Genomic DNA, 251,406 nt, shown 5'->3' with positions numbered 1-251,406 from the left:
TTGATGCAATTATGATGGGGTGCTGGACAATAGCTGCTAATCCAGCACTCTGATCACTGCAACTTCAGTTAGTTGCCAGGTACATTCCTGAATGGGGGAACTGTGCCAAACTGGTAGATTGAAGACAGGCTGGAGAAAGTTAAAAGCTAATTACTTCATTAACTCAGAAGGTACAAAGGCACAGGAAGGAAGTGCAAATGGGGGAGCGAGAAAGTGGAAGAGCTGTAGGTCAAGAACAGAGGAGAACTCTCCCCTGCTTGGCTCAGGAGCCTTCAAGGCCAAGGAGATTGTAAAGCTCCTGCACAACCTGTAACGTTGGTCGGAATGCACTTGTAAATAAACCACTGCCTGTTTTACCTGAAGATCTTCGAGTGATTTATTTGTCTGGAAAGAGACAGGAGTGGAGAATGCCCCCGCCACATGAACTGAGGACTAAGACCAGTTAAGTGACTGCTGTTTCACAGGTGTAAGTCTAGAAGAAATCAGATCAGAATCTGGATCTTTGCACGTTACACTGCTCTACAGCCAAAATGCTTCTGAAATAAATGTAGTCCAACTTTACTAATTCTGGGTCACTGAGAACAAAAATGATGCTTAAAATTGTTGATTGGCTCTAGTTTTCAAGATAGATATGCTATTGGGTCTGTATATATGACCCTTGACTTGGGAATGGTGGAGGATAAGTGAGTTATAAAGGGAAGGGATCTCAATTTAAACCAGAAATGACTAAAATACATCTTTGACTGGATCTATGACTGGGTTTGGACAGTACTTGCTTTTTAGGCAAAACAATGAATGATGCAATCTGAAGCTGGTATTGCATCATACATAATATGAATTGCATCATGTTATTCCTAGAAGTCATGGATGATGCAATCATAACGAAGCTTACATCACTCTGCTGAACAAATTGCCCTATATCAGCTCTAGAAATCATATAGTGTCATGCTCTCTTATTTGTCAGTGTTTGATTTTGCAAAGGGACACATTTCTGTTTAGCCAAAGTGAGCAGAGATGCCTCGTACTTGTGTGAACAGTGCAGATAACTTCTGCTATGTTTGTGGTGAAGTGACTTTTGCATCACAAAAGCGCAGTATAACCACTATGGTTAATAAAGCCTATCACCTTTCTTTTGACTGCAAAATTGGAGATCAGGACAAGAGGTGGGCCCCACATATATGCTGCAACACTTGTGCAACAAATCTTCGCCAGTGGTTGAACAGGAAAAGGAAATCTATGCCTTTTGCAGTGCCAATGATTTGGAGAGAGCCAACAGATCATACCAGCAATTGTTACTTCTGCATGGTGCCTCCAGTTGGGAAAGGTGTGTCAAAGAAGAAAAAGTGGACTGTGCATTATCCAAACATTCCATCAGCTATACGCCCAGTACCCCACGGAGAAGGACTGCCGGTTCCTGATGCACCAGAATCATTCTCACTTGAGTCAGACGAGGAAGAGGAAGAGGATGAAACTTCTGGTCCTGAACCATCAATGTCACAGGACCCACATTTTCTCCCATCCTCCTCCTCTGAACCACACCTTATAACACAAGGTGAACTGAATGACCTTGTCAGGGATTTGGAACTCCCCAAGAGTAAGGCAGAGCTGTTGGGCTCCAGACTACAGCAGTGGAATCTCCTGGCAGGCTAGCAGGGCAAATGGAGCCCATCAATGCTTGCAGACTATTGCTAGACAGTGACGAGATGCTCCATTTAATGAATACAAGAGACAGGCCAAGAAGCGCCGAGTAGACACTGAATAGGACTAAACTATGTACATAATAGTTTTTTGCCTTTTGTTTCATAATCAATTTTATTTATAGAACCCTTTTGCTGATTTTTAAAGTGTTCCATAAACAGGACAGGTGAAATATTATCATGTAAAGCAACCATAAACACATGAAAAGACCTAGGTTTACAATTTATGATTAAAACTCTACTATCTACACAATATACATAGACATAAAATGTAAAAACTTAAATATCTTAGAAACAGTAGCCAATCAGTTGTTTTAATTGTCATATTTGAATTCAGCACATCAAAATACATAATAAATATCACATTTTATCTCTGAAGCAGACGACTTCTCAAAAATTGTAGACCAGTGTTACTAGTGACCAATTTTTTAGCCTCACGAATCCACAGCAGTAAATAATGTCTTGTTGTGAAAACTAGCTTCAGAAGGCACTTCATCCTGCTCAAGACAACATGCAGGAGGCCAGAGGAGAAGGGAAAAACAGACTGTCAAGTGTACAAAAATAATCAGTTATTTATACTCTAGTTACCACTTTATTCCAACCGACAGAAGAAAATCTTTCCCGTCTTCAGGAAAGTGCATTTCCTGTGTTGCAGGCTTGAAGCAGATTTGTGATGACAGAATCCTCTAACACTGTGACAACAGTGTAAACAGTGCCATTTCAGCCAAAAGAAGAGTATTGTTGAGTAAGGAACTTCTGGATTGGAGCTCACTTGCCAGCTAGGATGAAGGGAAAAGTAGGTCTTTTATTAATCTAACTGTATCCTGTTTCAGATGTCTCTGGAAAATGCCAACTAAAAAACCCTGATATTAAAATATGTTGAAATATATAGGCTTATATTTATGCACTCTTCAAGCATGAATGTATACTTGGGTAACATGATCCTCTCTTTCAATAGCTTTCATTGCTTACGCAGTTACAGAATTAGTTGGATTTTATATATCTCAGCAGCATTTTTAAAAGAGTAGTACATGCAAGTAAAATCCAATGATTTCTGAGTATTGAGTGTCTCAGTGGTAGGCTGGGAGTTCAAACCCAGCTCACATTAATTAGAGCATGTCTACACTGCAATATAAGCCCAGGGTTTGTAGAAAATGAGTTAGCAGATCCTGGGTTTGCTAGCCTAGGATTTGAGCATCTACACTCATTTATAACTCTAGTTTAGGAATTATTGAATCCTGGGTCCCAACTTGGGGCTCCAATGTCTACACTGCATTATGTGGGCTTGAGTCTAACCACCCATATCCCAGACTTCCTAGTGCTTCCCAAAATGTGGCTGCTCTATTCTTTAGTTCACAGTGCAATGTAAGAAAACTTGACTGTCCACCAAACATGACTGTCCAGAGGACAAAGAAAGTCAGCTTTTGAGATTGTGGAATACTTTTGGTGGACTTCCAGTGCACTAGTCCAGTGGGGCTGTGCCCACACTGCAAAACAATAGGGATTGAACTCTGGATACTGGTTTGATTCAGACTCTGCGGGGTCCAGGCTGGGTCCAAGCCCTGGGTTAGCACTTTGTGTGTTGATAGAAGGGGGATTAGGCTTGAAGCTGTGTTTACTCCTTAGGGGTCCCAGAGCCTGGGCTGCAGCTCAGGCCTGGACATCTACACTGCAATTTTATAGCCCTGCAGCCTGAGCCCCATAAGACTGAATCAGCTGACCTGGCCAGTGGGAATTGTGCCACTGACTCCAATGGAGCCACAGTCTGTGTTACATGTCTTGTTGGCCATGGTCCCAATTATTGACACCATGAATCTATTACAAGTGACAGTTCTGTTGGTATTCTCAGCAGAGAGGTCAAGAATTGGCTGGGCCTGACCAATAAACTACCCTTTGAGCCTTAGAGATGATCCTTCCAGGTCAAGTTTGAGGAATGTTGCCAAAGTGGTGTGGGAAAGCTTACACTTTTGTTGTCTGTGGTGCAGTGTGTCACAGTTGCAGGACTAGCTGCACCTCTGTCCCCTTTGTGGTCTCTTTAAGTGTGCCGCTTAGGTAATAGGCCTTGTGCCTTTACCTCTCCTTGGGTGGAATTCCACAATTCTTCCACTCTTAGACAGAGTTCTGAGCTACAGCACACTGTATATCTACCTTTCTTACCTAGCTGTGTTCACACACCCATAGTTCTTCCCTTTGGGAGTCTGTGACCAGTGACATACAGCCTTCTTAAATAAAAGCATCATTTATTTAAACAGGAGGACCAAAGCATTTAGAGAGAGAGGATTTTAAAACAACCAACCATCTAGAAGCATGCCTATCTTACCTGAAGTGTTATCATGCTCTGATGGTAACCTATGCAGGCCTACCTTCTCCAGGCACCCAAAGGGTGTCTTTGGGTACAGTCCTCCCCCACCACAAAAAACCCCAATTCCCTGGGCAGCCCCCTTCCTTTTGAGATGGGGTCCCTTTTTAAACTGCTAGAGTTCTTCTGATCTTCCAGCTCCCAGGCCTTGGCCCTGCTGTCAAGACCAGTTCTCTTAACACCCCTTCATTGTTTGTTGAAAAGTGACTTATCCTGAGCCATTCTTCTTCCCTTCCTTCTTGTTTGCGCCCCCCATTACACTAAAAATAAACGAATGCAGCAGACATCCCAATAACCAAGTCAACACACAACATTCATAAATTATTACAGAGAAGCTCCAATTCCATTACACATAGATGTTTTTGGATAAACAGGGGACTTTGGTCTTCCTGGTGGTTATCATGGCATCTCCTGTGAACGCAAAAAGGATCTGTTTTGCAGTAACTGAAATAGCTGTTCAAAGTTGCAAAGTTGTAAGGGCTGTGAATCTAAGGACACAGTGTACTGGTAGATTTGTGAATGAGGACCTGTGCTCACTTCTGATTTCTTTGAATACTGCATTTGACAGAGTGCTTTTCATAGTTGGTGTTCCATCTAGCAAAGCACACCAGCTGTGTCTCACGGGCCCAGTCTCAATGTGGGAAACCATGGACACTAACGGGGGAAAAATGAAGATGATCATGAATGTCGGATTCTTATAACAGCCTTGACAAATGTTCATCCTTCACAATGGCAAAGCCGTCCACAGAGCTGTGTCACAGGAGCTGGCTGAGAACACCACACTGCATAGCAGCAAACATGCTGCCTTTAATTTCATGGTCCCCAAGGCTATAAACACAGTCAGTCATTCCTTTGGCTCTTGCCATATTCTGAGCCAGCTGAATTGAGACACTCTAATACATGCATTGATGTGAATTTGGACAGAGATGAGCAAATTTATTTATTAACACTGTCTGTGCCACATACAATCAGATATTTAACTGGGTCATAAACAACAGTGGAGGTCAGAATTAGGCTCTAGGACTAAGAATTCCAGTATGACAAGGTGTCAGTGTTCTTCTATCTATTCCCTTGCTCACAGGTATTGGTCCTGCTGGGAGATGGTCAGTGACTGGTTGCATGTATGGCTTGTTAAACTCCACCCTGCAGGTGGATTTGGAGAGGGAGCAGGAGGGCAGGTCTGGACTGTGAACAGTCCGTGCTGAAGATGTGTGCTGCTACTACAAGAAGAAGTCAGCTTGACTCTGCATGGTGCCAAAGATATACTTCCCCTGCATCTACTTTTACTTCTGCTTCAGTTCTTAGTCACAGGCTTGGCATCGCCTTCCTGAATAAAGCTTGATTAGCAGATGAAAGGAAATCAGATACTTCTGGGTATAGCCTTGATCCTTCCATCTCTTGTGCAAACATCTTGAGGACAAGCAGTAAGCGAGGTGTTCTGAAGCACTAGAGAGAGGCAGGGTAAAGCTCACTTCACTTCTCCTGAAACTCTAACACTGATCTAGCATATCACAAATCATTGTAGTGCTTTTTATAGTATGCATGGCCTCAAGAGCCAAGATTAATCCTGTCAGTCGTTCTGCTCAGGGATTCTGAAGTGAACACAGCCACTAGAAAGCTCTTTTCCCCACCAGTCTGTCCTTTCCATGACAGGTGGAGTGTCCCCACCAGTTTGCATTACTTATCTATCACAGAGGAAACTGTGGTTTTGACTGGGACACTTCTTTATGCTCAGTATCCTCCAGAGTGCTGTGCAGATACATGGCCAGATGACTGTGTGTCTTAAGGCTGGATCTGGGGATTTGGCAACCAGATGTTTCAGCTCTATAGTCACCGGTCACCTGGATATTCATGCTGCTGTGTTGTTTAGATTTCCTGTGTAGCTCTTGCCATGTGTGAACAGTTCACATTCCTTAGCATATTGGTAAAGCACAAGCTGTAAGATTGCTGGTCTGTGCACTTCCATCTTGGGCATTGGGGATGTGTCTGTTTAGCATAGTGAGCAAGCCTTGCCTTCAGAAACAAATGTGCAAAATGAGACTGATGCCTAATACTGTGACTATTGCAGAGTGCTGTGTCACTAGGGTTTGGTCAAGAGTCCCAAAACAAATGAACCCTAAAAGTTCTCAGGGCTAAAAGAACACAGGGTCTCTGGGTGAACATTAGGTGACCCACGGTCATAAGAAAAGTCAAATTCCAATCTTGCACTGATACATTCCGATATCAGGCTTCAAACAACACCTCAGCCATTAGGACATGACAATTGTACTTATTTGTGGAATTAGGTCAAGATAAGTCTTGATGATTTCTCCCAGCTGACACCAAGTTAGTTTCAGCCCTGACAACTTCTCTGCAGGGACTTGTATAGTCTGCGCCTGTGAGGATTTCATAGGAGCTCAATCCTTACACTGCTACCATCCATTCATCTCACACAGCTGGCAAGCAGCCTAGCTTGCCTTTTCCATGTTATGTCTCAGCCCCAATCATGGCCACCAATCAGGAACAGGTTCTTTCTGTCTCAGCCCTTTTAAAAGTGCTGCTGCGGGGGAAAAGGGGATTCCCTGTTAGAAGAGCAGGCAGTGGCCCTACACTGCTCCTCAGCAGCCTCTGTGCTTTCTGGCCGTGTTTCCCAAGCCGGGGAAATGGCCAAACCGCCATGCCTCACTATGGGGCAGAAAGTGGACAGCCTGCTGCACCAACAGCCAGCAAAGGCAGCTCTTGTTCGCGGGTCCTCTTCTTTCCCTATTGGGAAAGTATTGGGACTGGTTAAACCATGTGCTCAGATACTACGGCGATGAGGGTCATGTAAGTACATGAAGGTGATGGATATAACCTAGCAGCTGTTATCCTTGTCCTCTGATAAACACCTTCAGTTCTCACTGATGCTAATGGAGTTTGCATGTGAAGCAGAACTTGGCTAGTCTGTGTTCAATAAATCAAATGTGGGAGCTTTAATATCAGTGTTTAACTTTTTAAAATTTATGGTTAAATCCTCATAGGATAATGCTGGTTGATAGATTAACATTTTATGGATTTATTACTGGCATGTACCCAGGTGAATCTTTTCACCTACACACCTATGCTTTCTGATCTCTGATTTAAACTGTTGAACTACTATGGCGAATTAAAAAGCTGTGCTTTTTCACTTACACAGAACCCAAATTGCCCAGTGAAATTAATATATTCAAAAAGTTGCTCCAATTCTAGTAACTTTTACATACAGGGAGCATTTAAAAGCATGAATTTACTGGTGTTAACCTTAGAAATATCCCCCACTCCCTGCCGTGTGTGTGTGTGTGTGTGTGTGTGTGTGTGTGTGTGTGTGTGTGTGTGTGTGTGAACTTTGCAATGTGTGCCAGAGGTCTAGGGACTTGTGTTTATAACATCACCATGACAACATAACACCTAATATTATTACAAGTAAGCTATAGACAATTCTCCTTTCAGATCCCCAGGCACATTTTGATTATGATCTGTAGTTCTCCCTTCCTGTACATATAGATAGGAAGAGCTGAAGAGTACAGTCCAGATCCACTGTGCAGATCTGAGTGGAAAATTTTCCCTTAAAATTAACTATCAAGATTCTCAGGCCTTGGTTTATTACAAAAAAGTTGTGATTTAGTGGGACACAATCATGCCAACGTTCATATACTTTTCTTTTGTTTTAAATTTCTGCTAGTATCACTACATGGATTATTAATAAACCAATTTAAATCTAATTCATGATTCCTCTTATTGTTTATGCTGTTATAGTGTGCGTATACACTCAGTTTGGATAGTGAATCAATTTCACTTTTCTTTGGTCACTTTCATTTTCTGTTATTCATGTATTACCAGATGGCCTCAGGAACTGGGCTGCAAGGAGTTACAATTCCTTACATATGCTTTTTACATTGGACATTTGATTGATTTACTGTTTCTTTGTAAAGGCCAGGGTTAAATGAAGCAACTGACTAGATACTGAAGCAGGAGTAAGATGTCTAATGCATGTTGAGGTGCAAAGAGTTATCTAGGTTGCAATTTAAGCTCACTGCAATTGCACCTGCAGTTGCTTAGGAGTGCAAAATTGGAAGCATTTAAAAACAATTAGCCCTAAAAAGTCCCATGATTTAATATAACCAAGATGATGTAGAAAGTTTTTGAAGAACACAACATTCACTAACAAATTCTTCTTCTCCTAATCCTCCTCTCCCTCCCCTCAGATAACAGCAGGGCCCCCGTACTGAAGGGATGTCTTTGCTGCTGCTCTCTTTGCCCTCCTGGGAAGATCCTTTTATATGCTTCCTCCTCCCCCTGCTCCACCCTAGGGAAGGGAATCTAATCTCACATACACTGCCCCTCCCCAATAGCCTCTCTCCAACTGTTGTTGGCTGAGGGGCAAACTATGGAGAGATTTCTCTACCTTTTAGCTAAGTAGTACATCTGAATCCATTTGCAGCACCTATGCTATGACTTCACATCCGGGGCCAAATACACCCTAACACAATGGGTTGTGACTTCAGTGGTGTGGCCTCAGTTAACCCCAAGGTGAAGCTAGACTCTTATCTTTACGCATAGAATGTGCTGGATGAGTGGAGCATCAGTGTAAATTACAGGTTTCAGAGTGGTAGCTGTGTTAGTCTGAATCAGCAAAAAGAACAAGGAGTCCTTGTGGCACCTTAGAGACTAACAAATGTATTTGGGCTTAAGCTTTCATGAGCTAAAACCCACTTCATCAGATGCATGCAGTGGAAAATACAGCAGGAAGATATATATATACACAGAGAACATGAAAAAATGGGTGTTGTCATACCAGCTCTAACAAGACTAATCAATTAAGGTGGGCTATTACATCCATTAGCATTACATCTCTTCTGGCAATAATAACTTCAGCTAGTGAGTCATCACATTTCTTTACAAAAATCTTGTGAGTTATTCCTGATCCAGATGAGTACTCTTCTACAGTTCAGTGATTTACAGGTATAATTTACAGCCTATTCTCCAAAGCAAGCTGATCTTTACTCACCTTTAAAGTGATCAGACAGGCAACTCAAGTGACTTTGTTTATTGGGAAAAGACGAGATGTGGCCATGGATATTTAAATGTGGATTAAGGGCACCTCCTATGGACATTTCGCAAAGGGAAATTGAATCCATATGTAGATGTATGTGGGTGGGCTCTTAAGAAGCCTGATGTCGTGAGCTGGAACTAATTGTAGAGGAGCAGCAGCTGAGTACTTGCCCATGGACTGGTTACAATTTATTCCTATCAAATAAAATATTAGTGGTCCCGCCACAAATGAAACCAAGTTTCAGATGAGACTTTCTTTCCCATGGACTTCAATAGTGGAAGATCAGGCACCAGCAGCTTACTTGTGGGAAATGCTGAGGACCCAAAACTGGAGCCAGGATGCTCAGCCCCTCCTAGGAGTTGCTTGGCAAAGTGTGTGCCCAGCTCTCCAGTATAAAGCCTTGGGGCTTTCTTCTTAGGAAAACCTGCTCATTTCCAAAAGGAAGGAAAGAAAACAGCCTGTGAAGAAGTTTAAATATCAGCCACGAAGCCTGAAATTAAACTTAAACCATAGTTCCATTGTATACTGGAGAGCAAGTTTCTTTGCAGCATGTGGTATATCCATTGTTAATTTAGGTAGAGGTGGGGTCGGGAGGGCTCATTTTGCCAAATTTACCCATTCGAAATCATGGTCACGTCTCATGAAATCCATACCTGGCTGCAGAATTGGGCTCCACAAACTGCGCTTTCATTTTAGAAAAACAAATTTTCTACCCATTTGGCGACAAAGAACCTTGACAATGAAAACCAAATATAACTGGTGCAGTGTCGTCTTCTTAAGTCTGCAGACAACTTGAAACAATAGCTCTACTATGTGAATTTGCAGCATTCATCTCAGTGGATTGACTTTGAAACCCAAAGATGACAGTTTAAATGTCAGTATTAACTATTTCAGTATTAGCTTTGAGCAGAAACATCCCACTAATGAGCTTATCCCAGACTGCCTCCCCACATACCCAAATCTCACCTCCGCTTTCTAAACCTCCAGCTGCCAAAACCTCCAGCTTTTTCCCCAGGAGACCTTGAATACTGCTGTTGTGTGGTCTCACTACAGAAATCATTGACATGTCAGAAATAAAATGTGAAGACAGCATAAAAAACTGAAACTAATCTAAAATTAACACAGGCTACTGTGTGTAGGGTGACCAGACAGCAAATGTGGAAAAACAGGATGGGGGTGGGGGGGTAATAGGAGCCTATATAAGAAAAAGACCCAAAAATCGGGACTGTCCCTATAAAATGGACACCCTAACTGTGTGGATTGTATTCATTTTCATATTTAATCTAGCAGAGACTGTCTACTACTGTTCGGAGAGTGCTTAACACAAAGGGGCCTTCTTCTCAGTTGGTCCCGTACAAATAAATACGTAATTCCAATTTGGGCCTGAAATATTCCAAAAGGGGCTGGAAAATTTGGGAGTCCAGCTTGAGACACTTTAAAGGTTCCTGTTTTTTAGACATTACTAAGCATCTACCCTCTGCAAGTCAAACCCTTTTAAGATGCCTCAACTTGAACACCCCAAAATGGAGGCACTTAAAATCACTAGTCACTTGGAAATGTAAACCTGCATTTAAAGGGGATCAAGCTGTTGTGAGATTGACAGTCTGCCTCCCTGAGAACTGCAGAGTCGAGCAATCCTGCTGAGGCAAATCGGACGGCTTGGCAAGGAGAGCACAGAGCGGCTGTCAGCATGGTTTCGCCAGCTAGTGCAGAATTCAAAACCATGGTGGTTTCAGTTGGCTCTGGTAGCAACCTGAGTTCTGAGCTGCTGTATATTTGTTTTTCTGTTTTATTCCTCTGGTAGCCTTGGAAGCAGGGGAAGAATGACTTTCAAACAAGCATGGACTCCCACTTAGCTAGGAAAACATGTTCTTTATTATTTCCCTTGGAAAATGATGGTTTAGATTAAAAAGAAAAATGTTTAGCAAACGTCTGAAAGAAAGCACCACTGAATTCTTCTAGCCCTAGGCCTAGCCCTGGAGATAGACATTTAATTAAGAATATGTCAAATAATAAACTACAAAAGACCTGTATAAGATGATATCATCGGGGTGCCATTTAGCCATCCGCTCAGGGGCCATGGAATGGCCCCAGCATGGCTGTGATGGTCCTATCAGGCAGTGGGGTTTGAGCAGCAGCAGAACAAGGATAAGAGGATCAGAGTGGGGTTTTGGGAAGCGGTGTGTAGCCCTGTGCAGAGCAGCAGTTGGAGGAGAGGGATATAGTCCTTCCATCTGCCGTTACTGTGCCAGCACATTATGGAGCTGTGTGGTGATTCTTCCAGCTGAGGAAAATAGCAGGCTAGCGTGGTGGCCCTGGAGCTGAGCCAGTCCCTGCTTGTGGATTGGAGTGGATTCTACTTTCCTCTAGCCCCTACCCGCCCTCACCATTCCCTATACAAAGCCAGTTTGCTGAGCTCTGTATGGGGTGGTGGTGCTGGTACCTTTCATTATAGCAGAATATGTGGAACTTTACCTTTTGAAATGTGGTGATCTGTCATTGTAATCAGAGGCTTTTCACGCGACCAACCGTGCTAGAGTTCAGGGGCCTGTGTGCTTCCACAGAAGGAGATGGCAGGGAAGGGTGTTCTTAGCAGATAATTAAACTTGGAAATACCTGTTCAGCTGTATTTATTGGTGACTTTTCAAAGACTTTCGGCTCTGGGAAACAAAAAGGCATCTTAATTGACAGATCTGCTTCCTGAGCATATTCAGAACTGGGGACAAACCCAAGTGCCTACTGCTTTCTACTCCTATTAGCATGGCAGAGCCCACATAGCTAAAAATGAGCTGGATTCTGTTCCTTCTTGTCCATCAATAAAATACCTTAACAGGCTCCAATTACTTATATCTACTGAACACAAATGGGGTTGCACGAGTGTCTTTTGTTAGCAGAACCTTTAGTACTGGTCATGTGCAAGAAGGAAAGCACTCAACTTGACCACTCAGCTCCCAGGATGGCAGATGTGGGGTGGGGAGAATTTTCCTTGTAAACTCCAAATATCTGATGTGGAAATCACTGGGGACAATAAACCTGGAACTCCACAATGCCATTTCATAGTTGATTTGCAGAGCTGAATGTCATTCTTTCTCCACACACACTGTTCAGATTTAGGACCTTGAATATTCCTGATTGCTTTAAAATGTGACAGTTTTCATCTTCGCCCTTATTTGAAAGATGGCCTAAAGGGAGTGTCTGGCTTCATCTGAACCACTTGGGGTAGCTGCATAGACTGAGACCCATTAGCCCTGCGCACTCTCGCTATGCAAAAGCAATAGAACTTTTCAAGAAGTAAGTTTATAGAGCAATTGCTGAACAACTTGGGAGGTGGAACAATGTGCTAGATGGTGTACGGATAGGCTGGTACAACCCAATAGCACATCCGATGTGGTCCAGTGAGTAGGGCCCTGGACGGGTAGTCAGGAGACCTATGTTCTATTCCCAGCTGTGCTAGCGATCTGCTGTTTGCCCTTGGCTGAGTCGCTTTCATCTCACTGGGCCTCTGTTTCCTCTCCTGCCCTTTGTCTGTCTTGTCTATTTAAAGTATTATCACTGGGACAGGGACTTTCTCTCACTGTCTTGTACTTGCCTGGCATTATACAGACCTGATCTCTATAGGGGCCTGCAGACACTAATGTCATACAATACACTTGGGTATTGAGCAGCACTTTCCACATTCACAGTGGGAGCCAGGGTGGCGTGCTGCATCATTTTTAGGTAACCTTTCAACTGGCATTGGAATGTGCAAGATCTGTATCAGTATCTAGAGGACAAGTCCGGCTTCGTCAGACAGGCTGTGTGTGCTTGTAAATGGCAATGATTTAAATGTGCATTGAATTTAAAATTTAATAAGATTCCTTATTAATTAAATATTAATTGATTATTTAAAAACAGCTTTATTGAAGATTAACCTCCAGGAAGGAGATAAGCATGAACACTTAGCTAGACAACAGCTGTTCTTGATTAGGGCTGTGAGAACTTGTGAAAATTACCCTTCCTTTGCATGCAGACTCTTTCCCAAAGAAAACGATCGATCCTCTTAGCTCTGCCAGTTTTTTCTGCTTAACCTGGAACTCTTGTGCTGGCAACTGGGAGGATCTATGGAAAGGCTGCATGTGTCTGGTACAATTGCACCTCATCAATACATATGTTCGTGATCACCTAATAGTATTAATTTAAATCAGCTGTCTGTTAAATCTGACAGTAAGAAAGGATTTGGAGACCATTAATGTAAGATGTTGCCAAAACAGCTCTCCCCCACTGCATACAGAGCTAGTTAGCATACTTAGCACACATTGGGTTAAATCCTGCCTATAAGCTCTGTCCTGAGCTGAGGAAGGAGATCCTTTGTGTACCCAAGGGTTGTGGAAGAAGTCATGACAGAAAGTCATTAACTGCAGGGGTCCCAGGGTGAACACAGTATGTAGGGGGTCTTGATGCTTCTTAAGGGTACCAAGCACTGTCAGACACCTCACAAACACCTGCCCTTTTGTAACGAAGCTGTGTCTGTGCCTGCCAGGTGTCAGCTTCCCAATTCCACTGGCCACAGGCAACACAAGCCCTCTCCCTAGGCCTACGCAACTTGCCACACCCAAGCCCTCCGAGAATCAACCTGGAGTGTTGAGTTTTCAGTCCCTGGTCCACTGGTTGCTTACAGTAGTCATATGCCCCAGCTTGCCAGTTCTATCACAGATCACTGCTCCACTTAGCACACAGCACTGAGATATGTTTGTAGTGAAAAGAAGTAAAAGTTTATTTTAACAAAGTAGATATTCAAGTAGTAGCAAGTAGAAGTATTCGGAAATCATAACACACATTCTAGAACCTAGACACTCTTAACTAGACACTTTCCTTCTTAGAGAGCAATGCTCACCCAAAGTCCTTGGCTGTGATCTTCTGTTCGTGGACTGGGAGTCAGTCAGGAGACCTATGTGTTATTCCTAGTTCTGTCACTAACCTGCTGTTTAACCTTGGCTGAGTCACTTTATCTCATGAGACCTCATTTTCCCCTCCAGCCCTTCATCTGTCTTGTGTATTTAAACTGTAATCTCTTTGGGGCTGGGACTCTCTCTCACTGTGTTTGTATGTGCCTGGCATACTCAAGAGTCTGTTTGTATCCCCAGGTATATAAGAATAATTCATTGTCTTTATATATCAACAGGATGCATCCCTCCCCCCACCAGTGATGGGTTTTTTCCCCCTGTATACGCCTTTCTTGTAGATTTTGCAATTTCTTAATCGGTATCTGGCTTAGTATGCAGACAGACACACAGTATGAGGCACACAATGACCAGACAGGGAGATAAGCATCTGTTACCCCCTGCCTGAAAGGAACCTGTCCAAGGGATGTCTCCTCCTGGGTACCTGCCTTCAGAACATAACTCTCCATCTAGACACACAATTCCTTAAATCAGGGGTTCTTAAACTGGGGGTCAGGATCCCTCAGGGGGTTGCAAGGTTATGACACGGGGGATTGCAAGCTGTCAACCTCCACCCAAACCCGCTTTGCCTCTAGCATTTATAATGGTGTTAAATACATTAAAAAGAGTTTTTAATGGGGGCGGGGTAATACTCAGAGGCCTGCTATGTGAAAGAGGTTACCAATTCTGAGAACCACTGCCTTAAATATTATCCATACACACATTTTGCAATGATTATGATGACCAGTGGGCTACCAGCTCTCAGTAGAGATCCCCTATGCCACCCTTCACTGAATTATTATGATTATATCCACCCAGGGGATTCCTGTAAAACCCTGCGCACTCGCTATGCCCTTTGCCAGTTGGCATCAAGAGGTTCTTGGATCACGCTACACCTTCAGAAAAGAGGAAGTTTATATTGCCGTACCAGCAAAACCATGGCCCTGCTCTATCCATGTGCTCCCTCTAGTCCTTCAACTGTACTAATGGGACAACTTGTGCTGCCGTCCTACTAGCAAAACTATTGTTGCCGCCTGTGTGAGTGTGCTGAGTGTCTCTTCATGCCCTTTGTCCCCAACATGCACTCAGTGCCCAATACCAAGCCAATCATCGTTTGGGTCTCTGCTGCTGACAGGTCAAATTGTGGGTTCTTCACTCACACCAGTAAGTAGTTACTCACATGAGTGGTTTCACTGAAGTCAGTGGGGCTACCTGTGTGAGTAATTGCTCAGAGATGTGAGAAATGAGCCCAAGGCCAGCCCTTCTCATTGTGGAATGCAAAGATAATTGAGCTTCGTAGAGTCCAAGGGCCAATCCTGCATTACTTTGAGCACCCAAGTCCCCCTCCACAGGGCATTCAGGTTCAGGCTCCCATCAGCTGTATAATCAGAGAATCAATGTAATCCAGTGCAAGACAAAACCATCCACAGCTGGCTCAGATAAATTGTTCTCCTGCAGATTGCACATGATGCATTGTTACCCATCAATACATAGTTTTTGTTGAACCATGCTCAAATGGCAAAACCAAAATAGGGTATTACCAAAGAGCTGTCAAAACAGCACCGAAGTTGAGCTACATGGATATGGATTAGTTCTGCCTCCAGCCGGCTTAAATTATAGCCTACACCCCTGCAATTTTTGGTAACTGTTCTAATGTATTTCTTTGTGCACAGGTATTAGAGCACTGAGGCTTCCACTAGCACCTCCTGCTGATGCTTTGTTCTCAGATACTGATTTACCCTTCCAAAGCACTCCTCTAAAAACAACCTGGGGGAGGGGGGCGGGAAACAGACTACTTAGCCTGGAAACTCCATAGGAAATAATTGCAGTGAGGAATCAATGAGGTGCGTGCAACAGCTTCCTGTGTCAGGTTAGAATGAATTGCTTTGTACTGGGCCTAATTCTGAAATACCAGTGCCTAAAACAGTAGCCACAAAGCGTGCATCCATTGTACATGCAAAGCCATATTTGTGCTGGACAATTGTGCCTTGGTGTAAACTTAGGCAGAGAGTCATCCACTGAAGGTTTTGCACGGGCGCCAGGTACACACAGCTTTCCCTGGCCAAACATAGGTAGCTGCCTTTAGCGCTGTGCTCCTGTTCCTAGCAGCCTTCTTTGGAAAATGCAGACTTTTTTGTGAGGTTCCTCTCTGTGGAAATTGCAGGAAACAATATGCTGTGAGGCACATCTGCTTGATTTCCTCCAGAATCTCATCAATGTCTCTTGGCAGGGATTTTTTTCCCTTTCAAAGGTCTCCTCTCGGCACCATGTGAGATGTGGTATGGCACATCCATTACGCAGTGCACTCCGCTGTAGTGCTGACTAAAGAGCATTTTTTGCAAGTCCCCTACTCACACTTTCTTTCCCGCTGCAAAACTTAACACCCCTGTAGTATCTTAGTTAAAAAATAAGGCAGATTTGTCTCCTTCCTCAGATGAAAGGCCTCTGAGCGCCCATTCTTACATTATACAAATATCTAGGACCAGATTCTTATTTCCACTGTGTGTCTTGTATTGCAGCATGACTTTAAAACAAAACACCCTCCTGTGTCCTGGAAGCATGGACAATCGCTGATTTTATTAGCTACTCAGAAAACTGGCTCTAAATTAGGTTTAATTAAAACTGTTGGATTGAAGGGGTCTGTTTGATTTGCAGTCACTTCTTGGTTGGGACTCATCTAGTCTCAAGGAGCATCTAAGATGAAAAGAAGTGTCACATAGGGCCAAATTCTATTCATGTGAGTAGTCCCACTGAAATCTGGGTAGTATGAGTAAAGAGAGAAGGTTTGGTCTATAAATCATAGGTCCCAAGGCCAGAAGGGATCCCTGAGAAAGTTTTGTCTGACCTCCTGTATTACACAGGCCATAGAATTTACCCAAAATGATTCTTAGAGCAGATCTTTTAGAAAAACATCCAATCTTGATTTTAAAATTATCAGTGATGGAGAATCCACCGTGGCCATTGGTAAATTGTTCCAGTAACTAATTACTCTCGTTGTGAAAAATGCATGTGTTATTTCCAGTCTGAATATGTCTAGCTCAACTTCCAGCCATAGAATCATGCTATAGCTTTTTTCTGCTAGACTGAAGAGCAAGTTATTAGATATTATAGACAGTAATCAAGACTCCTCTTAAACTAAATCAGAGGTTCTCAAACTTTTTTCCTGGGACCCCCTTTGAAAATATTTCAGATGACCCCTCCACCCCCATACCATGCCACCCTTACATTTTCACTCTCCAGCTTCCCAGCTCTGAAGGCAATGCAGAGGTAAGGGTGACAATACCACAACCCCCTACAATAGGCTTGTGATCCCCATTTGGATTGGGACCCCTAGTCTGAGAAACGCTGAGCTAAATAGATAGGCTATCACTATAACGAATGTTTTCTAATCCTTTAATCTTTCTTGGGACTCTTCTCTGAACCTTCTCCAATTTATCATCATCCTTCTTGAACTGTGGTCATGAGAACCAGATACAGTATTCTAGCAGCCTCTGTTCCACTGCCAAATACAGAGGTAAAATAACCTCTCTGTTCCTATTTGAGATTCCCTGTTCATGCATCCCAGGATCGCATTAGCTCTTTTGGTCACAGCGTCACACTGGAAACTCATGTTCAGATGATTATCTACCAAGACCCTCCAAATCTTTTTCAGAGTCACTGCTTCCCAGGATAGTCTCCCATCCTGTAAGTATGGCCTTTCCCCCCACCATGCATATATTTACATTTAGCCATATTAAAACGCATACTGTTTGCTTGCAACCAGTTTTCCAAGAGCTGCAGATCACTCTGAATCAGTGACCTCTCCTCTTTACGATTTACCACTTCCACATTTTTGTGTCATCTGCAAGCTTTATAAGTATAAATTCATAAGTTTACATGAATGATGTGCATCATTCTGCTGCAGCCAAAAAGTTGAGAGCTCACTCTTTCCAGCATTTTGCTCTGTGTAGAATACCCACATATGAAGGAATTAGCCACACCCCTTTCTGAGATTATGTTTATCCAAGTTTTGGCCTACATACCCGATAGCTGAAGCCTGAGGAAATCAAGCAGCAATGTGGCTAATAAAATCTAAGATGGCATATTGTGAATAGGAAATAGGGGAGATGAAGGATCGACCCAAATGTAATCAAGGCAATTCTAAAAATTCCCTGTGATGGGAGAGTAAAATGTATCCAAAAAAATTACATAAAAGTGGAGTCAATGAGCCCTTCCTCTCTTTTGTGACTCATAACACTTAAGGCTAAATGGCCCTCATTGTCTGAAACAAGTCATAGTGTTTCTTACCCCTCACAAATCCAATAGTTCTTTTGTAAAGACGTGTAGCAATTTGCTGCTGGTGAGAAATGTTAATGTAACAGATGCTGTTTCATGTAGGTGTCTGCATTCTCTAATATTGCAGTCACCCTGTCCTTCCTCACCACCTGTCCTTAGGGGATTACTCATCCCATTGGTAAATGAACACTGTTACCTGCAGGGTGGGTGGCAATGTTCAGCAGAATCCTTACGTGTCAGCATCAATGCACCTTCTGGGGAGACGCTGCCAGGTACACCAGAGAGCAGCGGAGGTACATTTTTTGCCTCAGATTCCTGGTACATTATGCAGCAGGAAGCATTTAACAGACAGACATGTATCTGACTGGAATGTAGGCAGTTTGTTATGGCATTCAATGTGTTGAAATTTGAAAGGTGACTGTACAGACATCTTTTAGACCATGTCTACACTAGCACTTATGTCGGCAAAACTTTTATTGCTCAGGAGTGTGAAAAAACACCCCATGAGTGATGCAAGTTTTGCCAGCATAAGTGCTTGTGTGCATAGTGCTATGTCAGCAGGAGACCACTATAAGATTGTAAGTAGAGGGCCTTACATACACTTGGGCGCACATGTTACAGTCCAGCTACTATATGTGGCTTGCCCAAAATCTATTTTGTGTCCTGTCACACCTGATCAGGCAGCTCTGGGTGGACTAGGAAAACAGGGTCTTTCTGAAAGGGTTCTAGCGAACATGTTTTCAGACAAAATTCAACACTTAAAAGCATATTAGTTTGTCCATACAGTCATTCATGATCAGCTAACAATGTTTTTACTAGTCTAGCTTGGGCTAGTGAGGTGTGGTGGTAGCAGATACTGAGAGCTTTACCAGACACTCCAGATCTCCAACTACTGATGTGTACAGACAGATAAATAAGATGTGTGAAATAGGAGCTGCAATACAGAATCAGGAAAGATGGTCTCATGTCATCACTCAGGGAACAAAGATTCCATTTCTATCTTCTCTAGGTGACTGATTAGGGAGGTAACAGAACCAGACACTGTGGCTCTAGCCCATGGGGGAGCGGCAGGAATGTTTAGGAGAATGAAAGACAGACACAGTCTCAGGCTCATCCATTACCTCCCTCATACTACCTGTGGGAGCAAAGAGCTTTCCCTTCCCATCGGAGCTACTTCAGAAGAATGAGAGGCTGCTAGTAACTTTTCTCTAGAAAAGGGTTAGGATGAGTAAGCACATTTTTCTAACAATTTTTGCTGAGGATAGCGTTGGTTTCACCTTTGAAGTGTGCATACCAGCCAACATTTGACTCCTTTTTGTTTTTCCTCCAACTAAACCAGTGTTCTGATGGCTGCTCCTGCGTTCTCCCCCAACCCCATCTGCTCTTTCCTTCTGTCCCATGCAAGTTCCTTTCCCAGCAGCAGGTCAGCTGGCCTCTCCCTGCTCCTTGCCAGCTGCCCTGTCTGGGCTCCAGCTCTTCCTTGCACTGTGAGGAGCTGATGGGTGGCTGCAAGAACAGGGGCTGGTCCTGGCTGCTGCTGACGGAGCAGAATCGGCGGAGGAGGGAGGGAACTGCTGCTGAGAATGGAGCATCTGAGAGGAAAAAGCTACCACAACACAGCCCCAGGGCACCGACCAGGACAGCAGCTCCCCAGGACTGTCCCAGCCAAACTGGGGCTGTCTCTGTGAACAGTGTTGTTATTAGCTCTTCTCCTTGTTCCAAAGATCATTCTTCATTTTTAAAGTTGCACACAGACCTTTCCCACTCCCCTCTTGGAAGGGCACGACAGTCGCCCTTGCTAACAGTTCCTGGTTTGGCTGGAGGTACTTCCTCTGCTGTGCTGTGCAGTGCAGAGGGGATTTCAGTTATAAATCTCTTCCCTATTTCTCGGTTATGTTTCCAACTTTCACTAGGCAGCGCAGACTCGCCTAGCACAGTCCTTCCTGCAGCCAGGCCACTCCCTCCCTTCACTCTGTGAGCAGCTAGTATTTACTGTGTGTGCTGGAGCATGGCTGCCCATCCTGCTGCTATAGGAAAGGGTGCTATGCAAACATCTGTAACAAACACTGTGGAGCTATTGCCATCATGCATGAGCATGACATGTACATGAAAAGTGTAGTAAAAAACACTGAAACCTCTTTGAGTAAGATGACCAGACGTCCCGTTTTTAAAGGGACAGTCCTATATTTAAGCCCTCTTGCAGGTGCCCCAACTGTTTCTTAAAAACAGGCAAATTGTCCTATATTTTCTGTCTCCCCTCATCGGTGCTGGTGGGTCCTGCTGCTAGCGAGATCACCAGCAGTGAGTGGGGGAGTCCAGTGGCCGACTATGGCGGGGGTGGGCGTGCAAGGCTAGTGGTGGAGCAAAGCTGCAGCGCAGGCACCGGCTGATCCTCCTGCTGGTCTGTCAGCAGAGCCCCCTGCTGCGTGCCGGCTCTCAGTCAGCAGGGTCTTGCTCTCCATCCCGTTTCAGGCAGGCACTGGCTGCATGGTGCGAGCTGTGCTGGCTGGTGAGTGCGGACAGGCAGCGGCTCGTTATGTCACCACTGCTGCCCACCCATCAGCCCTTTACATGCTCCCCATCTTGCTGTCCTCTCCCTGCTTTTCCCCTTCACACACCACCACACACCACCACCCCCTGCTCCTCCATATCCCCCCTGGTGGGACACGTCCCACTCCCAGCACTGTGCAGAGAACCAGCCCCTGTTGGGAGTGCTCAGCTCACCAACAGTCTGGCTGGCAGGCTTCTTCCTTCCCCTACTGCCTCTGGCTGGGCCAGCACCATGGGAAAGCCCAAGACCCTCCGGCCTGGGGTGCTGGCCAGGAGGCGCCAAGCCCTGTGTGCCAGAGCCCCACACAGCGCTGGCATGGGGAAGTCTCTCTGCCCCTCAGCTAAGCTCTGGAGTGGCAAGGGGGAAAGCGATTTCCAGCCTGTTTGTGCCCTGACCCTGCAAGCTCCACAGAAGCCCCCCAGGCAACAGCTTAGCACCCTCTTCACCTGCTCCCCACTACCCTGGGTCCTGCCCCCAGGGAGCATGGGGCTGCTCCCTAGGCACCTGCCACTACTGAGCCACCTCTCTGGCCAGGTTCACTGAAGCCCCTGCAGTCAGGTTCCCCGGGCCCTGGTGCACATGCAGCCTTAACCCATTTCTGCCCGTGCTGTAGCCAAGGGACAGGAGACCACTGGGTTACGTAGGTGGCCAGCAGCAGCCTGGAGGTGTTAACTGCCTTTCAACACTGTGTGCAGGAAGGGACAAGCCACTTCCAGCCACAGGGAAGCGGGAGTTAGGGGGCAAGAGATGAGCTTTGCAAAGACACAGGCCAGGTCATCCTTCCCTGCCCTCCCCTGTGGCTGGAAGCAGCTGCTGTCCCTTCCCTCCCGCACAGTGCAGAAAGACTGCTGCTGGCCACATTCTGGTGTGAATCCTGGCAGAAATCTGGCAAGGGAAGCATGTGGCCCTGCATTCCCCGCCCCCCCACATGTCTTGGCTCAGGAACACATGGCACCAGGAACCAGGAGAGGTAGGTTCATCCCTGGGGCCCAGCCAGGCATGGAGGGCGGAGATCACTGGGCAGGGAGGGTTGGGTTAGGTGATCACCCCTCCCCTCATGTGAGACATGTGTACAGGAGCGTGTGCATGTCACCCCTCTCCGTGTGAACCCTAAAGTCTTAAAGATAAGAAGGTATATAAAAAGAATCCAACTACGGAGGATCAATTAATTTGATCAGGGCCAGCTCCAGGGGTTTTGCCGCCCCAAGCGTTGGGAAAACTAAAACTAAAACTAAAGCCGCCATCACGATTGGCAGCACTTCCTCTGAGGATTATTGCAGGAAGTGAAGTTGGTAATTCAGTGAGTGGTGGGCTACCTACCTTCTGGGTCAGTACAGAACAAATACTCCAGTGTGGCAGCAGGTGTACTGGAGGAGCAGTAGAACTTGACTGCTTGTGGGCACTCAAAATCAGAATGAGGATGTTAACCTTCATGTCTTGGACAAATTCCAGCTTAGATATTTACATTCTGTCCACCTAAAGTCCCCTGCAGTTTCAACTGCACACAGTCTTCTTCACTTCTAACCCTAAACTGCTGCTGTGTGCCTTTAAAGATTTGCTGCAGCACATTTGCGTGGTGGAAATGCTTTAGTAGTGGGTGAAGTGATTATTGTATATCAGTTACAAAATCTGGATCCAGACTTCATATACCCCAAAGTTCAGACATGTTTGGGTCTGGAATTTTGATTATAAAAGTAGAGGCCAGTTGAGACATTAATATCCAGATCTAGGTTCAGAATTCTAATAGCCCTCAAATTTAGAGGTTCAGGTAATGTCTATTCTGTGTATGTATGGCTTGGTTCACATCTGCATTACACCAGTTTTATGTGGATGTCATTAGACTAGTGTAATGGAATAGTGAATCAGGGCCAGAGTTGGTAAAACATTTTTGTAAATTTTCAGGAAGAAAGGCATCTTAGAACTGTAAGCAGTAATATTTCAATCTTACACTATTGCAGGATTTCTCTTGTTACACATTTCAAGATAAGTTGTGGGGAAAAAAGAAATATTAGGGTCCTTTTTTTCTGAAACCTTGAGAATGAATCAGCACAAAATACTACAAAACAATAGTCCAGAGTGCCAAATAAGCACAACTGGACAGCATCTTCCTTAAAACATCTTCATGGAATTTCTGTCACATCAAATTGCATGAAGGACTTTAGTGGATGTGGAAGGGAATCTTATGACAAATACCCTGATGGAATTTAGTTCCTTATTTCTTTTCCCATGAATGCAACATTTGCAGTCTAGAGAGCCCTATTCAGTCTAATAGTTATGGAGTCTGTGCACAAACTAGTCACTTTCCCATTTGGTCTGTGGGTGTGATCTTTGATGTCAATGCAAAAACTCCTATTGACTTTAATGGCTTTTGGATCAGAGTCTTTCTTACTTTAATAAATCTGTCCTATAAAAACATTCAGTATGTGTAACAGAGGCTAGAAATGAAAATCATGAAAGCTTTTTAGAACATTATGGGGCCCTTAACTTTTCTAATTCACAAAAGTGAACAATTATTAAGAGAAATACAGTAGTTAGATGACAAACATTGTTTTTTGTATTTAAAAACACACTGTGCATTGTAGCCGTGCATTGTAGCACGGATTTCACATCAATTGAATACTACAAGACATCTGCCACTTGAAGCAGTCAAATGAACAATACTATCGGCAATCTGGTTACATAATGGTGACCAACTGCACCTACTAAACATTCCTGTTTCGTTTGATCATTTCAAATTCCCAATATAAGCTCTAAAATGTTGACGCCCAAATATGGGCTGAGCCCTTTAGTGAACTTCACTTAACCTTTCACAAGCACACCCTGTCACATCTGATCCCATCAGCATTGTCTGTGGGCCAGAAAAGGAAGGCTCCATCCTTCTACCACACATTCTAATGGAGGATTAATAAGGTTTCCTTGTAAAAGTTCTATTGTAAGGGGGCAAGCCAATGTTTTTATTTGCTATTTAGCTTCCGAAACCTCTTTTTTGCAATAGTCGGACATAGCGATCTGTCACAAAATAATATTTGTGACTTGATAAAATGTATTGAAAGTAAAAATGCAGAAGGTACACTCTGAGACCACTGTTTTTCCCCCCTCAGCATTGTCTATATCAGATATACTTTGCTTAAAAAGGCAGCCTTATGTGATCTTACAAAAGGAATCTGAACAGGTGGCCACAAGGAAAAGCAGTCTGAAGTAGGACAGTTGCTGTTCGGCTAAATAATTGTGGGTAGCTGATCATGCTTCTGAAGAATAGGACAACAGCGGAAAGAGAAGTTATTTTGTTATCTAAAAACTGGGTACAGTGCATGCAAGTACAGTACAGTGTGACTTCTTCAAACCAGTATGTAAATTCCTTCACATTGGAACCAGGAGTGATTAAGTTTCACAGCGTCTCATTCTCACAGCTCTTGGCGTGCTGTGCTGGCCAGAATAGCATAGAAGAGTTTTACAAGGTAAACTCCTATCCTGTGAGTGCTTAGCTGAGACCGTCAAATTCACTTCATGTGGGACTGCAAAGTGTGCTTATACCAAGATCTACATGGCTTTGAAGAGGGATGCATTTAGGCATCAAGAGCACACAGTGATAGGCTTTACTTTCAGAAATCACAGTAGTTCTATGTAAGAAAATGGGGAACTCCTTTGAAAAGGGGAAAGTAAAAGCTATGCCAGCTGAACCCTTATCTGAACATACTTGCTTTTCCACTATCCACACAGCATAGACTTTTAGCTATGGGTTCATATACATAACTAAAAATTAATCAAGATAATGGAAATGATTAGCAGATTATTAAATCTGTATGTTCTAAAATAGTAGAAGAACTTTGTTCTCCAGGAACGAAGGAGAATTCTGAACTGTCAATGACAAAATAAAGATGTAGCAGCATTTAGTTGCCTGGACGGAAAGTTCTGCATGGTCTACATACTTATTTAAACAAGTTTCTTGAGGCTCCATCAATGGCTGATAGTAATTTTTAAGTAGCCACTGCTCCAACTGCTAGACCTTTGCCATTGGACTTTCCATATTGCAACAGGCTGATGGCCCAATTAGTTTGATGCTCTTTGATTCTGCAGCCGTGATCTGTAGATGATGATGACCAATTTATTCTGTAGTCTGTATTTTAGATATTTCTAACATATCTTCTTTCCTCTTATTCTCTGTAGGCCAAATTCTTCTCTGTTATACCCTGTAAAACCATACACTTCAACTCTTTGCCGACCCTGTTCTGTTACTAAACTTCATGTAACCTTGCTGGTAACAATGGGATTGCACAATGTCATTAAAGTAGAATATGGCTCATTATTTTTCATCTCCCTATGCAGCTGGCTTTTCTCTAGCCACTTTCATTGCTTTTCCCTGACCCTTCTTTTTCTGCTACTGAATGTCCTTTCTCAGATGAGGGACTAAACCCATCTCTGAAATAAACAACAAGAGAGCTCAGCTCCCATGCCATTATGTTAGATTTGAATTTAAATGACCAACGCTGAATGTAAAGCTGTAATCCAGGAATCTTCATTGGCTTACAAAGTGCAACTATCACTATTGGTCTCTGTGCTATTCTTAATGCACCCTAACGTCCTAGTCCCTTTTTGGCAGTCATTGGAAACTGGGCACATGGTTCTGTTGGCTGTCTACAAGGATATTGTGCCCGGCAAGACAGTGAGAGTGGATGATCACACCACGGGTGAAGGTGGCTGCAGTACCTGGTTTAATTCAAGCATAAAATGACAGCTTCTGTCAGAGTTCAAATTGCTATAGAAGGGTTGGATCAGCCAATACTCAAAATAAAGCACAGGTCCAAGCTCTCACAGCTCATAGCAATGGAGGAGGAAAGGGAAGAGACCAGGAACATGATTTTTGGCTTCTTCATGCTCCCAGTACAGGTGCTAGGTTTGACACATCCTGGGAGTGTGGGATGAATGCAGGGTGGTATACCAGAGGGAAGACTGACCCTGATAAAGGCAGGAAGCAGAACTGTTGCTCTCATCCCCTGGGAGTTGAGCCAGGGAAGGGCAGCTTTAAACTTAAGCAGTGTATCTACAGGAGCCTGACAGGTGGGAGCTGCTCAGGAGGCCCTACCTTTGTCTGGCCAACTCGAAACTTCTTGACACCCCAAAGGATTTGAGGTGCCCCACTGAGCCGACTCCCACCCATCACTTAACTTTCACGCTGAGTGCAAGCAGTCTGGGTTCTACTAAAGCAGCTGTGTCATCAGGTAGCTGATGGCAATTGGGTCATAAGCCACTGGGCAAACTCATGCCTGAAGTCTGTGTACTGACATAAGCAGTTAATTTGGCCTGAGTAATCTTCTAAGTGATGGGGACAGAATGCTGACAAGCCATATTGCTGGCAGCCCCTGGGAGATCGCTGACTGTCTGAGCCAAGGTTCTTACCTCAGGTCTCCTAGGCACTATGTAGAGTTCATCCACCCCTTCCCAGGTGCTTATATTTCCTCCACAATAATTGTTACAACAATTAGAACTCAGTGTGTGAGAGCTGTGCAGCTTGTTCTTACAACGCACATTCTCTTGCCCATATCCCTATTGCATTTCATATGCCATTATATTGCTCAAGTACCTAGCTTTGTTGGATTCTTCCTGAACTCCTCCCAGATTTCTTCTCTCTTAACAAATTGTGGCACCCTGCTGCTCATTTCATCATCCAATCATTAATAAATATACATTGGACAACACTGTTCTTAGCACTAATTGCTCTTTCCAGAAGGAGAATGGGCTATTTATCCTCTTTTTGCTTCCTGCCTCTTAATCAGTATTTAATCTGTGACAAGATTTTTTCTTTCACCCAACAAATAGTATGTTTCATTCACATGGATAAACTTTATATTCTCTCTTCACAAGGATGCTAATAGGTTAGGCAGGCAAAACTGAATTCCAAAAACGACATGGATTCATTTAACTGCTTTGTTACGCCTATTTGGTAGGCAGTGTTGTCTGGTGGTTAGAGCAGGTGCTAAGAGCCAGACTCTGTGGTTTCTAGTCCTGACTCCAATGTAAGCCCCCTGATAGTGTTGTGATTAGGATGTAAGTTAGGGCTAGTGCAAGCAAAGCTGAAGCCTTCTGCAGAGCCATTTGATCAGAATTCTGTCTGCAGGATGCAAGATTCAGTATGAAACTTCTGTGCATCTGCCCTGCCAGGCCATCTGGAGAATTCAGCTCCACAGAAGGGGAAGAACTTTGAGAACATGTCCAGAACTCGGTGGGAGGCGTTGGCAGAGTGTTAGGGGAACAGAGTGTGGATGGGAAATTCCTGTTGAACAGGAGGAGGTAGCACCAGTGATGATAAAGAGGAAGACACCTTGATTTCCCCATGGCGTCCATATTCTTATCACAGTCAGCATCAAGCAGTTCACACCCTGCACTGCACAGCTCTAACACATGAACCTAGTGAACATGCAGCATTTCAACCTGACCCTGGTGGGGGTGGGTCCTCACAACACAGGGACCCTCCACAGCTGCAAGTTTGGAAGCTTGTCTGAACTGGCCTGGAAGATGAAAACAAGCATCATCCATCACTGTGAATTACAAATCCTTTAAGTTTATGTTGCAAATTTTGATGCTATTTCAACATATGGTAGATTTGGGTTTTTTTTCCCCCCTTCCTTTGCATTTTAGTCATTTTGACCTTATTCTAAACTGAACCAGAGACATCTTTCCCTGAACGAAGCAAGGGTAAGCAACAGGAAGTGAGTCTAGCCACAGCAAATCTGTACTTGTTTTGTGAGGGAAGATAGGAAGAATGAATATTGCCCTGTGGCATCCATTTCCTGTCTAATGTTCTCCAAAAGACAACTGGAAGATGCCCAAGAAACACAGATGTATGTACATAGCATAGGTATCCTGCTTGCCAGCATGGAAGGAAAGTCTGTGGGCTTTCTGTCCATTTGTAAGGGGCCTGATTTATCTTCTCCTCCTCCTCCCTGTCCTCTAAGCAATGGAGAATTACCTGATTATCATGCTATGGACTGCGCGACCTCTAGACAGATTCAAAGGTAACTGCTGAATTTCATGCACGAAATGAGCCCAAGTAGCGAAATCTGGATTCAGAATCAGAAGAATGAGTAATAGCAATGAAGTGGGCCAGCAGTATGCGTGAGGCTACGTCTACAGCTGGAGCTAGAGGTGTGAGTCCCAGCTTGAGGAGACATACTTGTGCTGGCTCTTAATGAGCTAGCGTGTTAAAATTGGTAGTGTAGCATGGGCAGTGGCAAACAGCAGCACAGACTAGCCGCCCCTAATACAAACCTGCCCAGACCTCATGGGTACAACAAGAGCTAGCGTGTGTATGTCTACTCAAGCAGGAAATCACTACCTCGCAGCTCCAAGTGTAGACCTACCCTTAGTTTTTGCAGTACATAGTAGCTGAGAGGGAACCTAGATAGCCTTTAGTAGAATTTCCAGACCAGGGACATAATAAACGGTACCTCTGAAGATGCTGGCAAACCTTGTGATCTTTGTCAGGTCACCTTTAAACTCCTTGACCTTTTGTTAACTGTAGTGGATTTTAACCACGTCCTTGTGAGAGTCTGAATTTCTTGCAGCATGCTAATGCAAGCTGCTTTGGGTCAAATTCATCTGATGTATTTCCACAGAAGTCAACGGAGTTACTCCAGAGAAAAATTTATCCCATTAGTCTAAGTGAATTGAGTCCCATGCCTATCCTGTGCCAATAAAAATTAACCTACTTAAAAACTGGCTTATCTAGGAACAAAATTTTGTCTTAGGTTCTGCACAAATGGCTTCGTGGGCGTCTTGCCTGAGTAAGAACTAGCATTTAACAAATAACTGCTGGGTTGTATGGCCTGCTGGTGCCAAGTGCAGAGGCACAGCCTTCTGAAATGTGCTTGCACAACCTCAAATGCTGTGTGGTTCTTTTACATCAATAAGATCAAAGCAAGTGCTGACTCTTCATTCCTGATTGTGTTTTAGATTAAATCTATTGGTTCTAATATTTGAATAGGAGCTTTTGAATTCTATTTTGTTGGTATGACAACGGCTCACACATTGGGTTTCTAATGAAGTACTGGCTAGGCCCCTCTAGATCAAAGTAGTATTTGGCTCCTTCCCAAACATTTCTCGTGTTCTTTTCATGGGACACAAACAAGAAGCTCTCCTATTATAGCCTCTTTCACTATGTACAAAGGCACCCTCTCCCTTGTGCACATATGAAGTGGGTCATTCTATGCGAAGCCACATGCCAACTGGAGACGGTGCATTTCCTAACCTAAAATGGAAACAAATTCTCCCAATCTGTTTTCACTAGAGCTGCTAATTACAGGAAACATAGTCAACAAACACTGTGCCTTTTACTGTTCACAAATTGTTTGCAGGCTTTGATTTTGTGAATCTGATGGTTGTCTGAAATTCTTTGAATGCTTCATGTGAACAATTTCAACCTATGAATTGCTTCGCTTCACTGTTTGAGTCCTTCAGGCTGCTCTAGCCCGGTGTGGGGGACTGGTACTGTACACAGCTTCTCCAATATCAGGGGAGTGCAAAGGTGTAGCTATTACATGCCAAAATTTGGCCCTCTAACTGTGGAAAGCAGGCTGGAAGGGACTGTGAAGGCCCCTTGTAAGTGTAGAGGATGAGGCCTAGGCTGCTATTCAGTTACAGGAAGATAGCCAGCATATCTAGAGGGGAGTACTCGTTTGTGGATGAGAAGGTCATGATGTTAGCAAGGTGCCAAAGAGAAGGAAGAACATAAGGACTGTGCTGGGGCAGAGCCACGGTTATGATGCATTAGTTGTATTATGGTAGTATCTGGAGCCTCAAAAAGATAAGGGCCCCGTGGTGGTAGGCACTGTGAAAAAAAACCATAGTGAGACAACCACTGCCCTAAGAAATTCACAGTTGAATTGAAGACCATCCATGAACAAATGGGAACACTCCATGGAACTGGTGAAGACTAGGCTAACAGCAATAGAAACACACAGCCACTTACATCAACTACATGCCTATATGGTTTAAGTTCCGTGAGAGAGAGAGAATCTCTAACAGGCCATGTGCCTAGCCATTGTCATGGTCATTATGTTAGAGGTGGGCTTGAGATGGGATTGAAAGAACAGGGTCATAGTAGTGGCTTTGCAAACTTATTTGGGGCAGGTGTTCCTTGCTGAAAGGGCAGCATGGAAGAAGCTGTCAAGGCTCTGTGCTCACTGCCAATGAAAGAAACAGTATCCCCTGCCAAGACATCCAGCTCAACTCCAGGGTAAGTCTGTGGTGTCAAAGAGTCATTCTACTGTCCTTGGCATGTCTGCCTCTCCTGTGTTTCCCCTGGGGCTGCTCTAATTTATGCTCAGGGCCTTGTCTGTCCTTGGATTCGGCCCAAAATTTTAGATGCACAAAGGTGACATGATTAAAGTATTTTATGTCCCATTGGCTTTCCATAGGAAGTTAAAGTTAAGCATATGCTTAAATGCTTTCCTCAGATAAGGCACTGTACGATAAGTCTCTTACAATACCCAGACATCCACCTTTCAATTACAGGATGATTCACATAACACACGAACTCGGGTCACCCAATGAAATTAATTGGCAGCAGGTTTAAAACAAACCTAAGGAAATTATTCTTCACATATGTACAGTTGACCTATGGAACTGATTGTCAGGGATGTTATGAAGGCCCTCAGTATAACCTATTAAAAAAAAGAATTAGATAATTTCATGGGGGATAGGTCCATAAATGGCTATTGGCCAAGATGGTCAGAGATGCAACCCCATGCTCTGGGTGTCCCTAAAGCTCTGACTGCTAGAAGCTGGGATAGGAGCAAAGAAATGGATCACTCAATAAACTGCCCAGTTCTGTTCACTCCCTCTGAAACATCTGGCACTTGCCACTGTCGGAAGACAGGATATTGCTCTAGAAGGACCATTGGTCTGACCTGAGATGGCCATTCTTATGTCCTTACCGTAACTTTCCTTTTATTTTATTTTTAAAAATCCATGCACTATTATGACATGAATATGGGACTGAGTTGATCTGGCACTCCTTCTCTTTGCCAAATATCTTGTGGTTTTTGCAGGGATACAGCAAAAATAGTTACAGCTATTTCTCTAAATAAAAATCTCAGTAAGTCCCAGCTGTTGAGCATGTGATCATTACCAGTTTGGACAAATAAGCGGGTTTTCCATCTTCTGAGGTACATTCTTCTTTTGACACACCTGGATGAGTCCAATTAGCATTAATTGGAGTTGCATACACACATGCAGTGGAGAATACACCCTTATACTGCAGAACCTTGTGAACTCTCCCAGGCTGCTAGACCAATTCTGGGTTACCAAATTTTGGGAATAAGCACATAAACACTAGGAAAAAACAATCCTGGATACTGCCACACAAAATCCACTTTGTTAATTTATTGTGACAAGGCAGTTGTAAGAATGAATTGGTGTGTTCATGTAAAACCAACCGCCTCAAAAAACTGTGCTCGGATGTGGAAAGAGGAGAATTGTGGAAGCCTACCAGCAGCTGCGAAAGGCCTGTTCCTGCACTGGTGAAGTCCATGCGAGCAGGAGCAAGGCTTAGCAAACATGCACAGAGTCCATGCAAATTTCATATGCTTATTGGCCCCAATTCTCTGCTAGTCCATCTCTGTTTGAGCGTAGGAACAGAAAGGGGAAGGGTGGCTTTAAACCACCTCTGTGCTTCCTGAAGGAACAGGGACGGCGTAGGTCTTCTTGGAAACCTCTATACTAGTGTGAGAGCCTCCTTCCACTAGTGTTCCCCAGAGCCTATTTCTTGCCTCCCTATCTTCAGACTTTAGTCAACAGAGACAAGGCTTCATTGTTTCCATCTTCATGAAAATTAATTTAACATGTTTTGAATTTGGCTTCACTGAGCTGCCCTTGACCAAACTACATACCAGCCCCTCCCTTATGTGAGAACTACCCACTTGGGGGCAGGAAGTGGTGCTGGCACTCTTGAATAAGAATGACAAAGCCATCTCAATGCACACAGCAGCTGTGGTGGGGAAGCCATTCACATTTTAAAAGAGGCAAGATTTCATTATGTCAAATAAGTCTGTAAGTTAACAAGAAAAATGTCTGTCAGTACTAATGATAAACTCCAGCTCATATTGTCAGTCTCCCAGGTAATGTGCTCCACCGTACAGGATACACAAATTAAGGACTACTTACTAACCTCAGTCCCCTCACAAAATGCCCATGACATGGAGAACAACCTGTGTAAAATCAAGGTAGTATCTGACCCTTATAAATTCAGTTCAATCTTCCTTTAAAATGGAAGAAAGCTACTTTAGTGCTGTATTATCAAGAGACTGGAAGAAATAAATTATCTAATATAAAATCTTCTGCTTTATTAAGCAGCTCCATTTCCTTCCTTGGGGTCATTGTACAAGGTGTTCTTGCTCTTTTCTCTTCCTTTGTGAAGTATTTTTCATTCTTAAATTGATCATTTGCCCCTTCTGATAAGTTGGCCCCATCCATTTGGAGTAACACTTTTCAACTAGAAATTTGTAAAAAAAAAAAAAAAAAAATGCTGGATTCTACAAGCTATACAGTTCTAATTGAGTGAAATGTAACTTTCATTATTTGCTTCCTTTATGTAACACATAAAGGACGTCCCAGTCCCTGTTCCATGGAGCATACACTCAAAACTTTGTCTACATGAGAATTGTGCTAATTTAACTAGCTTGATTTTAAAGCCAGTTTTGTTATACTGGTGCAGTCCTGAATGGAGAGACACTTATTTTGATGTGTGTGCCTTCTGTTGAATTATCTGATGTCAGTAAGGAATTTAGTTAAATTGCTATTTTTTTTTTTGCATAGTGTCAGGTTTCCTTGTTACCCTTCCCTTTATATTTATGATATATAAACAAAATATAAAGGTCAGAGGTGCCCTAAAGTTGCCATGACATGTTGCTAACTCAGTATAAATTGCTGCAAATGGGTGTAATTTGAGTGCTAAAGGGAAGGACGAAGGCCAGGCTGTAACAGGGATACTGCCAACAAAAGAATATAAAATGTAAGATCAAGTGGCGCAAAGAAGGGAAGTGAAGGTTTTATTTTGTTGGGTGCTTTTCCTGTTACAGCCCTGTCTGTGTATTCCCTCACCATACAAGTTACACCCACTTACTAAGTCAGTGTAAGGTGGTATAATTTACAACACCATTTGTCAACGAATAGGTGGATGGCAGAAGGAAAAGCTGCCAATGGGGGAAAGCAGGCTTCCTGCATGTACGTCTTACACCTTCCAACTAGTTGTTTGCTGCTGTAACCCAGCCCTTCTGCCCCCTTGGTGTATAAATTACTCACACAGAGTGTGTCACCCCACTGGCTTCCTTACATAACTTACTCAGCCCTTTGTCACCTCTGAATTTGGCCCTACATGTGGAATTTAACAATGTTCTCTTACAACAAATATAAGACATTTGTTTATTTTTTATCCAGTTTTTCTTTGCTATTTTTAGAAATCTACATTTTAACAGTGTGGCCCAAATAGTTGGGATTACCCATCACCAACAGTGAATTGGGCTGTTTATGCCACAGTGCAGAGAGCCTGTCAGAAATCCATTCCTTAGAGCCAAAAATTAGTCCTTGTGTTTTGGCTTATCTACTTTAATTTCCTGGTGTAGCCATGACACGCCAGACCAGCTGCACTGGTATTTTCACACATTATGTAAAGTAATGTAACACGATAGGCTTATTTGGAAAGGATGGGCTCAACTCATGCCTGGTGTGTGCTGCTTTGAAGGCAAGAGAATTATACCAGGCATGCGGATGGCCCAATACATCACTCACAGCTGGCGGCATGTCTGGTCTGAGGAAAGTCTAGGAAAAAGACTGATTTAAACACAGGGCTGGCAAAAGCAGTAATTCTGTAGGGATATTTTTAATGTTTTAAAAATTTAGATGAAGATATTCTTGTGACCAATATCCCCCCTTAGCACTACAGTGGCGTTAACTTTTACTGAATCATTCATTTATTACACATCAGGAGCAGCTATTGCTACTCTAGTGCTCCTGAGACTGGGAGGGAGTCAGGAGATCAGGATTGTATTTACCACTTGGCCACTGACCTTACTAATATACGACTGTTGTAGAAGGATCCTGAGCTGCTGTAAATTCCAGTATCCTCTGCGACTGGGGTCAAGCAGCACGTCCAAGCTGTCACCCTTATATGGTCCTTGTATTTCAGGCGGGGTCCAAAGAGCACTTTCCAAGCTGCCACCCCTCATATGCCAACAGGTGCCACACCAGAATTAGTACAGAGCACTTATGCAGGACTAAATTCTCAGACAAAAAATGGACTATGGGGGCTATGGATGTAGAACACCTAACCTGGAATGAACTAGTGGCAAAAATCAAACAGGCAGGGGATTTGCTGTGAGAAATTGGTGTCTTAAAAAAACAATCAGCAAAAAGACTACCTCAGAGCCCATGCAGGCTAGCACATTTGTGAATAATGGTCCTCACTCTGCCACTCGCCCTCCCAATTATAATCTCTCTACCTCCCACAACCCTGGGGAGCACCAGCCCAAGGAGATCCTTAGGAACATGACTGGGAAGGAGTTGGTGAACTTCGGGGAGGAATGGAGAAATATGATCACCAGCCCCTTCAGCATCCTGATTAATGCTTTTTGTCTCAGGTCATGTGGAGAACAGAGTTGATGCAGGAAGCCCCCACCTCAGGCCACTGCCCTGGTACAGAATGGGTCCCCGATGCCCACTCTCTGTCAAAACAAGATCCCTCCTCACTCTTCTGAGTGGAGGTTCTCGAGGGAGTCTGCTGATCACTAGGGGTGCCTGGTTCCCTGTGGGCCTCCCCAGCTGATCGCAAGACTTCAGTGTGATCTATGAGGGAGACCCACTGTGAGGGCTACAGTGGGGAACCCAGGGATAGCCCAATTGCTAGTGGACACCGGAGCATCAGTAAACATTTTAAGTCCACGGAGGATCTCCAGAAGGAGACCTATTGCTAAACAGTTCAGCTCAGTGGGTATGGAGAAGAAATCCAGGAAGCTCCGATCTGGCAGGATGTTCCCTTGCAAATTGATAGACTACAGGGACAAGTAGAATGCTGTGCTCATGAAGGAAATGAGAAGGGAAATCCTAGGTGTATCTTTCCTCTGAACATTTCAGCTAACTGTGGATCTAGCTAATAGTGTGTTATGGAATTTAGAAAGGAGACCTGCAGAGATTCTGCTGTGCATCATTGTGCTGCTATCAAGGCACCCACAACCACCCTAATCCCTGCTAGTAATCCATGGGTAGAAGAATTTCCCAGTGTATGGACTAAAAATAAGGCAGAGCATGAAAAAATAATGCTGAAATTTGATTGAGGGAAAAGATCCACCTTCAACCTCAGACTTCTCTGAAGGAGATTCAAATCCACTTAGAGGGCATGAATATCTCTCACAATTGCACATTGCTCTCAAATAAATTTGTTAGTCTCTAAGGTGCCACAAGTGCTCCTGTTCTTTTTGCGGATACAGACTAACACGGCGGCTATTCTGAAACATTGGCACCTGTAAGCACTCCCTTGACTGGAACTAGCCATAAGGATTGTGATGAATGGGTAGAATGTGGCAAGGGGCTGACCATGTAAGTAAAGTAAAAAAGGTAATTATGTGATTGGATTGCACCTGTAGGAACAGGACTCTCTTCATATGCCACAAAAAATATAGGAAAGATGGGAACCGCATTAACAGCATCTTTGAAACAGTTAAGTGAGGAACAGTAATTAATAAGTAAGGTATTTCCTGCGTGGGAAAGACTCATAGAAAAAGATGAAGAGTTAATAATGTCTGGTGTACAGTCCTCCAGAACAATGTCTCTTGACCTCAGCATGTGAGCAAGCTCAGGCTCTCACCCAGACGTAATCATGGGAATGATTTGGCAAGCCATAGCAGGACAAATTCCCCTGGAGGGCAATCAACTTGATTCAGCCCCATGTAATGGAGGAAGAATTAGTCCTCCAACCGTGGTGGAGACTAGGTAGCACTTCATACAATCACCACTAGCAAAGCTTGCAGTTATTCCTGATAATTGTGGCAGGCAAAGAATTAGAGTAATCCATCCAGTACGCCCACAGGGGATTACAGATTAATGATAATGCAGTAATGTACTCCAGAGAGCCTAGCACTTGGGCTTTGCAGAAAAAATAATGGTGGAATACAGTAAATGTAAAAGGGTGTAGGAGAAAAGAAGGTTTGGTCTATAGCTGTGAAGACAACCACTGGAGGAACATGATGAATGCTTCTTCCCACACCTGTTCTTTCGATGTTATCTAGGAAGAGGAGTCTGTTATTGCAGCAAAGATCCTGTGGCACCTTATATGTTGGTAAAGCATGTGTGTGTGTGAAAATGAGATGTAATATTGTATTGATTAACAGACATTGGATTCAACCCAAGCCTTATGTTAATTGATGTTCGGTAATGTAACCACCACTGTTAGGTGTGATATTAAAGTTTCCTGTGCTATATGGACTGTACAACATTTGACTGCCTATCCTGAGCATGCTCTCTCTCTGTTATTTTCCCCTCTACTCTAGTATACTCTCTAACCCTGACTTGTATGATCAAGTATAATTTCTAAACCTGACTTTGTAATCAATTTAAGCTAGATTTAATATTGTAACTGTTTTGTTTGTTTGTTTGGCTCTCCTTGTATGGTTATTACCTGGCAATAATTAACGTTTGATGGTTAAACTGGTTGCTTCCCTCCCTTTCTCTCTCTCTCGTGTGTGTGTGTGTGTGTGTGTGTGTTGTGTGTGTGTGTGTGTGTGTGTGTGTGGCTTCCCCATTCGTGCTGCAGCAATGCTCCTTTTACTTAAGCTAAGATCCCTGCAACGACCAAAAATCCTGTGAAGTTTGCTTATCAAGTGGTTGCTACCAGAACAATTGTAATGTGAAAGTGGGGATAGGGACGTGCTGAACCTATGGGTCCCTGATAATGGGAATTGAGAATCCCATTCTCTTCTGTCTGGGGTAATGGATCAGAGAGAGCTGCCAGAATCATCTTTCAAATTGGTAAGCTTCCCAGGACCTCTTTTGGTTTTCTGCTCTTCCATTATATATATTTCTTAAGGAAAGAAGCAGGCAGTAATATTTTAAGAGCACTTATCATCCATTCTCAGGGTCTAGCAGCAGTCTGCCCCAAGAACCTTTGCCTATGCCTGTGAGCATCTGCATCATTTAGTACTGTCACACAACTAAGCCAATTGAGTTAAGTCCATGCCATCAGCAGAGGGGTACATTTGCCCAACATGAGCCAGCCACACAACAGCATTGTCACAGTTCAGGGGTCCCATTCTCCTCAGCAGGCTTGCTAGGTGACCATCTTACTACGTCCATGACCAGCTTCCATGGTTGGGAAGATGGCTCCTGTAACTGTAGTATTTAGCCTCCCTTGTGGAAAAAGGGGCAACATTATGCATGTATGGCCAATCGGGGTTGAATGGGTTTTTGAACTAGCATCAGGGGGTATCTCTATTTCCCAGGGGCCGGCTCCAAATTGCAATCCTCTCTCAACCTTGCAGCTGCTACTATCTGCTTATGGGCGCTAAACTGGCATGCAATTTACTAAGTCGGTGCTTCACACTCCTGATGCCTGCTGCTGCCTTGGCAGCCTTATAATCATCTGCCAGGAAGTGAGTGCTGCTCCTCGCTTCTTCTAACAAAATCTGTGTGAGTGTTAAATCTTTCCTATACTGTTCTGCATTCCTGCTTGCCTTGTTCTCTCTCATCTTGCATATTTCTAAGTACGTCACATTATAGCTTTTCTGCTATAAATTCACACCTGCCTGTCTCACATTTGTTCAAGACGCTTTTGTAACTGCTTTTTCTCCAGCTCCAGTTCCTGCCTTCCCTTTACCATTTCAACCCATGTCTAGAAATGCAAAAATAATGCCCATGCAGCAGCCGCATCCTTTGCACTACCCATGGCTTAATGGTTGTACAACATTGTTCAAAGCTCACACTCTCTTCAATCAGGGGATACTCACCCTTAAAGCACTCCTTTTCCAGGGGCATGTCCCTTATCCATTACCCATCTCTCTAACCTGTTGGTTTTCTCCTGTCTCACGTGAGCAGCCAAGAGGTTTTTTCAGCCATCTCTACTTCCCTTATCTGACTAATGATCCTTACCAAAATCCCTTTTGGCGCAGTCACAGTATTGCTCTAAAATCTTTACTTTTAAGGCACAGCTCTTAACTTCTTATTGCACAGTCCTACAGTTATTCTAAGCACGATTCTTAACTTAAAAGTTACAGGATGTTACCAAATATTCCATGACAGAGGAATCTTGCTACAGGAGCGTAGTCTGAAAAAAAGGAAGGGATAGTTTGCTCAGGTCTGTTCCTCAGTTTCCCCACTCTACAGCAACTACAGAACTACCATGTGAGTTGGTCACTGCTACCCACGTTCTCTCACCACAACTTGTTACCAGATTTGCCCATTACTTTGGGGTATGCTCATTTTTAGGGTTACTCTTCGGGGGAGGGGTGTTTCTGTAATTCTATCAATGTACTGCTTGTGTCACTTGTGGTGTCATATAAAGCTCTACTTCTCCCTTCTGCAAGTTCCCTCCCAATGGAGCTATCCTGCAGGACCTAGGTTCCCCAGGCTGCGGTTTGTCCAGCCTAAGAATAAGATGAACACACACACACACACATAACAGAGTGTGTCTTAGCGACCCAAGTTGCGTCAATCAGCACTCCCAAGTTGACCCCTTATATCTCCCTGCACTCAGCAAGCTGGGTCGAACAGCACTTCCAAGCTGCCATCCTCATATGCCACAGGTGCCACACCAGAATAAAGTACCCTGAGCAGGCCTTGGTCAAGCAGCCTTTCAAGCTGCCACCCACCTATGCCCACAGGTTTGGCATATCCTTATCCCCACTTTCATATTACAATTGTTCTGGTAGTAACCCCTTGATAAGCAACCTCACAGGATTTTTGGGCACTGCAGAATCTTTAGCTTAGGTAAGAGGAGTGTTGCTGCAGAGTAAATGGGGAAGCCAAAAACGTAAAGAAGAGAGAGAAACAGGGAGGGAAGGAAGCAACCAGTTTAACCATAAACGTTATTATTGCCAGGTAATAACCATACAAGGAGAGCCAAACAAACAAACAAAACAGTTACAATAGTAAATCTAGCTTAATTTGATTACAAAAGTCAGATTTAGAAAATTATACCTGATCACACAAGTCAGGTTAGAGATCTATACCTAGAGTAGAGGGGCAGGGGGAACAGAGAGAGAGGGGCCTGGGCTACACTACGCGTTTAAAAAAACCAAATTTAGCAGCGTTAAACCGATTTAACCATGCATCCGTCCACACACGAGGCCCTTTATATCGATATAAAGGGCTCTTAAACCATTTCTGTACTCCTCCCCGACGAGAGGAGTAGCGCTGCAATCGGTATTGCCATGGTCAGATTAGGGTTAGTGTGGCCGCAAATCGACGGTATTGCCTCCGGGCGGTATCCCACAGTGCACCATTGTGACCCACTCTTGGAAAGCAATCTGAACTTGGATGCACTGGGCCAGGTAACAGGAAAAGCCCCGCGAACTTTTGAATTGCATTTCCTGTTTGCCCAGCGTGGAGCTCTGATCAGCACGGGTGGCGATGCAGTCCCAAATCCAAAAAGAGCTCCAGCATGGACCGTACAGGAGATACTGGATCTGATCGCTGTATGGGGAGACAAATCTGTTCTATCAGAGCTCCGTTACAGAAACGAAGATGCCAAGGCATTTGAAAAAAAATCTCCAGGCTATGATCAGAGTCCACAGCACAGTGCTATGTGACAAGCGTAACGGAAAGCCAAAGAATCAAATGGACGTTCATGGAGGAAGGGAGGTGGGACTGAGGACTCCAGCTATCCCACAGTCCCCGCAATCTCCGAAAAGTATTTGCATTCTTGGCTGAGCTCCCAATGCCTTTAGGGTCAAACACATTGTCTGGGGTGGTTCAGGGGTATATCTCGTCAATTTACCCCCCCGTCCCCCATGAAAGAAAAGGGAAAAAAATAGTTTTCTTGACTTTTTCATGTCCACCGTATGTCTACTGCATGCTGCTGGTAGACACGGTGCTGCGGCACTGAACAGCAGCATCCTCTCCCCTCCCTTCCCCAGTGGCAGACGGTACAGTGCAGAAGGACTGGTGGCCGTCCTTGTCATCATCCTGTTAGTGCTCTTGGCTGGCCTCAGGTGAGGTCGGCCGGGGACTCCTGGATAAAAATAGGAATGACTCCGTTATTCCCGGCAGATGGTACAGAACGGCTGGTAACCGTCCTCATCATAGCAACTGGGGCTGAGCTCCATCAGCGCCCCCCCTTTCATGTCTAAAGAAAAGATTTGGTACTGCCTGGACTACCATAGCAGCAGGAGGCTGCCTCCTCCTCATTTTATCTACTAAAAAGTCAGTGTTTCTTATTTCCTGCATTCTTTATTACTTCATCACACAAATGGGGGGACACTGCACAGTAGCCCAGGAGGGTTGGGGGGAGGAGGAAGCAACGGGTGGGTTGTTGCAGGGGCACCTTCTAAAATGGCATGCAGCTCATCATTTCTGCAGGATCTGACACGGTGCGGTCTGTGCTTCTGGTACCACTGGTTCTCTAATACACTTGCCCCATATTCTAGGCATTTTTGTCCCATTTTGTCTTTGTGCCCCGGCCGACCTCAGCGAAGGTCAGCCAGGAGCACACATGACAGCAGCAGACAGTACAGAATGACTGATAACTGTCATCTCATTGCCAATTTACAATGGTATGGCAGACAGTACAGAATGACTGATAACTGTCTCTGCTATCTTGCAAAGGCAAATGAATGCTGCTGTGTAGTGCTGCAGTATCGCCTCTGTCAGCGGCATCCAGTACACATACGGTGACAGTGACAAAAGGCAAAACGAGCTCCATGGTTGCCATGTTATGGCATCTGCCAAGGCAATTCAGGGAAAAAGGGCGCAAAATGATTGTCTGCCATTGCTTTCACGGAGGAAGGAATGAGTGATGACATTTACCCAGAATAACCCGCGACACTGTTTTTGCATCATCATGCATTGGGATCTCAACCCAGAATTCCAATGGGTGGGGGGGCCCGCGGGAACTATGAGATAGCTACGGGATAGCTACCCACAGTGCGACGCTCCAGAAATCGACGCTAGCCTTGGTACATGGATGCGCACCACTGAATTATTGTGCTTTGTGTGGACGCGTGCAGTCGACTTTATACAATGTTTTACAAAATCGGCTTATGTAAAATCGGAATAATCCTGTAGTGTAGACGTACCCAGAGAGTAGGATTCTCTCCATTCCATGAAGCTTGAACCGGTTGGGTTCCCAGGTGGTGGTGGTAGCTGAGGGTCTGGAGTGCTGGTGATAGGCAGAGCTCCCAGCACTATCAGTCAGGAGAAATGAAGTCCCAAAAGAACTGATGCAGATTTGGATCCAGGCATCAGAACACTTAATTGAGCATGGGTAGGGGGGGGTTTGTAGGGAAAGAGCAATGGTTCAAGGGAGACACTAGATTTGTTTATGGGTAAACTGGTGGCTCAAGGGAATAGATCAAAGTTGTTTTGTTCAGGGCTAGACACTAGGAACTGATCATTCCTGGTTATGGGAGGTGTTCCTTCGAGGGAGCCCACAATGCAATTAGGCAGCTTCAGTATTTTGGATACCAATAAAGGATTTATTACTAAAATTGGTCTGAGAACTACTGAGCTGGGTGTGTGCAGGGGTGGGTTCATTAACATCTGGAGCAGAGATCTCCCATCATGCAGTGCTTCCCTGCTTTTCTGGTTGCAGAGTTCCATGCAGTTCTTGCCTTGGAATCTCTGTTCTCCATTCATAACCTTAGTCCCAGATTTGGACCTTAGCGTCCAAAATATGGGGGTTAGCATGAAAACCTCCAAGCTTAGTTACCAGCTTGGACCTGGTACTTGCTGCCACCACCCAAAAAATTAGAGTGTTTTGGGGCACTCTGGTCCCCCTGAAAAACCTTCCCTGGGGACCCCAAGACCCAAATCCCTTGAGTCTCACAACAAAGGGAAATAATCCTTTTCCCTTCCCCCCTCCAGGTGCTCCTGGAGAGATACACAGACACAAGCTCTGTGAAACTACACAGAGTGACTCCCCCTCTCTGTTCCCAGTCCTGGAAACAAAAAGTACTTTCCTCTTCACCCAGAGGGAATGCAAAATCAGGCTAGCAAATCCAACACACACAGATCTCCCCCCTGATTTCTTCCTCCCACCAATTCCCTGGTGAGGACAGACTCAATTTTCCTGAAATTTCCCAGTAAAGAAAACTTCAACAGGTCTAAAAAGAAAGCTTTATATAAAAAGAAAGAAAAATACATACAAATGGTCTCTCTGTATTAAGGTGACACAATACAGGGTCAATTGCTTAAAAGAATATTGAATAAACAGCCTTATTCAAAAAGAATACAAATCAAAGCACTTCAGCACTTATATTCATGCAAATACCAAAGAAAAGAAACCATATACTTACTATCTGATCTCTTTGTCCTTACACTTAGAAACAGAAGATTAGAAAACAGAACTACTTCTCCAAAGCTCAGAGAAAGCAGGCAGACAGAAAACAAAGACTCAGACACAAACTTCCCTCCACCCAAAGTTGAAAAAAATCCGGTTTACTGATTGGTCCTCTGGTCAGGTGCTTCAGGTGAAAGAGACATTAACCCTTAGCTATCTGTTTATGACACCTCCCTGTCCCATCTTCAATGCAAATGAGGCTAGGGGAGTTGCCTTAATCCTGTCACCCGTGTCCGGAGGGGTTTAGGTGTCTCTCTCCCTGCCTTTTCATTGCTTTTTGTAAGTCTTTCTTCTGAACGGTTTTGGTTCAAGCAGAGGCTGGGTTGGGGGAAGGTCTTTCATGAGTCAGACAGGGGGATACTGTGCCCTGGTTCCCTAAGAACACAGAGCTGACAGGTAACACTTTACAGAGGTGCAGATGATTTGGGAAGTGCCAGACGTATGGACCAGATTTTCTATTTTTGATCTTGTTCCTTTAGACTGTGCTCAATGCCCAGTTTGGTGAACTTCCCTAATACATTATGGGTCACTAACCAATAGGTCAGTACTAGAGGGGAGGTCCACCAGAATTGCCTCATCATTCCACAACCCAAGTCAGGCGTTCCCATTGGCCCTGTGACAATTCAATTACAGCAAGTTTTGTAGGAAGCAAATGCCATGAGTAGCTAGAACAAAACATTCAGTGATCGCTCAGCTGTGGCTACTGGTGAGATTTAGGGGTATGCTGTATACTTGCCTGGAGTGAGTACTGGGAATCATTTAGCCTAAGTGAGAGAACAGAGTCTGAGGAACCCAAGACATGGGACTGTAAGCAGGGGAATGGTCCCACTATTGTGGGGAACTTTCCTGGCTTCTGCACTAGCCCGATGAAGCGGGCTAGCGAAAGGATCTGAGTCCTCGCTCCCACTTCCTTTACCCAGAGGTTTCCCTGCCCTTGAGGACTTCCTTTCCACTCTCCTGTCTGGCAGAGTCCTCGTAACCCCAACAAGGCTGGGCCCAGGATTCCTGGGGGGCTCAACCCCCAACCCTGCTGTGGTCACCCAGGACAGGGGCTAGGGTGTCCCCACTCCGGGGTACTCTCTTTGCACTGCGCACCTCCCTGACCCACTGATCATATCATACAATTTAAAGCAAATACAAGTTATTTAATTAACCATTAATTTTAAAAAAGACTAAGGAAAAATGGGAAAGGTTAAAGGAAAACACATCACCCCGCTCTGTGGCAGGGACCATCACAAACTGTTTCTGGACATCAGGGCACTTCACAGTCTGTTCCTCAGGCCCTGGCTGTGCTGCAGGGACGCTGCGGATTGGACACTTGCTCTGGCGGTGGCCACACACTCTCAGGCTCTGAGTGGCAGGACCTTTCTCCTCAGTGTCACTCTCGCTCTGTCAGGGTTACGATCCCCCTCCAAGTCTGGCCTGCAAAGCCTCTTGGCTGAGCCACCTCCCTGTGCTGGGCCCACCGCCCAGGGTCCCCCTCACTCTCCCCAGCTGCTCACCGCACCCAGCTCCGGACTGCTCCAGCCCCAGCTCCACACTGCCTCAGCATGGCTGCTGCTGCTGCTCTGCCTTCAGCTCCCAGGGCTGCTTCTCTGACCTCTTTGGCTCCAGTTGTTACAGCTCTGCTCCCAGGGTAGGTCTGCTCTGCAGGCTGCTTCTGTGACTCTTTCTCAGCTCTCACCTGCTTCCTGGGCTGCTTGTCCGGCCCCGCTGGCTCTGGTTGCTGCAGCTCTGCTCCCAGGGCAGGTCTCTCTCTCTGAGCTGTGCTCTGGCTTTTTGGGCTGCAGCTCTGCTCCCAGCAGCTTAGCTTGAGCCCCTGTTCTCTCCTTAGCTCGGCCCCACTCCATCTGACTCAGACAATTCCAGCTCACATGGAGGACGGGACCCCCGTGGTCTCCTGAGTCCCTGATTAGCCCTCCCGCCCTGTCAATCAGGCTGATCTAGAGCATTGGCCTCTCCACATTGTTCCTGGAGACTGTCAGTCTCCGGCTCTTGATTTCCCATCGACCCCTCCCTTTTTAGCGCTGGGAGCTAGCAACCAAGCACTCCCACTGAATGTTAGTAAGGAGGCAAAAGTCCCCTTATATAATCATACTTCAGATATCTGCACAATCTGTTGTACCCAACCCCACTGCAGGTGTTACTGTGAGTGCTGTGTAACACCAGCCCCTAGGGTCTAGTAGTGGGCTGAGTGCACCACACGCTCAGAGACAAGTGCGGTAAGTGCTCCAAGCACTGGACTCTTCAGCCTCTAGCCCTTGAGAATCCACTCAGGGCACTCTCACTTTGTGTATGTGCAGATTCCTTTACTAGGGCTGCCAGAAATAAAAGATGTGAACATCCCAGGCTCGCCTGCTTTAACAGCTACCAAAAAGGAACCCAAAAGTTCCCAACCCAGCTCCTAGGGGCAGTCCAGGCCAGGCATATGAAAGTAACAAAGAAGTCCCATTGTAACCCCTCCACACTGTTCTGACTTCACTCATGTGTCTTCCTGCTAAGGTTTTATCTTCCCCTTGCCAGCAGCAGGTCCAGCTCTGGTCTGTCCAGCTGTCAGACCCTCCAGTCCCACCTCCAAAGCTGCCTGCTCTCCAGCCTCCTCTCCACAACCAGCTGTCTCTGGCCAGTGCGTCTGCTCTAATCCAGCCCTCTCTTCTGAGACTGGATTTATCTTCCATTCCTGTACTCTGCTGGCTGAGTGTTAAACTGGGAGTTAACACAGTGCCTTGTTATGAGCCAGCAGGATCACTACAGTATTGTGTGTGGTGCCTGTCTATTGTAGGTGAAGTCCATAACCTTTAATGTATTTACCCTCACAACACCCCTGTGATGTAGAGCAGAACTATTATCTTCATTTTATAGATGACGAACTGAGGTACAGAGTAACTTGTCCCGGTCACACGCTGGTGGAGCAAGAGTTGAACCTGGATCGCCTATGGTCTCAGCTAGTGCTCCAACAACTGGACCATCCTTTTTCTGCTATGAGTAGTGTAAGTGGGTGGAGCTTGTTTTATGGAAGAAGCTTGGAAGAGTACCACTACTTTTTTGTTTGTTTCCATTTTTAACGCTGTCCATCCTGCTAACCACAGATGATAAGTCTGGTATCTCAGGCGCCAGGCATTCCTCACAGAGGCCCCTCAGCTGTAAAACTTGCTGCCACCAGAAGTCAGGCTGACAGAGTCCTTCAGCCTGCAGTGCCTGATGTAAGATTAATCTCCTCTGACTTGCCTTCTAACAAACAAAAGGACTGCAAAATTACTATGGCAATAGTGCTCGAGCAAGTAACCTAAACTTAATTTGTGGATATAGGTTGGCTGTAAATTCCTTGGCGCAGGGACTGTCTTTCATTTTTTGCTTTGCAGTGCACCAAGCACAGTGGACCATAATCCTGGTTGGAGCCTCAGAGTATCACTGCAATATAAATATTTAGCAATGATAAAATGCCTTTAATTTTAGGGTGGAGAATGTGGTTTCTTTCCAAACAGGAAATGGTCTTTTAAATTTGTGACTGTGCCTAGATACTATAATGAAAGGTGCACACTAAAGAGAGCAGACAGTAGCATGACAGTGTCATTGCTCTGCAGGCATTAATTCCAACTAACCAAAAAAATCCACCTCTGTACAGCTTATCAAAATTTCGGGTCTTGAGTCAGAGCTGTGTCCCAGAAACTAGGTTTCTGCTATTTAAAACCTCTAATCCATGTGACAGGCAAGTCACGCTTGACTAGCGGGATAAATGAAGAACCCACAATGGAAAAGCTGAGGAGTGGGGAGCATAAAGACAGTGAGACAAATTCTGTCCTGCTGGACACCCTTGGAATACCTGCATCTTAAGTCACTAATCCTATTTCGTCTCTGTACACCCTGTACACCTACATGACGCATACGGTAGGAGTCAGCTCCCAGCTTGTTAGACTCTAGACTGTCACAACCCACTGAGGGAAATGGGAAGAGAATTCACCCACTGTACTGTTGTGTTTGTCTGGCTAGAGATGGCTTTCTGCACACCTTGTATAACACTATGGCTGTCTTTCACTCACATTCAGTAGTAAATGGCAAGCAGCAAAAGGTCAAGATGCTTATTTTTTTAATATAATTTTGTATTATGTAGGGGAAAAAATCATTGACTGAAAAAAAAATCCTACCAACTATAAAATATGAGACTTAGCTCCCAATTTTCGTGTGGCAATAGACATGGCTAATCCACAGTGACAGCACTGTGCTTGGGGCCTGCTGCTTGGACTGGCACAGCTGGGGACTCCATTGTTTTTACCACTATAAAGTGAGGTAATTTCTTTAAAAAATGCTACTGGAATCAGAACTGGAGATGCCTAAAGGACCTCCTAAAATTACTGTGAATAAAGTGATTGTTTTCTATCAGGTATTTACTGTGCTAATATAATCTGTGCAGCATCAGAGTTGAGAATATTATCTTGTTTTTAAAACCAGAGACATTGGCTTAAAACTAGACACTTTGGGCACCATCTTCTTATTTACATTGGTGGAACCCCAATTAAGGCCTTAATTAATCCCTATCTTGGTTCAGAGTCCAGCCCAGTGGGAAGTGGCTTATACCTCCCTTATCCTAGGGCTGGTAGGGGCCCCCAGCTCATGTTAGGGCAACCCTCAGGGCTGCCCTAACTTGTACCTCAGTCACCCTGGTCTCTGTGGGCCTTCAGCAGATAGGGAAAAGATGGGATGTAAGAATGCCTGGTCATGCCTCCTCCCGGCCCATCCTGACACAGCTTCAAACTTCTGCACTGAGGGATCCTGCAGGGGAGCAAAGAGTCAGACTAGCCAGCTCTGTGCTTGCATTAGAGGTATTCCGCAAGAGAATACTTTATTGGTGTTTTGCAGCCCCTCTGTCAATGAAGCTGGAAAAATAAGGCTGCAAGGTACCATTGATGGTGCCTGAAGTCACTGGAGAAGCACTGTGTTACCAAGAGGAAGATGAACTCCCTTTATAACTACATAATGACAGACTAATGTTGTTCTAATTTTAATTTCAAAATGTTTTGCTCTTATAGGAAAAGTTTTATTCATGTGAGTAGGGCAAGTAGGGTTTACATTTGCAAAGTGCTGCACAAACATTCCATGCTCCCTCTACTAGACCATGCTGCCTCATTGAAGGTTTGATCCTAAAGAATCAGAGTAACTGAAACATCTATTCTGACCTCTTGATTTTCCTGGAAACCAATTGCTAGGCAGCTAATACACCTGGAAAGTTAATATATCACAATTCTTATCAAAAAATGAAGCGATGTAGAAGTCAGGCATCAGAAATAATGAAGCCACTGTTGATGCCGTATGTATCGCAGACTCTAAAAACAACGGTGGGGAAATTCACTGCTTATGAAAACGAGGGACCTAAAGTATGGAACAGAGTTAGGCATACTGTAGGCAGGTACCGCAGGTGCTTCTTGACACACAGTTCTGCCAATGCACTTCAGCCTCAGCCAGTGCACCTGAACACCCTACTGTCCTTGGCCTCTCGCTGCCAATTGTGACAAATTGTTAGTTTGGTAGTTTTTTGAGATGAATAGCAAATACTTCTAACGACTCTTATGCAAGCAATTTATAGGCTAAAATTTGCTTTTACAAATCATTAGGACAATTAGAAATAATGTGCAGAAATCATGATCTGATCACAGATAATTCACAAACAGTAATGACAGCTAAATTAATTGTTCACGGTGCATAGATCACTTGGCCAGGACCAGTTCTAGGCACCAGCAAAGGAAGCACGTGCTTGGGGTGGCACAATTCCAGGGATGGCATTCCGGTCATTTTTTTTTTTTTTTTTTTGCTTGGGCAGTTGCACTCTCGGAGTTTGGGGCGGCAAATTTTTTGCTTGGGGCGGCAAAAAACCTAGAGCCAGCCCTGTAGCTGGCTCTACTTTCGTACTTTCAGAGATTCAAAGTGACAAACTCTTCAAGGTGGATATTTTTCTTTCTCCTTGGGTTTCTATTCCAAGCACATCATAGAATCAACCTGCTTGATTCTTTCCCATATGCATCATTTAACTGTCTGCTTCTCCCTTTTGTTGCCAGACTAACCAATATCTGAATGGAAATGCATTTAAGGTTAGTTACATTATACAATCACAGGTCCTGATTCTGATCTCACGCTGATTTTATTCTGTGGTAACTTCATTAACTTCAGTGGAGTTAAACCCTAGTTTACACTGATATAAGCGTGGGTAGGCTCAGGCCAACAGTTTTCTTTTTTTTATATGGTGTTCAATTTACTTATATTGGCTGTCATACCATGTATACATCTGTTATGTTCTAAAGATGTAATTCTTTGCCTTTTAATAAACTACATGCAAGTTATTGATCTTTTTGTTGCTAATATCATTCTAATCATATTCATATAAGAGTAAATTGCACAACAGGCCCTGATCCAGCTTCCCTTTGAAGAAAATGAAAGTTTTACCAATGAGTTTAATGGGAGCCAGATCGGATTCTGAATTATAGTTCTTATTGTACAACACTGTCAATCTAGCTTCATTGTAAGGCATAAGATCATGATTAATGTCAACCATCCAAATGTACACATAATTAAAGTACATCCTGTGCTATCCTACTGTTGGGTTTTCACCTATTTACAGTTGTCCTGTGGGACAAGTCAAGCCACGTCAATAATGCAACATTTACATTTTTGTATCATGATGTTTTGTTGCATCGCATTGTATTGACAAGTCATGATGTAACATCACCAGGAGGAGGAGGAAAGGTTAAACCAACCTAGAACAAAGTAATACCACCATTATTAGAGGTGGTTAATTGGGTCCATCCAGAGCAGCAGAAGGTGAGTGGAAGTCCAGAATAATATTCATCACCATACAATTTTAAGAGGGCCTGCAAGCCTTGACTCATTTGACTAATCCCAACTGATTACTGATATAGGTTGGGACCTTATGGATATATAATCTTTCATGAAATCTGGATCTCAGAATGTTTTATGGAAACAAATACAAGGGAGTGGGCACTATATATTGTAAGTACACTCCACTGAAGCTGCTGTCAACCATATCTATAGTGATGACTTCTTGGCCAAATCCAAGAGCTTCTTTCCCTTCCACTCTGTCTGCTGGATTCATACTCTGTCACTCCATTCTCTCTAGTACTCTCTCCTTCCTGACTTTTCAGTATCTTTCTTGTTGGTGGTTCCTTTTCCTATCTAACCAGTTCTATATAGGTTCTTATACCACCTTCATTATTGCAGGATCTGAGTGCCTTCCAGTAGTGCATTAAGCATCAAGATGAGCATCTGTCATGCGTTCCTTCATACTCTCCATCCTCTCCTGAGAGGGAGAACTGTGTGTGCAGTGAAGCATTTTGTTGTGGAGGGGGTTTTGTTAGGTTTTTAATAACCACACAGTAGTGTGTATAACTTAGACAAGGCAGGTCATCTTGCACTTGGAGAGAAGGACATGAGATTTGTGTTGGTCCTTAGTGAGAATCTTGTCCTAGCCCCTAAGAAAGCTCCCTCCCTTTATAGAGGAGCTTTATCCTTATGATAGAAAGTTCCATTTTGCTTGAGGAGGAAAGTTGTTGACCACAGTCTTCATTTTGAAGTTTTGGGTGTTCCAGCTTTGCTGGGCCCAGGCCACTGAGCATCCTGAAGATAAGGACCAAGACTTTGAACTCTCTTCCACCAGTGTCTCTGTGGCTTGGTCTGTGCCCAATCCTCCTCTCCCTTGACACTGAAATGATGGGCGACTATCTGAGCTCTTATGGCTTTAACTCCCACTTCTGTGCTGATGACCGCTACACCTGTCTGTGCTTCTGACCTGTCCCTCACTTCAATCTTACATCTATGAATCTCTTTCTGACATCTGTCCCTAGATGTCCTGCTGTCAACTCAAATTCAATATGAACTCATTTCCCTTCATATCCTCCCTTCTTTTTCCATCATGGTCATGAAATCCACTTTCCTGCCTGTCTCCCAAGCAGGCACCCTGATATCATGCTTGACAACTCTCTCTCCTCTCCTAACATCAAGTCATTGCCTGATCCTGCTGATTCCTTTTCTATAACATCATCTACATCCCCGTTATCTTGTCTTAGATTTGGTAATGTCCCACCTAGGGTCCTGCAACCTCCTTCCCTTCAATATTGCCATATTTCCATTGTTCACTGGCATCACATTGCCCTCTGCATCAAATACAAACTCCTTGTCTTTGCCTTCAGTGCTGTGTGCACAGTTTGCCCCTGCCTACAACTCTCTTTCATCTCCCACCATTCTACTCGACCCCTTTATGCTCTGGCAGCTCCACTAGCTTTCATACCCCCTGTGAGTCCCTCTCCCACAAGCATTTCTGCACTTTCGCTTACACAGTCTCTTTGTCTGGAATTACCTTACTGGCCATGGTCCCCATCCAGCCCTCACTTTCAATTCTCTCCTTCCCATTTCTGAACCCATCCCTGTTGCAAAAATGTAAAATGGAGCGTAGCCACAGGTGGGCCTGGGTGGGCTGGAGCCCATTCCCTTAGCATCCAGGCCCATCCAAATCTGAGCAGGGATGTAGTGATGCCACAGTAGTTCCAGAGCCTAACTTGGGCACTTGAAATCCAGGATGGAGCTATGCGCCCGCCTTTCAGAAAGCTTTGCTCCGGCAGCTCTGCCTTGCCATTTTCTGAGATGTCCTATGCACATGTCCAGCATAGCAGGTGAAGCCATGTGACTGGAGCACCAGGGCTTGGAAGAAAGAGGGGCATCAGGGGAGAAGCTGAGCTAGCAGTCTGTTATTGTCCATCCACCCAAAAGTTGGGCCCCACCCAAATGTCCACTCCTAGCTACCCCACTGATATAAAAAAACCAAATTAAACAAACAATACAATTTAAAAACAGGACCTAACGTGCTGTGTATCTATAGCACCAGAAATAATTCATGTCATAACCTTCCACACTTCCAAAACCTTCTCCTTCCTTTGACCCCTCCTACTTTGTCTCACCTCACTCTCCATTTGTTAGGGAGACCTAAACTGCAAGCCTGTAATGCCAGCACAGAGTCTTTAGTTTTGTAATTCTCTGCAGAGCACTCTGCATATCTATGGGGTGGTAAAACTAAACAATAGCTTTATCTCTCCATTTCCCTAGCTGAGCCTCTGGAATGGTAAAGAATGTCACAGCAGAGCTGATTTAGGGTAACAAGGCAAGGCTGCTTCTGTGAACTGTATTAATACAGTCATGCATCCCACTGAAGTAAGTATTCAACCAGGAAAGCTCATGCTCCAATACATCTGTGAGTCTATAAGGTGCCACAGGACTCTTTGCTGCTTGTATTAACATTAGTTATTGGATTAAAAACCAAAACCAAACAGAACAGCCCTAAAAGCACAAAGCCTTCCGCCTATGAAATCATACGCTTTTTGACCAGAACAGATAAAGTACCCGTTACATGATTACCATCTGCCTATCAGGCAAGCAGACCTAGTCACTTATACGGAGATAAAAGCTTCCACCGCGCCCTGCGCCCGGGTTCTGCCTGGCGCTCTGTGTCTATTAGACTGATTCCCAGATGCGCGCTGCTAACGGCCCTGCCTTGTGATGTGCGAAGTTTCACCCGTGTCGTGTGTGTGAGTTGCTGCCTCCCGGGAGACAAGGGAAGGGGCAGGGCAGTTCAGGCCAGGCGCTGGCTGTTACTGCGTCCCTTGCACTCATGTTCTTGCCCGTCCGTTTGGCCTTGAAGCCAGCCCGTGCCGCCTGCAATTTGTCATCGCACCGTAAATGGCGGTTCCGCCTCACAAACCGCACACAAATCGCCCCTTCAAAGTTATGCTAATAATACCAGGGTCGGGATATGTCTACATTCATGCGGCTTTCCCCCCAGCCTAGACACTTCACTGCAGGATCACGTGTCTAGTGGGAAGACAAAGCCGGGGGCCGGGGTAGGTTTATTCTTGTCAGTGCCCGATGATCGTTTCCAGGAATATGCAGCCTATAAAGCGTGATGGTGGGTGCGGTATCAGCTGTTTCTGCGCCGATTTCTGCTTTAGGATAATTTGATGCTACATTTAGAAAACACCACGGGTCATTTTCAGAGCAAAAAGCGATGGCAGTAGCAGTTAATCATGCTGCATTTTTGTGCCTGGTCCCCCTACCCCCACCCCCGCTTTTCTACCTCTCACGTTGTGTGCGTGTGTATGTGTGTGTTCAATACCGATCACTTCATTTCCTGAGGTGTGACTGCTTTAATGCAGGCTGAATCACCTCCCGCTGTGTAACAGCAGTGTGTGTGGTATAAGTGACAGGATCTCCTCTCACACAGCCGCAGACTCGATTGAGCGTGGGGGAGGAAGAGCCCTGCCCTTTCCCTACAGCTCCCGGCTGCTGCGTGACTACTGGCTTTCACAATCATAACACTGTGGTTATATAAACAGATCTCGGCGCTGATCTGCACGACACCTTACCCTGAAATTTGCACTGCAGTAGCGTGACAGGAGCGGGGAACGGTGCCCAGCTCTCCACCTCCTCCGCGCCTTCAGGGCCCCCTCCATACAAACCACTCGGCCGGTCTCACGCAGGCTGAACATATGCTCAGAAGGCAAATCAAACGCTGGAGCGGGAGGGCTGGGCTCTCTCTTTGATACGGCGCGCAGTTAAATACCCCCCGCTTCCTACAAATGTGGTTGAATCGCTCTGTGCTGCTTCACACGCAGCGCAACCTCCTCCCACCCCCTGCAAGTCAGTCAAGGTGAACCCATTGAACCGGGTGCTTTGGGAGTGATGCGACTGAACTGACTCGACACTAAGCTGCCTCCCACCCCGCTTCCCCCCAGAACGTGCTGGGTAGGGGAGGTCAGTTTGCGCCACGTTTTGGGAAGGAGGGAGGGATGAACCGGAGGTGTTCACGTATAGCCTGTAGGAAGGACAGAGAAACCCAGGGCTTTCGATCAGGGCTGAAAGAACTCGTTAGCCCTTGATTTTGACCTTTGAACATATGTTCCTCCTGCGTGAGACCGAAAGATTAGTTAGTTAATGTTTGTAAAGCGCTTTGAACGTTACATGCTGAATTATTAAATAGGCCAGCGGGTAAGGGGGTGCTGTGGAGAGATGGGCTACTAGATCGGGTTCATCACGTTTTAGAAACACACGCAGAGAGCCCCTACGCCGTTTTAATGGCTGTCTAATCCCTGTAGTGATTTTTAAAAACCCTAATGGAAATCAGAGAGAGAGAGAGAGAGAGAGTGTATGTGTGTAGATATATATAGAGAGACACCATGAAGTGCGTGCGTGCAGCATCTATATTTGGCTGTCTCGTCTCCAGCTAGCGACAGCCAGTCCCGCCATAATTACCTAATTTCTAGCTCCGCTGTTTTGAGATAAAGTGATTCAGTGACGTTTCCCACCCTCCCCTGTAAGTAGGTTAATAAGAAGGTGGACGCTTCTTTCGTGTCCTGGTGTCGAAAATTCTCTTTATTAGCTGCCTCGATTGCATGTCTGGCTTGATCGCGAAAAAAAGAAGTTTCCCCTGGAGATGAAAGGGGCCCGGCTCAGGCATGCGGCTTTGCTTGTGCCACGCTCAGCCTTAGCGAGTTAGCCCAGCTTTAAGGTCTGCACGCAAAGCTCCCAGCAGCGCCTCAGCCTATGGGGCCTTAGTCACGCACGGATAACGGGAAATACAGCCGAGCAATCGGACTCCGCTAGGGCGGAGGGCACCGGTCACATGCACTGGAGAACAGAGCCGGTGTGCCTGGACGATGATGGCCTGCTCTGACAGGGAGCCGGGCAGCTGGTGCCCAGGACCTGCTGGGCACTGTCCTGCAGTGCCCGTGGAGCTGGGTGCCTGTGGTACCCACGGAGCTGAACCTTCGCACTGCCCTGGTACCCAGAGGTAGGCGCTGCCCCGGGAGCTGGGCAATGGCCCGGGAGGCAGATGGCTTAGCAGCTGAACCCCACTGCCCTGCCCTGGCAGCGGGCGGGGTCATGCCCTGCAGGAGGAGCTGGGAGCTGCCCTTTCCGAGCGGCTGCCCTGTGCCGTGACATGTATGCGCGCCTGGCACGCAGGGGCTGCTGGGCTCCGGGGTTGCGTGATGTGCAGGGATCAGCGAGCTGCTGAGGCACACGCACTTCGTGCTCCTGCCCCAATGACCCCGGGGACCCCTCCCTGCTTCCGGGCTGGCGTGCAGGTGCTCTGGGGAGGGAGGAGCAGTTAATCTCTAAACGCTTAGCTTCTGCTTCGAGCCCGCCCAAGAGAGTCACGCTATTGCTGGGACAGGCAGTGAGTTCACTAGGGAGGAGGAACACACAGTCTCTTAGTTATCAGGGGAGTGTAACAGCTGGGAGAGAAACCCGCTTACAGCAAACCTAGTGGGAGCTCTGCAGGCTGCTTTCCTTCTCCCCATAACTCTCAAACTACTCAATGAAACGTCCCCAGACCTGCTCCGAGGGAGGGAGCCTCTCTCATTTAGGGATCAGGCTTTTCAAGTCTCTGCAGCTGGTGAAAGAGGATTTTGCTCTGTATTTGCGTGAGTTCGTTCCACCGAGGGATGTAAATCTTAGTCTATCATTTAAAATTTTTAAAAAAACACTCCCCCATTCAAACTGTTCCTGAGATGACCACACTTTTTGGAAGTAACCAAGTGTAAACATGCCTCCCTTCTACTGCATATGCTAAGAGGAAGTTTTGTTAAGAATGCAAATCAGATCTCTAACAATAAAAGGAAGAAAATTCAGTTACAGCTGCCTTCAGATCGCAACAAACTGTGCCTAAGTATACACTGTGTACACCGCAGAACGTCCCCATTTTAGGAGGGACAGTCCCTAGTTTTCAGCAAAACAATTACCATTTCCCACTCTCTGGTCATGCAATCACTTTAAAAGGGGCTGGAAATTGTGTCTATATTTATCCCTAAATATTCTTGTCAGTCGTGGCATGTGTATATATAACGAGCTGGGTTCTGAACAAACTTCACACTGGCTGGATCCTGAGAGAGGTCAAGCATACCTACAACTGCCAGGGTGGATCCTGCTCCAATTCAAGTTGATGGCAGAAATAGCTATTGACTTCACTTGTACACAGGATCAGGTCAATAGACTTCCACGGGTATTGCACATCTCTATTTGGCCAGCTATAAAGTGTTAAAAGGTGAAATAGAACCAGGCATAACTCTATATTTCCCTGCTCATCTCATTTTAATTCATGCTCTTTATTTTGAAATGTTAAGAATTTCACCAAACAAACAAGGGTACTTTGTTCATATCTGTAAAAGAAATACATCAAAACTCTTTTGTGGGATCCCTGAATAAATGCTCATACATTGCAGTGCTCAGCTGTAGTGTATTGGCAATATTGTACGCTGAAGTTTGCACAGCAAGTTCTTTTCTTATGTTTCTGACTTTGTTCAGAACTGAAGTCACTGATTGCTGAGGATGCTCAGCATGACATAGGGTAGGGGGGTCCGGGTTCAGTTAATTTAAGCCTTAACGTTACCTTGGTGCAGTTGTTTTATGTATATAGTTTTGTGCTAGACATAACCTCTGTCTTTCATATAGAAATAAATAGAATTAACAAATAACGAATAGGCCATACACAAATGAAACCAATTTGATCAACAACATTGTGCAAGGATTAGGGCTGGATCCAGGCACCAGCGTAGGAAGCGGGTGCTTGGGGTGGCCAATTCAAAGAGGCGGCATTCTGTCCGGTATCGGGGTGGCATGTCCGGGTCTCCGGCGGCAAGTCCTCATTCCCTCTCTTCCTCTTTGAGCTGCCACTGAATTGCCACAGAAGAGGAAGAGAGGGAGGACCTGCTGGCGAAGAGCCACCACTCGTTGTCATCGTTGTCTTTTTTTTTTTTTTTTTTTTTTTTGCGCTGCTTGGGGCAGCAGAAAAGCTGGAGCCAGCCCTGGCAAGGATTGTCTTATTTTTCATTATAGGAGACTTGCTGCTAGCTTTTTCCAGTTTAGAATTCCAGCAGATGTTTCATCACATATCATGTTTTTATCCTCTGCTAAGACAATTTGTCTAAATTTAATATCATAGTTTAAAAATGAAAGGACAGTACTGTAAGTGTATATTGCTTAGGTCGGAAATGAACAACTTTTAAAGATGCAATCATGAAGCCAAGAGGACATTCTGTGGTCAAAGCCTCATCCGCAGTACCAGAGAGCTATATGGGTTCACATGAGTGCAGGAACTAGACAAAAGGTCTGATCGACCACAACTGTTTATAAAAAACCCAAACAATTTCACCAGTGTGTGAACTAAACCCATAGTTTGTTGTGGCAAGGCTTACAAGACACAATAAAATAAAAAGCCCCAGATTCCTGGCCTTGGTGTAGATGCGGGAGGATTCACATAAAATAACACCGATGAAAAGAAGCTAGTGTCAGATATGAAATTAATTCAACAGAAAGAGTCATCATAAAAACTTCTACTTTGATTCTCACATCTTTCATTAATTTATTTACTTTTTCTTGCTCTACTGTAAACTCAAAAAGATTTCATTCAGGGCTGGCAAAGCAGACAGTTCATATAGAGGGTGAACAGATGTCCTAGTTTTCAGGGATTGACCCAGGCTTTAGAGTCAATTCTAGGGTCACAGACAGCTCAAGTGAAATCAGGATTTTCTGTTTTCAATAAAACTAGGTAGGTAGTCAGCTGGTTATCCTCTCCTTGTCAACACCATCCTGGTGGGCCTGAACATACTGCTTCTTCAGCTGTTGACCACTAATGTTAAATTGAGCCCGTGATCACAATATGAATTAAGAAGTGAAATCTAGGACACCACAATCCATCATGCCGCAGTATAGCAAATTCTAAAGTAGCAGATGGTTGAGATGACATAGGTAGGCCCCACACACATAGGAGCAATAGCAAAATATTAGTTTTAGATTCTGTAGCTGAGGCTCTCTGCAAATCTCTGTAGAACAGTAGGGGTGGTGCCAAGTAACAGAGGGGTAGCCATGTTAGTCTGTATCCACAAAAACAAGGAGTCTGGTGGCACCTTAAAGACTAACAGATGTATTTAGGCATAAGTTTTCCCTGGGTAAAAAAACCCACCTCTTAAGATGCATGGAGTGAGAATTACAGATGCAGGCATAAATATACTGGCACATGAAGAGAAGTGGAGAACCAGTGATGACAAGGCTAATTCGCTCAGGGTGGATGTGGTCCATTCTCAATAATTGATGAGGAGGTGTCAATACCAAGATTGGGAAAATAGGGGTGGTGGTAGTTGTACCCAATTATTGGAGGGGCCTATTAGAAGAGGTGATAAAGCAAAGTCTTGTCTGCCCTTGTTTGTGCCTGTCCAGGTGGAAGTTAAAGGTAGTACTTTTGGAATAGCAAGGGTTAATTCTAGTGTGCAAGTTAACATTTCCTCACTCAATAAAATACAATACCAAGTTGACAATTCAACCTTTACATCAGCCATGACTGGATTGATGATACACAATAACTATACACTGCTATTATCTCATTGGCTTTTTGTTTTTTTTTAAATATATAAAGCACACATTACAATGGATTAACTGTTGCACATTTGTTTTGATGGAAGTACATGGTGTCTCTGGACTACACCCCAATCAGTCTGCAGAGCAGACCAGGCAGCCTCACTGGATATTATTTCATAACCTAAAGTAGTATATAATTAGCCTCTGCAAACATAGCCACCATCTGTTTGTACACAGCTACATCACCTCTTGCCCCTCTCCTTTTCCTTATTATTATCATTCACTGGCATTACCTTGGCTAGGGAAAGAATGAATACAGCGTGTTCCTAGTGACTTAGCAGACGAGTTAAACTCCTAGCGAAGAGATGGAGGTTTGTATTTTTCACACGAGCAGGGGCTACAGCCTGAGCAAGCTGAGGTTTGATCAGTTAGGTCCGGTGACTACACCCACCCCCATTGCTCCCCCTACCTACTCACCGCTGCGCTGCAGTCTCTCCCCACCTCAGCCTCGCCTTTCGCCAGGCACGTGACTCTCTTCCGCTCCCCTCACGCTAACTGACGCGTCGTTACGTTCCTCAATGTTGCGCGGTTGCCGTGGTTACCAGGGAAGCTGTAGGAGTCCCCGGCAGCGCGAGGGACGCCGTGGTAAGAAAATGCCCGATCCCCGCCCCCCGACTCCCTGCGCGTCCCCCTCCCACCGCGGGGCCACCCCCCCCCACCCGGAGCCCGCAGGCCCCGTTCGGAGTCAGGGGCGGCGGCCTGCGGTTGGAGCGTCGGGGGAGGGAGGGCTCCGCTGCGCTCGGGGTCGGACATGCGAGGGAAGATTGACACAGGGTAACAGTTTCCAGGCATGTACAGATAAGGCGGCATCTCTTCCCAAAAGCTGTTTCTCACGCGCTGTACGTATCACTGACTGCTACAGACAGCACATTTCTGCACGCAGCATTTCACAGACACTGGTGCAATAACTGCTGTCTGTAGGCACTCGCTACCTCAGCTAGCACTTTAATACACGAACAGTTTCTTACAATTGGTACCTATCGATAAGTGCTACCGGTGCACATTCCTGCGCAGAGCAGGAGTTCTTGTGGCACCTTAGAGACTAACAAATTGCTTATGTTCAAATATATTTGTTAGTCTCTAAGGTGCCACAAGGACGCCTCTTCTTTTTGCGGATACAGACTAACACGGCTGCTACTCTGAAACCTATGCAGAGCAGTATCCTTCAAGGCTTAGCGCTGCTTCCCCATCCCACAGGAGTCTGTGGGCCAGCGCTGTACAGACTGGCACAGGAAGACAGCCCCTGCCCCGAGGCGCTTACAGCCTGGGACAAGGCCACGGGGCAGTAGGAGGAAGCAGCACACAGCCTCAGTTGGCACCCTAGGCAGCCCTTTCAGCTCACCAGTGGCCGTATGCTGCCAAGCTTCTTTGTAGGCATCATGAGCCGGGAGAGTTGTCAACAGGCAGGGCTGGCTTTATGACCCACGGGGCCCGATTGGAATGCTCGGCAGCGGTCTGGGGCTTCGGCGGCACGGGGTCTGCTCCAGGTCTTCCTTAGCACCAAAGGATCCTCCCCCCGCCGCTGCTGAAATGCCACCCAAGACCCCTGGAACGGGGCCCTCTTCAGCGCAGGGCCCGATTCCGGGGAATTGGTGGAATCGCCGTAAAGCCGACCTTGTCAACAGGAGGAGTCAGCTCATGCTGGTCCCAGCACTGCCTCACTGGGCTAAAGTCTAGCTTGTTTCCATCCCCACTGCAGTCAGTGGCCAAAATCTGCTCTTGCTCTCCCCCACCATGCCCCACTGAGCTCTCACCTACATGCACCCAGGGTCAACAAGGGTGAGGGGGGGAGCTGGTACAAATTACCAGCCCCGGGCTTCCCTGGCTTCGTTGGCCCTGTTTAGCTAGTCCGCCCTTACTGGGGGGGCCTGAAACATTTTTTTCACCAGGGCCCGAACCCGCTCTCGGCGGTCTTGCATGCACCAGCTCTATCAAGGTAGTGGAACAAGATTGTGCTCTGGCTCATACTTATGCAGAGCACCACTGAAGTCGCCGGGCTAGATTGTGCTCACCGTCATGCCTGTGTCACCCTACTGGCATCCCTGGGCCAAATCTTGCCTATGTCCAGCAGTGCTGCATTGAAGTCAATGAACCAAATTCTTCTCTTAGTTGAGAGTAACAGTGTAACAGCAGAGGGGAGAGCAGAATTGTGTTGGTGGAAATGAAGGTGAAATTTGACCTGATATGACTAAATAATGTTAAGTTTATATAGATGGACAGTTTTCAATTTCATTTGAAAATTTCATTCTTAAATTCATAGGTGAAAACAGAATAGAATACCAGTAGACTAATTCTCATTTGTGGGCTAGTCTACACTAGAAGCGCTACATCAGTGCAACTGCTTTCCCATCAGCATAATTACTCCACCTAGGCGAGAACTGGAAGCTGTGTCGGTGAGAGAGTGGTTTCCACCAACACAAGCGCTGGTGTGGACAGCGCTTAGGTGGCTGTAACTTGCATCGCTCAGGGAGGTGGCTTTTTCACACCCCAAGTGATGTAAATTACATTGACTTAAGCACTAGTGTAGACAAGCCCAGATCCTTTAAGCTGTAGGAGGACAAGAGAGGATGGGGCTATATATGGTGTGCATAGTTTTGTCAAGTTGTGCAAAATGATGAAGCCTTGAGCAAGATTGAAATAAAGTAGGAAAAAGTACACATGCAACTCCTCTAAAAATACTGCCCAAGATAGTTATAGTTTTTTACCCCTCTTGTTAAACGAATTCTGACCATTTAATCTCCAGGGGTTTTGTGTGGTCCTGCTTCATAAGCGTGCCTGAATTTTGGAAGGCCATGGATCGACATGTTCCTATGCATGCATTACCAGAAGAAATCCAAAAGGTAAGAAATATTAGAAATATAACAACATCTGGGATCAAAATTCTACAATGACTTATGAATATTCCACTGGCTGGAAGTTATTATACATAGACTAATAACACTACAAATACAGCATCTGATCCAGCATGACCATTTCTATGTGCCTATATTTACTGCCATGAGTTTGGGATGAGTGCGGAACAAGTATGTATTAGTCTACTCAAATGAATGCCAATAAAAATTATATACCCTCCAATTCCACTTCATATTTTGTCTTAGTGCGCATGAACGTGGATATATAAAGATTTTTTTTTTCCTGTTTGAAGTATATTGGTGTGAAGGTAACTGATATCTTTGTTATGGGAGGAGCTCATTGACACCCACAAGTGGAGACTAAAGTCACTTTTTATAATGGTTTGCAGTTCATACTATGGTTGGTAAATAGCAATTTGTGCTGTTTTTTATGACCACATGTGGTATAAATATAGCAAAAGATATACACACAGTGACTTTAAATCCTATGGTAGTTTTATGATTAACTATTCTTCTTTATTCTCAGGCAGCAAATGTCTGAAAAAGTGGAAGTTGCATGAAATCTGAATAAAAATTCCCCTTAAGACAAGTTGATTGCTTCAGTATATGTTTTAAATGAACTCTTCAGCCTGGGGGACATTCTGTTCTTATTATTCTCCTATTTTTACTGTGTTCATATATGTTCAAAATGTGCAAATAGTGCAATTTGCCAATGGGAAATTTTTTAATAATTATTCTATGCAGCGCTGTTGTAGCCGTGTTACACAGAGCTCTCTGTAAGATCAAATGCTTGTCTCTCTCACCAACAGAATAAAAGATATTACCTCATATACCTTGTGTGTCTAATAATTATTCTGCCATTTACTTGTGCACATGGCAAGCTGTGCTATTTTCCAACTAAATAGTTGCTTTAAAGTTGACTCACAATAACTTTTCTTTTTGTAATCTCAGAGTACGTAAAATTGAGGCTTGCTTATAAAATAGACCTGTACTGAAATTTGGCTTTGAATAAAGAATTGGATCAGTTTCAACAGAATACATATTCATAGTTGAATAGTTAGGAGGAAACCTCTCTTTCTCCCTGTAGTCCTACCTGTGTGACTAGCTCAGTCATTTTTTTTTGTCTTGCAAGAATGGGGGAAATTCAGGATTAGGAGGAAGGGAAACAGGAGAAACTAGAGGTAATCTGTCAGAAAAGGGAATTAGGGTGACGGGAGTGTGTGTGTGTGTGGAGCATTCAGATGAAGAAGAAAATAATACAGGGGAGAATAAAAAAGTTAGAAAGGAGAAGGAATTACAAAACATAGAACTTCGGGTCAGTAAAAGTTTGTTTTTCTGTTTATATCCATTGTTCAGCTTCTAGTACAGCTTTGGATAAATATTGTTTTTTGGTATTTGGCCAACCACTAAAATTAAACATTCAGTTACACTCCTGCTTGTAGTTTCAGGTCTTTATTTTATTTATATCAGAATCAATCTAAGCCTTTAAAAATCTCACAAAACAGGGGACTTAGTTGCTGGCCTTTAAGATGAAAGGCCAATATTTAGTTATTTTGTAACTGGATATTTCAAATATAAGTGTTTAGCCCTGTGTTTAGCAATGGGGCACAAAGATCTGTTTCTAAGTAAGTAGATGAATAAGGAAAAAAAGATTCAGGTACATTGGATAGGTTATTTTTCATTTTTTATAAGTACCGAAACATGCAATTCCTGTAATATAGTAATTTTTGTCAGTGGAATCTAAAGTATGGGCCGAAATGGGCATTATCCCAAGGTCATGCTCCTTACAAGCTATTCAGACATGTAGAAATACTGTAATTTAAAGTTCCGTTCTTTCAGAAGCTACTAGGGTGACTTATTCAGCTGGCTAAGAATGGGTCAGATCACTAAAGCTTTCTTTCTCCTGCGTGATTTATGCTCCCCAGATGTCTACTGTATAGAGTCAGAGAGACATAATAGGAATGGCTATCCATCTTGGTTCAGTTCTCCACTTGTCTTCGGTGGGCTAAAAGATGTTCAGCGTAGCCATGGAACACCATTAGTTTTTCAAAAAATTAATACAGCTCAGAGCTGAATCTACTCCCAGAGATGCTATAGTGTAACAGCTGGAAATGCTGCCCTTCAAAACTATTTATACTTCACAGACTTCTTGTCATGTTTTCATAGTATCTGCTGTTATGGAGATCAGGTCCTTGGCAAAAATTCTTATGGGTCAAATTTATCTCTGGTGTTATTTGATGTTATGGTTTTTTTTTGTGATTTGCACTACTTTGGCTCTTAATCTTCAAGAGCTCTCTCACATACGTGGCTATCAGTGCACTTAGTACATTAATGTAAAGTTAAATAGAACATCTTTTAATGTCCATCTATTGGCCATCCCTTGCCTTGATTGCTGTAATCTTTTCTTACCTCCCCTGACCTCCACCTCTTTGCCCTTCAGTCTGTCAAAAACACCATGCTAAAGTCATCTCTCCTATAACTGCTTCAATCACAACTTCTTTTCCTTGATTCCCTTAAGTGGCTTACTGTCTTTTTCCATGTCAGATTCAACCTCCTCATCCTTACTGCTGAGGCCCTGTATGGTCCTTTTCCCACTTACCCATAGGCGTGTGCAGCACATTTCATTAAGGTGTGCACCCAGGGAATTATTTTTTTCAAAGGCAAACATCATAAAGGTTGGGGTGTGAGAGGGAGTGCGGGGTGTGGGAGGGGGTGCAGTGTGCAGGAAGGGGCTCAGGCCAAGGCATTGGGGCAGAGGAGGTATGCAGGGTGTTTGAGGGGGCTCAGGGAAGGGAGTTGGGGTGCAGGAGGGGTGTGGAGTGCAAGAGGCGGCTCGGCAGGAGGTTGGGGTGCAGGAGGGATGCGGAGTGCAAGAGGGGCTCAGGGCAGGGGGTTGGGGTGTAGGAGGGGTGCGGGGTGCGGCAGGGGGCTCAGGGCAGGGAGTTGGAGTGCTGGGTGCAGCAGGGGGTTGAGGGCAGGGGGTTGGGGTATGAGGTGCAGGCAGGGGGCTTAGGGCAGGGAGTTGAGGTACAGGAGGGATGCAGGGTGCAACGGGGCTCAGGGCAGGGAGTTGGAATGCATGAGGTTGCAGGGTGCAGCAGGGGGCTCAGGGCGTGGGGTTGGAGTGCAGGAGGGGTGTGAGGTGCAGGCAGGGGGCTTAAGGCAGGGAGTTTGGGTGCATGGGAGTGCAGAGTGCAGCAGGGGGCTCAAGGCAGGGGTTGGGGTGCAGGAGGGGGTGGCAGGGGGCTCAGGGCAGGGAGTTGGGGGGTGGAGTGCAGGAGGGGGCTCATCAGGGGGTTGAGGTGCGAGGTGCAGGCAGGGGGCTTAGGGCAGGGAGTTGGGGTACAGGGTGCAGGCAGGGGGCTCAGGGCAGGGAGTTGGGGGGCAGGGTGCAGGAGGAGTTCAGGCTCCAGCCCAGCGCTGCTTACCTGCAGTAGCGCGCTCCCTGCCTGCCTGCCCTGGCCCCACACCGTTCATCATGTCCCTGCGCAGCCCCTTGGTAGGAGGCCCAGGGCTCCGCACTCTGCCCTTGCCACGCCTCCAGGTACCTCCCCCAAAGCTCGCGGTTCCCTGTTCCCAGCCAATGGGAGCTGCGGAGGATGGTGCCTGGAGCAACACACGGGGGCCCAGGGATGTGGTGCCATGCCAACCGCTTCTGAGAGTGGCCTAGGGCCTGCAGCACCACAGGAAGCAAATCCTGCAGGCTGGATCCAAAGCCCTGAGGGGCTGGATCCGGCCCGTGGGCATTAGGGTGTGCATGCCTATGCTTACATGCACAGGTGCTGGAACTACAGGTGCTGGGGGTACTGCTGCACCCCCTGGCTTGAAGTGGTTTCCATCATATACAGGGTTTACAGTTTGGTTCACTGGCTCTCAGCACCCCAACTATACAAATTGTTCCAGCACCCCTGCTTACATCTCTGATCTGTTCTCCTCCTACTCTTTTTACTCTGTTTCACCCTGACCTCCTCCTGTAGTACATTGGGGAGGGAGGGACCAGCTGTAGATAGTGAGAAGCACTATGAATCACCACTGCCGTCTGGGAATTCAGAAACATTGATGGATTAATATCACTTTAAGGTACTCTTATCTAATCAGTTTAATGATCTGAGGTCTTTATAGATTGTCATCATAATAGTCCAGAAACCAAAGAACCCTCTTCTCATTCTAAGTACTTTGTGTATAAGCTGTAAAAAGTTTTGTCTCTGAACTTTAAATTGTGATTAATATAAAATGGCTGTGCTTGGTCCTCTTTTTGCCCAAGTGAAGCGAGGACCTACACTCAACTTGATAGCAATTTTTTTGTCTGTCTGTATGGCAGTAACTTTTGAAAACCAACATTTCAAGGGAATAATCAAGACCTCAATGGACAGAATGGTCTAGGCATCAGTTGGTGAAAATTGGAAAACTGAAAAATCCTGATTTCCACTAAAATCACCATTTGGTCATTCAGAAAACAAGGGTGAGGGAGTGACCTAACAAAGATCTGTGGGAGGGGAGCAGAGTCACTCTGGGTACAAAGATGAGGTGTTGACCTTAATGGCCTAAGGGAGGGTAGCAGGGTCATGCTGGATATAAGTGTGAGGCAGTGACCTCAGGGTTAGAGTTTAGGGTGATAATAGGATTGGTGGGCCCTTCATCCCCTTGCAGCCCAGTCCCTTCCTCCAGCTGAGTTCCTCACCCCCAACTCTGGTCAGCCCCCACATTCGGGCCTTTAATCTCCATTCTGGTTAGGCCCTACTCCAGCCAGGCTCCTTGCCAATCCACTTTGATCTCTTAATTTGGATGAAAATTGGGAAAACCGAAAAGGCCTGATTTTGAGATTTAGGATGAGGGTTAGGTTGGGGCAAGGGGACAGGGAATATTGTTATGGCACCAAAGAGCTTTCTCTGCCAGCAGCACTAATGGGCACTTTGAGGGCTCAATTTTAGTGGAACTCAGGCTGCTAGAAGCTTCTCTGTGTCCCTCAAGAGGGCCTCTCAGACCCATTCTGTCGAGGTGTGCTCCTACTCTACCTGTCTTCCATTCCAGACAGGCCCTCCCCCCCACACTCTGGTCAGAACTCTATTAATTTCGGTAAAAATTGGAAATCCAGAAAAGTCTGATTTTCACTAAAATCCAGATTTCCAGTTTTCACCAAAATCAACAGAGTTCTGACAAGAATGGAGGGCCCTGGAGCCCTGCCATAGCAAGACAAGGTCTTGGCTGAGTTTATGGCTTGGCCTACATAAACAATGAAGCATGCAACCCTCTAGTATTGTCAAACCTTTTTGTTCTGAAGACTAATTTTATTTGAAATGAATGTCTACTTTATAAATTATCAGACACTATTTTGTAGCCTTAATATACTTGGGACTTGTCTCAGTTAATTAAAGCCCTTTCCTGAATCATATCACAGAAGAAAATAATTATATTTTTAGGTTCATAAGTATCATTAGCTATTTATATTGGGTTTTTTCAAAAATATTAGTATATGTGATTCTTTTTACTTTCCAATTTAAAACCCAGTGACTTTATCAGCAGCGTAACAACATGATAGCAATGTCAGGAACAGTACAATGCTGTACACTTACTAGGGAAAGGCAGTCACAGTTCTTTTCTCTTACTATTTAACTGATGCAGATGCACTTTTAGTTCTAAACATTTCTTTCCTAAAGACTCAATCCTGCTAGGCTGAATTCAAAGGCAATTGAGGATGTTGAGCACTTAGCAGGATCAGGCCCTAAATTAGCTATATTTTCATTGACGAATCATGTATTTTCATTGTACTCTCTAGACCTGGGGTTCTTAACTTTTTTCTTTCTGAAGCACCCTCCCCCCCCCCACGCCAACATGCTATAAAAACTCCACAGCCCACCTGTGCCACAATAACTGGTTTTCTGCATATAAAATCCAGGGCTGGCGGTAGGGGATAGCAAGCAGAGGGGTATGTACTGATATAAAATCCATTGATTTTAGTGTGAATTTTGGGTGCACAGAGAATGCAGGATCAGGCACTAAAAGTTCAACCTGACTTGAAGGGGTGTCACATTTTTACTTTATCTAGAAAAAAATAAATTTTAGAACAAGCTTTATTCATTAACTCAAAAAGGAAATTATTTTTAGTACTTTAGTTTAATTTCTCTGAAAAGCTCCCAACCATTTAATTCAATTAGCAGAACTGAAACAGATCTGTACTCAAGGGTCTGAACTGGAAATTTTAATGTGACAGAGTTCTTTACACGGGGACAGAGTGAAGTGCCCATAATTGTTTATTTGAAAGACAGAAGTGGTGGTACTGCAAGAGAGCACAATGTTCTTTGGGGGATAACAACCCCCTCCTCCCTCTCCATAACAGCTCATGTTGTCCTTTTACAATATAGTAATTTTAGTGCTTTGGAATCTTATGATATTTGTTCTGAATAACAGTTTCATATTTCCAAGTACAGATTGTAACTGCCAGGAAAAATAAACTTGAGTTTTTAAGTTTGTTCAGAGCCACTGTCACTTTATTCTGAGTCAAAGTTAAGAGATAGGAAATAATGCCTGTCTTGGTAATCCCAGAGCAAACATGCCAAAATATGGTTTTATCAAGTTACATTTAAAATGCAGCATGTTACTGAACCTTTAAATAGTGACTTTTTAGCTAATAATTTTTGACAAGTTACTTGCCTTTTGGTTAAATGCAATCTTTTTTTTTCTATTCAACCCCATTAAAAAAAAACATTCCAAAATGTTCTTTTTGGCTCTTTTTGTGTGTGCACGTGTGTTTGAACTTCTCTTTTTTTTCCTCACCATCATCCTTAGCACAAGGGGATTTATTTATTTTAACTTGGGCTATGCTTGCAGTTTTTCTGATTTCTGATCTTTCTAAGTCATACCGCTTTATGATACCTTTGACTGTAAGTAATTGAAACAAAGATAAAAAACATGGTGTGATCTCCCACATACTCAGTCACTCTATTTTGCCCCTCCAGCTATGGCCCCATCTTCCTCCTTCCCTGTGCCTTTAAGATAATAAGATAATAACTGCTCCCTTGAGCTTCTCTCCTCTAACTTCAGCCTGGATATCCTCCAGTCACGTCTGGATCTGCTCCAGAGTGGTTCAGACCCTTTTCACTCAAATAAAACTGCTCTCATCACTCTTATTAGTGACTTTGTGTTGGCTAAATTATAGACCCCATTCCGCATCCTCACTCACCTTGACCTTTCTGCTGCTTTTTGACACTAGGGCATATCATCCTTTTTAGAAACTTTGTCTTCTTCTGGTTCTCCTACTGCCTCTTTGTTGGTTGATTGGTCAGTGTCTCCTTTAGCAAATTGCTCTTCTCACTTTCTGTGGGGTTCCACACAGGCCCTCTCAGAGGTCCAGAGAGGCCCAGGCCACTTCCAGCTTTTGAGACCCCTAGCCATAATAAAATAAAAAATGATGACACATGAAAACATATTAAGGCACACACAAAAAAGAAGAGTGAGATATAATTGAATATTTTTTTATTTAACAAATGCTTTTCTAACCCTTTTCTGTGCAAAAAAAATTATGTCTTTTACCAAATCACATCTCTTATTTGCTTAAATTTGCTGCTCTAAGCTGAGGGAGTGTATCACATTTTGGTCTGATAGGGATGCACATAAAAACAAGTTGTGAAACTTATCAAATGCCACAAAATTAACAAGTGTCTAAATGGCCCTCCTGGACCCCTCTCTGATTGGCCCTGGTCACATGCATCGATCTGAAGCCCATTTTTCTCTCTCTCTACATCCTTTGTCTGGGTGATCTATCTATTCACATAGCTACAAATATCAAAATGACTCAAAATGCAACCTCTCCACTCCAGACCTTTCTCTCTTCACTTAATCCCGCAGTTTAGCTTTTCTCTCTGACATCTCTTTCTAGGTATCTCACCTTCAGTTTAAACTTTACATGAATAAAACTGAACTTTCTTTCCAAGCCTGCCACACTCCTCTCTCTCTCTCTGTGTTGGCCATCATTACTAAACTTCTTGTTACTCAGGCCTGCAACCTTTTTAGACTCTCTCTTGCCCTGCACATTCAAGCTACATCCAGATCTTTCAGCTTCTTACTACACAAGATTTCTGTCATCTGATCTTTACTGTCTGTCCAAGTAACTAAACCAATTCTCCAAGCCCTCTCCTAGCTTGACTACTGTAATCACCTCCTTTGTGACCTTCCTTATACCCACATCACTCCTCTTCAGTCAATTCAAAATGCACTGTTAAAGTAATCTTCCTTACATATTGTTCTCAATCTCACCATGTCGCCCCCGCCCCTCTTCTCCTTGAGTCTGTGATGGGATGTACCTACCCTGCACCAGCCCTGAAAGAGTTAACTGAGCTTTGCAGGCTGAGGAAGTCCCACCCCTCTGGCTCTGCTGGGCATGCTCAGCCTGGAGGCAGAGCATAAAAGGAAGCAGCCCAACTCAATCTGGGCAGGCTGCTGAAGTGGGAGGATGCAGGCTCTTGGCTGTCTCCAGGGACCTGTTACAAGCTCTGACTACAGAGCCATTGCATGCAGTGTTCCAGATGGACTCTAGACTCCTGATGAGTCTGGAGAAGAGACTGTTCTGGCAGAAGCTATGCCAGCTGAGGACCCCAAAGAGCCAGGTGAACTGTGGAAAATCGCTGAGGGAGAAAGGGTAGGAAGCAGTCCAGGGGACTTAGACTCTTCTCTAGTGAGTGAACCAGGGAACCAGTCAGCGTGTTTTGGTGGTGAGCACCCCCACCATTGCTAGGGCCCTGGGCTAGGACTTAAAGGAACTGGTAGGGCCTGAGTCCCCCAACCCTGGGTGGTACACCCTCCTAAGTGGTGCCCCACTTCCCCAATAGGCCACACAGTCCCACAGTGGTGGCTACTCTGTTGACTCCAGTCATTAGGCCATGCTGCCCTGAGTAGAAGAGCTGCTTATTGAATCCAGCCATTGGGGCAACTCAACAAATCTGCTTCTTGTGTATATTCAGAACTAAAGTTGCTTATCTAACTGACAAAAGTAAGTTTTACTGCTGCATCAGAGAGACAACACCGTTGAGGGGAAAATAGCAGAATTCTATTCTGGTTTTTGTAGCATCAACAGAATTGTAAAATATATATGTTCCAGTTGCAGAAACTCTACTGTCCCTGATGAATGAGCCGGAAAGAATATGCTGAGTTTGCAGGGCCATTGTTGGAAAAAAACATAATTGTACTGGTAAACTGAGCAAACTTGATCTGGAAGTTCTGAAGAGAGACTAGAATGGAAAACTAAGGGATAACTGACTAAAAAAAACTTGTATGCCTGAAAGCCTCACCACATTTCCCTGTGTGTTAAATTTTCACCAAGCTTTGCTGAAAGCTTTGCAATGTCTTGCCAGTTAACTCTGCCTCTCAGTTTAAGAAATGGTGGTTCAATCAGTTGTCCATTGTGTGCTGAATAATTTATCTTTTGATGATGAATAACTTCACACCTGCCAAATCATACAGAGTTTCCATATGACACATATGCCATGTAAGCAGACCTAATGATGATCACTGTTTTATTCATGGTTTTTGTGAACTCTAAATGTGCTTTTGTAGGACCTGCTGGATTGTATCACTTCATTTACTTCCAGCTGTTCTTCTGATCTGTTTAAGAGAAGATGAGTTGTCCAGAAACAGCACAGAGCAAGACCTTTCTGGCTCAGACAATCTGGAAGTCATACTAAGAAAGTAGCTTTCTAAAATACAAACTGGGTGTTTTTCTTTATTTTGAACTGTTTCTCCATAAAATATACTTCAGCGAGTCCATCTTCTCTTTTTGGGGGACACATGGGTATGTATGGTACGTTAATAAGTTCAGGCACCTTGTAAGGATTCCAACAGGCAGAACTACTGGGTTATAGTTTGATTTCGTTTTGCTAATGTAGCAAATATTTTAGTTATTATATGGTAAATCAATAAAGAGACTTCTGATAATCAATGATCCTTGTGGTAATCATTTAAAATTAGTCCTGTTTTAGATTTGTTCAGTTTACTAATTAGTTTCAATACATTTCTTAAAAGCATTCTGATGACTAGTTCTTTTTCTAGATGTCCCGAGATGAGACAGTGTGTAAATATTGTGGAGTCAGCTATTTGATCCTTCACGAGTTTAAGCTGATGGAAGACAAAGTGAAAGCAATGGAAAAGGAGATGAAGTTTTATGAAGGAAGTGTAGAGCGGGAAAAAAGACTTCAAGCACAACTACAGTGTCTTAGTCGAGACTTTGAACAGTGCACGGCTGACAGTGAATCAAAAACAGAAAGGTTGGAACATGATATTCATCCTTATATTTTTTCATTTTAACATTCTCATCAGTGTAATTGAAAGGATGGTTTCAGAATGTAAACAGGCTTTGGCTTCCCTTCCAGAATCAGCCTGAATCAAGTGTAGTTCGTACTTGAATATATTTTAGTATTTTAATTTAAATCATAGTTTGATGCATTTCTTAGAAGCAAATAATTATCTGAATATTTAGAGCCAGTCAATAAATATAAGTGAAAGAAAGGTCAAATTATTTCAGAGAAAGCTATTGACAAAGATGGAAAATACCTTTATTACTGGAGTCATAATTTATCCAAAATTGTTCAAATCAAAATTTAGACTATTATGGTTGGCAGAATAAGGATTTTACATTTCTGAAATGTGTACTTACTGCCTTAAAATAGGTACAATAATCTGCTAAAGAAAAAACAGAAACCTTGCACTGAAAAGCTGAAAGAGGGCACAAGAAGTGGTACAGTTTCTGAAAGAATTTTTTAGAGCACTGAAACTGATGTGAAATTGGTTAGTGCTGCATGTGTGTAGTTTTGAAATGGCTTCTAAGTCCTACATGAGAATCCATCTTGCAAACATTTACTGCCATGCATAATGCAAGATATATTGTGGTAGTCCCATTAACATGGTGGGAGTTTTGCCTTCATAGGAACTTCAGTAGATTGGCAGTATCAAATGCATAAATATTTCATTTACTGTATTTTATCTGTTGGTTGATTTTGCTTAGTGCCTATATTCATCATCATAGCAGTAATAAAACTGGAGAACCAAATTAACAAGTTAATTCAGTCAGACAATTATTCTAAAAAAAATTTAAAAAGTATTTTTACATTAAAGGGCATAATCAACTTGAATTCTAGGCAACTTAAAAACATTAGTTCCAAGTAGTTTCAGGTATACCCACTGCATCCTCTTCCCCCAGTTTTTATGGCTCTACTGTCACATTTTCCCTTTTTTTTTTCTTTAAGATGTTTTTTTCTCTTCCTTATGACCATATGAAAACTAACAAGCAACGAGAGAAGCAGGGAAATTTGACTATACATCTAGTTCTGTAACATATGTTGTTTTCATTATGTTTATATATCTGTCAGCATTGTATCACTCTCCAGTATTAAACTGATATGGAATGGCTTTAAACTGATGGTTTTGGGTACAGTGATCAAGAGCTGTAAATGTTTCCTTTCTCAATTAATACAAATAGGTGAGTCTGCTTTTTCTTCTACCTATTTATCAACAAGTATTACTTTAAAGCTGAAACCAGAAGCACTAGTTATGAAATTCTGTCGTTTCATAACTCGGAGACCTAGTTATGAAATTCTGTCCTTTTCCTGGGCCCACAGTGTAGCTTTTGTTCTTGCATCTGCAAACTGATTATTTAATATTGCACGATATATGTCAGCTTAGTTTTGGGAAGACAAGAGAGAGCTAAACATGGAAACTGTGTTTTAAAGCCTTTACCTACTTCTGTTCCTGCCTTCATCCTTATCTTTTCTCCCACTATTTGTTTCTTTTTTTCCACCTTTCACCCACACAACTATAAATATTTTTTCAGATCTAAGTTCCTAATTATGCACCTTATAGTAGTCCATCTTGGATATTTGTTGTTGTTGATATAAAGAATTTGGTTTGGTATGGGACTTGTTTGTTATAGTCATTATAAACGAGTTTCAACAATATGTTGACTTTTATTTGATGCTGTAGGATTGTTGGAGACATACTATATTTCACCTTCTATTGCGGATATACCATTACATGTTTTTTGGTGACCCATCATGACACTAGCAGATTTCTTACCAAAATAATAGTGTAACTCCACTACCCTCTTTTGTAAAAGAAATTCAGTATTTTTTGGCTCCCCTAAAACCAAAAGGTTTTGAAGAGCTGGTTTCCATTATTTTCTCTCATTTTTCTGCTTCTCTGCTTAACCAGACTTCACTCTATATTCTGTACCACTTCTTGTGCCCTCATTTTCTGTGTTCTTATTTTGACCAAGCGTGTATTTTCCAGTTGTAGGTTTATAATATGTTTCTAATCTAAATAGTACCTTTTGTTTATTTAGTTAGCAATGATGTGGTGTTTGTGAAAGGTGAGTGTGTTGCTGATTTCACTAGACACTAAAGTCCTCTGACCACGGAATAGTGTGGCATGAGCCAGCAGCACTGAAAGCTTCCACTCTACATTGGCACTGTTCTGGAGAGACCATCTTAGGGATGAGCGAGTAGTTCTAAGTCTTTGTCCAGCCAATTACCAGCCTAATTCTAAGGACTGTCAGTTGGGTGGTAATTTTTGTGAGATGGACTGAAACTGCTAACTCATTACACATTGCGCATTAATGAGCCCTATAATAGTAATCACTTTCAGCTAGAATTCACCTGGAATGTATTGGAAACACTAGAGAAGAAACACTAAATTGCACCAGTGGCTTACAGGCAGAGCACTTTGTCATCCATTAACAGTCCTGTGAGCCACCCAAGGAGAGTAATAATTTAACTTGACTGTAACATTTGAAATTGAGTTAAAGAACATCTTCAGCAGTCATTACTAATAAATCTTTAATCCTGTAATATGTATGGCCACTCAGAGTTACATAATACACTAGCCTGTAGCCCATTCTGCTTACTGCAGGATTTTTTGGGTATTTTTTTTCCATTCTGGGCTCCGAGCTTAGAATAAAGAAGTAGATTCTTTGTTTTCTTTGGTTCATAAACCCTTTTTAGCAGAGTGTATTTGCTTCTAATTGTTTTTACAGCTCTGGGCATCAGTTACACAGTGAATAACTGTAACATTCAGTGTATTAGCAGATGATGTAGCAGCACATTCTTCTTGCTTAGAGCTGTTTGCTAGAGGTGAACTAAATTTTCCATTTATCAGTATTTTTGTAGCAAAGCTTGAACAGTTAATGAAAATTTCACCAATGCATTTTTCCCCCTAGAGGCCTGGCCCATACTATAGGCTTGATTCAAAGTGCGCTGGAGTCAAAGGTTATGTCTACACTTGGAGCTGGGGGTAGATAGGCCATTCATCAGGTTTTAAGCTGAATACTCCTCTTTTTCTATCGTTTGTCCCTCTTCCAGTTCAAAACCAGATGTGGTTTTGTCCAGTATCACTGAAGAGGAATGCCATTTTGAAAAGCACGCCGCTACACACCTGCACACATGACTTTCATGCATCTTCATGCCAGCAAGAGGTGGGGTTCTTTCAAAATGGCTTTCTCCATGCGGCATGACCTTGCATGCACTGTGTGCGAGGTCGCACCGGGTGTGCAAGGTCACGCTGGTGGGGGTGGGCCCATTCCCTTCCCAGAAGTACAGGAATGTCCAGTATTCTGGGGATGTGGCAGTGGCCATGCTAGCTGGGGGTGTGATTCTCAGCTTAAGTAGACATACTTATTCTAGCTCTGATTGAGCTAGCATGCTAAAAATAGTAGTGTAGCTGCAGCAGCATGGGTAGCAGCAAGCTGTGGCATGGGTCTGGAAGGCTTTGTACTCAGTGCAGCTAGCCCATACTGCTGCTCAGTGCTACCACGGCTACACTGCCATTTTTAGCACACTAGTTCCAAGTGTAGTGGTAGCAAAAGGAAGTTTTCCCCTTGACTTAAGGAGGTTTTGATCCAACTGTATTTGAATAATAAAAATAAATAAGCTATTGTGCCTCGTTAAGTATCTTTTCTAAGTATCCCTGCTCTTGTGTTCATTGTCCTGCTTTTCTCTTGTGATCTATGGCTGCTGACGTATTAAGTTGTTACATTTACTGACCACTCCATGCATTGCCATGGTCCTGGTTTTTGCCTGGGTGAGGTGGGGCTGGCTAGAGAGTGAGATTTCATCAGTGGCCAAAAATCTCTTTTTAAATTTGTGGTGGGCCAAGAGACTGGATGTGTTTCTCTCAGATACAGACCCCATTCTTTTTTTTTTGTTTTTAGGTTAGACTACTGTGAGTTGCTCTACCTGTTAGTAATGCAGAGCGGGGTTGGGTGGCGCACCCTCCCTGCCCCCTGTGCGGGCTGGCCTGGGCTTCGCCGTGCACTCTCCCAAATGTTCCTCCATGCCCCTCTAGGGGGCGTGTCCCATAGAGAGAGAGCCTAGATCAGGAGTGGGCAATAATTTTTTTTTCGGGGGGGGCACAGGCCAAACATTTCTACTATATTAATGGAGGGTCTGGGGTCTGGGAGGTAGTTTGGGTGCAGGAGAGAGCTATGGGATGGTGCAGAGTGTTGGAGTGCAGGAGAGGGTGAGGGGTGTAGGCTCTGGAAGGGAGTTTGATGCAGGAAGGAGCTCTGGGCTGGGGCAGGGGATTGGGGTGCAGGAGGGAGTGCAGGGTGTGGGAGAAAGTTTGGTTGCAGGAGGAGGTTCTGACCTAGGTCAGGGGGTTGGGATGCAGGAGGGAGTGCAAGGTGCAGGATTTGAGCAGTGCAGCAGGGCTCAGGCAGGCTACCTGTGTGCTGTGGCCCCACGCTGCTCCCAGAAGCAGCTGTGGCTGGCTGCTGCTGGCATGTCTCTGCATGCCCCTTGTGGGGAGGGAATCAGAAGGTCTCCATGCACTGCCTATGCCCAGTTTCTGGCCAATGGGAGCTGTGATGATGATGCTGGGGGTAGGGGCAGCACGTGGAGCTGCCTCCCACTCTGCTAGAGGAGCACAGGGATGTGGCAGCAGCAACCGGCCACAGTCACTTCCGGGAGTGGTGTGGGGCCATGGCTGGCAGGCAGCCTGCTTGAGCGCCCCACTGCGCCACGGGACTTTTACCAGCCTGGAGATTGTGAATGGGCAGCCAAAGAGCCTGGCGGGCTGGATAGAAGTGTTCGATGTGCCAGTCTGTCTCATGGGCCGTATTTTGCTCACACCTGGCCTAGATAGACAGCATGAACCAACAATAAAGGGTACACATTATCTGAGATCCTTTTGACCAATGGATGGCTCTCTCTGGAACAGTTATTCCATATTGACATGGGTCCATTGTGGTTACATGTCCAGGGCGACCCAGAGGAGGGGGCAAGTGGGGCAATTCGCCCCAGGTCCTGGGTCCCGCAGGTGCCCCCATGAGAATATAGTATTCTATAGTACTATAACTTTTTTTCTTATGGAAGGGGCCTCCAAAACTGCTTTGCTCCAAGCCCCCTGAATCCTCTGGGCAACTCTGTACATGTCTGTCTTCAATAGGGAGTATTTCTGGCATATGTATTCTTTTCTGCTTCCATCAAGAGTTACTCTATACGGTCAGTGATAAAAATATTCCCTTGAAATCACTATATGACTTTTAGTAAATACCATAAGATAGTGCCCTGAGGAAACAAAGAATGAAAGATACAAGTATTAAAAACTAGGCATTAAAATCATCACATAGGGAGAGGGTGGGATTTGTAAACTAAATCTATTGGAGAACACTCCTTGTGTGTGAATGAGCTGAATATCTTCATATTTGCATAATGATTTAAAGTTCAATGGTCTGTTTTATTGAAGTATGACCTATTCTGTATTATGCTGGCTAGGTGGGATATAACTAGAGACACTGAACAATCTTCTTTTTCAGAAATTATGATATGGTAGATGGCCTTTCATTCTGATTCAGTGGAATTTCCAGTTAACAGAATCTTCCTTTTTAATGGTGATACTGCTGTCCAATGAGCTGCAGAATTGTAATGAGCTCCTCAGATTACTGCACAGTCCTATGGAGATGGGAAGAGCACTATTTCTGATATGAAAAGACCTAAGCCTGCTGTTTACCCAGTGGCAAGGGCAGCCATGAGAAGTCCGGTATAGTGGCTTAGCATGGATGGATTAAGTTCACAGGAGGTGGGGAAGTATTTCATATATTTCTGATTTGTATGATCACTTAGAGCTTCTATTAGAGAAGCAAACAGACAAAACTAGCCCAAGACTGAGATTAAATACAAAGGCCGATTGTCAGTAAGTTGTCAGAGCCCTACTTGAACAGAATCATCCCGATTAAGCAACAGTCTTTACTGTTAAATAAATATAACTAGGTTTAAGTCAGTTGGTTCTCTGAGAGATACATTCTGGATACCCACCAACCTGTGTGTAACATGTGTATTTTGATGTCTGCAGTTGTGCGTACTAACTCTTTGTTAAAAATTCAGTACAAGGCAGTTCCCTGTGCTGCATCAGTTTACGTACCTTTAAACTGCACAATGTGTTATACTGACCTAACATGCCACGTCATGTTGTTTTACCATGCTAATAAGTATCCTTTTAACCTAAAGGTAGTAGGTATTTTTCCAGTACTTGTCATTTGGTGTGAATGGCAGATATTCTGCTATTACCAAGTTCCGGAGGTAACATAATATAACGTGTCCTGTGCAATAAAACACATGATGATGCATCATAACTGATGTAATGTAACAGGATGCAGTGTAGTTATAATAAATAATAAATAGTGAATCAGAAATGTAGTGAATAACAAGCAAACATGTATTATAGCAGTTGTCTGAATATTTGTCTCTGGTGACATGCAGTTACTTTGGTCAACAATTGCCTGCTATCAGCATGTCTGACTACATTTTTAAACAGTGTTTAACCTCTTATGTTTGTGTCATTATTTATTCTGTGTTCTGAACTGTTTTTACTTTAGTTACATAGAGTACTTCTTCCTCTTGGTATATCTGAACTGGAAAATCTCTGTTTACGACTGATGATTTAGCACTGTCCATAGGTTATTTATAACACACTCATATCAGATGAAATATCAGGAACCAATTTTGTGAGTAACTTATTCCAGACACATTATGAATGTGTCATAAATAGGAAACTCTCAGGCTACATGGACATGTGATTTTACACGTCTATCTTACTAAGATGCTGATGGAAGATTCAGCACTCGGGATACCTTGCAAATTTGCATTTTGTTTACTTAGCTGCATGCCACAAATTGCTGAAGTCCTTATTGCTTTCTTTTTGGAATCCATTTTCTTGATGACCATAATCATGACTTAAGAGAGAGTCCATTACAATGTTTCATGATGCATGCATGGCGTTATTACATCTATGATATTTTTGTCATGTATGTTGTCTGCCATGATCCTCATGGAATATCATTAGGTTATCTAGACACCTCTGACTGGCGAAACATACTAGTGTGTCATATGATGATATAACTAGTTTTTGACTTGGACAAACTTTATATGGAGCTGAGGTAATGAAGTGTTTATGGGGATGATGGAGTACATGGAAAGTACATTCTGTGGCGTAAAAGTAGTGGCCCTGTCTAGCCATATCTGAAGAGCAACAGCACGTTGGAGTGGGAGGGGGAAGCTCTCCCATAGTAAATGAAAAGCAAACAAAAAAGATCAGGATACAATAAATCCTGCTGCCCTTGTAAAATGCAGAGCTAGTTTAAAATGTTCACTTGGATGCTGTCCTTCTGAAGGGTAGGATTTTGGACCTTAGAGCACTGCATATGTTTGTACTTATGTAGTATTTGGAAAACCTTTTAGTTGAAATTAAATTAAATTTCCCCCATCGGAAACAATCATGAAAAGAACTTTGCTTGATAAATTTGGCAGTGTTTTCTTCTTTTGTAGCTGTTGTGTTGCATATCAGCATTCTGTGCTTGTTCACGTTCAATAAGGTAAAATTTTGCTTCTCTTGAAATGACAACCTTAAGCCCCTATACTTTTCTATTCAGTTTTAAGAATAATTTTTGGTTTCATTAAATTATTTCAGTTGTATCCCTTTCTATGCTAGCATATTTTAAATGAGAAAAAGTAAGATCAAGAAAAACATTTTGCTGTTGGCAGCAGGTGTGTGAGATCTTATACTGATCCTTTTCGCAGAAGGTATAAAGAATTTTATAAAACAGACTCACCATATTGGTCCCTGAGGCTCCTGCATACATCTGTTGTGTTCAGGCAAAAATGAATGTCCCACTAGACTTTTATTTCTCCTCTATAATTTCTCGACCTTCTCTAGTGTCTCTCATAGAAATGAGGGCACCGTTTGGTCCTTAATCTTTACAAAATCATGAACTATGCCAAATCATAGCAATTTGTATATTATAGTCTTCATCTTTATATTAACCTATGGATTACTAGCCAAAAGGTTTGTCCTATTTAATGCCAATGCTTGAATTGTACCCTAGGTGTGGAGTTTTGGGTAGCTGAAGTTTTCTAGAAGTTCAAGACCAACAGCAATTTGAAGGCTAAGAGGAAAAGGATGGGGTTCACACTTAATCTCTCACTGAGTTTAATGGAAGCAGCTCAGAATTCTTTTGGGGAAGACCCTGCCTTCTCCTCTGTGGCTGCGGAGAGCCCTCCTGCAGCAGGATTTAAGATACAGCAAGCTAAGGCCTTTTTACTTCTGTATGAGAGTGTCCACACGGGTTTATTGTGCTATCATTTATGCAAATGAACTTCACACCTATTAGTTGATTATCTTAACTTTCCAGAGTGTCCCTATGTAGACAAGCCCTATTAGAGTTTGTCAGAGAATATATCCTGACTACATGCCAGTTCTCTTTAAAAAGATACTAACGCCTTGTAGAGGGCTTTGAAATACCTTATATTATTTGCTCCTGTAGCATATAATTTTCTGTGTTTTTTGTGTTCTTTTACTAGGTAACTTATCTGCAGTGAGCTTGCTCTTGTTTGCTTCTGTTTCTTGTCCCCCAGTAGTCCTCTGTTTTAAATGTCATATTTCAGCATTGAGAAAATGACTGAGTTAGAGGACCGTGCCATTAAGTAGGAGTAAGAGGCAGATGGACTCCTCTTTCCATGCCACCACAATTAAGAATAAAGAACAAGGCATGAGAAATATATTAAAAAAAGAATTGTTTCTAAATGGAACGCCTTGTTGAAAAACATCAGCAGCTCTGTAAGAAACAAAGAGTCATTGACTGAAGTTTAAAATATGCCTTAGAAGATATACTCTGCTCTTTCTGTCATGTCTTTGAGTTGTGTATGGGGAACATGAGAAGAGTTCCTCATCTTTTACTAGGGTAGAGGGCCTCATTGATTGATAAAACACTATAATCACCACTGCAAAATATTTGTTGGTATTGCATTGATGTGTATCACTTTGGTACATAAAAAGAAATAATTTCATAAAGTAAATGAGTTCTGCAATGTAATACAGATGTTTCATGTGGGTGTTGGAATTTAGAATGTGGGCGCTCCTTAAAGGCTCAATTGTAAAAGACAAATAGATATATTATTTTGCCAAGAAATGGCACATGGATATAGAATTCAATAAGCACATGTGTTTTGCACAGACCAATTGCCAACAGCATGAAGCAGTGTGGTGCCCCCTTTTCTTTGTAGAGGGAGTGAGCATGTGCTGGGTGCAATAATTTTTCAAGGCCTTTATTCATGCAATTTTACTTCATTCTGAAAGGTGAGGCTAAGAGGAGAAGTGCAAAATAGTTCTTTTGTATTCAGAGAAAAAGGTTATTTGTGTGCCTAGAAGAGGTATGGAATTAACTAAGAAATAGTGTGTGACTATTTTTAATGAATCAGTAATATGTGCCAATTTAATAGTGCATATTATTTTAATTAATCAGGTCATAGCTTTATTAAATATTTCTCTGTAGTGTTGGTATACTGTACTAGCCAGCAGAAAACCAGAAAGTGGTTTCATACAATAGGTTTTTTTTGTATGTTTTTTTTTAATATTTGCAAAATAATAATCTGTGAATTCTGTTACACGTGATGATACAGACTGTCTCTGTTGTTACTCTCCAAGTCAAATTCAGGCCTTGCGCTGGCCCTCGGCACAAGGCTAATGGGGTTTAAATGGGATTTATGTGATGCCAAGGCCTTTTGCTAGTCCTCTGCACAGGGTTGAATTAGGACCACTTTCATACTTATGAAAATCACAGACAAGAGTTAGATGAGTTCCAGGAAGGGGATAAATTAACACAATGCCCTGGATAGTACTAGAAGATCAAGCCCTCTGTCTTTGACTGCTAGATTGACTCTTCAAGCTATGAAAAGGTTTGCTTAGCTGACAAAATTAAACATTCAGTTCGAATGTTAGTAAATGAACAGAACTCCTTCATGGGTCCTGCCCTTCAAAGCTGATAATCTCTAATCTGTAAGGATTTATTCCTCTGTTCAGAAAAGGCTGTAACGGGTCTAACCTACTTCTCTCCCAAGCTGATTTCCTGCAGCGTGTTTGTTCATCCAAAAGCAGATGTGTTTAGCTGCAACAGTAACTTAATCTGGGTCAGACAAAAGCATTATTTAGAGATGAAAAACAATGTCAGTGGAAAGAGTCATGTTAATCTGCAGAACAATTTTGCTTCCTTCCTTACTAAAAATATTAAGTAAAAATAATATTTTAAACTTTTTTTCATAATTTCAATATCTGAAAATGGTCTCTCATACTGCAGAAGATTAATGGGATGGAGAAATGGTTACCTACCATCCAGGTGTTTGAGCAAGTAGTGCTCGTTGAAGCTATTTAAAGTAATTTGGAGAGGAATGCATATTTTAGTATAAGGTAGAAGAGAATTTTTCGTACTTGAAAAATGCATTCTGTCCGTCTATATGATTGATACGGTGATACCTATCACACTATGGTGTTGTAAGGCTTGCTTACTTAATGTATGTAAAGTGTTTTAAGACCCCTGGAAGGAAGGAGCTAGAGAAGTGCAAAGCATTACTCAGATTCATGTTCAGTTACTGTAAATTGTACTTTTTTAAATTTCAGTCTGTCCTGTTTTACTGATTGGCTGGAGGGGGCTTGCACAAGCATCTAGTTTTTGCTTTTGGGCTCTGTTGAAGAAATTCTTAGCTTTCATCAAAATGAAAAGTTTCTAGCCATCCTTTCTTGCCAAGATAACCTTGGAGAAGTAAATGAATTGTTCACTGGAGTTGACATCAACAAGCAGCGAGGCTTTTTCAGCAGAAAGCTGGAGTGGGGAAGATCTAAAAATTCCCTTGACACATAGTTAAAAGTGAAGCAAGTCAATTAAGTTTAGGATGTATCCTCTCCCAAATTCTTAGACCAGCCTTGTGTATAGAGGTATGAAAATGATGAACAGGATTAATTATACTGTGTGTATTGAAGCCAGCAGTTTTGAAGATCTACCTAGAAATGCTAAGGTCAGTTCTCCTTGTTAAAACTTTCATCCATTTCTGAGTTTGTCAAGATTAGGGAAAAAGGCATTTTTTAAATCTGAGTTTTAATACCTTTAGCTTGATTTTAAACAGTGTCTATATTAGTGGTAAGTAGGGTTTTCAACTGAATTAAGCTAGCTTAATTGAGCTAACTTAGAAAAAAGGCACCATTTTCCTACACTATGCGAGGACTCTGAGACTAGGATTGCTCACTCAGGCCATGCTTCAGGTAGACATGAAACTGCTGTGACAGATGAGAGCTCCCCTTGCACATACTTCCTGCACCCCCATCTTGCTGACTGCACCAGCAGTGGCAAAGATGTATGTGGGATTTGGAGGAAAGCTGCATTGAGTGGGACTCTTGCAGCCTGCTTTTTCCTTCATGTCAGTGCCTGCATCAGTTCTAGCCTCCAGTTTCAGTAAGTGGCACTGGGTAGAAGTCCTGCAACCCCATACTGCTTATGGGAAACCCTTGCCTCTTCCTGGTCCCCACACCAACTAGAGGAGACCGTGCACAGCCAGAAGACACCCACCTACTTTGAGAATCAAAATACTTCCAGAGTATGGAGCTGAAATGTTGTTAGGGAATGAGAGAAGTATCAAAGTCAAGGCTCCACCAAGCCAGTGGCTCACCAGGCTAACATGGTTAGGCACGTCAGTTTCATAGGCAACAGTATACCAGGGAGTGATGTGGCCAGCATCACATCTGACCGTCTTTGAATGCTCCAACCTGATGTATCAGGTTCCCGTTTTGCAGCTTGGTGAACTGGGATGGCCTTTCAGTGTGAGATTAAAGGAGATTGAAACCTACCACTTTCAGGATTGAGGTCGAGCGACTTAACCCCTGTGCCGCCACAACTTTAAAAAAGTATGGAGAAGTATGGAGTTTATTAATGGCGGGGGTGGGGGGGGTGAGAAGGGGGAGAGTATTCCCGCAGGAAATCTATGTATCACCAACTGTGGTTGTTTTTTCCAAATCGTTCTGCGGCCTGCTTAATGTTCGGTTAAGAATGTTAGAACTGTCATACTGTCTCTAACAGTGGCTAGACCAACGCTTCAGGAGGAATTATATAGAAAAGGGCAGGTGGAGTGATCCATCCCTGTTTTCCTCTCCCTTCTGGCAGTCAGAAGTTGAGGGTCACCATAAACATGGGGTTGCATCCCTGACCATCCTGGCTAATAAAAATTGATGGACCTATTCATGAATACATCTAGTTCTTTTTTTAATCCAGTTATACTTTTGGCCATTACAACATCCCACAGCAGTGAGTTTCATAGTGACCTCTGGTCTCTGTATTGTGGGAAAGGGTAAATAACACTTTTCTGTTCACTTTTTCCTCGCCATTCATGATTTTATAGACCTCTATATAACCCCCTTACTCATCTCTTTCTAAGATGAGCAGCCCTAATCTTTGTAGTCTCTCGTTATATGGAAGTCATTCCATGCCCTGGATCATCTTTGTCCTTTTCTGAACCTTTTCCAGTTCCACTATGTTTGTTGATAGATAGATAGATCTTTCTGTATGCCCTCTTTATTTCTATTGCTAGTTTTATATTATGCTATCAGTGTCACACAGTTGTAGCATGAAAAATAGGTTACCACCAGGAAAGGAGTTACAGCAACATTCCTACAAAATTTTAGGCATTCCCCTATGTTCTTGCTTACATTTCTCTAGAAGATAAAAGCATATTATCTAAACAAACAGTTGAAAAGATGTTGTTCATTTAGTTTACCTCCTTCAGTGCTGGTTCATTCTTCACAATACACATTAGTAGTTTTTCCAATCAGTTATTTAAATGATTCAAGTGATGTGACTTATTAGGCTTTTCATGGCCTGTTCCACCTCCTGCTATCACAGGAATTCATTCATGTGCTATATACCCACAAGATCCTAACATATTATCGTTGCTTAGAATTCCAGAGGAAGAAGAAAACTTCCTTGCTAATTCGCTGTGGAGGGCAAATCCCATATTTAAATTATGTATGTAATGTTATCCTTATACAGAGATACCAGAGTTGCATGTAAAAGACAACAAAATACTGCTTTATAAATATTTCTCATACAGTAGCTTGATTGTGGACATTCATAAACTGATACAGAAGAGAACTTTTAATGTGTTTAATATTCTTTGTTTTTGTGGTATACTTTGTGAAACTTTGTATGATCCAAATTCAAACTTTTATTTTAATATCCTTGCTACAGTTACACATTGTCAACTGTACCTTACAAATGGAGTAATTTTTTGTTTGTTCATACTGTAAGATCAAGTCAAAACTGCATTTTGTCAAAAATATAATTATATTTCTCCAATAGTATAATGGTCAGATAGTTTGTTACACTGAGTTGTTATTGGTTTTCTGACTGCTCTTTTATTGAAATGATATAATGTGTGTGTTGGGAGAGGGGAATTAGACAGAGGAAGGAGCATCTCTGGCCACTGGAGAAGGGACCAGATTGATATTTATTGAGTTCAATTTAGTCCTAGCATCTCTCTCGCCCACTTGCTGAACGTCTTTCTTCTGCTTCCATCCTTTACTTTCCCTGGAGCTTATCCCACCTCTATCATTGTGGGGAAGCAGGGTGGTGGTGGCGGCTCAGATCAGCAACTGAGGATGAAACTTCTCAGCATACAGCTCAGAAGTGACTTCATACTGAAGAGCTAGGAAGTAAGGTGAACTGAAGGCGTAAAGCTCCTTGCACATTGAGGGGACTGGAAAGGGAGTTGGAGACTTCATTTACACTTCTCATTTACTAGCTCAGTGCTGCAGACCCAGTGAGGATGTTTATTTCTTTAAAAACTTTCTTTCCAATAATTATATAGAGAATAATTTCTTATGTTATTTTAAAAACCATTAATTTGTTACCAAGTTTGATCTAACCATGTCTTTTTTTAAAGCTGCTTTGGGAAACTTTTTTCTTTTATATTGCTGGCTTGCATTCAGTTAAAAACTCCCATTTAAAGTTGCCGTTAACACTTTATGTTGCATATAAGTCTCAAGTCTTTTATAATGATGAAGTATTAACACTGTTATTTGTTAATTTTCAAAATAATATACTGAGCTGGACTCTCCTCTTGTACCATTCTTACCATAGTATAACTCCATTGACTTCAGTGGAGTTACTCCTAATTTATACTGGTGAGGGAAGAAAATCAGGCTATTTTTCAAATTGAATTTACTGCTGGTGAAAGATGCTTAGACTGTGAAGGTCTTTGTTCTTCTGCAGAACAGGCTGAGGCAATGCAGTTTTCTCTTGACAGTCCCACCATTGTATTATAATCTTGTTCTGGAGGTTCATGTCTGGAGGGAAGGTTATTCAGTTTCTGGGCCCACTAAATTTTTTTACCTCTGTCAAGACTGCAAAGAAGAGTGTCAAATAGTGCCAATTGTGAGTTGATTATCAGTCCACACAGCAATGGATGGAGACCACCAACTCATTTCACATAGACCACTGAACATTTGTCAAGATATTACCTTAATTTACTGTCCGACTGGGGCAGATGTGAACGAGCAACACAGAAGTGAAAGATTCCATATACCAGTACATTACCAATCTCCTAAATAATCTAGCCCAACTACTATGGATTAAGTTAAACAGACCACTGAAAAAGCATAATTTGGAAGTAGTTTGTGAATAGGTCTGTCAGAAATATGCTTCACAGTTTTTGTGAAATGTACAAGGTATATATTCTACACCCAATTAACAAATTAAATGTTAGCTTCTTCATATAGATGCAGATAATTCTGCATATGGAAGTGAAAGAGACATGTAGAAATGAAAACAATGTAGAGAATGCACAATCAATCATATCTACTAATAACATTAGGAAGGGGCTATTGACCATTAGTAATACTTCAGAACATATCCGTTTGCACTGAAGAGTCCCTTGCAAATATTTCTCTGCTTTTCATAAAATTCTTTATGTTGTCGGCACCAGTTGTTAACATGTCACATGCAGCTCCCACTCCGTGCAGACTTCCTCCTGTGTTCAGCATGAACATATGTTAGTTGTGAAGAAAAGATGTTCAGTTTCACAGTTTATTGAAATATAAGAATGTAGAAGGGAGCACTGTGTTCTCAAGATTCTCTTTTAGTGCCAGGAGTTAATGATTCATTGAGCTCTAGAGGTCTCTGTGGTCCCTCATGCTAATTATGGCTAAATTAACAAGTTTATTCCCCCCCACCATCAATAACGGGAGACAGTATGCAACTATTCAGATTGAACCCCAGCAGGAGGTATAATTATACTTTTTATCCATTAAAGTAGGCCTCCTGATAGCCAGTATCTCCAGTCAGATTGAGGTTTTTTTATTTTTATTTAAAGTTGGGAGCTTTTTCCTAACAAGATCCGGTATAGTACTTTTAATTCAGACAGGTAGTCCTTATAACCATTAAAGCATTTAATTCCTTAGCAACTTCAAGAAATATTTATCTTTCAATTAAACATCAAAGTCTCTAGTCTGCAATGACAATCTCAGGACGCAATACTCATGGCTCCTGTATTGAGATCTGTTAGATGGCCACATAGTCATAAATACATAAATTCACCAAATTCTGCGTATGTGTCATCCAATCTTAGTTGGTCTGGTGCCTTGGTATAACTAAGGGCATGTCTGTACAATGCCATGCCCAAGCTATTCCTTAGCAAGTTGAATCTAGTCTGGATAATAGTAACAGTGAAGAAGTCAGTGCAGGCTTCAGCACAGACCTGGGTACATACTGGGCTCACTAGCCTGCTTTGAAGCTCGCATTGCCTTACGTTCCCTGCTATTGTTACAAGTGCTGGGTGGATTCAGGCTAGCTTGGGTAGGCTACTCCGTGTAGATTTTGCTCTGTAAGCACACTCTTAGTCTAACATGAACCCAGGGAAATACAGCCTAGATGGAGCTACTATAAGGTGGGTGCATAACTGGTTGGAAACTCGTTCCCAGAGAGTAGTAGTGAGTAGTTCACAGTCATGCTGGAAGGGCATAACGAGTGGGGTCCCACATGGATCACTTCTGAGTCTGGTTCTGTTCAATATCTTCATCAATCATTTAGATAATGGTATAAGGAAACACTTATAAAGTTTGCGGATGATACCAAGCTGGGAGGGGTTGCAAGTGGTTTGGAGGATAGGATTAAAATGCAAAATGATCTGGACAAACTGGAGAAATGGTCTGAAGTAAATAGGATGAAATTCAATAAGGACAAATGCAAAATTCTCCACTTAGGAAGGAACAATCAGTTGCACACATACAAAATGGGAAATGACTGCCTGGGAAGGAGTACTGCAGAAAGAGATCTGGGGGACATAGTGAATCACAAGGTAAATATGAGTCAACAGTGTAACACTGTTGCAAAAAAAGCAAACATCGTTCTGGGATGTATAAGCATGAGTATTGTAAGCAAGACATGAGAAGTAATTCTTCCACTCTACTCCGCGCTGATTAGGCCTCAACCAGTGATGAGCTGCCAAAATCTTAACAACCGGTTCCCTATGAAAAGTTCTGATTTAAGGGATGTGCCCCAGCATGTATTTTTTGTACCAGTAGGGTTACCATGCGTCCATATTTTCCCGGGAGGAATTAACCTTTTTTTTTGTTTGTTTACATTTAATAATTCCTCCTGGACGGCGATTTAAGAACCAAAAAGCTTGACATGTCCAGGAAAATTTGGCTGTATGTTAACCCCACCTAAAGTTCTTTTTAAAAAAGATGGGCCTGAACTAGGAATGAGCTCTGTTTCACATGTGTAGGTCCCCGCCACTCTCTGGGGGTGTGCTAGGGTGACCAGATGTCCTGATTTTGTAGGGACAGTCCCAATTTTGGGGTCTTTTTCTTATATAGGCTCCTATTACCTCCTACCCCCGTCCCGATTTTTCACACTTCCTGTCTAGTCACCCTAGGGTGTCCACATGTGTGGGTCCCAGTTGCTCCCTGTCTCCCTCACTGAAGCAGGTATGCAGGATTACTGCCCTGAGAACTGCAGGGCACCAATGGACGTGGGGCCGGCTGCAGACGGGCACAGGGCAGGGCTAGCTGGAGGCAAGGGGATGTGAGATTCCCTGGAGATGGGGTGTGGGGCTGGCTGGAGGCAGGGCAGGGGCTGACTGGATGTAGGGGCTGGCTGCAGGCAGGGCAGGGGATGCAGGGCTGGCTGGAGACAGGGGGATGTGGTGCTGGCTGGCTTCGGGCAGGGCCGCAGTGGAGTGCAGCAGGGGCTGGCTGCAGGCAGGGTTGGGGGCGCAGGGCTGGCTGCAGGCAGGCAAGGGGTGTGGGGTTGGCTGTGGGCAAGGGGTGCAGGTACTCACGGGGAGAGCGGCTCAGAGCAGCCCAAGTAGCAGGACGCAGCCCAGGCCTAGCAGAGTAGCCAGGGACCCACCAGGCAGCAGCGGACGCCGCAGGGCCAGGGGTCAGGGGAGCAGCAGCAGTAACAGGGCCCATGCCCAGGGCCAGGCGGCGGCCCACATGGCTCCCGCAGCACAGCGCCCCCAGTAGCCGGAGGAGTTACATCAATTCCCGGCCAGAGCCCATCAAAGCTGCAGCGCCTCCTCCTCACAGGGAAGCGGGTTAACAACCAGTTCTAAAACTGCTTCAAAATGTAACAGCCGGTTCGTGCGAACCGGTGCAAACTGGCTCCAGCTCACCACTGGCCTCAGCTGGAGTATTGTGTCCAGTTCTGGGCACCACATTTCAGGAAAGATGTGGACAAATTAGAGAAAGTACAGTGAAGAGCAACAAAAAATGATTAAGGGTCTAGAAAACGTGACTTATGAGGGAAAATTGAAAAAACTGGGTTTGTTTAATCTGGAGAAGAGAAAACTGAGGGGGAACATAGCAGTTTTCAAGTACATAAAAGGTTTTTACAAGGAGGAGGGAGAAAAATTGCTCTTCTTAACCTCTGAGGATAGGACAAGAAGCTTAAATTGCAGTAAGAGTTGTTTAGATTGGACATTAGGAAAAACTTCTTAACTGTCAGAGTGGTTAAGCACTCAAATAAATTGCCTAGGGAGGTGTGGAATCTCCATCATTGGAGATTTTTAAGAGCAGGTTAGACAAACACCTATCAGGGTTGGTCTAGGTAATACTGAGTCCTGCCTTGAGTGCAGGGAACTGGACTAGGTCAGTGTTTCTCAAAGTCGGTCCGCTGCTTGTTCAAGGAAAGCCCCTGGTGGTCTGGGCCGGTTTGTTTACCTGCCATGTCTGCAGGTTCGGCTGATCCCAGCTCCCTACTATTGTAGTGGAAAATATTTCATCATTATCATGTGATATAAATACATCATCTGTTCTGTATTTGAGGAAAAAACAGAATTATTTATTGAAAACTTCTGGATGCAACACTTCTTGAGTTAGGAAATTGTCATATATATATACTTCTTAGAAATTCCAAGAATGTTTTAGTGCTGGCAGCATGAGAACTCCAGTATGTGTGTCTCAAATTGAAGATGCAGATTGTAAAAATCAAATTATCTATTTATTATTATTGTTTTATTATTTGAATGACAGTAGTTTCTACAGGTCCCAGTCATGAATTGGGGCCCCGTTGTGGTAGACACTACGCAAACACAGTAATGCAGGCAGGTATACCCATTTCCCAAACCATTCTGCTACTGTACCTCACCAGTGTCTTATGATAGATACCCTGTCATGACTCCCATAAATGGAAACTGCAAATTATAATTGCATGAAATTCTGTGTGTAGACTAGCAGCTATGTTGAGACCATCAGACTCATTTCATTTGTGATCTGAACTGATTTAAATCCATGTCCCAAGTGGTTAACTGGGTATATCACATAGACCCTGAGAACTTCTAACAAATTTTATGTACTTTTTTTTACTAAACTTTTTAGAATGTACACATGGTAACATATCGTGTATTCTTTTACTGTTTTGCTTTTTAATATGGAGACATTTATTAAGAATAATATACTTCATATGCAGAAAAAAATTACTCACTGCATGGAAAGGAAAGAGGGAAAAAACAATGAATTTGAACTTTGCATGAAGTAATGAGATTTTTATTACTGATAAAAATAACAACATTGTATGCTAGCACAGTTGAATCCTACTGTGCGGCAACATTTGATTTACATTTGCAAACCTGTGGGAAAGGATGGTAACAGGAGTAGGTGACTGAACAAAGATTAAATTAAATTCATCATTTGTGTGTGAATTCCTTTGCTCTAAGCCTGAGTATATTTATTTGACTATTTTGTATTTGTTTTTTAACTTTGATTTTATACTTTACAAGTAGAAATCTTTTGAGTGTCTCAGTTACTTTTTTTTCTGTAAAGTAATGGACATAATAGACATCTGAAAAAAACTTTGAGGATTTTTAAATGAGAAACAAATGTATTTCATATTATATGGGTCCAGTCTTGCATCCCTTAGTTAGGCAAAAATCCCATTGAAGTCAGCATGAGAGAGGACTGTAAATTCAGACCTTTTAGCAGGACCAGCCCTATATATTTTTAAACAGTGTTAGAATCTTCTAATGGTGTCGGTTTCTTCAGTTCTCATCTTCCCTCACTTCCTCAAGATAAGACTGTCTCTCTCACTTCATCAATCTTATAAAAAAAGAAACATTTTTTGTTAGTGTCTCATGATCCTACTACTACAGAGGCCAAGTGATAAGGGACATCATGAGCAACTGTGCTGTTCTCATGTCTCTTGTACCCTTCTGCCTTTTTAATATTTTCTGTGCAAATGCAATTTCTTGTAGATACATTTTTCAATTTTTTGGGGGGGGCTAAAGAAGTGTTCTTTGTTTATGAATAGCTTCAAGTCAGAGCACAAGCAGGATTTAGATTAGTGGTTCTCAAACTGTGGGTCAGGACCCTAAAGTGGGGCTTTGGCTCTGGCCCCCCACGCTGTGGGGATAGGACTCGGGCAGACTCAGGCTTCAGTCCTCCTCTCCTGGGATCATGTCGTAATTTTTCTTTGTCAGAAGGGGGTCGCAATGCAATGAAGTTTGAAAACCCCTGAATTAGATGTAATTGAACTGGTTATTACTCTCTGCATAGCACACCCTCTTGACTCGAGTCACAAGACTATCTGAGTACAGCAAAAGCACAGTCTTAAATTACTGTTAGTTTTCTCTTTTTTTAAGAAACTTGTAACAATAGATATTTGTGAAGCTGTTTTTATAGTTACACCAGTTACACACAGCATGTAAGATTACGAGTGAAAGATTTGTTGCTTGCCATTTGTCTGAATATTTATGATTTACTGAGGATATAGAATTTTTAAAACCTACTGTCATCTCATGGAAAAATAGATAAAATGTTATTCAGTCTGTTTCCTGCCCGCCCTCCTCCATGTTTATTAGGACATTAGCGGTAAAAAAGCATCTTTAATTTCTTTGTAGTTCATCTATTTGTATTTCTATTGCTTATTCCTTCCTTGAATTGTAATAATTTGCTTGTGACATCATAATTAGTTGGTGTGGAGATTATTCTGGGTTATGATTTCTTATTTCATAACCAGGAAGATGCAAAATAACAATATTTACATTCTTTGAGATACCATGTAAGACCTCATCGTGCATCCTTATTCAAGCAAAATAGGAAACTTCAGTGGAACTTTTGTGTGATTGAGGGTATGCAGGATAGATCCTCGCTCAAAATTGAACAAGTCTGGCCAGTAATTGACTGACTCCCTCTTCTAGTTCTAATAATACCAGCCCAGTGAATGACTTCACTGCAGGTCAGTAAGGAATATCATTTTTCACAGGCTTGTATAGGCAACAAAAATAATTGTCTAAATGAGAGATACTTGCAAAGGATGGTCCTTTGGGCATTCAGCTAAAACTGATAGCTTTACTGAAACCTAAAGATGGAATCAGTAGCCATGCAGAATAGATTATAAATTCAAAGGGCATTTGTTGGAAAAGAACATTTAAAGCTAAACAGAAATAGGATTTTTAAAGGAAAGCTACTTGCTGGTGTTAACAAGTCAAGCTAAATATCCAGTAAAACATGCTTAGCAGGTATCTGTGCACATTTCCAGGGCGGTGAGGGGAGATTTCCACAGTTCCAGGCTGTGTTGCAACTGTCTCTGAGTAAATAAACCTGTTTCCAGCATAGTTAGTCTAGCTCTTTTCATGAGCAATAAATTTCATTGAAAGATAAATAAAATATATAAGTCCTCCCTGTCACCTGAGTACTGAACTAAAGTGTGTCAAAGAATGTAAGCTCCTTTTCAATCTGAAAAAAAACTAAGCAGATGCCAATATTATTCACACTCTGGAGAGCAGAGGCAGTGAGCTTCATGTTTCCTTTTTGAATAGATTAGCATTCTCGTCCTGCTCTGGTTTCTCCCTATCTTTCCTGTATAAAAATTAATAAATACTGAATTCTTTCTGGTGCAGAAACAACAAGGAGTCCTTGTGGCACCTTAGAGACTAATAAATTTATTTGGGCATAAACTTTCATGGGCTAAAACCCACTTCATCAGATGCATAGAGTGGAAAATACAGTAGGCAGGTATAAATACACAGCACATGGAAAGATAGGAGTTTCTTTACCAAGTAGGGGGTCAATGCTAACAAGCCAATTCAATTAAGGTGGAAGTGGCCTATTCTCAACAGTTGACAAGAAGGAGTGAATACCAAGGGGAGAAAATCACATTTGTAATGCTAATGAGTTCAGTGTAATCAAGGTGGCCCATTTCAAACAGTTGACAAGAAGTTGTGGGTATTAGCAGAGGGAAATTAGTTTTTGTAGTGACCCATCCACTCCCAATCTTTATTCAGGCCTAATTTGATGGTGTCCAGTTTGCAAATTAATTCCAGTTCTGCAGTTTCTCTTTGGAGTCTGTTTTTGAAGTTTTTTTGTTGAAGAATTGCCACTTTTAGGTCTGTTGTTGAGCGTCCAGGGAGATTGAATTGTTCTCGTATTGGTTTTTGAATGTTATAATTCTTGATGCCTGATTTGTGTCCATTTATTCTTTTGCATAGAAACTGTCCGGTTTGGCCATTATACATGGCAGAAGGGCATTGCTGGCACATGATGGCATATATCACATTGGTAGATGTGCAGGTGAATGAGCCCCTGATGGTGTGGCTGATGTGGTTAGGTTCATTCTGCTGAGCTGCATTGGCTGCAACTTATATATATGGACAAGAGAATTGTTAGTGGATCAGTTCCCTACAGATACAGATTCAGCTCACAAGTAAACAGGGATGTTTGCCAAAGGCACTCTTTTCACAAAGTAAGAAGACTTAAAGTTTTGCTTTGTGCTGGAATGTACCTGGATAATTGATTTAATTGCTACATTCTTGCTGCTTAGCACTGAAGGCTTTATATCATTGGAGTCCACAAGCAAAATGTTTTATAACTGTAGCCTTTGATCTTTGGAAGTGCTTAACTGCAAGCCAGATTGTGAATCTCTTACTTATGCAAGTGGTACTAGTGGTAATGAAGTTAATGAAACTATTCACGTAACTGCTCAACAATGTGAGTAAGGGGCTCACAATCTGGTATATGTTGAGAATCCCTTGCTGAAGAATTAGTATTTTTCAGGACAAAAACAAAACCCTCATATGTGTGTTGTACAGTTCCTAGTGCACTAGGTCCTTACTGGGCTTTTGGATGCTACTGTAATACAAATGAATAATAATAATAAAACAAGAAAAAATCAGTCCTTGTATTGCTGTATTAATTTAGGTAAACCCACCATGAAATACCCAGTGCACAAGTAGCTGTGTCACCCCTGCCCTCTAACATGGGGTGCCCTTTACGCTGCTTTGCTGTGGTTGCCTCCACTCCTGGACTGCTTGCAAACAGTCTATAGCAGGTAAGTTTCTCCCAGATATGGCTGTGTGCACTTATGGCCTGCCAGTCACACCTAGGCTTTTACCAGCCTGAATTATACTGAAAGGTGACCTCAACACACTCCCAGTCCCAGATTTCCCCCCCAGAAATATGTTTTTATCAATAGAAATGATATGCACAAATCCTGCTATCTCAAATGGAGTTTTCCCCAAACACTTCAATTCAAACACACTGGTCTAGATAAAAGAATAAAACAAGTGTATTAACTACAAAAAGATAGGTTTTAAGTAAATACAAGTAATGAGGCATAAAAGTCATAAATGGTTACAAGAAAAATTAAGATGAAACACAACTAGTACCTAATTTAACAAAGTGTGTTAAATTCAAAGTAAAGTTTTTTCTCACCACATGCTCTCAAGAGTTTTACTGGCCAAACTTAGACCAGACACCCTTCTTCTGTTGAATAGCTGCTTCCTTTGTTCTTTCTGGTGCAGTGAATTGATGAACAGAGCAAGGGTGAGAAGGAGTACCACCTTAGGGCATTTTTATAGTGTCAGTCCCCCTCTTAGAAAACATTTCCAACTGAGATTCGGGAGACAAAAAGTCTGTGGACAGGAACTGTTTGTTTGCTAAACTATGTATCCTGCTCTTAGTCAAAGCTCTCCAGCTTTATTCTGAATGAAGGGTGGCTGTTACACCAACCAGTTTCATTGAAGTTTCACCCAACTCCCAGCATAACAATAACATTAATTTGTATGGGTGCATTTGAATCTTTTCTCCATCCTGGATGATGATTATAGAAATATCGTGTCTTGCGAGCTGGGAAATTGATGATTTTCAGTATTTTGTTACGTGTTATACACAGTCTTTCTTACTCACACTCCTGCCTGGACTCTGCTAAACTCCATATCAGAATTTATTTTCATGCAGGAGCTTCATAATGAAAACAAAAGCCCTAGATTAAGGTGTGCAAGTGTAAATATGTTAAAATCCCCAGTTCCAGGTCTAGTGGCCTTTTCGGTGCTCTGATTACTCCCTTACAATTTATATACAATTCAAGGGTGGCACTTGATCATGAGACGATTATACCATTTAAAATGTATAAGGGCCTAATGCTGCCGACAGTTACACAATGCAACCTCATTGACTTCAGTTAAATGGCACAAAGTCAGGCTAGAATTCGTCCTGATTCTTTTCATTTTCTTCTTCACTGCCAGTGTGGTGAAGATCATATCCATTGCGGCCAGAGAGAGGTGAGAGGGGAAATGAGACCTCACAATATGCCACTGATCAGCTTGCTATGTCTCACCAGCCACTGTCTGTGATGGAGTGGCTTGAACTGTTTTGGCCTGGAGGCTTCATATCAGGCTTGGAATCACTTCACAGCTACTTCTCAGCTTGCGTGGTAGAAGATTCCTCTTGCCTCAAAAGTGACTTGCAAAGCTTTTTTGAATTTGTTCACTTCTTCAGCTTATGAGACTGATGGGCTCTGAAGAGCCACTGCTGATTTATATATTTCTATCAAAGCCCTTGCTTTTCATGATTTTTTTAAATTAAAAAATATTGGCTCTGGCCTCTTCTCACAGAAATACAAGAGTGAGGGGCTCATCCCACTGTGACCTCATTGCTATTTGCATGCCAAGCATTTGCAAAGAAAATTCCCCTTTCTTACACAGGTTTCGGTGTGGCAGCCATGTTAGTCTGTATCAGCAAAAACAATGAGGAGTCCTTGTGGCACCTTAGAGACTAACAAATTTATTTGGGCACACTCTCTCAACATATTGCTGCATTATCTTGGCTACAGCTGTCACATTGCTGCCTCTCACCATAGAGCTGGAAAGGGACAAAACTCAGCCTATTTGCAGCTCAGATTATAGTCAGTGATTAACATGTCCTGGAGAATGCTATGTCACACAAAGAGGTGTGTCCAAAAGATACAATTCAGGCCTGGTCTACACCTGAAACTTAGTTAGACCTAGCTTCGTCACTTGGGTTGTGAAAAATTCACATTCTGAGCAATGTAGTTAAGCTGACCTAAGCCTTGGTATAGACACCATTAGGTTGACAGAAGAATTCCTCTGTTGACTTACCTACCCCCTCTTGAGGGGGTAGATTTACTACAGCAGAGGGCGGATTTCATTTACTACAGTTTCTGTCACTGTAGCAATTGTCTACACTACAATGGCATAGCTGTGGCACTGCAACAGCACTTGTAGCACAGACATAGCTTTGGAAGACAGAAAAATCTGCTTGTCTGTTGCTGTGTAGGGGAGGATGTAAATATGTGACACACAGAGAAAGACAAAGTGTAAATGGCATGGTAAGTATAATTGTTTTTCTACATTGTACTAGGGAGGAGGAGTCAAAATCAATAAAATTATTCTTTGAGAGTTTACTTTGGAGTGAGGGGAATGTGGTTGGTTTCTTCATTAATTTAATTGCCTTTGTGATTTTAACTTTTTAAGCACCTGATTTTGAGTGTGCTGCTCTCCTAAGCAACTTACTATGCCTGCTCGTTATTTTGGCCTTCGGTAAACCTTACACAAGTTAATAATGCCATGATTTCATTTTGAATAAATATCATTATACTTTCTGTGGCAACATTAAAAGGTTTGATTTTAACAGTATTAGCACTGTTCAAATTCTGTGCAGTACTGAATATATAAGGACTAAAGAATGTAATGTAGAGGAGTAATAATATTTATTCTGAGTTGTTAGTAAAAGAGAATGAACATCTTGAAAAAATATATTTAACAAGTAAGTTGGTTCTGATCTTATAAAAATCAGTCTTTTTTAGACCTATCTAGATGCAAAATGAAGCTAAGGATCCTCCCTTGTGAATCCTGGAAGGTTCTGGAGTGCTAAGATGGTGGTTGTTGCCACAGAGGCAGCTATTCCTTGTCCTCTCTAGGGTATAGGCATAGGAGTTCATGGTGGGGAGATATGCTGAACCCTTGTGTTTGACAAAGTTCCAGCTTGTTTGGGTTTTTTCCTTATTTTCCCCTCTCCGCTTCGGTATTATTTATCTCATTTGTCATTTATCTCCCTTTATCTCTGCCACTTTTGCCCACTCTAATCACATATTTTGTTCATGATATTTGGAGAGCACTTCAAGGCTTTTCTTTGGGTTTTTCTTATTCTGTTTCAGATGTATCTTCATTGCCAAAAAAGAGATTGGTTTTTACAGCGAAATAACTAACTCGTGATAATTATCTCACTGTAAAATCCTGGCAGCAACAAGGCACAGGCAGTGATGTTTATCACGATGTAGCTAGACAAGGTTAACACTGTATCTCCCACCTGCATATGAGCTCTTTTAAACCTAATCTACACTACACAGTTTTGTCGACAAAGTTAGGTTTCTTTGACCCAACAGTGGAGGAGTATCAGGGCCAGCGCAACCCATTAGGCAACCTAGGTGGTTGCCTAGGGCACTAACATTTGGGGGATGGTGGTCACCCCAGTCATTGTCGGTATTTTGGGAGCGGGACCATCTGCCGCCTCTGTCGAGGGCACCATTTAGGGGACGGGGCCTTCTGCCACATAGGGCGCCAAAAAAGCTGGCGGCGCTCCTGAGGAGTATGCACACCAGTGCTCTGCTCACTAATTTAACTTTCCTGCTAAGCTGACGTCATAAAACCACCTCAACAAGCGGCATAAAGGTTTTTGCGACAAAGAGCGATGCAGTATCAGTGTAGACACTACGCTTGCTTATGTCTCCCTAAGTGACCTCCAGGAGGTGTCTCACAATGCCCATCATGACCACTCTAGTAAGCAGTTTCTACTCCGCTGCACTGCAGCCAGGTACACAGGCATGGGCCCCGTCTCTTTAAAGCCCCGGGAATTTTTGAAATTTCACTTCCTGTTTGCTCAGCCTGCACAGCTCACATTGCATCTTCACAGCTGACCATGCTCGTTACGTTACAGCTCACATTGCATCTTCTGCAGCAAATGGGCTTGAGCATGGAGTACACTGGAGTTGCTGAATGTGTTGGGTTTATGGGAAGAAGAGGATGTGCAGTCGCAGCTCCAATCCAGCTGTAGAAACTTTGACACCTACGAGCAGATTTCTCATCCGTGCCATGAGCAGGGGCACAAAAACGACATGCAGCTGTGCCATGGTAAGATAAAGGAGTTGAGGCAAGAGATGCCAACCATCGCTCTGGTGTGGCACCAAAAAACATGCTGCTTCTGTCCTCACCAGCGACTCCACCTCTACCACCAAGAGCCCCATGAGAGCTTTGGGGGGGACAGGAGGCAGTGGAGGGTAAAGTGGTGGATGAGAAGATCAAGTTGGAGGAGGATGTGGACAGGCGGCCGGCTCATCCGGTGGCATGGTGAGTCAGGACGTCTTTGACTCCAGAGGAGTCTAGATAGTCCCAGCAGTCTGGCTCTGGCATGTCTGAAGCAGAAAAGGGGAGCCCTGGTATCTGCTCATTTTTCTTTGATAGTGCGCGATTACATGAGGTAGGGCTGTCCTTTATTTTGTTACATGATGCATGTGGGAGAAAGGATAGAGATTAACAATACCAGGTGCTGTTTGCATCTGCTTTGCATTCCCCTGTGCAGCTATTCAGTGGGGGCTCTGGGGGAAAGTTTGTTAATGCACATCTAGATCTCCCAGGAATCCTCCATAGAGATCTCTAGGAAACTTTCCTGCAGATACTCTACAATCCTCAGCTGAAGGTTCCTTGGCAGAGCTGCTATATTTCTTCCTCCATTATAGGAAACTTTGCCGTGCCAATCAGCTATTACTTCTGGAGGAACCAAAGCAGCACACAGGCGAGCTGCATACGGACCAGATCTGAAGCTGCATTCATGCAGGAGATGCACCCTTGCATCTTCGGTTACCTTCAGTAGTGTGATTTCAGCTTTGATTGCCCCTGCCTGTTAAAAACGGTGCCAGTACCCTTTGCACTCCACCCCAGAGACACTTTGCATAATGACAGCTGAACTTACATGCAGCTGTGAGATCCTCATTTCAGAGAGTGCTGCTCACTGTCATGTCCCTCGTAAGAATTGTTAATCTGTGTATTGCTGTTTAATAAAGATTGAGTCTTACAAAGACAGTGATTTTTTTAATTTGTGATCTACACAGGGTGATTGCCACTGTTTGTTTGAATTTCTGTTGCAATCGCCATATTTGCAGACTACAATTAATGCTCAGGCCAACTTTTAACTGATTACATCTCTTGCCAACAATGGGCAGGACATATAATTCATCTCTCTATAAAGTTATAGCTAATCATAACAGTAACACAGAAATAATCCATAGTCAAGCAAATGCCCCATGCCTTGAAAGTCAGTAGACTTAAGTTCTGCTGAACAGTAAGAGGAAGTACGTTCAGCAGCTGGAGATATTCCACTTAAACATACCATGTCTCTAGTCCTAAAGAGTATAATTTCTAGCATTAAAAAATTGACACTCAAAACTACTGCAAGAATTAGAATCTGTGGATTTTTAGTAGTGCAAATAGTAACACTATATAACTCTTTTATTTATATTTGTAGAGTAAATAACCTAACTGTGCAGTTGAAAGACAAACAAAGTGAACTGCAAAATCTGAATGAGGCCTTGAGATGCTTCCAAGAAGAGAAGGAAGTTGCATATAAAAAGTTACAACTGTTCAAGTAAGAATTCCTAAAGGGCAATATGGTAGATCTTTCTCCTGTGGAAAAAATTAACAGGACTTGCTTGGTCGAATAAGGGAGAGAGAAATATTTTGATATGTTGTGAAGACCATGTTAAATGTTTAAACATACTCAATATATTGAATAATTGTAACATAAAATACGATGGAAGGGAAAGTTATTAGCAATTTCTCTTGGTAAAACCACAATTTGAAAATATCTTCTGTGACAGACCCAGACCAGTAGGGTACAGGAGTCTGGTAGAGGGCAAATATATTGGTCACTGGATGAGTAGTTTTCTGTTCCCTGAGTGACCAGAGCAGGGGCTGTACTAGAGTAATCAGGAACCTGCTAGATCCAATTAAGGCAGACAGGCTGTTTAGATCACCTGCAGCCAATCAAGGCAGGCTAATCAGGGCACTTGGGTTTAAAAAGGAGCTCCCTCCAGTCAGGCGAGGAGGAGCCAGAGGAGAGGAAGTGCGTGTGAGGAGCTGGGAGCAAGAGGCACAAGGAGCTGAGAGTGAGAGGGTGTGCTGCTGGAGGACTAAGGAGTACAAGTGTTATCAGACACCAGGAGGAGGGTCCTGTGGTGAGGATAAAGGAGGAGTTTGAAGGAGGCCCTGGGGAAGTAGCCCCAGGGAGTTGTAGTGTCATGCAGCTGTTACAAGAGGCAGTATAGACAGCTGCAATCCACAGGGCCCTGGGCTGGAACTCGGAGTAGAGGACGGGTCCGGGTTCCCCCCAGACCTCTCAACTCTTGATCAGACACAAGAGGAGTTGATCCAGACTGTGGGGAAGATCACTGAGGTCAGCAAATCTGCAGGACCCACCAAAGTAGAGGAGGAACTTTGTCTCACTTCCCAGACATTTTTATTTGGTTTTTAAAGAAAAGATTGATCTTGTAAATATTTTTCTTGTAAATATTTTTCTGTTTTTGCAGAAAAAGATTGGAGAACCATCGGTTAACTCTAAGCAAGACTCTTTCATTACTTTCCTTTATTAGAAGAGAGCTAGTCAGTATTAAAGAAGTTGCATCTAATAAGCTAGACAACTGGACTGTACTGAGAGAAGAGATTTTTCTACAAATAAAAACTATAAGCAAAGACTCATCGACAGGTAAATCATCAACTTGCAATAATATTTGAGTAGTATATGATTTGATAGTATTCATCACCATGTATTCTTTGACAGGTTTCCATGCCCTGTTTATGGCTTATATCCTGCCCTCCGTTTTTGGTCACATACATGTTTGGCACGGTCTACCATTTTGAAATTTTTTTATTCTTCTTTTACTTTTGGATGGGAAAGGTTGTGTGCCTGTGTTTTGACATGCTTAACTGGGTTTTGTGAGAATTTTAAAGAAAGGAGTTTAAAAAAAAATAAAGAATGGTTAGGTTTATTAAGGAGAGACGGTTTTTAAAAAAGTTTGAAAGAGAGTAAAGAGTTTATGAAAGAAAAGAAAGAGGGGAAAAATAAGCACATGGCAAAGAAGAAAGGGCTTTAGAGAAAAAATAAAGCAACAAGAGTCTGTGTCACTGATCACGTGCAGAGCAAAGCGTCCTACCCCTGGGCTGCTGGTAGTGAAATGATAGCTGTTCCGGGTGGTGAGCTTTAGAAGGAAACTACGCTGGAGCAATCAGAAGCTGTTCTACAGCTACATAATAGAATGCTTTCTTTTGAACCAATGCTATCATACCAAGATTTTAAAATAAGAGCCACCACCTCCTTCCAGAAATGCGCTATTGCAGAGTGGATTATTTGAAAGACTCTAGCCAACAAGTGTCTGATTGTGTGTATAAAACTATATTTTTGCGGGCAATGGTTTTAAAATTGGGAACCTAGACACTACAGCCATGTCCTTTTACAAGACACCAAGAAGCTCAAATTGTTTTTGGGTGCCCCGATTGTGTTCAGAAGAGATGACCCATTTACACTTATTTTGCTAAAGAGACAGCACTGGCGTCTAACCCCATGTTTCAGCCTGAAATTGAACCGAAGAAACAGGAAGGATTTATGGGGTCCTCACCAGTTATAAAAGAGGAAAGAATAGCATGCCAAAAAAATAAAATAAATAAAAATTAAAATTAAAACCATAGCTCACAAAAATACATGGTTTTATACAGTGTAAAAAAAAATACATGAATACTTTTGAGCTGTATACTACTTATTTGGTAAGATATTGTAATCTTTGTATTGTGCATATAAAACTGTAAACTAAAATTACAGAAGATGAGGAACTGGGATGGCTCATGGGATATGTGATGTGATAGATTTTCAGTTGTGGATCTTAATTTGGCCTAGGGCAGAAGTGCTTGAAATATATATTGGCTCTTGTGGCCTATGTAAAAGGAGTTGAGCTAAGTCCGGTTACTAATGGGACAGATGTCTGCATCACCACCATCGCCACTCTCCCCACTATTGCAACTGGCACTCTTGTCCATAATTTAGCAAGGCCAGGGTTGAATGGAAGCTGAATTTACCCGCAAACCCCTAAAGATAATAAACCAAGAATTTTGAAACTTCGACCTGCTTTTTACAAAACAGGGTAGTGGCATATGCGCAGAAGTCTGGGGGCAGTTTGCATTGCCTGTACTTTCTGTAAGGTCCTCAAAGAAGCCCTAAATTCACGTATATGTTTTAAATAAAAATTGAATTATAGAACTCAGAAACTGCTATATGAATATAAAGCATGTAAACAGTGTAGTAAGACTGATAATAGCAAGTATAGGAAGTATTTCATAGTTAGTCTTGAAAATGTCAAATACGTTATAGGAAATTAGATTTAAAACATACTGTCCTCACTTCATATAACATTTTCACTTAATCTAAAACTTGAGTAGGGAATAAACAGATATGTTGTAACATACATTTTTGTAATTCACAAAAAGCTATTTATCCTCCTGGATCTGACATGCTACATTTTTCTAGCTGTATTTACCATAATTTGTTCTACAAATTTTATTCTTCAAAGCATGGACTTCAATGTAATTAATAAAGTAGCTGTCCTGCTAAATGTACAGATATTGCTGAATGTGGCTTTCTGGGCCTGCCTTTTTGAGTAGTTGGTAAAGAAATGTTTATAATCTTTCACCACAAGGCAGAAGTACAAAATCAGGCACACTTTTAACCTTTCCTTCTTGAAGATACACACACACGTGTTATGAAATTATTTTTGATTTTTGGAGTGTGAATTGTTATCTGAGTAACTAGATACCACAGATTCAAGATTTTAAAAAATTACTAAAGTACACCTCATTGTCAACATGTGCATGTACTGTCATGTAAGCTATGCTTTGCTGTACATATATTTTGTAATTCATAACATATTTTGAATGCTCTCTGATTTCAATCTTTCAGCTCTCACTTTGAAAAATTAAGTTACCTAATTCAACTGGCAACTGAGATAAATGAGTACTTAACAAAAGAAACTTCTTTTGATGCCAATGCTTCTTAAACATGAAACTTTATTTACCAATTCCAAAAATAAAATACACATTAACAATTAAGATAGAATAGTAATACTGGCATCAAAGTAAACACTAAACCAAATACATGTAAGAGTATAGTGCTCTTATTTTGTTGAGTGGTAGGACCTTAGTAACCACAGTAGAATAAGTAAGAATGATACTAGGGAAAACATATCTACTCAAAAAGCAAGATACCCCTTGTTTTTTAATATCCTGCAGAATTCTACTTATTTGAGTAGCTACAGGCATCTTCCTTATCCTTCATTCAACCAAACAGAAGTTAGATTGGTCAGAATGAAAATGTGGGATATTTTCTTGTACCTTCTTTTCCTTTCATAGTGTGTCTAATCATAAAATAGTCTTAAAGCCATTATGCAATACTACTTAAAAGAAAACTATTTTGTTCTATGCGCCAGTCTGACAGTTCACACAGGGGCAGTGAAAATTTTCTGTGATAATTTTTAATGAGTTGACTTTTCTGAGCCTGCTGTCACAGACAGTTATTTTGCAACAAGATACTAGCTACCAGCAGGAAGCTAAGATTTTAATTAAAATCTTCATTTTTCAAATACAATTCACTGTTTATTATAAGAAATGCTTCTTGCAATTTACAAACAGTGCACAAAGCAAGATGGGGTAATCTGACATCCTTTTAAATTATGAAGCCCGTTATAACATCACTTCACACAGCATGTAAAATGCTTGGCATTTAAGAAAAGGCTTTTCAAGATGGAACAGAATGTTGCTAAAAGATATTCTAACAGCATATTTAATTGTGAAATGTTTGGTTATTCTTTGTTGAAAATTATAGGATCAACTATTCAGTCATTAAGGGCAGATTGAAGCACAGGCACTAAGTGCGCTTTAGCCTAAGATCCTAATATTTGAAGGCATTTTAATTTGCCATATCTCTGTCTTCCTATGGTGTCCTACTCATTCAAGATGGTTAGTGTTAGAAAATCTGAGAATCATAGAAGTGCAGGACTGGAAAGGACCTTGAAGTCATCTCATCTATCACCCCTCGGGTAGTCAATTATTTTTTATCATGGTCCAAATTTCTCTGTCAGGATGTACTCAAGGTCCAAACTCCAGAGAAACATTTTTTCACACCATAATAACAATAATGATAATAGTAAGTACATAACAAGATTTTGTAATCTGTTCAAAAGCACCTGTGGTCCGCTTATTGACTACTACAGTATCACCCTCCCCCCACAATGCAGAAGCAGCACTAAGTTTATCTTTGGCACTCTGTGCTGGGAAGCAAGAAGTAATTGTGAGATCCCACTGTTATTTATATTACATACAAATATAATAAATATTAAAAGAATGTTAGGGTTGCAAAGTCAAACACTAAAAAGTTAAGAAATGCCAGATTACTTCAGTTGCAATTGTGAGCCCGCAGTACTTCTGTGAATCAGACTAAGTGTCTCAAGTTGGGCAACCAGAAAATGAGGAATCTGCTTACATGCATACAAATATAATAAATATTAAAAGAATAGTAGGGTTGCAAAGTCAAACACTAAAAAGTTAAGAACAGGCACTTAGTGGGCTACCTGTGTAAATTTTGGTTTGAGTGACTTAACTAGCATCGCATAGGAACTCTGTAGTAGAAGCAGGAATAGAATCCAGTTCTCCAGGATAGCATTCAGCTGTCTTAACCACAAGACCATCCTTTTTCTTCCTACACGTCTCTAGCTCAATCATTATACACCTTCCAGCTTCTGCAACAAATGAAGCAGAGGATCTACAGACAAAATCCTCACTCATGACACACCCCTGAACACTGTTGATAATGTGCACTGAATGAGGCAGGGATGTGATCACAAAATTAAAGGCTGTTTCATAATGCAGACATGTCGGAGGGCCGAATTAAGGTTCCATGAGGCAATATTAATTCTGGAATTTTCTACTTTTTGAGTGCTGACTTTGCAACCTTAACATTCTTTTAAAAGGGGAGGTGGAGGGTATGTAATTTCTTACATTTTGAAAAAAGTAAACTGAAAAGACAAAAATTCTATCATATGGAATCATGATGGCCCCCACATGGATCATCGGCAGAGTCGGGACATTTAGAACCATTCCATGGACTTCTACCACTATATCCAGTGGAGCAACTGTAGCAATATTAGCCTTTTATCTCTTATGTGGGCCAGCCACTAATGGGGGACGAGACATACATTTTACCAGTAGATTTTACTGTTATTTGCTAGACACCAGAAGGATGTTTGAACTCAGGAATTCTGAATTCACTTCCAGGTTCTAGAAGGGAGCATATACATAGACCTTTCTGCCTCTAATCCTAGAATGCATCTCTCACTCCCCCAACCTGTTGTCTTCTGTCTGTTCTCCCTGTTTCTATCCCTCTCTGCTCCTGTCCTTCCGTAACTTGTCCCTTTCCCCCTCTATCCCTGTATTTGTCTCTCTAACATTTCCTTTCCTACATCTTACCCCTTATCATTAGCTAGAAGGAGGGATCACTGACAGCACAGGAGAGAGAGCCTCTCTGCTTTTGGTGTCCAGCACTACATGTTCCCCAGCAGCGTGGAGGATCAGTTGCAATAAAAAGTCCTGCTGGGCCCCAGGCTGAGCATGCTTATTGTTAGGGTAACCAGATGTCCCGGTTTTATAGGGACAGTTCTGATTTTGGGGGCTTTTTCTTATATAGGCACCTATTACCGCCCACCCCCTGTCCTGATTTTTTATACTTGCTATTTGGTCATCCTGCTTATTGTTGGTGGTACAAAGAGTGGAGTATATTCGGCACAGATGAAATGTTCAGATCGTTTTGCTGCTAGACTCTAAGAAACCTCTAGTTAGTGCATGTAAACAGTGATTTTCAGTGGCTTATAATTTGGACACATTTCAGTGGATTTTCACTGGAACAGCAAAAGGCACCTTTCTGATCAGAATTCCCCTTGCCAAATTTCAGGTCCACTTTTCCCAACAAATGCACACAGGATGCGAATCAAAGAATTCTCACCATGCTCCAGGCACATGCTTTTGCAATAAGCTGAAGAATAGATCTGTGACACCACCTCCAGAAGATTGTCTGCCTAGGAGTTGCAAGGAGGATTACAAGGAGAGCCAGAAACTTCCTGCTTCAGGAAATGTTCAACAGTGTCCAAACGCTGATCTCTGCAGTGTCATCTCAACAGGATGTCCTCTATCTGGGTTTACCTGCATTTCTTAGGTCTACTAGTCTCTTGCATTAGATCATTCTCTGGACAAAACTGCATGTGAGAACTTTGAGATTTCTTCTGGGTCTTATCATAGTAAATGCATGGAAAAGTAAATATGATGATTTGAGTACTGCATTTCCTTCACAATTTAGATCTTTGTGTTTTTTCCCAGTTTTGACTACTTGGAAATCACAACACATAGAGCACATGATCGAGGACAGAGAAGCTACAGAGCGCTGATTTTGCCAACCTGAGAACTGGTCTTTTAGGAGCCTTAAGAGCATGTCCTGTTAGTCAGAAAATACTGCAAATATAACATATATAAACCAACAGGTTGTGACAAAATTCTCATATCTAAACACAGAAGCAATATCAAGTCTTTCCTATGAAGAACATCATTTTAGAGTCCTTTGAGGATATTTCCAGATAAGCAGAGTAGTTCCTGAACTAGGAGGATTTCCAATTCAAATAAGGAAGTGAGGCTACCATCAAGTGGACTTGTTTTGCATTGCTGAATACAAATCAAGCTGTTTGTTCATAAAGGAAGTGGACCAGAGATCAGTGGAAATAGACTCACTAGTTTCCAAATGGCCAAATCTGGAGGTTTTTTCCTCTGCAACCAGTAGGAAGAGTATTTCAAAAGATCAAAAAGGAGAAGGCAGCTGTAATACTAGCCATCTAAAATAAGGTTGTGATTCTTGACCAAGTAGAACTTTTCCAGAGACCACTGTCTTCTCAGCAAACTCTCCTCTCCCGGAAATGAAAAAGATTTTACCACTGATGTACTCACTATAGTTTGTCTCCTGTTGACTCTCCTATCTCTGAGGTGTTAGAATACTTACTTACTGTGATGAATGCAGGATTTTCTTTGAGTTCCATTAAAGCACACCTAGTTGCCATCACAGCATTCCAGTCTCTGGTACAAGGCTTCTCCGTATTCACTCACCCTGCAACACTGAGATTTATATAGGGTCTGTCAAGCCTCTTTCTGAATGTTAGGCACCCTACTCCTATCTGGGACTTGAATTTGTCTGTTAGTGCTTTGCTGAAGCCACCCTTTGAACTGCTGTTAATCTGCTCACCTATGAACCTCTCCATGAAAATGACATTCATAGTGGCTGTTATCTGTTCCTGAAGGAATATAGAACTGGGAGCTTTAATGACTGACCCTCCAATACCGACTTTTTCAAAGATAGTTTCTCTTTAACCACATCAATGTTTTTACCCAAGATTACTTTTAATTTTCATATCAGTTAGTTTATCTCCTGCTCTTTTTGCCCAAGCCTCATGAACCAGAAACCCACTTTCTAAATGAGTTTCTGGTTTCATGCCAGAAACCCACTTAGAGCCTGTTTTACAGCTGTTACTGTATCCTGCCTCCCTAAAGTCGCTGCTCATTCTACAAGATTGTACTCCACATTTGTGGCCTTGCTAAAGGCTGTATCTGTTATGGAAACATGAAGGGCTACTACATTGTCTTTGATCCACACTTCCTTGAGACACTGTGCCTTGGTTGATGCTTCCTGGGCAGATGTTGCCTTTGGCTCTGTAGTCCTATGGACAGCGTGACTGATTTCTGAAGTCCCTACCTCCTTCACGGGGTACTGCTAGGGAGTCACCTCAAGTGGAACACACATAGGGATACTACTAAAAAAAAAAAAAGAGGTTACTTGTATAGTAATTGGATTTCTTCGAGATGTGTGTCTCTATGCATGCTCTGCTACCTGCCCATCTCCTCTCTGCTTCAGAGTCTCATCTCCTTGGGACCTTGTAGTAGAGAAGGAACTGAGGGTGGTTCACCCTCAAAGCCTTATATGTCCTTGGTATGAGGCATGAGGATGTGTAGGGAATATGTGCAAGATGAACAGGCACTGCTGGCACTCATAGAGACATGCATTTTGAGGAAGTCCAGTTACTGTACAAGGTAAATAATGTATCCTTACCTGAATCTAATAGTTTGTCCATCGGATTGGCTTATCCTGACAAAGATTCTTCTGAAATAATAGGTGTTCTTCATGCATCCCATAATTCTTTTCCCCATGCAGCCAACACAAAAATGCAGACTGAATTCTTAAGCTCATGTTGGGACAAAGAGATTAATCCCTAGGAAGTCAGGAATTCCAACTCTCTGGTTTTTCTGTGGTATAGCATAGGCATGTGCCTAAGACCTCCAACTGTCACATCACATATTTTCAGCATTAAACAGCATTTTAAATGTAAAGTTATGTCAGTCTCTTATAGATCACCAGAAGATATCTACTGTTTTTTAAGCGTGGTATGCCTATCCAAACCAAGTTAGACCTACCTTTCCTAGTTAGGGCCTAACTACATGCTCCCAGCTCTCTCAGTCCATGTGTTTGAAACAATGACATCTGCTTCCTTGTATTTCTTTTCTATCAGGATGTGTACAATTACATGGCAAAGAGGTCTCTGATATCTCTGCTCTAAAAGGACCATGATCCTTACTTCATCTTACAAGAGGGAAAGGATACGCTTCTTGCTTTGGAGTCATTCATAACCAAGGTTGATCCTATCTATCTAATATATGTATGTAGCTCCCATTATTATAGTATCTGAGAACCTTACTATCTTCACAACTGTACTTATCTTCACAACTTCCCTGTGTAGTAGGGAAGTGCAGTTAACCTTATTTTAAAGATGGGTAACTGAGGCACAAAGATACTATTTTAAAGGTATTTAAGTACCTGAAGATGGAGCTAGGCATCTAGTAGAATTTTCAAAAGTGCTTCAACACCTAACTTGCATTGATTTTAATGATAGTTAGGCATTTAGGTGCTTCTGAAAATTCCACTAGGCACCTATCTGGATCCTTAGCTGCTTGGATCCAGAGGACAGAATTGAACCTAGGTCTCTCAAGACCCATGCTAGCACCCTTCCCACATAATTCCTATGAAGTTGGAAAAGTGAAATCATTTTTGCTTCGTGTCCAAATCCTGAATACCCAAAAGAAAAAAAAGTGGCACATGTTGGATGTGAGAACAGCATTAAAAAAAATCTTGATGGGATTGACCTGTTCAGAAAAACATCATCCTGGTTAATTCCCTTTCACCTGAGATGGTTCTGCCTGATTGCATCCAAATGCTTCATACCAAGGCACATCAACCGCTGCTTCATTGAAGCATATTCAGCTGCAGGTAAGCTCATCCCAAAAAAGATCAGAGCCCACTCATCCTGTACTGGGTCACTTTCCTGAATCAAAAGGAAAATCTGCAGGTTTACCACTGGATCATCCTTCAGCATTATAGGCCTGACCTTCAGTTTTCCACTGAACCATCCTTTGGCAGGAAGATGGACTCCAGGCTGTTCCAAAATTACTGTTTTCATGGAAGAAGAAATCTTATCCTTTGTCTTATTACCTGTCCTATTGATCCTTACCGTTCACTGTGTTCATACCTAGCTCTGAGTGGGCAAGCTCAGAATCTAGAATGAAAATTGGTTTCTTGAACATTACATTTCTGGGATGGACTTCTTCCTCAGTCCATGCCACCTGGATTTCTCTGGGTATTTCTAAAAGAATCACTGCTAGGGATGAAGCAGAGAGTTAGTAGAAGTTAAGTAAGTGGTTGCATAAGATATTTTTCATTAATGTAAATGTAACTGTTTCAATAAGCTACGGAAATATTCTTGTGTTGGAAAGGGTGTGGCCAAGCCCTGTTGCTGATAAATAAATTTGAACTACCTTTGAAATTTGCTTAGAAAGAGAGGTAACCCAAACAAACAAAATGATCAGGTAACATTTTTCTCATTAGGTTAATTATTGAGTTTTCAAAGGTATACGAATGGCTTCTTAGTCACTTTAAAATGTACGTGTGGCTTTGTTAGACTGTTTAACTTTGGAGAAAAGGAAATTATTTACCCGCAGTTCTTGTTCTCAGAAGGAAATAATTATTATAATAGATTACCACTCACCCACTTTCTCTGCTGAATTAGAATAGTTTTTAATGTTTTGCACTATAATAGGAACTAGTAGTTGAGGCAGTTACGCTTGGTATGCTGTTATGCCTCAGAAGTGAGTGTAGGCATGCATCATGCAATGAGGTGTATATTAACTCAGAACACTGAGCTCGGAATGTTCTGACCCCAGTTACATGCAGGGAGCAGGCACCAAGGAGTGAGTACTGTAACCATCTGAAGACAAGTATTACAAGCAAGTTGCTTTCTTTTACTATTAACTTTTGCTGGAATAAAATACTTAAATGTTTCTGTATTGCCTTTTGAACCATGAACCAATCTTTTAACAAGCATGGCACTAAGGGTTCCACTCTTCTTGCATATTTCCTGCCTTATTTCACAATCAGTTGTTTGTGACATTACAGTTGATTGATTGCTATGGAAATTATTATGATGTCACAAACCGAGGACATTAAGAACTCTAGAAACAGGCTCTGTATTTTCTCCCCTTTGTTATTCCTATGAAAATAAAGAGAATATGTAGTCATATGTCTGAATAATTTATGGTATTTAAAAGTATCCACAATGTGCCAGCTGTTCTTTTCTGAAGTACTGTTTTATTAATTTGTAATATTCTTAAATATGTATGCTTCCCCTCTTGAAACAATTGGATCCCTTAGTAATGTTTCAGGTGCCCAGCTATAACATCTCAGCTTTGTTTTATTGTCCTGTAGCATGATGTAAGAATTACTCATGAGACACTGTCTTTCCATTCAACTATTATTCCGGTAGAAGTGACCTAGAAGACACTTCTACATTTACAGAAGTATCCTACCTGTTTGCTTGTTAGTAATTTTCATTCCCAGAGCCTTTGCATTAATTAAATTCCAAGAAAATAATATCTAGAATGATTGATTTATTTTTAAGGTTAATGATATGGCTGTTGAAGGTCCCCTCTATAGGTGAAATGTGTCCTGCACTGCACTCCACGTTTCCATTTCAAAGTAGTGAACTACTATATTTGTGTGTACACGTCCCTGAAATCCAGAATTTTGGATCAAAATCCCTTACCCATAATCATTCATCAGTTCCCAGTCTGGTATGTTTTCATTGTTTTTGCAAGTTTGCCTTGTCAAGTAGCCTTAACTCTCTCTGGGATCAGTGTTAGGATTTACTAATTATTATTTTTAGTTTAGTTTAAAAGTATACTGTGTTTGGATCACTTATAGTGCTACTTTTTTTGTTGTAGCTTTCAGGAATAGTCTTTGGAGAACTTGTCTTCTATGTCATAGATGTAAAAATAGAGTTTATGAAATGCTGCTCTTGAGCCACAATATCCTGGACAAGTTTATGCATGACGTTCTTAAAAACCTTTAAAAATGATGTGTATGGACATTATTCAGACCTGGATAATTAATATCAAGTGGTAACCTACATTTGAATCACTTTTTTTGTGTACCGTGCAATGCCTTTGTCAGTACATCAGTATTAATAAGTATTAAGATAACAATTATGGTAAGGCATAGTTAATGGAAGTACTTGCCTGCATAAACTATTAAAAATCTGCCTGTGGGCAACATAAAGAATTATGCAGTTGGTTTGACAGACACAAATGAGACTTAATCTCAATGTCAGGAACATTGTAACTAGTAATACGAATAAAAGTGGTACAAACACAACTGAACACCCACTACTGCAAGTCCAAAAACAAGCATACATCAAAAGTGAACCTTGTTCTCCCAAAACAAACATTCTTGTTATCCGTAGATACAGATTGGTGTATTAAAAGAGAGTGCTGTACATTCAGAACTAACATTTTGTATGTAATGGAAGAGCCTCTTTTTCCTGACTTTAAAGTAAACAGAAGAATTAAGTAACACATAGTATGCCTTATTTTTCATTCTTTGGCTACCTAAAAAACACAGTGAAATTAGTTGGGGTTTTGAGTGCCCAAGGAATGCAGGATTAGACACAGTCATAGTCTAAAAGTTTGTCAGGGTAAGGTTTTAATACATATATTTCATAGACTCATAGATAAAGAAAAGACCTAGTTCATTCCCCTGCCAGCATAAGTTTGTCCCCTACAATGTATTTACTTGGTTTTTGTCTTGTCTAGTTTTAACTGTCTTCAGCAAGAGGTTCTTTAGGATCTTTCTGCTCAAATGTAGCCATATAAAATAAGTATAAAGCTTTGTATATACGTAATCAATTATTTTTTCAACTATTCAATCTACACTCAGCTAATGTAGGCAACCTTATGTTTCTCTTCCTCTAATCCTTATCTGCTTGCTCTCCTCTACCCTGTGTTGTATTCTACTTTAACTTGGTGCCTCGTGCCCTTATTTGGGGCCTAAGCCTACAACATCTTTCATGTAGTGTGGTTGAATCTTGCTCCTGCACAGAACAACTTGTAGCACTGTAGCACAGAACAACTTGTAGACTGTAAGCTTTTTGAGCCTTTCTTTTGGTTTGTTTGTGTCCGATGTCCAACACAATGGGCCCTGCTCCTAACTGGTGCCCCTGGGCACTAATAATAATAATAGTAATAATTAGTAATATGAATAAGTAAAGGTTGTTGGACTAAAACAACATATCACAAAATATTTTTCATGGCTCTAGGACAGTGCTTCCCAAACTTGGGACGCCACTTGTGTAGAGACAGCCCTAGGCAAGCCAGGCTGGATTGTCTACCTGCCGCGTCCGCAGGTCTGGCCGATCGCGGATCCCACTGGCCGTGGTTCGCTGCTCCAAGCCAATGGGAACTGCTGGAAGCAGCACGGGCCGAGGGACCACCGCTTCCAGCAGCTCCCATTGGCCTGGAGCAGCAAACCACGGCCCCTGGGAGCTGCGATCAGCCGGACCTGCAGATGTGGAAGGTAAACAAACCGTCCTGGCCCGCCATGGGCTTTCCCTGCACAAGCAGCGTCCCAAGTTTCGGAAACTCTGCACTAGAAGTCTTGTTCCTAGAGGAAATACTTTGGAAACCAAGGACAGTAAATAAATAGCTTGTTTTAACAAATATATTTGAAGCATGAAGGCAGGTTATCTTATTTACTAGTTAAATGGTATGATTATATGAAATAATTTTGTACTGCAGTCATATTTTTTTCTCTGTACTAGAACATACTTGAAAAGAACCATTGTAGTGTCCTCTGGAAAAGATACAAGTATGTTGACATAAAAGTCATTTTACTGACTAGTGCCATTGCATTCTTAAATACTTGACATGCTAAACTAGCCAATCTCATTTTATCATAGAGCAAACAGGCAACAGTATGTACCCTTTAACCTTGCAGGAGCATTCTGGTTGGGGTGTAATCTCTCTTTTTATTGGCACCCAGATGCATGCAACTAGGGAAAACTGATACAAACGCCTATTATTTCCAATTCTAAAGAATGAGACTAAACTTCTGTAATAAGCATATTATATTTCTTCTTATACCACCTAACTACTGAACGTGTCATAACCATCATCCAGTAAAACAAATAAAGGCTAAAAGTATCACAGAAGATATGGTTTTACTGTGGGATAACTAGTGCATGTTAGCTATCTTGTGGTAAAATCCCAGGGGAGGCAAGGGGCTGTAGTTATCGTGAGATAGTGAGGTGAGGTCAGTACTATTCCCCCACTTGTAGTTGACCTGGCCTATTTACCTTGTGGTAAAAATGACCTGTGCCTTGTTTCCACTTGGCTCTTACATCAGTATAGCTAATATGCATTAGTTATTCCACAGTAAAAAAAACCCCATCATTTTGCGGTGAAGACGTAGCATATGATTCTTCAACAGTAATAACTAAAATAAGTAATGAAATGAAAAATGAAATCTGATATTATTCTCAAAGACTGTCTGAACTAAGTTTTTAAAAATACTGTATGTTTTAAAAAAGGGCTAGTTCCATGGATGTCTCCACTAAAGCTCTATGAACCCTTCCAGCTTTGATTTCAAAATGGGTTTATACTTTTTTTTGTATTTCAGATATGGGGTCTGAGGCTTCGAAGATTAGAAAGGTTTGGGTTCAAATAAACCCCTGTTGCTCAGTGTTGAATTTTATTTTGAATACATAGGTAAGGTACAGGTTTACTGGGATGGGAAAATACTGTGGACCGAATTCAGCCTTAGTATATGCGGGAATACCTCTCACTGAAGTCAAAGATGCAATAGGTGGGCAGAATCTGCTCTGTCCACGTCCACCCTCAGCAATAATCAGTTTGCTGCATTCTGTGCTAGTTGCTTGTAATTGATGAGACTTTTGGGTGCCCCGCATCAAAGCCATCTTCAGGGGTATAAATCAGTTCAACAACCATCAGGCAGAATATACTTTTTAAAGCCACATTGTCTCCTTGGAGCTTTAAGGATTTATCCTTTTTAACATGTGTTTTAGATATGAATAAAATCCTAAAAATTATTGCACTTGTTCAATAGTTATCTTTGATAGTTAATTATCTGGATCGCTTCATTCAAATATCAAAAGTGAATAATGAAATAGTTTTATTAATATTTTCTTTTTCATATAACAGACAATTTTGAGTTAATGGACATAAAATATATGATAACAAATGAACTTAATTTTTTTTAAACTTATAAGCTCCAGTCTACCACAAGTAGCCTGCTTGGATCCCTATTGAATTCAGTGGGACTACATGCAGGCCTAAGACTGCCCAGATAGATCCTGTTTTAGGACTAGTACCATGTAATGTAGTGTTAAATATACTGAAATGAGAAAATGAGAAGTTTATCTTGAATATTTGAAAAAGAAAACATTTAATCTCAGAGTGGGACCTTGTGTGGTAAGTTTCATCTTGGACATATGTTTGTAAAATTGAGGTTATGGAAATGCAGATGTATTTTTACTATACTGATATTAATGTGTGTCTTTCTAATAAATCCATATGAATCTTATTTTGAGATCTGAGAAATTCTACATTATTATTTATTAAAACTTGTGTTATTTGTCCTCTAATATCCATCAATATCTGACCAAAAAAAACCCCCAAAACAAAAAACAAATCCCAACGTGACCATTGTTAATGAGCTTTTAGGAATTTATTTTCATCTTACTACTCAGGGATGTTACAGATAAAAGGTTAGTATTAATGGAGCTTGTATGCATAAATCCCTATGCTTATTCATTTAAAAAGAAGGATTGCTCACATTACATTTCATGCTTAATATTTCAACGACCTAGTGGAAGTTGCCTGAGTGTAAATGCATTGGATAAGCCACCTTTTTCATCTGTCTGTGTTTTCAGCAGAAAGATGCAGTGCTGATGTAAATATCTTACAATGGCTTTGTACCTTAAGTAAAATTATAGATTAATGCAAATAATGAGTTCTTAACAAAAGACAGGCATTGAGATTATGGCAATGTGTTTGTATTTTAGAATGTAAATTTATTAACATTTTACATAATTTTTTCTTCAGAAGTATCCAGACTGAATCAAAGGCTGGCAGAATTCCAGAGGGATAAAGTGTCCCTCCAGGAGGAAGTGAAACATTTGAAGTTGGTGTCCGATGCAGTTGAGTTGAAAAGTCAGCAGCTTCAGACTTCACTCCAACAAGAGAATGAATTACAAAACAGATGCCATGAATTACAGAAAGAAACATTAGGTGAGAGAGAGAGTTTTTTTTGTGTCTTAAGCAAATCACTAGATGCAATGAAATGGAAAATCAAACTATTTTCTAAACTTTACTCATACCCCATGGTCCCTGCCCAAAGAGCTTACAGTCTAATTTGAAACAAGACACACGTGAGTGAAACAAACAGTAGGAAGACAAAGAGGAAAAGGGTTGAGAGCATCAGTAATAAGACTACATGGGCTAGCTGTTGCAGAACTTGATTCCAAATAATTTGAAAGCCGTTTTAAAATAAAGATTAGCTGTCTTTAACTACCCTAGCCATTGTTAGGTGGTTGATTTTCTTGTAGACATTACAATGGAGATATAACTTTATAAACTTTTATACATTTCCCACATTTAATTATTAATTTTCAATGTAAATTTAAATGTTGTAAAGTTTACATGTAGAACAGTATAACAAGTTGATGTAGGGGCTCCGTAGTGTCTGTGTATGGTTATTAATCTTGCAGTTTTCTGCAGTGCCTGTGTGCCAGTGCTGCACAGGTATATTAGATCTGCATTGTGAGGCCCATAGTAGACTGAAAGGCAGGGATCGGCAACCTTTGGCATGCGGCCTACCAGGGTAAGCACCCTGGCGGGCTGGGCTGATTTGTTTATCTGCCGCGTCCGCAGGTTCGGCTGATCGCGGCTCCCACCAGCCGCGGTTCGCCATTCCAGGCCAGTGAGAGCGGTGGGAAGCAGCGGCCAGCACATCCCTCTGCCACGCCGCTTCCCGCAGCCCACATTGGGCTGGGACGGCAAACTGCGGCCAGTGGGAGCCGGGATCAGCCAAACTTGCGGAGGCAGCAGGTAAACAAAGCGGCCTGGCCTACCAGGGTGCTTACCCTGGCAGGCCACATGCCAAAGGTTACCAATCCCTGCTGTAAGGAATATCACTTCTCTCTTTGTGGATTCTAGAAGCTCTTTTTGGAAACTGGTTTTCTCTTTCCTCCATCTTCTTTTCAATTATGGTGAAAAAATTTAATAAAAAAGATTTTTTTAGCAAGATGCTCTAAAAGTTGTCCGGCTTTGGGGCATTCACTCTTTAAAAATAAATAGTTACTAATTACTTTTCTATTTTAATAGCTATTAAAACACTGCTCATTTTTAAACAAGGCTTACATTGTGTTCACACAATCTGGAGACTGATATGTTTAGAACATGTACAGATTGTGCTGTTCTAGATACAGCTTTGACTCATCCAAATGGCACTGTTATTACAGAGCAAACTGCCGCATGCAGAGTATGTAATTTCAAATCTAAAACAGCAGTTCTTAATGTTAACAGCGTTGAATGAATTTCACTCCAAAGCCTACAACAGCGATAAGATTTAATGTGGGATTGAAAAATAGTAAGGCACAGATGGCTTTTACTGACTTGTCATCCCATATTAGTGAGAACAATCTTTATTTTGTTAGGTATTCATGGTACTCTTCTACTCTTAAAAACCCTGGCATGCAAAAACACTTGAAAGATCTCAAAGTGGGCAAACAATATACAGAGGATAGTGAATATGAGCCAGTGACTTTTCGACCCGGTCCACATAAGTCATAGAGGGTTAATACTTCTCCCCTTTTTGGTGTTTAGTTTTATTCACAAAATGAACATTAAATGAAACACAAAATCTAGTTCAAGCCTTTTCTTCAGAGTTAGCTGGTCCCAGAATTCTTCCCTGTGGACTGCTGCGCTCACATCTTACATCCTCTCTCGTAGAGAGCCGCTGTCTTACATCTGGGTAGAGTAATGTAACAATGAAATAGCAAAATACACTTAACACCATCCAGTAGGTTCATCAACTGCTAACAGGTTAGGGTGGGTTCAGGTAAATGCTGCCACCCAATTACAGTGAGGTTTTCCCTTTTTTACCTCAGAAGTCTTTGACATTGTCAGTCATTGGACACTACAGACTCATCTTGGTGATCTGACTGGGTACAAATAAATGCACTGTTATGGTTTAAGTCTGTCTTCCCAAACTATCCTTAAAGGACTATAATAGACACACGCATCTCTGCCTTCAAAAACCTCACAAACTGTTATCTTTTCCCCTCTTTAATATATATGTAAAACACTGGGAAATGGTCTGGACTAAAATGCCAGCAGTGTGCAGACAGCATTTGCTATATATATTTTTTGCATCAAGATCTAACGTTACTATCTCTTAGCTGTCTGAAGGAAGGGCCTGGATAAAGAGGAAAAAGCTAACAAAAACCTCAAATAAGATGGAATTAATGTTAGTTGGGGGGCGAGGTGGTGGCGGAGTTCAAGCCTTTAACCAGCATGTTAACTTTATCTCCTATCCTCCTTGTTAAAATTATCTGCCCCTAGACCACTAAGGTTCTCCTGATTCCTAACTGCTATTGGAAATCCAGATACGCAATAGCTCCTAAAAATGTATTCTTCCATATACAGTTGACAAAGTGGTTTCTCCACTCTTAATAGATGCTGATCTAGCCAAAATGGTCTAGGCATTTGTAGTTTCCAGGCTTGACTGTTACAATAACTATGAGCATAAAGGCCTTGTAAAATCTTCATCTTGTCCAGAATACAGCTACTCATTCACCAGTATAAGCACAAACACATCACTCCTGTGCTCTGGAAGTTACATTGGATCTCCATTGAATACCAGATCAACTGAATAGTCTGGAATCCAATTTTTAAAGTTGTCAAAGGGGACTGGATCATCTCAGATTTGCTTCCTCTTTTAGATGATGTACAGTGACAACTGCACTCTTCAGGCAGGGAACTGTCAACAAAAATAGTGAGTCTTATGGTAGAGAGGGTCAGAGCTTTCTTTCTCACTGGCTCCTGGCTATCAAGCTCATTAACATAAGAACACAGTATGACCTAAATTCAAAATGTAAAACCTTTTCCTCATCTATAACCTTCCCATGATGAGGATGATGTGTTTTGTTAAAAAAAGTCATGATGTCATGCTTGGCAGCAGAGAACTAAAAACTGCGTTAAATGTGTACAATTTTTGTAAGATGGAGATCATGATGATGAATGAGTTATAAATACTTTAAAAGACAGATTTTTTTTATATGTTAAATTATGGTTACACTTGCATTTTGTCTAGATTCTGCACACTCTCTTTGACTGATGCAGTACTTTAGGATGAATTTAACACTTTTTGAATGTAAAATATTACACACATTTCACAAAGAAATGGTATGAAGTTCCTTAATTATTGTCAGTAGGCTGTGATTATTATTATTGAACTACAGTGCTTTGGTCTAATTTCTCAAGTATCTGCTTGTTTTTTATTGCTGCACAGTGGCAAACTTGGACATTCATGTTGGGGTAGGAGGTGCACAAATTCAAAAGACAACAGAGAATAAGGAAAAAGAAAATAAGGCAGGCACACAGAACAGCTTAGAAATGCAGAATGTCAAGCATATTTGAACATGTCCAGCATGAAGAAAGCAGTCCCATGAAAGATGAGCTTTGCAGGCAGTGATCTAAAAACCAATATGAGGGTAATAATTTTACAAATCTGAACTGTTCTTAAACAATGTCTCCAATGTACAATGCACCAAATGTGCTTTCCTTCATTGGGCATAGACATATCTTTGAAAATTGATGTGGCTCTTTTTTTGGTTCAGATTAATATATCTGTTCTTCCTCTTGAACAAATACTTATTGTGAGAAATGCAAAGAATACTTCAGTGTTTCTTATCTCTCTTTTCCATATGTTCCTTGGAAAACCTTTTAACTCTTCAAGATCTCGGGTGCCATAGGACAATTGTTAGTGTTTAGTAGCCTGCTTTAGTAGCTTTCTTTTAAAATTAACTTTTGTTTGATTTTCTTCTATGGCTGTCTAATCTAAGCACATTGCTGCTCTCATTAAAAATAAGAGGGAAAGGGCTAGATTCCTCTGACTGCTAAATCCACTGAGCTCCGCGTAAGTGCCCCCAAGAAACTAACAGAGAAAGATGCTCTCCAAGCAAGAATTTGAAAATTAATGAAAAATCAAATATACTGGTTGGTTGGGCCTAATTGGCAGCATGACCATGAGAAATGGGGAAGGATTCTGGGCAGAAGAGAGGGGGAACAATGTCTTTGAATGCAGAGAGAAAAAGGTTTTGAGCAGCAGGGAGACACAAAAATGAAGAGAGTCAAAAGGCCAAACAGTGGCAAAATACACAAGGAAGACAGATGGGATATAAAAGGCATAACATTATCAAATGGATTTTAAAAGTCCTAATTTGTGAATTTTCAGCGGCTGACAAAGGATCCATATTTTTACTGAAGTATAATGAGATTGACTTTCTTAAAAAAATGTTCTAAAATGTGTGTTAAACTAGAGTCAATTAAGGGTTGCATTCCTCCCAGCGAAGAGGGCCAATGCAAGGACTATGTACCAACTGGGTCCCACTTAAGCCCTATTTAGGCATTGTTCTGGCCCTCTGCACAAATATTGTTTGTATCGTAACTGCACTGCTATATACTTTTGGCTTAGCTTACCCAAACCATGATTTTTAAAATTTATTGTATAATCCTGCATCTAGTACTCTTTTTGCTTTGTTACTCAGTGCTGTACACTGTTGATGGCTTTAATATTTTATAATTACAATTATTATTTATTCGTACTAGCAGTAGTACCTAGAGGTCCCAACTGAGATTGGATTCCCATTGCGGTAGGCATTTTTCTGACATATAGTACAGTCCATTCTTCTTCAAGTGCTTGCTCGTGTCCATTCCATATTAGGTGTGTGTGCTCACCACATGCATTGGTGCTGGAAGTTTTCACCTCAGTGGTATCCGTAGGGGACTGGCTCTGATGCCCCCTGGAGTGGTGCGCATTTGCTGCAGTATAAGGGGCACCGCCAGCTCTCTCCACCCTCAATTCCTTCTTGCCACCAGTGATGGTGCTGGAGCATCTGCTGCTTCAGCTAGCGTTACGTTTCATTCAGTGTTTCTTCCAAACATTTCCTATACAATAGTTGTAAAATAATTAATAGTTCCCTTATTAGTTCTAATTTTAGTTGGTCTGGGATGGGACTCAGCCTAGGGATGGGGCATGCCCCGATCCCCAGGTTTTAAGCCCTGTGATCATTGTAAGTGGCCTGTGTCTAGGCGCAGGACACATAAAGCGAAAAGTGTCACATCTGTAAATCCTTTAAACCCTGAACAAAAAAGGAGAGAGACATCCGTCTCAGGGCACTCCTGATGGAGTCAGCGTTGACCCCGGCACAGGAGCAGAGGTCCGATTGGGCCCCGAGCACCACCGCATCAGTGCCATCTTTGAGCCAGCACCGATCCCCCTCCCCAGCTCTGGCAAAGAAACTGAAGAGAACCACAAGGGGAAGATCTCCCACTTCTTGTATGGGAAAGGACAGGACTGGAGGAGAGGCAATACCTGTGTTGGGCGGCTCTACACTTCTGTCAGGGAGTTGGGCCCCAGCTCAAGTTGAGTGGTCCAGCCCAATCCCATACCATCCCTGCCACCCCGGACAGTGACAAGGCCTCTGGCATGTAGATGTCCCGTCGATACCCGAGGCCCTGCAAGCAGTGCAGGAGATCCTGACCCTACCAGTGCCGCCCACACCAGCTTTTGTGGTACCTTGGGCCAAGGGTAAACCTGCCTTGGGACTTTACCGTGTGTCCCCACCTCAGCGGCACCACTCCCCATCGGGGGGGATGTCTCACCAATACTTGCCTGCTTGGACCATCATGCCTCGGATGCAGGGAGGCAGGCTCAACGAAACCCTCTTCTGTCTCCGAACCCTGAGCACCGACAGTGGGATTCAATGTGTGGCTCACCAGATGCCTGGCACAGACCTGCCCAGGCATGTGCTCCCTGGCAAGAGCATCAAGATCAGCCTTTCATGTCTCCAAGGCCTTGGCACTGGTCACATGAACCATTGTTTGAACACAGCCACCAGTCACTGACCATCTGATGCCTGTCGCCAAGATGCAGATCCCTGCGGTTGAGGAGATCCTCCCAACAACTGGCCCAATCCAGCTTCTGATCCCATTCCATGTACCAGTCAAGCAGTGTGAGGCATAGATTGATGGATTACCAGTGCTGATCCGCCAAATGCTGACAGTCCCCGAGTTCCTGCCCAAGGGACTCGTCTCGGTAGGTCAGGTCTATGTCAAGGCGTGGTGGCTGGCACTGCACAGAGAAGGAACGCTGATCTGCCTGATCATGGTCGCCTAGCAGAGACTACTCTGCCTCCGTCTCCAAAACTGAGCTGGAGTCCTGGACAGTGGGACAAGCACCGCCACCAGTGGTACCATCTGCATCATTGGCACCGCAACTGACCCCAAGGCCAGTGGCTGGCAGCTGCCTGGTACCCTGGGCCCCGTGGGGGTTTCGCCAGCCCTCGCAGAGAGTTCGGTCAGTGGTGGGGGCCTCAGATAGGCCATGGCCTCAGCATCCGCCCTCCACCAGAGGTGGAGGCGCCAGAAGTCTGGACCACCAGGGGACGTGGCAGATCCCATGGCACTGGCTTCATCCTTATCCTCACCAGATGAAGCTATCACGGGTCCCCCTCACCCAGTTCCGCAAGATGATGCTAAGGCTCATCAGGAACTAATGAAGAGAGTTGCCTCCAAGCTGGGGCTTTGGGAGGAGGAGCTAGAGGAGCCAACAGACTCCCTGTTCGATATTCTTTGCTCCACAGCATCTGCCAGGGTGGCTTTACCCCTACATGAAGGGGTATCAAAAATTACTAATGCCCTATGGCAAACCCTCTTCTCCCTGCTCCTCCTCTCAAAAAGGGCTGAATGCAAATACTTTGTGCCAGCTAAAGGTCACGAGTACCTCTACACGCACCTAGCCCCAAATTCCCTCGTAGTTGAAGCTGTTAATCAGAAGGAGAGGCAGGGTAAATCTGGGGCTATGGCCAAAAACAAAGACTCGAAGAGACTGGATTTGTTTGGGCAAAAAAATTATTCATCTTCCAGCCTTCAATTGAGAATGGCCAATCACCAGGCTCTCTTTGGCCACTACGATTACAACATGTGGCAGGCAATGGCCAAGTTCGAGGTTTCGCTTCCTGAAAGGTCCAGGAAGGAATTCCGGGCGATCCACAAGGAGGGCGTGACTGCGGCCAGAGCGGCCCTCCAGATGGCTTCAGACACGGCAGACTCTGTGGCTCGCACCATGGCCTCGGCCATTTCCATCCTGGCTGCTCTCTCTGGCTTGTTAACAGAGGCTCAGCAGTCAATGCAGGACCTCCTCTTCGATGTCCAACCCCTGTTTGCAGACCAGATGAACAGTAAGCTGCATGAGCTAAAGGACTCCTGTACTACCCTGAAAACTCTATGGCTGTATGTCCCTGGTCCAGCCTGTAAGTGGTTCAAACCGCAGCTAGCTCAGGGCCAAGGGAGCCAACCCCAGCAACAGCTGCCCCAAAAAAAGAGCAGGGTCTACAAATGCTGCCTGAGCTACCTATCTCCTCCATCTGCCCAACTGGGCTCGACCCGCAATAAGAAGGAGAGGCATGTGAGCATTTTGAGAGTGTGTCCGCGGGTGACCTACTGTCTCGCTATACCCCAGATCCATCTCTCCTGCTTTTCTCCAACCAGCATTTTTTCCTCCTGGCATGGACCACTATAATCTTGCACCACTGGGTCTTCAATATAGTGGTACAGGTGCCGAGTTCTTTCAACCCCCTACCCACCTTCCCCATCCCTCTTCAGAGACCCCTCTCACAAGAGTCTCCTTGCGCAGGAGGTGGAAGGGTTGCTGCAGTTGGGTGCGGTGGAAAAGGTTCTCCACAAATACAGGAATAAGGGTTTCTATTCCCAGTACTTTTTAATCCAAAAGGCCTGTGGTGCTCTACGGCCCATCTTGGACCTGCGAGACCTCACCAAATACCTAAAGAAATTGAAGTTCTGCATGTTCTCCCTGGCCTCCATCATCCCCTCCCTGGATCCAGGAGACCAGTATGCCGCCCTCAACTTAAAGGACGCATATTTCCATATAGCAATATTGCAAGGTCACAGATGCTTCCTATGATTCACAGTGGGACCCGACCACTGTCAGTTTGCGGTCCTTCTGTTCGGTGTTTACCAAGTGCATGTCGGTGGTAGCCACTTACCTCAAGCATTGGGACATCCATACCTTGACAACTGGCTTGTCAAAGACTGCTCCCGGTCCCAAGTCCAAAGGAACGTCGCAGTGCTGCAGGCCACATGCCGATCCCTAGGCCTGCTGGTAAATGACAAGAAGTCGACATTAGTTCTGGTAGAGAGAATAGAGTCCATCGGAGTGGTGCTCGATTTCACCTGCACCAGAGTGTTTCTACCACAGGAGAGGTTCCAAGAATTGGTGAACCTCATCGTGCGAGTCTCCACGTTCCCCCGACCACATCCAGGGTTTGCCTGCACCTGCTGGGTCACATGGCAGCATGTGCATATGTTGTCTGCCACACCAGGCTCAAGATGCGGCCCTTACAGTGGTGGCTGGTGATGGTCTATTCCCAGTCCAGAGATCACCTGGAAAAGGTTATTACCATCTCACCGAAGATACTTACTGCAGTGGTGGACCGACCCCACGGCGGTCCTGGAAGGAGTTCCATTTGACAGTCCCTGTCACTTGATCGAGCTGATAGCGGACGCCTCGGACCTCGGCATCTTGGCAGCCTCCAGACCTAGGGCATGTGGTCCCCAGAGGAGATGATGTTGCACATAAATGTCAAAGAGCTCAGGGTAGTACTTTTGGCCTGCAGGGTCTTTCTACCACACGTGGCAGACAAGGTGGTGAGCATGTTGACAGATAATACGGCCTTGATGTTCTATATCAACAGGCAGGGAGGAGCATGCTCATCGGCTCTCTGTCAAGAGGTTCTCTGATTGTGGGATTTCTGCATTGACCACGCGATCCACCTGGAGGCCTGTCACCTCTCCGGTGTCAGGAATATGCGGTAGATCATCTCAGCAGATCCTTTTCCTCTCAGCACTAGTGGTTGCTCCATCTGGAGGCAGCCCATGCACTCTTCCAGAGGTGGGAAACTCCCCAAGTGGACCTGTTTGCCACTTGAATAGAACAAGTGTCATCACTTCTGTTCCCTACAGGGTCTGGGCAAAAACTCCCTCTCCAATGCTTTCCTCCTGTCATGGTTGGGGGGATATGATGTATGCGTTCCCACTGATCCTGCTCATCAGCAGAGTCCTCACGGAGGTCGAGAGAGACAAGGCCGAAGTCATCATGGTCACCCCCATGTGGCTGCGCCAACATTGGTTTGGCACGCTGATGGACCTGGCGGTAGCCGCACCCTAGCTCCTTCCCGACTGACTGGATCTGCTCTCACGAGATCACGGGCATCTCCTGCACCCCAACCTCACCCCACATCCACCTCACAGCTTGGATGCTGCATGGTTGAACTCGGAGGAGCGGGCCTGCTCTAGCAAGGTGCAGCTAATCCTCCTGGAAAGCAGGAAGCCTTCCACTAGAGCAACCTACCTGGCCAAATGGACCCAGGTTTCCCACGGGGCGCCTGAGCATAGCATCTCTCCAATGTGCTCCTTCTTACAATCTATCTTAGATTATCTGCTCCATTTTAGTATCGAGTTTGCCCTCTCTTCCATCAGAGGCACCTTGTGGCTCTCTCTGCTTTTCACCCGCTGATCCAAGGTCAGATGGTGTTTTCAGATGACATGTCGGTCCAATTCCTGAGAAGCGTTGAGAGACTCTTTCCACTGTCCCAGACTCCTGTCCCACAGTGGGACCTTAACTTGGTTCTTTCTAGGCTCACGGGGCCCTGCTCCCTCTCCCACCTGTGCTGGCAATAACATCTGCGAGATGTGTGTTGGAGCTTAAACCCCGACAACAGAGCCTCCGTATACAGTGTTCTACAAGGACAAAGTTCAACTGTGACCTCACCCGGCCTTTTTGCCAAAGGTGGTGTCTTCCTTCCATGTTAATCAGGACATCTTCATCCCAGTGTTTTGCCTCAAGCTGCACACCGCTGGGGAGGAAAGGAGGCTGCATGCCCTGGACATCACATCTGCCCTGGCATTTTACCTGGAGCATACCAAGTCCTTCCGCATGTCAACCCAGCTCTTCATTGTGACAGTGGACAGGATGAAGGAATTCCGATATCATTGCATAGGATTTCCAAAAGGATCACCTCCTGCATTTGGACCTGTTACAAGTTGGCACAGATCCCACCACCGCCAGAGCTCAGGTTTCCTCGGCAGCCTTCCTGGCCCACGTTCCCGTCCAGGACATTTGTAGAGCTGCAATGTGGTCTTTGGTTCACATGTTCACGGCGCATTATGCCATCACTCAGCAAGCCAGGGATGTCGCTGGGTTCAGCAGAGCTGTGTTGCAATCCACATGTCTGTGAACTCCTACCCACCTCCAAGGGTACTGGTTGAGAGTCACCTAATATGGAATGGACATGAGCACACAGCAAGCACTCAGAGAAGAAAAGACAGTTAACTTTTCCATAACCGGTGTTCTTCAAGATATGTTGCTCCTGTCCATTCTATAACTCACCCTCCTTCCCCCTGTCAGAGTTTCCAGCAAGAAGGAACTGAGGACTGGAGGAGCTGGCGGTGCTCCTTATATCACAGCATATGCATGCTGCTTCAGGGGGCGCCAGAGCTGGTCCCCTATAGATACCACTGAGGGAAAAACTTCCAGCACCGGTGCATGTGGCGAGCACACACACCCAATATAGAGTGGACATGAGCAACACATCTCAAAGAACACCAGTTACAGAAAAGGTAACTGTCTTTCCTTGCTCCAAAGAGTTTACAATCTAAGTAGACATTATAGTCTAAAGGTGGAAGGAGGCTAAGAAAGGTTAAGTTTTGTTATTTGGCATGCAATGGAAAATCTCCCAAAATTTAAATCTGAAAGATGGCTGTTACTGCAGTCTGGATGTCCTAGTAAGAAGTAAATACAAATTAAAATGATTTAAATGACAGTCTAAGCATTGTGGTTTTTTTATTGATTTGGGGAATAACTAATAGGGAAAAATTGTTAGGGTTATACCATTTAGAGTCAATGTGTTAAGTATATAATTGCATGCTTTTTTCCCCACACTGTAGTAATTTATAAGGAGCCGTATGCATAAATGGTTTTTTTTTCCCTAATCTCTGATGCTTTTCCCAGAGGTCAGTATGACCAGTAAACTATTCAACTGACTTTCTTTTTCCCCCCAAGAAGGCTTGTGTACCTTCTAACTTTCAGTAAACAGACACAAATTGTGACATGTCATGGGGCAATTAGATCATTTATATATTTACTTTTTTTGGTAAAATTCTAGCTTGGAAGACTTTCAGAGTATTTCTGTAACTTTCAAAACAGCTTGTCCCACAAGACTGGCCTGAAGAGAAAATATTTCTGTTTTTCCATACAGACTTTTCAAGAGATTAATCTGTCTAAAGGAGAAGGAGAAAAATATGGAAATATCTCTTTCTCAAATACACTTCAGTATTTCATTTGGAGTTGAAATTTGCAGTTTACTCCTCTTTTCCAAATGAAAAATTTGGAAGGCCAGTATGGTACATGTTAAATTGCCAATGGTGCTATACTTCATGTTTGTAATTGCTTTCCCGGGGTATGGCATTTTCAGGACTGCAGGGCATCATCTTAAAGGAGAGTAGAATTTTTTTTAAAGTACCTGTTATATTCAACATATCTCAAAGCTTTACAAATTAATGACTTAAATTCTGCTAATGCAGTGAGCATGTATATCAAGTGGAACAACCATTGTGAATTCAGCAATAGCTTATAGGCATCCTTAACTATTAAAACATGCTTTTGGGGGATTTGGAAGGTTGTCTATGCCACTGGGTCATCCTTATTTTTCTAAAAGAACTGTGGGATTTTTAATTTAGCCCTAACCTGGACATTCACATGACTCTTGTTGTGGAACATAAAACATAGGAATGGCCATAGTGGATCAGACCTGAAGTCCACCTACTCCAGTATCCTGTCTCTGACAATGGCTAGTAACAAGTGCTTCAGAGAAGGGTGTAAGAACCAGTGCCGGCTCCAGGTGTTTTGCTGCCCCAAGCAGCAAAATAATAATAATAATTAAAAATAAAGCCACGATCGCCATCTGCAGCTTTACTGCCACCACTTCAGTCTTCGGCAGCAATTCGGTGGCTGGTTCTTCTCTCCGAGAGGGATGAGGGACCTGCCGCTGAAGACCCGGACGTATCGCCCCTCACCATTGGCCTCCCAAAGCAGCTGCTTGCTGGGCTGGTGCCTAGAGCCAGCCCTGGTAAGAACCCTGCAGGAAGCAGATATGAGATAATCTGTCTCCCAGACAGAGGTTTCATCCTGATTTCGGAAGTTAGAGATTGTTCTAAATCCTGAAGCCTGGGGTTTAATATCTCTTTCAGAAAATATTTGTTATGATTAAATATAACAATTCTGGATATTCTTAATATCCATATAAATGTACAGCCCCTTTTTAAATCTTGTTACACTCTTAGCCTCACAACTTCATGTGGCAGTAAGTTCCACCATTTATTTGCTCATTGTGTGAAAATGTATTTTATTGGTTTTGAATTTCCTACTTTTCAGTTTAATAGAAAGTCCTTTGTTCTTGTGTTAGGAGACAGGGAGTACAAAATTTTCCAGTCTACCAGTGGGGGCTGGGGCTCAGGACCCACTTGTAAACCTTGATGGCCTGTTATGACCCAGTAAATAGCTTTAGCGCAAAAAATATCTGGCTTTCTGAATATTTTACCCATGAGATATACTATATGCATTAATGTATTAAATAATAAATAAGTAACAAATAGGTACACAGTGCATACTATAGCAGCGGCTCCTGTTCTGCAGGGTTAGCTGGGATTGGCTCTCTGCCCTGGGGTTGCAGCACTGCTCAGGTTGCCCCCCTCCACATGTTCCCTCCCCCCGCCCCCATACAGAGTAGCTAGACCAAATTTGTGTGACTGATATTGAGACCTGGCATATGGGGTCACAGCACCACTCACTCAAATTTAGCCTGGCTGGCCCCCTCGTCATCATGATGGAAGGGCAGTTGGACCAAACCTGGGTGATGCTGCGATCCCATTCACCAAGTTGCAGCACCTAGGCCTGGTCTACACTACGCGTTTAAACCGATTTTAGCAGCGTTAAACTGATTTAATGCTGTATCCGTCCACACTACAAGGCCCTTTATATCGATATAAAGGGCTCTTTATATCGGTTTCTGTACTCCTCCCCAACGAGAGGAGTAGCACTAAAATCGGTATTACCATATCGGATTAGGGTTAGTGTGGCCGCAAATCGACGGTATTGGCCTCCGGGCGGTATCCCAGAGAGTACCACTGTGACCACTCTGGACAGCAATCTTAGCTCGGATGCAGTGGCCAGGTAAACAGGAAAAGCCCCGTGAAATTTTGATTTTCATTTCCTGTTTGCCCAGCGTGGAGCTCTGATCAGCACGGGTGGCAATGCAGTCCAAAAGAGCTCCAGCATGGACCGTACGGGAATATTGAATCTGATTGCTGTATGGGGAAACAAACCTGTTCTATCAGAGCTCCATTACAGAAGATGAAATGCCAAAGCATTTGAAAAAAAAATCTACAGGCTACACAGTGCTGCGTGACAAGCGTAACGGGAAGCCAGAGATTCAAACGGACGCCCATGGAGGGAGGAAGGGGGTACTCAGGACTCCAGCTATGCCACAGTCCACAGCAGTCTCCAAAAAGTATTTGTATTCTTGGCTGAGCTCCCAATGCCTGTAGGTTCAAACACATTGTCCGGTGTGGTTCAGGGAATAGCTTGTCAATTCACTCCCTCCACCCCCCCACATGAAAGAAAAGGGAAAGAAATCGTTTCTTGACTTTTTTCAATGTCACACTATGTCTACTGAATGCTGCTGGTAGACGCGATGCTGCAGCAGTGAAGAGCAGTATCCGCTCCTCTCCCCTCTCCGGTGGCAGATGGTGTAATAGGACTGGTAACCGTCCTTCTTATCAACCCATGAGTGCTCCTGGCTGGCTTCAGGTGAGGCTGGCCGGGAGCGCCTGGGTGAAAATAGGAATGACTCCCGGTCATTCCCAGTAGATGGTACAGAATGGCTGGTAACCATCTTCATCATAGCAACTGGGGGCTGAGCTTCAATCAGCCCCCTCCCTTTCATATGAAAAGAAAAGATCCTGTACTGCCTGGACTATCACAGCAGTGGGATGCTGGGCTCTTCTCCCCCACACTGCTTAATGTCCTGCCTGGACTATCATAGCACCAGGAGGCTGCCTCCCCCTCATTTTATATCACTAAAAACTCAGTGTTTCTTATTCTTGCATTCTTTATAACTTCATGACACAAATGGGGGGGACACTGCCACGGTAGCCCAGGAAGGTTGGGGGAGGAGGGAAGCAACGGGTGGGGTTGTTGCAGGGGCACCCCCCATGAATGACATGTAGCTCATCATTTCTGCGGGATCTGACACAGAGCAGCTGTACTCTCTGATACACTGCTTCTCTAGTACATTTGCCCCATATTCTAGGCAGGACTGACTCTATTTTTAGAAACCATAAAGGAGGAATTGACTTGGGGAGTCATTCCCAGTTTTGCTTTTGCACCCCCGGCCGATCTCAGCCAGGGGCACCCATGATAGCAGCAGACAGCACAGAAGGACAGATAAAAGCAAATGAATTTGCAAAAGCAAATGAATGCTGCTGTGCAGCGCTGGAGTATCGCCTCTGTCCGTGGCATCCAGTACACATACGGTGACTGTAAAAAAAAAAAAACCAAAGCTGAACGGGCTCCATGGTTGCTGTGCTATGGCGTCTGCCAGGGCAATCCAGGGAAAAAGGGCGCGAAATGATTGTCTGCCGTTGCTTTCCCAGAGAAAGGAATGACTGACAACATTTACCCAGAACCACCTGCGACAATGATTTTTGCACCATCAGCCACTGGGCTCTCAACCCAGAATTCTAAGGGGCGAGGCATACTTCGGGAACTATGGGATAGCTATGGAATAGCTACCCACAGTGCAACGCTCCAGAAATCGACGCTAGCCTCGGACCATGGACGCACACCGCCGAATTAATGTGCTTAGTGTGGCCGCGTGCACTTGACTTTATACAATCTGTTTTATAAAACCGGTTTATGTAAAATCGAAATAATCCCGTAGTGTAGACATTCCCCTAGAGTGGGAAGCCGAGCTCAGCTAGCCCTGCAGGTCCAGAACTGAGGGTGCCCATGACATTCCCCGTCCTCCAGACCTCCCACACAACCCTTCAACACATTCTGGTGACCCACTTTTGAGTAACCCTGCTCCAGACAATTTATTAGTTTATATACTTTTATCATCTCCTTTCATTTGTCTCCTTTCTTGGGTAAACAATCCCAATCTTTTCTAGCTTTTTTTAATATGAGAGCTTTTCTAGGCCCATGACCATTTTTGCTTGTCTTCTCTGAACCCCCTCTAGTTCTGCAGAATTCTTTGAGATGGGATGACCAGTACTGCACCTAATTTTCAGATGAGGCCACACCATTGTATATAAGACATTATAATATTCTCGGTAGTATTCACCATCCCATTCCTTATGCAATCTAACAACTTATTTGCTTAATTGACCTTAGCTGCACATTGATACTGACTCTGTGACGGGTGTAAGGCCCCACACTGGCAAGGAGGGGTTAATGAGGGTGTGTGGATGGGATATTTTTTTTCAGAAGAACAGGCCGTTAGGTGTCCATCATGTTTCCTTCCTTTACTCCCTGCCATTCAAAGACCTCATGCAGTGATGAGGTAATCTTCCCTCTGGTAAAGAGGGTTGGATGTCGGTCCCTCTGGATCTCAGCACTGCTTCATCATGTTTCCTACCCAAAGGAATGAGGGGGCTTCCACTGCACCACTCACAGACCCAGCAGCTCAGAAATCTGAACTTTGGCTCCTCTACATGGTAATACATTACACAGCCACCAGCGTTTGGTCACCGGAATGCATACTGTAATATATTAACTTTAGAATACTGTACGCCACTGTCCTCAGCTAGGATGTGGCAGGCCAATGCAAATAAGTCAGTTGTTCTGCTATCGCTATTCGAAAAATCTGTGTCTTTCATTTACCAAACTGTGCTCTGGTTTTGGAGCTATTTGTCCAGTCTCAGAAAATCTTTACTTTTTCTTAGTATATGTGGAGTTGGTAGCACCACCGATAGTCAGGGTTGCCCAACTCTTCCCATTATAATACCCTCTTTTCGGTTGCTTGTAACTTTGCCAAACTTGAACCTTTCCTGGCTGAAATTCATCAGTATTACTAAAGCTGTTCATTGCTTATTAGATATTGGGACCATAGAACTCTCAGATGTGTTCTCCTTGTTAGTCATGGTTATAAAAAAGAATGAAGGATTGAGGGCAATGTTAGACTTGGAGCATTTCAACTGACACGTGAGAAGGACTTCCTTCAAGATAGAGACGTTGCTTTCCATTCTGCCTGTGACAGAATCAGTTTCACACATACAGAATGAGAAGAGACTGTCTAGGAAGGAGTATGGCAGAAAGAGATCTAGGGGTCATAGTAGACCACAAGCTTAATATGAGTCAACAGTGTGATACTGTTGCAAAAAAAGCAAACGTGATTCTGGGATGCATTAACAGGTGTGTTGTAAACAAGACACGAGAAGTCATTCTTCCGCTTTACTCTGCGCTGGTTAGGCCTCAACTGGAGTGTTGTGTCCAGTTCTGGGCACTGCATTTCAAGAAAGATGTGGAGAAATTGGAGAGGGTCCAGAGAAGAGCAACAAGAATGATTAAAGGTCTTGAGAACATGACCTATGAAGGAAGGCTGAAGGAATTGGGTTTGTTTAGTTTGGAAAAGAGAAGACTGAGAGGGGACATGATAGCAGTTTTCAGGTATCTAAAAGGGTGTCATCAGGAGAAGGGAGAAAACTTGTTCACCTTAGCCTCCAATGATAGAACAAGAAGCAATAGGCTTAAACTGCAGCAAGGGAGATTTAAGTTGGACATTAGGAAAAAGTTCCTAACTGTCAGGGTAGTTAAACACTGGAATAGATTGCCTAGGGAAGTTGTGGAATCTCCATCTCGGGAGATATTTAAGAGTAGGTTAGATAAATGTCTATTAGGGATGGTCTAGACAGTATTTGGTCCTGCCATGAGGGCAGGGGACTGGACTTGATGACCTCTCGAGGTCCCTTCCAGTCCTAGAGTCTATGAGTCTATGAGCCATCAGTAGATCTGGTGGACATAAATCTTCATACTTCTGTGTGGCGTTCCCCGCATCAGTTCCTCATATTCTTTGTTCTCCAGAACCATTTACCTATACAAGGTGCTGCCATTTGGACTATGCTAAGCCCTGAAGGTATCAGCATGGCAAACCTGAGGAAGAGGTCATTTATTCGCTTGCTTGGATATCATTCTACTCAAGGCTTTATCCAAAGAGGAGTAGTGATTTCACAGATAATTATTCAAGAGTTCATGTTAAATCATAAACCTAGAAAAAAGCATCTTCATACCAGCAGATCCCTTATTCCAGAGGTGGGCAAACTTTTTGGCCTGAGGGCCACATCGGGGTATGGACATTCTATGATGGGCCATGAATGCTTATGAAGTTGGGAGTGGGGGTGCAGGAGGGGGTGAGGGCTCTGACTAGGGATGCGGGCTCTGGGGTGGGGCCAGAAATGAGGAGTTCAGGGTGCAGGAGGGGGTTAGAGTGCAAGGGGGGGTGAGGGCTTCGGCTGGGGCAGCGAGCTCTGGGGATGGTGATGAGGCATTTGAGGTGTAGGAGGACAGTAGCGGATCAAGGCTTGGATAGACTGTTGGGGCATGCAAGGGTGAGGGCTCTGGCTGGGAGTGCAGGCTTCGGGGTGGAACTGAGGATGAGGGATTTGGGGTACAAGAGGATGCTCCAGGCTGAGATTGAGGGGTTTGGAGGGTAGGAGGGCGATCAGGATTGTGGTAGAGGAATGAGGTGTCGGGGGGGCTTAGGGGTGCGGGCTCTGGGTGGCGCTTACCGCAAGCAGCTCCTGGAAGCATGTCCCCCCTCCGGCTTCTTATGTGGAGGTGCGGCCAAGCGGCTCTGCGTACTGCCCCATCCACAGGCAACACCTCTGCAGCTCCCATTGGATAGGAACCATGGCTAGCAGGAGCTGCAGCGGTGGTGCCAGCGGATGGGGCAGCGCGCAGAGCCGCCTGGCCATGTCTCCGCATGTTACGTAGGAGCCAGAGAGGAGTCATGCTGGCTGCTTCCTGGGAGCCGCATGGAGCAGGCCAACCCCCCGACCCCAACCCCGCTCCCTGGCTGGAGCGCTGGAGTGGGGCAAACCCCCGACCCTGCTCCCCGGTGGGAGCTGAGGGTCAGATCAAAAGGTCTGACAGGCCGGATGTGGCCTGTGGGCCATAGTTTGCCCACCCCTGCCTTATTCACTGGGGGTTCAGAGTAGGCAAAATCATCCTATCCAATGAAAATATTTGTATGTCGTCCAGACCACGTCCAGGATAATGCAACACAAATTCTCAGGTTATCAATTTTTCAGATTATTGAGAGTGATGGTATTTTGCGTGGATGTTGTTCAGTGGACAAAGTTGCATATGTAACCTTTCCTGCTTTTTCTTCAACAAGTTTGGGATCATTTGATGAGTTTCGTCTCGTGGGAGTAGTGTTGAGGCAGGAGTCCTGCAAGGTCTTTTCTTCAGTGATGATTAATGAGAGAGCATATAATGCAGAGTACCACTTTTCTACAGCTATTTTGGGAGACTCAGATTACTGGCGGAAGTCTGCTAGGCTTGGTAAATCATTGAAGAAATGAGGCTTTTCAGGGTCTGTGGTCTACACTAAAAAGAAAGACAAAATATTATTTTTCTGGAACTACATGCAGAACAGCTAGTTCATCTACATCTTCAGGACCACTTCAAAGGAGGCTGCCTGCTTATAAGAATAGACAAGAGCACCACAGGAACTTACCTCACTAAACTAGGGGATGGGCAGTTCTGCAGTCAGTCCTACACTGATAAACAACCTTTCTGTTCTCCTGGGTGGAAATATAGTATTATTTAAGGCTGTTCATGTCAGAGGAACATCAAATAGAAATGAAAGAAGATTGGCTCAGCAAGAAAAGGTTGAACTAGAAAGAATGATAACTGAACAATAGTGCCTTCCAGAGAACAGTAGCCAGATTTGGATGACATCTACTAGATGCAGTCACCTCTACAGAAAATCAAAAAGTAAAGACATATTACTTAGGTGGTGGGCACTTTTCTGAGTGATGGAGAACATGCCTTCTCTAAACCTTTCCTTCCATCTCTCTCTCGGTCCAGAGTCATTCAGAAAGTCAAATCTGAGAAGGCATTTATGATTTTTATAGCCCCCAACTGGCCCAGCTGGTCTTGATATTCAGTGGTAATATAAGTAACTATAGATTGGCCTCTCTCTTTGGGACTGAGTTAGGATCTATTGACCAAGGTTTCCATTTTTTTACTACAATATAATATAACTTAATGGGAAGGCATGTTTTTTGAAAAGAAAGCTTTAAAATAGTATGGGTACTCTGAAAAAGTTATATACATGTGTGACGGGGTGAACTCACTCCACAGTGGATGGGGAAGGGTTAATTCCTCACTGTGGACTGAGGAAGCCATGCCCACATGTCCCTACTGTGCATGCTTCTGATGCAGCACCAGTATAAAAGGGAGCAGCCCAGCTCTGGGCTGAGCGCCAGGGAGGAAGGATGCTCCTTGCCAGCTCCATCCTGGGAGCAGCTGGAACCCCTGACTGTGGAAGCCAGAGACTGTAGAGACTCAGACTGGCATCCAAGGGCCTGTGGATACCCGAGAGGGATCAGTCATCAGGAACCACATGTGCTGAAAAGCCCGGAAACCCCAATGACACCTCAACTACAGCTCCAAAAGATATGGTAGGAAGTGGCCCAGGGAGGACTAGCTATAGTCCTGTGGGAAGTCGGCATGTTTTGGCTGGAGCCCTGCTGACTTAGTGGCGGAACACTCTGCCACTGTTAAGGCCCTGGGCCGGGACCCGGTGGAGCAGGGTGGGCCCTGGGTTCTCCTTTCTTGGCCGCTAACCCCTCACCCCCAGCCCTCATGTGACAGCCCATTGACTCTCACCAATAGACCTTACTGCCCTGCAACTCAAGGCAACTCCAGTGACTCTGGCTGCTAGGCCGTGCTGTCATGTGAATCAGGGAAACCCCACTGACTCTGGCTACTAGGCCTTGTTGCCCTGTGAATCAGGATAAACCCCACTGATTCTGGCCATTAGGCCTGACTGCCCTGTGTACCAGGGTAATTCTATTGACTCCAGCCACTAGGCCTTGCTGCCCTGTGAATCAGGGTTACTGTATTGATTTTAGTCTTTAGATCTGACCATCTTGAGGCAAAGGACAGCTTGAGGGATGGGGTGAACTCACCCCACATTGGATGGGGACACCACCCCGTCACAACATGATAATAATATCCTGAAAATTTTCCACTACAAGAGTTCATAGATCATACAGAACATCACTGCAAACTATGCTTTCAGCACAGACATAAATTAATGAGTGAGAATAAAGTTTCTCTCTATCCACTTCACAGGAGTGATTAGGGGATTAACTAGTTAATGTTTGGAAAGTGATTTGAAAATTTAAAATGCTACATAAGTGCTAAATAAAATTACTCCTTTATTTAAGAAGTTTTTAAAGTGTACTGTTATATTTTCTCTTCTCCTCACTCTTTCTTTACTTAAATGTGATATTGAGAAGACGAATCGCTTACAAAGTTTACGTAATGGGTTCACTTAAAGTTATCTCAGCAGTTAGGATGATTGTGTGGAATCTCCAACATCTCAGCAATACCATGCCAGTAGCTGAGGGGTCACCATGACCGCCTCTAGTTTAGCTGACTGTTGTACTGTTTAACATAGCATTAGGTTATGTTATTTTGCCCATGTCAGTTTTTTTTTAAAGTGTTTATAACTGAAAAGTGAAATAGCAGATATTCTATGTGGAAAACATAAGTGCAACAGATTATATGGAATTCCATCTCAATGTTACTATTAAATTTTTGCAGAATGTAAATAAACAGATAAAATGTCATCTGAGCAATGCTGTGTGATGCATATTTTAAAAAAAATCAGTAACAAAATTTAGCAAAGGAGTTGCATAATATAGCCTTTCCTAAGGGCAAATGAAATGTTTAATGTTGCTGTCTGGTAGAATTTGGGAATGTAGAAAGGTGAGAGATATAGAAAGATTTTTAGGTTGGGTATTTTCCCAAGCCCCCTTTGGCCTCCTAAACTGCTCATTAAAAATAACAAATGTAGTGTCTGATCCTGCAGTGACCTTCATGCAGGTGAAGGTATCTATCTATGTGGTGCTTATTGCTACATTGGGGCCATAGTGCTATCAGGTTTATGTTACACAATAAGTACCTGTTCTTTTTATCAAAATAAAAGTTTTTTGTTTCAAAACAAACATAAAAAAACCCAAGTATCAGAGGGGTAGCCGTGTTAGTCTGGATCTATAAAAGCAGCAAAGAATCCTGTGGCACCTTATAGACTAACAGACGTGTTGGAGCATGAGCTTTCGTGGGTGAATCCGACAAAGTGGGTATTCACCCACAAAAGCTCATGCTCCGAAACGTCTGTTAGTCTATAAGGTGCCATAGGATTCTTTGCTGCTTTTATTAAAAAAAAACAAGAAAACAAAAGCAAAACAAACAACAAAAAAACCCAGAAACAACAACAACAAAAAACCAAGAGCTACTGGAGCACAGGAAAAATTGGTGGCGGCTAAGCACCCACCAGCAGCTCCACGCCCCGCCCTCCCGCACCAGCTCGCCTTCGCTTTGCCTCCACCTCCCCTGAGGTGGCTGCCGCGTCCTGCTTCTCCCCCCTCCCTCCAGCGCTTGCGCTGCCATATAGCTGATTAGCACAAGCCTGGGAGGGAGGTGTGAGGAGGAGGAATGCAACATGCTTGGGGAAGAGGTGAGGCCAGGGCAGGGATTTGGGGAGGGATCCAATAGGGCAGTGAGGGCTTGGGGCTGGGGGCAGGGATTTGGGGAGGGATCCAATGGGGGAGGGAGAGGTGGAGTCGGGGTGGAGTTGGGGCAGGAGGGGGCGCAAGCCCGTTCTGCTTGTGTGCGGGAGGGCAAAATATCAGGACAATTCACGTCCCTACCAAACATCGGTTGGGACGCAGGACAAACACGTAAATTATCGAGACAGTCCCGATAAAATTGGGACGTCTGGTCACCTTATCTCAAGTACACCACTGGAAATCAGGATTAACTCCATTGAAGTCAATGGATTTACACTCGCAGGAAACTGATGTGAATAAGATCTGAGTGAAACCCACGTGTCCTTGTTTTGTTTATTTTATTTTCATCAACATTTTTGAGTGTATTGTCACATTTTTTGCTTTAGTACTTAAATAGACTCGGTGTTCCAAAAATGAACAGAAGACTGGCAGTTTATGTAATTATTATTACTGCTAGTCTTTTTTAAATAGAATTTTAATTTCCATAAACAGAATTTTTTGCTATATTTATTGTTGCTCAATCAATGAACAATTACAGCAGTCACTCAACTGCAGCTAATGCAATGAAGGCAGCAAAATACTTTCTGCTATAATCCTTTGTTTTCCCTTGCTCACATGACTTGCTGAAGAATTATCCCTTTGTTCTCTCAGCCAAAAGATTGAGTAATTGGTTGGTTTGTTTTAAATTTCTTCCAATTTTGTTCAGTGTCTTTGGAGTTAGGAGTTCAGTAAAATATTCCAGGCCACGACAGCATGTTACTTAGAGGGGAAAGAGATAGCAGAGCCAAAAAAAATTTCAGGATAGAATAGAATAGAATGGCTAATTTTCTTCTGAATGAGAAGGACTTGAAAGAAATTATGACAAATTGTGGTGGAGACCCCATGCATATTCTCATGGCCAGAAGCAGCAAAGGAGCTACAGGAGCACATTTTCCTGTGAGATGGGGCTCATGTCCTTACTCTCATTTCTGCTACCAGCCACTATGTATGACAGTGGGCAACTTCTTTGCTGCACCTGACCACATTTATAAAGTCTCTCTTTTTCACAAGGGTGCTGCTATTTTTTTCAAGTCCATCTGGTTCATAAAATTTAGTCACAAGTTTTGGTTCTAACTTGCTCACTATACATACACCTTCTGATGCTAGTCCTAACATTGGTCAGCAGTACATGTTAGTAATGAATACTGAGGGATGACTGGGAAAGGTAGACAGTTGGAGGAATCATTGGCAAGGTTGTGTATTAGGGGAGATGAGCACTTTTTCTACACATTAGGAATGTGAAATGAGATGGAAAGAGAAAGGATTAGTCTGTTCTTCTTCTTGGTAGTGTCTTTAATGATTTGATGAAACCATTCTGAAGGAGCAGAGATGTGTGCAGTATGATTCCAAAAAGAGAATAGCGTCCAGTGGGTCTAGATGGGCTTCAGTTAAAATAGCCATTACTCATGCTGTAAGTACTTTTGAAGTACCTTTGAGTGGTTCCTGCGCTCCTCCTACTCCAATTTGAGGGTGGGTGTTTGGTATTTGAACACATTGTGACTATCGGAGGGAAGGAGGTCCAACAGGGGCTCATCAACATTTTTCAACAGCACTATAAATGTAGAGGAAAAAATAAGAAGGATGGAAAAAGAACCTCAGCCCTTCTTAGTCACCCTGGGTTATGCATTTGGGAGATATTGGGTTAGACAGAGATTGGTTATGGAAGGATGATCTCTTCTTCGCTTGATCTTCAAGAAAAGCAGGAGTTCCGGTGAAAGAGTTATGTTTACGGTAACATGTTTCATTTTTGTGGCTTGAACAGTGGAGAGAAAATACCTCTTCTAAGAAAGGGGAAAGCAGAAGCTCTATTTTCTTTCCCTACCTATTACAACCTGCCTATTCATGATTGGCTAGGAAGACTGAAGATAAGAGGCTCTGTAAAAACAACTTTTCCTTACCTCCCAGGAAGTTCAGGTTTGGATTTCAAGAGACCAGAAATTTGGACAAAACGAGTCAGTCTTAACTATCAAGAGTAATCATAACATCAGCCATATTATGAGCTCCTTACTCATATGGGTGCAAATAGTCCCACTAGCTTCTGTGGAATTTCTTGTGTAACTATCACCAATGGGCTCACAATCTGGCCATTAGTGAAAAGGGGGGTGGAGTTAGGATTGTGATATGATTAAGAAAATGTCTGTTAACTGGTATTTAGTAAATTTTAAAATCAGATTTTGATCTAATTTAGAGTATAAATAAGTGTTTCTCTCTTAAAATCAATGAATTACTCTGGATTTGTATAACAGTTCAGAATCTGGACCTTGTGTTTTTCTCTACATCCTATATATAAGTCACCTTAAAGTATGTGGTGCAGGAAAAGTTAAGTAAAATATAAATATTCTTGAAGGGATGTGCACATTACATTTTGGGATTTTGTGTGTTTCTCTGGTCTCCCGAAAAACCAAAGTTGCATAAATTGTTGTAAGTCTGACTGCATAATATACATATACGTATCCCTTTTCTATCTCCCACCTCCTCCACTGCCTAATCTTTTAAAATAAATACTCTTCAGAAGGGTCTATCAAGTCTTTAGATGTATATTCCCATCTACTCCAGTATTGCAATTCTAAGAAAATCTAAATATTGTTACCCCTTTTGTCCCCAAGTGATTGGCCAATATTCAGGGACTTGCAGGTTGTTTACTTTAGGAAGATAAATTGAAGATGGGCTCAGGTATTTCTTTGATGCAATCCTGTTTTTTACAAAGAATGTACAAAGTCCCGGTCCCCTGAACACAGTAGGAATGAAACAACAGGAGGCAGTTTCCTTGCTTAATATTCCAGGCCTCTTTTTTTCCAGCCTGCACTCTGCTCAACAAGTTCTCTCTCGGCTGTCTGTTGGGATCGTGCTACAAGTGCTTCTCTGGCTGTCTTGGTTTTCTGCTGCCTTTTCTATCTGCTTCTGTGATGCTGCATTCATCCCCTAGTGAAACCCCTCCATTCACATACTTTACTGCATCAGACTTTTAATCTGAGGGTCCAGGGTTCAAGTCCCTGGTCAGGCAGTGAGCCTTGCCCTATTTGCATGCCCCAGAAGCTTAAAAAAGTGTCTCTTCAGAGCCCCCCTTGACACATAGGAGACATTCAAGGCTGGTCAGGAGCTAAGCTATGTTTTGGTTGGTGGCTCCTATTGTTTCAGCTATCTTGCTCTAAAAAGGAGCTTAACTGCTTCTTAGGGCTATTGTGAATGAAAGATTGCAATTATGCCCATGAGGTTCAACAAGGACAAGGACAAGTTAGTATCTCTTTGGGTGAGGTATGTGGCTAAGATAAGATGGATAAATAAAACAAAAAAATATTGACATGGTTTTAGTTGAAATCTGCCAGAATTGAAAGTAGTTTAAGATGTCATCTCAAGCTAGGTTTGGTATTCACATTGCAAAGTGGAAACACTAGTTGATTGTTTTAGTTGCCTGTAGCTTATAGCAATGTTTATTTTCATTGCTGCATGAAATTTTTCCTTTATTTGATTACACCATTTATATATCTAGCATTTTCCTTTACCCAGCAATTTTTCAGCATGAGTTACTTTTGTCTTACCATCCTCCTTTGTACTTTCCTCAGTTTTATGGCAATTTAACATGCCCTTCAACTTCATGTGAAGCTGGATTTAGTTGTGGAAACCCTGCAAAACCCTCTGCTGCAGAACTTCTGTTGGCTCCAATGGGAGCTCTGTGCACAAAGGACTTTCAGGATCTAGTCCTCTAATTGAATCTGTGTATCAGAGGTGGATTAAGGTTTCCTAAGGCCCTTGCAAATGGGGGCCCCTCTCCACCCCTTCCGCCTGCGGTCCTGCCCCTGTTCTGTCCCTTCCGCCTGCATCCCTGCCCACAGCCCCATCCCGTTCTGCCTCTTCCTCCCATTCCACCTGCCACTGCAGCCCTGCAACCCATTTGCTCCTTTCTCCACCCCCACTGCAGCCCCAAGACAGGAGAAGCTCTGTCCCCCCGCCATGGCACTGGGGCCTCAGCAGGGAGTAAAAGCTCCTTTAGCCCTGACGACGTGGCAGGGAGCAAGAGCTGGGCCCTGGGGCTTCCTCTGCTGCCCTGGGCTTCTGCAGGGGACTAGGGGCAGAGCACTGGGGCTTCTCCTACTTGCCCTGCCTTGCCTGGTGCTTCTGCCAGGGACTGGCCCCTGGGCATTGGCCCCATTGGTGCACTGGATAATCCACCATTGGTGTATGTATTTATGAACACTCTTAACCAGTGCTCTTAGTGCTGCACAATCATAAAAACATCTTGAAACAAATTGAGTAAAAAAAAACAAACTCATAAGCTACTGGTACTGAATAAGCTTTATACCCTTCCTTTCCCTTCATTCCAAAACTGTGTTCTGCAGCCCCACTTCCTAGCATGAGAGAATAGATCATAACAGCTATGCAGATTCACAATTCCCAGAAACCTTCCAGAATCACAGAAAACTTTAAATGACTGATTGCCAAAAATCAAATGACTATGAAATGCTATCGTATTAGCAGCTGTTGCCATATGAAGAGAGGCTAAGGGCTCTTTCTTTTGCCTAGCTCATCTAAAATAATTTGATCCTTACTTAATCTCTGTGGAAAAAGCAGTCACATCAGAGTAGAACTCGCTGTGGTAAATTTTGGATTGTTGCTATGTGTTCCGCCTTACATCTGCTTGGTGTTTAAAGCCAACATTTCCTTTTTTTTTTTAAATTCTGTAGGCATTCAAGGCCATTTACTTCATAATCCACTGTCGTTCTGAATGACAGGAAATTAAAGCTGAATAATGTAGCTTTGGAGGACTGTACAAAACAACACATTGTTGAAGAATGCCCTCTTGGAGAAATTGAAGTAACTGTATAGTGCAGGTGGTCTTATCTAGCCTTAATTTACTTGGCCACAACTTCCTGTCCTTAGAAAAGTCATGGATACTGAGCGTTGGAAAACAAAGGTCATGGCGTTAGTCATTACCTACTGTACAGTTTTGTAAAACAGATAACATAATTTGGGTAACCCAGCCATGTTTTGTCATGGCAATTTTAAAAACAGCTGTGAGGAAGTTATGACCAGAAGGACATCTGTCACATAAACATAGTTTTAAAATAAACAAATGTCAGTCATTGATTTGTATCCCAAACCACCAGGACTCTTCCAGTTTTTGTGTCATCTGCTAAGATTACTAGATCAGTTTTTAACATAATTTTTGCCATGCTGGAATACATCTTTGTTAAATTAACCACATCTTAGCTAAATTATCCTGCTACAACTTCAAATTTAAAAGTAAATTTGCCTCCTTTTATCTTTGGGTATTAAAGCTTTTCTGTTGCTGCAGTGTTGTCCTTAAGGGTATGTCTTTACTGCAATTAGCCTGGGTGAGTGGCACCTGGGTTGGCCTAGCTGAGGTGTGAGCAGTCCCGCTGCAAAGCCCTGTCTGAATTATTGTGTCCTCAGTGATGCAGCACTCCTCTCTGTGTGTCATGAAGCCTTCTGGGGACACATCCCATGGTTCTGTGTCCACAGCAAAGAATGGGAAGAAAGCTAATAAAAGTTAACAGATTTAACTCCTTAGGGGATCTGTGAAGTTCAGATTTTCCATCCATAACTTGTAGCAATCATTCATCTATATGCATCGAATCACATTTATTAAAAAGAAGTTAACATTTCTAAAGATCTGCTTACCTTCTCTTAATCATTTTTATTATTGTGAACTTTGGTTTATAAAGATCAGGATAGAAATTGTTTCAATTTCAAAAGATTTTCTGTCTCGAAGGGCTACAAGCACTGCCAAAATTAATTCAGCAACATACATCAAGTATTATATCAGAGGTACATATGGACAGTGGCAGTGGAATTTTATATGGTATGAATTTTTATTACTGTCTATTTCTAATTCAGTGGCAGGCAGATGCATATTGGAAAGGTGTTTCTACAGTTAGTTCTACCTTGATTATATGAAGCCTGATCCAGCTCCAAATTAAGTCAATGGGAAGACTTCATCCTAAAGAAGATTTTTATTATTTCTGATAGTTTAAGGAGAGCTCTCTCTAATACTTTGTATTGTAGATGTGCTAACAATGCTAGTATTAAATGTTCCTGCTCTGAGCTTTCAATAGATAAAGTTAGTATTGGAAAGCCAACTTAATAAAATGAGTAGATATTTCAGTCAATAAGGGCATGCTGTTAGCCAGACAGAAAAAGGGAGTCACATTCTCCTAGCAGAAAATGATCCTGATAGGATTTACCCTCTAAGGAATATTCAGTGTTACCTTTTAATAGCACATTATTTTAAAAAACTAGGATTTTAAAACTCGATTGAGCAAACCACTGGGTGTGTGGGTTGATCACAGGATGAATATAGGTCAATGTGTCGCAGCTATGAAAAAGGCAAATGCCTAGGATTTATTAGGTGAGGCATTTCCACTAGAGGTTGAGAAATATTTATGCCATTGTACAAAGCATTGGGAAGACCTCATTTGGAATACTGTGTACAATTCTGGTCACCCATGTTCAAGAAAGATGAATTTAAACTGAAACAGGTGCAGAGAAGAACTACTAGGATGATCAGAGGAATGGACAGGCTATCTTATGAACTGGAAGAATTTGGCTTGTTTAGTCTAGCAAAAAAGGGGATATTATTGCTGTCTATTAATATGTAGGGATTAAATACAAGGGAGGGTGAAGAGCTGTTTAAGCTAGAGAACAGTGTTAGCACAAGAGCACATGGATAGAAACTGGTGATGAGCAAATTCAGGCTGGAAATTAGAGGACGGTTTCTAGCCATCAGAGGGGTGAGGTTCTAGAAAGCCACTCAATACGAATTGTGAGGGCAAACAATTAGTTTTAAGAAAGACCTGAACAAATTTATGAGTGCAATTGTATGATGGGATTGCTTGTGATGATGGGAGGTGGGGCTCAACAGCCCTGGGGCTCACTTCCGGTTAATGTTGTATGTGCCTTAAAAGCTAATGCTTCATGTTTCAGCTGGGCACCACCCAGGAGCCAGGAAGAGGTTTCATTTTCCCCCCGCCCCCTAGTATTATGTTTTGGTTTATCTCCTTCCTCAGCAGTATCAGAGATGACCATGGGTGGGTCATGGCACTGAGGTGCCACTGAACATTCTTTCTCTCAAATGCCTTTTGGCTGGTTCTTGCTCACATGCTCAGGGTCTAACTCAACCCCATATGTGGGGCTAGGAAGGAATTTTCCCCCAGGTCAGATTGGTACTGACCTTGGGAGTTTTTCACCTTCCTTTGCAACGTGTGGGAAAGAGTCACTTGCCAGGATAATCTGGATATATCTCACTTAATCATTTTCCTGTCTATGTGGGGGCCCTGGGCACTGGTGCATCTTGGCCCCTCCCATTCTCTGCCTGTGACACGTAATAGTCTAGTCTCCTGTGGACTGTAATACTTTGGTCTGATTTTGGTTGTTGGGTTTAGTGTATAGGTGGTGGAGGTGGGATGGCAGCCTATGATATACAGGAGGTCAGATTAGATAACGTGGAGGTCTCTTCTTGCCTTAAAATCAATGACAACAAAATGTACTGCAGGGAACCAGACCTGCACTAACAGGGGATGGACTAGGTGAGGTTACAGGTGTCTTCCATCACTTAATTTTGTGAGTTTTTTTGTATAAAGAAGCTATGTGAAATAAATAAGACTCAGCAGCATCTGTACTGCCACTACGTTTTAGTTAAGATATTTCTAAAGTGGAAGAAGCTAGAATTAACCTTATGGCTCAGAGGGAACATGTTGGACTGTCTGTTGGGAAAAGGGAAAAATCCGATTTCTTAGGCCTGGTCTACACTGTGGGGGGATCGATTTAAGTTACACAACTTCAGCTACATGAATAATGTAGCTGAAGTCAATGTACTTAGATCTACTTACCACAGTGTCTTCACTGTGGTAAGTCGACTGCTGACACTCCCCCGTCGACTCCGCCTGCGCCTCTTGCTCTAGTGGAGTACAGGAGTCAACGAGAGAGCGCTCGGCAGTCGATTTATCGTGTCTTCACTAGACACGATAAATCAACCCCTGCTGGATCGATCGCTCTGGAGGTAAGTGTAGACATGCCCTTAATGAGCTACTGAAGCTGATTGATGTTGTTGTATTGAGTGGCTTTCTAGAAAATGTGAAATAAAAACAAATGTGTTCTTTCTTGAGGAAGGTAGATACTTTGCATTATTCATTACTGAGGATTATTGGAAGCCTGGTTTATAATTAAAGTAACGTTTATAATTAGAAACTATCAATTTACGTATCACAGAAACTTTTGATAAGTCAATTAATTTTGCTGGGTTACCTGGTTGGTTATTTTTGTTTGTTTGTTTGTTTTTCTATAAAGAGCAGCTACATAAGTGAGAGGCAAATATAATAATACACCATATTATAAAAGCAAATGATGGGCATACAAATACAGAAATAAAAACAGATGTATTTGTGTTTCAGATTTAACAAATCAAGTAGAGACAATTGGACTCAAGTTTCAGAAAGCAACAGCTGAATTGGGCCACTACAAAAAACTACTCATGTAAGATATTTTATTTTATTTATTTAAGGCCTAGTTTTACTGCCACTGTGTACTCAGAACTGCTCTTCACCCCGTACTAAACTTTAAGCATATGAATAGTCTGAAGCCAATAGGTCTTTTCAAAGCATTCAATCTCATCTCCATTCTGGTCCAGATGCAAAATTATTTGCTAATACAAACCTGTACCCAGCTCAGTCCAGATGTATCCTCTGTAATGGTATTCTGGAAAAGGATTAAGCACTGACCACTTGCCCTTCTATAATCTAAATGAGATGATACAGATTCTTTTCTTGAATACATTTCTTATTTTTATGAAACAAATATTTGTGCTCAAGACAGTAATTTCACAAGAATAATTTGCTATCTTTCATTAACCTATGCAATGAATGTTCTCAATGTAGTCTACGCCTAATCGAAGATCAAGTCAAATATAAAGAATTTACTGTAACAAAAACTAAAAGAATGAGCTTGCAGTATTGATAGATGTTATAAGTAAGCCCAGAATCAAAAATATCCAGAAGAGTAACAATTAAGTAGGCATAAGAGCTGGAAATTTTGAAGGCTTCTTGTTGTTATGGTATTACTTCACCAATTAATAACCATGGTTAAATCTCATATTTATATTTAAAAAGAAATATGTCATTTTGCTAAATTATACCCATATTACATTCAGATTTTTAAAAGTACAATTGGAAGGTTTTTTCATTGTATAGTTAACTACATTTATTAAATGTGTTTTTCATTCTGAGAACCTGCATTACCATTAAAATACTTTATTGCTAAGCTTTCTAAATATTTGTAACTTGTTATGAGCAGAATCTCTGAATATAGGAATTGAAAACTAACTACATATCATAAAAGAAACCTTGTTTAAATTTCAGGAAAGTCCATAAAAAAGATTGTTGATACTACTAGTTATCTCTGACTTTAAAATGTGAGATGATAATAGTTCTTTTTATTAGTGTAATATACTAATTTATTCCAATTTTAAATTTTTTTCTATAGAACAAAATATTTTCCATGGCTTGTAAGAAGTGCAAATATGTGTGCAAGCAATGGAAATTTTAAATTTAAAAAACAAAACATAATCCAAAATACATTTTGCACCAACCCTACCCCTTTTTAGAGTCAATGGCAAAATCCCCGCTAACTTAAGTGAGAGCATGAGTCTGTCTCTACCTGTCCATGCTGCTTTGTTGTTATTTCAGAGTATTTAGCCATACTATTAACTATATTTGCACTCTGTTAAATCTTAAATGGAAAAATACATGTTCACTTTTTAATGTCATATAATGTAGTTGGATTGGTGCATCTCTTTGCTTTTATTAGAACAGATCATAGAATCATAGAATGTTAGGGTTGGAAGAGACCTCATGAGGTCATTTAGTCCAATCCCCTGCTCAAAGCAGGACCAACACCAACTAAATCATTCCAGCCAGGCCTTCGTCAAGCCTGGCCTTAAAAATCTCTAAGGATGGAGATTCCACCACCTCCCTAGGTTACCCATTCTAGTGCTTCAACACCCTCCTAGTGAAATAGTGTTTCCTTATATCCAACCTAGACCTCCCCCACTGCAACTTGAGACCATTGCTCCTTGTTCTGTTATATGCCACCACTGAGAACAGCCTAGCTCCATCCTCTTTGGAACCCTCCTTTTCGGGTAGTTGAAGACTGCTATCAAATCCCACCTCACTCTTCTCTTCTGCAGACAAAATAACCCCAGTTCCCTCAGCCTCTCCTAGTAAGTCATGTGCCCCAGCCCCTTAATCATTTTTGTTGCCCTCTGCTGGACTCTCTCCAATTTGTCCACATCCCTTCTGTAGTGGAGGAGGGGGGCAAACCTGGACACAAAACTCCAGGTATGGCCTCACCAGTGCCGAATAGAGGGAAATATGGATCTGCTGGCAATACTCCTACTAATACAGCCCAATATGCTGTTGGCCTTCTTGGTAACAAGAGCACACTGCTGACTCATATCCAGCTTCTTGTCCACTATAATCCCCAGGCCCTTTTCTGCAGAACTGCTGCTTAACCAGGCAGTACCCATTCTGTAGCAGTGCATGGGATTCTTCCTTCCTAAGTGCAGGACTCTGCATTTGTCCTTTTTGAACCTCATCACATTTCTTTTGGCCCAATCCCCCAGTTTGTCTAGGTCACTCTGGACATTATCCGTACCGTCAAGCATATCTACCTCTCCCCCCATCTTAGTGTCATCCGCGAACTTGCTGAAGGTGCAATTCATCCCATCGTTCAGATCATTAATAAAGATGTTTAACAAAACCTGAACTATTGGCACTAATGTACTTAAGGAGTAGAATACCCAAGACATCATTTTGAAGCAAATATATACATAAAATGTAGTACAGAAGATGGGGAAGAAACATGGTGCAGAATGGTGTATGTTTCCTTGTCTAATATAAAGACCAGTGTAAAGACCTAGCAATCTTGTCCGCCTCTAGCAAAGATTCTGTCTATCCTCCACGCTGGTCTTTCACATAAATCTATAAAATTTCCAACCTTCCTTTTTCATAGTATGGGAAAAAGAAAATTAATTTAATCTCACCCTCCATTTATGTTTCTAGCAGTAATGACATGTTTTAAAATTCTTACAATGCAACCACTTATTTGATGGGATACTATTCTCTTCCTCAGTAAACTAACAAAAGTCACTTGTCTATTATCTGTCTCTCACCATTCAAAAGAGGTTGCCTAGAAACTTATTTTCCTTCTTGTAGATTTGACTTGCAGACTCAAAAAGATGTAAATTACAAGTCTCCTTTTACACCTGGAGTAGACAGCTCTTTTTTAAAAACGAACATATTGAACTATGAACAGTTACTGTGTGGAAAATAAAAACTATTGTTTTGTGAGAGTACAACTTAAAGGTTTTAAATGTAGGCATCATTTAGTCAGTGATCTGACCGTTGCATTGCATGGCCATCTGACAAACTCCTATCTGAAACAGGATTGTGAACTGGTGTTAAATATCATAGTGGCTCATTCCACTCAAGTAATGATCAGTAAATGTTACTGAACAATGTTTTGTTCAATCATCACAAATAAATTCAGTCTTTCCTTATTTAATAGTGCTATGAGCGCTTAAAGCATTTGTAAATTAAATAGTCTTTACTTTCATGTGATAGTTGATAAAAATTGATATCTAGATGAATTAATTGGCCAATTAGTTTTGTCGCCTAGAAAATTCCCGTGTAAGGTTGGTAGACATGAAAAAATTGAAGAGGTTTTTTTAAAAAAAAAAAGTTTTCCTCTCAGTGTTTTGGAACAGAATGTTTAAAATTGTGATTTTTTTTTAACATTTCATTTTTATCCTGATTTCCTAGGGAAAGATATGGGCCAAGAATTTTTTTAAGTGGGTGCCTAAAGTTTGGCTCTTGACTCGGCATTTAGGCACCTAAATAAGTGGCTTGATTTTCAGAAGTGTTGAGTACTCAGCACCACTTCAGTGGGAATTAGGCAGCATTATTATATTTTTTCATAATTCTCCTCAACAAAGTTACTACATTTATCTCTCCATCCAATAGAGAAATACTGATATATACATATCTGTGCATGAATGTATATTTGCAGAGAGAAAGAGAGAGTGCATAATATTGGTGTGGTATAAGAGTGTTATTGGCATGAATTTGGAACATCTGCATTACTCATGAGTAGCAAAGCTGTGAAGGCTGATGCAAAGGCAATTGAAATCAATTATAGTCTTTCTGTTGAGTTAAGTGGGCCTTGATCAGGTCAGGGGTGAGTCAGTGAGATCATCCCAAACTAATTTAAATCAAACTTCTTATCATACTATATCATAATATATTCGCTACATGCCATATTTTATAGAACTATTTCAGGAATGTTTTAGTTGATTTTTAGAATTTGTATTGGTATTATTTCTTTGTATTTGGTTTTTTAACCCCTCAGTTTGCAAAGCTAGGTATCTTAGTTACTGTGAATTCACTTGTACACTGCTCAGAGGGATTCCATGAAAACCTCTAATAATAGCCTAAAATAGCTTTTTCTGTGACAGTTTTAAATTATTTTATCTTGGGATAAGAAATGATTCCACGGTCCTTTTGGGAAGCTGGAAATTTCCCTTTTCTAAGGAAATAATGTTCTCATTTCTCAGTGAGTGGGATTGAGGTAATGTAGCTAACAGCTGTAATAGTTCTAAATATAGAAAAGATGTTACTGGTCCAAGACTGAATCTTGCTTATCCAGGCCTCAAGTGGGAAAAGTTATATATGACTGGGAGGAGGACACATTTCTCTGGCAGGTGGTTTTTTTTGTTTGTTTGTTTTTGTTTTGTTTTTTTGGTTTTTTGGTTTTTTTTAATGGCAGTTGTTTGAAGCTACTCAGAAGTTTTGAAAGTTACAGTAAAATTGGGGAAGGTTGATTAATGGACAGGCAAAGATGCGGTTAGACTCTCAGAGCTGCATGACAAATTAATGAATCGCATGGCTCAGCAGTTTGTCCAATGGATAGCATCTCCACATCAGGGCCGCTCAGAGGAGGGGGCAAGTGGGGCATTTTGCCCCATGCCCCACAGGGGCCCCACCAGCCACTCCGGGTTTTCGGCAGCGGGCCCTTCACTCGCTCCGGGTCTTCGGCGGTGGGTCCTTCAGTGCAGTGAAAGACTTGGAGCGAATGAAGAATCCGCTGCTGAAGTGCTGAAAAGCCTTGGAGTGCCGCCCGGTGAGTACAAGCACCGCAAACGGCAGGGGTGGGGGAAGCTGCGATCGGTGGCACTTAGGCTGCTCTACTGCCGCCGCTCCATTCTTCAGTGGCAATTCGGCGGTGGTCTTTCCCTCCGAGAGGGACCCACCGCTGAATTGCCGCCAAAGACCCGGCCCTGCCTGGCCCTGAATCCTCTGGGCGGCTCTGCTTCACATACGTGGCATGTGTGTGTATAATATATGTTATAGAGGCTTAGGAAAAGCTGTGTTGGGAATCGCACCTTCTAGGGAGTTATACCTAAAAATCTCCTGTTAATGGAAGACCTAGTGTAAACCTTACAGGTTTAGCTAACAAAGTGGGTGAGGTAGTATCTTTTATTGGACCAACTTCTGTTGGTGAGGGAGACATGCTTTCGAGCCACACAGAGCTCTTCTTCAGGTCACATGGCTACAACCACCCTGCATATGCAACCATGGGAATTTTTTCTGGGGCTCCCATCAGTAGGAAATTTTTGTAAAATTCCTTGTGTGGACATGAATTTAAAGCAAGACTAAATTCTCTGTTTCATATTTTTAATTATTGATAGGGGTCTCTAGATCTGACCCAGGAACTTGTCATGGGACAACTGAATTTTTCATGGAAGTTTTTTAGTAAGAGATGTACTAACATTTTCAGAGGAAACATTTAAAAATGCTGCTATATGTCTTAACTGAAACTGAAGCAACAATCTTCAAGCAGCCCTACCCACTCCCATCCCTGATCTCTCTTCCTTTTGTCTCCCCAAAGGGGATGACTGGGAATGTGGAAGGCAGGAAGTGCATGGTTATATGAGGATTTGGAATATGAATGGGAGGGTTGACCTAGCAGAGAGCCCAGTGTCTCTGTACTGAGGCATCAGCATACCTAGGGCTGCTAGATATTGCTTCCTCATGTTCCAGGGGAATCCTTGTTGCATCAGTGCCTCAAAACAGAGGTACTTGACTCCCTATCCCAGGCATTCCTCCATACATCCCACTCATTTGCCACTGAGACGCCTTTCTCCATCTCACATACATACCTGTTTTTCTCCCCTTAATTCCTACCTTGGTTCATCTTCAACAGCACCAAAGGTGAGTGAAAATGTAGAGGGAGTCTGAGGGTGAGTGAGGATGGTAGGAGAGCAGGGATGTGGATAGAGGATCATGTCCAGGAAGAGTACTGTGGGAGGACATGGAAAGAAGCAAGGCTGTGATTGAGGAGCATGGGGAGAAACTGAGCTATGTACAGGGAGCCATGCGGAAGGAGTGCAGTAGTGTGTGGACAGTGGAGCAAGTACTTATGGAAGACTTCGGATCTTTGTAACCTGGAACAGGGACAAGAATACATATGATCAACACAGATAGCTGTCAGAGTTGATATAGATTTCTTATTTAAAAAAAATCCATCAGACAAAACCATTGAATGTTAAGGTTTCTCTAGTGCACGTAGCATTAACCAACCACAAAAAACCAGGAAATTGCTAGTTAAATCTTACCCAACCCTTGCAACCTACAACCATAATTTTACCCTCTTCACATTTTCTCACCCACAACATAAATCTTTCCTCCCTTCAGTTCCATCTAAAACCTTCAACCTTAACTTCCACCACAAACATCAACTATTGAAAATATACATCACTACACCTTAGATTGCCCAAATAGCACCACTTCAGACAGTGACTTCCCAGAATGATAAACAATACTACAAACTATTTCAACTTCAAAAACAAAACATCCAACAAAACACACTTAAACATAACCGTCTCCTAAAAATCTTTCTACGCTGTCTACTTCAACACAAAATATCATTCCTAGCCACTCCGTATGGTCAGAGTTAAAAGCTGTATTATTTGTGTCGAGGTGGAGGGAAGAAAGCATATGCACTGTGAGCGAGGTAATGTACTGAACACTGTTGTAAAGTAAGTCAGTCAATTATCGGCCCTTGATATGTATGTGCAGTATAGGGAAATATGCTAAAAAGGTAGCAAGTCAGGAATATTTTAGAAGTTAATTTAGTGCTCCTGAAAGTTGCCAAGTTGCCCTGGAAACTGAAGTCCCCTTTAAGTACAAACTTCCATTCATTCCTCCAAATTCTTTTCTGCCCTAAACCCTGTTCTGAAAGATCCCCTTTTACAATTGAGCGGCTGGTAAAGTCTCCATGACCATTCAATCCATCATCTCTCTGGTTGTACTGTCAATACTGGTTGCCAGTTGTGGTGGTGAATAGTGATTTCTGTGATGTTGCTATCAATACACCAGGAACCCAGAGCCACAGGCTGTCAGGAGCAGTGACAAGCAGCTGCACAGGTATGGCCACACCATCATGTGGAGGAAGGGGAAAATGAAACCCAGTTGGCATTTCCTCCTCCCTCCACCCACCTTCTCAGACCCAGAACTGTTCAGGAGAGCACCTCCAAGGACCCTTTGTTGCAAGCAGCCTCCCCTACCCTAATAAGTATAGGAAAGAAAGAAACTGTAGCCATAGATTCAAGTCAGCAGGAGCAGAGCCTAAGAGCTGCAGCAGTGATGTCTGAATGCTGATGGCATACCTCATAATCGTACTGCTTTCTGCAGTTTTTACTTTGGACATTCCTTCCTCTCTGTTAATTGGCTATTCATTCCAACACTCTCCTTTCCTCTCCATCACAATCTCTTCAGTTCAACCTCAGTTCACCTGCACTTCACATTCCCCTCTTTGTCTCCCTCTCTTTCCTTCCCTGATCACTCTTCACCTCTCTCTTTAGTTTCCCTGTGGCTGTTTGCCTGTCCCCTCAGCCAAAAAAGGGGCATGCCCACAGTCCGGTTCAGGCCCTTTTCACAGGACTTCAGCTTTATGTCTTCCACCTAAAATGAGTACAGCCCAGCAATCATCCCTCCCCCAAACCTATCCACTTCCTATGGATTTCCACTTTGCAGGCCACTTGCCTGGGAGTCAAACCCTACTCTAGGGCCTCCTACAGGAACCAACCTGAATTTTGACCTAGGGGCTTCCTTCCAGAGTCAGCTTGCTTCTTGCAGTGCTCTACTCCAACTGAGACACTTGAGGGCTTTTATAATAATCTGATCCCTAGCTGGAAAGCAGCTGATCCCAACTCCCCTTAAAAGTACAGCCACCCTGTGAAAGTCACTGTCCCCTTTCTTTGTCTTTTTGTTTACTTAATCCCCTTTCAACAAAATCTCCCCCCCCACACACACACACACAAATAACAAACAAAGACAAAAAATAGTATTGTGGAAGTAAGATGACATTTGCAGACCATTATATTGTTCATTCTGATTACGGGTTATATTCCTTTCCCCCGATCCTTTGTCCATCTTGCCTATTTAGATTGTAAACTGTTTGGGTCAGGGACGGTCTCTTACTGATTTGTACAGTGTCCAGGACAGTGGGGCCCGAACCTTGGTTGGGGCCTCTAAGTACTACTATACTAATAATAATTAATTGCTAGCATAGCAAGGAACCAGAGTGAGACCACTAGTTTGTTTCACATAGGTCTCCACTTACAAATCTTAAATTAAAAATCTTAAACTTGAGGATTACTCAAACTGGGGATGCCAGTAGTTCCTAAGGACCATCCACCAACTGGGGATAGAGAGAGGGCATTGCAAACATTCATACCTTAATTCTGGTTTAAGTCCCTGATTCCAGCAAAGCACACATTCCATTACATTTACAATGACTTAGCAGGACTACTCATGTGCTTAAAGTTACACGTATGCTTCACTGCTAGGCCTGTTTGAGACAGGATTAAAAATGTGTGTGTATGTTGGTTCAGTATATATGATCTGTCTATTCAGAGATGTACAGAGAGCATGACAACACCAGTTTAATAAATCTCCCTGTAGGGACATTTGTCATGGTATTCAACTAAAATAAAAAGTGTGAAACAGTTAACAAATGAAGTCCAAATCATTTAATGAGTAAAGGCTTTGATTTCTTGGGGCTAACATATACTTTGTGAATTGTTACATTTTTAGGATGAAATCAAAGGAAGTTGACATCTGTCAAAGTGAACTGCAAAAGCTGGAGTATGAAAATGGAATGTCTAAATCCAGGTTTCTTTCAGAATTGTTTATATTTTATATACAAATGAGAGAGATCAAATTATTTTTATTTTTATTTATTTTAATATTGCTCTTTTTTAATCACAGGTCTTTCGGTACTTATAACTTATATTTTTTCTTATTGTATTTGAAGGATCGTTCTAGTTAACTTCACAAAGATGTTCTTCGGCCTTCTTTTTCCCTTATTTTTTGTCTTTGTGTAATATTCTCTTTTACAAGCAAAAGTTATCTCAGGATATCTTTTATCTAGAAAGAAAATCCATCAGCTGTGATATTTTGGTGATTTTTTATTATTATGATTATTATTATTCTTTAGACTTACTAAAGATCTAAAAGAAAAAGAAGAGTCTTTGCTAGTTTGCCAACAAGTATGCAAACGTTTACAGGAAGAAGTGGCAGAGAAAGAAAGGCAAGAAGAAGATCTAAAAAGAAGAACCAGTTGCTCAGAGAGTGAACTGGAAACAATTAAAACTCTTCTAAGACAGAGAGAGGAAGAAGTAGTAATGCTGAAACAAGAAAGGTAATCAGAAATGACTCACCCTGCATAGTTTTGTATAGCTTGATTTTTGCCCAGATTTTCTTTCTGAGGATATCTTGAAATAAAAAGTCCCCTAAAAGTCAAATCTTCAGACTTCCTTACTTTTATCAAAAAAGTAAGAGCATTGTAACACTATATGTAGTATGTGCCTAATGGAAAGAGCATGCTAAAGTATCTATCAGAAAATAGCATAATGCATTTTTAAATGAAAATGTAGTAGTTATTGATATTCACATTTATTGCAGTTTAAATTAAAGAGCACCTTCAGTTCAGAAGCAACTGAAAAAACAAGATGTTATCAAAGCATTGCACAGTTTTATCAGTCTTGTTTCGGTCATGGGATAAGACTGTTTCTATATATTGTTTGCACGTAATGCTGACTTTTTGCGATGGCAAAAAATGAGAAAAGTCATGAGTTTGTTACAGCAAAAATCTAGAGAGTCATAACATTAGTTAAAAAAGAAAGAACCACGCCATACAGTATTTTAATTAAAGCTATGCTTGTATTCCAGTAGAATGGCTTAATACAGATGTGAGTAAACTGTGGCCTGTGGGACAATCCTGCCCGGCCCCTGAGCTCCTGGCTAGGGAGCCTAGTTCCCGGCCACCCCCACTACCCCTTCTCCCCCGCAGCCACGCTGCCCTTCTCTGGCCTGCTGCTCCTGCTAGGCGGTGTGGGAAGAGCAGCTGGCTCTGGCCAGGTGTCATGGCTGCCAGCTCCTGCTCCTGGTAAGGGGGGGGTAGGATAAGGGAGTGGGGGATCAGTTGGATGGGGCAGAGGTTCTAGGGGGCGGTCAGGGGATGGGGAACAGGGACGGTTGGGAGTAGGAGTCCTGGGGGACCTGTCAGGGGGAAGGGATGTGGATAGGGGTCAGGAGGACAGTCAGGGGACAGGGAGCAAGGGAGGGTGGAAAAGGGGGTGGGATCCCAGGGGGCTGTTAGGGGCGAGGGGCCCCGGTCAGGGGATGAGGAGCAGAGGGCAGTTGGATATGGGGTGGCAGTCCTGGGGGGGCTGTCAGGGGGTGGGGATGTGGATAGGGGTCAGGGCAGTCAGGGAACAGGGAGCAGGGGGGTTGGATAGGGAGCAGGGGTCCTGGGAGGAGGCAGTTAGGGGACAAGTAGCGAGAGGGTGTTGAATGGGTTGGGAGTTTGAGGGGGGCAGTCAGGGTGGTTGGAAATGGGAGGGGGCAGATAGGGAGTGGGGTCCAGGCTGTTTGGGGCAGCACAGCCTCCCCTACCCAGCCCTCCATATAGTTGCGCATACCCAATGTGGCCCTCGGGCCAAAAAGTTTGCCCACCCCTGTTCTAAAGTGAAACCATGAACAGGGAGGACTTAAACATGGGCTTAAGTGCTTTCTTGAATTAGGGTCTTTGAGCAGAAGGTGTTCAGCATATTGAAAGATCAGCTCCAAGGTGACTAAAGATGGACTCCCAAAAATTGAGACACAGAATTATAATCTGCTTTCGAAAAATTGGGCAACGCTAGAAACCAATTCAGTTTTCCACAGTAAGGGTGATTAACCACTGGAACAAACTAACAAGGAAAGTGGTAGATTCTCCATCTTTTGATGTCTTCAGATCAAAATTGGATGCTTTTCTGGAAAATATGCTTTAGCCAAACACAAATTATTAGGCTCAGTATAGTGGTAACTGTATGAAATGTAATAGCCTGAGACAGTGGTCCTCAACCAGGGGTATGCATACCCCTGGGGGTATGCAAAGGTCTTCTAGGGGGTACATCAACTCATCTAGATATTTACCTTGTTTTACAACAGGTACATAAAAAGCACTAGCAAAGTCAGTACAAACTAAAATTTCATACAGACAATGACTTGTTTACACTGGTCTATATACTGTACACTGAAATGGAAGTACAACATTTCTATTCCAGTTGATTTATTTTATAATTATGGTAAAATGAGGAAGTAAGGAATTGGTCAGTAATAGTGTGCTGTAACACTTCTGTATTTTTATGTCTGATTTTGTAAGCAAGTCATTTTTAAGTGAGCTGTAACTTGGGGGCACACAAGACCAATCAGACTCCTGAAAGGGGTACAGTAGTTTGGAAAGGTTGAGAGCCACTCTAGAGATATGCAGTAGGTCAGATTACATGTGTAATGGTCCATTTTGGCCTTAATCTATATGAATCCATAGCTCTTGATGCTTATTCCTATGCTTTAATCACAGGATTATCCATCCCCAATAGAAATAACATTAAAACTGTTCTGGAAATAAACTTCCAGGGCCAAAGACATAATAGGTCACAAGAACCCTGTTTATCTAACTGAAATGAAATAGGTGGAATTTATTCAGAAAAAAGGCTTTTGAACAAGACAGGGAGTTTTCATGCTGTTGATGTACACTGAGAGGTGTAACCTGTTTTCAGATTCCAGGAGTTTGGATTTAAAAGATTCTTCTGGATCAGAAGTTCCAGCTACAAATCTGACAGTTCTTCTTTGAGTGCTTGCTCATGTACATTCCATGTTAGGTGTGTGCATGCTTTGTGCACAGTTGCCAGAAATTTTTCCCTTGGTGGTATCCGTTGGGCCGGCTATAGCACCATCTGGTGCCACACGCTCATGTGCAGATGTAAGGGGCCCGGCTGACCCCACACCTTCTCAGTTCCTTCTTACCACCTGTGACAATCACTGGAACAGCTTCTCTTGCCTCAGCAAGGCGTTCATCAGTGGTTCCTGTTATTCCCAACTTCCTTTCCAATTTTGCTCCCTTCAGTTTATTTCCGTTAGTAGTAGGGTAAATAGTTGGACCCTCACATTGTTTAGAGGAAAATCCTCCACCCCTAGGGCTGGGCATGCCCCAGTCTCCAGGCTTCAAACTCTGTGCCTCCTGGCGTTGGTGAGTATGTCGAGCAGAAAAGAGCATGTTGCCCTGAGCTCCAATCAAGCACCAGGTCCTTCGATTACCGACCAAAGGAAAACCAACCCTGCTGATGTCAGCAAATGTTTCCTTGCTCTGGCACCATGTCCTGGATTCTGACCGCCGGCTGGTGGAAGTGAGGGGTACCACCCCCTAGGGCTCCGCAAGCCAACTTGGAGTTGGAGGTGGAGTTGTGCATCCAGCCTAGGGGCCAGTCCCAGAACCCATCTTATGTTCCATCATATCCTGGTGTGGTTGCCCCTCTAAGCACTTGGCCCAGTGGGCAGTGGCCTATGCAGGTCCAATGGCCTTTTTGGAACCTACCGAGACTGTCTTTCAGCCATTCATACTTAGTGGCGTCCGAGAAAAGGGCCCCTCCGCTGCTCCATTCAGCACCCAACTCGGACTCCAGTACCAGTACTCAGGATTTGAGGCTACATGATGTGGTCAGTGCAGAAGAAGAGGAGGAAGGCCTCCTGCCAGTGCACACTTCCTCCTCCTCCTTCTCCTCCTCCTCCTCCCCAGACAAAGTTGTGTCAGGTTTGAGCAGTTGGGGTACCTCAGAGTGACTTTAGAGCTCACCAGGAGCTATTGAAAAGGGTAGCTTCTAACCTAGTGCTGGAAATGGATATGCTTAAAGAATCCTCCTACAGCCTGATTGACATCTTGACTGTGGAGCCCCTCCTCAAAGGTGGCCATACCTTCAATGAGGCTGTTATGGCTCTGGTCAGATCCATATGGCAGACCCTGTCCTCTCTGCCACCCACTTCGAAAAGAGCAGAGAGAGAGTACTTTGTTCCCTCCAACGGGTATGAGTACCCATCCACTCCTCCCTCCCACCCTCCACCCCCGGGTCCCTTCTGGTCACAGCAACCAATAAAAAAGATGGGCAAGGGCTGTAGGTTGCAAACACCAAACTGAAGGACTCAAAGAATCTGGACCTGTTTGGTAGAAAGATTTATTCTCCTGGTGGATTACAGCTCTACATCTCCAACCAGCAGTGCTGCTTGGGAGGTACAATTATAACATCTGGGACTTCATGTCTAAATTCATGGACTAACTGCCCCAAGAATCAAGACAGGAATTTCTCTGCACTGATGGAGGACGGAAAGACTATAGCCAGGGTCTCCCTCCAGGCTTCCCTGGAAGCAGCTGACACAGCTGCTAGAATGATGGCATGGACAATAATCATGCAAAGGTGCTCTTGGCTCCAACCCTCAGGCCTACCACCTGAGATTCAGAAGACTTTCAGGATCTTCCATATGAGGGACTTCCCTCTTCCTGGAACAGACAGATGCAAAATTCCAAGATTCTAGGCCCACCCTCAAGTCCCTAGGCCTCTGTAGCCATGCAACAACTCACCAGTGCAGCGTCTCCTCCTAGTTGTCCCGGGAATTATCTTTTCCAGCCTTTGGAGCACCCTCTTCAGTGGATTTCTCGCCTGCCGTGGGCCCCCATGACCCTCCCAGACCCCAGTGCCCCTTTATCTTGGGGTGCTGTCCCCTGGAAGTGTCCCCACACTTTGGGTCTCCCCTCCCCAGGGAACTCCCAACCCTCTATCCCCACCTCACCTCAGTGGCTACTGCCAGTCACCATCTAGCCCCTGCTCACTGGGGCGGACTGCAGTCTGTAAACCACTCATCACTGGCAAGGGGAGTTTGGACCTGCTGCCTTTGCCTGCCTTGGGCTGCACTTCTGCAACCCCAGTACCCTTCCCAGCCTTTAGCAAGGCCTGCAGCCTGGGGGTTTTCCAGGCTGGAGCTCCCCAGCTCCTTTGGCCTTCCCCCAGCCCTGCTCCACTGTAGGTACCCTGCTCAGCTCCCAGGCAGCTAGGCCCATCTCTCTCCACAGCTAGAGAGAGACTCTTTGAGCTCCTGGCTATCCCAGCCCTTTTAAAGGGCCAGAAGTGGCCTGATTGGGGCATGGCCCCAGCTGTGGCTACTTCCCCAATCAGCCTTTTCTTCCCAGCTCTCAGCCCCAGCCCTCTCCAAGGACTGGCTTTTAACCCTTTCACAGCAGATTTTTCTCTTATCGCAACTGGTCCCTTCACCCCGATGTAGCCAAGTCCATCTTCCAGAGGTGGGGGTTTACTATTGTAGACCTGTTTGCAATCACACAGAACAGGAAATGTCAGCAGTTTTGCTTGCTATATGGTTGCAGCCCAGGCTTCCTCACAGATGTCTTCCCCCCATGGACAAAGCACTTGTTCTGTGCGTTTCCCCCCATTTTTCTTGTGCACAAGTTCCTGCTGAAAGTCAAGCAGGACAAAGCAAGAGTTATTCCTATAAATAAATGGCTGCATCAGCATTTGTTCTGCACGTTGTTGGCTATATCAGTAGTGGGCCCTGTTGCCATTCTCTTCCCTCCCGGACCTGATCTCACAAGATCACAGATGACTGCTCCACCCGAGCCTCAAGGCCCTCCACCATTGTGCGCACAGCTAACGTGGAATGGACATGAAAACACATCTCAAAGAACAACAGTTATGGAAAGGTTAGTAACTGTTTTTTACCAACTGTATTACACATTAGTTACTGGCATCATTTAAGAATATTTTTCCTTTTAGTTAAATATTAGCTAAGTTAGTTATGAATTTACTCAGCACTACTCAGGGGTGCTGATTCAAAACTTGTTGCAGTATTGAAATTATCGCAGTAATGTTTTGAGTTCAACTAACTGTAATTGCCTTTGTTTTTATTATTATATCCGTTATAGTCACATAAAGTTACATGAAAATCAACTTGAGAAAATATTAAAATATTTGCACTTTATATCAGGATATATGGAACTGTAAGCAGATACAATATTGTGTGTTAAAAAAAGGCAGATGACATAATACAACAGTATTATATAAATAATGATTACTATAGTGCCTGAAGGCCCCAGTCAGGATTGAAGGGCCCCATTGTATTATGTACTAAAAAACACAGAGTCAAAGATTGGTCCCTGCTGCAGAGGGTTTAACTGCAAGAAAATTAATCTAGGCAGAATACCTCTTTTAGTTACAGGTTTTTGTGGTTTCTAGGGATTTGATGCAGATTTCTCATCAGAACAAAACAGAGCAGCTGCAGGAAGCATTAAAACAGAAGATTCTGAATGAAGATAACTGGAGGGAAAAGGTGATACTATATTTCTAGTTGGTACTATTTTTATTGTTTTCTTTAGTCCTAGTCACTTGTCAAGAACTGTGTACAGAGCCAGATTTAACTTCTCCAGTCCAAACATGTCTATAGTATTCCTTATGCAAAGTTTTTAAGTGGGTAATCGCTAGACAGAGATTAAAGGCTGAATGCAAAAGATTTTGCTATCATCATAATGTTAATTTTGCAGCACTTCATTGTTGGCAAAGTGGAGAGAAAAATGCCCTTCCCTACACCCGGGTATAGCTGCATCCAATACCAATATATTTTAATACTCCAAAGAAAACGATAGAAGAAGAAATAATATCCAGATAAACAAAAGTTTTTGCTCATCAACCTATCCATGCATAACTGTAAGCCCAATAACAGCTAATCAAATGGACTGTTTTATTTAGCATATTGTGATTTATGAGATGTTAATTCTGGAGCTTGACAAAACCAGATTTTTGCACCTTTTTATGCATTTATTCACAGCAAATAAGTAGAGATGCCAAAAAAAACAAACAAATTCAACTGAATTCTTACCATACAATTGAAGATGAGTACAAGATAGAGTTTAATATCATCCTCATTGCTTGGGGCAATAGAACAATGAAGACGTGATGATGACTCTTGAAACCTTATATTCCCTTTCTGAATTCTGTTTTTGAAATATAGAGTTTATTGTCCTCTTAATATGCGCCCATAACGTCTATTAATATATCATTGCAAGTTATGCACATGCATGGAGAGAAGAATGGCCCCCAAAACTAGTTATGCCATCTATAGAGTCAGGGCTGGCAATAGTGACACTTATTTTCAGTTTAAAGGTTTACCTTAAAGGAAATAAGAGATAGGGAAAACCTGAAGTGATGGGCACAGAGCTAAGAATAATCCCTTAATACAGGAGTGCAGAAGGAGGTTCTGTTACAGATACTATTTCTATTAGTGTCTGCACCCTTAAAGGTGTCCTTTGCCATCTCTGCCAAATAGCCATCCGCTGCTGATGCTGATGCTGTTTTATACTTGCTGCCTCTGCAGAGTAGAGATGTGTGACAGTAGGGACTTCTTTTGGTGACATTTTCTGCGAGAACTGTCTCTCTTACATTTCAAGTGATTTCACCCTCCTGCAGTTGAACTTTTCCATGAAATGGCATGGCATTGGTTATTTTATTCATTGAATTATACAGAAGTGTGAAAAGCCACTTTCACATAACATTTCTTTTTTTCTTATTTTTGAGTGTTAATAGGATAGTGACCAGCTTTGACACTTTTTTCTTTTGTGAGGGAAAGAGAAGGTGTGAGACAGAATAAGAATCTTGTTAAATACACACACACACACACACACACTTTTTTGATAGAGATAGGGAGAAAAGTGAAGTGAAGGTTGCATATGAGGAAAAGGATAGTTAGCAGAATGGGGCAGGCAGAACTGATTGCTCTGAGTAAGTCTGGGGATAAATTATCTTGGCAGAGGAACAAGCTTTTTGAAGTATGCCACACACACACACACACAGAGACTGTGGGAAAGAGATTAGTCATGGTTCTGGGACATGTGTACGGGCTATGTCATTGTGAAAGTAACTCAAGGGCACACACAGAGAGGTATATTCAACTCTACTTATGCTCCCCAAACCTGTGCTGCACCAAGAAAAGAGAACTGCCTATGCAAATAGCCAGTAGGTTTATGTGGTGAATGGATTACAGCAGGATGGGGCAAAATTTAGCACCTCTTCTAACACAGTCCACAAGCTAGATCCCTTCCCAGAGTTTATGTATAGTTCTAGCATTACTGACACTACTTGTGTTCCCCACAAAGAGAGCCACGAGACTTAAGAAAGCTTAATAAAATAATATCAGACAGGAGCAGCAGCAATTACAGTGGGCACTGCTGACAATTCAGAAACTAAATCCTGGTTCAGTTACAGACAATGCTGTATGTAAAGTATATAAAACTAAAGTAATAGAAATGAAAAGGAAAAGGGGAAAATGGTCTGCTTCTACCTATACATGGATAGGTGAATATTATGTAGGTATAAAGGATCAGCCAAATACAACTTACACATTTTGCAAGTTTACCCCCATTCAAATGTGAGATCCCAGTTGAAATAATATTTTCCTCATGGTCTGCTTGAAAGACTAAAAAAGCAATAAAATACATAAACAAACATTCCCATACCAGCATAGTGAGACTACCTGCAGGGCATGCTGTAAATCAGCCTCCCTACATATATAAAACACTCAATAAAACAGCTTCCTCATTGCAAAACAGCATATAAAATACATAGTAAGCCAGTCGCAACACTGGAAAAATGCATTAAAAACGAGGTATGGGGAAACTTCAGAAGTTTTAAAATTTGGTTCAGATAAGCATCCATAAGTCAGCATCATGGCCTTCCATACCCATCAATCCTCTTTTCTCCAACAGGTTCTTTGAGACCATAGTCACCTCTGCAGGATTCTTGCGTTCTTACTTAATGCTGTCTTACTGGGAAGGAAGACTTCCATGGTATCTTTTGGGAGTGCATTTTCTTTTCTTTGCCTCTGACAGCTGTGAGGAAAAAGTATAAATTAGCCTTTGTTTATCCTCTTGAACACATGGGGTAGGCTAAACTGTTTAGGTAATCTTGAAAAAATATCATAGTATGAAACACAACCAACTTAGCACACAACTTGAAGTTGTAACTACAAAAGTGCATTGGAATTTTTACCAACAAAATGCCTTCATTTCATGTACTTATTTTAAATGTTTGCACTAGTGCTAGTTTCATTTCAGTTCATCAGTATTTATTATAATCTTTGGACAAGATTTTTCAGTCCTTTTAAAATAAATATATACTTGGTATATAGATCCAGACTGGGGGGAGTATTTCCAGCTAATTTTTTTTAAAATATACACATACCTCAATCAAGTACAACATTTACAAAAGCTTATTTGTAAGTGTTATTTATATCATTCAGAAATATCATGTTCAGTCAATTAGATTGTATCCTCTACCCATGCAAAAGATCTGTATGTGTTACCATATACTATACTAAGCTACCCATGTGGAGTCATACTAGGATTGCAGTCTAATTCAGTAACTGTAATACTCTTCACATGCTTGTCCTAATCTTACTTCACCATCTCTTCTCTCACAATAGTCTCTGGAGTCAGTGGATATGGCACCAGGCCCTGGGGCTAGCATATAACCTTTTGTAACCCCGACCCAGATCATGAGGCAATGGAGAACTGGAGACCATGACTGGAATTTTCAAAGGGGCTAAGAGAACTGAATTTCAGTGGGATTTGGATGTCTAACTATCTTAAGTCCCTGTAAATATCCAGCCCATTTTCTGACCAGCACACCTTTACACACACAAAAAGATATTCCAGGCAAAGAATTGTCACAATGAATTAAGAGATCAAATGGGAAGGAGGACAATGTTGAACAATACCTTTGAATTTTCTGACTCAAGCCTTAAACTTTTTTGTAACTACAGTTTTCTTTTTTTGGTTCAATATGTGAGCTATATTTGTGAACTCTATTTAGTCTCAGCAAAGTTTCTGAGCTATTAATAATCTGTTATGTCTCTCTTAAAACGTCTTAACTTCACTAGTACAGGATATAATTTTAGTATGAGGTCACGCAGTTTGCATAATCAGAATCTTAGAGCCATCCCTCTCCCCTGTTGCTCAGCTTGACATAAAAACTCTATAAAAGACTAGTACAAATAAGAGAAAGCAATTATATGTTTGCTTACATAGCCATTAAAATGTGATGAATGTCAAGTGCTCTTAAAATGCTCTCATCAGATGAAAGAATAACTAATAAGACATTGTCATCTTTTTCTAGCATCATTGTGCCATTGTATAGGCATAAAGTATTTTTTTTTAAAAAAATCCTTTAAATCCACGTTTGAACAAACTTCAGAAACTTAAATAAAAAAAAGTTCAAAAATGTGTTGTTTAAATTGTTATTTGGTATTTAATTGCTTTTGGGTACACAAATAATTAGAGACTCAGTAGTTGTTATGCAACTAGAACAAGAACTTTGAAAAACAATTGCCAGTTTACTCATTATTATGGATATTAGTTAATTTCAACTGTTCCTTAGATGTGAAAAATGTAAATTGAGGTGCATTTTTAATCATCAAAATTATTTCTAAGACTATAATACTGTCGATTGTCATTTCAATATCTAATCAAGTAAACTCCTACAGCAGGCTTGATTCTAGGATAAACTTGCTGTAATTAATAGTTGTGATATGATTTTCTATAAATTGAATCCTAAAACTCTTATTTCTAAGATCTAATAAACCAGAAGATAGTTTTTGATACATCTATAATGCCACATTTAAAGCTGTCTCATGACTTTATAATAATATAAAATTCCATTGTCATGGTCCTATAGTGCTTCAATATATACTGACTCCAGGCTAGTACTGGATATGAGTTTCATGATCAATAACAGAACTTTTAACAATGTGGTTAAAAAAATTAAAACATAGATTGAGGTTTTTTGTTAGAAAAGAGGACCATATGCACCATCTTCCCCAAAAAAAGTGTTTAGTGGTTTTTGATAGATATTTAACTCCTGAAATTAGATAATTATAGCAAAGTCAGTCTGTAAAGCTGATACGTTATGCAATTTTTTTAAGATTAAGAAGTTAACATACTACAGTGTATGTTTAATATAATATTTATGATCATTTAACAAATTGCAAGATGGTTCATTAGAACTATGCTGTGCAGAAAGACCATGCTAGTGCACAGATTTGTCCTTCAGATGTCCTTCAGAATCCACACTTACATTTAAAGAAATTATGAACAATTTTTCAAACGTAAGCAGCTAAATAAATGGCCTGATTTTAAGAAGTTCTGCCACAGCTGGACCTCCTGTGGAATAACTGAGAGGTGTGGCTGCTCAGCACCTCTGTAAATCAGACCACTTATTTAGGTGCCTAATTTTGGATTTAGGTGCTTTAGTTGCTTTAGGTGCTTTGGCTGTGAGGTTATTCTGAATGCAGACCACCAGTGCAAGGTTCTCATCTTAAATCTGCAGACAGAATGAATCCTGAGAGAGATATAAGCTGCCTCCTTCATCTCAATGGGGTGTTGTATCTTTGATTATTTATGATTACAATTTAAAGGTGATCTGAAGAGTGGGGAAAATGAGACTGCTTGTTAATTATCTTCAGTGGGGACCCATGCAAGCAATGTCCAGTGTAGAAATGATGACTCCATACCATAGTAACTATGGTTCTTTGTGATGATTACCTGCATAGGGTCTCATTCTTAACCCATCCTCATTCCCAATATTTCAGAGACTTGCAAAAGGTTCTTGATTTAGTGAAAATGGAGACACTTAAGGACATACATAAGAGTGCTAATGCCGCCCCAATTGACACTACTGTCCATAAAGTTCGAGCTTGCGCACACAAGACATATATATATATCACCTCAGTGAGGGCCATGAGATTTATAGTCTCAAATACCCAATTTCTATGGTAAATTATTATTCATCGGCAGAGCTGAGTGGCACAGGCTGAATAATAAAATGTATGTGTAAGAAAGAAAACTTAGGTGAGGGACATATGTCCTACTTGTAGCTTTTTCCCAACAAGGATGAAGAAATGGAGGGATCTTCACCTTAAGATGCAACTCCTGGAAAAGACTATGCGTTGCTCTTCAGAACCTGACCACAGGAGGAGAGACAACAGTTCAAGCATCAAACTCAGTACAGATTGTTCTCTGAGCTGAGACCTCAGGGTGTATCTAGGAGATCTAAGCCTCCCAGACATCACCAATCAGCATAATTATAGTAGGCCCTTTTCACCAGTTTTTGTTGGCTTTGAAGCAGTCATTTTGACATTTGAGTTGAGGACTACACACTAACCATATCTCACCTTCCTCTCTTTTTATGGTGCATGGATAGAGATTACTTTGGACAAGTCAGTGCTCAACACCATAAAGGAGGGATATGTCATCCAGTTCATCTCCCTCCCTTTCCATAGTCCACCTTTCCCACACACTGGACCAGCAGGGCCAGGACCCTGGCCCGGGGTGGCGGACGGGACCCCATACAAAAATTGGGGGTGCTCCAGCACCCCCCACACACCCTTAGTTCCCACGCTTATGAAAATACAGAGGATGGCAGGCAAACTCTCATCTCTAGACACTTTGGATATGTCTTGTAGTCTCTTAGTGGACTCAACATATGATTCCACATGGAAGCAGAGGTTAGTAATGGAAGGACAAAAGAACCTTAAGTCTAACATGCTAAGGAAAATGGATGGTATCTTTTTAAGACAGAGTCCAGCCTTGGAATTGGTAATGACTAAGAATCTGAAAACTGGTAAACAGACTAGTGTCTGTGTTGATGCAAATTACCTGATTGATTGGGGGTAGAAAGACTTGCCTATACCCCTGAGCAAAGAGGACGCACCTGGCCAGCCAACGGGTTCTGTTACACAAAAGAGCTCAGATTTTGACCCTTCAGAACATGGAGGAAGGGAGAAACTAAACTTTACAAATAAAAGTCACAGGTTAACACTAAAATACCAAAGCTCCAATGGTATTGAGCAGAAGGCACGGCATGACATAATTGATTGTAAATGTACACTTGTAATGCATTTAATGTTAATATTAATGCTAATGTTAATTCTTGTGACTAATGTGTTGCTAATATCAAGAACTGTAAAAATGTACAATGTGCCTAATCTTTTGGAAAAACCCCTGAACACGTTAAGAGTGATACCTAAGAACACACTTTATGTTAAAAGGCCTGGTGATACTGATATTTGACAAAAACAACAAGGAGTCCAGTGGCACCTTAAAGACTAACAGATATACACCTCTACCCCGATATAAGGCTGTCCTCAGGAGCCAAAAAATCTTACCGCGTTATAGGTGAAATCACGTTATATCGAACTTGCTTTGATCCGCTGGAGTGCGCAGCCCTGCCCCCCTGGAGCACTGCTTTACTATGTTATATCTGAATTTGTGTTATATCGGGTCACGTTATATCAGGGTAGAGGTGTATTCAGGCATAAGCTCTCATTGTTTTTGTGGATACAGACTAACATGGCTACCCTCTGATACTTGATATTTCACAGTTAGTGCTTGTAACTAGTCTTGAAACTACACAGGAGAAAAGACATTGCAGACCTAATGTGCTGTATAAGAAGAGAAACTGAGGCACATGACTATATTGCTTTCATGGCTAAATGTGAAGATTCTACACTATGAAAAACATTAATGTTTAAATTAACTTGATGTTAATTGGGTTCCCTGAGTTTTCCCTGTTTCTTAGCAGTTTGTCCTGAATTTGGCATTCTCAGTTGTGACCCAAAAAGGCATGGTTACACAATGCAAGTCAGTGCACTCCAAGCTACAATCTCTGCAACTCACAGCATTGATGATCTCTGGTTGAACAATGAGGAGAGAGTTTGTTCCTGAGATGTCTGGGCTATTTTGGTGAGCAGCAGAAAGGATTCCACCAGAGCCACACATGCAGCAAAATGGAAAAGATTTTCAATCTGTGTGGAATCTCACCAATTATCACCAAACAGCACAGAGATTAGATATATACTATACTGTCTGTTACAGCTGAAATCCTCTGGTCTCTCTGTCAGTTCAGTGAGAGTCCATCTAGCATTCATCTCTGCAGTAGACCCACCAGTGAATGAGTATTCTATCTTTTCACGCCCTTGGTATCCAGATTTTTAAAGAGGAAAATTCCCTTGTACTTTCCTGTATCTGAGCCAGCATTTTTATGGGACCTGAATGTAGTATTGTCTTGCTTGATGGACTCCCCTTTGAACCTTTGGCAACAACATTTCTGCCACTGTTATCAGTGAAATAGTGTTTCTGGTAGCAGTTACCTCTGCAAGGAGGGCGTCAGAGCTACTTTTAGCTGATTCTTCCTTCACATATTCCACAAAGACAAGGTCTCTCTTAGTCTGCATGCTAAGTTTATGCCTAAAGTGGTTTCATCATTGCACCTCAACCAGACTATTCATCTTCCAATGATCTTTCCAAAGCCTCATTCTTCCAAGGCCGAAGAAAAGCTTCATAAATTGGATGTCCAAAGGGCTCTGGCACTTTGCTTGTACTGCACAAAGTCTTTCAGATCCTCTCCCAAACTCTTTGTATCCTGTGCTGAGAGGATTAAAGAGCAACCTGTTATAGCCCAGTGTATTTCATGTTGGATTTCTGACTATCGAGCTTTGCTACACTTAACCTGACAAAAGTATGTCCTCCACCAAGGATAACAGCCCAATCCATTCTAGGGATCATTCTACTTCTTCGGCGTTTTTGAGCAAAACCCCTGTAGTGGACATTTGCAAAGCAGCAACATGGTTATGCGTACAAACCTTCTCCAGACACTATTCTATTACTCAGACTTCCTAAGATGAGGCCAGCTTAGGCAAGTCAGTGTTAGTCGCTCTTCAAATAATGTGATGTCCCACCCCCTGTCCGGAAACTGCTGGTGAGTCACCTCATAGTAGAATGTATATGTGCACAATTACTTGAAGGAGAAAAAATGGTTACGTGTCAGTATAGTAACTGTTGTACTTGAGGTATGTTGTGCACAGAGGCATTCCATGACTCTCCCCCTTCCCTAGTACTTCAGGTACTATATTCTGGCAATGTGAAGGAACAGAGAGAAAGTGGCCAGGCCCTTTTATATCTTTGGCTCAGTGCACAAGGACAGTTGGGAGGTACATGCGCCTCTTGCTGGCACTGCTAGCAAAAGTTGTTGTTTGAGAGTTCATTGGGCACACATCACCCACAGTGAAATGCATAAGTGCACAACACATTTTGAAGAACAACAGTTACTGCACAAGTAACTGGGTTTTTGTGACATGTATGGGTTTTCAACCTTAAAAAATAATATAATGAGCAGAGGTTTACCTGCAGATGTAAGCTTTGCTGGAAAAAAATAGTCCTTCTTCTTAACCCAGCTAAGGATTATATAATCTAGCATTAGCACAGGAGTTATTCTTTTTTTTTTTTTCCCCAGAAAGGAAAAGTAATAGTTTGGTCCAACCACCTATGTGTCCTTACTCCACACTTCATTTCATTTCATCCCATTACATTTAGAAGGATTATTCAGCAAATCCCCAACCCACTAGGAAATATCAGAGAGTGCAGAATATGCCAGCCGTTTGTTCAGCCTAATTTTCAGGGAGCAAATTAGATCTCTGCTGCAACATCACTCACTTATGATTAATTTCATATGTAATTCAAGAAATTGTTTTTAACCTGTCAAGCCAGGGTTACAGCTGTGTGAAAGAGTGCTTCTCTCCCCATGTGATACCATGGCAGGTGAGATCGGCTGAGGTTCACACGCTAATGACTTCTTGGTTTTTAATATGAAGAGCTAATGGCAAAATGGCTTCAGCTGAGGAATTGACTTTCCCCCGGTCTTCTGATCTTAAGAGCATAATGCAAGGCCTATCTGTTTTCCCAGGCTTTTGAGAAGGGGGTGATTTAGAATGATGTGTGTGAAATTAGGTATTGGGTTATTGATAGTCTTGATGAGTCATTTAGATAAAGAAGAATTTGTAGTTTCTAACTGATTTACTTTGTAAAAATGTGTAGTTGTTGTAGTACATGAGCCCCTAGAGTATATAGCTATGCATATTTCCAAAAATCCAAATGTATACTTAATGCAAAGTAAATGATACTCTGTCTACTGGGGATGGACATGTTGATATAATTCTGATTCCTGTCTAGGGCCAGAAAAAGTAGTGTCAACATTTTGTGGGAATTTCTCATTAGTTTGCCAATCTGGAGGCCTGATCCTGCAAAATGCTCTATCGCCTGTGGGAAGCTGAATCCCCTCAGATTGTTGTGAAGTCAGTGGACATTAAGAGCTGGTATCACTGCCAATTTTGCAGACTCTGCTGTTTCCAATAATTCAGATATATATTGGGTAAGCATCCAAACTTTGGAAGCGTATCTGAATTGAATTTGAACTTGACGCCATTTGAGTCTGCTAAACCTTATAATAACTAAGAACGTTCTCAGTGTGAAAATGCTGTGAGATAACTTGGTATATTTTATTTTAAAAACAGTGCGTTTTCTTATCTAGATGGAAATCGGTCTAGCTAAACACCAAGCACGACACACAGAAGAGATTTTCAGACTAAAGGAAGATGCTAGAATGGAACTAGACATTGAAAGACAAAAGCACCAAGAATTAATAGCAAAATATCAGAAAGATCAAGAGGAACTGCAGATGAAGGTTTGGAGCAATTGAAAGGAAGTTGGTGCTGCAGTAGATAATATACCTTGAAGACAAAAAAGTGTGTGGGGGGGGGGGAGGAACCTAATCCCTTTAGATTGTGTTTCTTTATCTAGATAGGTTTCTAGCATCTCATTACACTTTCTCCCTGTTTTAGTATATACAGTACATTTTGTATTATTTGAAATGGAACAGAGCAAACACATTTTGCATATAGCTATTTCAATTAAAGGTATTATAGGGCAGATATTTTTGCATTTACTCAGACCCAGATTTCTCGTAGCTATAGTTTTTTGACCTGTTGATTTTCCTTACAGTGTCATACAATGGGCTAACTGAAAATTTTTTTAAATCAAACTATATTTCTTACACAATGTATTTAATTAAAAGTAAAATCAAAGCCCTGGGACTACTCTGAACTATACTGGGCTGGCATAGAGCTATCCGCAGTGGTTTCTCCCTCTTCAGCTGAGTTTAGTGCTTATTGGACAAAACCAAGTATTGAGTCCATTAGTTCTCCCTTTATCTCTGTTAATTTCTTTCATTCAATACAATTTTCTATTCCTTTCTCTTTTCAGGTGTTTTTCTAGCCAGATAAACCACCAGTTATCTGAATCCTATTTATCCAAATCTGAGTTTTCCAAAATTGATATAAAAACTGAAAATACCATATATACTCAGTCATAAGCCGGTTCGTTTATAAGCCAGAAGTGGAGAATCTCTGGCCTCGCCTCTTCCCTTCTGTCTCTGCTGGCTGTGCTGCCTCTCCTTGCTCCCTTTGTTGGGGGGAGGGGTTGTGTCCCATCTCTCCCTCTCTATAGCAGTTCATAAACTGACCCCCTTCTCTGGTGCTTCACTTTTTTACTAAAAAAATTTGGCTTATGAACAAGTGTATACGGTAGTTTTCCAAAAGTTTTAGATGTCCCTTGAGACATTTGGAGAATCAAGAAAGAGATTTTTGTTATGTTTATTTCAAATTCATTATGTTAAGCCAGGTTTTTAAACAGTTGAAAATAAAACATTTTATTTACATAGTATCTGTATATTATTTTTAAACGAAGACTATCTACTTCCTCTAGAAGTTGAAGTTGAGATTAGAAATCAGAAGACTTTCCCATTTCTAGCACAGTTTCACTGTTTGATCTTAGGCAAATCACTTAATCTCTCTGTGCCTGAGTTTTCTTACATTTTTGAAGCACTTTGACAGCCTTGAAGGGTACTCTATAGGTCCAAAGTAGTGGTATTGTTCATTTATACCTGTTAGGACCTGTATATCTTCACTTTCTTATTCACCTGCAAAGATCCTTTTGTCTGGTATTAAATTCTACATAACCAAAGAAATCATTGCATGTGAACTAATGTAAGATTTATCATACAGATACCTGAATTAATATCTAGTGCCATCAACAGCCTAAGGATGGAAGTGGGAATTCTTAAAAACCAGCTTCAGGAAACCCAGATCAAACTTACAGAGAAAGCTGGAGATAAGGAAGAAGAAATGCGAAGCCTTAAAAGGCTGGTTACTAAGCTTGAATTTCAGCTGAAGAAGGAACAGAACAACAGTGATTCATTATCAGAGGGCATGAGGAAAGAAATTAAAGAGAAGTCAGATGAACTGGAAAAATTAACCCAGGAGCAAGCAGATCTGATTCAGAATTTGAGTCAGGCTCAAGAGGAGGTAGGAATTAACCAAAGACATGCCCAGCTACCTTTAGTACTGTGTGCTGTTCTATTTCCATGTTACAAATGTGCAACTTAGATCAAGCTAAAAAAGTACAAACTTTTAGAATAAAATAAAATCTTCAACTCTAGTGTGTTAATTTTAAAAGTCTTTAAAATGAATTATCTGTAAGTCAAATGAAAAGCAAATTTTATGAACACATTTTGAAATAATTAGTGTGAAAAGCCTTGTTAGGCAGGCTCTGCAAGTAGTGCATTATTATAGGGATACTCATCCTTTTCAGGTTCTCGGAGGTACCTCTCCTTCAACCTCATGTTTAACAACACTCTAGAGATATGCAGGTATAATTGAAAGGAACCCTGGATTTTTTCAAAATAGAAAACATGGACTATTACAAGCACTTTAAACATTATAGTTTAAAGATTCCATCTAGCAATCTTATTCATATTTGAGATAATTAATTAGAAAAAAATTGTACTTCTACACCATGAATATGGAAGTGCGTAAAATGATTCACAGAAATCAGTTCACAACTATTTTGCATGCAGAGGAAAAAAAGCTAGCTTTTTGGATAATTTTTTCACAATGAATGATGCAACCAGCTTGAATAATGCAAATATGCACAGACAGCCATGCCTCTGTTGCATCAAACAATTCCAAATATTTCTTCTTTTTCCGTCCAATATTTCTTCTGTCTAATGAAACCCTAGACACAATAGGGATGCGTTCCCTGCAAGCAGTCTCTTTTGGTACATCTGCACTGCAATAAAAGAACAGGAGTACTTGTGGCACCTTAGAGACTAACAAATTTATTTGAGCATAAGCTTTCGTGGGCTACAGCTCACTTCTTCAGATGCATAGAATGGAACATTTATTGACGAGATAAAGCTTATGTTCAAATAAATTTGTTAGTCTCTAAGGTACCACAAGTACTCCTGTTCTTTTTGCAGATACAGACTAACACAGCTGCTACTCTGAAAACTGCAATAAAAGACCTGCGGCATGGCTAAGGCTAGCTTTGATCAGCTGACTCTAGTTCTCAGGGCTTGAGCTGTGGGGGTAAAAATTGCAGTGTAAACATTTGGGGTTGGGCTGGAGCCTCAGCTGAGAAAACCTTCCTTCCTCACAGGGTTTCAGAGCCCAGGCTCCAACACAATCCCAAACATCTGCCCTGCAACTTTCCTCCCACAGCCTGAGCCCCAAGAGCCCAAGTCAATTGTCCTGAGCTTTGATTCTGCAGTGTAGATATACCCCTTTTTGCTTTTCTTTTGTGAATGATACTCAGGTGAGGCCAGGCATGTTGAGGTGGTAAGCTTGGCTTACTGTGCCTGCTTTGCAGGCACTTTTCATTGTCTACTGTTAAGCCTTTATCAAATTCTGCAACTAAAATGGTCATTTTTGCTTCTGAGAAAGAGTCCTGAAGGAGTAGAGCTGGAACATTGCAACATCTTGTATTTATAGCTTGATGGTCTGTTTTCTGCCAAGTTTGAAACTTTCTTGATTATTTCCCATTTTATGCCATTTCAAGGTAGCCAACTTTTCATCCTTGATGATATGTTTTCTATCTCAGCCTTTAAATCTTCAATTACGTCCTTTGTTCTTGAAATTTATTTTTTAACAAATTGACTATATTGCTGTGAGTTTGATTTAGCTAATGAAAGTCCCTTCAATCCTCAGAATGACTGAGCCCAACGTTGACCACATTTTTAGCTCTGTTTCTTCCATTTTTTCCCTCCTCATGTCAAAGTCATCTCACATTTTCTTCAGGCCTTTATGCCTAAAGTCAGTTGTTCCATGCAGCTGCACTCACTTAAATCTGATTGTTTAGAGCATAGGATTCTTCTTCCTCTCATCCCTTTGCTTTTCCTTGCCTCTTTATACTGCTACTCTATGTACAGATCTTTAAGTGGTGGCACACTAATCTCTCTTTTTGCCCCATGCCTAGTCCTCTATTCTTGTCCCTTTCTTTCCTTTCTCTCCTCCCTTTACTTCTCTCTTCTCTCTTTCCCTCCCATCTCTTGCAATTCTATGAACACCCATTTTGGAGTGATTGGATGGTGACACAAGAAGTACTTTAATCATTCTTCATCTCCTTATTTCTTTCTCCTTCCTTCCCTTTCTCTTTGTCTTTTCCTTCTGTCCCAAGAACAAGCATCCAGTTCTCCTCTCCCTGGGTGGGCGATGGGGAGAGGTGTGGGGGTTGTAACTCAGGGATAGTTCTGCTTGTTTCCCTTTTCTCCCAGTGAGAATGAAAGCAGATTGCATAGGGATGGTGTTTTGAGACTAGTGGATTGCCGTTTCCCTCAAGTCAAATCTGAGACTTTGTGCAGCCATAGGTCACTGGCTTTGGAATGACGCAGTAAATATCAGAACTGATGGGACAAAGCCTCATATAAAAATTCAGTAATTCAGTCACACTTGAAAATAATATAAATGTGACAGGAAAGGTGACAAACTGTAGTTCTCTGTTCTTAAAAAAAGGTCAAATATGAAAAAAAAAACATTTCTAACCACTCACTGTACAAAATAAACTTCCTTCAAGTGTTTTACTGCTTCAGCAGATTAAATGTTCCACAGTATTATTCCTCAATAACTTTCATAAATTGGTATATGACAATTTCACCTTTTAGAATAGCTCTTATGGAAAGACTGAAAATAAAACAGAAATGTCCCAATAGCATGACTAAGTAGAACTATAGAAAACATTTAACATGATTTAAACAGTGGGAGCAGATTGAGATATGACATGTGAAAGTTGTATTTTAGCCACCGAGTGCCTATGTAGTAGCATTCTACTAGCACGAAAACACAATCTCTCTCCTGCTACCCATCTGAACCGTTCACACCAACTCATCCGCAAATCTTTGAGCCAAGTACTGATATGATTTATGTAGTCATTTTAAAGCAAATCCTCACTTGTCAGCAGGTCAGATTATGCCTCATTGTGTTTCACCTACAGTGGAATGGTTTTGACAGGTCAATCAGAAACAGACAGCTGAAAAATTAGAAAATTGTGTATCTGATTTTTTTTGTAGTGTAGTCATAAATTTACCAACTCACCCTGTATATGACTATATACCCTCTGATCACCAGTACCCTATATTTGAGGAGTTCAGTAAGCACCCAGCATCTATCCCTTTTTGAGTGATGGGGTTTCATAAAGTATGTATTTCTTTCTATTTGCAGAACTCTCTTCTCCAGGAAACAGTGCGTAGAGAGTGTGAGGAACGCTATGAGCTAACTGAAGCTTTGACTCAAGCTAGAGAACAAGTATTGGAACTGAAGAGGCTCAGTGGAAACTTCCCACTGTCACAATGTTCACTCAGTCAGGGCAGCCTAACCTCCTGTGCTGCACTGGTCAGTAATCACGGACAGAAGAGCCTTATGAACTCAGACTCTGGGAAAGGAATCACACGCTCGGGTCTGTGTGGCATTTCAAGAGCTGCTAATACACCAGCCTTCGACAAGCACAAAAGCAGTGGCAAAGTGGGTTTGCCAGCTCTAACTCCACCACACCCTCCCAGGGGAAGAGCATCTTCTGTGAATGAATCCAAGAACAGAATAGCTGCCGTTATAAGAAGACAACTGAGTCAGCTCTGATGTGTAAAAATGTCAAAGACAGTACATTGATAAACCATGACAACCATTTCAGTGCATCATAGGGTCACTTAATTGTGGACCACAGGGGCAAAATGGTACCAGAAAGTTAACTTTTCCTGGCAATTAGCCCATTTCTATTTTTTTAAAACAATTTAAAATTAAGCTAAAATCTGTTATGTAGTTATATATTACAAGGTAATCATGGTTGCTTATTTTTTGGTTCAACAATATAATGGAGTTAAAATGTTATATATATTTCAAGATGGGAAATATACAAATGAAAACACAGTACCCCTCCAAGAGGTATTTTCAGCAAATCTGGCACAATTGTAATTAAGATATTTGCAAAGCTGCAGAATCATTTCACCAAACCACCACCATGTCCTGGTCTTCATATTTCAGATTGTATCCAGTTTAACTCCAGTGCCAGTTAGTGCGGTACAAATGTAGCTCATTCATTAAGGGACAGATTTTGTCCTCCTTTCATTGAGTAGTAACGTACTTGCAAGTAATTCCATTTCAGCCAATGGGAATAATGTACTAGTCACCATGAGAGAAGATGGCAGAGTCAGACCCCAAATAATAGACAAAATATTGCAGAGAAGCAACCTCCTACCTATTGCTGTGTACATCCTGTACCCACTCCAGTAAAGGAATAGCACTATTAACTCAAAGGAGTAGTGATGTGGGCCAGAGCCCATATGTAAATTGACATAGCTCCACTGAGGTCATTGAAACTATGCCAATTTAGGCATATGAGATGCTAAAAGTCTTATAGGGATCTGTTAAAATTCTTCCTTTAAGAGAAATGACTTACTGTGTACCAAAATGAAAACACACTGTCCCTAGGGTATACACTGTTCCACTTACTTTTTCTGTAATTCAGGACCTCAAGTGATGTGATAGCTTCAGTAATGCATTATATCCAAAAGCCAGCAGGTTCGGTACTGCCTCAGTCTGAAAGATGTGGCCTTTTGATTTTCATCAAACAAACACCATCATATTGAGCCACCTCTGTTTAGTTTGAGGTGCTCCTTCTGCTTGTACGTAGGGGCATGCGCTTAGTTGTTACACAACAGAGCTAACATTTTCATTTTACTACCATGAACTTGGGGCTGTGCTTTTTTCTGGAACATGTCACAGGGAAACTCATTTAAAATAAATAAATAAACCTAGCAGTCTGTGTTAGTTTGATGTGATTGGGTTAGTGCTCTATGGTAGTCTCAGATTTCACTCCCTGGGCCATCAAATCCTTGGAGTGCTCTGAGACAGTCACTCACACTTACCTTCGTGTGTTCCTAGGAGAGTTCTGTTCAAGCTCAGCTTCAGGCTGGTGGCTGTGACATGACCTAAAACCTCATGGGAGGGAGATTAAAGGAGGAAATTTTGGAGATTCTCAGAGCGTAATCAGAAACTAGAGGACTGAGAGATTCCACGGTCCTTTTGAAAGCTTCAGAACTGGACACACTGTTCTCCTCTAGTCATGTTGTTGTTCTTCACAGGACTCTTTAAGTGCTAGCCATGAGATACTTTTGTAATCACACACTGGATCTTGACCTCTTAATTTCCTGGTCCTGAAATGATCACAGTGTTCTAAGATGACTGTAGTATTCCATTAGAAACAAGGTGGGTGGGGTAATATATTTTATTGGACCAACTTTGAGCTTAACAGAGCTCTTCTTCAGACCTGGAGGAGAAAAGTAGAGCTAGAATTAGGCCAATGCTGAGCACTTCTATAAATCCCACCTCTATTTCCTAGCTCTATATGCAATATATGTATATACACACACTGTTTTATTGGAATTATTTAGTTATGCTGTTACTCATATGGACCAGATCCTTCAGTCTTTCATGCAGGCAAAACTCCCATTGACCTCGGAGGAGTTTTGCCTGCCAAGGAGCGGTATGATTAGTTCACATCTCAATTATAAACAGAAAGGGTCAGATCTCCATAGCCAACTGAGTTCTGCTTGGTCCAGGGCCTGAGGAGTGGCAGGAGAGGCCTTTCCACTTCCCTGAATGTGGGACTAAACAGGGAGACTCAGGGCTGCTGTAAAATATGCCAGCTTACATTCCCCTATGGGTTACTTCACCAACCAGAGATCGCCAGAGTGCAGTGAGAGGAAAGGGAAGTGGAGACCAGGTATAGTGCCACCTCTGCTTGTTTTATGCCGCTTGGAGATTCCCCTACATCCGGGGAATCCTTATCTCCCATATTAGAGCAGTTGTCCATCCCCTTTGTGCTGCTGGAGCAGTGCAAAAGGGACAGAGGCATAGTCTGGGATCTGGTCTGCTGTAAAGTAGATGTAGCATCATAGACTATGAACCTCAGAGTCATAAAATGTAAAGTAAGAAATACCAAACTAGAATGAAAACAATCATTGGAGTAAAGTCATTAGCACTGAGAGAGCATATAAATCGCAGATCAAGGAGCTGGTCAAGAACAGAGTTCCTGGTATCCCTTTCTGTCCTTACCTCACAGAAATCCAGAACACTCTGCTAAGCAATAAAACAAAATGCATTCATGTCAGGAAACCCTGCTCAGTGATGCTGAGGTTTTAAAGACAACGTAACAGGATCAAAATTAATTTCACAGAGCAGAACTACGGCATCAAAAATGTAATAGCTAATGCATTTCTTTTACTTGGCTGAAACTTGCCAACGAGGTAGCACTAAAAATGTATTTTAAGGTCCCTGTTTCCATCAGGGAGCCATGGTGTTGGCTGGAGGTAATATGGCTGTTAAAAACGATGGCATTTGTGAAGTAGATTTGTCCAAAGAATGTGGCTTGTACTATTATGTAGCAGACATAATGGAATACTGAAATAAGTGTGCTTTGGAAGGGCTGTATAGTTCCTCATGCTTCAGGACATAAACCAATCTTTCACCAGTATGGGTTAGGGAAAAAACTTTCCTGTGTGCAGGTTATCCCATAGCTGCCTACTGCAGGGTTTTGTGTATCTACCTCCAAAGCAGCTGGCTCTGGATGCTGTCAATGACAGCATAATGTACCTTAGAGCAGACACCCAACCTCACCTGCCACCCTATCAGCAGCCTCATGAGTCAGGGAGCACAAAGTTGGCATAGAGCTTCTCCCTCCCCCAGGTCCTGTACCAAGCACAGTTCAGCTGGACCTGATGATCAGGGCCAGTAAATGGCCGCTTTGCACGTGTTTTTTAAATATATGTCAATCTTGGCATGAATTAGGAAATGCTTTGTTTGTCCTTTTAGGCCATGTTTTTGATTTTTGGCCAAGCCAAGTGAGGTCTTACAGAGAAATGCTGTCAAGTGAAGTGTAACATGATACCTTTGATCACTGCATCCAGTGGTTTTCAGCAGTTTGGGGAATGAGCTAGGCCCCAACAGGCAGAACGCTGTTGATTTTGGTTGAACGCAGAAGAGGGAATGGGAGACATGAAGCTCCTGACAGAGCCATCAGCTTCAACTACCTCTGTAATTGTCTGTAGCTCAGTGAACCAGTTGATAAGAATGGTAGGGGGAAAGGATTGTGTGCAGCTGGAATCAGGGGGTGTCAACACAGAGCCTCTGGCATGGGGGAGCAAATGGGTGAACTCTGGTATGAGGGAAAGGGACATGGGTGCCCCTGGCATACAGGGAACTGTGAGGACACACACAGCCCCTGTTATAAGGGAGGGGAGGGGCGGCTTAAGTGGCTCCCTGCAATGGATGGGGATGAGAGAGTGGCACATAGGGCACTTGGAGGGGGAGGGGGCGGGATGAAGGGATGGAAGGAGCTCCTGGGGTACAATGTGCTCAGGCTAAAGAAGCAACAAATTGTGCAAGACCCTCTTGTTTAGCAGTGCCTTGGGATTCTCATTACATATTTGGGAGTTCCCTAGTGACTTTTTTTAACTCCTGTAAACTCAGCCCATTTTTACCGACCCAACCAACTGTGTTGCCTACTTCATAAAAAGCTAGCGCGCTCTAGCTGTTGAAGGCAGGGGCAATCATGCCATTGACATTAATAGGGCCTGGAGCAGGTCCAGAGCGTCTGCTGTATTTCTCAAAGACTTCGACTTCCAGTCCTATTAAGGGGTCACTTTTTTTTTAATTTAAAATCCTTCACAGCTGATTTTTACAAGATAAATGTTGATTTGCCTCATGGATGAGAGATGACAACTGAGCCTGTCATGTAATGACTGGTTATGATGTGGGATCCCAGTCCACTTGTAGTTTTTTTCCATGAAGGAAGAAAGTTGACTTCAGAAAAAGTGGTCTTTGTATCTTAGCAGCATTAAAAATATATAGAAATAGAAACTGGAGCCAGGGCGCCTACGATATATCGTTAAAGGGTATGAATTAGAAAAAATAAAAGGCTAGACATATTTCTTGTCATTCAGAAAGAGCTGTTCTCTGAAGTACAATGTAAACTCTAGATCTGGCACTTAGCAATATTCTATAAGCATTGCCCTTTAAGGCATGTGTTATGATGTGGAAAGCTGCTGTGCATTTGCAATAGGAGGAAGAGAACTGAGTTAGATAAAGATGAAATTAGGGAGATTTCCCTTCATTAGCAAAAGCCCTAATCTTTGAGTATAATTATTTAAAATGGGGTTTAAGCCCGTTAGGCCTAGTTGTCGTTAGCATTATGTCTCTCGATGCTGCAGGTAGGTTAGCTTCCACTATAGTCACAATAAACCCCGTAAGCACTGATATTGGCACAAGGTAACAGAGTCTAATAATGCTTAGCACTTATGTGGTTTTTCATCCTCAAAGCATGTTACAAAATTAATTTTAATACTATAGTAAAAAGGACTCTGTAAGTGACTTGTTGAGCAGAGCCTAACACTGGAAATATAATTTGTGGGATGGAAAATCTGAACAGCTGGCACTGCATTGCAAACTGTTCCCAGATAATGGGGGGAAAAAATCATCTTCCAAACAAATATGTGGAGCATTCCAGCATATTATTTTTTGCCTACCTCATGAGATGCCCTTCTATTCCCTGAAAACAAATGAGCAACAACCATTCCATAGTTGCAGTTTTCCACCTGCAGCCTTGTATTACTGGTCAATGAAGGTCCATGCCAGGATGTGGCTGGCTACTTCTTCCCAATGAGCTCAGGGACAATTTTTTAGTGTTCCATAACAGCAAAGATTCTGTTATGTATAACACAGGTCCCATTACATGATAATAATCTTCCTGCCCTGCAAACGGTGTACATGTGTGTTTGATGTTATAAATATACAGAAACATTTTGGCTGTATTAGCATTACACTAATGTAAGTGGACAATCAATGATTCATTTAGTATTTATTGCAGTACAAATAGCTGCAAGGAGCTAAACGTATATAGAAGGATCTTTTATAGCACTTTCCTTAAAAGAAAAGTCTCCCTGTGAAATGTGGCCCCCAAACTAAAACCCAGTGTTCCTACAATATCGACTTTACTCTGATGGGACAGAAAGTTCTTATTGTGGGCTCCATAACTCATGACCCCGACTGGTATGAAGGCTTCAGTGATGCATCTGGTACAAAAGACAAGAGGTTTGGTACTCCCTCAGGCCTAGTCTACACTACTAGTTTAGGTCGAATTTAGCAGCATTAAATTGAGTTAACCCTGCACCCGATTTCTGTACTCCTCCCCTCCTCTCCCACCCCACCCGGGCTACCTTGTGAGTTTTCTCCCTATTTTTATAATCAATTAATAAAGAATAACTGGTTTTTAAGCGATAGTGACTTTATTTCCAATCTGTGATCGAAGTGGGGAGGTCGGTTTGCTTACAGGGAATTTTAGAGTCAACCAAGGGAGCGGGTTTTCATCAAGGAGAAACAAATAGAAGTGTCACACAGTACCCTGGCCAGTCATGAAACTGGTTTTCAAAGCTTCTCTGATGCACAGCGCTTCTTGATGTGCTCTTCTAATCGCCCTGGTGTCTGGCTGCATGTAATCAGCCACCAGGCAATTTGTCTCAACCTCCCACCCCTCCATAAACATCTCCCCCTTACTCTCACACAGCTTGTGGAACACACAGCAAGCAGCAATAACAATGGGGATATTGGTTTTGCTGAGGTCTGAGCAAGTCAGTAAACTGTGCCAGTGACCCTTCAAAGTCCAAATACACACTCTACCACCATTCTGCACTTGCTCAGCCTGTAGTTGAACCACTCCTTACTACTGTCCACGGTGCCTGTGTACGACTTCATGAGCCAGGGCATTAAGGGGTAGGCTGGGTCCCCAAGGATAACAATAGGTATTTCAACATCCCCAACAGTTATTTTCTGGTCTGGGAAATAAATCCCTTCCTGCAGCAGACCAGAGTTCCTGAAGACGCAAGCGTCATGAACCTTTCCTGGCCATCCCACATTGATGGTGGTGAAATGTCCCTTGCAATCCACCAGTGCTTGCAGCACCACGGAAAAGTACCCCTTGCTGTTTATGTAGTGGCTGCCTTGGTGGTCCGGTCCCAAGATAGGGATATGGGTTCCATCTATCGCCCCACCACAGTTAGGGATCCCATTGCAGCAAAGCTATCTACTATGGCCTGCACATTTCCCAGAGTGACAACCTTTGATAGCAGCAGCTCAGTGACTGCATTGGCTACTTGCATGACAGCAACCCCCACAGTAGATTTGCCCACTCCAAACTGATTCCCAACTGACCAGTAGCTGTCTGGCGTTGCAGGCTTCCACAGGGCTATCGCCACTCACTTGTGAACTGTGAGGGCTGTGCTCATCTTGGTATTCTGGCACTTCAGGGCAGGGGAAAGCAAGTCACAAGGTTCCATGAAAGTGCCCTAAAGCATGTGAAAGTTTCGGCGCCACTGGGAATCATCCCAGACCTGCAACACTATGCGGTTCCACCAGTCTGTGCTTGTTTCCCGGGCCCGGAAGTGGCATTGCATGGCATGAACCTGACCCATTAACACCGTGATGTCCATATTGCCAGGGCCTGCCCTTTGAGAGAAGTCTGTGTCCATGCCCTCATCAATCTCATCACCATGCTGCCGTTGCCTCCTCACCTGGTTTTTCAGCTTTTGGTTCTGCATAAACTACATGATACTGCATGAGGTGTTTACAATGCTCATAACTGCTGCAGTGAGCTGAACAGGCTCCATGCTTGCTGTGCTATGGCATCTGCATGGAAAAAAGGCACAAAACAATTGTCTGCAGTTGCTCTCATGGAGGGAGGGGGGCGACTGACGACTGTAGCTATCCCACAGTTCCCACAGTCTCCACCAATCATTTGAATTCTGGGTTGAGCTCCCAATGCCTGATGTGGCAAAAACATTGTCGCAGGTGGTTCCAGGTACATGTTGTTAGGCCCCGCCCTCCCTCCCTCCGTGAAAGCAACAGGAAAACATCACTTCTTGCCTTTTTTCACTGTCACCATATGTCTACTGGATGCTGCTGGCAGATGCAGTACTGCAGCGCTACACAGCAGCAGCCCCTTGCCTTGCCGACGGCAGACAGTGCAGTATGACTGGTACCCGTCATCATCGTCCCGTGGGTGCTCCTGGCTGGCCTCGGTGAGGTCGATCGGGGGCGCTTGGCCAGACATGGGTGCTCCTGGCCAGCCTCGGTAAGGTCGGTCGGGGGGGCCTGGAAAAAAAGGGGAATGACTTCAGGTCATTCTCTCTTTAAATTCTGTGTAATGGAGATTCAGTCTTGCCTGGAATATCATGCAAGCTGGAGGCTTCTGCCTCAGGTTGCTCTCCCAGTCAGCAGCACCGCACGGTCGCACCTACCCCAGCCTACCCCTTGCTGCCATGGCTCATGAAGCCTGGACAGTAGTAAGGAGCAGTCCAACTATACGCTGAGCAAGTGCAGAATGGTGGTTCACTCTACTGCCCTGTAAGCCAGCTGCCCTCCCCTCCCCCCTTTGATCTCTGCTTGCAGAGGCAATAAAGTCAGTGTTGTTTCTTATTCATGCATTCTTTATTACTTCATCACACAAATGGGGGAATACCTGCCAAGGTAGCCCAGGAGGGGTGGGGGAGGAGGGAAGCAATGGGTGGAGTTGTTGTACGGGTACGCCCTAGAATGGCATGCAGCTCACCATTTCTGTAGGATGTCTGGGGCTCTGACCCAGAGTGGCCGCTTGCATCTGTGGTTCTTTAGTAGGCTTACCTGATATTCTAGGCAGCACTGAACCTGCATTAAACAAAACTTAAAGGGAATGACCTGGGAGTCATTCTCATTTTTGTGTAGGCGCCCCCAACTGACCTCACGGAGGGCAGCCAGGAGCACCTATGACAGCAGCAGATGGTACAGTATGACTGGTAAATGTCTTTGCCAACTTGAAAAGCAGCAGATGGTACAGTATGATGTAACCATCTTTGCTAACTTGCAAAGGCAAGGAGCTGCAGCAGCGTCTACTGGATGCGTCTGTCAGCAGCATCCAGTAGACATACAGTGACAGTGAAAAAAGGCTGAATGGGCTCCATGGTTGCCGTACTGTGGCGTCTGCTCAGGCAATCCAGGGAAAAGGGAGCAAAATGATTGTCTGCCATTGCTTTCATGGAGGGGGGTGGGGGGTTGACTGACAACATTTACTCATAACCACCTGCGACAAATTTTTGGCCCCATCAGGCACTGGGAGATCAACCCAGAATTCCAATGGGCAGCGAGGACTGCGGGAACTGTGGGATAGCTACCACAGTGCACTGCGCTGAAAGTCGATGTTTGCCACGGTTCTGTGGATACACACCGCCGAATTAATGTGCTTAGTGTGGATACGTGCACTCAACTTTATACAATCGGTTCCCAAAAATTGACTTCTGTAAAATCAGAGTAATTTCGTAGCGTCGACATACCCGCAGTCTAAAGAGGACCACACAGTGTCTTGTCAATGCAAATTATTACATACGAGATGAAAATAGTGATTCCTGACAGACTGAAGTGTCATATGATGTGTCGGTACGTTTTTGTTTGCTGGTTGACCTCCTGAGAGGTCAGCTATCCTGAGGTCGGAAACAAGGCTAACCAATTAGATTGGCTTAACAATGGTCAGTGTTTACCTCTTAGGTCAATAAATACTGACATCACTAAGCTAATATCAATTTAATACAACATGATACAAAAATGATTGACAGTGTCAAAATACTGTCATGATCATGATCTATTGATTGTAGTCATGTATCACTACAGTACTGATTTTCCTGTATTCATTAGCATAATTCTTCATTCTTTTAGAATAATAATGTACATTACTACCACAGATGAGACAGTAACTGTAATACAATTACAGAATTAATTTATCACACCACTAAAAAGTAGTATATTCACTTAACACGTTGTACCTTAATGCCCAGTTAATTACATTTTGGAATATCAGTGCTGATCAATGTGCAGATCAACTTTGAAATATGTGTTTGAGAGTCAGCTAAAAAAGACTTGACTTTCATCCCTGTGCAAGTTTTCTTATAAAGTACTGACATTTTCATTATTCATGAATAAAACAGTTTTTCTTTCAGAGGTTTTCAAATGTAGCCCAGATTTACAAAAAATACAAAACAAGGCCCACAAATTCTGAAGACACTTCCATTGTCTCGTTTTATTGACACATTTCTATGCCTTCTCTCTAAGCACCACACCAGTCCTCTTCAAAATAAACAGGTAACTATTATATTTTTGCGTGCGTCATAGTCCAGCACCTGTTACAGTATTAAAGGACACTATTTCCTCCAAGTTACACAGCAGCTGCCATCTCTATCTTAGTCTCCTGGTTACCTGCACGCATTTAGTACAATGACTACACTGAATGCCTTAAAAGCTATGTAGACATTTACATCTTCTAATGGAAAACTATGACTTAGTAGGGACTTTTTCAGTCATGTTATTGGGAATATATACAGAGCACAATTTGGAGCTGTAAACTTGTCCAAACCAGTCTTTACGCACCTATACTGGCCATACATCAAGAAAGAATTCAGCAAATTATGGCACAGCAGATGCACACACCTACATATTGTTTATTTCCAACACATGCTATCATATTGATTATTCTCACACTAAGGTGTGGTGCAGGATCAAAGTTTCCAGCTGGAAACATTTCAAAGCCTTTGAATTATTCCACTGATGTAAAAGTTAAAGACCAATTTTGTGTAAATAGGGATTTGATTACCCACACAGAAGGCCAGCTGCGATGAACAGCATGTTAAAAGGCTTTTTAATGATGAAATAGGTTTTGGACAAAGTGCTAGAAGGGAAGATTGAGCATATAGGTCAGAAGACATAAAGGGCATTTTTAAGAGGTTTCCACCTGTCCTATTCTGAGGGCATATTTTTGTGCCTACAATTAACTGTAGACACCAGTCCTGCCATGGAGACAAATTTAGCTCCTGCTTCTCCTTCACACCTGTCCAAATAAGGAGTAACTGCTGATGCCGTTGGCGTGAAAGCAGCATAAAACCAGTATAATGATAGCACAATCAGATCACAGTTGGTAAGAATTGTGCCAGCAAGAAAGTAGACAGCTATTAACGCTGCTTGGCATACATTAAATGGATTAAAAAGTGGTTGACAGATCTCAAAATGTAACTGTAAATAGGGGGAATCATCACTGAGTGGCTTTGTTTCTTTTGGGGTCCCACAGGGATTGGTTTTTGGCTCTCACTATTAAACATTTTTATCAAGGGCCTGGAAGAAAATATAACTGACTGATGAAGTTTGCAGATGACACAAAGATTAGGAGATTGGTAAATAATGAAGGAGACAAGGTCACTGATACAGAGCAATCTGGACTGCTTGGTAAACAAGTAAACAATGTGTGTTTTAACATGGCCAAATGGAAAGTTACATATCTAGGATGAGGGGACTCTAGCCTGGGAAGCAGTGACTCTGAAAAAAGCTTTGGGTCATGGTGAATGATCAGTTGAATGTGACCTCTTTGTGCGACTCTGTGGCCAAAAGCCCTAATGTGATCCTTGGATGTATGAATGGGAAAAGGCAAGTTATAGATACTGGTGTGACTTCTATTGGAATACGGTGTCTGGTGAGTAAGGACTCAGTAAAAACTTAGTCAGGGCTTCCGCATGTAGTCCCCTAGCACGCAGCATAGATCTGGCTGGATTTCCTGGGGAAGGTTGGTGGCTCCCCATCCCCCTTCGTTGTGTCCTTCAGCATCCTCAGCCTACAATGACCTCAACAACTCATTTTTCATGCTGGAGTCACACAGTTTATTGTTGCTGTTGTAAAAAGATTACTGGGACATGGAGTTCCTGATGTACCACTGGGTTTTTCTGGTGACATCACTCTCAGCAAACATGGCTGTTTCTTCTGGCTGTGAGCAGAGCATCTCAGGTTTATAGCTAAATATCCCAGCTTTGTTTTATCAGAAATATTATAGCCAGTTGTTAACATTTTACTAAATCATTCCCAGGCAGTGGAAACATCTAGGCCACAAAACCTGCCCACTTCCCAGAATTAGGAGGATTATTTTTATTATCGTTCAGGGGCTAGGAGCTGACAATGCATGTGGAGCTATTGCTTCTGAGATTGTCTCTGTCTGCCTATGGTGCAGCCACTCTCTGCACTAGTGGGGAGAGCACAGATGCAATTTTGTATTCACAGCAACATGCTGATGTAGAAAGGCAATTTTGTGGTTTAAAGCAGGGGTCTCGGAGTCAGGACATCTGGGATCTGTTCTCAGCTCTGCCGCAATCTCACTGGGGGCCTGATCCAAGCTCATTAAAATCAGCGGAAAGACCTCACTGACTTCAGTGGGCTTTGGCTCAGACTCTGAGTGAGCATGGGCAAGTCCCTTAATTTTCTCTGCATTAGTTGCTCCATCTAAAAGATGGGAATGACACTAAGCTATCAGACACAAATGTTGTGAGGCTCGATTCAAGAATGTTTAAAAGCACTTTGTTATTCTGCAAGTCTGGGAACACAGAGTATTGCTATACTGATAGCCAACAATTTGGTCAGGGCAACATCCTAAACCATTATGTGAGAATGTCTGCTATATTTCACTGGAATCTCAGCCTATGTCCTTTCATTAATGGGGACAAATTTTCAAAAGAAGCCATTAAAATTGCATCTAAAATTGCTCTTGTCTAAATTTTTGCACACACACATTTTCAGGCTTCATTTTTCAACATGCAAAATCTGCCCCTGCGAATTCAAGCTAGCAGCCTAATTCACGCACTCTGATGCACTTTGCACAAATACAGACACAAAGTCAAAGGGCTATGGGTGCAAATCTCAGGCCCAATTTCCAAGCTCCTTGGGCATGCGGCCCCAAGCATGCACCAAATCATAAGAAAAGAGAAAAATCAAATGAGAAAATAAACACCTACTGCCATGCCTTGGAGTTTGCTCTGAGTAACGCATGGTACTGTATGTTGTAACATCACTGCAAGGCAGAGAGCAAATGGCTGTGGTTGATACTGCGTGAGTCTTCTTTTGCTGTTACTGCTCTAATGGCCAATGCTGTACCAAACTCAGGCCATGCTACTGATTTAGCTGGGGATAGGTCCTGCTTTGAGTAGAGGGTTGGACTAGATGACCTCCTGAGGTCCCTTCCAACCCTGATACTCTATGATTCTATGATACTGTAGAACAGGGGGCTGCTTCCCTCATCTCAGACTCAGAAACACCTGAGTCCTGCTGAAGGTGTCAGAATAGAAGGCATGGTGATAGGTATTATGGATTACACTGACTGCATCCACCTGATACCAACTTCTTCCCTAAATGTGGTGACTGACAGAGAAGCTAGCTGGGGCTGGAGTAGACTGAGAATTACAAAGGGGGATGCATTAGTATCATTTGTTAAGAGCACCTCTCAAGCCTCAAAGTGAGGATCTGGATTGGAACTTATCAAAAGTCTGGGAGATATTCAGAACTGCCGGTTTGTGTCAGTCCCTTATGGACCAGGGACTGTATTGATAGCAGTATAGTCAGTAGGTAATGACCTCGGCCATGTGACCTTTCTTCTCCTTGCCCAGGTCATGTGATGGGCCAGGAAATACAGTCTGGTTTCTGGCAGCATTCCAGAGACTCGGTTTCTTTTACTGGAGTAATGAATACTTGTGGCTCCTCATAAATGGAGGATTGGTTCAATCCCATCCCTAATCAGGGGACGGCATAGATGGTTTATCCAGGAATGACATTGCCTGGTGGGAACACTGGCATTTCAATACTGCCCTGTCACCACTGTCCTCCTGGTTAAAACTCTGCTACATTTAGCCACCAATATTTGCAGCTCTGCAGGTTCACTGTGCTGCAAAACAACCCAATTTCCTTATGCTGCTCCTGTTCATTCTGTCACCACTGTCGCTATAGCATCCGGCCTCCCCACTCTTTTCCGTGTGCTAGCCTAGCAAGTGAGTGCTCTAGGCAGAGCAGCTCAGTGACAGCAGCACATAGGGTGAGGCTGGGTACAGCACGAACTGGAGGCTGTGTCAAGCAAGTGTGTCAGAGGGCACAATACAAAGGAGGAGCTGTGCTGCAGCATGTGCTTATGGCGTTTCTTTTTCAAGCTCTGTGTGGGTGGCCGGGGTTTGTTCATGAAAGGTCAGAGCCTTGGTCACCGAGAGGGACAAGGGGCTTGTTTGCCACTGAATGGAAAACTTATAGAAAAGAAGGTTTAGTAGGACATAAAGGGCCAAATCCTGTGGTCCTTCCACAGGCAAGCTCAATGGGTGTTTGCATGAGAATGAAGGGAACAGTGATGATGAGTTCAGCAGCGGCCTCAGATTATTGCAATCCAAAGTTCTATTTCAGGTTCGCTGAGGGAAACTAAGGAGAGATTTTTCAGGGTTTGGTTTCACATGGTGAGAGTGAAGGGCTTGTGCTGAGTCAAGGGCAAATGATGTTTACGGGTGCATCTAGCAATGCTAGTAACATCTTTAAAACAGCCCTTAACTGGGTAGGACGCCGAAGCTCCCTGTGAATGGAAGGGCAGAGAGATCGGATAGGATTTCCAGGTGTCCAGTTTTCTACGGAACGCCCAGTCGAAAAGGCACCCTGGTATCTCTAACTAGGCAGTTAAAAGTCCAGTTGGCAGCGCAATGGGGACCCAGAGCAATGGCAGGCTCCTGCCTGCCTTAGCGCCATACCACTCCCAGAAGGGGACACCAGGTCTTTGAGCCCCCTTGGTGCTGCCCTCCAGCCCACAAGAACCACCCTCGTAGCTCCCATTGGTCATGGTACCCGGCCAATGGCAGCTGCAGGGGCGGAGCCTGCAGGCACAAGGGCAGCATGTGGCGCCTCTCTGGCTGCCCATGTGCCTAAGAGCTGCAGGGACCTGGTGGCCACTTCCTGGAAGCTGTGGTAAGCACCCCTGGGACCCCACATCCCCAACTCTGTCTCACGCCCCAAGCTCCTGCCCCAGCCTGGAGTTCCTGCCCACACCCAAACTCCCTCCTGAAACCTGCACCCTGCACCCCTCCCAACACCTGCCCCAGCCCTGAGCCCCCTCCTGCTCCTCAAACCCCTCATCCCCAGCCAGAGCCTGCACCCCCTCCACACTCTGAATCCCTTGGCCCCAGCCTGGAGCCCCCTTCTGTACACCAAGTCCCTCATCTCCAGCCCCACTCCAGAGCCTGCACCCTCAGCCAGAGTCTCACCCCCCCACCCAAACCCCTTGCCCCAGCCCAGAGCCTTCTCCTGCACCCTGAACCCCTCATTTCTGGCCCCATCCAGAGCCTGCAACCCCCCAGCCAGAGCACTCACCCCCCCATACCGCAACCCCTGCCCCAGCCCAGTGAAAGTGAGGGGGTGTGTGTGTGTGGAGTGAGCGGGGTGTGGCCTCAGAGAAGGGATGGAGCCTTGAGAAAGGGGCAGGGCAGGGGTGTTCGGTTTTGTGCCATTATAAAGTTGGCAACCCTAGGATCAGAGGAGGAGTGAAGGGAGCCAATGAGACTCAGTGGGGTGGGAGGAGCCGTTCTGGGGAGGAGGGTTCTTGGGGATTCCTACCTGCTCCTGGGCCCTTTCCAACCCCTCCATGTCCCACTCCCTGCTCCCTAGACTGATCCTGGGCCCCATAGTAACTGCTCCAGTCCCTCTTGGTCCTGCTCTTGTCTCTCCCACCCCTCGGGAGTGTGTAGGCTTATGTGGGGACAGAGCCCTCACCCAATATTGCCATTGAGAGGGTGCCAGTCCTCCCTGCCCCCGCTCCAGTTCTGCCCCCCTGCTTAATGTTTGCACTTGTAGCTCCTTATATCAGAGGCTCTCAAAGCACCTGAGAAAGCTGCGTAAGTACTTGCTCTGTTTTGCAAACCAGGAAACCGAGGCACAGAATGCTGAAGTGGCTTAGCTAAGATGTCTCTTTGAGACAATAGCAGCACAGGGAACAGAGCCTTCACTACCTCTCTATCCACTAGACATACCGCCTCGCTTTATCTATGGAGGTGTCACAGTGTGACAGGCCTATATAACTGAAGCAGGTCCAGCTCCCATGTGCCAGAATAGGTGCTTTCAGTTGGGCCAGTTAAGGGGACAGAGCTGCACTTGGGGCTACAAAGAGTCAGCGAGAGACCCACTACACCACTGCTGAGGGGAAAGAAAGAACAAGCTAGGAAGCACCAGAACAGGCCCCTGGGAAGCAAGGCAGGGCAGTGAAAGCCTAAAATATAAAGGGTGAGCTGAGGAACTGGTTTATTTATGTTTGGACAATTAACCTGCCTAAAAGAGACTGAGGGTGGGGTAGTGAGTCCCTAGCAAGCTGGGAAGAACCCCTGCCAGGCTGCTTTGTGATAGGGAAAAGGTATTTGACATTCACACGAACTGGTGAAGGTCACAGTATAAAAACTTAGAGAAAGAAATACCACAGAGGAAGCAGAATACCATAGGGCAGCCCACGGTCTGAGTGGAACTAATGGGATGACATTTAACAAAGGAAAGTTTAGGCAGAACATGAAGGAAAATGTCCTAATAGTGAGATTGATTAACTGTGGAATAGTCGCCTCAGAAGAGGGGAGGAGCCCCATTGAGTCACTTCAAACTGAGTAGGAAAAAGCCATGGAAATGTACAGTTAGGGACTGTCCTCCATTGGCAGGGGCTGAGCAGGATGACCTGAAAGCTCTTCTTCCATCTCCCAGTTTCTATGGCAAGGAAAATGATTTATTTCTGTTTATCACCAGTTTACTATAATGAAAAATAACCAGCTGGCAGTTGTATGTTTTGAGCCTTAGACATAAGTGAGTAAAGATTGCTGGGTTTATTAACCCAGAGGGACTGAGGCTGGACTCTTTAGGTCCCACTGATGAAAGTACAGCAGCTTTTCCTTTGCAGTCATGTGTAGTTTAAGGTCATGTTTTCTAGCCTGCTCAAACATTCTTTTTGGTGATATTTTCTCCAACTACTTTTAACCTCCCGAGGGACAAAAGAAGGAACATCATTAATAATATGTGGAGTATCCTCTCCTGACATATGAGATCACTATTGTTCCATGTCCTGGTCAGCTAAGAAGCTTTTAATTGGCAGCAGAAAACTCGGATGAACTATACACACCTCCCCTTGCATTTTGTAAACTCTGTACGTCTCCACTAACACAGTATGTAGGAGTCAGGATTGACCTTGGAGCTACGTGCACAGAATGCTGTTCTGGTGCAGGATTTCTCAGGTGCACGGACTCCCATGTATAACCACACGCAGGGTGTGTGTGGGGGAGTGTTATAATTAAGTCTGGCTTGGGGCACTGAAAGCTTTAACGGCGTTTTAAGGCTGGCCCTGCTGATGTGAACACTAGTTTGCATGAATAACTGGCTTTTATGGAAGTCCATTGAAACATGGTTTATTATCCAGCTGTTTCCTGAGCATGTGAAGCATTGTGTTTGCTGCACTATTTGTAGTGAGTTACCAGGTCTGAAGGGCCATGTTCATCAGCATAAAGATTTGAACAAAGAACCACATGTGCTTTTTGGACTATTACCCAAAAAAAGGGTAATCAACAAGGACTAAACAATTTCTAGCAAGAAGTGATTGTGAAGAATGTGATTTACTGATGACTTGAGTGTAACTAAGTAGGAAAACTGCCCTGCTGCTTTCAGATACTGCTGGTTGCCAACTTCATCGTTTGTCACCCTCTTTTTTTTATTTTTGCAAAAATACCTATAGCGCCTCTGCAGGGAACACTGAATCAGTTACTAGAGCTAGAATGAGTTTGCAATTAATGGGCCAAAATTGGATACAAGGGGCATCTCAGTTTCTTATTCCTGAATGATAAAGGGGGAAAAAAACCCTGCTTCTGGTGATCCTACTTCTCTAGGAAGTAGCATTATTGATTTGCATAGGCAGTAATGCCTACAAGTCCCAGCCCTTGTGGTAGGCCCCATGCACAACTCCTTCCCCAAAGAGCTTCCATCTAAGTAAAGAATATTGTATTTTAAAGCCCCAATACTCAGTCACGTTCCCCCATTTGTGCACACAGTTTTGCATGTGCATGGATCTGTGCGTGCACTATCTGTAATCTGAGTTGGGCTTGTTTTGAAAGGCAGTGTCACTTTTTTTTCTCGTGAGCAGTAGCAATAGTAGCAGAGCCCCTAAATAAAGGGCTTGATTTTCAGAATTACCTGCATCCTCCCTGACTTCAAAGTTAAGTGTTAGCATCTCAGTTGCTGAAATATGGATTTTTAGGTGCCTAACTTCATACACCCAAGTTTGAAAAATGTGATTTATCTTTTTCAGTGCTATATTATTTATTAAAGAAAGAAATTAACTAAGAAATGACTTTGTTGTTTTTAATTATTTTCATACAGAGCATATTTTTAAGTGTACGTACTGTGTTTTTTGTGGAATTTTTATCTGCCAGATTTAGATAGGACAGTCACTAAATTGCACCTAATAGGAACTGAGCCTTGTTGGAATCCGGCATTTAATGAGACTTACTGCATTTGAATTTGATGTTTACAAACTATTTCACGCTAGCTGCTCAGAAATTGTGTGATCGGAAGATGATGTCCTGGGGCACTCCACAGGGCAGCTTCTGCTACCGTCATCATTTCCTGGCTGGAATGTCTGTCCCCCTTTTGTTCTTGAGCTACCTCTCATGCTGAAAAGAATGGGGACTCAGGTCCAGACGTCTAAAAGGAGACTAAGCTTCAGTTGCAGCACTGCTATTCCTAATCAGAAACAAAAAGAGGCACGCACACTCCTCAGTCACTGAATTGACTCTGTCAATGCTCTGGCTTCCTCTGCTATAACTTAGTAAAAGTGGAGCTGCAGGAAAGTAAAAAAGAGAAAAGAATGGAATGGGTATGGTCCCTGGGGTGTCTTTTATGGGACACTAGGGTGCTTGGCCCAATGAGACAGAGCTATTTGTTACAAGTAATATGGTATTTGATGTGAAGTGAGTTCCTGTCTCAGTTAGTGAATTGTTTACAAATTGATCCCAATTGTCGAAGGATATACTTGCTGTTCTTAAGTATTTGCCAAACATTAAAACAAATCATTTTCAGACTAAAATTTGTTTGCAGATTATTAGCTTAGTCTCTTTTCTAGTTGTTGTTTCTGTCAGGTACATTGTCACATACCGCCTATGACATTTTTTCTAAATATTTTCGTGAACACCCTGCAGGTCTCCAAATACTCAATCTCCCCACCCTATTACTCATAATCAAATGAACTTGGCACTTGAATGCCTGAATCAGGGTGCATTGATTATGTAACCGCTATGAGGTATACCATTGCTGCTTTTGCTGTAGCTACCACAGTACCCCAGGATGAGCCGCTCCCTTAAGAATTTCTCCAGTGCGTCTACAAGTTAAGATACAGGATCCCTGCCCATTCCTCAGAAGTGCATTCCGAATACAAAGTCAATATATATCGTGGCTTCGGAAGACTTGAGATTCCAATTATGACTTAACAGGTGCTAATTGTTTTAGTGTTTGTGCCTGAAGATACTGATATCCTTAATACTGGACTGCACTGCAGTGAGAGATTCAGTGAAGCTAGAAAAGACATGAGTTATCTGTGGGGGACGATAACCTGGGGCAATGAAGAGAGGGAAGGAGGTGAACGTTTCAAAAGCCAAACCTTTGGAGAGGCTGAGTTGCATCACCTGCACACACCACACCTTCCAGCCCCAGTCTGTGTCCACTGGGCCTATACTGGCCTAAGACACAGTTCTTACTCTGAGTAGCTGCACTTCAGTCAGTGGAGTTAGGTGCTACTCCATGTCTGTAAGAGGTTCACAATACAGCCTGAAATGACCTATTCAGAGCCAATGGCATGTAGGATGTAGAAGCCCACTCACTGGGATAAAACCAACTCATTTGCTATAGACCCTTATGCAGCCATCAGATGAGAACAACTTTTGGTTACAACTAACTTTTCCATTAGTTTCCTTTTGTGCTTATTTTTTTCTTCTGCCTTTCCATGTCTATTTTTTGTTCCTGAGGCAAAGGCACAGTCTTGCATTACTCTAGGGCACTTTTGGTATCCGGACCGCCTCTTACAGACAACAAAGAGGATGACTTTTAAAATGCAATATAAATAATGCATCAAATGAAAGTGACTGTGGCACACACCTTTCCCATCTCACAGAAACGCTCCATCTTCAGAATATCAGCCTTGTCTGACTCAACTCACCCACAGCAATGCTGGACAAACATACAAGAGCAACTCGTCTGTCTCGCCCTCTACTGTAGATGTGGTTCTGACATGTGCTGTACAGAGGGGCTAGAGGAGTAGGAATCGTGCAGTAGTCAGTTGGAAAGTGTGTTTTGAGGGCCCATTTGAAAGTGAAGAGATTGTCAGAAATTTAAGGGAAGGCAGAGATATGCTGCTTGGATAGGTGGGATACCCTTACCTGTAGTGAGGTGGGGTTTTTATCCCCTCTCTCTTGCTCACTTCCTCATGACTAAAGAATGAGTCTCTGGTATGATCCCGAAAGGAAGGTCCTAATCTTACTCAAATACAGTGACAGCGTTTATGGGCCTGTTGGCGTGACCTAGCTCAGAACACATGGGGCTGTTTAGTGAGATGACATACCACGGTGATGACAATCTGCGTGGTACCTTGTGATCTGAATCCTTCAGGCTAGTAAGGATGTATCTTATTGGCGCCTTTCATCCCAAATGAACTCCTAAAGCTCTAGTGCTGAGTCCCCACCCTCCTGTTCACGTCAGTAGGAAGGGGAACCCATTCAGGCCTTGCAGGATTGGGCTCTGGAGTAGTTTGTTTCCTGCAATAATGGAACTGAAGGCTGGGGCCAAATGGGAAGAAAAGCTCAGCGAATAATCAGCGTGGTTGTATGTGGGATTTTTTAAGTATCTCCCGGAGGGGCTGGAATCCTCTAGAAGGGATGGAGACTGTTCTGAAGGCTCACGTTCCAGGGGCCGCACTTAGTCTATGATGTTTCCTATTATGATAATATCTTGCACATACAGGTAAAGAAATAGAACACTTGCTTTAAAGGGACATTTTTGGAAACCCCACAAGTTCCATGCATAGCAATATACACCAGTTACTCCTCCCGCTTCAGCTCTTTTACAATCAAGCTCATTCCCTCTCCCTCCTGTCCGCACCTCACCTAGCAACCAGGGTGTTCTTTGTAATTGTTGACTCCCAGGCTGACGTAAAGCCAAGTAGGTGTTGGCAGCTGGAATGCAGCCCTTTGGCAGGAGTACAAATAAGGTTCTAATTTAGCAGAGCAGCCCCCTCCCCAGCCTCCAAACCCCCCCCCCCCCCGAATTCAATCACACTGCTCTGCTGTGGTGATTAGAAGGCTCATCAGCTTTGCTGAGATCATTGATGTTTGGGGCATTTCTGGAGTTCATAGTTAACTACATAAAAAAATCTATAGTTTTGTTTGGTGCAGTTTTTTGTTCTCTTCAGGTTTAACGCTCTCAGTAATTTCAACTGTCATTAATACTGAGCAGTGGGGACCACTGGCTGACTTGGCACTTAGCAGCTAGAGCCAGTGTGTATAAATAATATCGTCATCATTTATACTTCTTCCTTGCAGTGCCTGCCGGGCTCCCATTAATGCTAATGGGCACTAAGAGGGCAGAGTGAAGTTTCTAAAAGACAGCTGATGGGAGCTGCTAGTGCCCAGTCTCAGTCTGGCAGTGGCGCTTGTTATGCCACTGGGGATGGGATTACTGCATTGCAGCCAGGCTGCGTGTGACACTAGAGTTCAGGGGCATCTTCCTTTCCAATGCAAACACTTCTCCAGGCCAGAAAAGAGGCTCACACACCTCTGCTCTAGAGTAAGAAATGGCCGGTGTGGTTCTCCAGGCTGTTACACTGATTTCACACTAGCATAATTTCATGAAGTTGCTCCTGATTTACACCAACATACCTAGCAGCGGAGTCAGACCCTTCAAGTCTTCAAGGCTTGAGGTAGAGCTCTGAGGGGGAACAATTTGAGAACAATCTAGTAAGTAGAACCTCAGAGTTATGATCCCGAGTTACGAGATGACCTGTCAACCACACACCTCATTTGGAACTGGACAGACGCAGTCAGGCAGCAGCAGAGACCAAAAAGAAGAAGAAGAAGAAAAAGCAAATACAGTACAGGCCTGTGTTAAACTATTTAAAAAAAGGGGGGGGTGTTAAAAAAAATATTTGACACTGTTTCTGTGCTTGTTTCATTGAATTTAAGATGGTTTAAAGCAGCATTTTTTTTTCTGCATAGTGAAGTGTCAAAGTCAATGTTCAGTTGTAAACTTACAAAAGTACAATGATAACTTTTTGTTCATATGACAAACGTTTCAGAGTTATGAACAGCCACCGTTCCCGAGGTGTTTGTAACTCTGAGGTTCTACTGTATATTGCCCCCTCCACCCGCTGCTGCCCCAGATCTGGTTTGTTTGGCCATTCTGCAGGGTTGTCTGAACACAGCCGGCCTTTACACTGCTCAGTGTGCCATGCCCACACCTGGCTGGCATGGAAAAATGCTGACCTGGCTGCCCAGGTCTGCTGCAGAGTGCCTGGCTGTGGGGCCTTCTGCAAATTCCCAAAAGTCACTTCCAAGGGCACATGACTAGTCAATGGCAGAGATGGACATAGTCTCCAGAACTGTGTAAATCGCAATAATGGAAGCTGGGTACCATAAATTGTACACAAGGGGCCTGATCCAAAGCCTATTGACGTCAATGGGAGTCTTTCCATTGGCTTAAGTGTTTTGGATCTGGGCAGTCAGGCCTAGTTCTGCTCTCACCTACACCTCTATGAATCAGGTGTGATTCCACTGAAGTCAGTGCAAGAGCAGTGCAAATGCGATCAGAAAGAGGAATTAATGGACACCAGATCTGCACAGTTCAGTTGGCCTGAATCCTGGCACTGGACACACGTTCTGTGTTTTTCAGCACCTTACTGAGGGTGGAGGGTAGAGGAGGTGTCTTCTTTCCATCAGCCTTTTTGCACTGATGAATAAGTACATTTGACACAGCCGGGGTTGGAGTTTTATTTCTAGTTTACACATTAGGCAGGACAGTGAATTGCATCAACCTCTATTCCTTGTAGACAGTGAAAATCCCAAGTGATGAGCTTGAGTTTTTGACATAACTCCAGAAACAAAGTACCTTTTGCATGCATCTCGCATGTGCAGGTGAGTCATCGGCTTTCAAGACAGGCAAGTATTTTAATACTCATCTCCCACTGAATCCCATTGACTTGTTGTCATGGTGTTGGGCATATCATTTCCAGTTAGACTCCCACTCCGCTGCTATTTCTGCCACATATTTTTCTACACAGGGGATGGCACTTCCTCCTCCAATACCCAGTCATCCTGCAGCTTTGCCTGGCGCCCCTCAACTTCCTTACTGCATGGTGTGGGGAGAGGATCACAACCCACTTTGTCCTTAATGTGAATGGAATGTCTCACCAGGAGGAAAGCATGAGTCTACAGGCTCCATGCAGGTGGAGTGCAAAGAAATGAAATCCACCATGCCATGCAACAACCCGGGATGTGGGTCTGTTGCACAAACTACCTGTGGTTGCTATTCCAGCCTGTGTACTAGAGCAGCAGCCACCACTCTCCAGGCCACTTCGGTGGAGTACTGAGGCCAATGAGGATCCTTGGCTCCTCTCCTAAACGAACTTTCCACATTGACCCCTGCTAAGCCAGCATGGAGACTGGCGGCAAGCAGAAATTGCCCAGGTACCTTGTCTGGCTGCATAGGGAGCTGGCTCCCAGTCCAGCCCATGGGTGGGGCTTGCACAGAGCTCCGGGCCTTGAATTTCATCCTCAGTCATCAAACTACTGATACCCTCCTGACTTTGCCTCCTCTGAGGTGAGGGTTCAGAGGTGCTGAGGTCCCTGAGAGCCATCTGGGTACTCATCAACTTTGAAAATCAGCCACATATTTTGGTGCCCAATTTAGACATTCACTCTTGACTTACAAGCTTCCTCAAGGCCACCAAGGAAGTCTATGGCAGAGGTAGGAATAGAATCTGGGTGCCCTGACTCTCAGATCCGACTCTTTACCACAAGACAGGCCTTTCACACTGCACTGCTGTATAAAAAAATATAACACAGGAGAGAGTTTAGAGCTGCTGAAACGTGCTGGCTTGATGGTCTTGGATACCATAGTTCTGTGTCTAGCCACAGGAAAGAGGGGTGACATGTAAAGAATGTACAAGCTTCCCCAGAGTGTCCGAACCCCAAGGTGAATGAGAGAGAATGTAATTCAATCTACAGGTCCAAATGAGTCTTGATGTCTCCGCTGAGACAGCCAGCAAGGGATGGAATCAACATGCCCCTGCTGAGTCTCAGCCCCACACTGCAGCACTAAGTAAATGAAAGTGAAACAGACTACAAAGGGAAGAGAAAGTGACTTTCCCTTTCCAAGCTCAGAGAAATGAAAAAAAGAATGAAAGACTCTACAGAGGATTTTAAAATATTCTTCCCCTTATTATAATCCAAGCTGGTATTAGTAACCATCTCTTCATTTACAACACATGGAGCGAAATTTTCAAACCTGGCTGACTAAGATTTAGGTTCCTTAATCATTTTGTAGGCACGTAAGTTTAACCTGATGTTCAGAAATGCAGCCCTGCCCCCGACCCAATACACACTGAACTCAGAAGGTTCAGCTGCTCAACATTTCTGAAAATATGGCCACTTAATTTAAGTGCCTGAATATGGATTAAGGTGCCTAACATTAGGCAGCCAAGTTTAAAAGCTTCCCCATGTTATTTAAGTTCATCGTGTCTCAAGTACCACACCGCTAAGGGTACGTTTCTGAATAGAACTAATTGTAGCCGGGCGATACATTCCCTTGTGTATTCATTTTAAGGATATGACTGTCGTCAGGATAATTCCTGTCAGTGATTATGCATGAACACGTGCAGTATCTGCAAGGCTGAGCGCTGCTGCCATGGTTGTCACGCACATGGCCGCAGATTTTCAAAGGCGTTTAGTCACCTAAAATTGCAGATTGGAGCCTAGTGGGAAATCAGTAGGTTTTAGGTGCCTAAGCTGCTTAGGTGCTTCTGAAAATCCCACTGGGCTGCATCTTTAGATACCTAAATGCTTCATAAAATCTAGACCATGTTGGCTGCCCTCCATTGCACATGCACGTTACGAACACAGCATGAACATCAATGAAGTTGCACCTGTTTATGCCAGCTCTGAATTTCGTCCAAAGGGCCAAATTTTTCTTGCTGGGACAGCATGCTGTCCTGAGGGATACATACAATATGTAAAGGCAACTGACCAGATGTCATAAACTACTTGGCTACAGTAGTTTGCCACCGTGCAACTCAACTAGAAGGACATTGATTGGGCAGCATGCATGGAGGAACCTGCGGGAGAATACCTTGGCAACTTCAGGGGTGCAGCACAATTCCTCTTGCCTTCAGAATCCATCAGTTACTGTATGTACCGCTCGCCCCAGTTCATGGACCCAACTTTCCATCCATCCATCTCATGTTTAATAACCTTTGCTAGAAAAGAAAAACAGATGGGTGAAATTTGCACAGCATGGACAGTAGCTTTCCTGACAGTCTCCATCCTGAGAAACAGTGAGATGCTATAGTTGTAAGCTCAAGGTCTTTTTTCATGTGAGGCCAACATAGCTAATTAGAGGAAATGTATTTTGGGGGGGTGTGGTGGGTGTCATTTTTGTTTGTTTAGCTCTGGTACCAGTACCACTAGTTTTACTGTTGCTAAGGTAATGACGAGTGGTTGCAAAACAAAAACAACCCAGAGTCTTAATGTCAATTAATGTAACCAGACACATTTCCTCAAATAAGACCCATATGTTGGAGTTAACATCTTTTATTTGTTGCTTGTGGTTTCCTAGATGGCAAACTACTGTGCTATACTCCTTTACTAGCAAAGCAGTTTCTGAAACTAATATTTAAAAATATTAACGAACAAAGACTGCTCATTTGGGATTCAGGCTCACCCACAGAGCAGAGAATTCCTGAGAGATGCTCCTAGGAGCCGTGATATAGAGACAAGTTAAAAGGGAGATTGGCAAATTAAAAATTGCACTGCTCTCTAAATATTTTACCTAAGATAACTGTAATACTTCTCTTTCCTCCAGTTTGTTTACACTGGGCATTTAATACCCCCGGGCATATTGTCAGTTTCCCTGTTTCCCCGTACAGTCAGTTCAAGGCCCAGGGGAAAATACATGACTTTGACTTTCAATGAGACTTCAGCTCACAAGTGGCTGTGGTCCAGTCCTCAGAGGCATTTAGGTACCTAACTTTCAGTGGAACCAATGGGAGTTAGATACCTAAATATTTTTGAGGATCTGGGACTTGTCATTTTTGAAAATGGGATTTCAGCTCCTAAATCACCTAGGTGCTTTTGAAAAATGTTACCCCTTCTCTAAATATAAAAGTTGACTGGATGTAACTGAGCAGATGCAGTTAAATTGGTACAAGCCACTTGTGTAGATATTCTTGGTTTGCAATGTGCCTTATATTGATTTAGCTTATGTCAGTTCCTTATCAACTTCGGCCAAATCAGTGTAAGGCCCTTTTTAGAAGTGCCCACACAAAAGGGTTGAAATGATCTAACTAAATTGGTTTCTAGACTTTGTGTGTAGACAAAGAGTTAAGCTGTTTCCTAGCTTGCTTGTCTGGGGCTTTGATACAGCAACAGGGGAGGAAAGAAACATTTTAAAAAAATAAGAAAATGGGTCTGCAAAAATCACAAAAATGAGTAGAGGAACTTAGAAGCGGGTGTCGTGTCTGAAACAACTTTTAACAGATTTTTTAAAACTGCCTAGTTTTGAAGTTGGCAATATCCTTTTAATGAGAACAATCATTCTCAGCCTAGGTATGAGCACACTAGGGCGGGAGGGTGTAAATTCCAACTCAAGGAAACATACTTGTGCTAAGTGTGACTGAGCTAGCACGCTAAAAGTAGAAATGTAGCCAGAGTGGCAAGTAACCCCAAGTATGTACCCACCCAAGGGGCTAAGTGTGTACTCCGACAGCTAGCCTTTCCCACCATTGCTATATTTCTATGATAGGAATTTACATCTTCCAGCTTCAGTTTAGACATACCCTAAATGTTATAGCTTTTTGGTAAGTCCCTTAACATTATTTGCTCAGTCTTACACAGAGCCACTGCAGCAGTTAATGGTTAAACAGTATTTCTTTGACCAATGCTGTCTTGCAGACTTAGCTTTCCTGGGCATTTCTCGCTTCACCAGTATGAGGCCAGACACATGGGTTTTTATGCTTAGCAGTTCATATCCATTGGGCAAGATTGTCACATCCTGACCTCCCTATTGGTGAGTGCAATTAGGTTATTTCGATACCTTCAAATTGTAGGACTGAGATGTCTTGAACCCCCAAATAAATGCCAGCTCATATGCACCATGTCTTATTTATGTCTCCAAAGGAGTGGTTCATTTAAAGCCAGTCACTGTTGAGACAGCACAATCTGTAGTGCAGACACAGCCCTCACGGGAAAGCAGGCTGCTCAGGTGGAATTTTTCCTTCAAATTATCTGACAAGTTGAGCCCTTTTCCCCTTCACCAGCCATTTCTGCCCTGATCTGGTTCCTGCCAATGAATTCAGCAAGTAGTTTAAATGCATCTTTCAAAAGTCAAGGCAAACCAATGAGATCTCTAACATCCTCTCCGCCATCCCTGTCCAGACCATCAGTCCAGTTTGTCACAGGGGCAAAGTGAAAAGGGGAGCAGTGCTCACACTGTGCCCTGCATCTGTAAGAACTGTATTGTCTCTCGCAGTACAATACATGAACGTGAGTTGCAGGTAAAGCACTTTGGTGGCAGGCCTGGGGATTCTCCACCTTGGAACCCAGACTTCCTGCAAAACAAATGCTCTGCCTTTGAGGTCCATGTGTAAAGCTCTATGAAAAAGGCCAGCAAGGCTGTCCCACAGTAAATGCAATCCACTGCCTGATCTGCATCTCTGGCCCAGGGAGCACCAAGTAAACCAACAATGGGAACAACCTATCTCTGTTACTGCAGCCATGGGCTTGTTAGTAATGCCTAATATGGACAAGGTGGAGGGAATGGATTGATTTACATGGAGTGGAATACACCATGAAATCCTCTCATGCCGGACCTGATCCTGCAAGATGCTGAAGACCTGCCCTTATGGTGACCAGATGTCCTGATTTTATAGAGACAGTCCCGATTTTTGGGTCTTTTTCTTATATCTCCTATATCTCCTATTACCCCCCCCCCCGTCCCAATTTTTCACATTTGCTGTCTGGTCACCCTACCTGCCCTCAACTCACACTGATGCTGGTGGGAATGGAGGACTGTTGGCAGCTTGCCCAGTGAGGCCCACTGAGAGCCAAACTGCATTCACCTACTCACTTGCAGGAGATAAACCTTTGATGCAGTTTGGGTCTGAACCTATACCACTGAGGTCAGTGGGATTATGAAATTGATTCCAGTGGGTTCAGGGAGAGACAGTGAGGTCCCAAACATGCAGCGCATACTTGAGCGAAACTTTCATTGATGTTAATGGCAGATTTGTGTATGTAAGTCCTGCATGATTGACTTCTAGGGCCTGATTGACAGCTGGGCTGAGTACTCAGAGTTCCAGGTGAAATCAATGGAAGCTACAGGTGCTCAACATCTCTGCAGGTTATGATCTGTTGCTTCAACTGATCTAAATAAATAAAATTCAATAATCAAAAGGCATGTGTCTTATCAACTCAAAAATCTGTATTTTCCTTAGATACTTGACACTGAAATGTTAGCATAATTTCACAGGAAATCTCTCATTAAAATGCCTCTATTTGTGTAGTAATAGACATTGACTGCAGTGACTTGATTTAGCTATAGGCATTACAAAGTCTATGCCTGAACTTGCCATTTTTTTAAGGGAGGCTGCACTAAATCGTTTGCTCTCTGATTTTGAGGCAATACTTGGTGATAAAGTGATTGGCCTTGAAATAGAATCAGCAAGTTGGGTGTGGTAAAGTCTGCATAAAATCAGAATGTTTCTGCAAGCTGAACATTAGATTATTCATGAAAGCATTTGTGGCTTGATCCAAAGCCTAGTGAAGCCAAAGGCAGCCTTCCTTTTTATTGCCTTCAGTGAGCTTGTGGCTTAGGCCCCTGGCCAGCAAAAAGATTTATACAATCACACTGAAGATTATTCCTATGGAATTCACTGCAAAAGATTTCAATGGCTTAGAAGCTATCGTGATGCATTTACTAGATACCGTGAATGTATGGATAGGATAAATGTTCATGTTAAAAGAGAGGCAATCAAGTCACATGCTACAGAATGACATCTGAAATTCTGCTATATGTACAGCATTGTACAATTGACCAGGTGCATTATGGGTAGGGCACGGGGAAGGAAGCTTTCCTGGAAGTATATCATCTTGGCCATCAGTATGCCAGATACAGGAGTTTGGAGCTCATGGACTCATAGTGTGATGCTGCATGGCAAATCCTAAATTCCTTCCATTAGGGGTGTCTAGGCTGCTTTTGATGCCTGTGTGCAATTCCCATCAGATTCAATTCTGAGAGCAAACTGTGCCTTGTAATGTAAACTAGTATGAAATTTGGATATGCACTGAATGTGAATAGGTTAAAAATGTGTGAGAACAGCGTAAATACTATTCTGTGCTATCATCTGTAGCTCAGTATGGTTTTGAATGCGTTCGATCTGATGCACATAAGAAGTTAACATTCCATAGCTGCAGTGCACTGTCTGAATAATGTCTTGGGTGAAGAGAATGCTTCACTTAACTCTAGCTTCCCAAACCATCTCCCTGTATATTAATAAATGCCACTGACATAAACAGAGACAGCACAGCATGCAACTGTATGTGATGGAAGGAGACAATTAGGCACCATGGTGCACCCCATGCTATTTGCAGCTTTGTTCAAATAACTTTATCTGAAAAATAACATCAAGAGCTAGACATACCCTGTGGTTTCATGGGAGATTTTTTTTTGAGCTTGGGGGATTCCAGGACTTGTAGTCAGACCCAGCTTTGAACACTGACAAGGAACACCCACAAAGTTGGGTTGAGTTGCCAAACTCTGGGAGTTTAGAAGCTTGAAAACCAAATGTGTAAAATCCTGCTGCAATAACTTGAAAATTAAAAACAATTTCTTACTAGTGGTAAACTAGTTCCCATTAATATCAGCCTGACGAGATGCCGACATCTCCTGGAAAACATTCTATTTCAAACAATTCTACAGATTTTGGACGGAGTTTCCTCCTTTGTGTGGAATTCAAAAGAAAAGCAAGATTGTGAAAAGCCCATAAAACAGAATCTTGTTTTTCTTGAGATTTCCATCAGTTCCTGTTTCTTATTCTTCATTGGAGTCATCACCCTCTCTTTATAGCATTATAATTGTTTTGACACTGTATCACTGACAGAGAATTATAAGGGGAAGGGAGGAAGAAACTACGGGGCAGATGAAGTTCTATGGGGAAAACAATCAAGCAAACAGGCCAGAATGCCTGGTCAAGGTTCTAGTCTAATTCCTTTGACTTTGAGTGTGGCACCCAGCTACATCATGTTAGGTGCTAAGTAATGCAACGGACAGGAGAAACACACACAGGCTACCATTCTCCTTCATTCCTCTATCAAAGGAGAAACACTCCGGGTTTGTATAGGCAGATGTGTGCATTAAGCAGGGAAGGTAAAGCTCTGCCTTAGCTTTGTTAACCTGTCAAACACACATGGTGGGCCCCTGTTCTAAATCTCTGAGTGGCATTTACCTCTCTATCAAGCTCTAGTTAATACAGTTCAAACTGGGGATAAACAGGTGAGGAGTTAGGCAATTGGAGAATGGGATACAGCAAAAGTCATGGCATTTCTGTCCCACCAGAGGCATGCTGTGATCTCACTGCAGTGGAAGGAGGTGGGTCTATACAAGCAGGAGCAAGAGGCACCAGCCAGATGACTTCAGCCTGCCAGGTTTGAGGCCCCTCAGCCAATTACAGACTGTCCCACCAAAAACACAGCCCCCCAGGCAGTTGCTGAGTTTAAGTCCCAAATAAGTCCTGTTACTGTACTGAGGCAATGTGGGCTGGTGCATGGAGTGAGGGGCTGGCAAAAAGGAATACTGATGTCTAATCCTGGCTCTGCTACTGACTTAGTGTAAGACTCTGGGCAAGTCACACATCTTCTCTGCCTCAGTTTCTTTACCTATGCAATGGGGAGAGTAATACTTCCCTACCCCCATTCTTCACAGAGCTGGTATGTGGACTAACTTTGTTAAAGTCGCGTTGAAAACAAAGGCCTGACTCACAACTGTGTTTACTTCAGTTTTACACTGGTATAACTCAATGGAGTAACAGCAATACCAAATGGAGGAATGCAGTGAAGTCAGTGGAGTTACCTGATGTTAAATGGAAGTGAGGCAGTGGTGAATAAGGCCCCTGCGGTACTTAAAGTGCTAAATATTACTTATTTAAATATTTTTATTTAAATTTCCTTTGCTCCTTTTCCTAGCTAACAGGACAGTAGGGTGACTAGATGTCCTGATTTTATAGGGACTATATTCATGGCTTAGTCTTATATAGGCGCCTCACGCCCCCATCACGATTTTTCACACTTGCTATCTGGTCACCCTACAGAGCGGGAACAGAAGAACTGTTAAACAACAAACTGCTGACATTGCAATGAGCTTTTCTGTTAGATTATAAAAGAGTTGAACAAGAAGCTGTCTCTATGCTATGAAGTACTCAGTGTTGCAGTAGGCACAGCAGTATCTCCCTTAACGAGCCTAATAATCCTTTATGCATACAGGGCTTGTTCCTGAGCCAAGGTGTGCTCAGCACAGCTCAGAGTGGGAGGACCAAAGCTAACCCAAAGCTGCCTTTGTTGACTCCTGAGCCTGGAGCTGATAGGCATAGTTGCCAACTTTCCTTGGCACCAGTGAGTGCTTGCGCCCCCACTCCCCGGCCCCAGCCCCTATTGGACCGCTCTCCAAATCCCCTCCTCAGCCACGCCTCTTCCTCGAGCATGCACATTCCTCCTCCTTCCCCTTCCCCCCCTTCATCCCAGTCCTTGCCACGTGAACCAGCTGTTTCACGGCACACGCACTGGAAGGGAGGAGGGAGAAGCAGGACACAGCAGCGTGCTCAGGGGAGGAGGCAGAGCGGAGGCAGAAGTGAGCTGGGGTGGGGGGGCGGGAAGGGGAGCTGCCAGTGGGTACAGAGCACCCACCAATTTTTCCCCATAGGTGCTCCAGCCCTGGAGCATCCACGGAGTTGGTGCCTATGCTGATAGGTGAAGGGTGGTGGCTGAAGATGCTTATGTTCAGCTGCCCATAGCCCACGAGCCCTACTGGCAGCCAGAGATGAGCTGGATGCTGATACACCATGCCCCCGTTTCTTCTTGGCCACACCTATCTCCAAAGGGATGACATAGGAGTCACTATTGCAGCTATATTCCACTCAAAGAGCTCCTCAGGGTTCTGGATCTGCCAGAGAGTCACAAAGCAGCTTTAGAATGTCCAGGGATCTGGCCCATATTAGTCACTTCCTGTAGAACCTAAGAAATCTCCATGTATGCACCCCCAGCCTGTCCTAGATGCCCACACATCCTCTAATTATCTGTAATCTCTTACAGCAGTGTGGGGTTAGCCATCCTTTTTTTTCCATTCCATGATTGCTGCCACTGTGACACTGACCCAATCCATTGCTATGCACCTTCATGCCTCCAAAAGAGAGACTCCTAAACCTAACTAATGTAGCTAGTCCAGGGTTCTAGGAGCAGGGACGGCTTTAGGCCAATTCCCACCAATTCCCCAACTTGGGCCCCACACCAGTGAGACTCACTTCCCTGGCTAGAGGCGCCTTTTAAATTTTTACTCACCTGGCAGCACTCCGGGTCTTCAGCAGCACTTCGGCGTGGGTCCTTCGCTTGCTCTGGGTCTTCGGCAGCACTTCGGCAGTGGGTCCTTCAGTGCCGCAGAAGATCTGGAGCAAGTGAAGGACAGCCGCCGAAGACTCAGAGCACCGCCTAGTGAGTACAAGTCCCATGTGTTTTTTTACATTTTTTTTTTAAATAGTCATCCCTGCCAGGGCCCTGTCGAAACTGTTCAAACTTGGCCCCGCACTTCCTAAAGCCAGCCCTGTCTAGGAGTCACATAAGCTGCCTTTGTGGTCCCTGCACGTAGTAAGGAAACCCATCACAAGAGGAGGCTCTTTGTGACAGACACACAGGACAGGAGTTTTCTGTTGATGTCAATTGTACTGTTACTATTTCTTATCAGACTGAAAGTGTCAAGTCAAACCAAGAGGGTTACTTTCTATCCCCTTGAGGGATGGACTGAGTAAAACAGGAATTCAAAGGAAGCCTGAACAAGGTCTAAGCTAGTTGGCTTTATTTTTTTAACAGATGTGCTACTCTTCTCCCACTGAAGCATTGGGACAGCCTGCACCTCAACCCGCCTCAAAATCTGGATGAAAGCCCTGCTTGGCAAGGTCATCTCTCTAGGTTTCAGTAACAGGTACAACTGAACCAGCTTAGCTGCAATGTAGCTGAGAACCCATTGTGTTCCATAACATTTCAGAGACTGTGGTTTAAATCTGCTGAAACTTCAGTGAGGTGAATGGCAGCAGAGAAGGAAGCAGAGCTGTAGACGAGGATGGAGTAAATCAAAAGAAAGAACCTGTTTTGGCACAACTCATCCTAGTTACTTTGACATAAGCAAGCAATAGGTCATATATTACTTAAAGAGCTTCCTCTAGACATTTGGACAGCAGCATGGCTATGATATGGAACAGCAAAAATCAGGGAATTCAAAGTCAGTAGTGATATTAGCCTTAATTGGTCTCTTAGAAGCTGGGTGCAACAGCTGAAGAGAAGCCTCAGCTTTGAATCTTCTGGTATTTGCAAGTTTTTTTGCCGGGTGTAGGGCCGGTTCCTCAGCTGGTGCAAACTGGCTCAGCTCCACTGAAGTCATTTAAGTGATTGAAGTCAGTGGAGTGATGCCAATTGCCATTGGCTGAGGCTCTGGCTCTGTTGTCCTTTAAATGCACTGTACAGTGTTGGGTTTTTTACAATATGACCTTCATGCAAAACAGCACAGAAGTAAATGAGAAACTGAAGCAAAAAGCTCTATCTGGGGATAAAGTTTGAATAATGACTCTGTCTGATGGCTCAGACAGAGGAAGGGTGCTCCAGACATGTGGGGCAACATATGGGAAAAGCAATCCCGTCACCCCCCACAGTAGACAGTCATGGCAGGGGACAAGACAGACAGCCCAGGCTGCCAGGGTGGCATAGTGGGAAGAGCAGTCATTTTATGTTTAATTTTCTATTTTGCCTAGTGAAATAACAGGGAAAGTCATCAAATGTACAGGACAGGGAGAACTATATGGGTCAAGGCCTGGTAATGAGATATAGTGCCAACAATTCAAACCATTCCTAGATCATTGGCGACCAAAACCATGGGAGGACTGTTAAATGACCTGTTGCTTTAACCACCAAGAGCGTGTGTGACACTTGCAGACCTGTCAGGGTTATCCACACTAGAAATTATATCTTGTTAACTAATCTGTTAACAGGCATAATGTTAAACATGTTAGCACTCAAGGTAACCAAACGACTGTCATGTTTAAAACCTTTCCAGCTGTTCATGATCATTATTATAACAGGATGGCATTCCCAGTGCATACAAGCTCAAAGATGACACTTTATGTGCCCCAAAGACCTTACAATCCCAGTAGAGACTGACAAAGGAGGAAGGAGAAGGGGGAAAGGGAAGTGCAAATGAGTGAATGGTTTTGACAGGCATAATAGCCTTCTACATTGGACACTTATTTTGACTTTTGTTGATAATAGACCCCCAGCTCTTTGCAAGGGAGGCAAAGATTTATAGGCTCTGTGATGTATCACATATAGACCCCTCTGAAATGAATTAGTATGACTAGTCCAATTCCTAGTGAATAAAAGGCCATGTTAGCAAAACCACCCCACAATAGGTGACAGTCCCAGCAGAGAGGCCACAGACTTTAGAGCGTGGTTTTTCTAGAGCAGGGCTGAGGTCGAGAAATGAGGGGTAGGGTGGTGGACTAAACCTCAGTATGATGCAAAATGGTTAATATAATTATAATTTATTTGCCTTTCCCTTTATGGAATTGTAGGAGATAATGAGGATACTTTCATACACAAGGTGCTTGGAGGGTATTAGCTCATATGCTTACATCTTTGGCTATTTATTTTATTAAATGAAACATTCAAGCACATTAAAGAAACTCCTAGGAAAACTCCTGCTTTCTTCCAATAAGTGACAGGCATGAAAGCTTCAAGGAGACTACCTCTTCTTGGCCATCAAGCTGTACTTATCACCCCAGGTCCCAAATGTACCCATGTGGATTGCAGCTTTGTAACTTTAATTATGCTTTAATATTCTATATTGTTTCATTTGATATTATGTTAGAAAGATCTAGCTAATGTTAATGTAGTCATTTTGCCTTACATGGCGCGTTCGGTAGGAGTTTTAACTGCCAGTTGTGGAGCAAGCTTCTGCAAATTGGGAGCTGTTGGTTAAATGGCAACCAGTGAACAGGACTGTCTTCTTAAAGAGTAGGGCACCTCCCCGTTGCTACCCTCCATGTGGAAAAACTGTTTTTCTTGGAAATGATGGTGATGCATAGCACCAGGTTTATCAAGGCCACAAGGGCTGGGCTAGGATTCCTAAGAACCTCTTGTCATCCCTTCTCTCTCCCCTCCCGTTCATAAGAAAAACCTCAGTTTTAAAACCACACAAAGTCTAGAAATAGTCTTCTTAGAAGCGATTTGGTGTGCTTATAAACTTAAAGCCCTCTTTTGAGGAAAATATGCATAACTGGGAAACCTTTTGCTTACTTCTAATCTCATGTTTCCACTTAAAGGTGAAATTTTTCTTTATTCCTTAACAGTTTAAGATGATCTAAGCTCCTTTTGTAATGTTCATTACAATGTTTTGTATCTAAATGCAAACATCTAATCTAATAACTTCCTGATGCCACTGGTGTGTGACTAGTGGGATGTTTATGTACCAATATGGGATCAAATGACCTTGCTGTAACCAGTTACTACTATAATAAGTCATTTGAGTATAAAATATTTATATCAATTGGGGGATTAATCAGGTATCTGGCAATGCTTAAGCAACTTCCTTACTGGACTTGAAGACAAGAACTATCCTCTGCTAGGATCATTAAGAAAAACAGACATTTTCTTCTTGAGGACTACTTAAGTTTAAAAACTCTCTTTAAGAATAATTTTAAAATTAAAAAGACTATTTTAAAGCTGAAAGACTTAGTATGTTGGACTCATTTGACATAGGAATTCAGTTCCTATGAACCCTGATGGACGTAAGGAGGTTTATCAGAAAATGAACCCAGTAAAGAAAGAGTAAAGATTTTAACTTTAAAAATGCTCTGAGAATTTCCCACCACAAAGACAAAAGCAATATGACTCTGAAGTTGAAGAAGAATTACCAACTCTGCTGTATATGGATTTGTGGATTGCAGATTCATGCTACTGAGAAACATCCCGTGGAGGCGTAGAGCCAAGAATGGGTGACAGCAGCTGATATTAGGATCCTGCCAAGCCTCTGAAGAGGTATGCCTTCCACCTTCAGCGAGGACTCTGGAAGCAGAAGAGATAAATCTCTGAGCTGAGACACTGTCACCTCATCCAAACATATAGACAGCAGCTGTTTTATTTGAGTAACTCTTGAATGATTTAAGTAGCTAAGTTAAATACTTCCTTCAGGGCATGTACACAGTACTTCCCTCTGCCCATTTGTAAACGATTTGTATTCATGATAAACTAGACAGGATTCACCAAACCTTTAAATGAAATTCCTTTACCCATCTAACATCTCTGTGTTATCTATGATACTGTAAGACAGGACTTGCTACTGACAAGAGGAACAATATACTTTGGTCTAACTTACCTAGAGAAGAATGTCCCCACTAGGGAGACCTATAGAAGAGTTTTGGCTGAAGTAACCATTGTTTACTGCTTGCTTCTGTTTTAGTTTTGGAGGGGGTGGTCCTTTTTTTTTGTTCTTTGTTAATGAATATTCATAATGTGTATTTAGCTGGTCTTTTATCATGGATAGACAGGGCAAGAACCTCATGTGACGTGGCAGGCAGGGAGGGAGTTCACATGATTGGACTGGCATGGACAGAGACAATTACTAAGAGTTGGCAATGCTGCACCTGATGCTCAGCTGCCCTTCCCCTTTCACAGCCATTGACTCTCCTGCAAAGTGTGTCCTAAGTGGGGTGTAAATGTCTACGAAGTCAGAAAGGTAGGCCATAAGCTCTCCAGAACAGGGACAGTTCTTCATGTTTGTTTGTGCAGAACCTAGCACAATGGAGCAGCAATTCTCACTGCAGCCTCTACACACTGCTGTAATACCAATAAACAAAAACATTGCAAGATGGTGTAGGATCTGGTCGTAGAGTATTACTGCCTCTATAATGGCTTGTTCCTGATGGTCTGACTCAGCTGTCTCTCTGCAAGAGGTGATTGAACTTCTCCAGAGATCAGGCCAGTCTCTGCTTAGCATCAGATTGGCTGATGGCAGAGGAACCTGCAAACAAACAAGACCTAAATTATTTACACTGTTACTCTTCACCATTCCTCTTCCCCTAACCTGATTGCTGTAGCTGTAGGACAAAGTGCATATGCACTGTGATTTACTTCCTGAGCATGGAAGATAGTGTGATACTGGTTCCTGAAATCTCTCCTTCCTCTAATGACATTTGATAATGGTTGGGGGTCAAAGGTTCCCAGCAATAACATAGCCCCGCCCGAACACATGAATGGGAGACAGAGCCTTCTTGGAATTTTGTCCTGGGGATGTGAAACGCTCTTTATCAGCGCTGAGCTCAGAAATGAAAGTCTTTGAATAGTGTGGTCTGACTGTCATCTGCTTCATGTTTACAGTCTGTAGTTACACAGAACTCAAACCACTTTTGAAAACACTGTTGGGTTTGGGTCTGTATGTACCAATTGTGTTAGTACATTGCTTACCATGTCATGTTCCAGCTTTTGGTCTAGCCAACGCAACGTAGTAGTATTTTCAGTCTGTTAATCTAATCAGAGTTTGCGTCTTTGATGGGCAGTATGTGCTAATCCCATTCAATCCCTTTAGAGGCCATGGCTCACCTCACTTTTACCTGTATATGTCTTTATTCTTTGGGTTTTATAGGAGATATTTTTCAGCCCTGAGGCTAAGCCTCCCTATTTCTGGGTGCTGTTTTTGTCTGTGTTATCTGTACCTCAAAACTGAATTAGCGTGTACATCTGAGCATTTCTACCTCCAGCAAGCTCAATCAGGTTCTTAAAGGTGACAGCAGTCAGATATGCAAGCATGAAAATAGGGAGACAACGGTCCCTGCCTAAGCAAAAGGGCTGGCTGGAAGCATTGCCTGCAAAGCATGGTACCTACTGCAAAAATAGATGTAATAAGTGTGTCCTCACTGTTCATGGTCCCTTTAGGAGAGTCTTTTCTCCTGACCAGCTAGTCCAGGGACCCCAGTGAAATGGCAAAAATCAAAGCAAAGAATACTGCTACCATATGCCCCTAGCTGGGGTGGGGGCAGGAGACAATCAGAGTTGATTACTTTTGCTCTCCTGTATGGAATGGAAATTCATCCCCTAAAATAATCACCAAAGCTCACTGGGGACCACGCCATGAAAGGAAGCCCCACATGGTGAGGTTACACTGGATGAGACAACAGGTAGGGAGCAGTGTTTGCCCTCACAAACCCCCAGGAAGAGCCCGTCTATTCTAGCTCAATAATTCTAAAGCCAGCATTCATAGTCACATTCTGCTTTCATTCACACCCACGTGAATGCAGTGTCACTCCACTGAAGCCAAAACCTTGATAGTATAAGGCAGCGCTACCCTGTGCTGCACACTGTTACTGGGCAGCTGTGAATCAGGGAGTTGCGCATGGCTCCTTCTGTTCCCACCCCCCCACACACACACATACACACGCTCTGCCAGACTGGAACTTGGATGGAGAACAGGATCAAGCCTAGCGTGAGTAGGGATGTCAGAATCTGGCCCACTGAGGCAATATTGAGTGCTAAAAGGATCTCATCCCTAGACCTGAGAATCACTGGCAGTGGAGTCTGCTTTCCCTGCTTCTAGTCTATTTCAGAAATGTTGCCAGAGGTTAAGATGAAATTATTCTTAGTATACCAGTGATTCCCAAATCCAGGTATTCATAGGCACCACTAGTTCCCTAGGCCCCCAATTTCCCTCCAACCTCCAGGGACCTGTGTCTGTTCTCATCCAAACTCTCATTCTGGAGACATTTTTGTCAACCCAGCGAGACTCTCTTACCAGGCTCTATTATTTTAACTGGTTTTGTTGATTTGGTAGCAAAAATTAAATGTTCCTGACTGATACGGGAAATACCATTTATATTTGCAGTGAGGTTGTGGTGACCCTAACAAGCACTCTCCACAGGGTCCTAGTCCCAAGAATGGTGAGTAATATCACACTAATTGTCATGCTGGCAGCTTGCCTGCCTGGCACAGCTAAAACATACTCTGTCATGCTCCCTACGTGGCCAGTAGCATTCTGTACTTCTCCCCAAGTCTCCCGCGTGGAACAGGTTCTACCAAGATTGCTTGGAGGCACATTCAGTCTTAGCAACAAAGCTGATATGTCTCTGGCCTTGATGGCCTACAGGAAGCAGCGAACAGTGACATTTATTTAGAACACATATTACGAAAGGCTACCTCATCTGGGAAGAGTCCTGCGTGCTGGAAGGCTGCCCAGTTCCCTGAGGAATTCTGCACAAATGCTACATGTAGTGGGACAGCTGAGATAGAGAGAGCCACAGATCACACAGCTGGCACTCTGAGCTTTAGAATTGCTATAAATGGCACCCCCTGCTTAGATGTTGCCTCATCTTTTATACCAAGCCCTCTAAGCCCTATTCTGCTCCCAGCAGGACATCTATGACTCCCACAGACGTCTGAGCCCCTGAGGTCACATCCAGTTTTAAAGTTCTGTCTAAATTTTGACCTAGAAATTCATAACAGGGTTTTAAGTCAGTGAGAAAATCTGCTTGGTTTTAGAACAAAGCTCTCTGTTGAGGTAGCTCTGAGGCAGGATGTCTTAATAGGCACACAAATTATCTCATTCCTGTGGAAATGACCATCAGAGATCCAGGTATCAGGTGTGGTGCCCCAGACAGGCTGATCTAAGGGCTAGAGCTGCTATATGCTTGCATAAGACCCTAGGCCATCAGGGACTGATTGTTCCAATACTCTCTAAGTAATCCCACTCTGCCCTAGTCATCAACCCTTTTACCTGTGGTCCCATGTCCTAGGAGAGCCAAAGAGCTTTTCCTCCCAATTCCCATGCCTACTACTAGCCATGCACGCCTTGCAGGTCAGCTGGTTTAGATACAGCCTAGCAGCTTGAACATACTTGGTAGCCTGTGGGGGGAGGAGGCTGGCGTAATAAGTAGATGGGTGCTGGACGGGTCTGGTCACAGATGGAGAAGGAGCCCTGCATTTCTTATTTCTTAAAAGACTCTACCAAAACTAGAGCTGAGGCTGACCAGGACATAAAAGCTGGATGAAATTCTTTCTTTCCCCACTCTTTTCCACACCCCACTGCCACAATCCCCAAGAGACGAGGCTGTACATTTCTAATTGGACTTTTCGTTAAGCATTGGCAGTGCTATTATTTTCTTTCTCTCTCTTTCCACCACCCTCATTCCCTCTCTTACACCAACTCTTTTGCCAGAGGAAGGATTAGTAGATCATCAAAACAAACGGAAGGGCATCAGGAGCTGCCCAGCTTGAGAAACGACTCCATACTGCGCTAAACAGCCTTTATTTATGCAGCACGTCACACCCAGAAAAGTGAAGATGAGTTTGCATGATGTGAGAGCGCAGCTACAGAACTTTATTCTTCCAACTGTGTAAAGAGCCTGTGTGTGTCCAATTGCTTTGCAATACTTCCATCTACAGAATAAAACACAGAATGACAAGGGTAAGCCATATGCAGTGTTGGTGTAGCCGTGTGGATCCCAGGATATCAGAGACACAAGGTGGCTAAGGTAATAATATCTTTTATTGGACGACTTCTGTTGGTGAGAGAGACAAGCTTTCCAGCTTACTCAGAGATCTTTTTCAGGTGAGCTATAAACACAGGACTGTAGGGCGGGGAAATCTTGTAAGACATAGAAGTTGTTGCTCTTTCATTATTGTGGTTCCTTATTCAATCATTTTTCAAGCAAACCCATTTCTGCCAGTGTGAAGTGTTCGAGTTTTCATGGACTCCCCTTCATCGTTTTTAGAAAAATTACCAAAAAGGCGCCTCTTTACAGATACAAAAATAGCACCTTACTTGACTTCTTTTCCAGATGGAACATAAAGCACATTTTAGGACATTTTTTCCTAACTTTTAAGCTTTTTTTTAACCCATTATTTGTTAATGACCAATTAAGAACTTGAAATTGAATCTATTTTCTTTACTCAACGCTTTCCTCCACTGTGTTTACCCTTCATTGGTAAAAACAGGCTGTCAGCACAGTTAAGATACATAGTCACAAAAATGGAGACCTCAGAGAGCTTAATTCCTTAAATGCCAACAGCAGAATATAAATCCATGCGGTGGAATGGTGAATAGTCGACCTATATTGACGCCGCACCTTTCACACAAGACACTTCTACAAGCTTTACAAACTGTGATAAAATTAATATGTTGCACATCTCATCTCAAAACCCGTAGTCACACATTTTACAGAAAGAAACACTAAAGTAAAGACTTTAGTGGCTTATCCCAGGTCACACAAAAAGGCCACGGCAGAGCAAAGGAGAAAAAGCAAGACTGAGTCCCAGTCTTTGCCTTACCCCCAGAAGTGTCCTTCTTCCAGCAGAGGGTTTCCCCTGAGGGCTGGAACAATGGCATAAATAGACATAAAGTGTCAGCGGGATATGTCACATGGAAAGAATACCATACTTCAATTCCTGTTCCCCAAACCACACCTACCTGCAACCCAGCATCTGGAGGAGGGGAAGCCCATTACTGTAGTGACATATAAATAGCTTATCAACATGTAACCCCTTTGGGGTCTAGAAAGCAAGGCCCCTTTAAATCTTTTTCCCAGGGGGGAGGGGGAGAGTAAGAAAAAAGGAGGGAAACTCCAGGGGGCAGGTCTGGAGCTCCAGGGAAGGAGAGGAGAGCCTGCAGGCCCTTGCAAAAGAAGCAGCAGAGAACCTGCCTGGAGCCTGGGAAGGACAGGGCGGCCGATCAGGGACACCCCAGGACAGGAGCCAGGAGGAGCACTGGGCCAGGGAGGAATCGCCCGAGAAGGACAGACCGGAGCTGGACCCAGTATCACGGCTGCCCAGAGCTGCGTGGGGTTGTGAGTACTGGGGCTTGTGACTCTGCATTGGGAACAAAGAAGGAGGCTGTAGCTAGTTAACTGGGGAGGTGGTCGCTCTGTGTGGCTTTGCAGAGGGCAGCAGAAGAGGGCACCGGAGGGGTTTGCTGGGGAGAGTTCACTGGCGCCGAAGATGACCAGGAGCACCCAAGACTCACCACTGGACTGGAACTTTGCTCAGGCCTCCTGAACTCTGTGTGCAGACACATTGCTCAGTGTCTGCCCTTCCAGACTGTGCTGCCTGTGGGGCCTTGGTTTGAATGCAGCCCTGTTTTACAGCTTCCCTTATATTTCCCCTTGTTGTATTTCCCCTCTCATCCCTCTGTAAATAAATACTTCCTTTGTTATATCCATTGTACTTTTCCAGTGGGTGTGTGTGTTCACTTTGGGGGGGTTGGAACAGGTGCCCATGGGGTGGAAGGGATTTCTCCTGCTGCATTCCTGTGCGTGCCTTCTCTTGGCCAGAGCTGCCTGCAGAGCAGACTCCATCTTGGCCACGAGGGCGCTAAAGTTACAAACAGTTATAACAATTGCTTTTTCCCTACTAAGTTGTTATGCGTTACACTGAAGCCTGCCGAAACAGATGTGAAAGGCTGGAACAGGAGCGGTTACAATAACCTTGAAAGGAACCATGGTCTGGTGACCTGCATGCAAAAAGAGGCTTAGGAACTCCTGTGTTCTAATCTAACTCCTGTGCTCTGCCACTAATGTTCATCCAAGTCTCTTAACCTAACCCGTCTCTGTGCAACGGGGCCAGTAACTTTCCACCTCCCTCCTCAGGGTGCTGTGAAGCTAGATTAGCCACTTGAGATTGTTTGCTATTTATTAGCCCACCGTCTCCTGTCACGTATTTTACATCATTTACACCAGTCTCAACAGCTTACAGTAATAGATTTTTGTAATAAATGAATGTGTTATTTTTTATGGTAGCACCACAATGCCCTACTCAGGGTTAGGTCCCTACTGCACTAGGCACACACTGTCTGACTGCAGACAAAACATCAGCAACCTAGGAACAAGAGAAGGGAGGACAAGGCTTAAACAATGGGAAAATGCAGTTTCTTTGAGAGGTTCTGTGTGCTTCTTAAAGGACCATAAAGTCTTCTTGTTTTACTATAAGTTAGTCATGAGATCTTCTGTTAATGCAGAGGATGTGGCATCAGGAAAGTGATCCCCACTTGCTCTGAGATCTTTGCTTAACCTCCCTAAGCCTTGGTTTTCCCCTTCTGTAAAAACAGAGTCAATGGTCCTTGCCTCACACAGATGTTGCAAGGCTACATTCCCTTACGTGAGTAAAGTGGATCGAGATCCTGAGACGGAAGGTTCTAGAGTGTGTTATTGTTGCTGATGGAGTCACACATTACTGTAATGCCAAGTGTTACCCTTTTAAAAAAACACCGCAGCAACAGTACAATTGTTTGGCCAAGAGCAAAGCTGCTGTGTTGCCCTCCATCCGACAGGAAAACGCTTCAATTTCCTCAGGCTCCTTTTATTGTTCTCTTGAACTCTGACCACTGCCAGCAGCTTGCTTGATGGAAGGTGTGAAAGCCAAAACATGGGCAACCCTGCCAGCAAATTCAAAAGGGTAAATAAAAACATTGTCAGGCAATGTGAGTGACTGGAATTGTCTCGCTGCCAATTGGAGCATGACGGCAGTGGCAGCGTGGCTTCCATGGCATATATACAGAAGGCAGGCGCTTCTCGAAAGGCCCAGTAGTTCCAACAAGCCTTTGAAAACTTCTAAGCCTTCCTCCCACCCCACCAAAAAAACAGGGTGAATATGAACAGGAAACGCCTCTGTGCAAAAAGGAGGAGGTAGAGCCAAGACTACCTAGAATAACAGAGACAAAACATTCAAGGGATTTTCATTTTGAAACAACCACCCCCCAAATGCACAGAATTAGATGGCCTTAGAAAACATAGGGCAGGGAAGGAGTTCACGCACTAGGCCAACCAGTCTTGGCAATGTCCTTTTAAATTTTTCAATCCTAATGGCATTGTGGTGCTTCAGTTCAGCTCGGCACCCCCTGTACCTTTTTTATAAGTACACTGCGTGATCAACACTGGATGCATCACGCGTTGCTCATAACAGCCTTATATGGCAATGACACAGTGGTTTATAGCATGTTCCTGCTCTGATGCATATAGAATCATTTGTTTCCTTAGCTGAAGTTACACAAAAGAGGGAAAGGATTTAGGGATTTTCCCCCCTCCCACAAGAACTCCCCAAACTCTTTCCTGCTCTATGTATAGCTGCACGTTTCCATGTGACAGACGTTTCCTCTCTGTATTCTTTTCTCCAAGGTTCATTAGTTTAGTGTTGTCTGCACTGAACTGCATTTGCTGTTTGTTTAGCCTTTAGTGAATGATCTGGGTTTTTCTGAATCTGGCTGGTTGTTACTCTTCCTTTTGTAGTTCTTTCACATTAGCTATTAGCTGCAAACATGCAAAACTTTCCAGCCATATAAAAATCTGGGGGAATCTACAGCTCTGTGAGTCCTGTGGGACTTCACCGGAAACAGCTCTTCAGAGTCCCTTGAAAATGCTCTTTATTGGGCTGCTTGTGTTTTCCTATCCTAGAGCCAGTTAGTTAAATAAACTACTTGATGACTCTGAGCCTGGGTTAGTAATGATTGATTTGCAGCTTTGGCTAATTCTGTCTGAAAATATAACTATATATTCAATTATTGTATTCTGGTAGAAGCCACATAAAGATAGGATTCCTGCCCCCAAAGACCTTACAGTCTGCATTATGAATGATGTATAGAGGTTGGGGTAGAGGAACATATTGAGAATATAAACAATTGCCAAATTTTTATACTTTAAATAATTATCTGTCACTAATATAGTAGAAGGGCTGTTATTGTGGGATAGGTGTCCTGGCAGCAGTGAGCCTGGAGAAGGACTTGAAGGAAGAGTGGAGCAGCCTTAGAGATCAGCTCAAGAAGGGTGATCCATGTGTGGGAGAATGTGTGCTGTGAGCTGTCACAGAAGAGAACAAAAGGATGATGAGGGCTTACATCATGGGCAGAATGGCTGGAGAGGGTGCAATGTGATAACAGCAGGTAAGTGCAGAGTTGCAAAGGACCTTGACAGTGAGGACAAGAACCATGAACATGATGTAGTGGAAACAAGGAAGCCAGTGCAGAAATTCAGAGTGCTGGGATGTAACATGGTGCCCGTTTCCTGAAGCATGCTTTCTCTCTCTCCTTAGACCCGTCTAGTCTGGCTATATATTTCTCCTGTCAGAATAGTATCTGTATGGGAATCCCAGCTAAAGAGCTGAAAAATCCTTTTACAGTGAGATTAGACAGTCTGTGACATGTTCATGTTTGTCTCTCCTGTTCTCTTTGAAGCTGGAGGACTTTGCTTAGGAATCTAACATTATGTATGAGCTACTTAAGGCTCCCTGCAACTTCAGGGTCAACTCAGCCCTTCATCCTTCTGTGGTAGGTAAACTAAGCTGCAGGTAGTTTCATATGTCTGTGCATCTTCAGGTTTAAAAAAACGGAGTCTTGTCTACTCTGTATGGACATTAAAGTTCTTCTGTCACATTTTATAAGTCTGGGGGGGGTTCCCCGTGTCCTTTTTGGCCTCAATTTTCCCTCTTCCCACTGGGGAGCTGTTGATTGGTCATCCCCTTCTAGCAAAGGGCGGGCTGGGTTTCAGTGGTGCTCTAGGTGCATAGCTGTAAATAACTTTCTAGACCCTTCAGGCTGAGAAACACTATTCAGTATAAGGGATTTTATTTTGCTTTGGTTTCTTATTTGCATGATTTTTAGACAAAGCCCATAAAGGACCAGATAATGTTACCCTTACTCGTGTTGACTAGCATCAAAATAAATGGGACTATCCATGGAGTTACTGTGAGTAAGGGTGGCAAGATCTAGCCCTTCAAGCCATGGTATCAGTGTAATGCTTTCTGCTTACCTTTGACACTATTCCACACTTTCTGGTTTAAGAACAGCAGTGTAGGCTGTGGCCTGAGAGATTTTACAAAATGGAAGGCTGTGCTAAATAGGACTTTCTGGACATTTACTGATTTCAACCTATTTTCTTCAACTCATTTATTTCCTTTTTTGACATTTAAACCATTGGAGTCTAGCCACACACCAACCATTCCTGTAAGCATGACAATAAAATCTTGCACCGAAAAGCAAAAGCAGCAGTCAAGAAACATGACATAAAGATGCTCGAATAGCTAAATGCCACTGGGTTGAATGCTCACCCTTGACATCACCCTCATCTTAGTTTCCTTTTATCATCTTCTGTATTTTCACACTCATTACATCCTGGAAACGTCCATCCCTTTCTTCATGACCCCTATATTATTGTTTTCATCAGTATCTAGGGCCCTCAGGATCCTCCCTTTATCAACAACTCTTCTTGTTATTGTCTTCACTGTTGGCTGTTGGCCAATGTTCTCACCCATGGGCTCATGTTGTCCTCTATTTGTCCTAGGAAATTCTTAGAGAGGCCAAGGTGTTAGTAGAACTGGTCTTTCCACAACTAAACAGTGGGACAGTTTCATTTGTTTAGTACAAATTACTGTCTCTACATAGATAAAACAAATGCACCTGCTGTGTCATCATTTTAAAGGCATGCAGGTCCCACAGGCACTAGAAATCATTGAAAGGCACACTAGCCATTCAGACATGCAGCTTTTCATTGCAAGGATTGTTTCTTATGTGGGGTTTCCAAGCATGAATTGAAAGCTAAAGTAGGATTATACTTTTTTTGTTTTTCTTTAACAAAAGTGAACAGAGTAATGAGTTGTAACGTGTGCACAGACATAATGTTTAGGATTTAGGGCTGGGATTTTTCCTGCGCTTGAGTTCTGATTGGTGGAAGAGAGGCAGGAGTCCAGATTCTGAAGTCCAGTCTGTGTTAACCCTGGCTATGGCGGTAGTTAGAGTAGCTAAGGGATTGCTTTACATTACACCCTGATGGATAAATGTAGCTCCACTCTGCCACACCCCCTTTCCTCCCAGTCATGCCCCTCAGTCCCAGAGGTAGTGGAGGGGGCTGGCACAGGAGCTGATGAGACAGCTTGGACATCAGCCAGGAGTATTCTAAGGTGTGCTTCGTGTCCCCGTGTGTACAGTGGGGAGAATATACTTGACCACAGGACATTAACAAAGCACTTCCAGTTCTAGGGATAAAGAGGTGCATTCTAGGATTTAATCATGTTGTTTTTTTTAAATTCAGATTAGACATGTAAACTGGTGGGGGAGAGTATTTTTCAGGTCAGACTTTTGCTTTAAATCAGGTGTCATAATACCAAAGGCCCAGATCTTCAGAATAAATTGTGCCCAACTCCCACTGGTTTCAATGAGAACTAGGTACCTTAATACCTTGAGGCTCTAGGCCAAAGGAATTTCAGGTGTTTATTTTCTTGGCCAAGTGTTGTTGTGATGAGCACCACCAAATCATGCTTAGTCTTTTCATTTGTCTTTTTTTCCCTCTCTCTGAAAAAAAAAATTCAATGAGAAACAAAGCCAAACTCTCACAGTGAGTTTTTGTTTTGAATGACTCTGCTATCAAACTGAAATACACCTCTGTAGTCTGAAACTTTCAGCAGTTATTGCATTTGATGGCACTAAAAACACCTCTCAGTTGAGGGCTGGGCGAATAAACTGCAGCTACCCTGTGACAGAACTCATGACTCCTGGCAACTCATGACTTCAGTAGATGGTTCTCATTTCTTGAAGCTTATCTCACCCTCTCATCCATCTATACATGAAAGAGCAAATGCCAACACAATGAAGGCATGAAGGGGTAGAGTCTCAGCTCCAATCTCACAGCGCTAAACAAGAAAAGCGCTGTCATTACAAGTGCTTTTCACAGCTTCATACCAGCCACAAACATTTGGATTTGGTCTTGTCAGTGTCAGAAGTCCTACTATAGGTAAATTTGCTAAACACTGTCATCTAGTGGTGAAAAGATGTACCAACCTGTTTTGAATTGAATTTTCATGTATAATATGCAGGGTTGTTGTAGCTCTATCAGTCAGCCCCTGTGTAGCTGTATTATTTTCCCAACAGATCCTGGGAGGACTCAACTACCCATCACGACCAAGTCTGAGCTTTGGATGATTTTGTTAGTAGTTTTTTTTAAAAGGCCCCATCCACCCTCTTCTTCCTTGTTAGGTGGTCTATAGTAGACCCTTACCAGGATATCACCCTTGTTTTTACCCCTTTTATCTTTACTCAGAGACTTTAAACAGGTCTGCCTCCCACGTCTATCACACTCATTGTAAGTGAATACATCCTTATATACAAGACTACATCTCCTCCCTTTTTTCCCTGTCTGGCCTTTCTGAACAAGCTGTACCATTCCATACTAACATTCAAGTCATGTGAATTATCTCACCAAGTCTCTGTGATGGCAGGTTTGCTGTAATTGTGCATATTTACTAGTATTTCTAGTTCTTCCTGTTTATTCCCCATATTTCTTGCAAGACTCACCCTCCTAGGCTTTGACTTTATTAAAAAAGAAACTAACAATAATATAGAAGTTCCACTCAGACCTTCTCCCTGCAGTATGGGTAATCAATCACTGGAACAATTTACCAAGGGTTAGTTGGATTCTCCATCATTAGCAATTTTTAAATCAAGATTAAGACAGTTGAAGCTCTGGATTTCATTCATTCCAGCATCAAAGCTTGGCTATTATTGCTTCAGCTTGAGACTGCAAACCCAGTGATACATCAAAACCCTGAAGTCTCAACAGATGCAATTGCAAGAATGCACCTTACGAACTCAAAAGCAGCAGGATAAATCTACTAAACACAAAGTATGCCAAGAGCTCCAACAAATAGCTCACTACCTGCCTCATCCTCCCATCACTGCCCTACACCGTTGAGGAAGTAAATAAGATCCTCTCACTCACAAAAGAAGTGAAAGGAACTGATGGTGTCCTTCCAGAATGTCTTAAAAACCTCAGAGCCAAGGAAAAGCAATGGCTGCCAACACTGTTCTCCGATATCCATTCCTCAGTGCTTGTCCTGAAGATCTGGGGTGAGGCTATGGACTCTGCAATTGCCAAGCCCAGGAAGCTAACTAATAATCCCTCATTGTATCATCTGACATCAGTCCTCTGCATGTCGTACAAGCTCACGGAGAGAATACTACTGGCAAGGATTGTGTTGCTTATAGGAGCAATTATTCCAAATCAACAAGCGGGTTTCTGATCAACCCACAGCTGTACTGACTAAGTATTACCCTTAACAACATACATTGAGGAGGTATTCCAGTGAAAACTCAATACTGGTGCAGCTTTCTTAGACTTATCTGCCACCTACAACACTATCTGAAGGGACAACCTCCTTCTGAAAGACAGCAAAATTCTACCATGCAATGCAACAATAAAATTCTTCCAAGACATTCTGACCAGTTGTAGGTTTTGCATTTTCCTTGATGACCAGCTTAGAAGGCCACTCAATGATGGGCACAGGGATTAATCCTTACGCTGATCCTGTTTAATATTTACACAAACGACCTTTCCCAAACATTATTAGGGAAATTTGTCTATGCTGATGATGTTGCTCTGACTACACAGCCACAGGATTTACCTACCATAGAACAAATGCTAACCAAGGACTTTAACACCATGGAAGAATATTTCTTATATTGGCAGCTAAAACCAAGAACCATCAAGCATTCCAAACAAACAGTCAAATGGCTAAGGCAGAACTGCAGATAAGACATGATTCCACCCCAAAATATCTTGGTGTGACATTATATCAAAGCCTAACATACCACCAGCACCTGAAATAGATCCATGATAAAATAAAAATGCATGTCAATCTCACCAAGAATCTAGCAGAAATGACCTGAGGAGCCAATGCAAAAATTCTACAGATCTCTTCACTGGCCTTTGTCTGCTCTGCTGCAGAATACTGCTCACCCATCTGGACACACATAGCTCCCACACGTCACTTGTCAACTCTCAACTTTACAGTGCCACACGGATAATTATGGGCAGAGTAAAATCAACGTCACAACTGCGGCTTCCTCTACTGGTGCACATCCACCCCTCCAAATCTGTCATGACATGAGAATACTTCAGAAATCCCATTATATGAGGGAACAAGGATCTTCCAATACAAGAAGACCTAAATAACTTATTGAGATTCTGTCTCAGATCTAGAAAACTTTTTTGGCTTGCAGAGGAAGAGCTCGAAGGTTCAGGATTCTTCTTGACAATGGGAGCAAGGTGAAAGGTTGCCAATGTCCCGAACAAACACCTGATCAAGGATCCAACTGAAGAACTCAGTGGTTTTTCAGGCCAATGGAAAATATGGTTACTTTGAATCACATCTGCACATCACATGGCAGATGCACTTACTTTTTCCATGAATTGGGACTGAAACTCAAACCTCTTTGTGACTTTAGAAACGTACTTCAACCTATCAATGTCCCAAAATAATCATATCCATGGTATCTCTGCCATGCATTCTGCGTCACCTGAAGCAATTCATTGGATTGCCAACGGACATTTGGATATCTAACATGGCAGTTTCTAAGTCACATGAAAAAAAGAAGATGACGACTCAAGACTGCATTTTTCCTAAAAGATATATGTTAATTCAAACAAATTAATTCAGGAAAGTCCTATGGCCTCTGTTATGCAGGAGGGCTGGCCAGATTATCACAGTGGTCCCTTCTAGCTTATAATCTATAAATCCACGAACGCCGAATGAAAAGCCTCACTAGTGCTTTAGATTTCCCTTCAAAAATTAGTAAGATTTAGAGCACTCTCAGCAGCTGTTTGGCTGAGAAGGGATTTGAACCTGATTCACTGGCATCCCAGCTGAGTTAGGCTTTAAAAAATACAAAGGCAAGCAACACCTTCAAATGGTGGGGGAGGCATGTCTTTAAAGCGCAAGGCTTTAGTCAGACTTCATTAAGCCAGGAAGAGCCCACAACACAATGAAATTCATATGAATATAGTTGTTTTATAAATTTTCTGGCCCCATCTATAGCATTGCTGACATTCTCAAAACCACATCAGCTGCTGCCTAACTCTGCAGGTGCCCAGCAGCTGTTTCAGCTAGAGAAAAGGAGTAAGAAACATGTGCTTTACCTTACAAACTCAGACCTGTTTCCCGCTTCCCCCCCTTCTGCCATCTGTTGGCTATATGCATTCCTATGGCGTTCCACCAAGACATGCATCTTGTTTGAAGGAGGGCAGTGATTTCTGTGCAATTTAATGAGTCACAATTACCTCCGCTCCAGTTTCACAAAAGATATTTGAACATGTATTCTTCGGGGGGGGGGGTTTAAAATAAGTCATTAGTTCTTTCTGCCAGGCGAACTGGTTTCAAAATCTGTTTTGTAAGCATTGTCAATGACAATTTCGGTTTTAATCAAGGCAGACCCATGAAATCCCATCTTACTTTGAGTTGTCTGGGAACTTTCTTGTAACGGCTAATGTTATGGTTTTGCAGCAGAGTTGGGTGTTAAACTGATTTCTTAAGTTTAATAAACTAGAAAATGTAAACTCAATCCCATGTGTCGTGCAGTTGGCATTTCAGTTTCATTGTGGCTGCCATCTGCTACTCTGTAGTAACTGCATTTTGATTTCTGCAGTGTAAAACAAATTCTCAACGGCTGACCATATGGTTTTAATATAACAGATTGGGTAACCTTGCCTGCTGTGCCTTCAGCAGAAGCAGAAATCCATGTGCTGAAGTTAATGATTACTAAAAATACCTGCCATATAAAAGGGACACATTATATCCGTCACTGCACTCTGCTATATGAGTGTTCCTTAGCCCTTCATGGATTTCTTTATGTAAGCAGAGTCAGGATGAGCTCTACCCTGACATCTGGAGGTGAATTATGGCAAGTGTGCAAAAGAATTTCAGAGGCTGATTGTGTTTGCATAGGCACACCCACTCTGCCTAGCATAGCCCAGGGCAGCCTAAAATGGTTACTTTCACAGCTGTGGGATCCCCAATTTCTTTGTTATTGGGGCAGGAGGAATAAAGCGTTGTCATCCTGATTAAGTAAATGAGGAACTATGAAACTGTTTTATGATAAAGGATTTCACTATCAACTAAATAGCATGTACTAGACAAGAGACATGGGTTCCAAAACCCAGTGAGCTGGGAGAGGGGCAGGTATTTGTACCTGATGGTGTAGGTTCCTGGTGTGAGCCAGAAGCACCAGTTCCACCTACTCTCTCCACTGGGAAATATCAGAGTTGCTTTTTGATTCCCTTAAGAATCTAGATACAGGTTAGCTGGTCTAAACTCACTTTGGGCTAATGGTGCACTAGCAGTGAGGCTCCCTTACTGTGAGCTGAAATCACTAAAGAACTGGAATTGTTGAGCTGAGAGCATTGAGTACTGTGCTAACTAGTGGGGTTGCCTGAAGCTATACTGTGGAGCAGAGCAGTTTGTGGAGCTATGGAGTGAGTGGAGCCAAGCAGTTTGTGGGGACAGCTGGTGGAGCAGAGCAGCTGGCAGAGCGGAGCAGCTGTGGGATGAGTAGAGCGGCCCATGGAATACAGAGCTGAGCAGCTTGCGGGGATGGCTGGAGTGGATCACGGGACAGCTGGTGGAGCAGAGCAGCTGGCGGAGCAGAGTGGAGCAGAGCAGTTTGTGAAGATGGCTGGAGGAGCAGAGTGGAGTGGCTGGTAAATGGAGCAGTTTGTGGAGAAGGCGGAAGCAAAACCCCACAGAGAGGCAGGGCAGTTGGCCTCAGACCATGTAAGGTGCCCCTTTCTACCCAGGCTGCGGGGGTGGGGGGACCGCTGCAGATAGACTCTCAAACTCTGGGGCTGCACTGACCCAGGACAGAGACTATTGGATTGTGGGACTTTTGGGACTGTGAGTGATCTTTGGGTTGCTGGACTCTAGGGACATTTGGGGTACTGGACTTTGGAGTCTTGGGGTGATTTGGGGGTTGCTGGACTCAAGAGCCCAGGGAAAAGGACACGGCCCAATTTCCTGGAGTGGGTCTTTGCTCACAGTTTGGTCTATGAACTCTAGTTGAGATGTTTTCCCAATTTAATGCTTGTTGTTTATCTCATGTAATTAACCTTTTCTGCTACATCGAGACTCTGTGCTTGCGAGAGGGGAAGTATTGCCTCTTTGAGGCACCCAGGGGTGCGTGTAAGATTTTCCCAGCTCACTGGTGGGGGCTCAAGCTGGTTTTGCATTATGTTGTAGGGAAGGGACCCCTATGTATTGAACCCGGCCCTTGCTGCGATCAATTCGGCCTGGCAGAAGGGTTACATTTAGTGGCATGGCAGAAGGTTATATTAAAACATGTTATCAGCCATGTATGTCACTGTTGATGAACGTACAAGTACAGTTGTATAAAAATACATAAAAGTGATGAGTATTACTGCAGAGGAAACAGAAATCTGGCAGCCCAGCATACTAGAAGCCAGGCTTTATCACAATATTATGGACAGCCACCCACCCCAGAACTTAGCTATTCAATGCTGGTATAAAGCATCACTGCTGTAGGGTTTACTTGGTGTATCTGTTCAATTGCCACTCACTTAGTGGAAAAAGCCTGATGATCACCTGAATCAGCAGAGGTGCAATTACTGGCAATGAGCATCTGACAGCAGGGTAAACTAGAACCCCATCACCATTCTTGTGTTGAGCACCGTTGTGCCTGAGTTCACCTTGCACTTGAGGGCCTTATTTGCTGCCTCAGTCAGGTTCTAAAGTTGCAGCAGTTGAGATTAAGGTGTTAAAATTCATGAGAGCTGCCCAAGCACTCAAGGCAGAGAACGAGAGGGAGGGAGATATGGTACTGCACGCCAGGATACCCCTGTGAAGAGGAAGAGCAGTGAAGGCAAGGAGGTAGTAGAACTACTATTCATGCTCAGAGACAGAATACAGATGTCAAGATAAAGGCTTAGTATCAGAGGGGTAGCTGTGTTAGTCTGGATCTGTAAAAGCAGCAAAGAATCCTGTGGCACCTTATAGACTAACAGACGTTTTGGAGCATGAGCTTTCATGGATGAATACCCACTTCGTCAGATGCATGTAGTGGAAATTTCCAGGGGCAGGTATATATATATATGCAAGCAAGCTAGAGATAATGAGGTTAGTTCAATCAGGGAGGATGAGGCCCTGTTCTAGCAGTTGAGGTGTGAAAACCAAGGGAGGAGAAACTGGTTCTGTATTTGGCAAGCCATTTCACAGTCTTTGTTTAATCCTGAGGTTGATGGTGTCAAATTTGCAGATGAACTAAAACTCAGCAGTTTCTCTTTGAAGTCTGGTCCTGAAGTTTTTAGCTGCAGGATGGCCACCTTAAGGTCTGCTGTAGCGTGGCCAGGGAGGTTGAAGTGTTCTCCTACAGGTTTTTGTGTATTGCCATTCCTAATATCTGATTTGTGTCCATTTATCCTTTTCCGTAGAGACTATCCAGTTTGGCTGATGTACATAGCACAGGGGCATTGCTGGCATATGATGGCGTATATTACATTGGTTGACGTGCAGGTGAATGAATCGGTGATGGTGTGGCTGATCTGGTTAGGTCCTGTGATGGTGTCGCTGGTGTAGATATGTGGGCAGAGTTGGCATCAAGGTTTGTTACATGGATTGGTTCCTGAGCTAGGGTTACTATGGTGCGGTGTGGAGTTACTGATAAGATAAAGGCTTAGTTTGTTTCTGTTATTGCCGTGGATTAGTAAGGCATCTGAGTTTTCTTTACAGTGTGATTCCACTCGGAAAAGTGACTATGTAAAAACACCTTCTGACTCATCAGGTCTGTTCCCTGAGTGTAGCCAATTATAAACTGTGGTGCTGAGTTTGGAATAAAAACATATAGATTTGAATAGGAGAGAGAGATCAGCTGTTTACTTTAGTGTCTGATGTGTTACTGTTTTTTACTCCAGTTAGCACGGCACAGCCAACACAGCTAAGAGAGTGAACTTGATTCTGTTTCTTCCTGTGTAGCAGCAGAATTGTTTACTAAGACCAGTTACACCTGCACAAATCCAGGGATGGCAGTTGAGTTGTGCTATGTTGTCATATTCAAAAACACTGAACACAAGTTTCAAAAGTGACTAAGGACTAGAGCCACAAAGGTACTTAGGTGCTGCTGACATTCGCAGAAAACAGATCAGCTGCTGCCTAACTCTGAGGGTGCATAAGTTTCCACTGGTGGGCCTGTGTAAAGCCACCTAAGTCCTGCTGTCACTCCATAGCTAATGAGCGCTCAGCGCCTTTGCTCAAGCCACAGCTCCAGAGCATCCCCTGCCTCTCTCTCAGCAGAGCCTGATCCCACATGTATGTTCAGAACGTGCTTAGGGGATTGGGCCCTGCATAAAGAGATGGGATTTTAAAAAAGGGGTGTTCCTGGAATATCCACTATCCTAGTGGTTAGGGTATGTATCTGGGATGTCAGTAAGTCAGGTTCAAATCCCTTCTCAGACTGATTTAGAACAGGGATTTGAATGTAGGGCTACCATATCCCATGAGGGTGTGCTAAACACCAGGCTATTAGGAATGCTTGGGAGGGTGTCTCAGCCTCTCTTTCTGGAGCTGTTCCACTTTGTGTTATAATGATTGGACAAGGGACTTGAATCTCAGTCTTTGACATTCCAGGGGAGTGCCTCAACCACCAAACTATCATCTCGCCCTCTCATTGTGTAGTGAATATTGTATGAGTTATACAAAGTGGAACTTTAATGGGATAGATTGAGGGTCCCAGCCCAGAATAGCCCTGGTGGGTAGATGCTTCCCTTAAATGTAAGAGATCTAGGATGAAGTCCCTACTCTAAATCACACAGAGCAGGGATTTGAATCTGAGTCTCCCATGTTCCAAGACAACACCCTTAAAAATGGGTTATTGGCTCTAACAGGGTGGGTTTCTTTTTTGTGAGAAAGGTCCAGGTTTCATCTACTAGCCCATGGGCTGACCTGGCTTAGGTGCCTAACTCCAGGGGGAGGGTTCAGGGCTGAGAGTTCAAAGCAGAAATAGGAGCCTCCCTTTGGCAGCCAGAAATTGTGCGGGCAAACAGGGAATTCTGTGAAATTCTGCATTGTGCTGTGGCGCAGGATTCCCCCAGGAGTAATTATATTAACACATATTGTTATAAGAAAAATGCATAAATTAGGCTCTGCTTATACTTCATTCTATTTCAAAAATAGTTTGATGAGGTGATTAACATCCTTCCTGACGATGCATATTTGTTATATACTAAGTATAAGATAATGCGGTAGGGCAGAATAAGGTCCTGAATGCACTCTTTTAGCCTACATTGTAATCCATGACATCACTGCCTTTCAGCATGGTTTGTGCCCACATAGAGCATTAATAATAGTTAGCTGGGATTTTCAGAGGCCTAAGGGAGTCAGAAACCTTTGGCTGCTACCCTATGTCACACTTGTCCATGGCAGATGCTGTGTTTCTTGTTTTATTTTGCTTATTTTGCTGTGTATAAAGCACACATTGCTGGTTGACCCAGCTTGGCTGGTTCTCCTTCCTCTCATTGGCCCATGCCGCTGGTGCTGATATGTCCTCTTTGGGCAGTCCCTGTACAACAAAGGTGAATGAAACTGCCCCATACTCCTTCTGCCCCTTACAAAAATTTTTATTGTTCCAGCCAGAAGAATTTACATTCCACCCAGTGTGACTGACTAAATGGAAGATATGAATGGCAAGATTGGTCTATGTAATGATGCACACTATTGTGCAGTGGCAAAGAGATAGGCATTTTTATTATGGTGCAATGTGATGTGTTACAAAATAGCCAAATTTTTGTTTTAGTCCTAAAAGGGAGAAATGCTATGTAACCTGAATTTGTTAATGATACTATGGCTGAGTTTACACCAAATCACCAAGAATTGGTAGCAGTTTGCTCCAGAGGAGTACTCAAACATTATTGGGACACAAGATTTGCTAACTAGCTAGGATACCCCTTTAATTGAAATAGGCAATAAAGTTCAAAATGCTAATGAAGTTTTAAATGAAATGTTTGATGGAAAAGCTCAAATGTTGGTATTTCCTAAGTGTAGAGGAGTGAGGAAAATTGAAGTTGCTAGTCTGAGAAAAGTGGAAGATAAGTAGGAGACAGTGTTAAGGGAAAGTAAGAGTCAACAAGGCCATGACCCAAGCTTATGCTACCATTATGTTTTGAGCCAGGTTTTTAATGATTGTTTCTGAGAATTGTAAATGTTTAGTAAAATGCTATCTATATTGAGAATATGGAAAAGCTGTTGGCGCAGATATGAATTTAAACAGTGTGTATGTAAACAGCCCATAAGGAAGTAGAAATGTTATTGCAATGGGCTGTTTAATGTTAATTAGTATTATAATAGAATATAAAAGGTGTAGATTTGTTAGGTTATGGAAAGAGCTCCAATTAACATCAGAACAGGACAGTTTGGGTTCAGCATCTGTCAGTGGACTGATCACGCATTGCTACATCATTTCATCTGAGAGTCTGAGTACAAGAGTAGCACTGTGTAAGAAGTAATTGGATGCCTGTTTTGCTTAACTATTTTTTAAATAAAGTATGGATGTATTATTGAAAGTATAGCCTAGTGGGGCCTCTACATTTTCTGTAACTGACTGACCTAAAGGCTTGAACCTGGAAAGTAAGTTGGGTTTTACTGCATCCTTGAGAACTGTAATATTAATTGAGAGCATTTCAACATAAAATACAAGTAGTGATGGGATTTTTGTAGTACACCCAACCACCACCCCTCACTATCAATTGTTGGGGAAGGTGCGGGGGGAGGAAAAGGTGCTCTGTGGCTTGTAAAAATCTCCTTTGGAAGGCTGCTTTGCCCAGTTGAAGTCTATCAGTCTTCTAGCATTTAGTGAACCTATGCAGGGATACACAAGATTGATGCACCACAAAACTCTTCACTGGCTCAGTAAGCTGCCATTGCCTTTGCGGAATGGGCTTTAATCTTGAATGGAGTTTTGCCCTTGTCTTGACATGCCCCCAAAAAATCTCCTCCTCCCCCAAAATATATCTTGTATGGGAGCCCTGGAAGCTTTCTGTCTCCTAACCCTGTGGTGTATTAGGATGAACAAAGCAGAGGTTTTGCTGAGAGCTTGTCCTCTAAATACAGATCTTAAGTGCAGTCTAGATATCTTTCAGAGGGGTTGGATTTGGCCAAAAAAGGAGAAAAATCTCTTGGGATGAGTGGAAGAAAGAAAATTTATCTTGGGAATGAATGAAGAGTCTAAGTATTACCACCCTTTCATTACAAAACAAAATAGCAAGGCCTGAGTTCCTGCCCAATACCTTTCATACACAAGTTATAGACATTAGGAAGCTGACCTTATCAGGAAATGTAGTTGTAGCTGTGTCCATCCTAAGCTATTTAGAGAGAGATGAGGGAATTTTTTTTTTATTGGACCAACTTCTATTAATGAGAGAAAGAAGCTTTTGAGACACACCAAGACCTGAAGAAGAGCTCTATATGGCTCGAAAGCTTGTCTCTCACCAACAGAAGTCAGTCCAATAAAAGGAAATATAGTGATACTTGAGAAGGGTTTGAAAAGAGAACCCAACAGCAGATTTAAAACTAGGAAAGGTCACATGTAGCTACTTTGCAAATAAGGAGTCTGATTAGGCTGGAGAATTTTTTATTTTAATGGGCAGCGGCAACTAGCTTGACCCTCTGTTACCAGAACTGAGGACGAAGTTGACAGGTGAGATCTGAGTGAAATTCACTGCAATTCCAAACACAAGCCCGTTCATAAGAATCTTAAGAGCAATTCAGCTAAGGCCATGCCCACTATGTATCCTCCTAATGTTAACCATGAATCTAATGGTCTTCATATTATTGTATTCTGAGAATTAGAGGAAAGCTTGCTGAACTTCAGCAAGATTGAGAACATGTCTCTGGTACGTCCTACTGATGTTTTATTAAACAACATGCTCTCTCAATAACTAGGCACTCAGGTTGAGAGATGCTGGGTTGTGATGAAACAGTCATGCCTGTGATTGAAGATCCAGAGTGAATAGTAATGGTAGATAGCCCAGATCTCCCACTCCATGAGGTCCAATAGTAATGGTAGATAGCCCAGATCTTTCACTCCATGAGGTCCAAAAACCAGGGATGTCTGGCCAGAGCAGTGCAATCAGAATCACTATAGCCTGTTGTCTCTCTACCAGTCATGGGAAAAGGAGGGAACGTCTGCATCAGAGCCCTTAGCCATATCCGGGAGAAAGCATCAAGTCCCCAGGCCCACTTTCTGCTCCTGACCTAGAAGTTGCTCCTCTTGGAATTGGGGCTAGATGAGATCACACATTGATTTCCCAAAAGTCTGGGTTATGCTCTTGATCTCTCTCTGCTGAAGACAACAGTGTAAAAGAGGCTTTGTGGCTGAGCATGCTGCCATGAATCAGCTTAGTGATTTTAAAGCCAGAACAGCCCCGTACTTCCATTTCTCTGGCACCAAAAACAGTATGGAGTGCAAGTCCTGATACCAATCCTTGTCTAGGCCTGGCTTTATCACCCCAAGATTTGTCAGACAATAGTCTTCCTCTTGGACAGGCTGATTTGTGTATGTGTAGGGGAGGAGAAAAGATCTTTTTGATTTTTGTGGCATAACCGGGGTGGGGGGGGGAGGGGAGAGTCTTAATCATTTGTCCACATTGGAAGACAAATAGATGTGAAAAAAGGGGGGGCAGGATGCACTCCACCCCTGAAATAGGCTGTTACTCATTGATTTCACTTGGGAGCATTCCTGGAGACTGAATCACCTCTAGGATTAATGGCCTTGGCTTTCCCCAATCTAGGGTAGGAGAGAAGATAGATTCTCTAAGCATACATATTTGAAGCTCCAATACCCCACAATGGCTGCCTACAGCGGAAAAATAGTTTACAATCTCTTGACTAAGTTATTAAGAGGGGAACACACTTTGTCCTGTGCTTCAGATGCAGCTTTTTCTATTGGTTCCCCAATCCCCTCAAGTATAGGTTTATTACCAAAAACCTGTCTTCCAGAAGTATCTGCTTCCACAGCCATAGATGCCTTCTTGAGCATCGAGTGACGCATCTGAAACTAAAGCAGAAGTTATAGAAATTCTTTTTAAGTTTGATCTCAACCCCAGACCTTCTTGGGACTGAGAGAGAGCAGGGGCTCAGTACAAGCAAATACTCTCTAGTGGGGGTGGGGAGGACTGGCCTCTGCAAAGGCTTTATCACTTCATAGTCTCTGCAGAGAACTCATTCTACCCATCTGTCAGTGAAAACTTGAGGAATTTTTAATTTTTTTTAAAAGCACAAACATATTTACCAAACTACCTTTGCACCCTTAAACAAGATAGCCAGGATGGGAATGTAAGGGTCAGTTTTACAGCTCACTGGAAAATATTTGTGGGTGTTTTCTATCTTAGACCCCCTCCTGATCTGTATCCCCATTTTGGCTGACTGCTGTGGGAAGATACCCAAGAACAACAGCCATACTCGAGTAAAGGCAAAAAGCTGTGTAGAGAAGAATCATTCCTGATGATCCTCTAGGATTTCTTTGCTGTCTGTGACCCTTACACTGCTTAGAGAGGACTACAGGAGAGGAGCCAACGCCTTTGGAGCAGTAAGAGTCCAGAGAGGAAAGAGCTTAGAGTCCGCTGGTGGAAAAGCCACAACATGGCTGCTGAGAAGGTAGGACAGGAACTACTTCTAAAATGGCTGCCTGTGTACACAAGCTCCTTACTCAAAAATGGGCTGTCATAAACAGATAGTAAAGGTTAACAAGTCCAGTAAACCTGGCTAACACCTGACCAGAGGACCAATCAGGAGACAAGATACTTTCAAATCTCAGGGGAGGGAAGTCTTTGTTTTGTGCTGCTTTCTTTTGTTCTCTCAGGGATCTAAGAGGGACCAGACAGGTATACAGACTCTGTTCATTTAGTAAGTACCAGTTAGAAAGGCGGTTTAGTCTTTTTTGTTTGTTTTCTTTATTTGCAAATGTGTATTTGCTGGAAGGATTGTATCTCTGTTGCAACTTGTATTTGTGCTGGGGGGAGGATTCTCCCTGGTATCTATAAGCTGAAAGACCCTGTAACATTTTCCATCTTGATTTTACAGAGACAATTTTTACCTTCTCATTCTTTTATTAAAAGCTTTTCTTTAAAAAAAACCTGATTGATTTTCCCCCCCTTGTTAAGGCTCAAGGGAATTGAGTCTAAACTCCCCAGGGAGTAGTGGGGGGAGGCAAATTTCCCTTTGTTTTAGATTCACGGAGCTTGAATCTGTCTCTCTCCAGGGAGGGAAAGCCTGGGAGAGGACATCCTGGGGGGAAGGGTTTATTTTCCCTTGTGTTAAGATTCAAGGAATTTGGATCTTGTTTCACCAGTGAGTTGGTGAAGCCTCTCCAGATGACCCAGGGAGGGAAAATCTAAGAGGTGGAAGGGGGGGGAAATAGTCAGTTCCTCCTTGTTTTAAGATCCAGGGGTCTGGGTTCTTGGCGTCCCCTGGGAAGGTTGGGGGGGGACCAGAGTGTACCAGGCACTTAAAGTCCTGGTTGGTGGCAGCACTACAAGATCTAAGCTGGTAATTAGAGGAATTCATGCTGGTACCCCATCTTTTGGATGCTAAGGTTCAGAGTGGGGGTGCATACCATGACATGGGCACCAAGCCCCCACTACAAAGCAAAGAAGGGGTAGAGGCAGGAAACTGATTTCACTGTGCTGCCAGTTTTCAAGAGGCCTACAGCACTGAGTGGGTGTCCTGACCCCTGCATGTCCATTGGCATGGAGAGAGAGAGGGGTCCAGGCAATCTGCTAAGCTCCTCCATCACAATGCTTTGGAAGGTGACTGAGGCACGGGAGTTTTCCCATGTTGACTGGAGCTGCTGAAGTGGGATATTTGCTGATAAGACCCAGTCCACATTACTGCAGCAAAGTGGGCCTGTTTCCTGGGCACTTTCTTCAGTGCCTTGTCTTACTGGGCTCTTCACTTAGCAGCAGCCACCACTGCACTGTCCTATGCCAGGGACATATGCTGCTTGCTTTTTAACTGCAGTAGCCCTGAGCTGAGGTAGGGGAAGAAAAAGGAACACTGTTCCCCTTAGTACACTATGCGAAAAGGCAGGGAGGGGAGGAGAGGGGTTTGAGCAGAACACACCAGAGATGCCCTTTTCTTTTTATGCTTTTTTCTGCCATTACCAGGGCTAATTTGAAGGGAAAGCATGGTCAAAGACCCCACAATTGCCTGGAGCTCCATGAGGTAAATTTGAACAGCCCTTAAAACAACCCTATAGTATAACCCTATACTAACAAAGTGGACAGCTATGCGGAAATAAAAGAACCAGGAGAGAAAAAAAATAGATGACAATCTACAAACACTGACTTAGCCCTACCTTTCCTTTGGAGCCAGAGAAAATCCTGGAGGGGATTTCCTGTGGAAGGAAATATCTAGAGAGTTAGCCCAGCCAATCAGGACAGCTGACTGTGCCTCCTTTAGGAAGACTGAAGAACCCAGTACTGAATCTATGGAGCCATCCCCCAAAGTGAGAATGCACCATATCTACAAAAGTTATGTTTATACTTGAAAAAAAAAAAAAGTGGTCTCTAGAACCCCTAGGTCTCCGTCCCCTCTCTGCTGAGGGGGACGGAGACACCCATCTGTCGCCCTGACTGTTCATCCCGGGTGGTATGCTGCCTGCCAGGGGCCCGTATCCGAGATGTTACAGAGGCTTTGTCGAAGATTATCCGGCCTTCTGACTACTATCCCATGCTACTCATCCATGTGGGCACAAATGATACTGCGAGGTGTGACGCTGAGCAGATCAAGAGTGACTACAGGGCTCTGGGAGTACGGTTAAGGAGTTTGGAGTGCAGGTGGTATTCTCTTCGATTCTTCCTGTGAAGGTAGGGGTCCGGGCAGAAACAGATGCATCGTGGAGGTGAATGCCTGGCTGCGAAGATGGTGTCGCCAGGAGGGCTTTGGCTTCCTCGACCACGGGGATGCTATTTGAGGAAGGACTGCTAGGAACAGATGGCGTTCACCTTCGAAGCGGGGAAAGGCCTTATTTGCACACAGACTGGCTAACCTAGTAAGGAGGCTTTAAACTAGGTTATACGGGACAGGTGAGCAAAGCCCACAGGTAAGTGGGGAACAAGACCTGGGAGATGGGTTGGAAACAGGAGGGAGCACGGGCTATAATGGCAGAGAGGAAGGAGGGTCAGGGCAAAGCTGGGAGGCAAGATCAAACCAGTATCTTAGATGCCTTTACACAAATGCAAGAAGTATGGGTAATAAGCAGGAAGAACTGGAAGTGCTAATAATAAATACAACTATGACATATTGGCATTACTGAAACTTGGTGGGATAATACACACGACTGGAATGTTGGTGTGGATGGGTATAGTTTGCTCAGGAAGGATAGACAGGGGAAAAGGGAGGAGGTGTTGCCTTATATATTAAAAATGTACACACTTGGACTGAGGTGGAGATGGACATAGGAGACGGAAGGGTGGAGAGTCTCTGGGTTAGGCTAAAAAAGGGTAAAAAAAACAGGTGATGTCATGCTGGGAGTCTACTACAGGCCACCTAATCAGGCGGAAGAGGTGGATGCGGCTTTTTTCAAACAACTAACAAATCATCCAAAGCCCAAGATTTGGTGGTGATGGGGGACTTCAACTATCCAGATATAGTTGGGAAAATAACACCGCGGGGCACAGACTATCCAATAAGTTCCTGGACTGCATTGCAGACAACTTTTTATTTCAGAAGTGAAAAAGCTACTAGGGGGGAAGCTGTTCTAGACTTGATTTTAACCAATAGGGATGGAACTTGTTGAGAATTAAAAGTAGAAGGAAGCTTGGGGTGAAAGTGATCATGAAATCACAGAATTTGCAATTCTAAGGAAAGGTAGAAGGGAGTACAGCAGAATAGAGACAATGGATTTCAGGAAGGCGGATTTTGGTAAGCTCAGAGAGCTGAAGGCAAGGTCCCATGGGAATTAAGACTGAGGGGAAAAACAACTGAGGAAAGTTGGCAGTTTTTCAAAGGGACGCTATAAGGGCCCAAAAGCAAGTTATTCCGATGGTTAGGAAGATAGAAAAATGTGGCAAAGACCACCTTGGCTACCCTTGAGATCTTGCGTGACCTACAAAATAAAAGGCATCATATAAAAATGGAAACTAGGTCAGATCACGAAGGATGAATATAGGCAAATAACACAGGAATGCAGATGCAAGAACAGAAAAGCAAAGGCACAAATGAACTCAAACTAGCTATGGGAATAAAGGGAAACAAGAAGACTTTTTATCAATACATTAGAAGCAAGAGGAAGACTAAGGACAGGGTAGGCCCCACTGCTCAATGAGGAGGGGGGGTAACAGTAACGGGAGACTTGGAAATGGCAGAGATGCTTAATGACTTCTTTGTTTCGGTCTTCACTGAGAAGTCTGAAGGAATGTCTAGTATAGTGAATGCTTACGGGAAGAGGGTAGGTTTAGAAGAGAAAATAAGGAAAGAGCAAGGTAAAAAATCACTTAGAAAAGTTAGATGCCTGACAAGTCACCAGGGCCTGATGGAATGCATCCTAGAATTACTAAGGAGTTAATGGAAGAGGTATCTGAGCCTCTAGCTATTATCTTTGGGAAATCATGGGAGACGGGGGAGATTCCAGAAGACTGGAAGGGGGCAATATAGTGCCCATCTATAAAAAGGGAAATAAAACAACCCAGGAAACTACAGAACCAGTTAGTTTAACTTCTGTGCAGGGAAGATAATGGAGCAGGTAATCAAAGAAATCATCTGCAAACACTTGGAAGGTGGTAAGGTGATAGGGAATAGCCAGCATGGATTTGTAAAGAACAAATCGTGTTCAAACTAATCTGATAACGTTCTTTGATAGGATACCGAGCCTTGTGGATAAAGGAGAGAAGCGGTGGATGGATATACCTAGACTTTAGTAAGGCATTTGATACAGTTTCGCATGATATTCTTATAGATAAGCTAGGAAAAGTACAATTTAGATGGGGCTACTATAAGGTGGGTGCATAACTGGCTGGATAACCGCACTCAGAGAGTAGTTGTTAATGGCTCCCAATCCTGCTGGAAAGGTATAACAAGTGGGGTTCCGCAGGGGTCTGTTTTGGGACCGGTTCTGTTCAATATCTTCATCAACGATTTAGATGTTGGCATAGAAAGTACGCTTATTAAGTTTGCGGACGATACCAAACTGGGAGGGATTGCAACTGCTCTGGAGGACGGGTCAAAATTCAAATGATCTGGACAAATTGGAGAAACTGGTCTGAGGTAACAGGATGAAGTTCAATAAAGATAAATGCAAAGTGCTCCACTTAGGAAGGAACAATCAGTTTCACACATACAGAATGGGAAGAGACTGTCTAGGAAGGAGTATGGCAGAAAGAGATCTAGGGGTCATAGTGGACCACAAGCTTAATATGAGTGAACAGTGTGATACTGCTGCAAAAAAAGCAAACATGATTCTGGGATGCATTAACAGGTGTGTTGTAAACAAGACACGAGAAGTCATTCTTCCGCTTTACTCTGCGCTGGTTAGGCCTCAACTGGAGTATTGTGTCCAGTTCTGGGCACCGCATTTCAAGAAAGATGGAGAAATTGGAGAGGGTCCAGAGAAGAGCAACAAGAATGATTAAAGGTCTTGAGAACATGACCTATGAAGGAAGGCTGAAGGAATTGGGTTTGTTTAGTTTGGAAAAGAGAAGACTGAGAGGGGACATGATAGCAGTTTTCAGGTATCTAAAAGGGTGTCATCAGGAGGAGGGAGAAAACTTGTTCACCTTAGCCTCCAATGACAGAACAAGAAGCAATGGGCTTAAACTGCAGCAAGGGAGATTTAGGTTGGACATTAGGAAAAAGTTCCTAACTGTCAGGGTAGATAATCACTGGAATAGATTGCCTAGGGAAGTTGTGGAATCTCCATCGCTGGAGATATTTAAGAGTAGGTTAGATAAATGTCTATCAGGGATGGTCTAGACAGTATTTGGTCCTGCCATGAGGGCAGGGGACTGGACTCGATGACCTCTCGAGGTCCCTTCCAGTTCTAGAGTCTATGAGTCTATGAATTTGCAAGGACATTAACAGTTCAAATACAGCTAAAAGATGCAAAATGAGTGATATGATTCTTAAAGATTAACTGTCCCTAACACCAATTTTGAAATTCTAAAAGTTAGGATTCCCTCTGCTCCCAAAATGATTGTGAACATTTCCTTTTTCTCCTCAGGCCATTGGTGCTGGCCATACATAGCAATGTCTGCAGCTACACCTACTAAAGTATAGGGAGAGGGAGGAACAGAAAAAGACAGCACTGGAATGTCAATTCCTTAGCAGAGTGAGAGACATCTTCATGTCAGATGACAGCAACTAAGACTTCTACTTATATTATGCTGCTCTCAAATGTTTCCATGTTTGGAAGATTAATATGCAAGTGTGAGAATTAAGAGAAAGAAGTAGGCAAGTATGGGAATGGAAAACAGTCAATTGCAAAATGGGAATGGGGGAAGGAGCTGGAAGAGAGGTGCAAGAGAATAAAGTATTCATAGCCAAGTAGACTACCCAGCCTTCGACATGCCTGGGTCAGTTGCCTTGAGGCTTCCTCTGCAGATTGCATCTGAGCTTGCTAGAACTCAGGCCCTATCATAACTAAATGGGTCATGATGTAGAGATAAGGAACTCCCTCTCTTCACCACCCCCTGCTATTAGAGATGCTAGCACAGGTTGACATTAGAGCTGAATGCTATAAGCAGACTAGATCTTGGCTAGTTTGACAAGTCTGATCTTGACACAGATGGCACTACCGAACAAGACAAAGATAAGGATGTTAGACAGTAGCCACCCAGCTATTGCAGTGAGCAACTGGAGGGTGGCCTGATTCTACTCTAAGCCTGGTCTCCCTCTCAACGCGAAAGAGAAACGGGGACAGGATGAAGACACAGGTGTTAGGCATATGAGCACACAAAGAAGATGGTGCATCAGGAAATATTTGCACTACATCTTATTGCAGTCCATTATCAGTTAAATTTTAACCCCTCCCCCAACAATTAGACTGGCATTCAGACTTCATCTTGGTTTGTGACTAGGTTCTCTATTGTTGATTGTGATCATGTAGTTCTTTTGTGAAAGTTAGTATGGTTCAATATTTGTGACTTGTTTTGTAGTAGCCTTAAAGTGAAAATATTTTCAAAAATATAGCCTAGCACTGCACTTCTAAATCAAGACGACTATTTTATGTCAGTGGCACCCAAACGTTTTACGAAGGCAACCCTCATCAACTGTGTTGTGTTTTGGGGGACCCACCGTTATACATACCCAATCTCTATAGATATAACTTTAAACCATGTAACTGTGCAACAGCAATACTGACTTAGCAATACTGTATTAACTCAGCCCCCTCGTTTGTCCCCCTCCTTCCTAGCCCCAAAACTACCTGCTGGGCTCCCCGCAAGCCTCCTTGCTCTTGTTCTCCTAGCCCTGCCTGCCCCTCTCTCTACAGCCAGTTTGCAGTTGCTAGCAGGCTGCTGATTGTACTTGCTGGCTCTGGCCACTTCTGGTGTACTCCTGCCACCACCTGAATCCTGATCCCCTGACCCAGTAGAAATGAGAGTTTGGGGACTGTACTTCCAAGGCACATATGGAGCAGGCACATATGGAGCAGGCTCAAGGCATAACATAAGCACCACTCTCCTATCCCAACACCCATTTTAAAAAATCCTGAATAATGGCAACACATCTGAAACCTTTCCCTGACAAACAGGTGAGCTGGGATCCCACCCTATGGGAAACAAGACACTACTCCAACACAAGCAGTAAAAAGATGCAGTACCATGTACAAGCTCTGTGTTTAAATATTTCAAATCTTATTTGAGGTATCAACAGTGGAGGTGATAATTCAGTTTAAACAAAGCAGTGTTCTGAATTAGCTTTGGTAATAATTAGAACAATTTAATTCAACAGAGCAGTAAAAAACAGCACTATATATTTTATTTCTTGTAAAAATCTTTATACACATGCAGACTAAAACCAGTGTAAGAAAGTATTCACCATTGTTTAGACAAATAACTATACTTAAATATAAGCGTCTGCAATTGGCCTGTATAAAAATAAGGTACCTTTTTTTTTTTTAAACAGAAATGTTCTCCAGTTCTGATATTGATAAACAATACATAACTCTAATACGTACAATTTAACCTGATCATTATTTTCAATCATTTGATACTGCTATGGTATTTTATGTGCAAAAATTTAACATAGTTCTTCCAAAGAAAAATGTCCTACATGTTTTAGAAAATTAGAAGTTGGATTTTAAATAAATCAATTCCTAATCAGTTTCTCCTCCAATTTCACAGTCCGTACACTGTATTATATACAGGTTTAACTAAAATCAGGTACAGGCCCAAAACTTAGCGTCTGTGTCTGCTATGTCCTGAACGACTGCTGCTATGGTGCTTGCCTTTATGAGATCTCTCAAAAGAGCGGGATCTTTCACGCCTGTCCCTGTGATGTCCCCGTTCATGCCTGTGTTTCTTGGCAGCCTCGGCATGATCCCTGGATTTACTCTGAGAACGCGAGCGAGATTTTTTCCTTTTGTGACCATGTCTATTTGCACTCTTCAACTCATCCCTGCTGTGCTTGGCTTTTAGGTGCGGAGATCCATGATTATGATGTCTGTGAGGACTGCCACTATGACTGCGGGACCTGCTTCTTGACCTTGAGCTGTATGTTCCTGATAGACTCCTCCTATTATTGTAACTTACAAAAAAAGTTCAAGTTAGGATGTTTACATCTTTTTATGCTGTGAAAATAACAAACAAACAAACAAAACTTATACAACTGCCTCCATTTAAACAGAAGGGTTGAAAAAATGCAATAAGCATCCATTAAGTACAGGGTATAAGGATCCTATTGTTTGACAAAGTACTTTAACAGTGTGTTCCAAACCACTGAAAACTGAGCCTCCCCGCTTATCAACAGCAAAGCAATTCCACCCTACCTTCAACCAACTCAGTGGTATTGAAAGCTTAACATAAGCAACCACTACTCATGATTAGACTGTAGTTCTTTCTATTCTTACTCTTTTTACATGCCGTGGGCAGTGAAGTGTTATTAGTGACATGTGAACGATTTCAGATCTGCGATCAAACTTATTTGACATCTCTGAGTTAAGGCTCTTTACAAACTCCAGCAGAAATTACATTGGTTAAAAACACCGGTACAAGGTTTTCTTTGGAACAATAGCTAAGGAGTTGAACACATGTACAAGTCTTAACAGTTCAAATGATAAATGGATATTCACAGAACAAGATCTGGCTAAAACATTTCCACACATGTTCCTTATTATGGATCTTATATACACTTCAGATATTTAGGGAGGAGGTTACAAAAATGCACTGATTTTTAAAATTTGGTTGCATGAGACTATTTCTTATAGCACTTTCATACATATAACTACTCCTACCATTTTAAGGGAAGTGCTTAAGAAAATTCTCATATTTAAAATAGAAAACAGGTGCAACTGATGATTTTCAAACAAAAACCGTAAGAGGACCTTACTCTCTGCCATAGTTGAGTTTTAGTATTAAAGCTGTTTTATCTTAAGAATATATCGATATTCTTATACCACTGATTTTCATCCACAACCATGTGCATTTGAATATCTACTGGTTACAGCACAACTGTGTGATACTGTAACAGTTTACTAACAGCAAATCCCTTTATTGTAAGACCATCTACTATATGGAATGGCATTTTGAATTATCCTCTTGAAACAAGTCAGTCATTTAGCAATCAAAAAGTACTATTTTACTTACTGTCTCCTAGGAGTATGAGATCTAGACCGTGACTTTGTTCTTGACCTTGACCTACTAGCACTTCTGCTGCTTCTACTTCTCTTGCTTTCTTTTCTCATGCTTAAATTTAAAAAAAAAAATTGAAGATTACACTTCGCAAAACTAGATGGCAAAGACTAACTTGAAAGTGTCTGACTGAAGTTTGGCTGGCTTAAAAAAAGCCAGATTTTTCCTACCCATTGTAAGGACTCTCTGAAGCTAGTTGTCTCTCTTCTGGTTCTTTTTTAATAGTTTTGGCATTCACAGATACTGGTGTTTTCTCCTCAGTTTTCATTTCTCTTGGGGAAGCTAAGAATGAGAGCAAATAATTCAAGGTTAAGATGTTATTCGCTTGTGGCAGAATTTGCCATCAAGGAACAGGATTTTTTGGTACATTTTATGCAAGTGCTAACTTTATATAAGCGCTAACTAAAAACTTAATGCTGACTGCTGCTCTCTTTCCATTTAGTAGCTGCTCCTGTAAGTGAAAATACTACATTAAAGACACCAGTAAAATCTTTTATTTAAGTAGTTTGTAAGTCGTACGATGGCAAGTACACTGTCTAATGAGTTTTTTCTTTAAAGATGTATTTATTCTTTCATCCAAGGTACATGTAATAGGCACAAATTAAGATGAAGTATGTGTCTCTCCATCAAGAGTAATACCCTGCTCTAACCCGCTCCCCTCACACGTACTTCTTAGAACCCTGGGAAAATAGATGGTCCTTGCACCTTGTCCTGAAGTCAGAATTAGGCTGTTGGAACAAAATTTTGAGAACAGAAGCCAGTTCTAGTTGGCCTCATTGAGAGCCGCAGACAAGGTGTTCTTGCTTAGTTAAGATATGAAACTTATCTTACTACAGTAAAAGCTTTGTTGTCTGGCATGTGTTTAGTCTCAAATTCTGGTTAACTAAGAGTTATACTTACCAATGGAGGGAGGGAGTTGGGTGTGGGAAGGGGCTCAGTGCTGGGGAGGGGGCACAGGAAGGATTTCAGGGTGCTGAATCCAGGTAGCGCTCACCTCCGGTGGCTCCCCACCTCTGGCATCCCCAGAAATGGCAATATGTCCCTGCTGCTCCTAGGTGGAGGTGTGGCCTGGCAGCTCTGCATGCTGTCTCTGCCTGCAAGTGCTCCACCCCTACGCCCCAGCTCCATGGTTCATGGCCAGTGGAGCTGCAGACTTAGTGCTCAGGAAGGGAGCAGAGCACAGAGCCCCCGTGGCCATTTCTCCATCTAGGAGCAGCCGGCACATGTTGCTGCTTCCAGGGAGCCCCACAGAGCTAGTCAGGGAGCCGAGCTTGCCAGTCCTGCGCCAACCATACTTTTAATTTGTATTGGTAGATATCAGAAATGTCAGTTTCTAGAGCTTTCCGGTTGATAAAGTGCTGGATAACACAGCTTCTACTGTACTAGCTTGAGCACGTAAGCTGCTGGAACCACACAATCAGGTCATCTAACCACAAGCAAAACATTTAGAGTTTCATTTCAAAACTAATACCATGAATTGCACCACATACTGGATGTTATTTGAGAGGAAGGTTTTAATCTTATGCCTCAACTAGCCAACAGCAGAATTACCATTAAAAATTGAGTTGCTGGCTTGTTCTGAATGCCCTCAAGTCCCATTTTCACTCAGCTTTGAGAGAGCTACCCATACATAAAATTATCCCTTCACCCTCCCTTTAGGAGTCAATAATGGAATTTTACATGCACTACTTCAAAGAACTTTCAAAGTTCAACCAAATTGCAAGTTCAAGGAATAGCTGTTACTTTGAAAGATACAAAACAAAATAAAGGTTTAGGTTCTATACATTTGCTCTAGTCTTCAGATAATGTACTGTAATCATTTATTGTGTTTGTACATTGCCTAGTATAATCGTGCCCAACCTAGCTGTGGTCTTTAAGTGCTACTGGAATTTAAATGTCAAAAAAGTTAAGACTTGTATGTTTTAAACTAACAGGATCCTTTTAAAGTTCTTTACAGTATAATTTTAATGATTGGCTGGTCTGTTAAACGTATAACTAAAGCTATGTTCTATGCACTGTAGCTATTCTATATTACTGCCAAGACAGCACTGCTACTGGAAATTCCATTTCTAGATTTCTGAATTGTTCATATTCACAGCTTTGGATTGCAGAGGTCCTACTGTACCTTGATGAATAAAAACATATTGAAAGATGTTTTAAAACGATTTTTAGAAATACCTAGCACAAGGAAAATAATTAGCAGGCACATCTGTTAAGAGGAGTTGAGTTGTGTCACATGACTTAGGTTTCAAGTTAATAGTGTCACTAGATTCTATTGCATTTCAGAAACACTGGCATATGAAAATCCCACTTACAAGCTTTCAATATTTATTATGTACTTCTACAGTAAAGATACAGTGATGCATATGCTGAATGTGTACCATTAATGGCATTAACCAAGGAGTATGACATAATGAGCATCTAATCGATATTGCAATTTTCCTTCAATATCACATTATTGCAGATTGCCAATAATGGGTGCCAATGAAAATCCAGTAACCAAAAGTAATTAAAATGTTATCCTCTAGCTTTAACCATATGAGAAGTTTTATATAACTTCACAATTCTCAATGGAGAATGAGAAATTTTACATCTCATTCCTTCCACTGCATCAAGGTATAGAATTAGAAGAGATTCATTGTATATAGACATCTTCCTACAGGACTGTTCCTTGCGTTGTAACTTACATGGTTTGGAAGCAGGAGAAAAGCCACCCAGTGTTGAGAGAGCTGGAGTACCATCTGGGTTTAATCCTTTTGCTTTAAGTTTAGCTTCCTGTAATGCCATTTTTCTCTTTTCTACTTCTTTATCCAGCAATTCATAATTAGGCTGTTTAAGAGAGTAATAGGCACTGTCAAGATTTTGGACCAAGATTACGCTAGTCAATATACCACACCTATTATAGTATCTGACACCCATGCAATTAAGCAACATATCTAACATGGGTTATATGTGATTCACACTCATGCTCTTCTCCAAGGAGGGAATGGTGAATACAGAGGAGCCTTTTTCTGGTAGATTTTTAATTGTACGTGTTTACATATTTGTTCAAACGCAATCATACACACCCTACTTGGCAATGCTAACTTTATCTTCATTTAAGTTAGTCAGTTCTGAAAATAAGTTACCTTTTTCCTAGTATAAAGCTTCAGAGTTGTTATACATATCTCCTGAATCTCATCTTCTGTGGTGCCAAAGAGTAGAAACCAATGAGGACGGGTAGGCAGTGGAATCTAAAAGGCAGAATAAAGCCTTAATATCAAAGAAATCTGACCTTTAGTATCATTACAGAAGTTTTCCAGGAACAAAAACAAAGTTACTAATAATGAATACACCAATCCCAAGCAATTAAACACAAACACACTTACCTGAAGAGCTCTAGCAGCAAGATAAATACAAGCACATGCTATTGTTTCTGGTTGAAAACGAACAAATACATTAGTTCGAAGACTGTCATTCATGTAATTCCTAAAAAAAAAAAAAAAAAAAAATAAAAGTTTGTCTCATGTTCACTTATCACTTTCAGTTTAAAGAAACAAAACTGGAGACTCAATCTACTTTATTATTTTTTCTTTAACTTACATATGCTTATTGCCTTTTTTAGACTGTAGTACTACCATCACTTTGGTTTTAAAGGGTTTACCGTTTTGAATTTGCTGCTTCACTTTTGTAACATCAAAATACGCACCATTGTCATTGCTCTGAAGTCCCAATGCAAGAACTACGTCTCACTTAGAAACAGAACTCTGAATGTCACCAAATAAGGGATTTTTGCAAATGTTATGGTTAAAATTGATTTTTTTCTCCAAATACTTTAGGATAGTCTATGAAGTGTCCATCAAACTAAACTTTACAAATCTATAGAGTCTAATGAATAGTTTGTCCAGTTATATGATCAGCGAAGCATGCTTTTCTATAGGCATTTACTGTCACTTAAGCAATGAAAGCCCTCTACCCAAGAGGTAAGTCCATTTTTGTCTGAAACTCAAGTGTTTAAAAACGGATATACTTTTATATCCACTACATGATGAGGTAGCTAAACATATGACCAAAAAAGTCTGTTAAATGTTCCACATAATACACCAGTTCTGCTTCAACTTTATTCTATTTTGTAAGCAGATAACCATCTAGTTGCTTGCCCTGTGTCAACCATTTAACCTTGTGTTGGATAAAGTTAAAAATAACTGCATCTTTCAATAATCATTGGGACTGGTTACTACAAATTGCATAGTTAACTTCACACTTACTAAATTATAGCACCTTTCCTCTACCGAGCTAGTATTGCCAAGTATTGTTATGCCAATAATGACTTTTAAACTTCAGGGACAGTTCTAAAAATTTATAACATGTGAATTACAGAAGTTAACAGTACAACCAATCACCAGTGATTTATATAAAATGGTGCCCAACATTCAGTTTCTAAATACTGTGTTAAGAAAGCATGAGCATGCTGTATTCACTTTAAGGAACTTCATAATCCAAGCTTAATTAAGTCAACTGAATCCATATTGGTTGAAAGTAGTCAATCCAAAACGTGTCCATGGGTCCTTTAGATACACTAAAGTAAGTAGGTAGGCAACAAATATACATTTAGAAACATGTTGAACAGTTACTTCTAGAAGCAAATATACAAATCCTTTTGACACCCGGACAGAACTAGAAGATGCTGCCAGATGGATATGGACCACTTCAGTGAATCTCGGATGAGAGCTTGCACTGGATTGACTGCAGAGAAGGGCAGCCAATCAGGCCATCCCCAGGTGAGCTGTGGTGCAGAGGGCAGAGTTCTATGACTTACCATCATGGACTACCCTTTAATTAAAGAGTAGAAAAAAGAACAAAGTTAAATTGAGTTCTCCATTAAAGTAAGTTAATCAAACCATGAAAATAGTAAGCAGAAACAAGCATTAAATGCATTGTGAAATGTATATATTTTAATTTAGAACTTACAGCTCAATGCTTTGCATATGGGACATCAAGCTTGTTATTTCTGTTACTATTTTCCTGGCTAGGAAAAATGGAAAAGAATAAACTTACCAGGCTGTC

At 42.9% G+C, this 251,406-nt stretch overlaps 2 protein-coding genes and 1 long non-coding RNA gene across 5 annotated transcripts in view; 1 reads left to right on the top strand and 2 right to left on the bottom strand.

Moving 5' to 3' along the window:
• Positions 1–3,119: 3,119 nt before the first annotated feature.
• On the bottom strand, positions 3,120–13,771 carry LOC115657766. The gene is made up of 3 exons (XR_004002046.1): positions 13,719–13,771; positions 11,582–11,766; positions 3,120–4,467 (listed from the first exon to the last, which is right to left on the bottom strand). It is a non-coding gene; the product is annotated as an uncharacterized LOC115657766 (long non-coding RNA).
• A 44,510-nt stretch (positions 13,772–58,281) lies between these two features.
• On the top strand, positions 58,282–178,045 carry LEKR1 (leucine, glutamate and lysine rich 1). Of its 3 annotated transcripts, none has more exons than XM_030575957.1 (13): positions 58,282–58,436; positions 60,595–60,691; positions 70,745–70,959; positions 99,308–99,427; positions 100,431–100,543; positions 115,411–115,596; positions 145,977–146,058; positions 154,734–154,811; positions 155,137–155,340; positions 161,261–161,354; positions 171,437–171,589; positions 172,968–173,267; positions 176,457–178,045. In XM_030575957.1, exons 2-13 carry the CDS (start codon positions 60,644–60,646, stop codon positions 176,868–176,870), a joined length of 2,007 nt encoding a protein of 668 aa, XP_030431817.1. In that variant the 5' UTR covers positions 58,282–58,436; positions 60,595–60,643; the 3' UTR covers positions 176,871–178,045. The 3 variants fall into 3 exon arrangements, with proteins under 3 accessions (XP_030431817.1, XP_030431816.1, XP_030431818.1); XM_030575956.1 differs by having other exon boundaries at positions 100,368–100,543; XM_030575958.1 differs by lacking the exon at positions 70,745–70,959 and having other exon boundaries at positions 58,283–58,436; positions 100,368–100,543.
• Positions 178,046–244,461: 66,416 nt separating this feature from the next.
• CCNL1 (cyclin L1) overlaps positions 244,462–251,406 on the bottom strand; it is a 15,796-nt gene continuing 8,851 nt past the window's right edge. The window contains exons 5-11 of the mRNA XM_030574857.1: positions 251,398–251,406; positions 249,729–249,828; positions 249,489–249,593; positions 249,048–249,189; positions 246,531–246,642; positions 246,316–246,414; positions 244,462–245,257 (exon numbers count right to left, since the gene is read on the bottom strand). The exon at positions 251,398–251,406 is cut by the window's right edge and continues 56 nt beyond it. Coding sequence (XP_030430717.1) covers positions 244,909–245,257; positions 246,316–246,414; positions 246,531–246,642; positions 249,048–249,189; positions 249,489–249,593; positions 249,729–249,828; positions 251,398–251,406 — 916 coding nt within the window. The 3' untranslated portion in view covers positions 244,462–244,908. The remainder of the gene's footprint in view (positions 245,258–246,315; positions 246,415–246,530; positions 246,643–249,047; positions 249,190–249,488; positions 249,594–249,728; positions 249,829–251,397) is intronic.

This window comes from Gopherus evgoodei, chromosome 9, assembly GCF_007399415.2.
Source record: "Gopherus evgoodei ecotype Sinaloan lineage chromosome 9, rGopEvg1_v1.p, whole genome shotgun sequence".
NCBI classification, from domain to species: Eukaryota; Metazoa; Chordata; order Testudines; family Testudinidae; genus Gopherus; species Gopherus evgoodei.
This window is presented reverse-complemented; position numbering and strand designations above follow the sequence as displayed.

Coding starts and splice junctions, on each gene's coding strand:
- LEKR1 (XM_030575956.1), top strand. CDS start 60,644: ATGGATCGACATGTTCCTATGCATGCATTACCAGAAGAAATCCAAAAG. Junction 70,960..99,307: donor AGTGAATCAAAAACAGAAAG/GTTGGAACATGA, acceptor TTATATTTGTAG/AGTAAATAACCTAACTGTGC. Junction 155,341..161,260: donor GTAATGCTGAAACAAGAAAG/GTAATCAGAAAT, acceptor TGTGGTTTCTAG/GGATTTGATGCAGATTTCTC.